Below are 242,267 nucleotides of genomic sequence, written 5' to 3'. Positions count from 1 at the left end.
CTTTATGACAAGATTCCACAAGGAATGCCTGCAAGTAGACGATCTCAACGATCTGCTTGTCATTTCAGCATTCCAAAATGGAATCCTGCCCGGAGCTCTCTACAGAAAGCTCGTGGAATGCAGTCCGCAAACAGCTCAAGAGATGTGGGACATTGCGGACCAGTTCTCCCGTGCCGATGAGGCAGACCGTCGAAAACGGTCTTTAGACAGCTCATCTAGAGGAGACGAAAAGAAGCCCGATCATAGCGATCAGAGGTTTCCTCGCCGAACTCCTTTTGAAAGAATTCAAAGGGCACCGGTACAAGGCAGATTGGGACCACGTCTCAATCCTGAGAAGCCGCCCGCTCAGTTCGTACCATTGAACAAGTCAAGAGCGGAAATTTTCGAACTGCATTCCGATATGTTCGAAAAGCCAAGGTGGATGACGAAATCGGCCGCGCGCCGACCTCAGGATCAATATTGCTCCTTCCATCAAGACTACGGTCACGATACCGAGGAGTGCCGATATTTGGCTGCAGGTATTGATGCCCTTGTGAAAGCAGGGACATTAAAAAAATACCAAAGCAAGCAGCCGAAAAGGAACAAAAAGCAGGGAGGTGCGAACTGCGCTCCTCAGGATCCGAAAAGGCAACAGGATCCCGAAGACGACAACGAGCCGCAATATGATGGAGTAATCCTAACTATTGACGCTCTCCCTGCCGGGAAGACTAAATCGTCTCTGAAGTCATAGAGCAGAAAAAGGCTTTTGACGAGCTCAAAAGTTATTTAGCCGAGCTTCCAATTCTCTCTGCTCCAACAGATGCCGAAGTGATTTTCTTATACTTAGCGGCATCCGATCAAACCATTAGCGCGGTGCTTGTACGAGAAGAAGGCCTAAAGCAGTTTCCCATCTACTTTACAAGCCGAGCATTAAGAGGTCCAGAAACAAGGTATCAACCTCTGGAAAAAATTGCTCTGGCGTTAGTAAATGCAGCAAGGAGACTGCGGCCATACTTCTATGCTCACAAGGTATGCGTCTTAACCGATCTGCCTCTTCGGCAAGTGTTGACCAAACCAGAAGCATCAGGCAGAATCGCCAAATGGGCCATAGAGCTGGGAGAACACTCAATCGAGTACCTACCTCGGAAAGCCATCAAGGGACAAGCCTTGGCAGATTTTCTTGCAGAAGCAAAGTTCGATCAAGCAATTCCTGTTATTGCCGAACAGAAGAATTCTGAAAATGCCGAACTAGCACAGCCCTTGGAATCCGAAGTAGAGCCGCCGGACTGCTGGAGCGGATTCGTAGATGGAGCTTCAAACAAGATGGGAAGTGGAGCTGGTATTTTACTTGTCGCTCCCGACGGACACGAGGTAACCTACTCACTTCGGTTCCTATTCCCCACTACTAATAATGAAGCCGAGTACGAAGCCCTCCTGGCCGGACTCCAGTTAGCGCAAAGTCTGCTCGTCAAGTCTCTCAAAATCCATTGTGATTCACAAGTCATAGTGAATCACATGTTGGGTACAAGTGAAGCTCGTGACGAGAGAATGAAGAAGTATTTGGACAAAGCGCAAAGCATCAGCCGAAGTTTCTCCTATTTTCGGATAATCCGCATTCCCAGAGCGGAAAATAGCCGAGCAGATACCTTAAGTAAGTTGGCCTCAGATCCGAGCTCAAAGGCGGAAGAATTAATGCATCAAAGCATTGATGAAGCCGAGGTACATTCAGTATCCAGCTCGCCGAACTGGATGACGCCGATCTTACAGTATCTGGATCAAGGACAATTGCCCGAGGATAAGAGAGAAGCTCGGAAGATCACGTGCCGAGCACTTCGGTACGAACTTCATGAAGGAGTCCTCTTTAGAAAGTCTTACCTCCAGCCGTTATTGCGGTGCGTAGGACCAGAAGAGACGGACTACATCCTCAGAGAAGTTCATGAAGGATCGTGCGGTAGCCACATCGGAGCCAGAGCTTTAGCTAAAAAAGTTCTGAGATGGGGATATTATTGGCCAACCATGGTACAAGAAGCAGTGCAGCTCGTCAAGACATGCCTGAAGTGCCAAATCCATGCAAATATCCCAAGGATGCCGCAGACCGATCTATCCACTATGCAAAGCCCTTGGCCTTTTATGCAATGGGGCATAGACATAGTGGGACCACTACCACAAGCTCCTCGGCAAATAAAATTCCTAATCGTTGCCGTGGACTACTTTACGAAGTGGGTGGAAGCTGAACCATTAGCTACGATAACGAGCTCGAAGGCATTGGATTTCGTCTGGAAGAACATAGTGTGCCAATTTGGCATACCCCACATCCTCATCTCGGATAACGGGACTCAGTTCACCGACAAGACGTTCAAGAATTGGTGCCAAGAGCTGAATATTCAACAGCGGTTCACTTCAGTCTCTCATCCACAAGCAAACGGACAAACGGAGGTAACAAATCGTATCCCGGTGAAAGGGTTAAAAGCTCGGTTAGAACAAGCCAAAGGACAATGGGTAGAAAATCTCCCTCAAGTCCTATGGTCCTACCGAACTACACCCACAACCTCCAACGGTGAAACTCCGTACAGTCTTGTGTACGGCACTGAAGCCGTGATTCCGGTGGAGATCGGCATACCCAGTCCCCGAACTCTAAATTTCTCAGCAGAAATGAATGACGACGGACTGAGAGCCGAGCTAGATCTTGCCGAAGAAAGAAGAGAATTGGCATGCATAAAAGCAGCCAAGTACAAGGAGCAAGTAGCCCGGTATTACAACCAAAGGGTGAAGAAGCTGCAATTTCAAGTGGGAGATCTCGTTTTGAGAAACAACGAAGTAAGCCGAGCAGAAAAGCTGGGCAAGCTCGAACCCACATGGGAAGGTCCGTATCGGGTGTCAGAAGTCCTCGGCAAAGGGTCTTACAAATTGGCTCACATGTCAGGAGAACAGGTACCCCGAACATGGCACGTTTCCAACCTCAAAAAAGTTCCATTTGTAAGAGACAGTCCGGTCAGTCAGTCTTGAATCCTGTTCGGTCAATGTGCTTTATTTGGTTTGCTTGGTCTTTATTTGTCTCTGTGCGTTTTGTCTGTGTGTTTTGTCTGTCTCTGTGCGTGTCGTCTCTTACAAACGTTACTGAGGTATCTTGTTCTTCGAAGGCTGATCCCCTTCTTAGAACATATACAAGCTAACGATTGTGAGTCAAAGCTTCTAAAGAGGATACAAGACCACAATTCAGCTTAAACAAGCAGTTCGTCTGAAACGAGCTGCAATAAGCCAACGATTGTGAGTCAAAGCTTCTAAAGAGGATACAAGACCACAATTCAGCTTAAACAAGCAGTTCGTCTGAAACGAGCTGCAATAAGCCAACGATTGTGAGTCAAAGCTTCTAAAGAGGATACAAGACCACAATTCAGCTTAAACAAGCAGTTCGTCTGAAACGAGCTGCAATAAGCCAACGATTGTGAAGTCAAAGCTTCTAAAGAAGATACAAGACCGCAATTCAGCTTAAGAATCAAGCACTTCGTCTGAAACGAACTGCAACGAAAGTCCGATTCTCGCGATAAAACTTGCCTGAATTAGGACAAGGGAAAGTCCGATCCACGCGATAAAACTCGCCGAATTAGGACAAGGGAAAGTCCGATCCCCAAATTAGGACAACGGAAAGTCCGATCCGAGCGATAAAACTCGCCAAATTAGGACACAAGACGAGTCCGGTCAAAGATGTTTATTTCATCAGACCAAAGACGAGTCCGGTCAAAGATGTTTATTTCATCAGACCAAAGACGAATCCGGTCAAAGATGTTTATTTCATCAGACCCAAGACGAGTCCGGTCAAAGATGTTTATTTCATCAGACCAAAGACGAGTCCGGGCAAAGATGTTTATTTCATCAGCCCAAAGACGAGTCCGGTCAAAGATGTTTATTTCATCAAACCAAAGACGAATCCGGTCAAAGATGTTTATTTCATCAGACCAAAGACGAGTCCGGTCAAAGAAGAGTTCACTTCATAAGACCGAGGACAAACATCAACTTACCCCGTACCTTTATCCAGAATGCCGAAGTAATTCACTTCGCTTTCCGGGGGGGGTAGTGATGGAGTACGTACTAAACAAGCCCAACAGCAGTAAAGCCCATCTGCCTAAAGCCCAAGAAAGAGTATCAGTTCGGCATGACTAAAGAGTATCAGTCCGGCATGACTAAAGAGTTCAGTTCGGCACAACCAAAGAGGTCGGCCCCAGCCTACAGCTCGGTAAAAGCCAACCAATCAAACTCTGCTCTCAGGTCGGCATCAAGCTCTACTCTCAGATCGGCAAAAGCTGCTCGGCCATAATTCAGCAGTTCGGTCTCAGTATTCGACCGAACTAGGAGATAGTAGACTCATACAGGATTTCCACCTCCACCACCCACGATCTATTTAGTGGTGTCAAGCAGTCATTAACTCATGCAGGATAGTGGACCCATGCAAGATCGCCACGATCTCCACGACATCCACTACCTAGTAAATGGCTGCATGCCACGATCTAGGTTCAATGTATAAATAGAACCTAGATCAGATAGATAGGGTTAAGTTCTGTTAGACTCTCTCGCTTTCTAGAGATCAAATACAAAATAGCAAGTCTGTATTGTAAGCTGTAAGAAAACAGATCAAGCAATACAACTCTGCCCTCATTTCTTCCCGTGGACGTAGATTTACCTCAGTAAATCGAACCACGTAAAATCTCTGTGTCGTGATCTGCATCTTCCTGCATTCATCACCGTCGAAAATTCGCGGAGCCATCACTTTATAAAGATGAATTTATTATAAACATTTATATTAAGATTGACGTTTTCATGGTAGTCGAATTGTGTATAGATACGGTTAGCTGGCAAATTGAAAACCAAAATGGAATTAATTTTGTACTGTTAAAAAAAATTTGTTATGTCGGTTTGAGTAATTCCACAAAATATTGGAGGATTATATTAAGATAAACGATCATAAAATAGTGATTATGATGATTATTAGAAATGGGCCACTTGCCGATCATACGCCCCCTCATGTGTGGGCCGGAATGACACATCGGACTTCCATCACGTGGGTAGGCAAGAGAAGAGATAAAGAAATAAACTTCATCATCGACTTGGGTCCGCTCTGATACCACACTTGGGCAAGAGAAGATGAATTAGGATCGTCACCAAGTCGATGTGGGGACAAGAAGAATATAGTGTACCAAAAATACTTATAGATGTATTCTAGTATAGAAACTAGTACCTTGTTTGATTTTGAAGCTCGATTGATTGAAAATTAGGTATACGCTTCTCCTTTTTGATCTTATCCAAAATTAATCATGGGAATAGTTCAATGAACTTAAAGGGGAGAAAAAAGTTGTTTATAATGTGCTCACTTAATTTGAAGATTTGAAATACTATAAGAATTTGCATATAAAATTTTCTGTTCAATGATGAATCGATACAAAATCAATAGTTTTGGTGTCAATTGCACTATTGTTATTAACAGTCTTACAAATTTTGATATACTTACATGCAATCTCCTTGATTGTGTTAGTTTATGAGAATAATTAAACTGTTATATGTATTTATGCTTTAGTATTTATTAGTACTGCGGTATAAGATGAGTAATAGTTTTTTGTACATTTTCTTTTTCAAAACAAGCCCAGCAAAAAAAATGGGCTGAATTCATATAGCAACGCAACACCCTTTTTCTAAAAAAAATTCTTGTATACAACACAATTTTCAGAATTTGATAGGAGTATAAAATAAGATTATTGTGTGATTTACAATTAGATTAAAATTCAAGTCAACTTAAAGGAAAAAATGCATGTTTCGATTTTTTCACGAATCCGACCCATCATATCCATACGTTTTCCATTGAATATCCTATAAAATTATCATATTCCATTTTTAATAATTTCTTTCTCTCTAATAAGATAAGATGAGTCTCAATTTCCACTAACAATACTATAATTACTTTTTTTTTCTCTCCTTTTTTGTGCATTAATTTTTCCAAATATTTATATTTTCACGTGATAGAGAGAGTATAATACTTAATAGTACTACTATTAGTCCTAAAAAAAATCATAATCACACAATCAATTCTTTAGAAAATACGAAAAAGTGTCCCTAAAAAGAATAGCAAGAAAGTGATAGTTACGGTTTTTCAATCCGCAAAAGCAACTTTTATTCAGACATGGGGCCCGAACCAGAACAGAATCGGGTTCCAGCTCAAAGCCCGCTATCGGGAATCGCGCGACCGGCCCGATATTCATGCGGGCTGAGCTAACTTTTCCTTTCTATGTCTTGGTCTTGCTGCATAATTCATTTACTAGCGCGCACAAACAAAGAAACTCAGTTTTTTCCTGGCTGGCGGGCTGAAACTGAAACGACACACTCTGCAAAATCCGGCCCGCAGCTTAGGAGCCCGAAGAAGAAGAATGGAGAAAGCAATGGTGAAAATGGGGAGCATAAAATCTGGAAGCTTTTGGCTGTCGAAGAAAGCTAAGGAAGAGTTCAATAACATCACTCAAGATCTCACTGTATGTATTTTATTTTTTCTTCTTCTAATTAATGGAACTTTTGTTTGTTTTTCGCTTGGAGTGTGCGTTGCAATCTGTAAGATTTCAAGAAATAGTCGATGACTGAGGATTTGTGGTATTCACTGATTTTTTTAGGCTTACCTCTGATTTTGTGTTAAATGATCTTTCCATTTGTTTATCTTTCTTTAGATGTTGCTGTTGCTATTATCAATTGAAGAATAACATAAATTTCTTTCAGTTTTGATGGAGTATACTTACCTATTTTGCAGACTGTCTCAAATGTTGTTGAGGAGAAGGCAAAATGGATCTTCGATAAGCTAAAAGGTCTGTTTCATTCAAATTGCTGCTTCCAAACCTTTCTGCAAAATTCACTGGCAATTTTCACTCTCCTTCAAGTTACACACAAATATGTGAAGAATGAGAAGAAGATAGTCTTATGGAATTGCATTTGCACGTAACTTTCTTGACATCTCTCCTTCCTCCATAGGAAAACCACTAAGAAGCTTGCCTGATCTTCTACGAGAGTACAATCTCCCACCGGGCCTTTTCCCGACCAACATTACAGCATACGAGTATGATGAGATCAAGTCGAGGCTGACCGTTCACTTGCCCTTTGCTTGTGAAGTGAGCTTCAAGGACTCGTCTGTGCTAAGGTATGCCCCTCGCGTCAAATGCATTCTCCTCAAGGGTAAGCTCATTGGCATAGAAGGGATGAAGACCAAGGTCCTCGTGTGGGTCAAGGTCACGAGCGCGGCTGTTGAGGGTAGCAAGTCAGAGAAGCTATCTTTCACCGCGGGCGTTAAGAAGTCGAGGCCTAAGGATGCATACGTCGTGCCACGTGAAGCTGTTAGGGTCGAAGAATTTTGAGAGGATGATACATTTACATCTCTGTTTTGTCAGCCCCATATTTTGAAGTTGATTCACTTGTGAAAACATCTTGTTTTAATCTGTTTTGATGAGTTTGTTACTCTACAATGGGAAAAAACAAAAGGAACTGCAGCTATTATTACTCAATAATAGTAACACAATGAATATGTTCTTGCAACGATATTCTCAAAAATTTGGCTGCAGCAAAAGAATGGCGTATATTGTATTTTTTTTACCCATCTAACTTCCTATAGATTCCCTAACAATCTCACAAATTGAGATTATGTTTTCTATTGCCAACAATATAATGATACACCACTCCAGCAAATCTGACTTCCGATTTTGGAGCACTTCTTGAAGAAAATGGATGTTATGCTGCACGAAAACAGAAGAAAAGTAGTTCTCAGTCATAATATCTCTAGCCATTGTTTTACACCAGAAACATAGTGGGTATATTGATCAAGCAATCTACTCTGTGATATCTCCTTCAACATACCATATATTTTGGGCGACGGATAGATTGAAAATGCATAGAATTGAGTATTTTGGGTGATTTATCAAAGTATATGGTGGATTAGCCCATGTCATCTTTATATATCCAAGTTATCACTCAAAGTAAACGTTCCCTTTGGAATAAGTATTCAGCGAGACCTTCAAGCTCGAGAAAATTTAAGAAGTTGAATATTTTTCAGAATCCAAATGGGGAGCTCTCCTGTTCTCTGTATATATATCCCAGAATCCAAAATAAAGCGTCAGAATTGAAATGTGCATACCTCAACAAATTTCAATTTAAACTCAAGATTTCCGAATCGCTGTGCAACCTCGTATTCCTCGCGAAGGTAGTCAAGAATTTGGGCGTATTTTGCATCCCTCCAAGCAATTTCTGATCTGAAATGTGCATAATATAAACATTAAACAGTCAACAATCAATGCTCGTTACTTAAGACTCTCAAGAGACAAAGTAACTAGTTAAATGGGAATGCTGACGTGTAGTCAAGTTTTTTCTTCAATTGACACTAATAGACATGGAAACTAAAAACTTCTGAGGAAATAACCTTGGGATACAATAAATAATTTATTAAAAACAGATTATTTTATCTAAATAACTACTACTAAGCAAGTTACATTCATCATGATTACACCAACATTAACCTGCAGATTACCTATCAAAAATACCAACTTTTAGAATCATGTCAGCTAGATTTGAGTTAGCCTTCCCAACAAGTTGAAACAACTTTTTGCGTCCATGGTGAAAGTGCCAGTTTTCTGCATTGCACGATTTATCTGTGCAAATTCCTCAACCATACCATCGACCTGATACACACAAATATACATTTTGAGTACATTTTTCTGAATTTGAGCTCACTGTTCTCTGATTATGCAAGGTTGATCGAGAAGGAAGCTTGCAGAATATTAAATTTTAACTCCTTGTCACATTCTATTGCAGCAATAAACTATGAAATTCTACAGTAGTTTATGCATATCTTAAAGTAAAGAGTAGTATCTATCTGTTAACCTGTGACACAAAGTAGTCCAGAGCAATGCTTTGTCCGAGAACACTGCCAATTATGCGGATGCTATCCATGTCTAGGTTTTTCAAAACGATGTGATTCAGACCTCCCTGCATATCCTCAACCAACAAAGGCTTCTCTTTTATAGCATAATCTGATGCAAAAAGCAAAATTTTAAGATTAAAAAAATGACAATGACTTGGAAATTCAACAAATAATCAAGATGTATGCAATTTCCATAGTCAATTTAAAAATAATATAATGTTTACTTCTCGGCTGATTCAGTTTCTCTGATGATAAAAAACTTAATTTGTCTTACATGATAAGAGTAGTGTTCTCTTTCCCTGTACAAAACACTTGCCTTTCCCTGATGCGAAACACTGGCCCAAAGCAACTGGAACCATCTTATCTAAAGAAAAAAAATGCAGATAGTAAAAACCCTAACCATCTTTTCTCATTTCTGTAAGCAATCCAGAGGCATGTCGTTTAACAGTTTGCAGGTAGAAATCAACATCATGGTCTTCAACATTGAAAAGGATTGCTGAGCCATACTGGTAGACAACCATGTAACAATAGCATCTCATGTCATTTCCAGCTGCACCTCGCTGACAACAACACTTCGAATGAGGATATTTGATCCCGAGCATCACTTTAAATACAACCAACTGAAATTTTATTTAACTTGGCTATTTGATCTACGAACACTGACATCCATATCAGATGTATATAAGTTATATGGTGAAGAATATAGAGACACAGACAATATAGAAGCCTATGAAATCCACATCAGATGCATATAAATTCTCTTTTTATGTTTGCTTTCCATAGCAGTTTCAAGGCTTTTTAATGCATCTATCGCAGAACTTTGTTCATTAGCCTGTACTTTCACAACCCATCCCCCAACTCCTATTCATTTTCCATCAACCCCGGCATAATAACTGCATCGTTCCGGGAGGCTTGATTGCATTGCACTGGAGTAGCTAATCTTAACTACTTATTCCAGAAGAAAAGTTTTAAATTCTTAAGATTGTGATGAATTGCAAGGATCAATTAATAAGCAAACATTAGGATGTGAACTGTACTTACAGTTTCCCAGGGAGGACCACAAAATCTGAGAATAATACTATTTGAAGAACGAGAAGTCGGGGGAATGACATATTTAGAATTCTCAGCTTGCATACTCTTCAAATCAACACTGCCAAAATCATGAATCAGAGAGAGCTGAAAATCGAGATGCAACATCGACAAAAGAAACAAAGAGGAAATCGTAAGTGTAACTGTGCAACAGTGCAAGTGATTGAATCTAACGACACACAAAATCATAGAGTAAACACAAATTCAATCACATAAGCTCGGAACTTAATTTTTCCTTCAAAAATAAAAATTGAAACTTCAAATTGATACGATCGTTACATTCCATCATAAATAAATAAAACAGTGGAACCAACCTGGTACAGAGAAAAAAAGCCCTCACTGAGATTTTCCCAGCCTCGTCATCTTCAAACAACTCCTCCAAAATCTTATTTGCATCAAAATCACTATTACGGGCATCAAATTCTTCGGCGTAGGGTGGAGATGCGGGGAGGGCAGAGAAGTGCCTGAAACTCGAGAAATAATTCCTTGGCCTTGAAATTAATGGTGAATTTTGGGATCTAATACGTGGGTTACTGCTCAAATTTGGGTTATTAATGGATTTGGAAGCGGATGCGATGCGGGAAACTGCGACATAAACTCTCCATCCCCATCTCCCCATTCACTGGGGCGAACAGGCACAAAATTCTTTGCGAACTGTTTAAGTTCTTGACCCTTCAATTTTATCGAATTCACACCATTTTCTCTCAGAGTAGGCCGGAATCTGTTGTTGCGGTCGATATCTGTTGTTGCTGTTGAATGATTTTCAAGACACCTGATTTTCAACTGAGACTTGGGTCACAAACCCTAGCTTATTCACTGACACCTGCTTTATTTTTACACCCACAAATAATGTTATTGCATCCAATCCACGCCCAGTTAAATCTACTCATATTTTAGCTAAAAATAATAAATCTAATCTTCTTTATTAGCTAAAAATAATTACTAAATCTCAGTATTTTTTTAATAAAAAGAGCATACATACTCTAAGCTGTTTATTAACAACAATGCATATGTGCACAAGATAATAGATACTACGTGTACTTTATATAAATATAGACTATCTACTAGTAGTACTTCATATGAAGTGGATTGATAATATTTTGTATAAGACTTATTTAAGAAATTTTATTTATAAAGTTCCAAAAATAGATCAGCACAGTTCTAAAGATCTTAAAATAAATTTGATCGATCCAAACCAAAACCAATTTTACAATACAATATGTTGAATTCATGTGCTTATTAGCATGCAAACTAACATTATATCTTAAAAACCACCCGTTCACTTTTCCATTTTGGTTCAGGTACAGTTATGAATCTTGGGAAGATTTCATTGGGTATGGCCCACATGTGTTGATGTATTTGTGTGCCGTCACTATACAAGAAAGTGGATCAATAATTAAGAATTGGGGATCCTTTTTTGCACCAAAAAGACCGAAGAAACCCTTAGAGCATCCACAACCGTGCTCTTGCCAGCGGCACGGTTGTGGGCCCGGGCGGTACTATTCATGCCTGCTCTCTGGCAAGAGCACAACACCCACAACTGTGCTCTTCCGCAAGGACGAGCACAATTAATATAAAATTCAATTACACAACAACATTTTCATAATACTAAAATTCATTAAAAAAACCACAATAAAAATTACAAATTACAAATAAAATAAAAAGACATAATTAAAATCCTAAAAATTAAAAATTACATAATTAAAATACTAAAAATTAAAAATTACATAATTAAACTCCTAAAAATTAAAAATTACATAATTATTGGCTAATATAACCCGAGGAAGACTACGCATCCGGCGGCACCAACCCCAATTGTTTTTGGAGACCCAATATCATGGACTCGTGCGTTTGAAGTTGCGTGGGGGTCATAGTTGACCTATCGGCCATATTGAGTTGGGCCAAAAGGGCCCACAACGAGTTGTTCGGGGGTGGAGGTGGAACATAGGGTGCGGGTTCGGGAGCAGGGGCAGATGGAGTCGCGGCGCGACGTCGTTCGGCCGCCGCCTTCTTCCTACCTTGCGGTCGGCGTCGGGAACCGCTTGGTCCGGCATCGGGGCTACCCAAGTTAGCTCCGGCGAGTTGGCTAGCCACTTCTTCCGAGCCGGAGTCGGATAGTGCTACCGACCGTGAGCGTTTGGAGGAGCCGCTAGAGGAGGATGTTATGCCTCCCTTATACTTCGGGTGCGTCCGCGTCTCCTGCCAAACGTTAAGATATTTGAACGACTTACCGTTCATGGATTGGTAGGTGCTCAGCGAGGCGGTGATGATGTCGACCTCGCTTTGGCCGCTCCCGGCATTCCGGGACTCCTGGATGAAATAGCCGTTGAACTTGCCAATTTCTTCGTTGGCTCGGCCGATGCAGTTGCGCACCATACTCTCGTTGCGCTCGATCGTTCCCGGCGGCCGGTGTGCATTGTACCGGCTAGAGACGCGCCACCAAAAGTGATCGCCGGATTGGTTCGTTCCAACCACCGCATCTTCGGAGATTTCCAAGTACGCCTTGAACAATCTTTCCATCTCCGCCGGTAAGTACGGTGTGCGGACACCGGCGCGAGATGGAGGATTCGGCATTTGGGAAGGGGCGCGAGGCCTAGGCTCCGGTGTCCACCCGTAGCGCCCATCGGAGGCACCTTGATCGTCGATTGGGTATGGCCGGTAGCCACTCGGAACGCCCGAATCTTGGGTGAGAGGAGGGGCCGAATATTCCGTTTCCGGACTAGGAAACGGTTGCGAACCGAACCATTCGGGGTTCCAACCGTGAGAGCCGCTTGGGTTGTCGTCGTTACCGGACATAGTGGTGTTGTAGGGTGTGAGAGGAAGATGAAAATGGATATGAGAGATTGAAGATGAGAATGGAGATGAGAGAATGATGATGAGAATTGTGTAGTGAAAGTGTGAATTTTTGGGAGTGAAATTGAGGGTATTTATAGATGAAAGTGTGTATTTTTGGTGGTAAAAAAAATAAAAAAAAAATTAAAAAGTGGGGAAAAACGGTTATAAACGGATATAATTTTTTGGGGAAGTGAAATTTTTTTTTTTATTTTTTATCGGTTTTTTTAATAAAAAACCGATTTTTTAAAAAAATAATAAAAAATTGTTTGAAACCAACGGCTATGCCGTTGGCGAATGGGAGAGTGACACGTGTGCGTCCGCTGGCACGGACGTGCTCGATACATCGAGCAGCGCCGTGCCAGCGGCGCGGTTGCAGCGGCGGCGGTTCTTCGCCTTGCCGCTGGCACGGACGGCGGTGGCGCCAACCGCCACCCCTGCGGATGCTCTTAGAGCATAAATAACCCCGTCCCAAGTTCCGGCCCCAAGTCCCCTCCACGTCATCATTCCTATATAGTTGCGGCCCGGCCTGAGAAGCCTCTAACCCTGCAGGCTGCAACTCGGGCCGCAATTAATAAATGACACTATTCACAACTCCAACTTATTTTAAACATAAAAAAAAACGACGGAAATTTATAACACGGAAAATTTAATTTCACCGAATACTGCAAAATTAAAACATATAAATTTTAAAACTGAAAATAAAATACATAAAAACATAACGTCAATGCTGGAAAACGTTGGTGCGAGTCCAAATTTCTTCGATTAGATTGGCTTGGACTTGGAGGCGAGTGTGTTGTTCCTCTTGGCGCATCGCAGCTGAACGGGCCATGACATTGCGGATGTCGGGAGGAAGGCCCTGCACGGGCGGCTCGGTGACAACGTAGTCACTCCCAGTGCTGGCGAGCGGATCGTCGCTCCACGATGTGACGTTATCTTGCTCGTCCTCAACGATCATGTTATGCATTATGATACATGCATACATGATGTCGGCGATGTGTGACCGCTGCCAACCACGGGCCGCTCCCTTCACGATAGCCCACCGCGCTTGGAGGACTCTGAATGCACGCTCGACATCTTTCTGAGCCGCCTCTTGCCTTCGGGCAAACATTGCCCTCCGATCAGTTGTCGGAGCTGTGATAGTCTTCACGAACACGGGCCATCGAGGGTAGATCCCGTCTGCCAGATAGTACCACATACTATACCGACGTTGGTTGGCCGTGAACTCTATGTTCGGTGCTCGCCCGGCACACGAGTTGTTGAACAATGGAGACTCGTTCAACACATTGAGGTCGTTGTTGGACCCCGCGACACCAAAGTAGGCATGCCAGATCCACAATCGTTGGTCGGCAACGGCCTCCAAGACAATTGTCGGATGTGTGCCCTTGTGCCCGCTAGTGTATTGTCCTCTCCAAGCCGTTGGACAATTCTTCCACTGACAGTGCATACAGTCGATGCTTCCAAGCATCCCCGGGAAGCCGTGGACCCGCTCGTGCATGTCGACCAACTTTCTAACGTCGTCGGTCGTTGGCTTTCTCAAGTACGTATCCTTAAATTCTTCGATGACTGCTCGACAGAATCTCGCGAGACACTCCCGTCCAGTAGGCTCGCTTACATGGAGATACTCATCGAACATATCTGATGTAGTTCCGTAAGCAAGTTGACGAATGGCAGACGTGCATTTCTGCAACGTCGATATACTTTGCCGGCCCACAGCATCAGTAGTTTGGCCGAAATACATGTCACGAGATACAACTGCGTTGACAATGCGTAGGAACAAAGGCCTCCGCATCCGGAACCGGCGACGGAACATCTGATCACTCCATCGCGGATCTCTTGAGAAATAATTCGTGAAAGCCGCAACGCAGCTGCTTCACGGTCCCGGTGAATATACATCCGGGAACGTGGTACCCGGGTTTGTTCTTCGTTCCAAGCTTGGAAGCGTTCAACTTCGTTGTTCATTTCTTCTTGGATTGCCGGCAGCGCCTCGCCTAACACCCGGGTCAATTGATCTTCGAATATTCTTTGACGAGGAGACATTTTTTTGGAATTATAAGAAGAGATTTGAAGTTGAAAGTGTATGAAAATGGAGTAATATTTATAAAAAAAATTGAATTTAAAAAAAAATAAAAATCGGTTGTAGCCCGGCCCGAGAAGCGTGTAACGCTGGGCAGGGACTCGCGGATGCGGCCCGGCTCCCGAATAACGCCGTCCCAGGCCGGGCCGCGGGACGGGCACCAGGCTGCGATAGCGGCACGGGGACCGGCCCAGGCCGTGCCGTCTCCTCCTCCAACGCGCGGGACGGGCCGGGACTCGCGAGATGCGGATCGGCCCCAAGCGTTATTCATGCTCTTACATCTTTTGAATATTACAGGCCATACCCCTCGATCTCATGGAGTGCAGTAAATGAAAAAAAAATGCAGACACATTTTTCTCGTAATTTTTCAGGTATTTGGTTGTCGAACCAGTCCTTAAATTCGCCATATACGGCTACAATCATACACGCTCCGATGGAGGAAGGCAACCCAACTCTTGTGGTTTCGCGAGTTGCCACAAAATTAAGAACTTCAAAGTAGCCAGAGCAGAGCAATTACGATATCCGAACATGGTCACTGTACTATTTCAGAAATGACCGTCGTCGTAGATGGAATCACAAAGGTGAGTGCTTTGTCAACTCGCCGCATCTTCTTCTCCACCCCAAACTCATCCAAAGGTGAGCAGCGGTCGGTTAGATGGTCTTGTCGTGTCAGAGTTGCTTTTCGACAGATCACACGCAGCCGGTTCGTGAACATCGGCCAAATCAATCTGACTCCCATTCGCCCGAGCCCTCTTCGAAGTGGAGCAGGAGATTGAGATTCTTCTCCTTGCCGCGCTGGTCCTCGTTGTCGACGAAGACCTTGTCCTCGCCGAGGTCGAAGACGTACTTGACACTCTAGAGGCGGCGGCTCCGAGCAGGTCTCTCTGGAGGCGTGTTCTTCTTCTTTTACCGAGATCCGCTGTTTCTCTCTTTAATGGCTTGATGGCAGGGATAAACTCATTCTTAGAAGTGGGAAATGAAAATGAAAGGGGGAAACGAAAGTATAGGAGGGGTAAATTTGTAATCTTCTCCTCAATTCTGACTTTAACCAACTCTCCAAGTTTCAAATACCACCTCTGCCTTGTGTTTTGATTTTGGGTATTTCTTAAATGAATAGTGAGGGCTTTAGCTGATTTCTAAGCCTACTAGAAATTTAACTTTGTAAGTGAACATCAGAGTATCTCAAGATTTAGGCTCTAATCTTGGTATTTCCAATAAAGTGAACGGGTAATATTTACACCAAAAATCAATTGAATCTCCAATGTAGTTTTAGATACAATTAACCTCATAATATTTGTTACCTGGGTGCCCTTATATTATCAAACGAGTAAAGGCCAAAACTGGCCCTGAACATATGAGACCATCCACTACGTTGTCTCTATATCGTCCCTTAAACTGTCCCTTAACTACTATTTGACCACTATTTGAGGGCTCCACTGTCCTTTTTTCCTCCATCCCTTAACTAAGGGACGGAACCTGCAACGCTCCGTCCCTTAACCGTCCCTTATTCCGTCCCTTAATTACTATTCATTCAATTTCATTTTTTATTTTTTTTACAACTCAATTCAATTTAAACAAACACAATTCATTAAAATTAAAACAACATTACAACTTAAACTTAAAAAAAGAAAAAAAACATAATTAAAATTCTAAAAAAATAAAAATGACATAATTTAATCTTCTCCGCCAAAGTTTCCCCAAATGTGCTCAATTAGATCCTCTTGGAGTTGGGCGTGGGCGCTAGAGTCGCGTGTCCTTGCCCGAAAAGCCAACCGTTCTTGTATAGACGGATGCGCTCCACTTCGCGGCGGACTACTTGCGGTTGAGCTTCCGGGGATTCGGGGTCGAACCAATTTCCCGCATCGGGTCCTTCATCTCGGACAATCATGTTGTGCAAGATTATGCACGTATACATGATGTCGACCATGCTCTCCATGAACCACGAACGAGCCGGGACTTTGATGATGTTGAAGCGCGCTTGGAGAACCCCGAACGCCCTCTCCACATCCTTGCGCGAGCCTGCTTTGGGTTCGTAGGCTTGCTGCACGTTTTCACGAAGGTCGGCCACTTCGGGTAGATGCCGTTGGCGAGATAGTACCCCATTTTATACAGTCGGTTGTTGACGACGAAGTTGATGGCCGGCGCTTTACCATCCAAAACTTCGGTAAAGAGGTCGGACTGGTGGAGCACATTTACGTCGTTGTTCGAGCCAGGGACCCTGAAGTATGCGTGCCAGATCCAAAGCCGGTAGTCGGCAACGGCCTCGAGTACAACGGTTGGGTGGGTGCCTTTGTGGCCGCTCGTGTAGGACCCCCTCCAAGCCACCGGGCAATTCTTCCATTGCCAGTGCATGCAATCGACACTGCCAAGCATCCCGGGGAATCCGTGCACTTGTTCGTGCAGGTTGAGGAGGAACTGACAATCGTCCGTGCTTGGCCTCCGGAGAAATTCGTCACTGAAGGCTACCCGGAAGCCTCTGCAGAAGTTGAGCAAGCACATGCGCCCAGTGGTGTCTCCGATGTGGAGGTATTGTCGAATATGTCGGCCGTTTGTCCAGTCGCAAGCTGACGGATGGCTGCAGTACATTTCTGCAGCGTCATGTGGCTGGGACGGCCGACCGCGTCGAACCCTTCTCGGAAGAACTCTTCCCGGGCCGCCAAAGTATTCGCTATGTGGAGAAATAGCGGTTTACTCATACGGAAACGGCGACGGAAGTAGGTATATCCCCAAATCGGGTTATCGCAGAAGTAGTCGTGTACTAACCGTGCGGCGGGTTCCTCCCGGTTCCGATTGATGTACTTCCGGGAGCGTCGTGGGGGTGGCGCGGCTTCCTCCGCCTCTCGTCGTCGATCTTCTTCAAGTGATTGTTCCATTAATTGACGCAATTGCTCAAAAGGATCCACTTGTTTGAGTTGATTTAAGATGGAAATTGGAGTGATAGAGAGGATTTGAGATGAATAGATGTGTGTTTGTGTGTGAAATGAGTATGAAATATGATTATTTATAGAGTAAATAAATAAAAAAAATAAAAAATAAAGAAAATAAAAAAGTAACGGTAACATTACCGTTTGAAAAATAATTTTTTTTATTAAAATTCGATTTTTTTTTAAAAAATGAATTATTGCATCATCCGTGACGACGCCCACTCGCGGGCCAGCGAGTGGGCGTCACGCATGCATCGGGGGCGCGCCACGTCGCCCACGCGCGTGACGGGCCGGCGCGTCCCTTGTCTCGCTGATACGGGCTACAGGACGGGCTGGGGACGGGCTACGGGACGGGACGAATGTTGCAACGCGTCCCGCGGCGGAAACGTCCCTCCGGGACGGAACACGAGCCGCGCGCGGGACGCGTAGTGGATGCTCTGACCATTTTATGATTTTGGTCCTAATTTTATCTTTTAAATTTTTTTCATCCTGAACATTTCAAATTGGATCACAATTGGTCCTTGGACTAACTTTTTCAGTCAATATTAACAGTCAACGAGATTAATCCCGATTTTAACCAATTAAAGTGTTAATTGTGATTACTTACACCCCTAATATTATCCTTAATTATACTAGTCCTAGAGCTAACCTTGTTCTCAAAGGAAACCGCTCTGCTCTCAATTAAAGCCTACATCACCGATGACCCCCAGTCTGCCTTGGAATCCTGGTGCCCTAACAACACCAACATTTGCTCATGGAAGGGGGTCACCTGCGACCGCTCCGCCCGCCACGTCATCTCCGTCCTCCGCCTCATCGGCACTCTCTCCGCCGACATAGGCCACCTCCGTTTCCTCCAGAACTTCTCCGCCGACGCCAATTCCATCTCCGACCCCATTCCCCCCTCGATTTCCGACATTACCAACCTCCGCCACCTAAACCTCTCCAACAACATCTTCAATCTCACTTTCCCACCGCAGCTCTACCGCCTCCGGAATCTCGAGGTTCTCGACCTTTACAACAATAACATCACCGACGAGTTCCCCAAGCAGGCTCACCTGCTCGCTAATCTCCGCCATTTGCATCTCGGAGGGAATTTCTTCTCCGAAAAAATTCCACCGGAGGTCGGCACGTTTCAGCATCTCGAGTACCTCGCTGTTTCCGGAAACGAGCCCGCCGGAGATCGGAAACCTGACGCAGCTGAAGGAGCTTTACATTGGCCATTTCAACCATTTTCCGGTGGACTCCGAAGGAGATTGGGAATTTATCGCAATTGGTACGGTTTACGCTGCTAGCTGCGGGCTTACCGGCGAGATTCTGGTGGAGATCGGGACGCTGCAGAATCTGGACACACTTTTCGCCGTCGTCTGCCTTGGATTCGCCGTCGATCGATGGCCGGTGGAAGAAGAAGACCGCCGAAGTGAATGGGAGAGTGAGAGACTTATTAAGTAATCACAATTAACACTTTAAGGATAACTTATTAATATAATTAAGGATAATATTAGGGTGTAAGTAATCACAATTAACACTTTAATTCGTCAAAATCGTATCCCGTTGACTGTTAATATTGACGGAAAAAGTTAGTCCAGGACCAATTGTGATCCGATTTGAAATGTTCAGGACGAAAAAATCCAAAAGATAAAGTTTAGGACCAAATCGTAAAATGATCATATGTTCAGGACCAATTTTGGCATTTACTCTATTCTTTAAACCCAATTTTTAAAATTGGGTCAAAAGTAACCCGTATGAACACATTATTTTGATATTAATCATAAGTTATACTCTGTCCGTTCCATAGTAATGAAGACGTTTCTTTTGGACACGGAGATTAAGAAAAATTGTGTTAGGTGAGTTAAGTAAATGGAGAACAAAGTGGAAAATGAAAAAGGTAGAGAGATGAAGAGAGAAAAAAGTAAGAGAGAATAAAATAGGTGTGAAAAAATGTGTTCTTTTATTAAAAAGAGAAATGACTCTGTTACTATAAAATGTATCAAAATGACTATATTACTATTAAACGGATGGAGTAAAAAATATTTTCATCCGTCCTGCAATAAAGATTTATATTTTATCATTTTAGTATATTAGTCACATTTCTATAATTCTGAATCCTATTAGACGGAGCAGTACTTCTTCACTTGGTTTATATTCAGTTATTTACCCTCCGCGACGTCGTTACGAGTGTTCACTTTCACTAGCCGCAGTTTGTATCGAAAAGAGTGACTGAGAAAGCCCTACTGAAATAGAGAGCAAAATCCAATATAAACCATTTCTCAAATCAAACCGAGCTTGAAGTTTGATAGGAAAATGGCAATTTCAGGAGATCTTAGGGTTTCAGCAGCTCTGAGTTCATACAGATTCAATCCACTTCGCACGACGTCGCATTTTCCCCCTTCTAAGGTTTTATCTCTCCGCCAATTTTTCTCCAATTTTCTAATTCATTTAGGATTTCCTATGATTTCGTCTAGCTTTTTCTTTTTTCTTTTTAATTTGTTTGAGTTTAACATGGGATAATATGAAACTGATTGAGGTTTGCTTTCAGCATTTTTGGGTTATTATTATAGAATTCAGAAACGAAGCTATCATTATGTTGTTGAATGTTGGAAAAGTTGCTCATAGAATTTAAATTGACCAACTGTGAGTATGTTTTTTTTTTTCTGGTGAAGGTATACTGTTAGAGTTTTTTTCAGCATTTTGGGTAAACTGTGTACGGCATTGTAATGTTATTGATTGTTAGATGAGTTGCCCAGAGAATTATACTCCTAATTACTCTGTTCTTTCTGGAGAGAATACATTAATCTTCATTTGTATTTAGGGATTGTTGAGATGTTATTGCGTTATTCCGGTGAAGGTTCGTGATTTTCATTTTTATGCATAGTATGTTTAGAGATTATTTTGTTCTTTTAGTGAAGATACATTGGCTTTTATAACTATGAATGGACCTTTTGAAGGTTTATCGTGTTCTTGCTGATGGTGCTGCATTTGTTTTCATTTTTATGGATAGTAGAACTTTAATTAGATTGATAACTTTCCTAATTGATCTGGTGCTCAATGTGTGTTCGCATCTAGTTCAGTTCACAAATTCACCTTTATGTATTGTGCTGAAAAATTTGTGCCCTTCTCTTTTTGGATATATAGTCCGATTTTGTATTTCATACCTCTTAAGTTTCTCATTTCCATACGTTGTGCTTTACATTTGCCTCTACTTAATTATTTTTTTGGGGCAGATTGAACTCTAACTTGAATATGGAAATTGGCATAGTTAGGTTGTTGTTGGAAAACTGAAGATTTCGGTATTGTTCATTCTTAAACACAGTGGCTTTTCTGTACACTGTAGAAAGCAGGGTCCACCAAGATTCATACATTTGGAGTCTGCTACAAACATTTTATATTAGGAAAGAGCATGAATTATAAGCTGCATTACTAGGCTGGTGCATATTGCTAACCCTTATGTTGCCCCTCCGTTTACTATGATAGACTGATAAAGCATAGGATTAAGTATTTGAAGGGTAGACGATCAAACAAGCTCAAAAGTATTAATTCAGCATAAATGGTGGAATAGCTTGAATATATTTATCAATCCATCCTATCAATAAAAATAAAGGCACCCCTCCCACCCAAGCGAATAAATAGTTTATGGTCTGTAACATGAGGGAAAATAAACTATTTTCATTGATTAGGTTAGAACCATTGCCTTGCATTTTGATCTGAAACAAAGATATTTTGTTCATCTACAGGTTGATTGTAATGTCTTCGTCAATGGTGCATCTAGTGTTCTCGAGTCAATGCCACGATCTTCACGTGCTGTTCTTGATGTCCACAACAATCGTTGTCACTCTAGACGTCCTCTTCAAGTTCTTGGAGACTATAAGCTTTCACAAAATCCTTTCGGCCAGGAGGTTGAAGAATTCCTCCTCAATGCGATCAACTTGAACTTCTTTGAACGTCTAAACTTGGCTTGGAAGATCATATTTCCATCACCCATGTCCCGAAGGAAGTCCAATGCAAACATTGCCAAGCAGCGCTTGAAGATGATTCTTTTCTCAGATCGTTGTGCAGTCAGCGAAGAGGCGAAGCAGAAGATAGTAAGCAACGTTGTCACTGCACTGTCCGATTTTGTTGAGATTGAATCGCAGGACAAAGTTCAGTTGAGCGTCTCGACTGACCCAGATCTCGGCACCATCTATTCCGTCACGGTGCCTGTGCGGCGAGTGAGAACAGAGTATCAGATCGACGACGAATCCGGATCCATTACGAATGTGGAATACAAAGACACCGGAGAGAGCTCGGGCTCTGTTGACGTCAAGTTTGATTTCTACATTCCCAGCGAGGATTTTAGCGTGTGAGACACGGTGAGATTATATGTTGCTGAAAATTTGTTTTTTTTTTCTTTATCATCTTCTTAAGCACTAGAGGTTCTCCTATCTCGGTATATGGGTGTTGTAACCACTGGAGCATAATATTTTCTGTATATATTTGGAATTTGCTAATTGAACTATGCTTCTAATTTATGTTTGCCAATTTTAGAAATGCCCTCACTTTTCTTGATATTTTTTTCAGATCAAAGATGTTTTGCAGCTGTGAAATTTTATTGTTTATGTGATACATTTTTATGTATAATGGATCAAAAATAAATATAACAATATAATAGCATTAAATACAATATCGATTAAGGTATATACGATAAAAATGATGAGTGTTGATTACTTAATCTCAATTATCATTCTTAAAAATTAGCCCTTTTTTTCCTACGAGCCTACTGCCCCCCGTCCACAATTTTAAAAAAATAATACTAGCATAAAAAATCTACTATTACTATTTCCGTCTCTTAAAAATAATTTTTTTTTAAAATAATGAGTTTAATGTACAATTAATAAAATAAAATAAATAGAAAAAATAAATAACTTAAAATACTGTTATTAAAAAATGGGTAAAAATAGAAATTGTTTACGTATGTTTTTAAAGGACATGGATACATTATTCAATTAAATAGATACTACAATTGATCGATAAAATTAATTTTAAGCAACTGAAATAATATAAATCTCTCTTATTTAATCTTGGTGAATTTTGAGTCCTCAGATAGGCGGGAGCTTCAGGTTAAAATCGTTTGCATTGTATTTCAAAATCATTCGAGTTTCTCAGCCCTGACACATTCTTCAGCACAATGAATGGTTCTTGCTTGAATTTCGACAGCCCCATTCGCGACGCCATTTCCAGGATCCGGTTTGCTCCGCTTTCCAACAATCTTTTAATTTCCTCTTGGGATTCGGTAAATCCTATTCCCCCAGTCACCTTTACTTCTCCGCTCTCAATGTAATGCAATTAACATCTTGTGTTTTCAAGCAGACACTCCGACTTTTCGATGTGGATAAATGCGAGCTCAGGTTCGAAGCTCCTAATGGAGGATCGGGGCTTCTAGATTGCTGTTTCGAGAGTGAATCAGTTGCTCTCACGGCAAATTCCGATGGTTCCGTTATCAGGTTTGCCGTTTGCGTTTTGTGTGCATTTGATATTCCTAAAATTGGGGGGTTTTTTCTCTCTGATTAGAATATAGCCAATAACTTGTTAACTGAAGAATTAAAATAGTACTGCATCATTCTTGTTATGTTCGCAACTCACCAAATTTCCTGTACAAATTGACACTTAGTGGAAAGAGACCTATGAATTGAATCATTGTTATGCATTGACATTTGTTAAATTTTAAATTTATTAAAGTTGCAAAGTTCTGCTGTAATCCAGTTTATTACGCCTGCTTCTATTTCTAATAGAAGATCTTTTACAACTCATCCAGCAACTTCAGTTATTTCCATCTTGAACTGATAATGCTTTTACATGGTGTTATATTTGATTCTAAAATCTCCTAGGTATGACATGGGTGTGGGGAACAGCAAAGCAATAGGGAAACATGAAGATTTGGCAACCTGTATTGAATATTCTGAGGAAAAGCGTAAGATATTGGTAGAATGTAATCCTTTAATCATCTGCTTGCTACTTCCATATACAAAGGATGTGCACGAATCAGGGGGTTTACTAATCTTATACCTCTGGGATGATAATGAATGTAATATAGAGGATTTGTTTTTAATATATTTTGATGTCGTCCAAGTCGAGATGACTATTAGAAAATTGTTATGTCCTTCAAACTACACAAATAGCAATATCTATGTAATCAGTATGGCGTTCAAAGTGCTGTCCTGTTGTTACAATTTCTGTACACCTGAAAATAGCATATGCAGACTCAAATTTTTCTATATATGCAGGTCAAGTCATCAGCGCCGGTTGGGATAAAAAAGTGAAAATTTGGGATCCACGTTCAACTAGCTCTCTCGGATGTTTGAGTAGTTTAGGCATGGAGGTAGAATCCATGTCACTTTCAGGGTTGAGTCTGATGATTGCTCACAAGTCATCAGTGCATCTTTATGACTTGCGTCACTTAGATAAATCATTTGAAGCCAAAGAGTACTTCATGGACATCCATATAAAATGTGTCCGTACAAATTCAGAACTGGAAGGTATTCCAACAGTAGTTATGTTTCAGTCCTTGGTAGAAATACAGACATATCAATATTTTCTTGCAACCTGAGCTTTTCATAATTGAGTTGGCTGCCCAAATTTTCGGTGTATCTCTACTTCTTTATCCTGGTTGGGCTAGTTTTTCATTTCTTCAATGGCATCACTATGCATGTTAGGGCCATTATTTCTGCTGATTCTAATAATTGAGTTGATCTACATGGTGATGCTCATTCGTGCAGGGTTTATAGCTGGATCAGTAGATGGACGTGTTGCATTGAAACATGTTGGTCAATCCAAAACAGATGAAGGGTCAGTATAATTTTGTGTATAGTAATGCCTACTGACTATTATTTTCTTCTTTTAGCTCTCCTTTTCACTTTTATTATCAAGAACTCTAGACCTAGAGTGAAATGGTCCTTGAGTTCTTAAAAGAATCACAGGAGCAGGAATGGTTCTCAAGGCTGAAATAGGCACTCAGATATTTTCTCAGCTTAGTCTTGCCAGTGGAACACTGCAATTAAATTTTTTTTTTCTCAGATTAATGCTACTAGATTCACTTGCATAACTATATAATACAAACATTTAATAGTGAAGTTCATGGCTTGTGGACATACTTATTCAGATTTTTTTACTATTTTTTAATACACTGCACTGTAATGTTCTCTTTAAAGTTTGAGATTGTTTTCTTTGAAACATGGAGAACTATTTATTACAAGGGACCATATTGGCAACTCATGCACTTGGAATTATTAAGTTTTCAACTTGCTTTGCAACTAAGTTTGAACTTCTGCAGATATGCTTTCAGATGCTATCCAAAAGATAAGAATGGAAAACATCTGGTGGCAGTAAATGACATTGCATTTAATCCATCGTATGAGTCTCACTCAGTTTTAGCTTTCCATTACACACATTTAAACACACTTGACTATATCATTACCTATTTCAGCTTACGTGGAGTCGTTGTCACTGGTGATAATGAGGGTTATGCTACGATATGGGATGTCATAAAGAGGAGACGGTTGCTGGAGGTATGCTAATCTTAACTACCGTGATGGCTAGTGCCTGTAATATGCAGGATCCTTGACCATTTCCATTTTCTTCTGTAAATCCATTCTATGTTGGTGCCCCTTAACTCTACCATGTTCTCATAAACATCCCTCTTGATCCAGTTTCCCAGATTTCCCAACAGTGTTGCATCTTTGGCATGTAATCATGGGGGGCAGCTCTTGGCGGTCGCATCAAGTTACACTTACCAGGAGGCCAATGAAAGGTATCCATGGTCGACTTCCTTGTCCTTTTCTCTGTCTTGTGTATCCATCTCCTCAAGTTGCTAAGTATGAACCAATTTTCAACTACACAACACTTAATGCATCATTATCATCACTTCCATTTCAAGAGAAGCTTGACTAAGAAAAAGGTGAGTCCCATGTCTTTATATGCATCAACAACTGAGCCATGAAATCTTTCCAAACCAGCACATACTTCCCTTATCTGCAAGCTAATTTGGGTGGATTAGTTCTTTAACCACCTGATATTTGCATTTCAGAACTCACTCTTATAGAGGCAGATTTGAGAAAATTTTAAATCTGGTAGTTCATGATTTGTAGCATAATGAATGCTTAACAAAGCATACACTCCTTATGTAACAGAGAAGAGCATCCTCAGATATTCATGCATCATCTCGATGCTCAACAGATTGAATCAATCTCAGCCAGTAGTTCGACGAAGACATAATCGAGGTCATTTTTCACCTTCATTTCTAGAAATGCAACTTAACTTTTAGTTGTATACTAGTAGTATGTTGCTACTTGATTTTGATTTAACTTATTATGTAATTGTATGCAGCAACTAGTGTTTACTTTCTTTGTAATACGGAGTACATGTGAAGAGCTGAACATGCAGCAGTAACAGTAAAATACATTAAATTATTGGAAGTCTTGTTCGATCCATTTGTGAGTCTGTGACACACTGAATTGATTGCGCAAGTTTTCCACTTCACATTATGCTATTTCATCACGTTTTCTTGAGCATCAGATATTCGGAATTTCCATTAGTTTTCCTACAGTGGAATACTGGAATTGTCCATATTCATTGTATCATTGTAGGTAGCGTTTCAAATTTTCCATGTCTTTTAAGCTTTATCAGTACTTACAAAATAAAATTTAATACTACCTCATTATGAAATAGGGGTTTTATTAGCATACACTCCCTCCGTCAATAAAAAAAATGTCTCATTTTGACATTTTGGAGGCCTGTGACGTAAAATTCTACTTTATTTGTGTGTGTTTTTTTATTTCTATTTTAGCTAAATGGATCTCATCATTCAACTAATTTAATTCTTAACCTTTTTATAAAGTCAAACAAATTTTTAAACTTTTATTAAGTAAAAATTAGATTATAAATGATAACTGGAAAAAGTAATTACTCCTCCTTTCAATTATTTATGGCTCACATTTTTCTATGAGCATTTAAGAGAATTGAAAAGGAGTGTGAGGTGATGTACTACTCCCTCCGTCCCAGACTACTTGTACTTATTTTCTTTTTGGAAGTCCCAAGTTATTTGCACTCTTTCTATTTTTAGTAAAAATTTTCACCTACAGCCGTAATATTTGACTTTGCTATACACTCATTCCTTAATCTCCGTGCCGAAAAGGAAACTTGCGAGTAGTGCGGGACGGAGGGAGTACTATATTAGTACTAGTATTTAAAATTATAAATAAATTATACGACAAAAAGCTTAGGCTACTAGAAGGGATTTGGTGGGGATTCAAGATTAAATGATTTTATACCAAATTTTACTTTTTGGTCGGAATATTATTCCATCAAATATTTAATTTTTAATTTATTAAATCAACAGTAACGAGCTAAGCGGTCCACAGTAATTCCCGTGTGTGAGGCTGTAGCGTATGTCTCCACTCCCAATAATAATATTAAAAGGCTCAAGAGATAAGCACAAGACACTGCGTCGTTTTGACGCAGATATCTCAAACGAATCCTGTCCGTCAACCGCTCCACTCGCCAATCTACGGTGATAAATCAATTTCAATCTGTGAAAACCCTAAATTCTCCATCTGAACTCACACGACTCGAATCCTATATATCTAAAAAACCCATCGTCAATTCTCTCGCCCTCACAGCTTTGCCTTGCACACACTCCCAACAAATCCTTTTGCTTTCAGGCCATTCTCTCACTCTAACCGCCGCCGTCGCCGTCGCCGTTGAGGATGTCGGACGAGGAGCATCAGTTCGAATCAAAGGCCGACGCCGGCGCCTCCAAGACTTACCCCCAGCAGGCCGGCACCATCCGTAAGAACGGTTACATTGTTATCAAGGGCCGCCCCTGCAAGGTTTGTTTCACGCTCTGTTTCTCCTTTTTAATTGATTTCGTTGGATTTGATTTCAGTTGTTTCGTTTTGTTTTTCCTTTCAATTCGTCGGATTTGATCTCGGTTTCAATCCTTCTCGAGTATGCGCCGCTGTCTGTTGTTAATTTTAGTTTCTTAGGATCGGAGCTATATGATCGATTTATGTGTTTGTCTATTTGGTTTTGCTCGGTCTGCGGTTCGTTGATTTAGGTTTTCGGCTACGGTTTCATGGATTTTTTTCCTTTCTAAATTTAGTTTGTGATAACATACGGTAGTATCTCAGTTTCGACCTTTTTCTTTCATCATGATTGCTCGTGATGGAATTCTCATATCTCTCCTATCAATAGATCCGTATTTCTTTTTATTTACTTGCTTGATTTGTTCGTGCTTTATTGACGACTTCATAAAGCTCATCAGTCATCACACCCGATTGATTCAGCAAATTTGAACTAATAACATTGTTTCATGATTTGGAAAATATTATTCGGCCTTTTTGGTATTAGTATTGTTCAAACAGCAATAAAGCATGTTTTTTTTTAATTTCAGTTTTCAATTGCTGATCTTATAATATCCCATTCCAGGTTGTGGAGGTTTCAACTTCCAAAACTGGAAAGCACGGCCATGCCAAATGTCACTTTGTTGCAATTGACATCTTCACTTCCAAGAAGCTCGAGGATATCGTTCCCTCTTCCCACAATTGTGATGTATGCATCTTCTTGTTGTGAACCTAACCTCTATATCTTGCTATGCATGAAAACCTTAACCTTAGCTTTTCTCTCCAGGTTCCACATGTTAATCGCACTGACTACCAGCTTATCGACATCTCCGAGGATGGATTTGTATGGTCTTGTCTTGTTTACATTGATTCCCTACTTTAATTGCTTATATAGACTATTTAACTGTGAAATAACTAAATCCATAGGTGAGCTTGCTTACTGACAATGGTAACACCAAGGATGATCTCCGTCTTCCTACTGATGAGGCTCTCCTTACCCAGGTGAAGCTATTCCCGTAACCGTTCTTTCATTTTTGAGTAGGAATTTACCCAGTCTCATGTCTTGTTCGACTATGACTTTTACAGATCAAGGATGGGTTTGCTGAAGGGAAGGACCTTGTTGTGAGTGTTATGTCTGCAATGGGGGAAGAGCAGATCTGCGCCCTCAAGGATATTGGTCCCAAGTAGTCTGGGATTGCTGTGATCTGATAATTATAGTTTTCTAAATGATGGGAGGATCATTTTCCATCGTATGATTCAGGATAGTTTTAGACTGGATTGTTGATGGTTTGTGTCACTTTCCTATTATTAGGATGGCTGTTATGTTTCTTTTCCTCTTTCCATTTTTGTTCTGTTTGAACTTCTGTCATGTTTTATTGCTGGGGGATTTTAGATTTGATATGTTGGAAACTGAATTCTTCTCATGTGGTTATATATATATGTGCTGAATCAAGATTAATTGTGATGGGTTTTACATTGTAATCATCACATTATGAAATAAGATGGCTGGTGTTTTTATTATTGGAAACTAAAATCTTATCAATGAGTTTGTATAACGTTGTTGTTACCCTTTTTGAACTACAGGCAGGTTGGTTTGATGTGGAAAGATGAGAAACTGATAATTGTGGATGACTTGCATTTCTTTTTGCAAGTTGGCCAGTCACATACATATGGAGACATTCCAAAATTTCCAACAGAAGGAATACAGGTACATACATGAGGAGCTTTAAAAAGAGAGAAAATGAGGGAAGACAATCAATCCAGTATTCCCATCCTATTCAATGCTATTATATGCCTACTACATCAACTATTCACCACAGTTTAAAAAGTAATAGTGGTCCAAAAATGACCAACTAATTCAAACCTTTTTGCTTGTGACCTGAAAATAGAAGAAACATTGAGATTATAGAATACGACAAAAATATGAACAACACAAAAATGGAAGCACAAGAGACAGTTCCACATAGTACAGTATCTTCCGAGAGCAGAGACTATATTTTATACAATAAGTAAAATCACAAAATTTTGTTAAATTCGCAATTCAAAATATGAAATTATTAAGTTCAGTATTTCACTACTGTCTAATCTGTATACAAAACGTCTTTTTGGTAGTCAAAATGAGATTTTAGATTTTTTCTTTCTTTTTTAATTTAACAAGCCGTTATGTTGTACACTGATAATTGAGAAAAGTATGAAATTTTATAATTTAATATTCTATTTTTAAATCTTATGAGATTGGTCAAATTCTGATCAAAACTCATAGTTTAAGCAACAAATATCTTTGGATTTTATTATTTTATACAATTATGTATTTTAATGGAATAATCGCTCTAAATCCACTCTGCATTAGAAATTAAATCGTACTCCGTATTAAACTTGAACCTGGCCCATTTGATTTGCTTGAATTCCAAAATGGGAATCATCTCAGTATTTGGGCCCAAAATTAATCTAAATATTTTTGAAAGGGACCGAATATTGCTCACAAAATTATTGAAAGATAGTAATAACATTTCAAACTCTTCCTCTAAAATTTAAATCCACTTCATTTATTTAGCTTAAAATGAATTAAAGTTTTTCTTATATTTTTTAGTTCAATTTTAACAAATTTTTCTCTCAATCTGCAAACATATTTTAAAGCTATGATCTAAGCATATATTATTGTCGTCGTGTTACTCTTTTTCGTAGCTAGAAACCCTCGTGCCTTACACGTAATCAAATGTACAAATTCAACTTGCTATTCCAAGCCACGGTACCTTTAATATATTTTAGCCTGTATTCAGTTTAAACTATATAGAACTAATATCAAAAGCTGACTTATTATTTATTAACACAGCTGATTAAAGTATTAATTTTTCATATGAGTATGAGTTGGAGTAGTATACAAGTAAAATGTTAAATTATTAATAATATGGAAATCATGATTTGGTACTGGATTTCAAATTCCAATACACCACTTTAAAAAATCATAAACAAGCTGTTATAGATACAAGGAAGTGAATATAACTCCCTCCGTTCTTTCATAGTTGAGTCATTTTTCCATTCCGGGAAGTTTCTTCATAGTTGAGTCATTTTCATATATAGTAATTATTTTCTCTTTCTTACTTACTCTCTCTTATTTTTTCTCTCTACTTTATTCACTTTCTACTTTATTCACTCAACCTTTTTCTCTCTCATACTTATTTTTTTTATTTATTCAACACACTCAACATCCCTTTCTTAAATTCCGTATCGAAAAGTTTCGCCTCAATTATGGTGAAACGGAGGGAGGATGTATATGTAAAAGTTTTATACTATGATTTAAAATTGTCATAAAACATACTACTCATAATGCTAAAATGATAGTACTACTATTTTTTTATACATTATACTACTAGTAATTATATTTTTCATTATCTGGTGTGATATATTTTGAAAATAATTGCGTGTTTGTATTGTAGCACCTACTTAGGTACGGCTTAATTAAGGCCTGCTTCCATCACGTTAATTTAAATAAATGCTGGCCAAAATTGAAGTCGACCCCACTAATATAACGATATGGGTACAACCAAATATTTTATTCATTCGATTTTAATCCTAACAGATTACTCCCTCCGTCAGATCTGGGGGATGAACCTGATTTTTCCATTGTCGCCCCTTCAGTTAGCTTTCGACGTCGCCATTTTCTACGATAAATTTTATTTCACCTTTTCTGTTTAAGGATTCTGGATTAGGGTTGGAACGGTACCATATACCTCGCCGAAATGGCCATATCGCATACCGTACCGTACCGTGCAGTATGACCAAAAACCATACCTTTATCGTACCGCTTTTGTCGATATACCGCAATTGCGGTATACCGAAAAGTCGGTATACCAAAATTTAGATATCGTTACCGTACCGCTTTTGTCGGTATACTGTACCGTGATTTCGGTATACCGCAATATGCGGTATACCGCGGTATACCGTAATTTGCGGTATATACCATATTTGCGGTATACCGTGTTATTTGCGGTATATACCGTAAATTTGCGTTATATACTGCAATTGCGGTATAACGCGGTATATACAAAATGCATACCTTTACCGTACCTAAAACTGTCGGTACAGTATGATACCGTACCGAAAAGTACGGTATACTGAAAATTCGGTATTTTCGGTATTTTTTCGGTACGGTAAGTGCGGTATTTCGGTATATTTTCTCAGCCCTATTCTGGATCCGTCACTGCCCTCCATCCATTAAAATTTGTCACCATTTGACCTTACACGATTTTTAAGAAATGTAATAGAAAGTAGCAATGGTGATTCCTATTTTTATATATTAGTTTTTATAATAAAATGTGAGTAGTTATTATTTAGTGGAATGTGTGGACATGGTTTAGGGACAGACGAAAATAAAAGTAATTGACAAATAGGAGGAAGTAGATTATTTAGAGGATAACAAATTGAGTGTTACTTAACACTATAAAATGGTAATTCTGTTATATAAAAAAAATTACCTTTCATAAGCAACAAACGGATATTGTTAAAATTGTAAGTTATGCAAATTTTGAAAGATTTTTTAATTTAAATTAGAGCACATAGAGTTGACAATGAGCATGTATACCATTGACATGTTTATTTGCACTTGATATATTGAATGCAGATATCTGCTAATGTCAGTGTGTAAGTTATTGTCAAACCAAACCATCAATTAATTGTAAAATAACTCATATTATAAGCTAATAATGGTTAGATACTTTAGAGCTTTATTAATAGACTTGTGAATAAAACTAGGTCATGGACGTGAGATTAAAAATTAGAGAGATAATTTCGGAGAAGAGAAGACATTGAGAAAAGAAAACCTTTTTGATTATATTTTTTGTTAGTAATAGATTATTAGCTTATGATATCGACTGTACTATTAATTAATATAATTGTCTATTTAAACATCCTTATATTATATTGTTAATACTTAACAGCAATATCAATGTTTTACATTGCCCCAAGTGAGGCCCCAAACAATTTATTATTCTTAATAAAGTCTAAATTTATTGAGTACAGATAGTAAATAATTACAAGAATAATATGTTTACCACAAAATGTGTGTGTGTGTGTGTGTGTGTGTGTGTTTCACATTGGATAGTAGTAGTGGCCTAGTTATAGTTATAGGTCAGAACTGATAACGTGGGACTGACTAATTTTAGTTGGGACCAACAATGCAACATCATATATTAAAATCCAAACAAGTCATAAAATATATCTCTCTCAACCATATATTAAAGAGTGATGCTAAATGGCCATAATGTGGCCGGCCATAAATAGTTAATTTAGTCCATTTACATGTATAAAAATATTAGAATTATCGATATAAATTTATATGTGTGTGAAATGGACTTGTGAGTTGATACTTATCTTTGAATTTCATTACGTAAAACACATTAATATCACGAATTACTGTATACGTTGAGCAACAATCAAGAAATGACAGTAGTAATAAGTTGAGCAAAAACTACGAAAGAGCAACACTAACATGTTGAGCAACATATAATGAAAATGATATAAAAGTAAAATCAAGTAGTATTAAACCAAAAATTTTTAAAAAAATCAACTTTTTTTTGTTATTTAATTAATTTATGGCCGGCCATAATGTGACCGCATAGCATTATTCTATATTAAATTCCAAACAAGCCATCTTTCTCTCTTTGTCTTTTGCCTCTTGCCAAAAGATTCGATCAAGAATTCTCCATTATTCCTCCTTTCATAAAAAATTTTATGATCGATGAAGTGTTATTCTCTGTTTAAATTGAATTGTTTCTTAGCATATGATTAATCATATACTTTCATTAGGATTAGCTGATTAGGCAGAGCTGGGCAAGGTCCTTTCCCTTTTTAGCTATTTTTTCCAGCGATAGTCATCTAAAACTGAGATAAAATTCTAAGCACTATTTAATACTCCTCATGTTCCACAGTAATAGAGATATTTCATTTTGAGCACTCGTTTTTAAAAAAATGATAATAAATGGTTAAAGTAGGGAAATAGTAAAGTAAGATATAGAATATGGTAGATAATACTCTTCTCTGCACTATTCTCTATCTCACTTTACTCTTTCTCTACTTTAACCATTTATTATCATTTTTTCAAAACGAGTGCTCAAAATGAAATGCCTTTATTACTGTGGAACGGAGGGAGTACTCCATTCGTCCACGAAAAATAGGGCACTTTCATTTTATATACTCGTTTTGAAAAAATGATAATAAATAGTTGAAGTGTAGAGAAAGAAAAGTAAGAGAGAGAATAATATAGACAAGAGACTTCTCTACATTATTCTCTCTCGTAATTTACTTTCTCTTCACATTATCCTATTTTTCGTGGACGGAGGGAGTAAGATTTTCTCTCTTATCGACCACATGAAGGAGATATGAATTCCAATCCAATCCTTCTAGGACAAGTCTTAATATTTGGAAAGTCTCGCTATTCTAGTCATATTCCATTTGCTTATCTCGCACAAAAAACGACCATATTGCATTAGTGTTTTATATTTTGAGGCCAGCAACGATAAACAATAACTCACAACTTATAACTTTCATGGTAATGCACGCTCTGAAGAGCAACTCTTCTCATATTTATAAGTATCAAAATTTGAGCCTTTACAAACAAATTTAAAATGTGGATTATAACGTTAATTTAGAGATTTATACACTTTATGTAAACTTTCTAATCTATTGATTTGACGATAAATATCATATTGATTGAGTCGTAGCTTGAGTTTACATATTATTATCATTGAATATAACAAGAGTTCAATATATCCATCTGCTTTCACTATATCGACATATCGTAAGTAGAAATTAGAGATATCATCGTATTTGAATATTGATACACTACATCCAGCCTAAATGCTAGCCACAAATTATGTCATACAATTATTGTTATCAAAGTTCGAATCACCTTGTATGAAAGACTAAAGTGTTTGCGAGTTATAGGTAAGAAAAATGATACAATTAACAATTAAAAATGAGTCAATAGTAATGGTTAATTTATTAGGCCAAGAAAAGAAGTTGCACTCATACAATCGAAATCTCAACTAATTGCTGAGTGACAGCGACGACTTTCGACATCAAACTTGGGAGATCAGAGTTTCCAACTTCTCTATTCATATCATCATTCATGCTTTGTTTTGTTTTGTTTTATTTGCATTTTCACCAAAGACTTAAACAAGCAAAAAAAACCTCCCAAGTCGGACAAACTAAAAGTCAATGGCCGAAAACGAATCTCCGCCGCCACCGTCGAGGCCCGCGATTACTCTGTCGCCGGCAAGCTCTGCAGGGAGCTTCTTCACGGGCGGGCCGTCCGTCAGCCCGGGCCCGATGACTCTCCTCTCCACCTTCTTCCCCGAGAATGAACCAGACGCCTACTGCCGCTCCTTTTCTCAGCTTCTCGGCGGCGCCATGCCCAGTGTCGGACAGCCGGCGGCGGCAGGTGGTGGCGAGTTTATGTTTCAGCAGAATAGGCCGGCGGGGCTGGCAGTGTCGCAGCCGCTGGCAATGTTCACGGTTCCGCCCGGTTTGAGCCCGGCTAGCTTGCTTGATTCGCCGCAGTTTTTCCCATCTTCTCAGGTATGCCTGGAAATAAATAAAGTTGCAAGCAATATATAAGGGTTATACATTAGTACGAGGCCTTTTGAAAATTGTCCCAAGATATATTTTAATTTGAGTTTGGGTGTGCATCGATCTTGATGTTTTGATTGATGGATGATTAGATGTTTTAATCATTGATTAGTGAGGATAGAGGTTTCATTTGAAGCTTAAATTTATGGAGCATAGATATTGGTTTATGACATGCAATTTTAGTAGTACAAATTTGTTCCTCATTTCTTGATACAACATAGAATGGAAATTGCCAAATGTTTCGTTATTTGTGCATAATGATGACATATTTAAGTGGCATGGTATTGAATCCTTGTCCTAATTTGTACATGTGACTTAAACATTCCATCAAGATTACAACTTTTTTTAGGACAGCCATCATATAAACTCATTTTTTTGTCCAAGTTTCAATCTTGCTGATAAATGTTGTTGTGAATCCCATTTCTAAGATCATTAAGGGTTGAGTTTCTTGATTGAAATAGGGTGTGCTAGGACTTCCTCACCAACATTTCCTAGCTCAGATGGCTGCACAGGCTCATCATTTTCCCAACGATTTCCCATCCTCGTCGTCCTTCACTCTGCAACGAGACGCCCCTCCTCCTCGCGTGCAAGAACCATCCGAGATTCCGCGCGCTGATACGAAATCCCAACCTAGTAACATGGTTGTTGACAAGCCTGCTGATGACGGCTACAACTGGCGAAAGTATGGGCAGAAGCAGGTGAAGGGCAGTGAGTATCCTCGAAGCTACTACAAATGCACGCGTGCAGAATGCCCGGTCAAGAAGAAAGTGGAGCGCTCGTTCGATGGTCAGATCACCGAGATCATCTACAAGGGGCAGCACAACCACGCCCGCCCTGCTAAGCGTGCTAGAGATAGCTCCGAGATGGAGTCCAAGACAGAGCAGGACTCTGCTCCTGAACGTGTGTCTGAGTCAAGTGACAGCGAGGAAGTAGCCGGAGATGGTGAGGCGGAGCGAGTAAGTGGGAGAGACGAGGATGAACACGAATCCAAGAAAAGGTAGAGGTAGAGATTGTGCCTGAATGAGTATTTTTGGAACTAATGCTTCTTATATCTCTGTGTCTCCCTGTTTGAATCTTTTCTATAGACGTGTTGAGGAAACCTCGTCGTCTCATCGCACGGTTACAGAGCCTAGGATCATTGTTCAGACAACAAGTGAGATTGATCTCTTGGATGATGGCTATAGGTGGCGAAAATATGGGCAGAAAGTTGTGAAGGGGAATCCTTATCCAAGGTAAAAACATCATTTTCTTGCATTCTCTGTCTCTTTCCTTCTCTCATGTTTTGAATTTGCAGAAGCTACTACAAGTGCACAAGCCAAGGTTGCAATGTGCGGAAGCATGTGGAGAGAGCAGCGAGCGATGCCAAAGCTGTGATAACAACATACGAGGGGAAGCACAACCACGAAGTTCCTGCTGCTAAGGCTAGCAGCCACAGCAGTGCTAATGCTGCTGCTTCACAGTTGAGACCGCTTGCTGAGAGATACGGGCGTAACGAGCAGCAAGCTAACGGGATTCCTCGTATGAAGGAAGAACAAGACAATATATCTTTTTCTCAAAATGACTGGAAACATAACAGGTAAGAGAAGATGATGAAGAAGATGATGATGATCCATTTTGTTGTTTGATTAAGTTTGATTTGACACAAAACATATACTACAAAGATAGAGACTAGGATACACACAAATGGTTTGATGTTAGTTACAGAAATTGAGTTGTTTTGTACTATATTCTTTGTGAAAACTTGCATTTGGATGAGGGAAAATAAACAAGATTTGTTATTTGTTAATTGTGAGTATGATTCTTATATGGGATACACAATTATATCTGCTGCTTCAGCACCTCACTACACAATTCAGATTCAATTTTCCTATTTTTCTCTCTACTCCATCAGATTCAACCCCTTCAAAAGGCATCAGTTTTCCAACACATTCTTGAGGCTCAAATCTTGGTTTCTTGGAAGCCGAATCTCCTCCTATAGCTCACTGTTCAATGTCTCAAGTTACAAGAGTAGGTATCTGTCCAGCGTTCACAAAATCGACTTTGTTGAGTCGAACGCAGCAGAGAACTCTCTCAGGGAGCTCATCGGGTGTCTGTGCCTGCATCAGTTCATAACTAAAGTCACAAAAAAAGGTTCCTAAACATCACCAGTTCTGACAATCTAAAAATGGAAATGTAGTAAAAAAGTAAAAAAAAACCCACCTGAATTGCCAGTCCCATATCAAGAACCCCGTGTTCCAACCTATCACGAAACGCCTGAAGTCCTTTCCTGGATAGATAGCTGAAACGGTGCACATCGAGGTCAACTTCAAGGTAATTCGGCCCCTACAAACACACAGCAACCGTTTAAGCAATCACACTTCAAAAACCATCCCTTGATGGAGAGGCACACACCTTGTAGAAAGCATGTTGAGGGCGCGAAAGCACAGGCTTGTCCTTATACGCTTGCAGAAGCTTCCTCTCTGCAGAGCTCAAGCCAAGTGCTTCAGGATTCACAGGATTGACCATGATCTTTAGCCTCTCTCTGTAAGGAATGACGGTTTCCTTTGCAAAACTCTTCATGGTTTCCATCTCATTCACAACGAAGCTCTGCAAGAAGATCATCAAGAACATGGTGAAATTAGGAACATAAAAATGGAAATAGGTATGGAATCTCTATATAGATAGGTAGAAAGGTTTGAGCACCTTTAATGTGTTGAGAAATTTTGGAGGAGTGTCGGAGGCAAAATTCTCGGACACTTTGAAATAAATGACAAGGCTCATCCCTTCCCCATCGGTATCTCCAAGAAACATTGAGGCAGGATAAGTAGGAAGCTGCAAATAAAACATCAATATTCTTGAATTCTGGCAGTTGAGATCAAATAACATAAATAGTACTTTTTCAGCTTAGTTAAAAACACAAATGTAATACCTGTATGTTTACAATTAGTAGTGGAGGAAATTCATGGTGTGATTTAGCATTAGGGAGTTCAATGTGCTCGGCTATATGATGTATTTTCCGAGGGCAGGCGAATAAGTCGACACCAATAGGTATATAAGGGCTACAGTCAGCAGCAGGATACTTCTTTTTATCTCTGCATCAGAAAGATTACCATGATAAAAAAAACATAACAAATAAGTAGAGGTGATGATGCATGTAGCAACCAGGAAGCATGCCTGAAATAATTTTCACCCCGTAGTTTGAATGCAGAAGGCGAGACGTTACACCAACTGCCTCGGGATGGCTTATCTCCCACTGACTTAGGTATGAGGAACCCTCCTCTTGGGTTGTATAAATATTTTTCTGATGAACCTGTGGGAAATACTCGTATCGTTAGCATCTGCTCGAGTATAGTTGATATGATAGTTACGTTTAAGATCGAAACGTTTCTACTCACAGAAACCAGATGGAGCATCTCCATCATCAGATTTCCTTCTTACAGCAACCACACTGACTGCTGATTTCTTTCTAATTCTAGTTGTCAACCCTCCTTGGTGAGACGGGGACTGTTTTATGTCAGCCACGTCTATTGTTGGAAGAAACTGAGATGAGCAAGAACCCCACTTCGTTTCTTCTGAATGGTGTAAGCCTACTTTAATTTTGGCTAATGCATCACCAGCAACGTTTGTCAAGTTAGAAGAGTCGATATTTTGTTCATTACAGCCATTGATGTGGCTCCCAGTGTGACTGTCTGAGGATGAGAAACTGTCTGAAACGAAGCAACGAGCCAACTAAGTGAATCACTCGATGATTGAATAGAACTACCATGGATCAAGAAATTTACCTCCAACTATACTGACAAAATCTTCATCTGCATCAGAATCAAGGATGCTTAGAGTATCAAACCATACTTCATCTCGCGATATTCCTGCTAGATAACAAAAGAAGTGATCAATCTGTAATGCTCAAATTCATACAAGACAACCTTAACTACTCAAAAACCTGCTATAAATGGAAATATGTGTAATGGAACATACTTTCTGCAACGGCTTGATTGTGGCTCGGTTCCACCTCAGGAAACTGGAATTCAGGGCTCTGCACCTCATACCTTCTGCAGACTGCTGTCCCACCATCTGGAACGTCGACCATAACGTATTCATGGAAACAGAATTCATCGGCACACACACCCTCATCAGGGGGCTGGTCAATAGGCGCTATGACACTCGAACGAGCTGTCTTTCTGCGGATTTTACATGACCTATAGATGCGTTTCGCCTTTGATTTCAGCTTTCTGTTAGGCTTAGAGACGCAGCTACCCATAGGCACAGCTAGAGCTTCCTCATATAAAATTGAGCAAATGCAGCAAACATGCTAAGGACAAATTATCGAACAAGATATTTAGTGTTCGATAAATTATTGATCTTGACTAAGAAAGTTGTTAGCATTTGTTAGGAGACAACATCAAACACTCAGCTTGTTCATAATTTCAGCAAGAAATCAAGAATAATTTTATCCAATCATCAATATACAAGCCAATTTGATCATCAGAGGCCAGGCCCTTTTCAAGCATCAAACACTGAGGATAAAATTTAACCTATGAATTCATGCTATCGATTACTAATGGAACAGAAACTACACATAGCATGATCGATACGATGAAGCAACTTCTTAAAAATAAAAACTTGATATTGAACTGTGCTAACCTTGAAGAACTGATCAGTCTTCAGTCTTGATCAAAATCGAAAAATTCAGAGCTAAAAATAGAATCTTGAATTCTGATTGGAAAAAAAACAAAGTCTTGTATCTTAAATATATAAGGTCTTAAGAGGCTCACAGCCTAATTTTGACCAGAAACCAATGGAAAAACAGCTACTCACCAAATCACATGAAACGTGGAACTAAAAAAATAAACCATTTTTCTCCAAAAGGTAAATGATTTCAACTTTTTTGTGAATATTTTGGTCCCTTCCAACTTAATTAACAGAGATATGCTTGTAGGAGAAATCCCAACTCCATAAAAAGTGTATTTATAAACTTAAACAAAAGGGTTGTTGTCAATTTTTTTCAAGAACTCCCTAACAAACTACAATATTTTCCAAGTCATGAAAATGACTTCAAATGATTATTCTAGTGTACAGAACTAACAATGTTAAAATATTATTTAATTTAGTCTAAATAAACAAACCTTCACCAGAAAAACAAAGACATTCACACGCGCACACAAAAAAAAAATGGCTCGAAACCAGCCACCTAAAACACTAAAATCCACCACAACATATTCCCGATTTTATTTAATTAGTATATGAATCTGGATTAGCTTTAAAATATGAATGATCATTAATGATGTAACTAAGTTTTTGAGATGGTGTTAACATTCAATGAAGTGGTGCCAAAAGGATTAATTGCAGTAACAACGTCAATTTTTTGGATTAAACAGAATAAAATATTGTGATTTATAACTGTACACGCTGTGTAATCTAAATATAACGATTTCTTGTCATGGCAAATTTTGTGATGAAATTTTGGATCCATGTGATTAATCTAAGCATGTCAACGGTCATATCATAGCAAATAAATGTGCTTTATTATTTTAATAAGTAGTCGAGATATAAAATTCATTATTTCAGATAACTGCCACTGAATATATCCAATTGGACACAAATTCATCTCGGTTTAATATCTTCTCAGATAATTAAACTTTTAACTCTTGATTAATCTCTTTCAGTAACCATATCAATAAATAAGCATAATAAATGTTTATTTAATTTTTTTATTGAATGCAAAAGAGATTCTCTTTCATAAAGGTTGATGGTTTAACTACTTCATAGAGTTTCCACCTTTTGCGGTGTTGCCGCCATTTCTACACCAATCTTACATAACATTAATAATTAAGAATAGTTTTTCCTAACAATAATTTATACTACTACTTTACTAATTTTCAAGTAAAAGTTCTAATTTTTATCTTAGGTGGGGTATGTGGTAATATATTGTTCTTATTATTGAAAAAACTAAATTGAGAGTGAAAGTTGTCGTAGACGATTCTGATACATTAAATAGGTTGACATTATGCAAATTTTATTAAATTTTTATTTAGTTCATAGTAATTATGGAACTTTTTTCTTGTTTAATAAGTAAAATATGAGACAGCGATGCCAAGCGAAACTCATAACAAATAATGAATTAGTTGTTGATAGATTAAAAGAATAAAAAAAATCTATATATACTTTTATAAACGTAGTAGTATTAAATAATAGTAGTGCAATTAATGGTATCGTAGGACAATAATGAACTCAATTTAATACTGCATTAACTGAGGTGCCATCTCGACTTGTCGTGCCTCTGTGCTTAACTATTTAACATGAGATTGCGACATTTTTGGATCTTGTATTTTCAAAGTTTTTTAATTGAATTAAGTAATGTGTATGTTTTTTACTTTTTTGAAAAAGTATTTTATTCACATGAAATATTAGTTTACAAATTATAGTACAACATATACTGCTGCTGCTGCACGTAGACGTGGTGTAGTGCTACTACAAATACTAGTATAACTCATTTCTCATTTCTTACTTTTAATTTTTTTCAATCTATATGGAGCATTCGAATTAAATTGATTTACAAATGACAAAAAAACTAAAATTATATAATTAAAATTAAAAAAAAACAGAATTGAAATAAACTAAAAAAATGCATAATTTAAAAATTACATGATTAAATAAACACAAAATACATAATTAAAATACTAAAATAAAATATAAAAAAAAGGAAGAGTGTATTTATAGATTAAAAAAATAAGAATAAAACTCGAATATACTCGATATATTGGTTTTCATTTTATAATTTATTCCATCTAAGAATACTCTAATATTCATATTTTTATGAATTGAATTATGAACAAGCTACAAATGCATTGTTTTACTGCATAACTAAAAATTCCACATTAAAATGTTTTATCTTATTAGTAAATAATACCCATTCTATCCGATTTATCTGTATTACCTAAAGATTTGGCATACCGATGAGATTATTGATTCTTGATTAAAGTCTTCATTTTATACTACTGTTTTTTTCTATTTATTACTTAATTTTTCTTGAACCTTTTCAAGTATTTCGCCGCAAAGAAAGAACGAAATAGCTTTCCCATTTCTACCTAACTAGTGCTGCTGATTTAAAATTTGGTTCCTATATATCGAGGAGAAATAAAATAAGAATTAGGTAAGAACTAAACATTATAAACAACATTAATCACAAGGAATAAGCATATAAACCTAAAAATTCGAATTTAATAAATCATCTTCAAAAACTAATGCTTCTACTATAGTAATTATATGTCAATCCAAACAAATATATCTGATGGAGTACGGACTAAACAAGCCCAACAGCAGTAAAGCCCATCAGCCTAAAGCCCAAGAAAGAGTATCAGTTCGGCATGACTAAAGAGTATCAGAGTCCAGTTCGGCACGACCAAAGAGTTCGGCCCCAGCCTACAGCTCGGTAAAAGCCAACCAATCAAACTCTGCTCTCAGGTCGGCATCAAGCTCTACTCTCAGATCGGCAAAAGCTGCTCGGCAATAATTCAGCAGTTCGGTCTCAGTATTCGACCGAACTAGGAGATAGTGGACTCATGCAGGATTTCCACCTCCACTACACCCACGATCTATTTAGTGGTGTCAAGCAGTCATTAACTCATACAGGATAGTGGACCCATGCAAGATCGCCACGATCTCCACGACATCCACTACCTAGTAAATGGCTGCATGCCACGATCTTGGTTTAATGTATAAATAGAACCTAGATCAGATAGATAGGGTTAGACTCTCTCGCTTTCTAGAGATAAAATACAAAATAGCAAGTCTGTATTGTAAGCTGTAAGAAAACAGATCAAGCAATACAACTCTGCCCTCATTTCTTCCCGTGGACGTAGATTTACCTCAGTAAATCGAACCACGTAAAATCTCTGTGTCGTAATCTGCATCTTCCTGCATTCACTACCATCGGAAATTCGCGGATTCATCACTGGCGCCGTCTGTGGGAAACAGAGAACCAAATTTGTGATAAAGCGAATTTTTGACCCTTTTTCCACCCCAAAAAAATGCATACCAGATCACATACCACCCGTAATACCGTTCGTGATCACCGTGAGGAAGCTAGTCCAGCTCGCAGGTCTGAAAAACGGCCTCGGGAGACATCTACCTCCGGTTCTCACGAAGGAGGAACAAGCCACTCCAGGAGTCATCGCACCGAGTCTTCCCAGCAGCCCGATTTAAATGAAGCTGTCAAGCTGTTCTTGGCCGAAAAGCATGAGGAGTTCTTAACCTTCCTGCAGAAGAGCCAACAGCCGGAGAAGACAACGGCGGATTCTCCCTCCTCATCTAGACATGAAAGTCACTACCGCAGTAGTGACGTGTCTTCCAGGAGAAAGAATCCTCAACCCCGACATGTTCCTGTTCCTCCTCGGTACCGGAACCACAGGAGAACTCCATCTCCTCCGTACCGAAGAAATATCGGGTTCGCCATGTACGGAGCATTAAAGACTCCGTTCTCGGACGATATCACCCGAACTCCTTTGCCGCGGAACTACCGGACACCGTCAATGACTTATGACGGGCTAGTGGATCCTCATGACTTCTTGGGACGCTATCAGTATAATATGGCGAACCAGGGTCTCAATGAGGTCCATATGTGCAAGCTGTTCCCCGAGCTGCTCATCGGGAACGCCAGAAGGTGGTTCGACAGCCTTCCTCAAGGCAGCATTAGATCCTACCGAGATCTAATGGATGCTTTCCACAGGAGGTTCTTTCAGAAAGCGGAAGCCCGGATCACTTCGGCTCAGCTGCTTTCTATACGTCAAGGTCACGACGAAAAGATCAGCGACTTTTTGACGAGATTCCACAAGGAATGCCTACAAGTAGATGATCTCAATGATCTACTTGTCATTTCGGCATTCCAAAATGGAATCCTGCCCGGAGCTCTCTACAGAAAGCTCGTGGAATGCAGTCCGCAAACAGCTCAAGAGATGTGGGACATTGCGGACCAGTTCGCCCGTGCCGATGAGGCAGACCGTCGAAAACGGTCTTTAGACAGCTCATCTAGAGGAGACGAAAAGAAGCCCGATCATAGCGACCAGAGGCTTCCTCGCCGAACTCCTTTTGAAAGAATTCAAAGGGCACCGGTACAAGGCAGATTGGGACCACGTCTCAATCCTGAGAAGCCGCCCGCTCAGTTCGTACCCTTAAACAAGTCAAGAGCGGAAATTTTCGAACTACATTCCGATATGTTCGAAAAGCCAAGGCGGATGACGAAATCGGCCGCGCGCCGACCTCAGGATCAATATTGCTCCTTCCATCAAGACTACGGTCACGATACCGAGGAGTGCCAACATTTGGCTGCAGGTATTGATGCCCTTGTGAAAGCAGGGACGTTAAAAAAATACCAAAGCAAGCAGCCGAAAAGGAACAAAAAGCAGGGAGGTGCGAACTGCGCTCCTCAGGATCCGAAAAGGCAACGGGATCCCGAAGACGATAACGAGCCGCAATATGATGGAGTAATCCTAACTATTGACGCTCTCCCTGCCGAGAACACTCAATCGAGTACCTACCTCGAAAAGCCATCAAGGGACAAGCCTTGGCAGATTTTCTTGCAGAGGCCAAGTTCGATCAAGCAATCCCTGTCATTGCCGAACAGAAAAATTCTGCCAATGCCGAACTAGCACAGCCCTTGGAATCCGAAGAAAAGCCGCCGGACTGCTGGAGCGGATTCGTAGATGGAGCTTCGAATAAAACGGGAAGTGGAGCTGGTATTCTGCTTATCGCTCCCGATGGACACGAGGTAACCTATTCACTTCGGTTCTCATTCCCAACCACTAATAACGAAGCCGAATACGAAGCCCTCCTTGCCGGACTCCAGTTAGCGCAAAGTCTGCTCGTCAAATCTCTCAAAGTCCATTGTGATTCACAAGTCATAGTAAATCACATGTTGGGTACAAGTGAAGCTCGTGACGAGAGAATGAAGAAGTATTTGGACAAAGCGCAAAGCATCAGCCGAAGTTTCTCCTATTTTCGGATAATCCGCATTCCCAGAGCGGAAAATAGCCGAGCAGATACCTTAAGTAAGTTAGCCTCAGATCCGAGCTCAAAGGCGGAAGAATTAATGCATCGAAGCATTGATGAAGCCGAGGTACGTTCAGTATCCAGCTCGCCGAACTGGATGACGCCAATCTTGCAGTATCTGGATCAAGGACAATTGCCCGAGGATAAGAGAGAAGCTCGGAAGATCACGTGTCGAGCACTTCGGTACGAACTTCATGAAGGAGTCCTCTTTAGAAAGTCTTACCTCCAGCCGTTATTGCAGTGCGTAGGACCAGAAGAGACGGACTACATCCTCAGAGAAGTTCATGAAGGATCGTGCGGCAGCCACATCGGAGCTAGAGCTTTAGCTAAAAAAGTTCTAAGATGGGGATATTATTGGCCAACCTTGGTACAAGAAGCAGTGCAGCTCGTCAAGACCTGCCCGAAGTGCCAAATCCATGCAAATATCCCAAGGATGCCGCAGACCGATCTATCCACTATGCAGAGCCCTTGGCCTTTCATGCAATGGGGCATAGACATAGTGGGACCACTTCCTCAAGTTCCTCGGCAAATGAAATTCCTAATCGTTGCCGTGGACTACTTTACGAAGTGGGTGGAAGCTGAACCATTAGCTACGATAACGAGCTCGAAGGCATTGGATTTCGTCTGGAAGAACATAGTGTGCCGATTTGGCATACCCCACATCCTCATCTCGGATAACGGGACTCAGTTCACCGACAAGACGTTCAAGAATTGGTGCCAAGAGCTGAATATTCAACAGCGGTTCACTTCGGTCTCTCATCCACAAGCAAACGGACAAACGGAGGTAACAAATCGTATCCTGGTGAAAGGGTTAAAAGCTCGGTTAGAACAAGCCAAAGGACAATGGGTAGAAAATCTCCCTCAAGTCCTATGGTCCTACCGAACTACACCCACAACCTCCAACGGTGAAACTCCGTACAGTCTGGTGTACGGCACTGAAGCCGTAATTCCGGTGGAGATCGGCGTACCCAGTCCCCGAACTCTAAATTTCTCAGCAGAAATGAATGACGACGGACTGAGAGCCGAGCTAGATCTTGCCGAAGAAAGAAGAGAATTGGCATGCATAAAAGCAGCCAAGTACAAGGAGCAAGTAGCCCGGTATTACAACCAAAGGGTGAAGAAGCTGCAATTTCAAGTGGGAGATCTCGTTTTGAGAAACAACGAAGTAAGCCGAGCAGAAAAGCTGGGCAAGCTCGAACCCACATGGGAAGGTCCGTATCGGGTGTCAGAAGTCCTCAGCAAAGGGTCTTACAAATTGGCTCACATGTCAGGAGAACAGGTACCCCGAACATGGCACATTTCCAACCTCAAAAAGTTCCATTTGTAAGAGACAGTCCGGTCAGTCAGTCTTGAGTCCTGTTCGGTCAATGTGCTTTATTTGGTTTGCTTGGTTTTTGTTTGTCTCTATGTGCTTTTTATTTGTCTATATGCGTTTTGTCTGTCTATGTGCGTGTCGTCTCTTACAAATGTTACTGAGGTATCTTGTTCTTCGAAGGCTGATCCCCTTCTTAGAACATATACAAGCCAACGATTGTGAAGTCATAGCTTCTACAGAAGATACAAGACCACAATTCAGCTTAAACAAGCAGTTCGTCTGAAACGAGCTGCAACAAGCCAACGATTGTGAGTCAAAGCTTCTACAGAAGATACAAGACCACAATTCAGCTTAAACAAGCAGTTCGTCTGAAACGAGCTGCAACAAGCCAACGATTGTGAGTCAAAGCTTCTACAGAAGATACAAGACCACAATTTAGCTTAAACAAGCAGTTCGTCTGAAACGAGCTGCAATAAGCCAACGATTGTGAAGTCCAAGCTTCTAAAGAGGATACAAGACCGCAATTCAGCTTAAGAATCAAGCACTTCGTCTGAAACGAACTGCAACGAAAGTCCGATTCTCGCGATAAAACTTGCCTGAATTAGGACAAGGGAAAGTCCGATCCACGCGATAAAACTCGCCGAATTAGGACAAGGGAAAGTCCGATCCCCAAATTAGGACAACGGAAAGTCCGATCCGAGCGATAAAACTCGCCAAATTAGGACACAAGACGAGTCCGGTCAAAGATGTTTATTTCATCAGACCAAAGACGAGTCCGGTCAACGATGTTTATTTCATCAGACCAAAGACGAGTCCGGTCAAAGATGTTTATTTCATCAGACCAAAGACGAGTCCGGTCAAAGATGTTTATTTCATCAGACCAAAGACGAGTCCGGTCAAAGATGTTTATTTCATCAGACCAAAGACGAGTCCGGTCAAAGATGTTTATTTCATCAGACCAAAGACGAGTCCGGTCAAAGATGTTTATTTCATCAGACCAAAGACGAGTCCGGTCAAAGATGTTTATTTCATCAGACTAAAGACGATTCCGGTCAAAGATGTTTATTTCATCAGACCAAGGACCAAGTCCGGTCAAAGAAGTTTACTTCATAAGACCAAGGACCAAGTCCGGTCAAAGAAGAGTTTACTTCATAAGACCGAGGACAAACATCAACTTACCCCGCACCTTTATCCAGAATGCCGAAGTGACTCGCTTCGCCAAAGTGATTCACTTCGCTTTTCGGGGGGGGGGGTAGTGATGGAGTACGGACTAAACAAGCCCAACAGCAGTAAAGCCCATCAGCCTAAAGCCCAAGAAAGAGTATCAGTTCGGCATGACTAAAGAGTATCAGAGTCCAGTTCGGCACGACCAAAGAGTTCGGCCCCAGCCTACAGCTCGGTAAAAGCCAACCAATCAAACTCTGCTCTCAGGTCGGCATCAAGCTCTACTCTCAGATCGGCAAAAGCTGCTCGGCAATAATTCAGCAGTTCGGTCTCAGTATTCGACCGAACTAGGAGATAGTGGACTCATGCAGGATTTCCACCTCCACTACACCCACGATCTATTTAGTGGTGTCAAGCAGTCATTAACTCATACAGGATAGTGGACCCATGCAAGATCGCCACGATCTCCACGACATCCACTACCTAGTAAATGGCTGCATGCCACGATCTTGGTTTAATGTATAAATAGAACCTAGATCAGATAGATAGGGTTAGACTCTCTCGCTTTCTAGAGATAAAATACAAAATAGCAAGTCTGTATTGTAAGCTGTAAGAAAACAGATCAAGCAATACAACTCTGCCCTCATTTCTTCCCGTGGACGTAGATTTACCTCAGTAAATCGAACCACGTAAAATCTCTGTGTCGTAATCTGCATCTTCCTGCATTCACTACCGTCGGAAATTCGCGGATTCATCAATATCAAAATTAAATTAGTTTTCCATCTTCGTTATTTCCCTATTTTTGCTTCATGATTGATAACAGAAGTTAGAATTTGGTGAGAGGAGAATAGTTTGAGTGAAACCACGATACAAACGGATTGATTAAAAAAATTATCTGTTAAATAAATATCAAATTACTATAATTATTAAATAATTGCAGCCAATAACAACACCATAAAACCACATTCTTATTTTGGAAAGTCCTGAAAGAGTAGGAGTTACATTAATTTGATTTATTTTTTGTTTTGTATTTTGTTTGCAAGTGCGCCTTAGTTTAAGGTTAGTTTATTCGTCTTTACCATCATAGTGGCAGAAAGCAGATACCAATAACTGAAAATTTAAATGGACAAAAACAATATTTACCAAAAAATATTCTTTTTTTAGTAAGTATCCTAATCAATAGTGTATAAATAATACTCCCACCAACCTTTGGGTTTTCCCCAAAATTCAGAACAAATCCATGTACCTTGTTCTTTTCCCATCAATCATAATGCATTTTGTTTGTGGAGTTGGTGAATAACCTATTTTGCATTATTGGTAGTACTTTTTAAATGGGCTACCAACCAACAAGGAAGTTCTCTAATCTGCACTAGACCAATGTGCTATTCCTATAAGTAGCCCAATTATGACTACTGAGCCCATCTAACTTACAAATTGAAGCTTCATCTATTATTGAATTAGAAGTTCAATTCTATGAAAGACTAAAAACGGAACCCGTGTGATCGGACAATAAAAAAAAATTGTGGCTTGTATCGGAAGGTAGAAACGATAAGACGACTGTGCACTGGAAATTTATGACGGAAGAAGAACATAAGGGTTGGGGAAAAACTGCCGCATTGTGAGTTGACGACAACTCTAAAAGTCAAATTTAATGAAATTTTTCGGTCATCGAGATACAGTTGGCGGAGTTGGTCAATATCCCTACCCCATCTCGGTCAGTCATCGGTCACATGGAATATCCAGTGCTGGAAATATCATCTTGCATTTCAAAATCTTGAAATATCTAAGAGTTGGGAATTGATTTACAACTTATTCAAACTTAGGGCAATAATATAAGAAAAAAAAAGTTGGAAAAAACAGTTATAGTGATTCGGACATACACCACCAATATTTACCTTATTTCCTAACTTTCTTTTAGTACATGTATGTTGCATATGAGCAGATCCACATACATTCACGTCGATTATGAATTTTTCCACATAAAGAGAGATGCTTGTCATTCAATGATTCATGTAGAGAATGCGATAATTATTTCAAAATACAAAGTAAAATAGTATAATAAGTGCATAGACTAATAAAAAGAGAAAAAATGTCTTGCATATGCAATGATTATGTAGGTAGATGCAGCAACCATAATCATTCACCCCCTTTCACTACAATGCAAAAATAATGCTGATTTTCTTAGTATGTAACCCTTAATTAGTGGTCCACATAATCCCGTCAGACTTATGGTTAGTTGATGGGGTACGGACTAAACAAGCCCAACAGCACCAACGGCCCATCAGCCCAAAGCCCAAGGAAGAGTATGAGTTCGGCATTACCAAAGAGTTCGGCCTCAGCCTACAGCTCGGTAAAAGCCAACCAATCAAGCTCTGCTCTCAAGTCGGCATCAAGCTCCCAGATCGGCAACCAAAGCAGTTCGGTCTCAGTAAGAGTTCGGCCTCAGCCTACAGCTCGGCAAAAGCCAACCAATCAAGCTCTGCTCTCAGGTCGGCATCAAGCTCTACTCTCAGATCGGCAACCAAAGCAGTTCGGTCTCAGTATTCGACCGAACAAGGAGTTAGTGGACCCATACAGGATTTCCACAACTTCCAACACACCCACTACCACGTGGTGTCTGCTCAGGCCACGATCGTAGGCCATGACCTACGCTACATGCAGGACCTCCACGACATCCACAACCATCATTAGTGGTGATGCAAGCCACGATCTTAGTTCAATGTATGATGGGGTACGAACTAAACCCTAATGGCTAAACCCTAATGGCAAGCCCAATAACAGTGACGGCCCATCAGCCCAGAGCCCAAGAGTTCGGCACCAAAGAGTTCGGCACGACCAAAGAGTTCGGACTCAGCCTACAGCTCGGTAAAAGCCGACCAGTCAAGCTCTCCTCTCAGATCGGCAAGAGCTGATCGGTAAAGTCCAGCAGTTCGGTCTCAGCATTCGACCGAACTAGGAGTTAGTGGACTCATGAAAGGCCTCCACGACCTCCGCTATACCCACGATCTATTTAGTGGTACGAAGCAGTTATTGAGCAGTTATTGCTCACCCACGATCTTGTTAGTGGGGCTGCAAACCACGATCTTAGTTCAATGTATAAATAGAACTTAGATCAGATAGAAAAAGGTTAAGCTCTCTAGAGATAAAATACCATATAGCAAGTCTGTGTTGTAAGCTGTAATCCCAGATCAAGCAATACAATCTTGCCCTCCCTTCTTCCCGTGGACGTAGATTTACTTCAGTAAATCGAACCACGTAAATTCTTTGTGTCGTAATCTTCATTCTCTACCAGCATTTACTAACATCAGAAATTCGCGGATCCATCACTGGCGCCGTCTGTGGGAACCAGAGAACAAAATTTGTGATAAAGCGAATTTTTGATCCATTTTTTCCACCCAAAAAATGCATACCAGATCGCAGAGTACCCGTATTCCTGCCCGTGAGAACCAGGAGGAAGCCAATCCATCCCATAGATCTGGAAAACAGCCTAGGGATAAATCCACCACCAGTTCTCATGGCGAAGGAACAAGCCGCTCCAAAAATCGTCCCACTGAGTCTTCCCAGCAGCCCGATTTGAATGAGGCTGTCAAGCAGTTTTTGGCGGCGAAGCAGGAGGAATTCTTAACCTTCCTGCGAAAAAGCCAAAAGCAGCCGGAGACGAAAACGACAGATTCTCCTTCTCCCTCCGCACAAGAAAGTCACTACCGCAGTAGTGTCGCATCTCCCAGGAGAAAGAATCCCCGTCCCCAACATGTTCCAGTTCCTCCTCGGTACCGGAATCACAGGAGAACTCAATCTCCTCCATACCGACGAGATATCGGATTCGCCGTGTACGGAGCACTGAAGACTCCGTTCTCGGACGACATCACCCGAACTCCCCTACCACAGAACTACCGAACTCCGTCGATGACTTACGACGGGCTCGTGGACCCTCACGATTTCTTGGGGCGCTATCAATATAACATGGCGAACCAGGGTCTCAACGAGGTCCACATGTGCAAGCTGTTTCCCGAGCTGCTCATCGGGAACGCGAGAAGGTGGTTCGATAGCCTCCCCCAGGGCAGCATCAGATCTTACCGAGATCTAATGGATGCCTTCCACAGGAGGTTCTTTCAGAAAGCGGAAGCCCGAATCACTTCGGCTCAGCTGCTTTCCATTCGTCAAGGTCGCGACGAAAAAATCAGCGACTTTATGACAAGATTCCACAAGGAATGCCTGCAAGTAGACGATCTCAACGATCTGCTTGTCATCTCGGCATTCCAAAATGGAATCCTGCCCGGAGCTCTCTACAGGAAGCTCGTTGAGTGCGGTCCGCAGACAGCTCAGGAAATGTGGGACATTGCGGACCAGTACTCCCGGGCCGATGAGGCAGACCGTCGCAAACGGTCGTTAGACAGCTCATCGACCCGAGGAGACAGAAGGAAGCCCGATCATAGCGATCAGGGGCATCCTCGCCGGACTCCATTTGAAAGAATTCAAAGGGCTCCGGTGCAAGACAGATTGGGACCTCGTCTCAATCCCGAGAAGTCGCCCGCTCAGTTCGTACCGCTGAACAAGCCGAGAGCGGAAATTTTCGAACTGCACTCTGACCTATTCGAAAAGCCAAAGCGGATGACGAAATCAGCCGCGCGCCGACCACAGGATAGCTACTGCTCCTACCATCAAGACCACGGTCACGATACTGAGGAGTGCAGAAACTTGGCTGCAGGTATCGATGTTCTTGTGAAGGCAGGGACATTGAAAAAATACCGAAGCAAGCAGCCAAAGAAGAATAAAAAGCAGAGTGGTGCGAACTGCGCTCCTCAGGATCCGAAAAGGCAGCCGGATCCCGAAGACGATGACGAGCCGCAATATGATGGAGTAATCCAGACTATTGACGCGCTCCCTGCCGGGAAGACCAAGTCGTCCCTAAAGTCAGAACGCAGAGGCTCCAATCGAGAGGAGCCAACGCATAAAAGGCTGAAGCAGGACGAAGTGATTACGTTCTCGGCTGCTGATCCCGTCCCGGCCATCTCTCCTCACCAAGACGCCATTGTCATCCAAGCCGGAGTGGCAAACAAACTGATCCACAGGGTGTTTGTGGATACAGGAGCGTCGGTTAGCATTCTTTTTAAAGAGTGCTTCGACAAACTAGAAGTGGACCCAGCTCGGCTCAGTCCGGCTCCGCTTCCCCTGAAGAGCTTCACCCAGGAGGACACCCGCCCTGAAGGTATTATCAGCCTTCCGATCACGGTGGGGAAAGCGCCTACTAGCTCCAGTACGATGATTGAGTTTTTCGTGGTGAAAGCTCGGTCCCCGTACAACGTCATCCTGGGAAGAGACTGGCTCAACACAGTTCGGGCCGTTTGCTCCACCTATCACCTCACCATCAAGATCCCTACTAAAGGAGGGATAGCGGTCATCCGAGGTGACCAAAAGAGAGCAAAGGAATGTCTGCAAATTGCGCTTAGAAGTGCCGAGCAGTCAGATCGGCACCACCAAGCATAGCAATCACAGCAGCCGGAGTCAGAGGCGATGACCGAAGTCATACCGGAGCCGAACTCGATGACAGTTCAGCTGTACGAAGACGATCCATCCAGAACGGTTAAGATCGGCTTCGCGGGAACGCCCCTACTTCGGGAAAAAAACCATCCAGCTCCTCAAGGAGTATAAAGACGTCTTTGCATGGTCTCCGTTGGACATGACCGGAGTGCCCCCCGAGGTAATCACTCATCGGTTAAATATTGATCCTTCAGTCCGGCCGATAAAACAGAAGCAAAGACTCTTTGCGGCAGAACGAAGTCAAGTCATCCATGACGAAGTCCGTCAATTATTGAAGGCGGATGTGTTATTCGAAGTGAAGTATCCTTCGTGGGTGGCCAATCCGGTCATGATCAAGAAAAAGGAAGGAGGATGGCGGATGTGCATAGATTTCACCGATCTAAATAAGCACTGTCCCAAAGATTGCTATCCCCTTCCGAACATAGATAAAAAAGTAGAAGCTTTGATAGGCTTTGAAATTTTTTGTTTTCTTGATCTGTACAAAGGATACCATCAAGTTTTAATGGATGAGATTGACGCTTCAAAAACGGCCTTCATTACTGATTTCGGCATTTTCGCTTATAAAAAGATGCCATTCGGTTTAAAGAATGCCGGAGCCACTTATCAAAGGATGGTAGACAAGCTTTTTCGGCACCTGATTGGAAAGGAAGCCGAAAGCAAAAGCACTTCGGAGTACGAGCACAACCTCAAGTCCACTCTCAACGTGCTCAAGAAAGCCAACCTCAAACTTAATCCCCAAAAGTGTACCTTTTTGGTAGATTCGGGAAAGTTTCTGGGTTGTTGGGTTTCAAAGGACGGACTCAAGGCAAACCCCTCAAAAGTTCAAGTTGTTCAAAACATGGCGATGCCGAAGTCCATACATGACGTGCAAAGGCTAACCGGATGTCTAGCCGCACTGAATCGATTCCTTTCTCAAGCAGCCGAAAAGCAACTGCCGTTCTTCACGGTGTTGAAAAAGGCACCAAAGTTCGAGTGGGGAGCCGAGCAGAAAAAGGCCTTTGACGAGCTCAAAAGTTATCTAGCCGAGCTTCCTATTCTCTCTGCTCCAACCGAAGCCGAAGTAATATTCTTATACTTAGCGGCATCGGATCAAACCATCAGCGCGGTGCTTGTACGAGAAGAAGGCCTAAAGCAGCTTCCCATCTACTTTACAAGCCGAGCATTAAGAGGTCCAGAAACCAGGTATCAACCTCTGGAAAAGATTGCTCTGGCATTAGTAAATGCAGCCAGGAGACTGCGGCCATACTTCTATGCTCACAAGGTATGCGTCTTAACTGATCTGCCACTTCGGCAAGTGTTGACCAAACCAGAAGCATCAGGCAGAATCGCCAAGTGGGCTATAGAGTTGGGAGAGCACACAATTGAATATCTACCTCGGAAAGCCATCAAGGGACAAGCCTTGGCAGATTTTCTTGCAGAAGCGAAGTTCGATCAAGCAATTCCTGTTATTGCCGAACAGAAGAATTCTGCTAGTGCCGAACTAGCACAGCCCTTGGAATCCGAAGTAGAGCCGCCGGACTGCTGGAGCGGGTTCGTAGATGGAGCTTCGAACAAGATGGGAAGTGGAGCTGGTATTTTACTTGTCGCTCCCGACGGACACGAGGTAGCCTACTCACTTCGGTTCCTATTCCCCACTACTAATAATGAAGCCGAGTACGAAGCCCTCCTGGCCGGACTCCAGTTAGCGCAAAGTCTGCTCGTCAAATCTCTCAAAGTCCATTGTGATTCACAAGTCATAGTAAATCACATGTTGGGTACAAGTGAAGCCCGTGACGAGAGAATGAAGAAGTATTTGGACAAAGCGCAAAGCATCAGCCGAAGTTTCTCCTATTTTCGGATAATCCGCATTCCCAGAGCGGAAAATAGCCGAGCAGATACCTTAAGTAAGTTGGCCTCAGATCCGAGCTCAAAGGCGGAAGAATTAATGCATCGAAGCATTGATGAAGCCGAGGTACATTCAGTATCCAGCTCGCCGAACTGGATGACGCCGATCTTGCAGTATCTGGATCAAGGACAATTGCCCGAGGATAAGAGAGAAGCTCGGAAGATCACTTGCCGAGCACTTCGGTACGAACTTCATGAAGGAGTCCTCTTTAGAAAGTCTTACCTCCAGCCGTTATTGCGGTGCGTAGGACCAGAAGAGACGGACTACATCCTCAGAGAAGTTCATGAAGGATCGTGCGGTAGCCACATCGGAGCCAGAGCTTTAGCTAAAAAAGTTCTGAGATGGGGATATTATTGGCCAACCATGGTACAAGAGGCAGTGCAGCTCGTCAAGAAGTGTACGAAGTGCCAAATTCATGCAAATGTCCCAAGGATGCCGCAGACCGATCTATACACTATGCAAAGCCCTTGGCCTTTCATGCAATGGGGCATAGACATAGTGGGACCACTTCCTCAAGCTCCTCGGCAAATGAAATTCCTTATCGTTGCCGTGGACTACTTCACGAAGTGGGTGGAGGCGGAACCATTAGCTACGATAACGAGCTCAAAGGCATTGGACTTCGTCTGGAAGAACATAGTGTGCCGATTTGGCATACCCCACATCCTCATCTCGGATAATGGGACTCAGTTCACCGACAAGACGTTCAAGAATTGGTGCCAAGAGCTGAACATTCAACAGCGGTTCACTTCGGTCTCCCATCCCCAAGCAAACGGACAAACGGAAGTAACGAACCGGATTCTGGTGAAAGGGTTAAAAGCTCGGTTAGAACAAGCCAAAGGACAATGGGTAGAAAATCTCCCTCAAGTCCTATGGTCCTACCGAACTACACCCAAAACCTCCAACGGTGAAACTCCGTATAGTCTGGTGTATGGCACTGAAGCCGTAATTCCGGTGGAGATCGGCGTACCCAGTCCCCGAACTCTAAATTTCTCCTCAGAAATGAATGACGACGGACTGAGAGCAGAACTAGATCTCGCCGAAGAAAGAAGAGAATTGGCGTGCATAAAAGCAGCCAAGTATAAGGAGCAAGTAGCCCGGTATTATAACCAAAGGGTGAAAAAGCTTCAATTTCAAGTGGGAGATCTCGTCTTGAGAAACAACGAAGTAAGCCGAGCAGAAAAGCTGGGCAAACTCGAACCCACATGGGAGGGTCCATATCGGGTGTCAGAAGTCCTCGGCAAAGGGTCTTATAAATTGACTCACATGTCAGGAGAACAAGTACCCCGAACATGGCACGTCTCCAACCTCAAGAAGTTCCACTTGTAAGAGACAAAGGTCCGGTCAGTCCGTCTCGTGTCTAGTTCGGTCATAGGGGTATATGTTTTTATTTGTTTGTTTTTTACTTGTACCTTTTACTTGTCGTTTTATAAAAGTTTAAAGTTTTTTTCTTTCATCTTTTCATTTTTTCTCTATGTGTTTTGTCTCTATGTGCTTGTCGTCTCTTACAAATGGTACCAAGGTATATCGTTCTTTAAAGACTGATCCCCTTTTTAGATCGATTATTAAAGACTATTGTGAGTCCAAGCTTCTAAGGAGGATATAAGACCACAATTCAGCTTAACAAGCAGTCCGTCTGAAACGAACTGCAATAAGCCAACGATTGTGAGTCCAAGCTTCCAAGGAGGATACAAGACCACAATTCAGCTTAACAAGCAGTCCGTCTGAAACGAACTGCAATAAGCCAACGATTGTGAGTCCAAGCTTCCAAGGATGATACAAGACCGCAATTCAGCTTAACAAGCACTTCGTCTGAAACGAACTGCAATAAGCCAACGATTGTGAGTCCAAGCTTCTCAGGAAGATACAAGACCACAATTCGGCTTAAGAAATAAGCACTTCGTCTGAAACGAACTGCAATAAGGGAAAGTCCGATCCACGCGATAAACCTCGCCGAATTAGGACGACCAAGTTCGGTCAAAGAAGTTTACCTCATAAGACCGGGGACGACCATGTCTAGTCAAAGAGGTTTACTGCATAAGACCACTTCGGTTAACTGGGAAAGTCCGATCCACGCGATAAAACTCGCCGAATTAGGACAAGGGAAAGTTCGATCCCGACGACAAAAATCGCCAAATTAGAACACAAACCAAGTCCGGTCAAAGATGTTTATTTCATCAGACCAAAGACGAGTCCGGTCAAAGATGTTTATTTCATCAGACCAAAGACGAGTCCGGTCAAAGATGTTTATTTCATCAGACCAAAGACGAGTCCGGTCAAAGATGTTTATTTCATCAGACCAAAGACGAGTCCGGTCAAAGATGTTTATTTCATCAGACCAAAGACGAGTCCGGTCAAAGATGTTTATTTCATCAGACCAAAGACGAGTCCGGTCAAAGAAGTTTACTTCATAAGACCAAGGACCAAGTCCGGTCAAAGAAGTTTACTTCATAAGACCGAGGACAAGTACGATGAAATTTTTTCGCTAAGCTGTAAATACAGTGTTAGAAGCGAAAACAAAATTTCATTTTTCAAATCTTGTTCGGCATACAACTCCGCTACCCTACAAAATGGCGTTACGCTATTACAAAGGACTATTCTACTGTCCAGGGTTGCTGAAGTTAAGCCACCTATCTGCAAAATCCTCTGGAAGCCGAGTTCGGTTGTTCCGAGCAGATGAAGAATAAGCAGGTCGACGAGATGCTATCCTCGACCCAACGCCTCTTCCCCGAGCCCGAGAAGTCCTAACACCTCGGCGATGAAGAGTCTCTGCAATAAGCATCTGCTGATCTTGCTCGCTCATAGTCACAACTCCTCGGCGAATTTCAGTCCGTCCCTGTCTTGACGATTCCGGTTGCTCCTGAGCCCGTTCTCGTCTTGACGTTTCCGGCTGTTCCGGAGTTCGTTGTTGACTGGGAGTAGGATTTTGAACAAGGGAACCAGAGGTTTGATCTGGAGTGCGAGCATCTGTTGGCACGATATGCCGAAGGAATCTTTCTATGGAGGGGCGCCGAGAAAGAACAATGTTGTACCGAGAAGCCCAGCGCCGCAATGATTTCACAACTTGTTGGCAAGCCGAGCTCTCCAGCGCATTGTTCCTCCGGAGTACATGATATTCCTCCCACAGTTCGTCAACTCGACTCTGAACATCTGATATGGTCACTCCCCCGCGCACACGGATGTAATCCTCGTACGCAGTCCTCTCAGCAATGGTCGTATTCAGCTCGGCCTCCAGATCCTTCTTATCGGACTCTAAGTCCTTATTATCGGCCTCCAGCTTCACTAAACGAGCCAGAAGCTCGTCATTCTTCGTCTGATCGGCTATAGCTCTTTTCTCAGCTTCGTCTAAAGCCGAAGAGTACAGCCGTTTCCAGTGAAGTATCTCCATCTCCTTGAGTACAAAGCAGCTATATTAGTTCGGCAGCTGTACCGAGCAGATAGTAAAATACAACAGGAATAAAGGCGAGTACGAAAAGCTATACGAAGACAAGTGTAGAGAATTTTTCATTCACAAGGAAAATTTTTACACTAGGAGGGCTTCAAGGCCATTTTACAAGGAAGAAACTAGACTAAGAGAAGGGAGACGAAATCATACTCCGCCAGCTTCGTCTCCGGCTCCTTGGTCTGGTTCAGCTTCTTTCTCCTGAGCTACCTCAGCCTCGGCCTCGCATCCTGCCGGCCTCGCCTCCGCCTCCTGATCGGCTTCCTTCTCCGGATGCCCGGCCCGCTCGACTTCGGCCTCCAGCTCCAGCGACTCGGCCTCACCCTCTCCGTTGTAAGTCGAAGCGGGTGAAACGGGTCCCACGGAGGCAAAGATAGCCTCCAGGTTCTCGTCCCGATCAGCTCGACAACTCCGGACTCGGTCTGCAGAAAGCAGGACCGAGGATGAAGCGAGCTCCTCAAGGAGCGGCAGATTCTGAAGCCGAGCTGCTATCTCACGGCTGTACAGAGGCAGCACAACGTCGGCCCCCTGCTCGCCCTTATCGGTAATTAGCCTTACCAGACTACCGACAAAGGCCGAGAACTGGCTGCTCAAAAAGAGTTTCTCCGTGTAAACACGGAGAGCCTCCCCCTGGGCAGCCACGGCGGCAGCCTCCTTCTGAGCCTCCCGGTGCTTCGTCTGCTCTTGCAGGATGATGAGCTGGTTTTGGCTTACCGGGCTTCATCCTGAGCCGAGATCCTAGCAGCTCGGGCCCTCTCAAATTTGGCCTCAGCCTGTTCGGCCAGACTACGAGCAAGATGCAACTTCTTCTGCATCTCCTCGTAGTCGTGGGATGCTTTGGAGAGCTCCACGGAGACGAGCTTGGCTCTCTGAAGATGAACAAGGAAAAAACTCAACAGAATGGCCATCAAAAAATGTGGAAAAGAAGCCAAGTCAGAAAGCTTACCTCCACAAAATTTGTCGGCCATTGAAAAGGCTCAGGGACGTGTTCCGGGATGTCTGCAACCACCTCGGAGATGACCAGGTCTTTCCCCGGCACTCTTGGGGACTCATGAAATTTCCCCTTCCCTTTAGCCGAACACGACTCCGGCACTTTCGGATCCGAAGAAGAGGTTTTTTGCCTCTTCGGATTCTCCTCGGCTTCAGATGCCGAGCGAGGGGCTCTCTGCCTCTCCGGCTCCACAAGCTCGGAGGACTTTCGGATAGCCTTATTCAGCATGTACACTGTCAAACAGCAAGAAAGCAAAGTCAGATTTTCTTCGTTAAAGCAGTAGAGCATAAAGATAAAGAGAAATCCTCACCCTCGGCCTCTTCGTCCGAAGACGAGATGTCGAACACGACGTCGCCCTTGACGAGCTCAGACTCCGTGTATTGTTTCCTAACTATGGGAATCTTGTTGAGCTCGCCATCGAGCTCGTCCAACGGTTCAGGCCGAGGATGACGGATAACAGACTTCGGCCCTCTCCAAGGAAAACTAGGAGCCGCGGTCCTATCATAATAGAAGAAGCGGTTTTGCCACTTCGGCCACTTCGTTTTACAAAAGGCCCTAAAGGGCTGTACAGGGATCAAGTAAAACCAAGACCCCTTCCTCTTAAATTGAAAGAATTTAAGGATCGCCTTCAAAGACAAATCCCTTCCTAACCTACGGAGTTCGGCAGCGAAGGCCGACAAGTGCCTCCAAGAGTTCGGAGTCACCTGGCCTAAAGGAAGCTGAAAAAAATCTAGTAAATCTATAAAGGCAGAAGGGAGGGGGAAACGAAGCCCGCATTCTAAGCAGGCCTCGTACACGGTGGCGTAACCCTCCGGCGGGGAGTCAGCCCTATGATCACCGTCAGGTACCACCGCCCTCCCCCAGGAAAAAAGTATTTTTCGGGTAGGGATACCACAGTATCCTTACTCAAAATACTATGGAAATACTCTACGGTCTTCTCCCCGGACTCTTTCCGGCCAGAAGACCCCCTTACCGCCTCTCCTACCGCTACCCGACTCCGAAGAAGAAGAAGAAGACATTTTTCTTACTTTTGAAGGTGAAGAAAGTCTGAAGAAGCTCTTGAAAGCGGAAGAAAATTTCTCGAGAAAGAGAGAGTATAGAAGACGCAACAGCAAAGGTGTTCAAATGAGGAAGAAAGAGCATATTTATCAGATTCGGGAAAGATTTCGAGATCGTTGCGCTGTTTCGAATCCCACCTTTTCAGGATTCAACGGCCGGATTTTACTGTCGCATTTAATGCAGGCACGCGCAAGGCACGTCCCCTGACGTCAGCCTCCCCCTTACCATTATCCAGAATGCCGAAGTGACTCACCTCGCCGAAGTGATTCACTTCGCTTTTCGGGGGGGGTAGTGATGGGGTACGAACTAAACCCTAATGGCTAAACCCTAATGGCAAGCCCAATAACAGTGACGGCCCATCAGCCCAGAGCCCAAGAGTTCGGCACCAAAGAGTTCGGCACGACCAAAGAGTTCGGACTCAGCCTACAGCTCGGTAAAAGCCGACCAGTCAAGCTCTCCTCTCAGATCGGCAAGAGCTGATCGGTAAAGTCCAGCAGTTCGGTCTCAGCATTCGACCGAACTAGGAGTTAGTGGACTCATGAAAGGCCTCCACGACCTCCGCTATACCCACGATCTATTTAGTGGTACGAAGCAGTTATTGAGCAGTTATTGCTCACCCACGATCTTGTTAGTGGGGCTGCAAACCACGATCTTAGTTCAATGTATAAATAGAACTTAGATCAGATAGAAAAAGGTTAAGCTCTCTAGAGATAAAATACCATATAGCAAGTCTGTGTTGTAAGCTGTAATCCCAGATCAAGCAATACAATCTTGCCCTCCCTTCTTCCCGTGGACGTAGATTTACTTCAGTAAATCGAACCACGTAAATTCTTTGTGTCGTAATCTTCATTCTCTACCAGCATTTACTAACATCAGAAATTCGCGGATCCATCAATGTATAAATAGAACTTAGATCAGATAGAAAAGGGTTAAGCTCTCTAGAGATAAAACACCATATAGCAAGTTTGTATTTGTAAGCTGTAGAAAACAGATCAAGCAATACAACTCTGCCCTCTTTTCTTCCCGTGGACGTAGATTTACTTCAGTAAATCGAACCACGTAAATTCTTTGTGTCGTGATCTGTATTTTCCTGCATTCACTAACATCAGAAATTCGCAGATCCATCACTGGCGCCGTCTGTGGGAAACAGAGAACCAAATCTGTGATAAAGCGAATTTTTGACCCTTTTTCCACCCCAAAAAAAATGCATACCAGATCACATAACACCCATAATACCGTTCGTGAAAACCATGAGGAAGCTAATCCAGCCCGCAGGTCCGGAAAACAGCCTCGGGAGACATCTACTTCCAGTTTTCACGATGAAGGAACAAGCCGCTCAAAAGGTCCACACACCGAGTCTTCCCAGCAGCCTGATTTGAATGAGGCTGTCAAGCTGTTCTTGGCTGAGAAGCAGGATGAGTTCTTAGCCTTCCTGCAAAAGAGCCAAGAGCCGAAGACGAAAACGGTGGATTCTCCTTCCTCATCCAGACATGAAAGTCACTACCGCAGTAGTGCCGTATCTTCCAGGAAGAAGAATCCTCAACCCCGACATGTTCCTGTTCCTCCTCGGTACCGGAATCACAGGAGATCTCCATCTCCTCCATACCGAAGAGATGTCGGGTTCGCCATGTACGGAGCATTGAAGACTCCGTTCTCGGCCGATATCACCCGAACTTCCTTGCCACAGAACTACCGAACTCCGTCAATGACTTATGACGGGTTGGTGGATCCTCATGACTTCCTGGGACGCTATCAGTATAATATGGCGAACCAGGGTCTCAATGAGGTCCATATGTGCAAGCTGTTCCCCGAGCTGCTCATCGGGAACGCCAGCAGGAGGTTCTTTCAGAAAGCGGAAGCCCGGATTACTTCGGCTCAGCTGCTTTCTATACGTCAAGGTCGCGACGAAAAGATCAGCGACTTCCTGACGAGATTCCATAAGGAATGCCTACAAGTAGATAATCTCAATGATCTACTTGTCATTTCGGCATTCCAAAATGGAATCCTGCCCGGAGCTCTCTACAGAAAGCTCGTGGAATGCAGTCCGCAAACAGCTCAAGAGATGTGGGACATTGCGGACCAGTTCTCCCGAGCCGATGAGGCAGACCGTCGAAAACGGTCTTTAGACAGCTCATCTAGAGGAGACGAAAAGAAGCCCGATCATAGCGATCAGAGGCATCCTCGCCGAACACCTTCCCCACTAAAGGAGGGATAGCGGTCATCCGAGGTGATCAAAAAAGAGCAAGAGTTTGCAGATTGCGCTTAAAAGTGCCGAGCAATCAGCTCGGCACCATCAAGCATAGCGATCACAGCAACCGGAGTCAGAGGCAGGCGAAATGACCGAAGTCACACCAGAGCCGAACTCGATGGTGTACGGCACTGAAGCCGTGATTCCGGTTGAGATCGGCATACCCAGTCCCCGACCTCCATTTCTCCTCAGAAGTGAATGGTGACGGACTGGGAGCCGAACTAGATCTTGCCGAAGAAAGAAGAGAATTGGCCTGCATAAAAGCAGCCAAGTACAAGGAGCAAGTAGCCCGGTATTATAACCAAAGGGTGAAAAAGCTGCAATTTCAAGTGGGAGATCTCGTCTTGAGAAACAACGAAGTAAGCCGAGCAGAAAAGCTGGGCGAACTCGAACCCACATGGGAAGGTCCATATCGGGTGTCAGAAGTCCTCGGCAAAGGGTCTTACAAATTGACTCACGTGTCAGGAGCACAAGTACCCCGAACATGGTACGTTTCCAATCTCAAAAAGTTCCATTTGTAAGAGACAGTCCAGTCAGTCTTGAGTCCTGTTCGGTCAATGTGCTTTCTTTGGTTTGCTTGGTCTTTGTTTGTCTCTGTGCGTTTTGTCTGTGTGTTTTGTCTGTCTCTGTGCGTGTCGTCTCTTACAAATGTTACTGAGGTATCTTGTTCTTCGAAGGTTGATCCCCTTCTTAGAACATATACAAGCCAACGATTGTGAGTCAAAGCTTCTAAAGAGGATATAAGACCACAATTCAGCTTAAACAAGCAGTTCGTCTGAAACGAACTGCAATAAGCCAACGATTGTGAAGTCAAAGCTTCTAAAGAGGATACAAGACCACAATTCAGCTTAAACAAGCAGTTCGTCTGAAACGAACTGCAATAAGCCAACGATTGAGAGTCCAAGCTTCTCAGGAAGATACAAGACCACAATTCGGCTTAAGAAATAAGCACTTCGTCTGAAACGAACTGCAATAAGGGAAAGTCCGATCCACGCGATAAACCTCGCCGAATTAGGACGACCAAGTTCGGTCAAAGAAGTTTACCTCATAAGACCGAGGACGACCATGTCTAGTCAAAGAGGTTTACTGCATAAGACCACTTCGGTTAACTGGGAAAGTCCGATCCACGCGATAAAACTCGCCGAATTAGGACAAGGGAAAGTTCGATCCCGGCGACAAAAATCGCCAAATTAGAACGCAAACCAAGTCCGGTCAGAGATGTTTATTTCATCAGACCAAAGACGAGTCCGGTCAAAGATGTTTATTTCATCAGACCAAAGACGAGTCCGGTCAAAGATGTTTATTTCATCAGACCAAAGACGAGTCCGGTCAAAGATGTTTATTTCATCAGACCAAAGACGAGTCCGGTCAAAGATGTTTATTTCATCAGACCAAAGACGAGCCCGGTCAAAGATGTTTATTTCATCAGACCAAAGACGAGTCCGGTCAAAGATGTTTATTTCATCAGACCAAAGACGAGTCCGGTCAAAGATGTTTATTTCATCAGACCAAAGACGAGTCCGGTCAAAGATGTTTATTTCATCAGACCAAAGACGAGTCCGGTCAAAGATGTTTATTTCATCAGACCAAGGACCAAGTCCGGTCAAAGAAGTTTACTTCATAAGACCAAGGACCAAGTCCGGTCAAAGAAGTTTACTTCATAAGACCGAGGACAAGTACGATGAAATTTTTTCGCTAAGCTGTAAATACAGAGTGTTAGAAGCGAAAACAAAATTTCATTTTTCAAATCTTGTTCGGCACACAACTCCGCTACCCTACGAGATGGCGTTACGCTATTACAAAGGACTATTCTACTGTCCAGGGTTGCTAAAGTTGAGCCATCTATTCACAAAATCCTCGTGAAGCTGAGTTCGGGCGCTCCAGGCAGCCGCAGAATAAGCAGGTCGACGAGATGCTCTAATCGACCTGCCACCTCTTCTCTGAGCCCGGGAAGTCCTAGCACCTCGGCGGCGAAGAGTCTCTTCACGAAGCATTTGCCGATCTTGCTCACTCATAACCACAACTCCTCTGCGAACTTCAGTCCGTCCTCGACTTGACGTCTCCGGTTGTCCCTGAGTTCGTTGCTGACTTGGAGTAGGGTTTTGAGCAAGTGAATCAGAGGTTTGAGCTGGAGTACTAGCATCTGTTGGCGGGAAATGCCTGAGGAATCTCTCAATTGAGGGACGCCGGGAAAGAACTATGTCGTACCGAGAAGCCCAGCGCCGCAATGATTTCACGACTTGTTGGCAAGCCGAGCTCTCCAGCGCATTGTTCCTCCGGAGTACATGATATTCCTCCCACAGTTCGTCAACTCGACTCTGAACATCTGATATGGTCATTCCCCCGCGCACACGGATGTAATCCTCGTACGCAGTCCTCTCAGCAATGGTCGTATTCAGCTCGGCCTCCAGATCATTCTTATCGGACTCTAAGTCCTTATTATCGGCCTCCAGCTCCACTAAACGAGCCAGAAGCTCGTCATTCTTCGTCTGATCGGCTATAGCTCTTTTCTCAGCTTCGTCTAAAGCCGAAGAGTACAGCCGCTTCCAGTGAAGTATCTCCATCTCCTTGAGTGCAAAGCAGCTATGTTAGTTCGGCAGCTGTACCGAGCAGATAGTAAAATACAACAGGAATAAAGGCGAGTACGAAAAGCTATACGAAGACAAGTGTAGAGAATTTTTCATCCACAAGGAAAATTTTTTTTACACTAGGAGGGCTTCAAGGCCATTTTACAAGGAAGAAAACTAGACTAAGAGAAGGGAGACGAAATCATACTCCGCCAGCTTCGTCTCCGGCTCCTCGGTCTGGTTCAGCTCCTTTTTCCTGAGCTACCTCAGCCTCGGCCTCGCATCCTGCCGGCCTCGCCTCCGCCTCCTGATCGGCTTCCTTCTCCGGATGCCCGGCCCGCTCGACTTCGGCCTCCGGCTCCAGCGGCTCAGCCTCACCCTCTCCGTTGTAAGTCGAAGCGGGTGAAACGGGTCCCACGGAGGCAAAGATAGCCTCCAGGTTCTCGTCCCGATCAGCTCGACAACTCCGGACTCGGTCTGCAGAAAGCAGGACCGAGGATGAAGCGAGCTCCTCAAGGAGCGGCAGATTCTGAAGCCGAGCTGCTATCTCTCGGCTGTACAGAGGCAGCACGACGTCGGCCCCCTGCTCGCCCTTATCGGTAATTAGCCTTACCAGACTACCGACAAAAGCCGAGAACTGGCTGCTCAAAAAGAGTTTCTCCGTGTAAACACGGAGAGCCTCCCCCTGGGCAACCACGGCGGCAGCATCCCTCCGTTTCGTCTGCTCTCGCTGGATGACGAGCTGGTTTTTGGCAAACTGAGCTTCATCCTGGGCCGAAATCCTAGCAGCTCTGGCCTTCTCAAAGTTAGCCTCAGCCTGTTCGGCCCGATGACAAGCAGCCGCCAACTTCCTCTGCATCTCAGCATAGTCATTGGACGCTTTGGAGAGTTCGACGGCGACGAGCTTGGAGAGCATATCGTTCCTCTGAAAATGGATAAAGAAAAAAGTCAACAAAGGGGCCACAAAAAATACAGGAAAAAAGCAAGGTCAGAAAATCAAGAAGAGAATTCACCTCGGCGAAGTCCGTGGGCCATAAAAACGGCTCACAGATATGTTCCGAAGGAGGCGCCAAGACCACGTCTTTCTCTGGCGCTCTCGGGGGCTTCTGGGCCTTCCCCTTCCCCTTTGCCGAAGTCGACTCCGGCTTCTTCGGATCCGAAGAGGTTTTTTGCCTTTTCGGAGTCCTCTCGGCATCAGACGCCGAGCTGGTGGTTTTCGGCCTCTCCGGCTCCTTGGACTCCGAAGATTTGCGGCTAGCCTTATTCAGCATGTACACTGCCAAAAAGCAAGGAAACAAGGTTAGTTTTCGCTGCTAAAGCAGTAAAGCATAAAAAAGAAATCCTCACCCTCAGTTTCTTCGTCCGAAGACGAGATATTGAACACGAGGTCGCCCTTGACGAGCTCAGTTTCCGAGTATTGTTTCCTAATCATAGGAATCTTATTGAGCTCGCCCTCGAGCTCGGCCAACGGTTCTAACCGAGGATGAGGAATCACGGACTTCGGCCCTCTCCAGGGGAAGCCCGGAGCCGCTGTCCTATTATAAAAAAAGAAGCGGTTTTGCCATTTCGGCCACTTGGTTTTGCAGAATGCCCTAAAAGGCTGTAAGGGGATCAAGTAAAACCAAGATCCCTTCCTTTTAAATTGGAAAAAATTAAGGATTGCCCGCAGAGACAGATCCTTATCTAGCCTACGGAGTTCGGCAGCAAAAGCCGACAAGTGCCTCCAAGAATTCGGAGTCACCTGACCTAAAGGGAGTTGAAAAAAATCAAGAAGCTCTACAAAAGGTGGGGGAAGAGGGAAACGAAGCCCGCATTCTAAGCAGGCTTCGTAAACGGTGGCATAACCCTCCGGCGGGTCGTTAGCCCTATGATCATCGTCGGGAACCACCGCCTTCCCCCCGGGAAGAAGATATTTTTCGTGTAGAGATATCACGGTGTCCTTACTCAAGACGCTGTGAAAGTATTCTACAGTCTTCTCTCCGGACTCTTTCCGGCTAGAAGACCCCTTGCCCCCTTTCCTACCGCTACCTAACTCGGAAGAAGAAGAAGAAGACATGGTTCTTACTCTTTGCAAAATCTGAAGAAATTCTGAAGAAATTCTTGAAAGCGGAAGGAAATTTTTACGCAAAGGAGATAGAGTGCAGAAGAAGCAGTCGCAAAAGTGCTTCAATGATGAAGAAATGAGGTATTTATCAGATTCGGCGAAGATTTCAAAATCGTCGCACCGTTTCGAATCCCACCTTTTCGGGATTCAACGGCCGGATTTTACTGTCGCATTTAATGCAGTCACGTGCAAGGCACGTCCCCTGACGTCAGCCTCCCCCGTACCTTTATCCAGAATGCCGAAGTGACTCGCTTCGCCGAAGTGATTCACTTCGTCTTTCGGGGGGGGTAGTGATGGGGTACGGACTAAACAAGCCCAACAGCACCAACGGCCCATCAGCCCAAAGCCCAAGGAAGAGTATGAGTTCGGCATTACCAAAGAGTTCGGCCTCAGCCTACAGCTCGGTAAAAGCCAACCAATCAAGCTCTGCTCTCAAGTCGGCATCAAGCTCCCAGATCGGCAACCAAAGCAGTTCGGTCTCAGTAAGAGTTCGGCCTCAGCCTACAGCTCGGCAAAAGCCAACCAATCAAGCTCTGCTCTCAGGTCGGCATCAAGCTCTACTCTCAGATCGGCAACCAAAGCAGTTCGGTCTCAGTATTCGACCGAACAAGGAGTTAGTGGACCCATACAGGATTTCCACAACTTCCAACACACCCACTACCACGTGGTGTCTGCTCAGGCCACGATCGTAGGCCATGACCTACGCTACATGCAGGACCTCCACGACATCCACAACCATCATTAGTGGTGATGCAAGCCACGATCTTAGTTCAATGTATAAATAGAACTTAGATCAGATAGAAAAGGGTTAAGCTCTCTAGAGATAAAACACCATATAGCAAGTTTGTATTTGTAAGCTGTAGAAAACAGATCAAGCAATACAACTCTGCCCTCTTTTCTTCCCGTGGACGTAGATTTACTTCAGTAAATCGAACCACGTAAATTCTTTGTGTCGTGATCTGTATTTTCCTGCATTCACTAACATCAGAAATTCGCAGATCCATCATTAGTTGCTAATAACCTCAAATCAAGAAACCTTAATATTTTTACTTATACATTTCCCTTTTTAATAAACAAAATTTTAAAGTATAAGTTATCCAAGATTTTTAACATCGACCATTAACTACTCTATCACTAGTCCAACAAACTAGTAATCCTTAGATTTCCAATAAAAACAATTATGTTATTATCTCTATATAGCATACTTAGAGTGTCCACAATATGGAGCCGCGGCGCCCTATTGTGAACCCCCGATGCGCAGCGGGGGGTGGTGGAAGCGCAGGGTGCTCGGCGGGGTCGAGGCGGAGGCGGCTTTCGCGTGGCGGTTCCGCAGCGGCCTATTTTGAGCCACCTAGATCGCCGCGGCGGTCAAAAACATCTTTTATTTTTTATTTTCTTAATTTATTTTGTGATGACTAGGCGGACAAGTTTTTTTATGGCCGTGTGGCTTTTCCGCCATATTATGGACACTCTCAAAACTTATATTGAGATCAAATGACATGAAACGAAATCATAGTTTGTTTTATAATTTGTAAAAACGAATATAACTGCGATGCAATGTGATAAAGACCCAAAATTAATACCATGTCAGTAAAGTTGGTGAATAGTACAGTTGGTCACGTAGGAAGCATTAAATCAAGTAATGCAAAACATGGAGTTGTTGTAAAAGATGTTTTGACTAGGAAAGGACACATTGATGCATACTTCATTCCTTTAGTTTACAAAGAGTTTTAAATAATGTAAAGAAATGGGAGTTAAACTAGTAGAATATTATTTTTATTTAACTATGAGTTAGTGAAATGTTATATTACTTATCATTTATTTATAGTAAAAAGTATAATAAAACTCCTATAAAAAAAATAGACTGAAATGATAAAAGATGACTCATATTATCAGACAGATGAAGTATACTAATATAGGAATAAATTCCATTAAATGTCTCATATATTTATTATTTTTGATAAATGAACTATTTTTTACTATGGTATTTTATTAAAATTTTATTATAAGAATAATATATTAAAATAAAATTTACATTCTACTAATATTTTTATAGTATTTTTTTTTTCTAAAAAAAGTCATCTGTCATGAATCAAAATGAGACATTTAGTCATACATGGATATGAAGAATTGTCTTGATGAGGCTAAAATTTGGATTATATTCTTTTGGGTAAATTACTAAATGATTTGAGCAACATGCCATTTTACTTTCACAATAAAATTGAGCATTAATGAGTTGGGGACCATCCAAATTTTATTACTAGTCCCAAAAGATGGAAAGCCAACCCACTATTGACTATACTATTAAATCTCTTTTTACAATTACTCATTTATGCCAATGCCGACACCTTATGCATTCGGATTATTCATTTCAACTGTTATCCATTGTTTGCTGTATGCATTGTCACATTAATAACGATGATTTGTATGAGATGAAAATTAATTATGTGCTATTATATCATTTGACATAAATGGAATTGTGATTGTTTAACGTATTAAATTGAAGCATATCGAGAACGTAAAAATTAAATACAAAACGACGAGGGACTAGACCACAAAACGAAACTAATAAAAACTACTCATTCAATTATATTATGGACAAATATAGATGGCTGTTGAAAATAATACGTTGTGCATTTGAATTTATAGTTACAAACGTTTTTTAAAGCATGTTAATTATATTTTTATTCGTCAATTTGTTTTTATAATGCCAAAACCTCTTTTTTCGTAATAATTTTATCTGAAGCCGTTTTATTAATGAAACGGGTGGCTTTGTAGCCTTTGTGACTGCAAATGAAAATACTGAGACGTTGAGTGCCTCAATTATTATTAATATTATTAGCATTAGATAATATTTTTGCCATATTGCATGGGATGGGATTGATGTTAAAACACGCCAAATGGGGCCAAAGTTAATGGGAAATGAAAAGGGAAGGAAAAATAGAAAGAAAAAAAAGTGAAAAAATAAATCACAAGAATTAGGAAGATTTTAAAATAGACCAAAAAGGTTTGACTAGGATTAGTGTAAAGCAGAGCTGGTTCACGGGAATGCATGCACGTGCCACTAAAACCAAAGACATATCATAGCTGGAAAATTAAAAAAGATAATGAATTTGGAAATTTTCTAAATTGGAATAATAATAAATTAAATAGGATATCTAAGACCACCTCCATCAATCATGACAATGGAGAGAGGGTCACATATATAGAACAAAAAAGAAATAAATAAAAATAATTCTAAACTAAATAAACCCAACCCAACCCAACCCAACATCTTCTTCCAGTGTCACCCTGCCGGCCCAAGCAAAAAGTGAGGGTCATGTACACATGGCTTTATCATATTGGTCAATATTGAAATACTTTTTATTTTTATTTCTCTACTTTTATTTATTGATTTATTTTATTACTAGTTGACAAATTTGGTTATTGTATAAATTTGTACTTATATTTTTATTGCAATAAGAAATATATTTATCCATATATAGATTTACATTTTTAATCTTGAACATTTTACACTAAATTAATTTTTGATTTTTTTATTACTTTTAGTTATGAATTTGTTTTATTCAATTATTATTATATTTATCCATATATCCTTCCAATACTCATTGTGAAACGTTCTTCCAAAAAAGCCATTTGAATTAATTTATTTTAGTTATTAATTTAATTTATTTAATTATTATTATTTTGTTTATATATATCATTTCAAAACTCATGTGAATTATTCTTCCAAACATTCATGTGAGCCCCTCTTCTGAAAAATTCACGTGAACTAGTTCATTTTATTATGATTAATTATTTTTTATTATTTCTTTATTATTTGCTACTTTTTTATTGTGCTTCATTTTTTCTATATATATCCCACCAAGCATTGCAAAACTCTTCACAAACAAACTAACTTTCTTCACCCACTAAGCATTTGGAGTCCTACAAACACGTTTCGCATTTTTGCGAAGGCCATGTCTTGTGTGGGATAAGATTTTGATGGGAAAAATTATGATGGTTTGTATCATCATGCATAATATGATAGTAGAAGATGAACGTGATACATATCAAAATTATTATGATGCCACTGAGTTTATTCAAGATACGCATACAAGAGTGCATGAAGAAAATGTTGAAGCCTTTTGCTATTCCACTCAACAGATCGGGAGCTTGTCATCATATATGACTAATCGAGCTCAACTCCGCAATAGAGAAGCTCATATTGCTCTTCGAGAAGATTTGATTGAGCACACTTGGATTAAATTTGGCACAAGCAATTAAATATGTACTAATGTTTATCTTGTTTAAGCTAGCTTTTTTTTCACTCTTCATTTGTATTTTGGTTTGTTTATTTCTATTATCGCCTTGTATTTTTTAATGCGTGTAATTTATTATTATATTGTGCTTTAATTATTTGAATATCTAATATTTTCTATTTTAAATTTGAATCATATATTTTTTTATTATAATTTTTAGACATTATTTAATATATCTAAATTAACTATAAATTAAAATATTAATATAAAATATATGAAAAAGAAAATATTTAATTGGGTTGGGTTGGGGTCACTGATGGAAGTAAAAAAGTTGATGGGGGTTGAATTGGGGGAGAATTGTGTATGTGGATGATAGATAAATGAATATTGAAGTAAAAAAGTTGATTGGGGTTGGGTGAGTGTCATGGATGGAGATAGTCTAAGGCCTACTAAAGCAGTCACGCCTTCAAGGAAAAATAATAAATTAAATAGGATTATCTGCTCGCATGAGTATTACAGTTGGTTACGGGGGGACAAAGTAAAAATGAACAAAGATTAATTCCCATTGTTGCAATGTAGTTAATAATATCTCTTAGGCATAAATGTGGAGGTGGTCTTTTGGTGGTCAGTGGTTACTATTGAACCGAAATGTGAGTAGCCCTCGGAATTGGGTTTCAACCTTTTTGCTAGAATAATAAAATTCTTTATCTCCCCTTTAAAAAATACTCCCTCTGTACTAATTTAGGAGTGCAATTTAGTTAGGGCACGGGTTTTAAAAAATTGTTAGAGTGTGTAATAATTGAAGTGATGTAATGGTTACTGGGGTGTATAATAATTGAAGTGAGGTAGTAGAAAGTGAGACCCTTTTGACTTTTTGTATGTTTAAGATTTGGTTTTGTTTTATTTTTATGAAAGTGATGACATTTGAGTGTAAATTTCATCAACAATGGAGTTACATTTTATATACAAATATGGTAAATTCCAAATGAGACTCTTAAACTGAGATAGAGGGAGTGGCATGTATAGTTTACAATACTAGTACATTTTCTAATTCATTTGTCTATTAATGACCTATGGCGTAAGTAGCCAATTTGGATCTCTTAATTTATTTTCTCTCCACTTTAACTATTTATTATGATTTTTACAAAACACATGCAAATACTTAAGAGGTTATTTTAGTTTCAGTTTCCAACTTATTGAATACTCCTACTAACCAACCAGAGCACATCTCACACACCCTAATGCACGATTAATGATGTGTTAGGCTACTACAGTCTCTATATAAGTAAAATTCCATTTTTCCATTATTTATGAGCAAAGTTACTGTATATCTCAAGCAAAAAGCAATTCGAATTCGACTAAAATGCCCCGACCCATAGGCGGAGCGAATTATTTATGAAGGGTTATATATGTCATTCTATAGCCTGCACATTTGTTAGGTACAAATTTGTCCCGATATCTGGACTGTACTATTCAAACTTAGAATCTCAAACGAATTTCAAAACTAGAAGAATTTTTCGGCTTCTTCAAATTTGAATCAAATATATTAATCGACAAAAGAAAACTAATTTTAAAAAATCGGCATGCTTTGGTCAAATATCCGACACTAAATGGCCTCAATTGGTTCGTATTTTCACAAAGTGATTAACACAAATGTGCCAAATTAAAGAGTCTTACTTGGCTTATTCTATAATATGTCACATCTATGATCTATCCACTTACTCAGTAATAGGTAAGTATTTAATTACGTATAAAATTCTGCAAAATAATACCCGATGAACCAAATATTCAAAACACACTACACAACACACAGAAAAATGCAACCTCTTAACCCCATAAATTAACATCTAAGTAATGTAAAGGGCATGCATGTTTTAAAATAATATACATTATGGAGTAGTATTTTGACTTAATTCGGTGGAGCATATTTTTTATTTGTCCAACTCATCAAGCACGATATAATCTGACAAGAAGGTGCCAAAGAATGCATATTGGCTCAATAAAACCTCATTCGTATCCTCACTTGCAATTATCAAATCTTAAATATACATATTTTATTTAGTTTTCATTGTAACACTGTGACTGTTTTATATACTAATAGCATCAGGGACGGAACCAGAAATAATAAGAAGTTGGTGCTGAAATTTATAACAATAATAATAATTTAGTTTTATTAATGTCTTTACAATTTGTATGAGATACTACTAGATAATGAACAAAAATTCAATAAATCTCCATTTTAAAATTAATTACAAATTATAAATCACAAGTTACTATCTACATTTTTAATTCTCTATTCCCAAAAAAATAGAATTAATTAAAATATTACAAATTACTATCGTATTTACAAAAATGCAATCCAAAATTGAATAAATAACTAAAGCATTCAGCCTTAATTTATTGTACCTAAACAATTGATTATTTAATTAAAGGGGAAAGTGTAGTTTATATAGTTATATTTAATAAAAATTAGATTGGTAAATACAATAGAGTAAAAAATTGGATTCGTAAATAAAATAGAGTAGTTTTTTATTCATTAAAATGACTTGAAGTAAGTACTACTAATAGAATAAAAAAAAACGAAAAATTATTTGACCTCTTCTAGCTTTACTTTTTTTGTTAGATTTCACATTTCCCACAAAAATTTCTTCATTTCTTTTCTTCTTCATCATGTATATCCCTCTCAATTCTCTCACAGGCACACACACACTCCATGACAACCATGGCAGAATACTTGTCCGGCGCCGGCCAAGCCCCCGCTGGAGCGGTGGCTTGGCCTACGCTAGGTCCGTCCCTGAATAGTATTGATATTATACATCCAAGCCACACTATCAAGTAACTTTCTTTGTTACTGACTAACGAAATTGCAAATCTAGCTAGGAAGCGTAATGGTACAAAATAAATAGTGCTGACCAATACTATCCTCTTATAGTAGGAGTAGTAAGTTTTTAAGCAACAAGTATCAATTAGTGCATAATTGCATTATACTATGTGTAGTATAGTAACTGTGGATTTCCCCTTACCCGGAAAAACTAAATTTTATTGGAATATATTGCTTTTTTCAACAAATCATAATATATTGTTTTTTTTTCTGACAAAATTTGGTTAATATGTAGATTGAACAAATAAAGAAAAAATATTCTCAATGTTTATTTGTTTAAAATTGATCCCATTCTTTTTAGGAGACTGATCCCTATCTCGCGACGACGAAGTCAAATATCAGTTGAAAACAGTGATAACAATGCTAGAGAAAAAATTGAATATAATAAGAAATGATAGAAAAGAAGAAAAAGGTAACTTTGAGGACCAACACTCAATTTTCCTTCAAGATTACTCTACTCAAATACGGTAAATAAATAAGCTAAAAAGACCCAATTATAATAGGATGCTTGCAAATTATCTAGACTTCGGAAAATATTCCTTAATCTTATTCTTATCCCTCACCTACTTATAGCCATTTTTAGGGCACTCACAATGGGGAGCCCGATGGCACGCCCGATGGCGGCCATCGTCCTCGGCCGCGGACGATGCCTCCATTATGGGTGCCCGCCATCGTCCACGCCCGATGCATCGTCCGCGGAAGAAGCGCGGACGATGGCACGCGTTTTTGATTTTTTTTCCGAATTTTGTCTATTTAAACCTCGTTTCTCATTCACTTGTTCATACGAACATCTCGCATCTTTCATTTCGTTCATCTCTCACATTTCTACATCTCTCGCATACCAAAATGAACCACGACGACACCACTAGTTCTAGTTCCTCGGAGTCAGGTAGTTCGACCTCGGAAGCCTTAGATGCAGCCGTTGAAGAGGCCATGGCGGAATGCTTAGTCGAAATGCAGCGCGAGGCGGCGGCTGCGGAGCAGATCCACGGGCATATTCGACGTCGGACGTCTGTCCGACGTGACCACGCGGCAGCTCACCAACGTCTGGTTGCAGATTATTTTGCCGATCAACCACAGTGGGGACCGACTATTTTCCACCGCCGGTTTAGAATGTCGCGTTACCTTTTTCTCAGCATTGTCCGGACGTTGTCGTCACGTGATGAATATTTGACGTATCGGGAAGACGGCATTGGCAGACCCGGCCTTACGCCGTTGCAAAAGTGCACGGCTGCAATCCGTCAGTTGGCCTACGGCACCACGACGGACATCTTCGATGAGTACCTCCACATCGGGGATACAACATGCCGGGAGTGCCTGAGGAGATTTTGTAGGTGAGTTGTGGAGGCCTACGGCGACACATATTTGCGCAAGCCGACTGCCACTGATTGCCAGGGCCTGATGAAGATGCACGAGACGGCGCACGACTTTCCTGGGATGCTAAGGAGCATCGACTGTATGCATTGGCAGTGGAAGAATTGTCCGACGGCGTGGAGAGGCCAATTCACTAGTGGATACAAGGGCAGCCACCCGACGATGATCCTCGAAGCCGTCGCTGACCATCGGCTCTGGATCTGGCATGCTTACTTCGGCGTAGCCGGATCGAACAACGACATTAACGTCCTCAACTCATCCACCCTCTTCACCAAACAATACAATGGCAACGGCCCGGCCATCGAGTTCACTGCCAACAGATGCCAATACCACATGTGCTACTACTTGGCAGATGGCATATACCCACGGCGGCATGTTTTTATGAAGACGATCAACTGCCCAATTGGTGAGAAGAGAGTTTTATTTGTGCAAAAGCAGGAGTCGGCGCAGAAGGATGTCGAGCGGGCATTTGGTGTAGTCCAAGCACGGTGGACAATTGTGAAAGGGTCGGCTCGTCTCTGGTTCAAGGAAGTCATCGCCGATGTCATGTATGCGTGCATAATCATGCACAACATGATAGTCGAGCATGAAGGTGGGAGCATCACCGAGTGGAACGATGATGACGGTGCATCTAGCTCGTCCAGCACGGCGACCGAGCCCCCGCTAGAGGATTACCGCCGGGCTTCAATGAGGTTCTATCTAGACAAGCCTCAATGCGCAACCAACAAGACCGTGCTCAGCTCATGAACGACATGATTGAAGAAGTGTGGGCCCGTAACCGCCGTCGCTGAGTTTGCATATTTTTTTAATTCGTATTGTAATGTATTAATTTTTATAAATGAAATGAAGTTTTTTCCCAATTTTTGTAGTTATTTAAATATTCAATGAAAAAAAATTGCATAGGGCGCGACTTAGGGCGCCCCACTGCAGGTGGGGGGTAGGAGGATAAAACTGATGACATGGCGCACCATTATGGGCGCCCCAATTTGAGTAACTTAATCACTAGATTTTAGAGAAGAAAAATCGTCGGGAATGAGGAATAATTTCGCTAGTGTTGTAAATTGAATTTTACCAGTGTTCATCTAAATGATTCATTAATAACTTGTGCGTTACATTAAAATAAAATAAATAAGCGTATATTTTGCGTTTTGGGCCCAACTAGAGATGCCCAAGGTTTTCGGTAGGGGTGGCAAATCGTGCGTGTCGGGTCGTTATCGTGTCGACACGATAACGACACGAACACGATAACAACAAACACGAACACGACCTGTTAAGAAAACCTCAAACACGAACACGAACACGACCCGCTACCCTCAGACACGAACACGACACGAACACGACACGAATCACTTCGGGTCAACACGACACGATAACAACACGTATTGGAAAGTGATTAAATATTTAAATGATTTAAATGAGATATGACCGTATGAGACTATGAGAGTCAATTTAATAAATATTTAAAAATGAAAATAATAAGAATTAATAATATTAAAATATTATTTGTTAACGGATAACACGAACCCGACACGAACACGACACGAACCCGACACGAACACGACACGAAATTTTCGTGTCCTTAATGGGTCAACCTGATAAGGACACGAACCCAATAAGCTCTGACCCAAACCAATTAATTTCGTGCCGGTTCGTGTCGTGTTATCGTGTCGTGTCAAAAATTGCTAGCCCTAGTTTTCGGTTCCGGTGGTTAACCGCGGAACCGTAACCGACACTTTTTTCTTGAACCGGAACCGACACTTTTTTCTTGAACCGGAACCGCCATATTTTGAACCGCGGGCCGGTTCCAGTTCTAAATTTTATGAACCGAAATTATGCCGGAACCACCGGTTCAGGCCGGTTCCAAACTGGAACCATAAAAAACCGTAAAAAATCGCCTGAAAACTGACGGTTCCGAACCGAAACCGTAACCGTCGGGTTTAGAACCGGAACCGTGAAACACCCTCACAGTTCGGTTCCGGTTCGACAATTTCCGAAACCGGAACCGGCGGTTCCGAACCGTAACCGCCGGTTCCGGAACCGTGGGCATCTCTAGGCCCAATCGCCCAAGGAACATTACAAATATGCATTCGGAACCGCCGGTTCCGAAACCGAGGTCATCTCTAGGCCCAATCGCCCAAGCAACATTCCAAATATGCATTGAATATTTAACCATAAAATAATGTGAAAGAAATTTAATGATTGAATGATTCCAATTTTATTCCAAAGAAGCATAGGCCAAGAAAAGATAAAGGAAAATTGAAATGGCTGCATGGATAAGTGATGTTATTGTAAATTCCAAATCTTGCTTCCTCATATTTGTGTAAGGTCGTTTTTTTCACAATATTTGGATTTTAAGCTAGGATTTATCCACAGTATTACATGGTTATTACTTATTTCTACTGCCGCCACCGCAGTAAAAACGGAGAGAGAAGAAGCGAAAACAGAGAGGGCTATGGAAAAAGGCAATGCAAGAAACAAGGGGAAAAAGTGGAAGTTAGGTTGCCCAAGGTAATTTTATAGGCTTACAAAGCAAAATGCCAGTCCAGCATCGCCTCTGACCTCTCTCTCTCTCTCTCTCCCTCTCTCTCTCCATTGCTGGACGGATCTTTGCTTGGCTCATAGGAAAAAACCCCCATTTCATCCCCATAGACAGAGGCTTTGGTTATCTTTCTCTCTCTTCACCATCATTGTGTGAGCTTGGTGTGATGGTGGGTTATAATGAGTGAGCAAGGAAAAGGGGCTTAGCCCATTGATCGGCATCTCCATCCCTCCACTTTCATTTGTGGCTTTATCTCTCCTTTTTTGTGAGCTTTTATTGATGCTGCTACCTTCTTTTTTTTGGGTTGCTTCTCCATTGGAAATGAGCATGCAAGTTTTGTTTGGTTGCTTTTTTTAGTGAGCCATTGATCTCAATTCTGCCATGAAAATGGGGTAAAATGAAACTGGCTTTAGAGTGATGTTTTAGCAACTGAAACGAACTTCATTTCATTTTTTTTCCGAAGCCCACAAATTTCCTAGATTTTCCCCCCTCGATTTCTAACTCCAATCACCACAATGAGAAAGCACGGCTGGCAGCTTCCTTACCACCCACTCCAGGTATCTATTTCTTTGCATTTGATGAAATCTTCTTCTTCTTTCATTTTTTCTTTGCTTCTTCTGATTCATTAGCTTTTCACGGCTGTTTGAATCGAGATGTGTGTGATTTCAGGTGGTCGCCGTTGCTGTATTTCTGGCATTGGGGTTTGCTTTCTATGTGTTCTTTGCCCCTTTTGTTGGAAGACAATTGTTTCAATACATTGCGATGGGGATTTACACTCCTCTTGTAAGCCCAATTACATCCCTAATCTAAGATTTTTGTTTCTATTTTTTCGCAATTCTTGTTCCCCTTTTCAGTAGGCTAATGAAGAAGCCGAGATCTGTGGTTTAGATGCTTGTTGCTATCACATTGATCTCTACTTTATTCCCTTAATTAACATTTTACCTGCATTCTTCCCCCCTTTGCTTGCTTTTCATTCACCAGTTTTTGTAATTTATAACTTCAATAAGCTGTCTTGGATGGTTGTAAAAAAGACTATTCACTTCTCATATGTTGACAAGGAACATTAAGGTGGCTGTCTTCTAGCTTTCTCGTGTCGTATGTAAATAGAGATTTGCTTTACAGATTGTATTTCGTCTACTTGTTTTTTTGATAATCGAATTAGAGCTTCATACATTGTTTTCTGAGGTGGCTGCAGACATTTACTAGGGAGTATTGGTTAAACCTCAAAATGCAGTAAGCGTAGAATGATTTCGACCACACATCATCTCTAACTGGTTACTGCCTGCTAGTAGTTACCGATCCTTTTTTATTTAGGACGTCCCTAATCGTGTTCGTTTCTCAGCTAGCATGCGCGTTTGGTCTATACATTTGGTGCGCTGGCGCTGATCCTGCTGATACCGGCGTCTTCAAGTCAAAAAAATATCTTAAGGTCCTCGATAACAAAGAGCATAACAAGCAGAACACGTGTAAGCATGGTGGAGAGTCAACTTCCTCTGCCGTAGATGGCAATGCTGCAGCTGTTGAAGGGGAAGCTAATGAAAAAGGAAGAAATGATGTTGAATCAGCAGCTGATAGGAACACTGAAGCTGAAAAGAACGATTCCTCACCGCGTAGGAGCGTGTGCAGTGTGGGGTTGTTGGCTTTACTGCCTTGTGCCTACTTTTGCACCTCGCACGAAGAGTCCTCTGAGCATCAGAGTGAAGATGGGATGTTCTACTGTAGTTTGTGTGAAGTTGAGGTGTGGCTTGCTGCAATCCTAAGATTTAGCTGTTTGTCGTAGCATTTACTAAGCCTTTGTTATGTCACAATTCTGGATCATGAATGAATTGACAAACATAATTGCCCTCTTGCAGGTTTTCAAGTACAGCAAGCATTGTAGGGTTTGTGACAAGTGTGTTGACCGATTCGATCATCATTGCCGGGTAAAATCAGAGATTAGAATTTGCAGATCATTTGCCAATATTGTGAAAAATTACCTCCTGAGCCTTTCCTTCCTAAATTTTGTAGTGGCTAAACAATTGCATAGGCAAAAAGAATTACAGGAAGTTTTTTACTCTTATGGTGTCGGCACTTCTCCTGGTATATACTCTCCGTCTCAGGCTTCCATTTTCTATTTTCCTAGTAAATACATCATATTCTTAAACGAATTTATATGACTGATTTATTAATGGTTACTGCACCTTGGACTTGATATTGCAGCTTATTATTCAATGGTCGACTGGAATCCTCGTACTCATCCTGTGTTTTCTTAAGAGGAAAGAATTTGCTACCGACATCAGCTCTAAGCTAGGAAGCAGTTTTTCCGTTGTCCCTTTTGTAATTGTTGTGGTGAGTAATCCCTCTACCCAAGAAATCAGTGTATGTATCGAACAATTTACTTCACGAAGATAATACTCTAAATTCTTTGTTGTAGGCAGTGTGCACTATATTGGCCATGATAGCAACTCTGCCTCTTTCTCAGCTATTCTTCTTTCACATCCTTTTGATCAAGAAGGTTGGTGTTTCTCTACACTTTTTTTCAACGAATTTTGGCTGTCTGAGAAGAGGCATACACTTTCAACTGACAAAATTACAATGGTGACATGACAGGGAATCAGCACATATGATTACATTATAGCTCTAAGGGAGCAAGATCAATTAGGTGGCGGTCAACAAAGCCCTCAAATGTCACCCGTAAGCTCCATTACAGGTTTAAGTAGTGCCAGCTCCTTCAATACTTTCCATCGGGCGGCATGGTGCACCCCACCACGTCTGTTTGTTGAGGATCAGGTAAAAAAGTGTCAAGATTCTATGCTTGTGTGTTTATATTTGTAGTTGCTTTGATTTCTGCACAGAGATTAGCTTGAGGCTTTGCTGTTGGTGTGTTGCAGTATGATGTTGTACCTCCCGACAATGGTTCTGTGAGCTCACTCAGGAAGAGGACAATGGTGGAAGAACAAACCAAGAAAAAGAACCCTGCAGCGGTGAAGATCAGCCCGTGGACTCTAGCTCGTTTAAATGCAGAGGAAGTTTCGAAGGCTGCTGCAGAGGCAAGAAAGAAGTCCAAGATACTAAGGCCCGTGGTAAGGCATGAGTCCAACTGCTATGCTCATGAAACAGACAGTAGTTTCGGCAGTAGTGGCCGGAACACGGCTCTTAGGCATGACAGCGGTAAGAAACGAGGGAGCAGGCGCATCCGCCTACCCACAGACATGCCTCTTCAATCTCTATCGAAGCTTCAAACTTTTGATGCCCAAAATAGTAGAGATCGTCATCATCATCCCACATCAACCAGCTTGGCTCCTCTGCAGCTCGAAGCCCGGAGTGATTTCCGTGGAATGCCAGCTGTGAATGTGGCTTCCTCGCCTGAGAGCAGTAGCCTAGATTCCCCCGACATTCATCCTTTCCGGGTCTCCTCATCCGGAGCTGAAGAGGGGAGGAGGCTAGGAGGGCTTTCTGCTACCGCCCTGGCGGCTCAGAAGGACATCCCGTTGTCAAGATCGACTAGCGATGGATACGATGCTTCGGGCGGTGAAGACAGCGACAGAGTGCCTATGAGGTTTCTGCATAGGCCTAACAATTGGAACAACATGCTGTTTGGGTCTGAAGCAGAGAGAAGTAGCTCATCAAGATTCATTGCACCGACATCGTCGACCTTCTCGAGTCATAGGAATCTTTGAGGATAGAAGGGAGATTCATGAGATTCTTTCAATTGTTGGCCGAGGTCTAAAAAAACGCAGTTGGCCTAGAGAAATTCTGGTGCAACTTTGAAGAGGCAGAGACTAATGTTTGCCTGGTGATTGTTTTTGTTTTTTTGGAGGGAAGTAAAAAAGAATCATTGCAGTATGAGCTCTGCCCCCACCATTGATGAAAGCTTGCAGCAGAATCACTGACATTTGTCATGTAAATTTATGTCTGTGGCATAAATTTTGTTCATTGTCTTGAGTTTGGGTTACAAGTCCGTTGATTTGTTAGTGATAGTGGAAAGACAATATTTGTTCTATATCCCCGTTTTAAGGAGTAACCATCTCTTTCTCTCCTCTCTCATCAATCAGAGCAAAACAGACTTTTATTCCAAGTAACATACATATATCAAGATTTACTAGAATTACACATACAAAAACAGCAAGAATTGTAGATTCTCACTTCAATTTAGACAAAAGCATTATCAAGATTTACTAGAATTACACATACAAAACAAGTAATATTTGTAGATTCTCACTTCAATTTCACACAATAACATGGTAAGGCAAGGTCACATAGTCATCAGCAAGCTTTCCATTTGGGGCATCAATCTCAAAGTGCAACTCATGGCGGGAAGCTTTGCAGTAGATGAAGAAAACGGTGAGAGCAGCCACGCTATAGAGCGACAATAGGGAGGAAAAAACAGCAAAAGCAGCAATCTTCAAAACCAACCAACAATTCCAGGCATCGGCGCCGCTCCCATACTCAATCATCACATATTTGAAAAAGCAAATGACAAAAACGCCCGCCAAAATCAGGAAGAAGAGCAGGAACGAGAACATGACGCCCCTCGCCCCCTTCACCAGATAGGAGCTCCGCTTCAGCGCGGCGAATCCCCAATCCGACTCCAGCACCACCACCGCGTTCGACAGGCTCCACTCGATCTGCAAGTAGAACATCAGCGCCACCATTAGCACCGCCACCGCGATGACAATCGCCAGATAGTATTGATTGTACAAATCGGCGATTCCGTTGCTGGTGATGGCCACAAACCCTAGGAAGACGGAGACTATCAGTGCGATTACGATCTGGACGGCGAGAGTGGTTGCGAGGAGCGGGAGGAACTTGACGATGGCGGATTTTAGGGCAGTGGCGAGCTCCACGGGCTTTCCGTAGAAGGCGTTGAAGGTGCTGCTGGAGATGGAAGCGGTGGCGCAGATGGTGAAGATGAGGGAGATGAGGGAGACGAGGAGGTGGGATGCTCCGACAGCCGGAATTTGGTAGTCCGCGGCGGAGAAGGTGGATTGGAGACGGAGGTGGAGGGTTTGGAGTGGGTTATTGGGGAGGGAGAGTAGGGAATAGACGACGGCGGCGAAGGAAGAGGGGAAGAGGAAGAGGATTGAGAGCGCCGTGAAATGGAGGGAGTGGGCGCTGATTAGGGCGGAGGTGTCGGAGAGTATTCGCCATAGGTTTGGGCGGTCGGGCGACATGATCGGGGAGGGCGGAGCTGCGATCGACCCAAGCAGATCAGATATCAGAGAGATTTGGAGAGTGAGAATAATGCGAAGAAATCAAAGTGGGTATCATTAAAATAGATTGTTTTAAAATGGAAAGAGGGGAAATAATCAATGGATTGAAAATTTCTTGTGTCTACACGTTCAAATGTCTCTCGGTCAGCAAAATTGAGTCTTTTTTTTCCTCTACGTTTCAATCCAAATTAGAGCATCCACTATAGGCGGATGCTTTCAATTGCCCCACAGCCCCACTTTTTTGTCCATAGCCTTAATTTTTTCCTCCATTGCTCCATTATAGGCGGACACTTCTAATAGCCCCGCAATTTTAATAACCAATTTTAATTTTAATTTTAATTTAATTATAATAAGTAATTAAATTTATCGGACTATACGTAATTAAAATTAAACACGACATTTTCGTTGTATTAAAAGTGGGGGTAAAAGTATACAACGAAATATTAATCTACTAAACATCATAATAGTGTTCACACTGCACCGGCACCTCCCCTACGTGCCCAAACTTCTTCAACCAAATCGGCCTGGAGTGTGGTATGTGATGTGCTCCTGCGCATATCACTGAAACGTTGGATCAAATATTCATTGCTCCGTGGTACGCCCATCTGGATCGGCGCGGAGGCGAATCCGTTACTTGTACTTGTGCCCTCTTCCGGTGCCCAACGCTCTGCCCCAAATCCTTCATCTTCTATTATCATATTATGCAATAAGATACATGCTAACATAATATTTGCGACATCATCTTCGTGTCAAACTCGTGCCGGGCACCGTATAATGGCCCATCGCACTTGGAGGACACCAAAAGCTCGCTCAACATCCTTCCTAGCACCCTCTTGTTTCCGCGCAAAGTATTGTTTCTTAGGTCCTACCGGTTGGCGAATTGTCTTGACGAATACGGGCCACCGGGGATATATCCCATCTGCCAAATAGTATCCCCTTCTGTATTGCGTGCCGTTGGCTACAAAACTGATTTCTGGACCCTCGCCTCGGCATTCATCATTGAAGAGCGGCGATGACTGAAGGACGTTTATGTTGTTGTTCGAACCGGCAACACCAAAATACGCACGCCAGATCCGCAAGCGGTAGTCTGCTACGGCTTCCAGAATCATCGATGGATGTTTGCTTTTGAATCCAGTTGTGAACTGGCCTTTCCACGCCACCGGGCAGTTTTTCCACTCCCAATGCATGCAATCGATGCTTCCTAACATTCCTGGGAAACCGTGGATCGAACCGTGCATATCCAGCAGATTTTGACATTCAACAGGGGTGGGCTTTCGTAGGAACTCCCCACCAAATATTTCCCGAATCCCCTTACAAAACTGCCTAAGCACCGTGAGGCCAGTCGTCTCACCCATCTGTAGGTATTCGTCGAACATATCAGCTGGTCCGGCGTACGCAAGCTGTCGGATTGCAGCGGTGCACTTCTGAAGCGTCGACAACCCGATCCGCCCAGTGCAATCACTCCGAAGGGTGAAGCACCGGTAACGTTCCGCCAATTTCGTCGCTATATGGTTGAAAAGGGGTTGCGACATTCTGAATCGGCGGCGAAAAATCTCGGGTGGATACCGTGGGTTATCCACAAAGTAGTCAGCCATTAGACGTTGGTGCGCTCCGGTATGGTCTCGTGGGATGGTCCGCCGACGACTAATCGCACGAGGGATCGCGCCCTCCGCCACTTCCGCATTGCGTTCCGCCGCTCGCGCCGCTTCCTCCTCCGCGGCCTCGTACTCCACCTCTTGGATCAGATAATTCCACGCGTCCTTCCATAAATCGTCCATTTCAAACTATAAATTCTAGTGAGAGAAAATATGTGTGTGAAGAGGTGGAATGTTTGGTGTGAAAAAAATGAGAAGTGGAGGAGTGGTATTTATAGATGTAATTTTCGATTTTTTTTAAAAAAAAAATAAAAAAATCAATGGGGGCGGACGTCCATAGCCCGTCGCCCCACTATAGACCGCCCCACCCATCGCCCCGGATCGCCCCGCCGCCAGCACCATCGCCCCGCGATCGCCCCGTAGGAGGCGATGCCTCTACCGCCCCACCCTCGCCCCATTTTTCTTGTCCGCCCTGGGGCGGACGTCCGATGCACTATAGACCGCCCCACCCTCGCCCCAAATTTTCGTCCGCCCCATTCTCTCCTATAGTTGATGCTCTTATAGAACATCCACTATGGGACAGTCGCGCCTATAGCCCCGACGGAGGCGGTCCCGGGCGATTTATAGTGAAGGAGATGTCCGCCCCCGGGGCGGACGAGGAAATGGGGGGCGGTAGGCGGCGGACGACGAATAGGCGAAACGAGGGTGAGGAAGCGCCGGGCGTCCTTTCGCTCCGCCTATATGCGCGCCGGTCATAGTGGCCGGCGATCGGCGCGCAGGCGGTCCTCGGTCGAATTTTTAATTTTTTTAATTACTTGTATAAATAACACTCTCCACCACCTATTTTTTCACCATTTTCACACATTCCCTTTTGTATAATTTTACCCTTTTGCAATACAACGAATATTCGGCCCAATTACCTCATTTTCTAATTATTTACATTGCAATGATTTTAATTATACTTGATTGAAACTAAAAATATTTTAAAATGAAAATTGATTATAAAATTTGGAGGCTATTGGAAGTGTCCACCATAGTGGCGGAAACAAAATTTTGGAGCTATAGACAAAAAAACTGAGGCTATGGACAAAAACTGAGGCGAGGCTATTGGGGTGTCCGTCACCCTTACAATGATTTTAAAAATAAAAATAACTAGCAGAGTACCTACTAGTGGTTCAATAAATTAGGCCATCCACTAAGCTGTCTCTATACCGTCCCTTAAACCACTCCTTAACTACTATTTGACCACTATTTGAGGGCCCCACTGTCCTTTTTTCCTCCATCCCTTAACTAAGGGACGGAACCTGCAACGCTCCGTCCCTTAATTACTATTCATTCAATTTTAGTTTTTATTTTTTTTTTCCAACCCAATTCAATTTAAACAAACACAATTCATTAAAATTAAAACAACCTTACAACTTAAACTTTAAAAAAAAAGACATAATTAAAATTCTAAAAAAATAAAAATGACATAATTTAATCTTCTCCACCAAAGTTTTCCCAAATGTGCTCAATTAGATCCTCTTGGAGTTGGGTGTGGGCGCTAGAGTCGCGTGTCCTTGCCCAAATAGCCAACCGTTCTTGTATAGACGGATGCGCTCCACTTCGCGGCGGACTACTTGCGGTTGAGCTTCCGGGGGATTCGGGGTCGAACCAATTTCCCGCATCGGGTCCTTCGTCTCGGACAATCATGTTGTGCAAGATTATGCACGTATACATGATGTCGACCATGCTCTCCATGAACCACGAACGAGCCGGGGCTTTGATGATGTTGAAGCCCGCTTGGAGAACCCCGAACGCCCTCTCCACATCCTTGCGCGCAGCCTCCTGCTTCTGCGCAAAAAGAGTCTGCTTTGGGTTCGCAGGCCTGCTGCACGTCTTCACGAAGGTCGGCCACTTCGGGTAGATGCCGTCGGTGAGATAGTACCCCATTTTATACAGCCGGTTGTTGGCGACGAAGTTGATGGCCGGCGCTTTACCATCCAAAACTTCGGTAAAGAGGTCGGACTGGTGGAGCACGTTTACGTCGTTGTTCTAGCCAGGGACCCCGAAGTACGCGTGCCAGATCCAAAGCCGGTAGTCGGCAACGACCTCGAGTACAACGGTTGGGTGGGTGCCTTTGTGGCCGCTCGTGTAGGACCCCCTCCAAGCCACCGGGCAATTTTTCCATTGCCAGTGCATGCAATCGACACTGCCAAGCATCCCGGGGAATCCATGCACTTGTTCGTGCAGGTTGAGGAGAAACTAACAATCGTCCGTGCTTGGCCTCCGGAGAAATTTATCACTGAAGGCTGCCCGGACGCTCTGCAGAAGTTGAGCAAGCACATGCGCCCAGTGGTGTCTCCGATGTTGAGGTATTCGTCGAATATGTCGGCCGTTTGTCAAGTCGCAAGTTGACGGATGACTGCAGTACATTTCTGCAGCGTCGTGTGGCTGGAACAGCCGACCGCGTCGAACCCTTCTCGGAAGAACTCTTCCCGGGCCGCCAAAGTATTCGCTATGTGGAGAAATAGCGGTTTACTCATGCGGAAACGGCGATGGAAGTAGGTATCTCCCCAAATCGGGTTATCGCAGAAGTAGTCGCGTACTAACCGTGCGGCGGCTTCCTCCCGGTTCCGATTGATGTACTTCCGGGAGCGTCGTGGGGGTGGCGCGGCTTCCTCCGCCTCTCGTCGTCGATCTTCTTCAAGTGATTGTTCCATTAATTGACGCATTTGCTCAAAGGATCCATTTGTTTGAGTTGATTTAAGATGGAAATTGGAGTGATAGAGAGGATTTGAGAGGAATAGATTTGTGTTTGTGTTTGAAATGAGTATGAAATAGGATTATTTATAGAGTCAAAAAAAATTTAAAAAAGGAAAATAAAAAATTAACGGTAATATTACCGTTTGAAAATTATTTTTTTTTATTAAAATTCTATTTTTAAAAAAAAATGAATTATTGCGTCATCCGTGACGACGCCCAATCGCAGGCCAGCGAGTGGGCGTCACGCATGCATCGGGGGCGCGACACGTCGCCCGGGCGCGTGACGGGCCGGCGCGTCCCTTGTCTCGCGGATACGGGCTATGGGACAGGCTGGGGACGGGCTACGGAACGCGAGCCGTGCGTGGGACGCGTAGTGGATGCTCTTAGTGTAGTTATTTTAGGATGTGATCTGCAGATTTTTCAATTTATTGGATACCATTCTTTATATTTTTCCAAAACAGTACTCCACTTTTTACTACTCCTATTTTGACCATTTACAAATTAATTAACCTGATTTCATTTTTACTTTTTTTTTTGGTTTCCACTGAAACCTTCTTTATTTTTATGGGCCTAACTAATAAGGTGCACAGAGGAAATAGTACTGCAGTGGATACCACTAAACGAATCATCACTGTTAAAATTATAATTATATTTAAATACAAAAACTAAATTAATCTTTAAAAACAGGAAACGTCAACAATATGGAAAAAGCAGGTATGATTACGCCTATTCCTAATTCTTAATGGAATGTCCCATTGAATCCCGATTGAGATTTTTATGAAACGAGTTGACATAAAATTCTAATCTCGGTTGATATTTTTATAAACATATGTGACATTCGTATGTTTTAATCTTGGTGGTTCATTCGAATATGTTGATGATATCAAATTTGTAAATCTAGTAGTTTAGATTCAATATAACAATTTATTTAATGTCTTACATTAAGTACATACATTGCCGACATATACTACTACTACTACTACTATTTACAATAGACTAGTCAACAAACTTGATACGACAATGAATGGCACTACTACACCTTGTCAACAACATCATCAGGAGGTAACAGTATCTGCCTCAACTTGTTCTCATCACTTGAAAAGTAGCCCAAATCCTCCAAATCCCCATTAAATGCCTTGCAATGGAGAAAGCAAAAGAGCGACAGCACCGCAAACAAGGCAGCGTAACCAAGCAGTTGCGGAACCACGGCGTCACTCGTCCTGCCTCTGCCGCCCAAAACCGAGAACAACGCCGATAAAACCCCCTGCATAATCCCCATCATCGTGATCATCACGAACGCCACGCTCCTCATCCCCGTCACCACCCCACTCCCCTCCTCAACGCCGTATTTCGATTCTTCTTCGACGAAGCACCACTCCACACACAAGTAGGCGAACAGCACGGCGAAGAGGATCATCGTCATGAAAACGAGGGCCGTGAAACATGTGCTGGCGGTGGCCTCCATCTCCAACCCCAGCAGTACCATCACATAGAAAACCAGCCCCGCGCAAATTCCCAAGGCGGAGAGGATAGCCACGAGGATTATAGAGTAGGCGAGCTTGCAGAGGAGGACAGGGAGGAAGAAGGAGAGTAGGGATTTGAGGGATGTGTATAGTTTGAAGGGTACTCTTCTGTGGAAGCCACGGAAGATGGTGGTGGTGACGGAGGAGACGAAGGAGATGTTGAATGTGAGGAGAGCTAAGCCGTAGAGGAGTTGGGATTTGTCCAAGACGAAGATGAGATATAGGGTGGCGAAATGGAGGAGGCTGGAGCTGATTATGTACGAGGTTTCGGAGAGAACTCCCCACAGGCTTGACATGATCGTAATTATGGAGAAAGAGAGATGAATGGAGGAGAGTGCTCTGCTTGGATTAGATATATTGTACTGCCATTTTTTCCCCTTTATTTAAGAATTTCGTGGACTGGGTTTTACTTTTATTTGAATAATGGAGTAGTAGTATTTTTTTTATCTTTGTTACCACGTGGAATTTAATTTAAATAATGAATTATAGAATATTAATTAAAATTAATTTGCATTTGAAATATTTTATTTTAAAGAATCCTCTACTATTTTATTTAAATAAAACGATAATTAGATTTTATAATAAATAAATTAAAAAATGAAACGAATAGAAAATGGAAAAAGTGGAACTAATGCATAGTTAAATTAAGGATTTGTGGACTGTGGTCTTGTTTCTTAAATAAGGAATGGATTCAAAAATGGTGTGGAACCTGTACAGTGAAGGAATGAATTTTAGGAGTATTATAATTATATGTAAAAAAATACAAAAAACTGAATTAATCTTAAAAAATATTAGTATATACGTACTTTAAAGTTAGTTAATAAAAACCAATTAAAAATATCAAAAAATAATAAAGCTAATTAAAACACAGGAATTTGACATATGGAGAAAACAAGTACTCCCTCCGTTAAATAATAATGGAGGCGTTTCTTTTCGGCACGGAGATTAAGAAAAATTGTGTTAAGTGAGTTAAATAAATGGAGAATAAAATGAAAAATGAAAAATGAAAAATGAAAAATGAAAAATGATGAAGAGATAAAAAAGTAAAAGAGAGAGTAAAGTAGGTGTGGAAAAATGTGTTGACTTTTACTAAAAATGGAAATGACTCTATTACTATGGAACGTACCAAAATGATAAAATGACTCCATTACTATGGAACCCTCGTATTGAGATAAAATGATGTATTGCCCTTTCACTTAACCAAATACGTACGCGAACTCATTTCAAATTTATGTAATGTTTGACATATACTAGGAGTAGTATTCAACAATAAATCCGAATATCAAATCGGATTCCCCGCCGCCATTACCCTCGTCGTCCCTGCCGGTAGTCCCCTCGTCGCCACTCTCCGCCATGTCTCCCAACCCCAAATCACGCCGCATATGATGATATCCTTCAACGACGATCTGTAATGGCGATCGGTCGATGTCCGCCATTCAACCATTGCACGTAACAAGGTTTCATGTTGCGCGACGCGGGCGAGTGAGGGGAGCTCGGGATCGTTTTGGTAGGAGCTGCCGATTGGGCCTCGGCGGACCCGCTGGCGCTTCCACTCGCCATCCGCGCCGCAGACTTTTGCCCCACCGGGAGACGGCGGCGGGCCGACGATGAAGGTGTCGGGAACTCTGCCTCGGCGGGGGGTGGGGGGGGGGGTCGTGGGAACCAGCACTGCTATTGTACTCCCCGGAGGTGCTAATCTTCGTCCGCTTCGGCCAGCCATATTCAACACCCTCAGTAAACTTGGCCGAAGTATGCACCACAAGATACACCTCCCAATATTTGAATTCCCCGAAGCCCGCCGCAGCGTCTTTGAACTGATGGTGAGACAGAAGCTTCACATCCTTGGCAGACATGCCACTGGTTGCCGAGCGGAGGTTGTTTGTGTAAATGCCGGCGAATCGGCTGAGCTGCCTCTTCAGCCGCTCCCACTGTTTCCGGCATTGCTCTCCATTATGAGGCTTCCCCCCTGGCGGTTTGAATTGGAGGTTGCTTTGGCTAATGCGCCAGCACATCCTGTCGATATGCTGGTTAGCCCCGATATATGGATCCTCCACTATACTGATCCACGCCTTCGCAAGTTCGATGCACTCCTCTGTGCTCCAGACGGTCCTCTTTTTCCCCATGGATCCCTCCCCACCTCAGCGGCCACCGCCTCACCATCTTACCCCGCCGCAGGCGAGGTAGTACCCCGTCCCCTGCCCCTCCTCCATGTCATCGTTGGTGCGTCTGTGGGATAATCTCGGATCGGAGATAGCCCCAACTCCTCAAATGAGAACGTCTGGATGCCAGTGAACTGAGTCTTGAGAGGAGTACTCGGGGGGTTGTCCGTCGACAGTAAATCCATATAGGGGCGATAGACATTGTCCACTGATGATTGGGGGATCCCCTGCCTATTCCCCCCGCAGCGACAGGCGAGCCTTGCATCTCCTCGGCATCATCATCCTGGTCATCTGGGGAGGCATCATCCCCGGCATTCCGGGCATCATCCCCAGCATTCCGTGCATCATCCCCGGCATTGGGGTCATTCTGGCACTCACCCCAGGCATTTGGGGCATCATCCCATACCAAGGCGGGTAAATGTTGTAGTACCCGGACATCATCCTCGCCGTCATTTGGGGTTGGGGCATCTTCCCCGCCATTCCTGACATAGTGGCGGACATTGGGGTACTTCCGCCAAGGGGGAAAGATCGGTCCCTGTGACTCACTCGCGGCGGGGGAATCACTATCGTGGTGCTCCATTTATCTTCGAAAGAAAAGTATTTAGAGAGAGATACTCATTAATACAAGTGGTGCGAATGAAATGAAGTTCAACGAGCTGTATTTATAGAATTTTCGAAAAAAAAATAATCAGGACGTCCGCGCGGACGTCCGTGGAGTCAACGTAATGGCGGACGTCCGCAAGGACGTCGCGACGAACATCCCGGGAACGCCGCGGAACTCAGGTGTCCGTAGCGGACGTCCGTATCCGCGTCACCGTTGCATAATGGCGGACGTCCCGTACGGAACTCCGGCACGCCGGCCGGACGTCCGCCGGGACGGGCACCATTGTAGATACTCTTATGGAGTGGATATATATTGATGAGCAACGAGATATACTTAAAAGTCTTTACGTGTTAATTATTACTTAATTACTACAATAGTTTGACTGGAAGTAATGTCACTTAATTTTAAACAAATAAAAATATACTCCCCCATCTTATTGAACAAGTCCACCTTTTTTTAGTTTGTCTCATTTAAAATATCTATTTCAAAATTTAAATTTTTTTTCAGAATGTGTCTTTAGGGCATCATTAACCCCGTCCCCATTTCCGGCCCCAAGTCCCCTCCACGTCATCATTCCTCTACAGTTGCGGCCCAGGCCCCAACTGCTGTAACCCTGCAGGTTGCGGCCCGGGCCGCAACTAATAAATGACACTATTCACAACTTCAACCTATTTTATTCGTAAATGCAATACGTTGAACAATTCAAACCGGAAAAATACATTGTTCAGTCGAAAAAAGAAAATTACAAATCATAGAAAAAAAATACAAATCCTAGAGAAAAAAAATTACAAATCCTAAAAAAAAAATATTAAATCCTAAAAAATAAAAATTACACGTCCTAGAAAAAATATTGAAATAATTTAGAGGATAGAAATGGAGAAATTGGTGGAAGAATATTGAAGAAATGGGTATAAATGGACAAAAAAATAAAAAAAAATACATTTTGGGGGTTTGCGGCCCGTCCCGCACCGTGTAACCCTAGGCCGGGCCGGGCCGCGGGATGCTCACCAGGCCGGGAACGCGGCCCCGGGAGCGGCCTGGGCCGTGACTCGCCTCCGTGTAACGCATGGGACGGGCCGGGACTCGCGATTTGAGGCCCGGCCCCTAGCGTTACCGATGCTCTTAGCCCTCTCCAGTTTAAGGCCTTTGAAGTCTAAATTGTTGAGAGATTAACGAGAAGGAGGGGCTGAGATTTAAAATTGCAGAGAAAAACTTAAAACAATGACAGCCGACGGAGAAAGTGTATCTGGGAAGAAGACTGAGAAACAATCTAATCATGAGCTCCGTATTATTTAAAAATGACCTTTTGCATTTAGTCTACGTTCTGCATTCAAACTTGTATAAAAGAAGTACTTTTATATCTGCTTCATTCTCTTTCTTCACTAAATACATAAAACAACACTTTATAAAATTCCATTACGCTCAAAGAAGAGGTCATCTTTATTAGGATGAAGGGAATATATCGATAAAAAAATTTACTATGAAGCCCCTCCCATAATTTATTTCTGTGTCCGCCACTGGGTTAGTGTAATTAATGGCTTCAAATTAATAATTTCATCTAATTCTTCATCACCACCTACGATTTCATCTAATTCTTCATCACCACCTACGACTCTTCTCAATCGTTTCATATATCTAGAAAATAGTCCAGTCCACAAATAATTTATCACAATGACGTATTTGGTATTTGTGAAATGTATTTCCCCCGTCCCATAAATGCAATGTTTAGAAGATAGCCAACATTCTACTTGGAGATCAGAGAATAAGTAGATATTTTATGGGATGGAGGGAGCATGTTTCATTAAGGGCATTCACAATGGGACGGATGTCCCGGCGGACATCCCGATGGACTTCCCAAAAACACCTCCTGCCACGTCATAAGGACATCCCACTACACAATGACGGACATCCCCAAGGACATCCCGACGGACATCCACAAAAAACAATAAAAAATCGGGACGTCCGTCGTGTCAACGCAATGGCGGACGTCCCGGAAAGCCGCGGAACTCCGGTGTCCGCAGCGGACGTCCGTATCCGTATGCATGCTGCCTAATGGCGGACGTCCTTCGGGACATCCGCCATTGTGGATGCTCTAAGAAGCTTTTGTACATGTAATTTTTTTTTGTCTCTATATCACTATATGTATATTAGTAATACATTTATTATTGCTCATTTCCTGTGTAGGAAAGTTCGTAGGAAAATTTTGTTTTGAGCTACTCCTAGTAATTAAGGTTCTTAATTGTAGCTGTATATTTAATTATGCGTAATTTATTTATCTGCTTTGTGAGTATATAATTGTAGCATTTTTCTGGCAATTGAGAATAATATGCTCTAGTTATGTGGGGGTATGGATTGATAATTATTTTTCACCAAAACATCTACTAATTATTTGAGCTTAATAGTGTTTTGAGCCTAAATAAAATTGAACTTATTGGGTTCAGCATAATAGATGAGCCCATTCTTTAGGGTCTGGGCTAGAAAGCCCAATAACCATTTTTTAATTGAATGTAGGGATGAGCTTTGATAAGTGAAAATACACACCTTTTCAAGCATCACATGACTCTCTCAAAGCTCACGAGCAATTATATCACACATGCATATCATCACTTAGCAACTTTAGGAACATTGTTTGCTCGGTTCAAGAAATTTTGCCATGTTTATTGATGTAACTTCTTTGAGGTTATTATACCATTAGTAGGAAAAATATTTTATTTTTGGGGATGATAAGATAATTCAGAATCACTAGCTAGTTGAAATATAATTCATTTTCTGAAGAGAGGGTTGCTTCCGACTCAACTTATACCTTCATTCAATTCGTTATTTTTTCATTTATTAACGAAAGTTTACTCACAACAATTCAACATCCTAAATTGTTAATTATTAAAAATAATTTATGCTAAGATTGAATCTTATCTTTCTCATTCACACATTGGCAAATACGAATTTTCTAATTTGTAATCGCATGTGTTACAAAATTCAAAAATCAATTTTCAGTTTAATATAAGAATCACAAGATTGGATATATGACCATTTTCCTGAGAAATAGACTGAGATCTACTGTGATTTACTCTTTTACAGTTCTGTCAAGTGGGGTGTGAGGGCCCATTGAGCAAGGGAATCGTTTTTTTAAGTTTAAGATCAAATGTATGATTCACTACATCTTATATTTCACTATTACCAATTAAAGCATCTTAATTATATTTATGTGCACTAAAATAAAACTCGGAGTATGAAATACGTTTATAGAAGATAGTACTCTTACCACATCATTTCATTCTTACAAGTGTATATTCAAACCAAAGATTCAGCACATATAATTGTTAACATACTTAATTAATTGATAACTTGATTCGATGATAAACTAAGTCCATCCACAATGTGGCGGACGATAGCGAGCCCGATGCATTATGGACGATAGCGCGCCCGATGCATCGGATGCGCTATCGTCCGCCACTGTGGCACCACGGATGACGGACGATGCGTCGTCCGCACCCGACGCTTAGTCCGCGGACGATGGCGCAGACGATGCAACACGTTTTATTATTTTTATTTTTTTAAAATTCGAAAATTTTGTTATATATATATATATATATATATATATATATATATATATCCCAGCTTCACTTTTCATTTGTAACTTTTCGATTAACTTTTAAAATCTCAAATTACGCTATAAAATGGATTCCGGTGGACACTCAAGTCCTAGTAGCCCGATGTTTGGAGATGGCACACGGTGGCCGGGTACACAACTTGGCGAATATCGGTCGTTCGACGCCAACACGCAGTACGATCCGGACTTCAGTACGGATTCGTACGGTCCTTCAGACATGGAGCCGTCTCCAACTCACCGATCCCGACCCCGACCCCGATCCCGGCGACGATCCAGGCGACACTTGCCTACGCGGATTTGGCAACAGCCTCGATAGCGCGGACGTTGTTGGATACGCACAACGCCCTTATGAAGTGTACGGATCCGGCCCAAGCCGAGCGCCTCCAGATATTGAGCGATGAGTTGAGCTGGAAGTTGGGGCTTTTGTAGGATAATCATTTTTTTAATTTCTAACTCGTGTAACTTTTTTTTAAAATCAATGATTTTTTTGCCGTTCTTTTAGTTAATCGTTGTATTTTTTAAATAAGTTGGCATTTATATATTTGAAAACATTTAAATTAAATAACAAAATAATAGTAAAATGCTTAGGGTGCGCCTTAGGGCGCCCCACTGCAGGTGAAAGGGTAGGAGGATAAAATGCTGACGTGGCGGTGCATAGGGCGGGCTTTAGGGCCCGCCTTAGGAGGCCCCATTGTGGATGGCTATTAAGGATGAAGTTCCTTAACGGTTGAAGTTCGCGTCGAACGTCGCGGGAGCTTTGTCCGTCGATCAATCCGGCGTCGAATTCTAGGGTTTGTGCATTGTGCACGTTTGGAAGAAGAAGATGAGTGAGAGAAAGTATTTTATTTCTTGAATGATTGAGAATAATAGAATGACTCCTATTTAGGGCACCCGATGGCGGCCATCGTCCTCGGGCACGGACGATGCCTCCATTGTGGGTGCCGCCATCGTCCGCGCCCTACGCCCACGCCCGATGCATCGTACGCGCCATCGGGCGCCCCATTATGGGCTCGGTGGACGATGGGCGCGGACGATGGCAAACGTTTTTTTTAATTTTTTGTATAAATACCCCCTACCCCACCTTCATTTGTAATATTTCATTTCACGATTCCACTCTCGAAACTCACATTTACTACGAAATGGATTCAAGTCCCAATAGTCTGATGTTTGGTGAGACGCGTTGGCCGGGTACAGAATCCGATGAATATCGGCCGTTAGACGCCAACACGCAGTACGATCCCGAATTCAGTACGGAATCGTATGGTTTGGATGACATGGAGCCGTCTCCAAACCGACCCGTCGCCCCTGCTTCCGCCCCCGCCAAAAAGAAGCGGAATCGGCAACGCGTACAAGTTGCCACCTCCGGGAACTTGTGAAGAGTACACCCCCGGCCGTACGAACTACCAGCCGGATAAAACCCTCGTATTGGCGAGGTGTTGGGTGGATATATCGGAGGACCCGATATTCGCGAACAACCAGAGGCAGGTGGCGTGATAGGAGCGCATCGCCGAACGCTACAATGCGGCGAAGCCGCCGAGCGCGTACAAGCGCCAACGGGAGCAGCTCCGCAAGCACTGGGATCAGGTGAAGAAGCAAGTTTAACCTGTTCGCGTCGGAGTACGAGAAGTGCGCGAGGGAGCAGGGGTGCGGAGAGAGCTTGAGCGACGTGCGCGCTAAAGCGCTGTTGTCGTACCAGTCCCTGTACGGCGACTTCAAGCACGAGGCCATCTGGGTGAAGCAGAAGTTCTAAGGAGGGATTCTGCACACCGGGGCGACAAAGAGGACGAAGACCACAAAAACTGGTGGTTACACGAGCAGCGAAAGCGGAACTCGTCCGGTGCACCTCAACCGGACGTACATGGAGGAAGAGAGTTCCGCCACACCGATGTCCTCCCTGCGTCCCATAGGCGTCAAGGCTGCGAAGGCCAAGGGGAAGGCGGCAGCGACATCATCCTCGACCGCCGCCACGCCATCGCCGATCCCAGTCTCGATCCCGACCCAGAGCCCGACGGCAGCCGCGTATGAGTCGTTGGCAACAGCCTCGATGGCGAAGACGTTGTTGCAGACGCACAAGGCCCTCAAGAAGTGTACGGACCCCGCCGAAGCCGAATATTCCTGGGGGTTGATCGATGAGCTGAGCCTGAAGTTGAGAATTGCGTAGATTAGCCAACTTGAATCGTGTAACTTTTGTGTAATTAATGCAATCTTCGCCGGTTTTTAGTTACTCGTTGTGTTTTTAAATTAGTTTACATTATATATTTGAAAACATTTAAATTAATTAACAAAACAATAGTAATAAAACATATAGGGCGCGCCTTAGGGCGCCCCATTGCAGGTGGGAGTAGGAGGATAAAACTAATGACGTGGCGCGCCTTCGGGCGCCCCATTGTGGATGCCCTTATAAGGCTAGCCCTAACTTACTAAACAAGAAAATAAAGATCCTAATAATATATGGGAAAGATATGCAAATCCATAATTAACTAACTAACTAAATAATAATAATAATAATAATAATAATAATAATAATAATAATAATAATAATAATAATAATAATAATAATAATAATAATCGTATCAACTCCCCCACGGTTAAAATCCATCTTGTCCTCAAGGTGGGAACCACGAAGTAATGAAGAGAGTCACGAACAAAAACTTTGGCGAGCTAACCCCTCCGGGATCAAATGCACCCCGAATAGTTGAACAACTCCCTTCATTATTCCCATAAAAATTCACCGAGGGAAGACCATGTTGGATACGAGTCCTGGCGTTCTCATGTTCGTGCTTTTCAACTAGGGCGCTCCGAAGCCCATACAACTCTCGCTGCATCGGTTCTATTTCGAGCTCTTCTGCCCTGAACTCAACTGACCGTTTTTCTTCAATCAGCATATACTGCTCAACCTTTAATCATACGACCTTCTCCTGAAGATCTTTAGGTGGATCCTTCTCCACATCGTAGAACTCTTCCTTGGAGGCTTTTTCGGGTGCTCCTTTTCCAGGTCTAGTCTCATCAATGGAATGAAGTGGCTTCTTAGCAGCAAGAATTGTCCATGTTTGTATTGTATGAACTTTTCCATCATTTTCAGATGGCTCAATTTGGTTTCCATCAGAATCAACCACATTACTTTGACTACCATAGGCGTTTATTTTGGGCGAACAATTTACAGACAACTGATCGCCATAGGGCTTTCCCATTACCGTGTAGCGCAGCAGAGGTGGCGGCGGGGCTGTAGCATGAAGCGTCGCTGCTGAACGGCAGTGACTTGGTGGGCTGAGCAGCGGCTGCAACACAGCAATGGACTATCCGTGGCAGGAGCGGCTTTGAGTTGTCGCTGTCGGGGAAATTTCCGAGGCTATATATGTCGGGGTTGAGCTTAGGAGCTCACAGAGCTGTGGTGGTTGCCAGACAACAGCTGTAGCAGGCGAGGGACGTTGGTGGGGCTGAATTGGTTGAAACATCAACAACGTGAGGCATGCTTCGAGGGTTTCGGTGCAACGTGAGGGAATCCCTGGTTGGATATGGTTGTGGACCAAGGGCAGTTGTGCGGCGGGTAACGGTCAAGCTGATATGGAGGCAACAGTAGCTGGTAGGGCGCGTGACGTGGTTGTGCGGCGGTGTACAACCAGGGTTGGTCGGGTGGATTAGGTTCGAGCCGGAGCGGAGAGTGCGTTGTTGCTACCCTGCGCTCATGCTCAACCAATCGGGTCTCAAGCCGGGCGAGCCTAGCGAGAATATTCTCCCACGTTGCTGCTGTTGAATTCAATTGCAAGCCTCTAGATGCTTGCGATATCTCCAACCATGAACGAAGATTGACTTCGGCCATGAGCTCTCAATGAAAGCACCACTTGTTAAGGATGAAGTTCCTTAACGGTCGAACGTCGCGGGAGCTTTGCCCGTCGATCTATCCGGCGTCGAATTCTAGGGTTTGTGCTTTGCGCACGTTTGGAAGAAGAAGATGAGTGAGAGAAAGTATTTTATTTCTTGAATGATTGAGAATAATATAATGACTTCTATTTATAAGATTAGCCCTGACTTACTAAATAAGAAAATGAAGATTGTAATAATATATGAGAAAGAGATGCAGATCCATAATTAACTAACTAAAATAATAATAATAATCGTATCAATGGCCTAACGACCCCTAGTCCTAGACCTTGTCAGCAACATCATCTTGAGTCAATTGGACATAAACCTCCCCCAACTTGTCAAACTTCAATTCCTCCAATTCCCCATTCAACGCTTTGCAATGGATAAACAACACCGCTGTTGCAGCCGGGCCGAAGAGCGCCACCGCCGTCGACAAAATAGCGTAAACAACCATCTGAACAGCCACGCCGCCGCTGCATACGCCGTCACTTGTTCTTGCTGCAACGCCGCCGGCCAAAACCGAGAACCACCCCGACATAATCCATTGAAGAATCGCCAGCAGCGCGATGATCTGGAACGCCAAGCTCCCCATCCCCTTGACGAGACTGGAGCTCCGGTCGAACGGCGCGAAGCCGTACTTGGACTCGACGACGACGATCGCATCCACCAAGCACCACTTCACCCCAATGTAGACCAACACCGCGACCAGCAGAATCATCATCATGAAAACGACGGCCATGAAGGATTTTGCGGTGGGGTCGGTCTCCATCCCTATAACCGTCATGCCTAACAAAACGACACCGATGAAGATTCCGAAGCCGAAGGAAATAGCCACGAAGATTACGAAGTAGGCGAGCTTGGTGGCGAGGAGGGGAAGGAAGGAGGAGAGGATGGATTTGAGAGAGGATGAGATTTTGATGGGGTTTTTGTGGAAGGCATGGAAGATGGAGTGGGTGACGGAGGAGACGGAGAAGAGGTGGAAGATGAGGATGAGTAGGAAGTAGATGAGTTGGGATTTGTCGAATGAGGGGATTTGGCCTTGGGAGGTGGAATCGACGGTGGAGAGGAGGCGGCGGTAGTGGGAATTGAAGGGAGATGGCGGCTGAATCAAAGTGTGGATGATGTTGAAGAGAGAGATGGGGAAGATGAAGAGGAGAGAAAGGGCGGCGAAGTGGAGGGAGTTGGAGCTGATTATGCGTGAGGTGTCGGAGAGGACTCTCCACAGGCTTGGCCGGCTTTGGTCTGACATGATCACTGATGAATCAAAGAGTGGAATGGAGGGTATGAAAGGGGGGTGTGTTCGGGTGGATGTACTAATAGTACTGGTAGTATTATATACTCCCTCCAATGTCACATTGTCACTCGCCCTTTTCATTTTAGGCCGTAAATTTGATATTTATTTTTTAGTGTAATTAAATTAGAATTTTAAATGTGATGAGACATCACTTAATATGAACTCTTAACTTAAATTAACATATTAATTAAATGTATTAATTCTAACTTATATTGTAAATAGTGTAAGGAGTTTGTGACGAGTCGAAAAGAAATATTATATTAATATATGTTTATGGAAATTTCATGTATTTCTCCGTCACCACACCACTACGGTTCTATTCAATCGCTTGCTTTAAATTTTATATAGCCGCCAAACTAGCTAGCTTGTCAATTATTACTAGTAGTATGATTTATATGTATGTGCAGATCATCATTTTTTGTTTTTTTTCTTCTTCTAGATATATAATTAATCTTCCAATCTACGTACGTAAGATTAATCAATTGTATTTTGGACGTTGATGTTCCGTGTAATTAAACCAATATATCCGCCAAATTAATTTTCAAGAGAGATGGCAGGGTGGATGGTATTGATGACTATGAGGAATATATACTATATATAATTACTCTTCAAAGTCATTTGTGTCAATTTCCAAGCAAATTTAATTACGTTAATAATATGAACGAAAATTTTTGACAATCTAGAAGTTTCAATGTTGACTAGTAATGGTGTAAGCATCTGTTTTTTATTCTCCCTCCGTAAGTTTGTCAAAATTTGTACTATTTGAATAATGACTAACACGCCTTGGTTGACAATACAAATAATCATAAATTTTCCAAGGCATATTAGAGCATCCACAATGGAATTATAGATATATAAATGGATTGCTATCAAATATGGTATTATTTATGAAAGGTTGAATTAGTTATATAATCATGTATCTAGATGTATACAATTAAAATGACAAAATAATAGTATAATACTATATGTTTATGTATATGTCCGTACGAGACTAGGAATAGTCTTCCATTTACTATATGAGCCATATTGTGGAGCATTAATTTTAGTCACATATGTGTGTTTATTTGTGTGCATGTAATGACATGTAGTTCCAAACAATAAAATGCTATTCTTTATAATATTGTTACATAGGATTTTAGATAATTGCTATTATTATAATATTTTTATTTGATGCCTTTATTTTCTCTTATTTCAAATGACGTGTAAGAAATTTAGAGTAAGCATAAGCTGAAGAAGTGGATAGGTGTGAATCTCATTTCCATGACCGACTAGAAATTACTATAAATAGGTCTTGAAGCATAATTTTGAAAGAAGGAGACTTTGGAGTTGAGAGGCAGAAAGTGAAAGTCCGAAGATGAAGAGGTTAGGGACGTAACTAAATTCTTAAGTTATCTCTTAAACACACTCATCTTACTACATATTTAGGATCAAGGTTTGAAAGGTACGAGGAGTCAGGGGCTCGATTAGATTATCTATCTTAATCAGGTGTGTATAAATCACACTTTTAGTTTTACATGTGTTATGTGGTTGATTGTTATATGTTGAATTGGAATGAATTATTGGATTATATGGTGTGAAATTAATAAGATTATGTGTTATTTGATATAGATGGTGGAATATGATATGGATATGTGATTAGTGCAATGGATATGATGTTGTAAATGAATTATATGATAGAAATATGTAATTGATGTTTTACATATGATATTGAAAGTACATGAATCATGTGATTAAAGAGGATCTGTGACAGCCTTGTACTGGATCTGGAATTTTAGAGGGACCTATGAGTCCAATTACAGAGAGGCCTTCAGGTCAAATACAGAGGGACCTTCGGGTCAAATACAGAGGGACCTATGAGTCCAATTACAGAGAGACCTTCGGGTCATAGAGGAATCACGGGCAGATACTAGGCTTGACTGTTACAGAATAATAAACTGAATAGAGTGACATATGCATATGAGTATGAAATGGTTTGTTTTTAAATGATGTTATATATTGTTTCTGATTATATGTATTGATAAAAGAATATGCTTGATGTTTGTATCATGTGAGATTAAAGGTGAAAATTTATATATACTGAGTTGTGGCTCATATAAACTACTAAATTTTTCAGGAATAAGATAGCAGTAAAGTTTTGAGTGACGTGGGTCATAGGGACTCCACATGTTATCAGGTTGGCTGACGCATATTGACAACCTTCTCCTCCTTATCATTTTGCATGTAGATAAATGTATAGTATATAGAGTGGTGAGAGGGTTCCACTACTTTACATGATATTTTGAAATATATATCGGATAAGTGTTGGTTTGAACTTATATAATATTGGTGTTCTATGAATTAGACTCGTGTATTAATTGCTTTTATGATAAGAGATTTATTTATTATAAGAGTATACGCCAGAGGGGTTGAGGTGTGACAGTTTAGGTGGTATCAGAGCGGGGATAGAATCCCGCTGGGACATGGCATTTATGAATATCATATGATACTTTTTGGTTAGAAGTTTCATTTGCATTTCAATTATCATAAACATGTCTCACCAAGGAGAGAAGGGTCAGCCGCCCTACATCATCAGTTAACTGTAAAAACATCTCATATACATGTTGCATCATATGGGGATTACCTAGGCTTTTGGAACAAAAAGTACATGGACCAATGATGAGTCAAATAGGTAGAAACATTAAATAACACCAAAAAATGGAATTGTTGACTTTATGAGACTACTGATCCAGCCGTGACTGAGATATGGTTGAAAAGGATAGAGATCATGTGTTCAATCAGATGAGTTGTATGTCTGAAAACGTTTTGATTATACAGTATCTCTTCTTTGAAGCAATATTTACTATTGGGCAGAAACAGTCCCACAATCTATGATACAACCTCTGGTACTCAGTTCAGACGATTTTCCTAGAGAATTTAATGATAAATATATGCAAGAAGTGTATTGTGATGATGAAGCAAAGAGAGATTATGTCTTTAAACAAGAACTATGTTTGTTGTTGATTATGAGCTGGCATTGTTTTAGTATACACGGTTTATCTAGACTGCGTGGTGTGAGTTAATTCAGTTGAGCTGCCAGCAGATATTGATTCCCTTGTTCATACACAAATTTGATATTATCATGAGTATAGATTGGTTGTCGCTTCATCGAACTAAGGTAGCTTATCATGTAAAAAAATGGTAATATAATCATCGAGACGAGATCGAGTGATATTTAATGGTATCGATAAATTGCAACTTGTCTTATATTAGCTACATCGACTTTTCAATTTATTCGAAGTGGAAATCTCTCTGGATTAGCATCTGATCAAGAGACAAAATTCACTATTGAATTACTACCAGGTACTGCATCTATTTCTATTCATCCTTATCAAATGTCTTGATTAGAGTTTCAAGAGTTGAATAAATAGTTACAAGAGTTTCCAGCCAGGAGATATGTATGACTCAATGTTTTATTTTGGAGAGCACCAATATTATTTTTGAAGAAGAAAGACGACACACTGCGACATTATATACACTATTGGAAGTCGAATCAAGTAACAGTGAAGAATAAATATCTATTACCGAGAATAGAAGACTTATTTTATCAATGTCAAGGTATGCAACTGTTTTCGAGTAGTGATTTTCGATCAAGATACCATCAGTTGAAGATAGCTAAAGAGAATATTGCAGAGACACCATTTTAAACTCAATACGACCATTATGAGTTTTGGTTATGCCTTTCAAATTAACTATTGCACTACAATTATTTATGGCATTGATGAACAAAGTCTCTCAACCATTCCTATATCACTTAGTGATTATTTTTATTGACTTACTAGTATATTTCACGAAGTACAGATGAGCATGTTAATCACTTGCAGTCAGTATTACAAGGTTTGTGAGATAAACAACTTATTGCAAGGTTGGGTAAGTGTGAGTCTAGCTAGATCTTGTGGTATTATTGGGACACATGGTATCAGGTTGAAGAATAGAAATGGATATACAGAATATTGAAGTATTTGTCAACTGAAAATGATTCTCGATTATGGTTGAATTGATAAAGATGTTATTACGGAAGAGTTCTTCTCTTATATGGAGTGAAGCATGTCAGAATAGTTTTGATTTGTTGAATCATTGATTGACTATGTCACCTATACTGGTTATTTCCACTAGGGCTGGCAATTTTCAACACGACACGATAATCTGACACGAATCCGCACGAAATTATTGGGTTGGGGTCAAGTCTTATTGGATTCGTGTCCTTATCGGGTTGACCCATTAAGAACCCGATAATTTCGGGTTGGGTTCGGGTCGGATGCGGGTCGGATACGGGTAACCCATTAAGAAATAATATTATTATTTTTATTATTATTTAAAAAAATATATATTTCTTTAATTTTTTAATTTCTTATAAATTAGGTTTAAATAGTATAAAATGAATTTTAATTATGTAAATTAGGTTAAAAATTAAGGTTTAATCGTGTAATATTAGGTTTTAATCGTGTAATATCAGGTTCGGGTTGTTATCGTGTCGTGTCAACCCATATTATATCGTGTCGATAACGGGTTCGTGTCGGGTGCGGGTCGTGTTCGAATTTGAAGGTAGCAGGTCGGGTTCGTGTTCGGATTTACAGTTTCCTTAGCAGGTCGGGTTCAGGTTTGGCCTTATTGGGTTGGGTCATTATCAGGTTGACCCGATAACGACCCAATCCGCACGATTTGCCAGCCCTAATTTCCACAGGTACATGACATTATGTTATCTACAGTGATGCTTTGCAATAGGAATTTGGTTATCTTTTGATGCAAAATGGAAAGTTTATTGCTTATGTATCAAAGACAATCACGAGTACATGAAGCTACTTATTCTATTTCTGATGAAAGTTTAGCAGTGTTGTTTTCCTTCGAAGATTTGGCATCCTTATCTGCATGGAGAGACTTTTTAAATTTCGGCCGATCATGACAGATTGAAATATTTGATGAGTTAGAATGAGTTGAATATGAGACAGGGACGTTCGATCGATTTTCTTAAAGGTTATGATTACACCATCGAAATACCATCTTAAGAAGGTTAATGTTGTTACAGATGTTTTTAGTTATAAGTCAAGCAGAGTGATTACACATATGCAAATAACATCATTATTAAAGTATTATTGGTGGTCGAAGATGAAGAAGAAAGTCGTAGAATTTGTTTCAAGGTGTTTGACATGTCAACAGGTTAAAGCAGAACAGTGTGTACCTACATGGTCATCGATAGCACATTTCTTACCTATAAGATGGCGTTGTTCGTTATATCACTTTGTTGAAAAGTACGCGAGAGATGTGTAATGATTTTCACCCTCAGAAAGATGCTAAGTCAGAGATAACTATACAGACGTTGGAGGTAATGTTTTGTGTTCGTGTTATTGAATTTCAAGGTTCAGGGGATGAGTATATTCTGCTGATAAAGTTTGCGTATAGTAACCAGTTTTATTTATGGCACTGTATGGGATATTGTATAGTAGAAAATGTAGAAGTTCAGTATATAGAGATTCTAGAAATGTCAGAGATTATTCGAGAAACTGTCCAAGATTGATATTATTAAAAGGAAATTGAAAGCGACATGGGATAGACAGAAGAGTTATAAAGGTAAGTTGAGTCCTCGTTATATTGGTCCGTATGATATTGTCGAAAGAGTTGGACCATTGGCTCATAGGTCAGCACTACCTCTGGAATTAACACGAATTCATAATGTTTTCCACGTCAGTATGCTTCGACATTATCTATCTGATCCTTCACATATTTTGAAAGATACTGATATACAGATTTCTGAGAAATTGAGTTATATAGAAGAACCTGTCAATATAGTGGACCGCCAGATAAAGCAATTGCGAATAAAAGATATTCCAATGGTAACAGTTATTTGGCAAAATCACGGAGTCGAAGAAGCGACTTGGGAAACAGAGGAAAAGATGAGAAAGTACTATCCACATTTGTTTACGGGTTAGTGATTTTATTGGATGCATTAACTCATGGAGAAAGCGAATTTTCCGGACAAAATTCTTAAAGAGGAGAAGAATTGTGACATACATGACCCAAAACATGCTTTATTTTATATATTAGCATTTATATTCATTGGAATTATAGATATATAAATGGATTGCTATCAAATATGGTATTATTTATGAAAGGTTGAATTAGTTATATAATCATGTATCTAGATGTATACAATTAAAATGACAAAATAATAGTATAATACTATATGTTTATGTATATGTCCGTACGAGACTAGGAATAGTCTTCCATTTACTATATGAGCCATATTGTGGAGCATTAATTTTAGTCACATATGTGTGTTTATTTGTGTGCATGTAATGGCATGTAGTTCCAAACAATAAAATGCTATTCTTTATAATATTGTTACATAGGATTTTAGATAATTGCTATTATTATAATATTTTTATTTGATGCCTTTATTTTCTCTTATTTCAAATGACGTGTAAGAAATTTAGAGTAAGCATAAGCTGAAGAAGTGGATAGGTGTGAATCTCATTTCCATGACCGACTAGAAATTACTATAAATAGGTCTTGAAGCATAATTTTGAAAGAAGGAGACTTTGGAGTTGAGAGGCATAAAGTGAAAGTCTGAAGATGAAGAGGTTAGGGATGTAACTAAATTCTTAAGTTATCTCTTAAACACACTCATCTTACTACATATTTCGGATCAAGGTTTGAAAGGTACCAGGAGTCAGGGGCTCGATTAGATTATCTATCTTAATCAGGTGTGTATAAATCACACTTTTAGTTTTACATGTGTTATGTGGTTGATTGTTATATGTTGAATTGGAATGAATTATTGGATTATATGGTGTGAAATTAATATGATTATGTGTTATTTGATATAGATGGTGGAATATGATATGGATATGTGATCGGTGCAATGGATATGATGTTGTAAATGAATTATATGATAGAAATATGTAATTGATGTTTTACATATGATATTGAAAGTACATGAATCATGTGATTAAAGAGGATCTGTGACAGCCTTGTACTGGATCTGGAATTTTAGAGGGACCTATGAGTCCAATTACAGAGAGGCCTTCAGGTCAAATACAGAGGGACCTTCGGGTCAAATACAGAGGGACCTATGAGTCCAATTACAGAGAGACCTTCGGGTCATAGAGGAATCACGGGCAGATACTAGGCTTGACTGTTACAAAATAATAAACTGAATAGAGTGACATATGCATATGAGTATGAAATGGTTTGTTTTTAAATGATGTTATATATTGTTTCTGATTATATGTATTGATAAAAGAATATGCTTGATGTTTGTATCATGTGAGATTAAAGGTGGAAATTTATATATACTGAGTTGTGGCTCATATAAACCACTAAATTTTTCAGGAATAAGATAGCAGTAAAGTTTTGAGTGACGTGGGTCATAGGGACTCCACATGTTATCAGGTTTGGCGGCTGACGCATATTGGCAACTTTCTCCTCCTCATCATTTTGAATGTAGATAAATGTATAGTATATAGAGTGGTGAGAGGGTTCCACTACTTTACATGATATTTTGAAATGTATATCGGATAAGTGTTGGTTTGAACTTATATAATATTGGTGTTCTATGAATTAGACACGTGTATTAATTGCTTTTATGATAAAGGATTTATTTATTATAAGAGTATACGTCAGAGGGGTTGAGGTGTGACAAGAGGATCGTCAACTTGTGGGCTAAAATAGCAGCAGCCTACAAGGCATTTTGCTCGGAGGGGAGGCCACGCAGCGGGGAGGAGTGTCGGAAGGGGTGGGACCCAATCAGGGCGATTTTCGGGCTTGTACACCAACGCCCTCCGCATGCAGACCAGTGGCCAAACTGACGAGGACTGCAGAAGGATAGCGGAAAAAGCCTTCCTCGTGCCCGGTCTCTATAAGGAGTTCACCTATTGGAACTGCTATGAGGTGCTGATGGACTCCGAGAAGTTTCGGGCAGGTGTCGATGCTGGCTGGCAGAAGAAGTTTTTTAATTTTAATATTGTTATAGAATTTTTCCGTATCTGTGTCGTAAATTTAATTCCGTATTTTGTGTGATTTTTAATTATTTGTTTTTATAATTTTGTTTATTGTGACAAGTCTATTGCTTGTCCAGTTGTTTGTCCTGATGATGTGGCAGGATGAGTTTTTAAGTGATGATGATGTGGCAGAAGGAGTTTTTAAGTGCTAATGATGTGGCAGGAGGAGTTGTGGCTAGCTTATGGCGGGCCTATTTACCATTGTGGATGCTCTTAGGACCAGACACCCCCAAAACGGGTATAAATAATCAACTAATTCATTTTACCTATATTTTTTAATGTTGAACAACATAAATGGAACAATCACATCATACCCAAATAAAAATAAAAATAAAAATAAAAATAAACGATACAATGATTGTTGGGACAACTAGCTAGACCTCATAGTGGTGGCAACTGGACATAAACCTGCCCTAACTTCTTGACATCACTCTGCAACTCCAATTCACCATTAGAGCACCCACAACCATGCTAGCGAGCACGGTTGTGGGTCCGGCTCCACTTTTTCTGCATGCTCTTCGGCTAGAGCACAACACCCATAGCTGTGTTATTCCGCAATTAAATAAAACATTTCCATAATATTATAATTCATTAAAAACCCGAAATAATATTACAAATTACAAATAAAATAAAAAAGACATAATTATGAACTTTGAAAAATTAAAAATTACATAATTAAAATCCTAAAAATTTAAAATTATATAATTAGATTCGTAAAATTTAAAAAAACAAACCCTACTCGTTGCCGAATTTCGCCCACATGTGTTTGATTAAGTCTTCTAGTAGCTCAATGTGGGTTCGGGTATCGCGCATTTTGTGCCTTGTTTTGAGCCTCTCCCCCACCGTCGTATGCCGACCTCGGCGTGGGGGAGACCTCGCGGTTGAGCTTCCGGCTTCATCCTCGTCGTAGAAGCTAGCCGCCCTCGGTCCTTCGTCGGCTATAATCATGTTGTGTAAGATAATACACGTGTACATGATGTCGGCGATATTATTCACGTACCAGAGCCGAGCCGGGGCCTTCACAATGTTGCATCGTGCTTGAAGGACCCCAAAGGCTCTTTCGACGTCTTTCCGCGCGGACTCTTGACGCTGCGCAAAAAGAACCTGTCTCGGGTCTTGCGGGTTGCTGAGCGTCTTCACGAAAGTCGACCACTTTGGGTAGATACCATCGGCGAGATAGTAACTCATGTGGTATGTATTTCCGTTAATGGTGAAGTTGATCGCCGGTGCTACACCATTCATCACATCATTGAAGAGTGGTGAAGAATAGAGCACGTTAAAGTCGTTGTTGGATCCGGCAACGCCGAAATATGCATGCCAAATCCATAGGGGGTAGTCGGCGACCGCCTCAAGGATAAGTGTTGGGCCGCCGCCTTTGTGACCGCTTAAGTGTTGCCCCCTCCAAGCAGTCGGGCAATTCTTCCACCTCCAATGCATGCAGTCAATGCTGCCAAGCATTCCGGGAAAGCCATGGACTGATTCGTGAAGACGAAGCAACCGTTGGCAATCATCGGTGGTGGGTACCCGAAGGAATTCATCACCGAAAGCTGTACGAACCCCTTCGCAAAAAAATTTTAGACAAAGGATTCCAGTGGACTCATCGACATGCAAATACTCGTCGAAGAGGTCGGCCGTTTGCCTAGTAGCGAGTTGTCGGATGACACGCATACACTTCTGCAACGGCGTGATACTTTACCGGCTGGCTGCATCTGGACCTGTTTGGAAGAATTCAACACGTGCGGACAATGTGTTGACAATTCGCATAAACAAGCGCTTTGACATGCGAAAACGGCGCCTGTAGTAATCTGCCGGAAACCACGACTGGTCGGCAAAATAGTCGGCAACGAGCCTTTCGTGGGCTCCCTCCCGGTCACGATGGATGAACGATGAGTTGATCTAATTCGTTGAGGAGGAGGGGGAGCGGGGGTATTCGCCGCGACGTATGCTTCATAAGCGACACAATGTTGTTTGTAGTATTCTTGTTCTTCGCGCTCCGCTTCCGCCATAAGATGGGTGAAATCCATTTGAGGTTTTGAGTGAGAGATGAAGGTGAAGATATGTTGTATGAAAATTATGAATGAGAGATGAATGAGAGATGATTCGATGTGATAAATGGATGATGAATGTGTGTATTTATAGATGATTTTGGGGGAAAAAAATAAAAAAAAATACAGAAAAACGGGCAAAAAAACGGTCATATTTTTGGATTTCGAAAATATTTTTTTTATCAGTTTTTATAATTAAATACCGAATTTTATTTTTAAAAAATAAAAATATTCAAAGGCAACGGCTATACCGTTGCCCAATCGTAGCACGCTACGTGAGCTGCTCGCTGGCACGGACGTGCTCGAGTCATCGAGCAGCTCCGTGCCAGTGGCGCGAGCGCAGCGGCGGATGACCTCCTCCGTGCCGCTGGCACGGACGGACAGACGCCGTCCGTCCACCGTTGCAGATGCTCTTAAACTCTCTACAATGGACGAACAACACCGTCTTCGCAGCCACGCCGAAGAGCAACACCACGGTAGACAACGCAGCGTAAACAACCAACCGCACAACCGCCCAACACCGCCGCCAAAACCCCCTGCATAATGCCGAACGCCAAGACGACGAAGAACGCCACGCGCCTCGCCCCCTTCACGAGGCCAGCGCTCCTCTTGAACGGCACAATGCCACATTTGGACTCGGCTACGACGATCGGATCCATCAGCGACCACTGCACCCCTAAGCAGACGAGCAGCGCCAGGAGCAGGATCGCCATCGCAAGAGCCGTACTTGGACATCGCCATCGCAAGAGCAGAACCGAAAAAGTGTAGTCTTCGTGACTGTTGGAACAACTAGTTTTGATGCATTGGTTAGAGCTGTAGACAGTCAGGAGGTCAGGGAAGCTCTGTTTAGAAAGGGCTATACAGACCTTGTCATTCAAATGGGCCGGGGATCATACATCCCGTCAAAGGTATTGGCTAATAGACACCTGGTATTTTAATTGAGTTTCTTGCATCAAATTCGGTTTTGGGAGCAATGAAGCAATGCGTAGTAGCATGAATACACGAAAATGAGCTCTGGAATAATGTCTATATTATATCTGAGCTGTCCTTGCATTACTGTAAAATTATTACCTTATGCTCGGTTTGTGATTTGGGGTAGTGTTCTTATCCTATTTCTCTGCGGCAATACTCCTTTGAACCAGTTTGTCTATGATGCATTTATCTCACCTCTTGATACGAGTCTTCACTTAATTAGTTTAGATTTATTAAGATTTTGCATATCTTTACATATATTTGTTTCTTGTTCGATAAGTTAGGATTTAGTATTATAAATAGGGAAGAATGTAATCATTTGAAGGAATCAACGAAATACAATATTAATCTTTTGCCCAACGACGAGTTGAGAATTATCTTTGACTAAGATCTCGCGCTGCCCGACGGAGAGGAATTCCCGCGCACAGCCGGTTCTTGCTACCGCCGATCCTTCGTTAGGACGCCGGTAAAACGGGATACGACGTAGGGTCGTATCACCTCTACTGGTCCTATCTCCTATGCATTTGTGAGCTTATCTTTATATTTATAGTTTCGGAATTTAATGCCCATGCCCTTGTGGAATTTATGCTTTTGTTATCTGCCTCCTTTCTGCTTTCTAAAGCCAAAATAGAAACTTTAGTGGTGTGTCTAAAATCTAAAAGTTGGGTTTAACACCAATTGTTCACTTAGATTGTTAAGGCAGATTTCTTTGTAGTCCATCTTGTCTGATTATTCTAAACCAGGCACACTGTCATTTCTAATATCTTAATTTAATGACATCAAATTTCAGAGTAGTGGAGAAGATGGGTCCTTAACTGTTGTTGATTATTTTACATTTTCATCAAGCATAGCTGAGTATTTGAAGTCGGCATCTCTCGTAATCAGTCATGCAGGTAACCTTTGTCTTCATGAAGTATGTTTCATCAAATTGTATTCTTTATCCTCTGAATGATGAGAAGCTATTTCTGCCTCTTTCAATTTCAAGTTGTATTCTCAAACATTCTCATTATATGTGAAAAAGAATGATGAGAATTTCTGCCTCTTTTTCTCCGCATTTCTCTTCTTCTCGCACATAGATTACCATCTTACTAAATTAGTATACTTTGTTGAAAAAATTCTCCAATGTGTTCTGCACAGGACAAATAGTGGGCTATTGATGAATTAATCCATGTCTTAGTGTATCATCAAATGTGTGTTCTGGGATGCGTAGTTTGTGTAATATCATTCTTATTAATAGGTTTTTAGGTTTCGTAGATGAATGACTACCAATTGTAAACTCTACTGTTTTGAATACAGATGGTTATCTTTGAAAAAAACAATGATATCTGTATAATATATTCGTCATTTTATGCACCTTCATCATATCACAGTCTTGCTCCTACATAAAAAGACAATAACAAGTGTAAGATTATCGTTAGATATGTGCAAAAAGGATTGTCCCACATATCAACATCAACTGCCTTGACTTATTTTGTTCTCTTTTACTATATAAATAAGTAGCAGCCAAACCCAAAATTCTGAGAAGAGCATTCAAGATATTTCCAGCAAAATATCTGAAAACAAGATCTTTTTTTTGGCATGGGTATGTGTTACAATAATCATATCCTCATAATATAGATAATGCTGCATGAGATGAATATCTATAAATATATATATATACAAAAGTATACTTGTACTTTGATTGACATACTTGTTCAAATCAATAAACATGGAAAACAGGGATGTTTCAGACGAACTAGATGATTGGCAGCAACTCGATAAAGAAGGAAATTCCTCCGCTGTTAAAGACGACTTCTTCACCAGGTCATCAGTTTTTCCACCCGGAAATCATGAAGATTTGCCAATCACTAATCAAGGCGATGAGCGTCAGCAGCTGCAGCCACAGGAACCGATACATCTGCCACCACCACCAGCTGCTGGTGGTGATGGGGTTAGGAGGTGGATGAGACTGCATGTGGGAGCTCTGCAAACTGGTTTTTTCCACATTCTAGGTAGGTTGAGGAACTGTGCTACTTGTAGAGCTGGGCTGTGGTCTTTTGCATGTATGGCAGGTGGTGTTGTTGCCGTGATGCTGCTCTCGTTCTGGCGGCGGAGAGTTCAGATGTGGTGGCGGAGGCGGTTGCAGTTAGACAGCAGCAAGAAGAGTCTCATGGCTGTCATAGATGAAAAGGACAAGGTTTTGATTTATGGTTTTCTCATCATCCTACTGTTCTTTCCCTTTTTAAACTTCTCAAGTATTAGAACAAATTTGGTTGTTTATTTCCCTGGATCAGTAATAGTTGATAAAGGCTCAATGTAACCAATTTTGGAAAATCACTTTAATAGGGAATGTGAAATACATATAAAAGAAAAAACACAGTTGTTGAATATGTAATAGATGTACATTTTTTCTGTGTTGAGTTGGATCTCTTATAATTCATGCTAATCTTTGGCTGCAACTCTGCAGAAAATCAACCAACTACTTCTCCAGATTGCTCAAATGAATGAAATATTGCTAGCACGTCGGAGGGTTCCTGTTATTCGAGTGAAATAACAAAGTTAACACAGGGCAAGCAAAGGAGAGATGGTTCATAACAACACGTAGTCTGGTTCAGACTCGAATAATGAAAGCATGGCTGTTCAGCTTATACATAGAGCAAACTAGTAGATTTTGGGCTGTGTAAGTTGATCTTAGACCTTTTATTCAGTATGATACTTGACTATAGTTGTTGTATAGATAAAACATCAGACTATTGTGTAAAAAAAAGCTGATGAAATGTGATTCAGATTATATACAGTCTCAATATGTTTCAAAACAATAATATCAGAGGCCCTCCCTATATATACACTGTCTGAGACACATTAATTTTATCTGTATGCTCCAATGGCCTACTCGTCTCATTTCTGATCCTTTTCACATTAGGGCTTGAGAGCCCCCTATGCCTAAAACCATACTTCTCCAGCATCTGATCATCGGCAAAATTGAACGCCCTCTCCATGTTCCTCAAGCACGACTCAAACGTGTAATCCCCATAACCAGTGCAAACTTTGCAGCCAATAAAATGAGTAATGAAAGGCCATCTCTCGTCTCCTAAACCGGGGTGAATCTTGCGTTCATACTCCTCGTACCTGTCCACTAATCCCACCCAGTATCCATGGAGATAGTATGAATTCTCCAAAAACACCCTATCCATCCACTCATCCCTTCTTGAGATGAGCAGATATATCAGTGCAGACTGATCATCTGCCTCAAATGTTGGCCTTCCCTTCAAATTCTCTGTCAGAATCCTCCCCGCCTCGTCTCTGGCCCAACCCCTCGGCCCCATTCTTGCCCAGGCGTCGAGCAGGTCCAGCGACCACTGGCAGTTCCTAAGCAGGAACACCCCTGCATTCAGAGCAATCCAAGATTTCTCATCGAATAGCAGACTTTGATAGCCATGAACAACCATGTTGTAACCTTCATATCAGTAAAATGGGACCTCAAAAAACATATCAGTGAATAATGCATCACTATCCATCCACCAAATCCATTCCATTTCTGGATGTGAAAGCATCAGCTTCCTAATCAGAGGCAGCTTTACCCAAACACCAGACATCACCTCATCAAAAAAGGCCATGTTGTACACTATCTCAATGCTGTGGAGTCTGCAGTAATCAATCTTGTTCTTGATAGATTTGAGCTGGTAATGATCACCAATGGTACTGTCACAAGGAGTTGGCCTCGACCCCGTCACCAGCATGATCCTAGGATTCTTGGGATGCTGTTGGAGAAACATCTGCCTCTGACCATCCCAGTTGGTGATCTTGGGGCCTAATGTGTATATTTGGTTAGGTGTGATCAAGGTTGTGGAGTTACCATCTTCATCTTCCTCGTTGGATCGAATTTGGGCAATGAACCGATTAGCCTCTTCCACTTAGTTTGTGGTTGAGATATCTGGCAAGGAGGAATGCAATGAGCTGTCAATGGTGCTTCTGAAGATGAGAAGAATGACCACAACTGAGAGGATTGTGAGCTTGAAGTTTCTACTTCTTTGGCCGCCTTGGTGGCGGCGCCTACCACCACGTGTGGTGGTGGCTGAGGCGGAGACACCCTCAATAGCCATGCTGATCAAACCAAGCAAATGTGGAGTGTGTGAAGATGTAATGATATGATAAGTGGAAGAAAATGTGAATATGTGTGACATCTATCAAAATGATAAATTGTGAAGTTGAGAGACCAACTCTTTATTGATGTAGGCGTGCAAGGATGTGTGCTTCCATTCAATGAGATGAGTAGAAATAGGAAAGTAATCACATGCCTGCATGGGCGTAGCGCAGTTGGCAACGGAGGGGCAGATCTTGCTGCAAGGAAAGTAATCACATTTTTGCTCTAACTAACTCTCATCATTTATTAAATGCTTCATTATTATTCTTATGCTTTGTTTCCTTCTCATTTTTTTCCTAATTATTATTTTGGACATATTAGTAATAATTAATAGGAAATATTACACTTTAATGATCGATCTTTCCACCATTTCACAACTACGTATAGATTAATAAGAAATAAAGAGTAGATATACTCCAATAATCTATGACTTAAAGTGTAATTTTGCCTTATTAATAGTAGGAGTATAGTTTTCTAGAAGGCAAACGGCGTCGTTCGTTCCACAAACAACTTCTCTCTTTTCTTTCACCTTTTTTCTTTTCAAAATAAAATTCTCTCTCCTCTTTTTTTTTTCTCTAAATTTCGCCTTCTTTTTTAATTTTCTCACTGCTCCTCGCCAGTCAACAAGAAATCAATCCACCGGCGATTTTGATCCTCAAATATCGCCGCCGGAAACCTGGATTTCCACTGTCAAAGCCTCGGATCTACTCTGCACTAGTCTTCTCTGTCTTTCGTAGGTGAGTGTACGCGCAATTATTTCTTTGAGTTTACGAAACTGATCTTACATAGTACTGTTTAAAGGAATTAGGAGCTCCAGTTTAAGTATCACATTTCTGCAATACTTTTTTAGGGCGGACCATGATTTGACTGCTGAATTTCAACTTGTAAAATGTTTTCTGATTCTTAAACTTCGTGCTTCAATGTAATGGAGTTGGTAAATGTGGATCAGCAAGTATGAACTAATGCCTGCTGCATTGTTTTGAACAATTCTATCAAATGATCTAAATGGTCAATACTAGTTAATCAGCCTGTACCAAAATCTACTGGGAAATATAGATTATTCATTTTTAGAGTTCAAATGGAGGAAGTGTTTGCTTGTTTCTGGTCTATATTATTGTATATCCTGTATTACGATTTCTGGCAATTCTCTCTAGGATTAGTTGTGGTAGAGGATGTTGAAAAAATATCTCAGTTTGAGATATTGCTCAAGAAACAATTGAAGCTGTGATAAATGATAATGGAGCATTATGTATGAGCTTAGGTGTGTGTAGAACATTTACTTCTTATGCTGCACTGCATTTTCATCAAAAGTTGTTTCCCAGTTTGAAACTCATATGCTATAATATATACATGGAAAAGAAACATATATGCTGAAACCTTTGTTTATACTTTATAGTCTTATATTGTTTTCACAAATCTGTTAAATTTTGTATGTATAAAAGGATGGTATCATGGGCTGCGGAATGTCCTGATTTGATTCCAACCACATTTTATTCTGCTTGATCAGATTACTTGTTCAAAGGTGCAATTTTCTCTTAGCAATGGGACGTTTAAGGTTACAATCTAGCATCAATGCTATTGAAGAGGAACCCGAAGACTGTGAGGCTACCTCTGCTAATAAGGCTGCAATGGGATCTATGATTAATTCAGAGATAGGAGCAGTACTGGCAGTCATGAGAAGGAATGTGAGATGGGGAGGTCGTTATGCATCTGGTGAAGATCAGTTGGAGCACTCTCTCATTCAGTCTCTTAAAAACTTGAGAAGACAAGTATTTTCATGGCAACATGACTGGCAATCTGTCAATCCTTCCCTGTACTCCAGCCGTTTCTCGATGTAATTCGGTCGGATGAAACAGCGGCTCCAATTACTGGTGTTGCACTGTCATCTGTGTACAAGATTTTGACTCTTGATGTGCTGGATATGAATGCTGTCAATGTTGATGATGCTATGCATCTGGTAGTTGATGCAGTTACTAGCTGTAGATTTGAGGTAACTGATCCTGCATCTGAAGAGGTTGTATTAACCAAGATACTTCAAGTTCTATTGGCTTGCATGAAAAGTAAAGCATCAGTGATGTTGAGCAATCAGCATGTTTGTACCATTGTGAACACCTGTTTCCGAGTAGTACATCAAGCTGGTACCAAAGGAGAACTTTTACATCAAGCTAATGATTTTCTTCTCTCTATCTTTTGGATTGTAATAACACTGGAGAGGAACTTGGTGATTGATTTTTAATGATCACGCATGTGGCTAACATTTGGATAAGATAAAATAAGACTGATCATGTTGGAGTTAATAGGGACACTTCCACTTGATAAAACTTTAGTTGGATAGGCTGATTATGTTCACTCTTATTTGCAATTAGATTGCATATGTGTTGTATCTACTTGTGATGCTTGTAGCTCAATTAGCATTGTTGATAATTTGATATATGTAGGTCTTTGTGGCGATTGATCACTGATGCTGTCTTTGTTTCATTTTTCTTATTACATGTGGAACCTTACATGCTATCTATCGCCACAGGCTGCTGGACTTGATCCTGATTACAGTTTCAGCAGCAACGTAGAAAATGGCAGTGGAAATTCTGAGTATGATGGCCGACTCTCCACTGGAGTTTTGAGTTCTGCATCTGGCCTTATGAGCAGTGTGGTGGATGAAAGTAATGCCAGGGGTGACAATGGGAAGGATGTAGTTCCATTTGACTTGCATTTAATGACAAAACCATATGGTGTACCCTGCATGGTTGAGATTTTTCATTTTATCTGTTTGTTGCTTAATGTTGTTGAGCATACAGAGACAGGTCTCGGAGCAAATTCGATGTCATTTGATGAAGATGTGCCTCTATTCGCGTTAGGTTTGATTAACTCAGCAATTGAATTAAGCGGCCCTGCTATGCGACAGCATCCCAGATTGTTGAGTTTAATACAGGATGAACTGTTTCGTAACCTTATGCAGTTTGGGTTGTCAATGAGTCCCTTGATTCTTTCTATGGTCTGTAGCATTGTTCTTAATTTATATCAGTGCTTGCACACTGAGCTGAAACTTCAGCTTGAAGCTTTCTTTGCCTGTGTGATCTTGAGACTGGCACAACCTCAGTATGGAGCTTCGTACCAGCAGCAGGAGGTTGTTATGGAGGCACTAGTTGATTTCTGTAGGCAGAAAACCTTTATGGTAGAAATGTATGCAAATTTAGATTGCGATATAACGTGCGGAAACGTGTTTGAAGAACTTGCTAACTTATTGTCGAAGAGTGCGTTTCCAGTGAATTGCCCTCTGTCCAGTATGCACATTCTTGCTTTAGATGGTCTAATAGCAGTTATTCAAGGAATGGCTGAGAGGATTGGCAATGGATCAACTGGTTCTGAATTAAATCCTGTAAATCTTGAGGAGTATATATTCCCTTCTGGATGGTGAAATGCAACAATTATAGTGATCCTGATTATTGGGTCCCTTTTGTTCGCCGAAGGAAGTACATAAAAAGAAGATTGATGATTGGAGCTGATCACTTCAATCGAGATCCAAAGAAAGGGCTAGAATTTCTCCAAGGAACACATCTGTTGCCCGAAAAACTTGATTCCCAGAGTGTGGCTTGCTTTTTTCGCTATACAGCTTGACTAGATAAAAATCTCGTAGGAGATTTTCTTGGAAATCATGATGATTTTTGCGTTCAAGTTCTACATGAATTTGCAGGAACATATGATTTTCAAGACATGAACCTTGATACTGCATTAAGGCTATTTCTGGAGACTTTTCGGCTGCCTGGTGAATCTCAGAAGATACAAAGGGTGCTTGAGGCATTCTCTGGGCGATACTATGAACAATCACCTTTGATTTTAGCAAATAGGGATGCTGCTCTCTTGCTGTCTTATTCCCTCATCATGCTTAATACTGATCAGTATAACGTACAGGTGAAGAAAAAGATGACAGAAGAAGATTTCATAAAGAATAACCGGCACATCAATGGAGGCAATGACCTACCTCTCGAGTTTATAACTGAGCTCTATTACTCGATCTGCAAGAACGAGATTCGCACCACACCTGAACAAGGAGCAGGTTTTGCTGAAATGACTCCTAGCAGATGGATTGATTTGATGCACAAGTCCAAAAAAACATCTCCATACATAGTTGCAGATTCCAGAACCTACCTTGACCATGACATGTTTGCTATCATGTCTGGTCCAACAATTGCTGCTATCTCTGTGGTATTTGATCATGCAGAATATGAGGATGTTTACCAAACATGTATAGACGGATTCTTGGCTGTCGCAAAGATATCTGCGTGTCATCATCTCGAAGATGTTTTGGATGATCTTGTTGTGTGTCTGTGTAAGTTCACAACACTCTTAAACCACCCCTCATCTGTAGAGGAACCTGTTCTAGCCTTCGGTGATGATGCAAAAGCTAGAATGGCCACGGTTACAGTTTTCACTATTGCGAATAGATATGGAGATTTTGTCCGTACTGGTTGGAGAAATATTCTGGACTGCATCTTAAGATTGCACAAGCTAGGCCTTCTGCCTGCTCGTGTGGCCAGTGATGCAGCGGATGATTCAGAGATGTCATCTGATCCTGGACATGGGAAGCCTCTTACGAACTCACTTTCTTCTGCTCACATGCAAACGATTGGTACACCTAGGAGGTCCTCCGGCCTTATGGGGAGATTCAGTCAGCTTCTGTCTCTTGATACCGAAGAGCCAAGGTCTCAGCCTACTGAACAACAACTGGCTGCTCATCAACGCACGCTTCAGACAATCCAGAAGTGCCATATAGACAGCATCTTCACAGAGAGCAAGTTCCTGCAAGCTGATTCCTTATTGCAGCTTGCACGGGCACTTATATGGGCTGCTGGACGACCACAGAAGGGCAATGCATCGCCTGAGGATGAGGACACTGCGGTGTTCTGCCTGGAACTGTTGATTGCAATTACTTTGAATAACCGTGACAGAATTGGGCTTCTGTGGCCAGGTGTTTATGATCACATAGCAGGTATAGTTCAGTCAACGGTAGTGGCTTGTGCCTTAGTTGAGAAAGCAGTTTTTGGACTTCTTCGCATTTTCCAGAGACTGCTTCCATACAAGGAGAATCTGGCCGATGAACTTCTGAGATCACTACAACTGGTTCTCAAGCTTGATGCTCGAGTTGCTGACCAATACTGTGAGCAGATAACACAGGAATTATCACAACTGTCGAGCTTCTGCAAGCTGTGGCGTAATGTAATTGGCCGGATGGAGAAGTACATGAAGCTCAAGGTCAAAAGGGGTGAGAAGCTTGAGGAGCTAGTGCCAGAACTTCTCAAGAACACCCTGATTGCCATGAAGACGAAAGGGGTTCTTGTTCCCACTAGTACTCTAGGGGGAGACGATGTGTGGGAACAGACATGGTTTTAGGTCAATAAGTTGTTTCCCTCTCTCCAGTCGGAGGTGTTCCTAAATCAAGATTCAGAACCGTTGCAATCTAACGAAGGTGATACCACTGCAGGAGAGACGGATTATGCTTAAAACAAATGCCAACGCAGGTAGAGATGATACGCATATAGTATATTACAACCTTGTGTCAATTTTTGGGAGTGAATTGACTTAGTGGTAGTAGCCGAGCCGGCGGGTTAATTTTGCAAATTTTCTGGTATGTATCTCTTACAACGCAGAATTTACCTTGGTTTTGGTCTTCTCCAAGTAGGAAGGCTATTTACATTATTAGGGCATTAGCAATGGGGCGCCCTAAGGCGCGCCCTATGGCGCGCCCTATGGCGCGCCACGTCAGCAGTTTTATCCTCCTACCTCCCCACCTGCAGTGGGGCGCCCTAAGGCGCGCCCTATGGCGCGCCACATCATCATTTTATTTATTTGTTTAATTGATTTAAATGTTTTCAACTAACAATTAATAACGAGTAAATAAAAAGGTCGAAATAACAAACGGGGACACATTAATAAAAAAAGAAGTTACACCGTTCAACTTACAAAAAAAAAAACTAAGTCGGTGCAATTCCCAACTTCCGACGCAGTTCATCTATCAATGCCCGGAGGTATTCGGCTTCGTCGGGGTCGGTACACTTCTTGAGGGCCTTGTGCGTCTCCAACAACGTCCTCGCCATCGACGCTGTCGCCAACGACGAATACACTTCGGCTGCCTGGGGCGGGAGCATTTCCGGGAGCGGAGGTGGGGTTGCAGCGGTCGAGGATGAGGTCGCGGCCGCCTTCCCTTTGGCCTTCGCAGCCTTGACGCCGGGAGGACGTCGGGAGGACATCGGTGTGCCGGAACCGCTGTCGTCCACGTACAACCGGTTGAGGTCAACCGGTTGATTGCCGCTGCCGCTGCTCGTGTAACCACCAACTTCGGTGGTCTTCATCCTCTTTGGCGCACTAGTGTGCAGAATTCCACCTTGGAATTTCTGCTTGTCCCTCAAAAGCGTCCAGATGGCCTCGTGCTTGAACTCGCCGAACATCGACCGGTACGACAATATCGCTTTAGCACGCACGTCTTCCCAGCTCTCGCCGCTCCCCTGTGCCCGCGCGCACTTCTCGAACTCCGCCGCGTACAAGTTCACTTGCTTCTTCACTTGATCCCAGTGCTTGCGGAGTTGCTCACGCTTGCGCTTGTACGCGTTCGGCGGCTTGGCCGCATTGTAGAGGTCGGCGATGCGCTCCCAGTACGCGAACTGCCTCTGGTTGTTCGCGAATATCGGATCTTCCGATATATCTACCCAACACCGGGCCAAAATGAGAGTTTCCTCGTCGGTGTAGTTTGTACGACCGGGGGCGTACTCATCGCAATCACCGGGAGGCGGCAACTTCTGCGCCCGCTGCCGGTTCCGCTTCTTTTTGGCTGGGGCGGAAGCGGTCGCGGCGGGGTCGGGATCGGCCGCTGCGGCGTCACGTCGGGAGGGGGCGACTGGTCGGGTTGGAGACGGCTCCATGTCCGACAACCCATACGAGTCCGTACTGAAATCGGGATCGTATTGGGCGTTGGTGTCGAACGAACGATATTGGCCGGGTTCTGTACCCGGCCAACGCGCATCTCCACTAAACATAGGACTATTTGGACTTGAAGCCATTTCGTAGTAATTATGTAAATGTAAGTTTCGAAAGTGAAATTGTGAAATGAAATGTAAAACGAATGAACTCTATTTATAAAACAACCAAACCGCGTGCCATCGTCCGCGACCTATCGTCCGTGTACGCCACAATGGGGAGGACGATGGCGCGCCCGATGCCTATCGTCCGCAGCCATCGTCCGTGTACGCCACAATGGGGCGGACGATGGCGCGGACGATAGGCATCGGGCGCGCCATCCTCCGCGCCCTTAGTATCGGCCGCGACGATCGTCCGCGACCTATCGTCCGTATCCGCAATGGGCGCGGACGATCGATGGCGCGGACGATGCGCGCCATCGGGCGTGCCATCGTCCGCCCATTGCGGATGGCCTTACGCTTACTTGTGCTCTCATTATGCACCGGAAGCTCAGTGTCTTATATTCGGAGTCTCTGTCTTCTAGTAGACTGCTTATATTGTACATAATCTGAAATTCTAACAATACTATCATTTGATTATTGTTCAGTTCTTAGTCATTGTCACGTTAATCGATTGCATTTGCATATTACTTTTTTGTGATTTCCTAACTCCCTCCCCTCTGTTCTGTCTTAATTTAGTTGTATTTCTTTTTAAAACATTCCAACATAATATCATCATTTTTATTATCGGCAAAATGTAATATATTTTGTCTATTACGTATATTTCTTTCTCTTATTGTATTATCTGCAATTAATCTTCGTGCTGAAAATAAATGCAATTGTTAACAAGAAACGGAGGGAGGGAGTATTATGTTAGTATAAAACTGTTTACACTGTTGCAAAACTTTGGAGCTATAAAAATTGGAGTATAAATTACTTCTTCCGTCCCACAAAATTTGTCTCATTTCACCTTTTACCATTTTTTATGTTGGACCTCATATTCCACTAGCTTATTCCTACTCACATTTTATTATAAAACTAATATATAAAAGTATGACTCACATTCCACTAACTTTTTTAACCCACTTTTCATTACATTTCTTAAAACTCGTGCCCGGTCAAAGTAAGACAATCTTTATGGAACAGAGGGAGTATAAATTAATAAATGGCAAATAATTAAAAAATACACTGTTCAATTCAAGTTTTTACCACCATTTTTAAATATGGTGAAAAAAATATACCAACTTTTGGCGTGAAGTCAATTTCTCACGAAATCGAATTTCTTCATTTCTGAATTTAATATGGTATGCCAAAATATCCAAAATGATGACGTTTTGATCTGAGGTAGTATATCAGAATGTTTAATCAAACAAAATGAATGACATTATTTCATCAAAAAGTTGCATTAAAATTTCACTTAATAAATCATTAAAATGATATTGTTTTAATCTATTGACTTATCATTTTACCATTATTTGGCATGTCATCTCCACGTTATTTGAATTTGTCACTAGACTTGCAACATACATTTTAATCTTGTTATAATACTTGATCGTGAAAAAAATGACTTTATAATAAAAGTTCATGTATTTTTCGCTATAAAAGTTGGAAATTGACTACACATTAATATTTTTCTATATATATGTATAAGTTGGCGGTAAAGAGATGAATTGAGTTCAATTTCGACTATTAGCCATCAATAAATTACTCTATCTATCCTAAAAAAAATTAGACTAATTTTATTATTTTTTATTATCCTTTAAAATCAGATCAATTCTAAATATAAATTTTTTTAACTAATTACAGATCACTAATAATGTGGACTACACAATACTAATATTTCTCAAATGGTACATTAAAACACGTTTCATTTACAAGTTTGTCCGGTGAATATGATGATAAATGGGAGCAAATTGAGATTTCTCAAAGTTGTGTGCGTCAATATAGAACTTTCCTTCTAACCCAATTAAACCATTGAACTCTGTCTCTGACGTTTGATCTGAGTCAACTCGCCGAATTCATCTTCACAAACTAGCACAAATAGGTACTCATACAGTTTCATGTGTATACATGAGCATTTCGATCGGGTTATTTTCCAATCTATTTTATTTGTAGACAAAACGAATCTTAAGCGCCTGAGTTGTCTTTGTTAACTTCCCTTTGCTAATTCTGTGGGTTGCGATCTTATGCTTTCAATTTAGCAGTGGTAAAATGAGCCAGGTGTATGAAGGATATGAAAGGCAGTACTGCGAGCTCTCTGCAAACTTGTCGCGAAAATGCAATTCTGCCGCTGCTCTTCTAGATGGAGGTATAGTTTATAACCCAAATTGGATTTTAGGGAATCAATTGGTGGATAATTTCTTGATCTGATTCCATACAGTTCTGTACGTGGCCTTTATTTTAGATATTCTTTTTGTAGTGTTCAGGGCTATCATATTTAGCTTTTCTATTCATGTTTGGTTTTGTGATGTTTGTGAAATTGCGGTTTAGTTGGTTTGTATAAATCACTGGGTCTTCCTCTAATCAGAAAGTAGTTTAAGGTAGAAATTGTTCCCATATTGCGGGTATCTTTCGATTAACTGGCCTGATCTATTAATGTTGCGGGTGCTGTTATGTAGGTGAGAAGACAAAGAAAACCGTGTCTCCGAGTTTAGTTCTCTATTTGTGTTTAGGGATTTAGCTTTTCTGTGTCTATTCTGTTGGGAAAGGAAATTAGCTAAATTGGTTACTAGGTGTATGATTTTATGAGGATAAAAATAGGAAGCCCTGGTCCTGGAACAGTAGCCTTTTATCTCGTCTAATAATTTAAAACAATTAATGGTGAGCTTCTCTCTGGTTTGGTGGCTTTTCTTTCTTATCCATGCATCTTTCATGCCGTTCTCTGACAGAAATGTTTTCATTGTACTCTTACTAGTTCTCAGTGAAGTATTCAATCTGACTTTAGAGAAAATTATGGATTAGTTTGAGATCTCATTCTCTGGAATGTGTTCGGTCAATTGCATCTGAAATGTTTTCATGGTACTCTTTGTAGTTCTCAGTGAAGCATTCAATCTGAGATTAGAGACAATTATAGTTTGAGATCTCATTCTCTGAAATGTGTTCGGTCAATTGCACCTGATTCTTAGAGATGCCCTTCCTTTGCATAAATTGAAAGCACATTACATATCTGAAAATTTTGTATCTCATCTGTTATTAAAGTTTGCAAAAAAAATGGCCCTTTTAGTGAATCCTGTTCTTTTTGTAATTTATCTAGATGTGATTAGTAGAGAAGTAGAACTCTCTTAGGATTGCATCATCCACTGTGCTTGTTTATCTTTAACATCTCTAATATAGTAGTAATTCCTTAGAATCTAAGATAAAGAAAGTTTTTCTTTCTTTCAGCAGCTTTGTTTGAGTTGCACCACAAAATACTCATGGTGGCATGCCAAACCATCAATATTGGCTGCCAAATATTAGTTTGTTTTTCCAATATATATACTGGGAAATGCAGTCTCAACATATGAGTCAACTCATTTCTCATTCAGCATATAACATTATTAATTAGTAAATGTTTTGCAGTGAACTGATTATTGTGTTATGATGGTCTGCAGAGAAAAAGAAACAGGAAATTTCTGAATTACAAGCAGGACTTGAGGATGCTGATGTTTTGGTAACCTCATGTTTCATTCATTACTTGCTCAAGATTTTGCTGATCTAAAATCTTCAGTGAATGCTTTTAATATGGTCTATTTACCAGATTCGGAAGATGGATCTTGAGGCAAGAAGTTTGCAGCCAAGTGCGAAAGCTACTTTACTTGCTAAGCTTAGGGAATATAAATCTGATTTGAATAAGTTGAAAAGAGAAGTGAAGAAATTGACTATGCCTAATTCAAATCAGCCTGGAAAAGATGAGTTGTTAGAGCCTGGAATGGCTGGAATGCACGAGGTATGCCCACATTATGTTCGCCTGCTCATATTTTCATCCCAATTTATCTACATTTCTTCTTGACTGTATGGAATATCAGAAGATAGTGGTATATTTGTGTTTAAAATTTGTTGTACTCATCGATATTTTGTTTCTGGCACCAACACTTCATATCCAAGTCATCCTGTCTGGATGTTATGCATGCCATTTGTCCTATCGATTTCATTAAATGACTATCAAACAGGCTTCTGCAAATCAAAGGGGTAGGTTGGCACTGTCTACTGAGAGGCTGGACCAGTCGACAGACCGATTAAGGGAGACTCGGAGGACTGCACTGGAAACAGAAGATATCGGGGTATCTATCCTTGAAGATTTGCAACTGCAACGTGAGACACTCTTACATTCGCACAACAAGGCATGTCACCCTCCTTTTGTTACTCTGTACATCAAAGCTGATCTAATGCTTTGCCAATCATCTCTGGGGCAAAAACTTAGTTATCGCTGACTTGGTCGGTATTTGCAGCTTTACGAGGTCGACAGCGCGATTGACAGAAGTAAAAAGGTATTGACATCCATGTCAAGAAGGCTGAGCAGGAATAAGTGGATCGTTGGCTCTATAATTTTTGCACTTATACTGGCAATCCTCATTGTCCTGTATTTTAAGATTTTTCATTGAGTGGCTCAACTTGAGTTGCCCTCCAACCCCCTGTATCTCGTCATGTTATTACTCATGTATTGCTTGAACCAAATTGTAGAGCATAATCGATTGATAACCATGTTACTGTATTCTAGTTAACTACTATCTCATACATAGTGCGATGAACTTCATGTATATGTTACAATTACTCTTCAACCAAGTCTATGTGCTCATAATTAAGTGCTAGTATTACTTCTTCTGCCAAAGTCAACTCTTCTAATATTTCCCAATTAAGTTTTATTTCTTCTTTTGGCAAAAGTGAACTCTTTTTAATTTTTGCCTACTTAATTCGATGAAGCAATATTTTTTAATTCTTGTACTCATATTGGGATAGTTGTAAATAAAGACTTTTTAAATGTGCTTGATAAATTCAAGTAGCATATTTTGCATTGGAAGAGAGGGATCTCATGTCCGGTTCCGACGAAGAACTTGAATGTTTAATAATTGAATCAGTTAGGAAAAGCTTAGGAAAAAACACTTTATTGCAAAAAAAAAAAACTCAAAATATAACCAATATGCAGAATATATCAAATCCTAAAATGAACGGAAAAAGAACTAAAATGATTCAAATCCATAAAAAAAGAACATAGAAACAGAGAAAGGAAAGAAGCGTTGATTAATTTGGTGGTGGGAAGAAAATCTCCTCAGCCTTCCTCTTGGAGGTGAACTTCTCCTCAACTTGTGGTGGCACGTTGAAAGATGCCTGCAGCACTTCCGGCGACAGCGCCTTCCACACCGAAGTCCTTCCGGCCAAATGTGTGAATATAGGACTGCAAAACACACAAAAATTCATAAACATTCAATTCAAGAAACTCAAATATACATACCATAAAAATGGCAATGTTACTCACTTGGGAGTTGTGATAATGGAGAACCAGTCCATGCCCTCATCATTAGCAATTTTGGAGACAACAAAGAACCTCGGAACAATGAAGAGATCTCCGGCCTTGATGGTCGTTTCCAAGACGCGCTTGCCGTCGACTCCAACAACCTGCACTCGGCCACTTCCCCTAACAATGTAGGTCACCTGCAGGGCAGAGTCACAGGAGAAGCCCGGGGAGCACATGGCTTTACCGTCCAGCCTCACGAGATCAGCACCGAGCCCCACCTCGCCCACCAAAGGCAGGTTCTTGGTGTTGAGGACCACCACTTTCCCACCATTCTTGATGTCCACGTCAAGTGGAGCTTCCTCGCAGTTCAGTACCATGCCGTTGTAGTGCTCCTTCTTGGGCTCTGGCATCTTCAGGCTCGGGTCGAGCTTGACAATGCCGTTGCCCTTTTGGCTCCCGACGAGGGTTTTGACAACACTCTCGTCCAAGTCCCACGCCCTTCCCACAAACTCGGTTGAGAATCCAGTGAAGATTCCGTTGGTGCCGGTGAGGAAAAAGTCGGTGAAGGAGCCGGATTTGTGGGCCTTTGAGGTGTCTCCGAGGAAAAGGACAACTAGATCAGAGTCCTCCTTGTTGTACCACCATGTTACCACGCCAAATGGAAGGGCAATGGCGTCTCCCTTCTTGATTGCGAGTACCTTCTCTTCTTTCTCTGGGAGAATGATGCCAGCAACTCCACTACCTTTGAACAATCAAATAATTGCCACAACAACAACAGAGTTGTAATAATTATCATCAAAATGCGATTGAATTTTCAAAGCAATTAACACGAATTTATCCTCTGTTGTGTGCGTATCACTGTATCAGCATTTACAACAGAAAACGAACTGAAAAAAAAAACTCATACAATCATAAATCATCAAAATTCAAAACGTTATCCACACTCCACCACCTTCACACAAATTTTGAAATCAAATAGTCACAACACGATTTTCCAGCAGTTATAGCATTATACATAGTCATAAAACATAGCATGAAATTCTCGCAAACAACCTTCCTACATTCATCGTATCGTTTCCAATATCAATATCTACAGAATTGAGCAACACTTATATACAATCATTACGATTAATGTGAAAATTCAGAATATTTCTACTCTAGTAAATACAAAAACGTATAAATAGTTAAATACAGCGTGATCAAAGCCAAAATTGAAAAGCGTAGAAGACAAATCCGCTTTACAAAAGTCAATCGCATCATCGATCAAAGAGAGAGGATCGCGAAACATACCTTGAAGAACATAAGCAACCTTAGCAGAATCGGAGTAGCGAGGCAGAGCGAATCCGTTCTTCACAAGAGAGAGCTTTCCGGCGCCGATGTTGCCTTCGCGGAGCATCGGCAGCTCGATAGGGGACCACGCGTAGTACGCGCCGCCATCTCCGCCGTAGATCTCCTTCGCAACCTTCGGTGTCAAATCGAGCTCCATCTCTCTCTAGAAACCTAGTGTTTATCTCTCTAAACCAGAAAAATTAACTGAGTGCTGACAAATGGAGTAACTAACAAAGCTTTTTAGAGTGGAGAAGAAAGTTGATTAGACGTTGTGTATTTATAGGGTGAAAACTGAAAAGGATTGACACGAATCAATCCATTATATTTTAGATTAGGAATATGCTGTTCCACCGATTAATTTAATCTTATCTAACAAATTATCCGTCTATATATCTATGCAATCATAATTCAGAAACAGATGATTAGTAACTAATCTGCTTGTCTTAGGTACTAATAAAATCTACCTTTTTTATATCATAAACCGAGTTGAATTTTAATAATCAACATGCCATACACAAACTAATAAAACAAAGCTTACAAGGTGCAATCATTCATAGTAGTTAGAGAATATATATTCAACTCGGTTTATAATAATAATAAAAAAAAAGGTTGATGTTATTACCATATGCTATGCTGACTTAGATTATACTACTATTGTTTGATGCGACTACTTAAGCACGTGTATATATTACTACTACGAGTATATATGTTATTCTTATTTGATATTGTTTGCAATTACTCCGCAACTTCCTCCCCGGCAAAAGATAGTTCAATTATTGTCTTATTTTAGCCACATATTTTCAATAAAATATATACATGATCTACCATTATTTATGTTTGATTAATATAAAAAACAAAATGTGGTCGATAGACAAACTTATTAATATTGTGCCACACCAATATATGTGGTATTTTTTTGTAAAGAAATAATTTAATGTATATAATATATTTATTAATATATTTGGTGTTAGATAATTTTAGGGATATAATATTGGATATGATCAAGTATTTTTCATTTAAACAAGGATATATATTTAAAAACAATAATGAGGTCGGAAGTCGGATACATAAATATTCTCACTTAACATAACATTATCCATATATTTGAATAAAAATAAGCAATCACCGTGTCCCCCCGAAAATAAATAGGAATTTTATAATATCCATTTAATTTAATTTAAAAAGAGATACACGAAAAATTCGATAAATTTTAGTAGATGATATTTATCCAACCTTGCATCAATAATGGATGATTAATATGACCTAACCAACATTATAAATTTGAATTAACAAGCAATTAGTTCTGGATTGTTAATCTAAAAAATTTGATTTGTGAACTGTAACCAACATTATAAGTATGCATTTCTAAAAAGAATAAAAGTATGTACTTAGCATTTAGTTAACGTAAATGGACCCATTGTTGTTAATAGGCAGGGCCCATTGGGCCAACACCTCTTGTTCCAGTCTCCAAGATTTGAAGCTGCATCTGCTGACATGGCAGGTTGATTTTTTAACCAATACATAAGTGACACGTCACGTGTAACACCTCACCTCAATTGTCACCCAACCCCGCGAAACCTGTCAAATGATCGTTCAGCTTTAAATTTCATGTAAATTTTAGCAATACACAATAGATCAATTTCTGTAAATCGGCCAAGTTTTTTGGGATCTCTTCTTCAAAGTGAGTGCCTTTTGATTTCATGTTCTCCATGCTAATTCCTCCCCCAATATTTTCACTTTAGTTTCTGCCAAGAATTTGTCCGTACAACTTTGGTAAATTCGTCGGTAATGAGTTTTGCCGTTTAGTGTTTGATGCGATTTTCGTTGTATGTTCTTATCGCTTTTGCTAATTGATTCTCCCCTCATTTCTTGACTCCAGTTAGGAAATTGGAATTGCAGACTTTTACCTGTAAAGGTAAAAAAACTAGGCTCCTATTGACTTGGTATGATTCTAACTACAAATATTATGGAGTTATCCAACATTTTACGTATTTCTAGAATTATTCGCCTAAAGAAATCTTGTATTGATTTCATTTTGACATTGATTCCATCCAACATTTTAAAATTGCGTTGCATATTCATTATATTGTGTAGAAAATGCTTGGCATTACAAGTGGGAATGAAACATGCTTCAGGAATAATGAGGTTTGGTAGTACTATTGTCTTAAGGAATGGTATATGTCTGATAATTGTTTTCTTCCTATTGGTGGTTATTGAGAGAATTTTAAAGGACAAAACAATACATTATATGATTCTACATTTTCAAGACATTGTAGACTTAGGCTTGAGAATCTGCTTAATATGCAACTTAACAAACGGTCAGTGGAAACTTCCTATCAATCAAACTAACCTGCGTTTCTTTCTGGCAGATTTTGGCTATTGATTTGGCATTTTTGATGAATAGAGTCTAACTGAAATGATGAAGCTGCAAACTTATGCTGGGTTCAGTGTGGTAGCTGCATTGGCTATTATTTACCATGCCTTTGATAGTAGAGGCCAATTTTATCCTGCAATGGTTTACTTGTCGACCTCAAAGATCAGTCTAGTGCTTCTTCTGAATATGGGATTGGTTTTTATGTGCATCCTGTGGCAATTGACCAAGAAAATCTTCCTTGGTTCGCTCCGTGAAGCAGAGGTCGAGAGGCTGAATGAGCAGTCATGGCGGGAGGTCATGGAAATATTGTTTGCAATAACTATTTTTAGACAAGATTTTTCAGTTACATTTCTTGCAATGGTTACTGCCTTGCTTCTGATTAAATCATTGCATTGGTTGGCCCAAAAGAGGGTGGAATACATAGAAACAACTCCAACAGTTCCAAAGCTATCTCATGTTCGCATTGTATCTTTCATGGTGTTCCTACTCCTTATTGATGGCATCTTTCTGTATGACTCAGTTGATCATTTATTAGAAACCAGACAAGCTTCAGTCGCACTGTTCTTTTCATTTGAGTAAGTCTTGATTCTTATGGTTTCTATTATTAATCATATTTCTGAACTTCCATCTATAAAAGTTGTTTGAAATAGGGAATTTACAAATGTTCTGCAAACGTTTTTTCCTTTCAGATACATAATACTGGCTACAACAACCCTCTCAACCTTCGTGAAGTATGTGTTCCATGTCAGTGACATGCTTTTGGAAGGACAATGGGAAAAGAAGGCTGTCTGCACATTTTACTTGGAGCTTATCCGAGACTTGCTGCACTTGACTCTATGCATGTGTTTCTTCCTCATCATCTTTTTGTAAGCAACCTGTTTGGCTTAATTATTCTTTCATTCTGCTCCGATTTGGGTATTGCTACGTATAATTTTCATGAAAAGATGGTTAAAACACAATAATCCTTCTCATCTGATTCTTCAGAACTGGTTGAATAACTCCTACCCGCTCTCATTCCATGTACATAAAGTGCATGAATCTCGGCTCCTCACTGAGTGTCTAAATGTGATTGTTCCTTTATGTCCTTTAGGAACTATGGTGTGCCTCTTCACTTGATCCGCGAGCTGTACGAGACATTCCGCAACTTTAGAATCCGTGTGGCTGATTATATACGTTACCGGAGGGTCACTTCGAATATGAATGATCGTTTCCCTGACGCAAGCCCTGAAGAACTCAGTGTGTAAGTTGATTTTGGCATGTGGGTTTTTCAATATTCATATTTTAATCACTGCCAGTAACTCTTATTCTAATTTCTTACAATTTCGTACACACGCAGAAATGACGCAACCTGCATTATATGTCGAGAGGAGATGACTGCAGCCAAAAAACTTGTATGTGGACATCTTTTCCATGTGAACTGCCTCAGATCATGGTTGGAAAGACAAAACACATGCCCTACATGCAGGGCTCTTGTTATACCACCTGAGCACGGGACATCTATGAGTTCAACAATGATAAATAGCCTGCAGCAAGGTATGGTGTTCTGTCAGTGATATCAATTCTCGAACACTTGTTGCTAGAGGCATGTTAGTGTTATTGAGCTTAAATTTCCTTGGAGCACTTGTACTTTTCAGTCTTTGGTAAGGTTTTTTCCGTACCAAGATGTGCTGCGTTGATACTCTGTAATGTGGAACTTAACTTCATATTGTGGCTTCTCTGCTATGCATTGAGAATCTTATTGACATACATGTTCCATAGTTCATTTAGTTAACACTGTTTTGGGACAGGAACTGGTACGGCTGGTACTTCTACACAAGGATCAAGTGGTGATGGTGTGGCAAATGATAATGTCAGTCAACATCAGATTAGACTCCAAGCAGCAGCCGCTGCGTCCTCCTTATATGAAAAATCTTTTGTTTACCCTTCTCCAAATGCTCTAATGCGGTATTGGCCTTGCTACCATTCACTATTCACTTATTTTCCTTAGCAACTTATTTCACTGTGTTAATGTAGTTTTCTATTCGCATAGTTCTTGTTAAAAATTTTGAAAACATCGTTTTTTGTTCTTTTTCAACTGAGAGAGGAGATACTAATAAGGCAGCATATAAACATACAGATCACCTGGATTGGCCTCACCTTCGCAAGTATTTCAACATTCAATAATGGCAAGAGATGGTAGAGAGGGTGCTGCTAGTGAACTGACTGAACAGTTTTCCGAAACAACCTTAAATCAGTTCCCAAATTTCAACTCGGGATTTAGAGATGGGAGTTCATCAGAGTCTCAACTTGATTTGCAAAGGAAGCTAATCGAGCACCAGATTGAGGTACTTTCATTTGACTGCTCTAGTTGCATCACAATTTTGTTATACACATCTGAAGCTTTTAAAATTGCTTCCAGACTAGCTTAAGGGCTCACTAACAGAAGCATCTCTCTTTCTCTAACTCTTTGTACAGTTTCTGCAAAACCAGCTCCAGCGGCTAAGAACTTCAAATGGGGAGAAAATGAAGGATGTGGGGACTTCATTTGATGTCAAAGGGAAATCGGTATCATCACCATCTTCGTCTGTGATCGACTCTGGTGAGACCTAAATGGTAGGATCTGCGAATCTATTACACTCCACTAGGAGGTATTATAAGAGAATGGAGATGGATAGTTTCAAGATTAGCATCTCCATGAAAGAATTTTTAATTTTATTGCCCGTTGCTCCTCAAGAAGGAAGCTCTTATACAAGTCATGCACATAATGTAACATATGAAGATTTGAGGTAACCTCCCAAGTTCAAAGTATGGAGAAATACTGCAGATGAAAATGCATGTTTTCAGTTTTTGGAGATGGATGAATGCAGATTTGGGTTTGAATTTTAGAGGCAACAATTTTATTTTTTTCCAAGTGCAGCTAATTTTAACTTCAAATGCAGTTATTTTATGTGCTAATACAATTGTTCTTGCAATAATTTTATTTTAATCCAGTCTATTAGTGTATTTTTAAAGGGTGTGCCAATTTATTGCCGAATAAATGGGCTCAACCCATCATGTAAAATATGGGCCTAGTTGGGCCCACGTAATTGGTCTCATTGATTGGACGTTTAATAGATCTTAGATACTGAGGTTGATTACTAGATTCTTGGTCCCATCCCTGAGTTCGGACTTTTAATTTTGATTCAATATTATTACTTGAATTATTTTAAATGTATTTTCACTCGTCTAATTGAAATAAATAATAGTAATGTTCATCGCTGCCTTGCGACTTTCAAATTTTATTAAATAAATATTCTTATTTCTGTAAATATTTTATCAAAAATACAAATACTAACAAGAACCTAAATAGAAATAATTGTGAATTAGTGATGAAGGACTATTATTGTAGCTGTTGACCTTGCTATTCATATATGTCGTTGTTATACAGTCAAACGCATTCAAGTCTCTTTTTACTACTGTATCTGATAACTGATAAGTATGATCATCCTTTTTTTTCTAAATATTTACTTTTGTGACGTATTTGTCTTCGTTTATCGATATGAAATTAATTTATATTAATAGTATACATGTTAAAATATGGTAAGGAATTTACTGCATATATCACATATTATAAAAATAATAAATGGCAAAATCATGAAATTCGAGTTCTAATTATCTGGATTAATAAATTATAGAAACTAATAACCTATTATTCTAAATAATATACTACCTCCGTTCCTCAAATATTGTCTCACTTTGATCCGGCACGGGTTTTAAGAAGTGTAATGAAAAAATTAGTGGAATGCGGGTTCAACTTTTATATATTAGCTTTATAATAAAATGTGAGTATGAATGAGTTAGTGGAATATGAGGTCCACTACAAAAAATAGTAAAAAGTGAAATGAGATAAACTTTCAGGGACGGACCAAAATAATAAATTGGGACAAACTTTGAAGGAAGGAGGTATTTTGGATTTTCCAAACAAGGAAACTGTGAATAACTAATGCCTTCGACCTGATCGAGATTGTCTTGTTTCATTTGTACTCTTTTTTATATACTATGTGATGTACATGAATACGTCAAGATGGGAGACAGGAACCGAAATCCACCCACTAAATATAGTTGAATTCTGTAAATATTAAATTGATAAAATTGATTATTGCTTTGCTTACATGTTGTAGTATTATATTATCAAAAAAGTTTGGAAAGTGTCCCAACTAAGTTAATACTCTATCCGTACCGTGTATTGCACTATTGCTTTTCAGCTCGTCTCAAACTATGTACATTATTTATAGTTTAAGTTAGAATTAATATATTTAATTAATATATTAGATTAAGTTAAGAGCTCTTTTATTAAGTTATGCCTCATTACACTTAAAATTCTAATTTAATTATACTAAAAAATCAATCCCAAATTTACGGCCTAAAATGAAAAATGCGAATAACATGGGACGGAGGGAGTACAAAATTTTTGGACACGAAAATTAAGAAATTATATTAAAAGTAGAAAAGAGGAATAAGTAGGAAATATAAAGAGATAGTAGAGTAGGTGATGTAATAAAGCAAGAGTGATTGAATGTTTTATTTTTTTTATCAAAAAATGAAATGATTCAACTTAGTTGAGACATTCTAAAAAAAGAATACGGCTCAAACTTAGTTGGGATGGAGGGAGTAGTATGTAACCATATTTTACAAAAGATTGAAATCCTTAAGAATTAAGACTATTTATTTTTGTTAATTTGTAATTATATCAACCTTTAATTGGAATAACGCATTAAAATGAACCCGCTTATACATTTTAAAGTAACTTTACATATGTATAGAATCAGCACCATTTTAAATCTTAAAGTATATCTATTTTATTTAAAATATCTATGAAAAGTATTTAATCACACCATAAACCATTTATTTTATCAAATACCATGTGTTTACGTTTCGGCCTTCTAAATTTTAAAACAACTTATCGAATATTTATAATTCGAGATTTTTTTAGTAAAAGTGAGTGATATTTATATTTTCTGAGTGACTCAAATTCTAACTGTAACTCATTAATTTATAATAAAAGAATTATAAGTAGAGTATTTCATATTGGAATTTATATATGCGGAGCTTATTTATTGCCAAATTTATTCTCTTAGATAGTTAGATACCTCACAGCTGATGGGCCCACGCATCAAGTTTGTAAAATCTTACTACTAAAAAACTTGACACATTTACCAACGAAAATGACACATATAGATAGTTGGCCCATTCCCATGCAGGCCCCACTTCTCACACAAATTATATATTATTCCGTATTAAAGTAACAAAAAATCTAAAAATGATTAAAACTTAATTGTCGAGCAATATAATACTATTTCAGAACATGAATTTAATATTGCGATACGGCATCCACCTTTTTAATCCAAGAACTAGATAATATTATTAAAATAAAATTAGTGCTATTTAACCACATATTATCATCTGCCATCTCTCTAATATTTCAAAGATACTTTTTTTCTTCTTTACTAATCCTTTATCTAGCTTTCAATACCAGTCTATTAGTATTGTTTTATTAATTAATAATATATTACTATTATAGCTTAATATTATGACCAAATATCATTTTTCCTGATATCACCGTTACTGTAACACATACCGACATACCTATCAGTTTTATTTATTAAAAAAATACACGATTTTAACTTTTTCAGTTTTGGATGCACCCTTTTTCAACGAGTCTCGTTGCGGGCTCTATCTCGTCTCGGAGAGACGAGACCGCATCAAGACAGTGTTGCGGGGCTCCGTCTCGTCCCCATCCCGTCTCTTGTCTCACCGCGGAGGAAAGTCTCGCGAGACAGCTCGTCACGCGCGTTGGCGACGTGGCGAGCTCTGATTCGTCCGCGAGTGAGCGTTGTTTTTATCCGAAATTTTTTTAAAAAAAAATTCAGGAAAAAATCGAGAATTAAAAAAAATCCCAAAAAATATACTAGCCGTTTATAGCCATTTTTTGCAAATTTTTTATTTTTTTAATTTTTTTAAGCCCACAATCACTTCTATAAATATCAAATCATTCACTCAAATTAATCCACCATAAAAAAAAACTCTCTATTGTCGCTCAAACACTCTACATTCTTCATCTCAAAACATTATTCTTCTCACAAAATTAATCCATTCATGGATCCATTTGAGCAAATGCGTCGAATAAAAAAAATCAAACACACTGAATTTTCAAGTATCATTGGAATCCACATACTAAAAGTTTGTCGAAGCTCTCACCCAAATTCGAAATAAAATCCTTCACCTCCCCAAGTCTATCGCTGCGAATTTTTGTTGCCTCGAGCTTTGATCCCACGGAATAAGACGTCGCAACTGATGATATCTTCTTCTGCTTCTTTGAGTTTTGAGATTTTGAATTTAGAGAGAGTGAATGGAAGATTTTAAATTATGTATTTTTTTTTTATTTTTATTAATGTGGTTTTTTATTTTTTTAGAATTTTAAGTTGTAATTTTATTTTATTTAATGAAGTGAGTTTTTATTAATTGAATTTGTTGGAAATAAAAATAAAAAATGAAATTGAATGAATAGTTGAGAGATAAGATGGTTATCAATATTTGATTTGAAACTTTATACTAGTACGTTATTAAGTCCATTACATTAAATCTTGTTAGCTCTGTTAATTTGGATTCAAATTATTCGTGGTATTAATTAAAGTGTAGAAAATGTCATATGGAACTAAGTAATACTTACCTCCATTAAAAATAGAAATTATTATCATTTTCGGACTCCTTTAAAAATAGAAATTATTATCATTTTCGGACGTCCTTTAAAAGTAAAAGTTTTCTATTTTTTTTTAATTTTAAAACATGGACCATACAATTAACTAACAATATTTTCACTACTTTTTTTTCATCTCTCATACTTTACTCATTTCTCTTTCTCCCTCTTACTTTACTAATTATATATTAAAACTCATATCATTTTAAAAGTTTTTATTTTTCAAGGGAGTAGTATGAGCGTAGCATAAATATTTGCCAAGCTTAGGTACGTATCAAATCGATTGAATGATAATATCGCTGAATTTATATTTTGTCAGTTCTCTGATTTTTAATCAATAGAAATATCTATATAGAATCAGATTGTGAATTTGGATATGTAAAAAAGGTAAAATTTCATCATTTTCACAATTACTATTTCAGAACACATCCAATTAGCAATTCCACAAATTCTGGTTCGTTGATTTCGCAATTATTTATTCCATCACTAAAAAAATTAAAGTCAATAATTTAAAGTTTGCAAACAAAGAATAATTAAAGCAAGCATGATAGAGTTTGATTGATGATGCATCGCACTTGTACAGTAATTGAAAAGTGATTTACTATGATATTCGTCTCAATGTCAAACCTTATTTGGTAATACTGAAAGAAACCTTATTTTGTGATTATCGTTTTGAAATTGTATTTTTTATTATTCATATTTTTTTAATTATTTTTGTATGATTACTATATTGATTTGACTCGAACATTTTATTTATTAATAATAAAACAGAAATTGTCATAAAAAGAAGTGGGGGCTACGTTGGAATCAAAAACACCAATAAATAAACACACCCTTATAATATGAATATTGTCTCAAAAAGATAAAATAATTGGACTGTAGAAGCACATTTTACTCATAATAGCTACTCTAATAATAGCTTTCACCTTCACTATTAATAACATGATGATCACTCTTTCCTGTCTTTAAATAGGTACTTATATATGAAAATAAATTTTGTTTTTTTAATAAATTTCTTTTTTGAATTCTTTAAAAAATATTTATCTGACTTAACCCTTATTCTCGATTCTTTCACATGTTATTCTTGTAGTATAATTCTTTGTGTGCCTATGTTATTCGTGATAATTTGTTTTTTTAATTAAGTAATTACTATTATACATTTATTCCGTGCATGGTTAGGCCGTAGGCGAAACCCCTAACACAAACACCGTAATAATTAAGTTACTCCTATGTTTTATCTTCATTTAATTGTTTTTTTAATCTAACAAGAGGAATACAACTATTTTTGGAAATATACTTACCTTCCCGCTAGAAAAAATAAAGCTAAATAAAAGAAAAAATTTAAGGCTTAATTAAAAACAACTATTTTGACCATCAATAAAAAGACAAATCCCACTTCAACACGTTAAGCATAATTTGAAATTACCACCTTCTTTTCTTCATAATGACACATAATTTATTCATTCCACAACAAGTTATACATACTAACCACATTTCACTAAATGATAACCCCCTCGTCTCATTCAAAAGATTTCATTTGAATAGGAATGTTAAGAAAAGCGTGTTTGAAGCATAGAAATTCAAATTCTAATTAAAAGTATAAAGTGTATTGCTCCAAATATACTTTTAGAAAGATAGAAAAGTCAAAGTCTATTACAAATTACTTACATTACTAAAAACTCTTTGTTGTTTTCTATAATAGTGGAACACTTCAAAATGGTTAACTAAACAAAAGTGTAACGTTTGAGACAGATGGAGTATTTTTCCAATTAGTGATATATCTCCAAAATATAATACTCATGTGAATAGGCAAAATTTTTTTAAGAAATGGCATAAATACATTTGAGGATATTTTGAGAAATATGTGGTGTGTTGTCCATACAACCACTAATTATAAGATTTTGATTGAGCATTAGCAACCTTTAAAGAGGTTAATGTATCTAAAAATGACTACTTTTATTATGTTCCCACCTCGCATGATTTGATGTGATTTTTGGGGCCTGTGAATATATAGCTTTTATATGCTATCTTATCCCACAAAATGATAGATACAAATCATATCATACGTGTCTAAGTAAAGAACTGTTATGTGAGTATATATTTGCAAACTTAGATCTGACAATAATAACAATACCCACAAATATGTAAATAATTAAATGTATCATTTTTTATGATTGATATAGCTTATGGATACAGTTATAATTGATGGTAAAGTTCCCTAAGATTTAAGGACCATTTTTTTTTTAAAACTTGATTTTGTTTCAAGTCAATTTTCACTTTGTTGATATAATTTATTTGTTATACTTTGTAGCAAAACACTATTGTGGTAGAGCAAACTATATCCCACATCGAAGAATAAACAAGAGTTATAAGAGCATATAAGGGCTACCCCAACTCCATTAGTATGAAGCCTTTTGGGGAGTACCCCAAGAGCAAAACTGTGAGGGCTTTGCCCAAAGCGGACAATATCATACTAATGTGGAGTTTGGGTGTACCCCAAGTTAAATACTCCATATTATAGTGGTTCAAAATCAGTATTAGGCATATCTGTTTTTGTTTTTATTTTGTATTCTTGTTTATTTTTAAAAAAATATGCCCACAGCTTACAAACCTGAAACCACTCACAAGTTGAACGTGGATTTTAGGCGGTCACTTCAACACTCCTGTACTACAATAATCGGTAAATAATCAGTACATTAATCGGTATATAATTAATACGTAATCAACATTTAATTTTGAATAAATAGTAAGAATATATATATATATATATATATAGGGTGCAACACCCTTCTTATCACCCCTAGTATAAAACATAGGACTAATATAATTCCTTTGATCTATTAATCTAATGGCTATGATTAAAAGCATCGCCGTACATTATTATACCATTTTCGTACATTAAAGGATAATTTGGATATATTACTGTTACATCATTTATATGAATTAATACATTAACTTAATGTATACATTAATGTGTTATTAATGTAAACATTAATGTGTTTTAATGTATATTTCCCTTCTACGTAACGTAGATTATAATTTATTGAATGAGTGGCGAAAGTTATATCCATTCCCTAATGGTTTAGCAATCCATGAGGCTAGGGTGTAGTACCGACTCAGTAACACAATGTTTACTAGGGTAATCTTGTGGATACTATACCCTAGCCCTATGGATAAGTTAACCCTAGGGGACGGAATCTAACTTCCTCCGGTTAGTGAACATTATGTTAATATGATGGTACTACATCCTAGCCTCATGAACTATTAAACCCTTGGTGAATGATGTTAACTTTTGATCCTAAGGAAATTAATACGATGCTACATTACTGGATAAGTGATGTACAATATACCCATGATAATGTATGGTAATGTACATTATCATGGGTATATCGTATATTATCGTCCGACTCATGCTTTTTGGATGGAAGCTATGCTATATAGCATCTACAAATTCACAAAAGCATGAGTGGATAGTAATGTACCATATACCCATGATAATGTACGGTAATGTACATTATCATGGGTATATCGTACATTATCGTCTGACTCATGCTTTTGTGGATGGAAGCTATACTATATAGCATCTACAAATTCACAAAAGCATGAATCGGATAGTAATGTACGATATACCTATGATAATGTATACATTATTCAGTCACTTGCGTACATCATTGTGTGAAACTCGTACATTAAAATACCATTTTCATACATTAACATCATGTACTAATATAACATGATGTACAAATATAACTACATCATGTACTAATATAACATGATGTACAAATATAACTACATCATGTAGCGAAGTCATATACAATTGTGCTTTACCATTTTTACCCTTTTCGATTATTTTATTAATTTTTAAATTCCAAGTGACTTCCATATCAACCATCAGATCACACCTAATCAATGAATGAAATTAGTTTTCCTTTTTAACAGTTTTTTACACGTTAATCTGAATATATCCATATATTTTGATAAGTAAGTAATAAAAGACATTTTAATGGTGATCGATCAATTCTTTATGTTTAGCACTTAAACCATTTTTTGTACATAATTAAGAAAAAATGTTATAATACTTTACTTTTAATTTAAGTCATTATTCACAACATTGCACTATAAATATCAAATTAATAAATTTACACTGAAACTTAATGCATTAAAAATAGATTTTTTTGTGTTATACAATAAGCACATACATATTTATGATCCAACATACTCACAATCTTTAGGGTATATATATATATATAGAGGTGCGTTATAATGTTAACTTTTGTCAAATTACTAACTTGCTAGCTCATCAACGTAGTGTATTAAAAATGTCAAGACGATCACGTTAAAATGTCAACACATATTTGTGTTAACATTTTAATAAACTATGTTGGCATGTAAATATTAATGTCAACACAATATATTAAAATATCAACTTAAGTTTATGTTGACATTTCGGTATCATCATATTGACATTTTTAATACACTCGTTGATGAGTTAGCAAGTTAGCAATTTAAGAAAAGTTAGCTACGGATCACACCCCTATATATAGGGATGTATTCAAGTTCAACATGTAAATATTGTCCAAACATTCAACCGAATCTCAGCCCCACGATTTTATCATCTAACGGTTAGATTAATGACACGTGTCATTTAATAATATAAATTTTCATTCTAATAATGTACACCGACTAATAATGTAGATTTTCATTCTAATAATGTACACCGACTAATAATGCAACATTATAGTCTAATAATGTAGCTCGGCTATTTTGATCACAACCATCAAATTCAAGGATCCAAGGGTTGTGATCTGTTTGAAACTTAACGCTAAATAGCTGTGAGGACCCTAATACACCTATATATATGTGGGGGGCGCACTATGTGGGGGGACCCTAACATAGTGCTTTGAGAATGTCAACACAATGTTTTGAGAATGTTAACACATTGCTTATATTGACATTCTACATGTGTTATATTGATATATTTTGTATACTATGTTTTTTTTTTTTTTATTTTCCTTCATATTTTGTATACTATGTTGACATTGTTGTTGTACGAAAAAAATTAAAATTTTTGATTTTTTTTCAAATTTTGACATCGGAACATATGCAAGTGAGATCTCGTTAGAATCCTTATAAAATTATCTTTAATTTGATATATGTTGTGCGAAAACATAATTTAAATCGAGAAAATTATATGCGTTTTAAAGTAATGAGATATTTTTCAAAAGTTAACTATAACTAATTTATTGTAAATTGACCTTAATACCCTTATGGATGTTTTTTGTTGATCGTATTGACATTGTGAGACTAATGATCTAGGCCCTTGATTTGAATATCCAATGTCTATTATTTAATTATAGTTAGCAATTAAGTTAGAAATATAACACTCCTATATATATATATATATATATATATATATATGGAAGTGATCAATGTCGAACCAATTTTAAAGACCGAACTAGAGACCAAATCTCATCCATCCATTAATCACATCTAATGGTTATTAACAATTACACATTATCTTATTTTTTTTATTTAATTAAATTGACACAAGGGTAGATTTGGAAGACAAAAAATGATGCAGTTACGTGAATACACTTCTTCCTCCATTCCCAAATCCAATCCACTTCTCTCTCTCTCTACGTTTCTCTCTCACCGGTCCCTGGCTGGCCGGCTCCAACTACCTACCGTGCGGCCTCCCCCAACCCACTGCATTGGAGTTGAGGAAGAAGCACCACACAGCGGAGTGGATCTCCGATCTGGTGGAGATGGAGAAGCTCTCCGACTACACGTGGAACGAGGCATACACAGCAAATCGTCGATGTGATCTGCCGATATTTTCTCTTGTTAATATCTATTTTCTTATCTCAATCTTCCTCAAATCGTGTTGCAATCATCATCTAATCGTGATTCATCTCTGAATAAAAAGCTGGAGATATCTACACAACGAAGCCGGACTTGAAGAATTCCGATTACTTCGTGAGATCAGAATTCCGATTACTTCTTAAGCTTACCTTCAGAATCTCATGGAGAATTCCGATGTTGATGGATATTTTTTTGAGTTTTTCATGCATGTAGTATAAACAGATGTATGATGAAGTAACAGTTTGGCTTGATGAAGTAATCCGCAGGTCAAATGAAGTAACGTGAACTTTATTGTGTTAAGATTTATGTAGTCAACGACAAGTTCTCGAAGAACTGGACTGTGTCATACTCCACATCTTTTGATTCATATGCATGTAGTTGTAAGATGTTTGGGAGGATTGGGCTTGTATGCAGTTACATCTTTTGGGTCTTGAGAAACAAAAAAATGAAATTAATCCCTAATGAGTTACATGGAGGACGTTGGTTGAAGTCTAAATTTTTCAAGGCTGTGCATTGTGGGTTTGATGATGATATTGAAGCTAGTTGTTTTATTACTTCATTCGGATATTTCTGTTATTCATTCCCTTACTTCTGTACTTCAGACCTGTAGTTTCTTACTTCATTTACATTTTGAATTTGAATTTGTTAAAACTTTTTGCAAGCTTAAAGAGAACAGACTGAAGTGTTTTTATAATGACTTAATTTTTCTTTATTATAATGTTTTTCTTAGTCTTACTTTGATATATTTTCCATTTGTCATTCACTTATCAATAATCAATAGATCTCAAAAATGAACTAAGATCTCTGAAATGAACTAAATATGGTACCCAATGCAGTATTACAGGCTAATACTGAACAACATTTAAAGAGGAAAATCCGATGTTGAGGCTGGTTGTTCTATTTAGTTCAAGTAGTTATGTTCCAAATTTACTTCATTCGGATAATTATGTTCTTCATTCCCTTACTTCTGTACTTCAATCATGTAGTGTCTTACTTCATTTACATTTTGAATTTGAATTTGTTTAGACTTTTTGCAAGCTTAAAGAGAATAGACAAAATATATAGTAGGAGTAGATTATTAATCTTACTTTATATTTTCCATTTCTCAATAGATCTTTGAAATGAACTAAGATTTCTGAAATGAACTAAATCTGTTACCCAATGCAGTATTATAGACTAATAATGAACAACATTAGAAAGTGTGGTACTTTATTTCAAAATGGCTCATAACAGATGTATATCGAATACAAAACTTGATCTACTAAAATCATCATTTCTTCTTTATATAAGCTGCAATCATTTTCTCAACATCAATTTCAATGTGTTTGCTTTCCTCTTCGTAATACGCCGCTGTAACATTTTTGTTGTTAAAGCTCTCGTGGCTGTTTTGGGCTAACATCAGCGCCGAACAATATTTGGCCCTCAAGCTCTGCAGCACCCTCGAACTTGATTTCTTCAAGCCACAGTTCCAGCAACCTTCACGCTCACCCTTGTACGTTTCCATATGTGGCATCAGAAATACTCCACAGTCTTCAACGTTATCAACTGTCCTCCATGACATATTCAATCTCTGCATTTTGGAGTTGGACACGATCTTACAATATGCGTGGAGACCATTCTTGGCGAGGAAGTGACAAAAGTATGATCTCTGTATGTACAAAACAAATACATGCCATTTATAGTTGTGTGTATTCATATGTATGTGCTATAAAATTCAATCATAAGAGAAGAATACGAATCAATGTTTCTGGAATGTGACAATAATTTATTGTGAGGTCATTGTCATCCCCGTTTGCAGAATTGTCTATTACAACAATAGCGTTTCTCTTGAAGCAAAAACAAACAGCATAATAATGTTGATTTGCACATATGGGGAAGAACACCTATTGAATGAAGTAACAAGCAACATGAATGAAGCAATAAAGTATAAGAATGAAGTACTATGAACAATCTGAAAATTGAAGTAACAGGAAACATGATTGAAGTAATATAGTGTACGAATGAAGTAACATGCAACATGAATGAAGTAATAAAGTGTACGAATGAAGTACTATGAACAATCTGAAAAATGAAGTAATAAGAAACATGATGAAGACATAAATCAGACTTGAGGTAATACTAATGATGTTGCGAATTAGCCACCAGCAAACGATTATATTTCACCCCTAATTGAACTTGTTACCCACTGATTGATGAACTAATTACTCAAAAATCAGAAACCAAAGTAAGAAAGTATGAAGTAAAGTAGAATTTTGAAAAATATAAAACTTCAATACAGTGTATTCCATGAGGCATAACGTTTTGCCGGAACACAATCGGCGTCCATCTGAAATAGTAAATCGAAGCAATTTTAGCCATAGACTTCAAAATAGGAAGTTCAGAAAAACAATATAATATAAACCTTCACCTTCCATTGATGAATTTCTGGTGTCAACTATTTCAAATCGCGTGGAGATGTGGACGTCGGCTGATAGAGAGATAGAGATGCTGAGATCGACGGATATAGATGTTGAATTCGTGGTTAATCAACAACTATCGATCGACGACTTTCGTGTGTCAACCATTTTGAATCTGTGGTTAATCGACTTGAATCAACTTGAGATGTCGTCGATTGTAGAACAGGAAGTTGTGGAGTCGTCGATTTTGATAGAGAATCAGCGTTTGAGCGTCGATTTGCAGTAGAAGTGAGAGTTGATTTGGAGAAGAAGATGAGCGTCGCTTTGAAGAAGAAGATTCTCCGCTTTGTGGAAGAAAATTCATCGATTTGTAGAAGAATTCTTTGATTTGGAGAAGTATTCTTCGATTTGGAGAAGAAGAGAACGAGAGATGAGAAAGAAGATGAGCGGCGTGAATGAGGAGAAGCAGCATGGATTTTTTTTAGCCCAGATGTAATTTGACTGAAATACCCCTGATTTGAAGTATATTGCTTACATAATGAAGTAGCGAAATTCATGAGACATGGTTTAATCTCATCCATTCAAATCTAGATCTAAGGGCCCTAATTTGGTCTCTAGTTCGGTCTTTAAGAGTGGAAATGTGAATAATAGGACTCTATATATATATATATATATATATATATATATATAGGCATTTGATCAAAACAAAAATGGTCTTAAACCAAGGATTGCAGACGGTTTTATGTCCATTGGATTAGACAATCTAATCTTTAGATTAGATTAATTAACAGCCAGATTTTAATGGGAACATATTATTATTTTAATTATTTATAATCTAAAAAGGTTAATTAAGTAAATTGTAGTATGTCGTTAGTTATAGTATTTCCTATAATTTTGCTCTGTCATCTCTCCACTAACTGCTCTTTATCGTAGTTTATTAGCCCATAATTTCTTCTCCTTCAATCTTTCGTCGAATTTGCATACCCTATTCCAATTAATGTAGTTCTGCTTAGTTTGGTCATACTAAGCATTTAATACGTCATATGATTATAATATAATCATTTAAATGAACACTTCAGGGTCAAAATATGCGCTAATCGAAGTCATAATAACATATACATAAGTTTGGTCATAATAAGCATTTAATTCGTCTTACGCTTATAATATAAATATTTAATTGATCACTGTTGGGTCATAATACTTCTACAACCGAAGTCATAATAACATATAGCTAAGTTTGGTCATAACAAGCATTTAATTAGTAATACGTTTATAATATACATAATTTAACCATTAAATACATACCAACTATACGCTAATCAACGTTATAATAACGTATAGATATGTTTGGTCATAATAAGTATTTAATACGTCATATGTTTATAATATAAATATTTATATGCACAATTCAGGGTCAAAATATGCGCTAATCTAAGTCATAATAACATATAGATAAGTTTGGTCATAATAAGCATTTAATTCGTCTTACGCGTATAATATAAATATTTAAATGATCACCGTTGGGTCATAATATGCGCCAACCGAAGTCATAATAACATAGGTGAAGTATCTGACGAATCTTCGCTCGAACAAAGAGTGGTTGGAGTTTTTAATTGTTGTGCCTATTCAGAATTTCCAGAAGAGTTGTGTGATTTAGTGATTAGGATTTTTTGGGGTGAGGTAGATATGTTGGGGGAGAGACGAATTGAATAGGCGGGAACCGAACAATCAGGCTACTGGCGTGTGGAGTAATGCTCCCATGATTTCCGCGAAGAAAAAACGGAACGTTTGTGTTTATTTTTTTGGTGCCCATTTTACCCTTTTATGCCTCAATTCATTCTTATTATGACCTAACAATATGGTTGTCAAGACTAAATCGTGGCCGCCCATAATCAGATCCTACGTTTCAGATTTGGTCTGTATTTTTGTACTTAAGGGCGTTTTTTGATAGATGAATACCCTATATATATATATATATATATATATATAAATTGTGTAAAAACATTTAATGTGTATATAATAATAATTGCAGTTAAGTGGCTAATAAAAGTAACGGAAATATCAACCTACCTGCAGACTGCACCAACCTTTTGTAAAAGATTTAAATGAACATAAATCTAGTTATCGTTCATACAATTCAAACAAAAAAATTGAAACCAAATTAATAAAGAGCAATTTCAAGTGAAGAGATAAATGAAAAGGCAAAGCAAAATAATTACTACTACTTATATTTATATTTTCTTAAATTTTGTAATAGTAGAATAAAATAAGAGAAAATAATAATTCCAATATGCTCCATGGCCGAACTTGATAAGTTCTTAATCCACTATCTATATCTGATTATATTGTGAATGTAGCACTTTGGAATTTACCATATGTAGAAAACAGACGAACAAAGAATAATAAATTTAATACTACTAAAATTTAGTTTTCCAAGTATATGACTTTACACACTCATCTAACGCACAAATGAATTTAATAAAAACAGCTTGTAAAATAAATTCGTCACATCTTGCAACAGAAGAGAACTTATTAGGCTGACGGCACTGTGCAATTAACTTTTAGCAAAACTTTGTCCAGACTAAAGATAGAATTCAATTTAGCAGTTCAAATAATTAAATGCCACATCTGCATATATTAATATGTATTATTGGAAAATGAATTTTCTCCCTTATTTTGTGGTTAAAAACATTAAATGCTATTGGCTTTAGGTCTATACTAAAAAGTTCTGTGATTCAATTTCAAATTCACCGTTCGACGATTCCTCACCCCCACCCTTAAGTAAGAAAAATAAAATGATGATATGAATATCATAATATGAATTAGTATGATAATTACTCTCAATGAAAGAACCAATTGATATACCTTTGATGGTCAATCGATGGAATTCAAAGAGCACACGAAAGATAGAAGATGATAAAACCCTAGTTGAGGTGCTAGGGGGCGATTTCCACCAGAATCGAGAATGAGAATAATTTGTTTATTATTTCTCAATAATTCGAAATAATGTATAATTCTATTATATAGAATTCTAAACCCTAAATCATATCTTGCTAATCAAGGAAGATAAATAAATAAAAAGCCTACAAAAGATATGGAAAATAAATAAAGATAACTAACTAAAATAAAAGATACTCTTGATCAAATAAATTCATGAAAGATATATTGGAGATGATCTTCGGCGATATTTTCTGAATCGAGGACCCTATCACCGTCCCTGAGAGTTTGTCTCATTTCTCCATTTCCGTCCGCCACACAAAATTTGTCTCATTTCACTTTTTACCTTTTTGGTAGTGGACCTCATATTCCTTTAACTCATTCATACTCACATTTTATTATAAAACTAATATATAAAAGTAGGACTCACATTCCACTAACTTTTTCAACTCATTTTTCATTATATTTCTTAAAATATGTGTTGGGTCAAAATGAGACAATATTTGGGGGGACAGAGGGAGTAATTGTGAGTAATTGTTTATTTGATGCTGTATTAAATCCATTTTATTTGTAGGTATATGGTAGGATTCTTTAGAATTCTTTCTGCAATAACTAAGAAATCATGCTTTTTGTATAATATAAATAATTTTTTCATTATAATGTTTTTAGCGATACCATAAATCACAAAAAATATTAACATTAGATTGAAATCTAATCTTCGAAATCATGCGTTTTGTATAATATTAATGATTCTTTCATTATAATGTTATTAGTGAAATCATAAATCACAAAAAATATTAACACCAGATTGAAATCTAATATTTGAGTGGGGAGTCTTGTGTAAGACAATAATCTCACGATGAGACAGGTTAAGACCTGGACTTATTCATATCCAAATATTCAACAATTGTATAAAGCCAATAATGAAATAGCAAGTTGATTTTGAATCTAGCTATTGACACTCTCATCATTAATAAAACATCTCGTATAAATATATATTCTTATATAACCTGTCTTAAGATTAACAAATAATATTAATGCAAGCTTTTGTTGAAATTTATTGATTGATTTAAATTCGGTCTGTATTTGTTTAAATAAAATAAAATAAAATAATTATTTTTACTATATAAGGAATTTAAAAATAATAATTGTAAGATTAAAATATATATATGTGCACATGCATGGATCCACCAACATGTCCTAGTTCAATACTCACCAAAATATAGGAGTACAAAATAAATAAATAAAAATGATATGGAAAGTAAATGATAATTCCCATTTGATGCGTTAGGGAATACAAAGTTGGTCGATGAGGGGGGCCCAATTATGGATTTCATTGATCCACATTTTGAGATTGGCTGACATGGACCAGCTTCATTTACTTCTTTCTTTTTGTATCAAAAATATTGCAAGTATGCAATTCTTATACTCCCTTTGTAATCCTTTTGCAACTTAGTTTGTAACTTGTATACTAATTAACCTCATCAAGGCCAAACTATTCCATCAAAAAACCGTAAAAAGCTGAAATTAATAGGAAATGAATGTGACTTAATAATGGTAATTAAAAAATAGTAGTATCGTAGGTCAAATCCCAAATTAAGATGACCTCACCACGTGTAAGTGCGACATCCAATCATATTAATACATGTTTTTAGTCATTTTTTATTCCTGAAAGATTGAATCAGCAGCCAATCAGATGTGACCAGGAGTGGGCGATCCCATTATCGTAATTAAACGCCAAACGCGGTGGCAAATAGTCCACATCAGAATCCCCTCAACCTTAAAAAGTTACAGAAAATAAAGAAAGACTAAAAAGGAATCAGCAAACCCTAACCCACAAGTGTCAGCTCGTGGGGCCCACCCCCCCCCCCCCGCGATACGATTAGCCAATGAGAAAATGCTAAACTAAAAATGGCTAATTAGGATCATAGAATATTTGCTAATTACTTACTAATCTCAAGAATCAAGATTGACAACTAGCTAGCTGCGAGAGATGGCAAGTTGCTTTTGTTTGCTAAAGTCGGCAGATGCATCATATTTATATGTATATCGTAATAATAGAGAATTAATACCCTTTATTATTTATATTCTTTTTGTTTAATACTCCTATTATATGAGTTGTGTAGTAATGAAGACATAATTTTGATTCCTACATAAAATGAGCACTAAAAATAATAGGGAAGTATAGAACTGATTTTTGATTGGTTTTTAAGCCAGCCAACAAATGCTCACAATCCACACACCACAAAATCAGATCGGACTTTAGAGCATCCACAACCGTGCTCTTACCAGCGGCACGGTTGTGGGCCCGGGCGGTACTATTCATGCCTGCTCTCTGGCAAGAGCACAACACCCACAACTGTGCTCTTCCGCAAGGACGAGCACAATTAATATAAAATTCAATTACACAAAAACATTTTCATAATACTAAAATTCATTAAAAAAACCACAATAAAAATAACAAATTACAAATAAAATAAAAAAACATAATTAAACTCCTAAAAATTAAAAATTACATAATTATTGGCTAATATAACCCGAGGAAGACTACGCATCCGGCGGCACCAACCCCAATTGTTTTTGGAGACCCAATATCATGGACTCGTGCGTTTGAAGTTGCGTGGGGGTCATAGTTGACCTATCGGCCATATTGAGTTGGGCCAAAAGGGCCCACAACGAGTTGTTCGGGGGTGGAGGTGGAACATAGGGTGCGGGTTCGGGAGCAGGGGCAGATGGAGTCGCGGCGCGACGTCGTTCGGCCGCCGCCTTCTTCCTACCTTGCGGTCGGCGTCGGGAACCGCTTGGTTGGGCATCGGGGCTACCCAAGTTAGCTTCGGCGAGTTGGCTAGCCACTTCTTCGCCGGCGTCGGATAGGGATGCCGACCGTGAGCGTTTGGAGGAGCCGCTAGAGGAGGATGTTATGCCTCCCTTATACTTCGGGTGCGTCCGCGTCTCCTGCCAAACGTTAAGATATTTGAACGACTTACCGTTCATGGATTGGTAGGTGCTCAGCGAGGCGGTGATGATGTCGACCTCGCTTCGGCCGCTCCCGGCATTCCGGGGCTCCTGGATGAAATAGCCGTTGAACTTGCCAATTTCTTCGTTGGCTCGGCCGATGCAGTTGCGCACCATACTCTCGTTGCGCTCGATCGTTCCCGGCGGCCGGTGTGCATTGTACCGGCTAGAGACGCGCCACCAAAAGTGATCGCCGGATTGGTTCGTTCCAACCACCGCATCTTCGGAGATTTCCAAGTACGCCTTGAACAATCTTTCCATCTCCGCCGGTGAGTACGGTGTGCGGACACCGTCGCGAGATGGAGGATTCGGCATTTGGGAAGGGGCGCGAGGCCTAGGCTCCGGTGTCCACCCGTAGCGCCCATCGGAGGCACCTTGATCGTCGATTGGGTATGGCCGGTAGCCACTCGGAACGCCCGAATCTTGGGTGAGAGGAGGGGCCGAATATTCCGTTTCCGGACTATGAAACGGTTGCGAACCGAACCATTCAGGGTTCCAACCGTGAGAGCCGCTTGGGTTGTCGTCGTTACCGGACATAGTGGTGTTGTAGGGTGTGAGAGGAAGATGAAAATGGATATGAGAGATTGATGATGAGAATTGTGTAGTGAAAGTGTGAATTTTTTGGAGTGAAATTGGGGGTATTTATAGATGAAAGTGTGTATTTTTGGGGTAAAAAAATAAAAAAAAAATTAAAAAGTGGGGAAAAACGGTTATAAACGGATATAATTTTTTGGGGAAGTGAAAATTTTTTTTTTATTTTTTATCGATTTTTTTAATAAAAATCCGATTTTTTTTAAAAAAAAAATAAAAAATGTTTGAAACCAACGGCTATGCCGTTGGCGAATCAGAGACCGCCACGTGTGCGTCCGCTGGCACGGACGTGCTCGATACATCGAGCAGCGCCGTGCCAGCGGCGCGGTTGCAGCGGTGGCGGTCCTTCGCCTTGCCGCTGGCACGGACGGCGGTGGCGCCAACCGCCACCGCTGCGGATGCTCTTAACTATTGATGGTCCAACCACCTGCTCATTTTGTAAAATCTTCAATTTCATGAATTTATAGAAAATGCAAAATTTCTATATTTTAAAATAGAAGATTAAAATTTTAAAAATTATACTACTAAAATTGGAAAATACACAATCGAAAGTTCTACTAAAATTTTATCGATGACCCTTTCTATCGAATCCATTAATATTCAATGATGTCCAAAATTCTATTGATGGCTACTTCATCGAGGGGAATAATTATGTCTTCATTTTTTAATTTTATTTTACTAAATCAATATAGAGATTGTGAAATTTATCATAATTAGCTATAAATCGTGGAATTAATAAATGATAAAATACACAAAATAGGAAAACAATAAAGAAAATAAAATACAAAAATCATAACAAAGTAAAAATGTACGGTCTAGACCACAACTCATGCCACATATTGTTCTTCTACTTTTACCCTTTGTATTTATAATTTTCAATTTATTAATATTACTACTCTATAAAGAAATAAATGATATGGTATATATCTAATATGTTTGTTTGTTGTTTAAGCATCATCCATTAAAGAATACTATTGACATTTTTATTTTTACATTTTTTTAAAAGTCAAAGCTTGATTTATTCGTTTTCTCTATAATTTCAAATAAATAACCAAAACGACAAATTGAGCTTTGATTTTTATGAAAATTGTAAAATTATAAATGTCAATAATATTTTTTAATGTATTAAAATCAAACTAAATGTATTAAACAAAATAAAAAAATGTTAATTGTGTCGTAAACAAGTGTGGTGCTTACTGATGATCCGTGTCTAAAGTATGTAGCATATTTTTGCTCTTACTTTATGATACTCCCTGTTTGAAATTGTTTGTAACAATGTAAGCATTTAATCTTATTATATTCAAAACTAGTCTTTTACATTTATTAAATCGATTCGATTGGTAAACTATGAATCGATGACTTCGACATACGCACTATCCTGTTTTTAGCCTTCTACATTTATTAAATTGATTCGATTGGTAGACGATGATTTCAACATGCGTGGTCCTGATTTCAAAATTAGTCTCTTACAGTTATTAAATCGATTCGCTTGATAAACCGTGAATGAGCTGTCGTATTTTCAAAATTAGTCTTCTACATTTATTAAATTGATTCGATTGGTAAATCATGAACCGATGACTTCGATAGCTGCTTAACTATCCTATTTTCAAAATTAGTACTCCATTCGTCCTATAAGAATATACACTTTTGGTTGGGTACGAGTTTTAATGTACAATTAACCTAAATAGTTTCCAAAATTAGAACGTGCATACTTTTTTGAGATGTACTAAAAAGAAAAGAGTGCATATTCTTGTGGGACGATGAGAGTAAACCATGAACCAACGACTTCGACATGCGCTTAACTGTCCTATTTTCAAAATTAATCTTGTACATTTATTAAATCGTTTGGATTGGTAAACCATGAACCGACGACTTCGGTAGATGCTTAGTTGTCCTATTTCAAAATTAATATTCCACATTTATTAAATTGATTCGATAGGTGATGAACTAATGACTTCAATACGCACTTAGCTGTCATATTTTTAAAACATTGATATGGACGTATTAAATCGAGAATTAGTAAAATTATATGTAGTGTTTGCATAAACTACTCCATTCGTCCAATTATTGATCATCTTTAAAACAAAACTCTCCCCGTTCCGGCTAAAATATCATACTATTTCTTAGTTGATACGAAAATTTTTGAGTTGTTAACTAATGTGTTTAATTTTAAAGAGAAAAGATAGCATGAGCGATAAATGGATTGAGTGAAAACGAAAATGAAATATTTTGATTGGAAAATTATTTAATTATTTTCAAAATTAAATATATATTATTTTAATAACAACAAACTAAAAAAGAAAAATCTGTGATCTTAAATATGAAAAATATGAAAATAGTGAGTTTAATATATCTATGGGGAAAGTGGAGTGAATCTAGAACTGCCCATTATTTTTCATTTCCTCAAAACCCAAGAAACACTTTAAAACACTGTATAATAGCTGAAACAAATCATGAGAGAGAGAGAGAGGCGGAGATTTGAGAGAGTTTTTTGTTATAGAGGAAAAAGCAGAGAATAAAAAGAGACTGGATGTTGACAAATTTCGTGTCACTGTTCTTAGTGTGAAGATTTATTATCTGGGATCTCTCTTCACTTTCTCTAAATTAATAATACTACTTCTCCCCTCCCCTATACTGCTTTGTTTATATCAACAGTTAATTCTTTCTTTTTTTTGTATTTTCATTAATAAAAACTCCCCCTCTCTCTCTAAAAGTGCTGCCTTTTCTCTTCCTAGAGAGAGAGAGCGAGAGGGCGTGGTCCAGCAGATCGAAATCTCCAATTCTTAGTTGAGTTTGATGAGGATCTGTGCATCTTCAATGGAGTTATCATAAACACTCAATTAATTGCTGCCTTGTGTCATTTGACAATTATTAGTGAGAAAAGTCCTCAGAATTCACATGAATTCAATCCATGGGGGATTCATGAGAGCTGCTTGCTTCAAGATGTGGGTCTGAGGTAATTAATTTTTGTTTATTTTGTTATTATTTTTTAAGATTTACTTAGTTTTGACTATGACGCAGAAGAAAATGGATTATATTTATTCGTCGTCTTCCATTCAATTCTACCTTATAATTAGTCTTTTTGATTAATTGAGCCATAATTATATTCCAATATATGCGTTTTCAGTTTCATAAATTTATTGGTTGGGAATTGGGGTGATTGAATTTAAGCATTTTTCTCGGTGCTTCGTATATTTCCTCATATTTGGGGACTATTTCAGTTTGATGTGTGATCATCGATAGAGATGTAAGATTTGCTTACTAAATTATATTTTCTTAATATTCTATGTTTAGTTGCATTTCAAGATTCCTTAATCGGAGTGTGCTACATTTATGTGAGTTTATTATTTTAAGAAAACCTATACCGTGATTGCTTAAATCTGCATTTATAATATTTCTTCTCCTTGGCCAAGTTTGTTGAGTTTAGGTTTTGAAAAGATTCTCTGTTATTATCCTGTCAAATAGTGAGAGTTGAGTTTGAGTTTTGAGCTCAGGACACTTGCAAGTCCCATTGAGTTTGCTATTCTAGTTCGATTTTTTTTTTCGTGTTCGTGTTTTGTGTCACTAGCTGTCTTGTTTGAGTTTTCGTGAAATCCTTGCACCCAACCATTGCTGCTCTGCTGCCTTATTATTAAAAAAAAATTAACTTAGGACCTGGAGTTTGGGCAAGCTTGTGACACACTTTTATTGAAATTCTTTGGAGATAATATATTTAACTGAATTTCCATTGCTGCGGTCTGAAATGTTGTTCTTATCTGTTATTTATGCCGACTAGCTTTAATGCGATATATGTATAAGTGTTCAATTTGTTCTCAGTGAGAAGGAGCAGTTGATGCTAAGATAATAAGATTGTTTCAGATTGGAGAAATGGCTAACACCAGTTTGTTGTGCATTGTGCTGATTTTAGATACACATGTTTTTATAACATTTTTATTTTGGCACCGGTTCCAGCTTCTAGCCCTAGAAAACCGGTGCATGAATTCTGACTTTCCGATTAGTAATTTATTTAGAATTCTACATTTTCTTGCAACTATTGGTGAACCCTGGAGTTGGTGCTGCCTAATCTAAACAAAAGGGAGAATGTGGGGAGAGAGTTTATAGAATTTTAGGTTATGCTTCGAATTTCCTAATACTGATTTATATATCTTCTTTAGGAATGGGAACAAAAGTAGATAGCAAGAGCTATTTTCCGGGATATTACTCCATGAGAGATCTTAATGAGGATTCTAGCAGTAGTAGCTGGCCCATTTGTTACGGAGATAATGCTATCTCAAACGGGCAATATTACAATGGCTTCATGCCTAGGACAGCAATGGATGGTTATCCTGGGTATGGCAAGGATGCATTGAAGCAGACAATGCTTGAACACGAGGCTGTTTTTAAGAATCAGGTGCTTTGATTTCATTTTAAGTGACCCTAATTTTAAGACACATATTTTTCCTTTTGCTTATTTGTAAGTTTTTGAGTTAAATCTGGTGAGCATAATCTCTTGTATGAAATTCAGTTATTGCATCAGCATCCTGACCTCTCGAATTTTTTACCTGCTGACATCAAGGTTTCTGAACTCCACCGTGTTTACCGGATCCAGAGAGATATGATGGAAGAATACAGAAGGAAAGAACTACGTAGAATCCGACCATCAATAGAACCATTGTCATCATCAAGTCTCGGAGGGCCTCAAGTGCCATTAGAAGAAGCTCGGAAATGGCACATAACAGGCTTTCCTATGTTGAATTCTAATTATGATAGAACATCTATCTCGGGAGTTGAAATCACTAATTCTCCTATGAGTTGTACGAAAGGGAACACCAATATGCAACCTGGTCAGTTCCCATTCCAGAATGGGTCTTCTTCTGTAAAAGACTCTGAACTGATAGATTCAAGACCAATGAAGGTGAGGAAGAAGTTGTTCGATCTTGAACTACCAGCAGATGAAAACATTGGTACTGATGAAGGCAAAGAGTCACCGGATTGCAAAGGCTCGGATGTATCAAGTTATGCTCCTAACGGAAATCTAAAAAGTGGACCTGAAACTCAGAAGTTATCTCCCGTCGGGCATATTGGAGCAACAACTGAATGTAGGATTGTTGCCTCAGCTTCTGGTTCTTGTTTGAGGAACCCTATTATGTTGGCTGATCTGAACGAACCCATTGATGTTGAAGAGGCAACTGCTCCTTCGACGAATATCTTTGGTCATGGTTCTATCAACCGACATACTAATGGTGTGAATCAGCATGCCATGTCGAGTGCAGGTTATTTAGGTGCAAATGCCAAAACAGTAAATTACCGGGAAGCTCTTTTGACCAATTCGTCTGTTGAGAGTAAAGCTAATGAGAGAGGGCCTCTCTCCCACATCTATGAAGCAGGTAAGCACTTGGTGAAGATCTATATTTTATGGTGTTCTTGAAATCTTCCTTATCTTAGTTGCCCAATCCCTCCTCTTTGAATATCCATACAATCTGATTATCTGCTAAAATTAATTTATTTCTGTCCATTAACTATTTTTATCATATAAGTTACAAAGTTCTTCATTTCTCAATCTTTCAGGGTCCAGCAGAAGTAACTTCGATTCAGTAACTCCCAGTCTTCAGCAAGATAAGTCTCATCCAGTGCAATGCATGCTCAATCCACACGATCATACTCCTGGAATGTATCTAACTCGACATAGCCGAGAAGATTCTTGGAGGGAGGGAGTCCACCATCATCTAGAATCTTCTGATAGAAGTCGTGATCAGTCCAATAATAGATTAATGGGACCCCATATGGCTTCTCACACCCCTGGTTCAGACCCATTCTTTAGTTCGTCTTATTATTCTGGCACCTGGGCTCATGCCGTCCCATCCTGGGCGAAACCTGCTAAAAGCTTTACTCAGATAATAACAGCGGCAGATTCACGTCTGAACCCAGCTGCAGCAATGGATCGAGGGGTGCAGATTTCAGGAGAGCCCGTCTCATCCTGGGCGAAGCCTGCTAAATGCTTTACTCAGATGATGACTGCGATGGATTCATCTCTGACCCCAGCTGCAGCAATGGATCGAGGGCTGCAGATTTCAGCAGAGTGGCAGAAACATTGTGGAGGAAATCGGCGCTTGGGTGATGACTTCATGTTGAACCCTGGTTTGGGAGGTGAACTGTCGACATGGAATGGGTTTTATCACGGATCTGCCTCAGGGTCGAAAGAAATGAAAGCTCACATGCCCTCATTGGGCTTTGATTACCGTAACTGCAGTAGGGGCACAAATGTAGCATCTGACCGCATGACTAGTCATGGATTTGGGCATTTTCCAGGAGGATCCTCATTTGCAGATTCAAAACCTGCACTAGATATTAACTTGAACGAGGTGGTTTCGAAGAGCTCGTATAATGAGGTAATGGTCCTGCCAGATGTTGCTACAGTTGATGATAAAGGTAAGCCTGAGGGCCACCGATCTTCATTGCCCTGGCTTAATAACAAGCCAGCCCGTGCTAATGATGCTGCAAATTCTAGAAGCTACGTCCAAGATTTTTCCAGTCAATTGTCTTGTAAGGCCGAAACAGTTAGAGATCTCAATGAGCCATTCACCCCAATAATTGAGTTGGATTCAAGTGAGATGAAGACAGCCAGGAACCAGAATGTTAAGAAAATTCTGGGGTTCCCCATTTTTGAAGCAGGTGATATGAAAAGTGAGCCCTTTTCTCATGTTTCCAACTCGGCAAGTTTTAGTTGCCCTCGTGATGGAAACAGTGCCGTTGAAGAAAGGAAGAATAGAGTAATAGATATAAACCTAGAGTGTGAACCTGAAGAAGAGGCTGTGGAGAAAGAAAAGCAGACAAAATGTGGCGTTGTCAGAGACTTCATCGATTTGAACTCGTGTATAACCGACTGTGAAGATGCTTTAACACCTTCGTACGAAAGCAAGACTGTCAAAGGTAAGGTGATTCTTGATATAGATTTGGAATCTCCTGTTCTTCCGGAGAAAGAGTCCAGCGAGGATGCTGCGGGTGCAACAGTATCCTTACTGGTGGAGAATAAAACCGATTCATCACAGGACGAAGCTCTTAGAACTGCAGCTGAAGCAATCGTTGCCATGTCATCATCCTGTCCGAAAATCCATCTAGAGGAGAGTGCCGGTATTGATATTCTGGAAGCTTCCTTGGCAGAATCGTTCATGTTGTTTGTCAATGCTGTTTCCTCGTGTCCAGATGAAAGCACGTCCACAGATAAGGATGGCTCGCCAAAGGACTTATCTGAGGAGATGGATGATTTCGAGGCAATGACATTGCAGATACCAGAGACAAGGGAGGAGGATTACATGCCAACGCCCTTCGTCCCTGAGCTACAGAAGAACGAAGAGGCGGGGGGCAATACAGTAACGAGGCCCCGAAGGGGTCAGGCGAGGAGAGGGAGGCAGCGGAGGGACTTTCAAAGGGACATCCTTCCCGGTCTGACATCTCTGTCGCGCCATGAGGTGACTGAGGATATCCAGACATTCGGGGGTATGATGAGAGCTACGGGGCATCACTGGGTTTCGGGTCTGGCCAGAAGAAATGGCACCAGAAATGGGGGTAGACGGGGCAGGAGACGAGCTGTGGTAGAGACGGACCCTGCTGCGGATCCAACTCCAACTCCACTGATACAGCAACTCAACAGCATAGAAGCTGGTTTGGAGGACAGAAGCCTAACAGGGTGGGGGAAGACGCCGAGGCGCCCCAGACGACAGAGATGTCCTGCAGCAGGTAACCCCACTGCAGTGGTGTTAACTTAATAATTGAGAGAGAGAGAGAGAGAGAGAGAGAGAGAGAGAGAGAGAGAGAGAGAGAGAGAGAAAGAGTGTCATTCCTTTGTTGATCATACAAAAGAACACATGAGATGAGGGATCTTGTTTCATCACTTTATGTGAGAGAGAGAGAGAGAGAACTGTGTTGCGGTCTTGGTAATTTGTCTTGTAAATGTCATTGCATCTCCTCATAATTTGTGTTTTGGTGATTTGTGTCGTTGAGTTACTCCAACTATAGAAATAATCTTGCTTGATTTTATATACACGGATTTGTTCGAATTAATACAAGTAATCTTCTTTTATAGAATGCAGCACCCTTTGCCTTTTTAAACTCTTCCATGTTCAAAGAATTGAACATTTTGCATGTTGCATTTTGCCCGTTTCAGCTTATTTTGAATTATTTCCGTTCACTAATTTTTAGAATTTGTGTTTAAGTTGGTATAATGTGAATCGAATTGAGTATGAATTTTTACATATAATTGTGGATTAAGTAATTAGTGTAAGCGATTGCTTTATCCTCACTTGCTGCACAATAATCATTATTTAAAATTGAATAAATAGCTAAATATATAGCTCAATGCGAATGAAATTGTTGGAGATGTACACTTAAGCACGAGCTAAGATAGTACTACTATTTTCGATGATTAGAAGATCATTTTTCTTCTAATTAAATTAGAATATGTTAAGCCCCAACTTAATTTGGTAAAATGCAAATCTTCAAGAATTTCGAAAAAATAAGAATGAAAAAGAAAATAATTTTAAGTCTAATTCTTGACACGGACTCGCGAAAGTGGAAAATCTCAAAATTCATATGTTATCAACTCAAGTATAGCTACTAGTACTATATTGCAGTAAAAAAAGGTTAATCTTTATTTATGAGATTTTCTATCTTAAAAAGGTAATTAAATTAGTTTAGTGATATTTATTTCTATTCAACATAGATCAATATTTTTTTTGGCAAACTGCCTCTAAATCATGAACTTTCACAAAAGTTTGTTTTTTTCGTGAACTTTAAATGTTACGTTAAAAGTCATGAATTTTACTTCCGTGTGCCGATTTCCCGAGTCGGGTATTCCGGTTAAGAGCATCCGCAATAGCAGACGTCGGGGCGGACGTTCGCTATTGCGTAAAAAACGACGGACGTCCGAATTTTTGATTTTTGATTTTTTTAAACTCTATATATACGGCTCGTTGCAAACTCTATATATGCGATTTTTTTAAAACTCTAACGCATGTATTATCGTCGAAAATGAAGGCATAACATTTACTTTGTTTGAATCATTTTTTGGTTTGGGATGATTTTTTTTTAACTATGTATTTTTTTAATTTTAAATATGTATGTTTTTTTAAAAAAATAAAATGGTTCCATTTTTTCCGTATTCGTGTCGAAATTTTATTTCAGTAAAATTGCATATTTGTGAATTTTGATTATTGTGGATGTCCGTCGGGATGTCCTTGGGGATATCCGCTATTGTGGAGTGGGACGTCCTTATGACGTGGCAGTGTTGTGGGATGTCCTTATGACGTGGCAAGGGGTGTTTTGGGATGTCCACTGGGACATCCGTCCCTATTGTGGATGCTCTAAGAGCATCAACAATAGCGGACGTTGGGGCGGACGTCCGCTATTGCATCAAATGAGGCGGACGCGGACGTCCCGACGGACGAGAGGTGGTCTGTCGGTTTCAGCAGACGTTCGTCCCGACGTCCGCCCCGACGTCCGCTATTGTAGCGTGACGACGGACGTCCCATTTTTCTGATTTTTTTAAAACTCTATATATACGGTTCGTTGTACTTCGTTTCATTCGCACCACTTGTATTGACGAGTTTCTATCTCTCTACTTTCATTTCTTTTGAAGATAAATGGAGCACGACAGTGATTCTCCCGCCACAAGCGAGTCACAAACGCAGAAGTTCCTCGTTGGAGGTGGGGGAAACGCCGGCGGAACTGCAGGGATGCCCGGAATGGCGGCGATGATGCCCCAAATGCCGGCGATGATGGGCGGGTACTATAATATGTACCATTGGGCGGGTGGGATGGTGCCCCAAATGCCAGGAGTGAGTAGAGAGATGGTGCCCCATATGCAGGGGGTGAGTGGAGGGATGGTGATACCCGAGATGGTGCAGGGGGTAGTAGAGTGGGGGTCTCCCAATCACTTGGGGACAACGTGTATCGCACCTACATGGATTTATTGTGTAGTGACAGTACTTAACTGGAGACTCAATTCACCGGCAATGAGACATTCTCTTTGGAGGAGCTGGGGTTATCTCCGGTCAGGGAGTCTCCCACTGAGATACCACCTGCGGCAGAGGGACGTGACAAGGGCAAGGGCAGGGGCACTAGTCAGTCCTCGCGTGTCCTCATCGACGAGGGTGGGGCGGGGGACGAGGGAGAGGAGGAGGAGGCCGGCGAGGGAAAGAGGACCGTCTGGAGCGAGGCGGAGTGCGTTGCGCTGGCAAAGGCCTGGACGAGTATAGTCGAGGATCCCTCCAGACTATCAACAGGATGTGGTGGCGCATTAGCCAGAACTACATCAAATTCAGCCGGCTAGTTGAGAAGCCTCACGGTGGAGAGCAATGCCGGAAACAGTGTGAGCGGCTGATGAGAAGCGCCAGCGGATCCCACGAGGTCCAATCGGCAGCTCCAGCTCCAGGTCCTACCGAGGACAGTGCCGAACTCACCCACCTCGCCCACATGCATACAATCATGTTTTGCTAGAGACCATAGAAAAGAACACCGTACTCCACTACTCTATGCACAGCCGCCACAAACAAACAAAAATTGAGCACAGCCGTCAATATCAACATGGCGGGAGATGTAAAAAACAAATGCAAAAGTGCTTTCGCATTTCAAATTCGCGTATTCAGCTTCCCACGATTAAGAAATCGAGTCCCTCCTTTCAATTTCAGCAAACCCTTGAAGAGCAATTTAGTCGGTCGTTGCGGTTTATACGTGGGCAAGGCAGGTGTTCGATGAAATTCCTAATCCGGATGTAAAGTGAATATAAGATGGCATTTTAGGAACAATTGGTTTACGCAGAGGAGATTCTTTGTTGTTGATAACATTGCGTTCTCGATCGTGTAGTGAGCCGAGGGATTCCGGTGAAGGGAGGAAGCTGCAATGTTACATAGTTCAAACGGGGAAACCGGATAGCTTTGTGTTGACTGGGCTTGTTGATAGGTATACAAACTGCTTTTAGAGTTTTTGAGAGGATTTCGGAGAGGAATGTGGTGTGTTGGACATCCATGGTTGTGGGATATGTGCATGATAATTGATTAAGAGAGGGGTTACTGCTGTTGAACCGAATAAGGGATTGCTTGGTCGAAGGAAATGCTTACACTTTTGGGATTATAGTGACAGCATGTGCAAAATTAGGGGCTTTGCATCAAGGGTGCATCGAAATGGGATTAAAAAAGGGATCTTGGTAACTTCCTACTAGTTTACTTCTCTTCTTGGTATGTATGTAAAATGTGGGGGCCGTCGAGGATGCTCGTATGATCTTTGATGAAGTTCATGTTATTGATGTTTTTTCATGGAAAGCAATGATCACGGGTATGCCCCTGCTGAGGAAGTTCACTGACAAGAAATGAGGAGACATTCGTCCATATTCAGTTACCTTATCAAAGCATGCTCTCAGCTTGCTTCAGACTTGATCCGGTAACCGTCGTGGCAGTCCTATCCGCTTCTGCTAGTTTAGGAAGCATCCGATTTGGCTCTTGCATACATGCGCATGCCTACTTTCATCTGTTCTGCAAGTTGAAGATATGATAATTGGTTTTGGATTTCATCTGTTCTGCAAGTTGAAGCAAGTGACAAGTATACTTGTGACATACAAATGATACTACTGAATTACAAAGCTCGCAGAAAGCAAACAAGTGATAGTGATACTACTACTGACACGCCAAATCAAGCAATTTCCAATACATGTATAAGAGATGTTATTCGTGATGAGATCCTGCACAACAAGACATGGATATGATAATTCCATCTTCTCCTACTAAAAACGCATCCGATCCTTTGCCAACAAAACGTCTATGCATCCTTCCCGGAGTCCTCGTCCTGTGGATCGTAGGGGAGCTGATGCCGCGGCTGGTTGTATTTCTCCCGCAGCTGTTTAATCGGGATAAAATCCCCACCACCATCCATTCCATAGAATAAGAATGAAGCATAAGGGTGTTCAAACCTATCCTGGCATGGGCAAACACCATCCTACTTGTTAAGGAAGCAGAATAACTTACGATAACCTCGGCAGTTTGCAACAAATATGGGCTTAAAACTAACCGTGTCTTGTTGATCCGGCACCATTAAGTTCTCCTCGGAAACTGCAAGAGAATCATGTTTGCAAATCAGTCTGGGAAAAGCAGAGGTGTAAGAAGGAACATGATGATGGAGCAACATGAAGTTGAGCACAATATTGGTCTATCTATTGACGAAGAAGAGAGAGGGATCTATGTCAAGGATTTAAGTATAGATAGAACTAACAGACTAACTCCAGGCTGCTGCTAATAATGTTTACCGTATGCCACTAAGAGGTTGGGGTCTTCTTGCATGTCAACCAACACCTGCAGAGAACAAGAGGTCAAGTGACACCAGTGAGATTCCCAATGTTATTATTTGAGTAAAGCTAAAGCCACAAATTTCATTTGGAAAATTTGAAAAGATTCATGAACTGAATGTCAAAGTTATGATCATATTAGCCCTACCATAGAGGCAAGATCGGTTTCTCTCTCTTTCTTGTTTAGTTGGTTGGGATCTGAGGGTGTTACCTGATAGAAGGGTTGATCGGGGCCACGAGTCAACTTGTCAATATTTGCACCCTCAATCCACGACTTCGATTCACAGCATACTGGATCCATGCCACAGATAACAGCCCGATATCCTATAATACCAAACTAAACTTTTATAAGACTATAAGTACTTTAATACATTATGCAGACTCGGGATCCATGTGCGAAATAGTTGAAACAAAATTCATCTCTTCCCTACGAATTTCACAGTATGTGTCAAGAAAGACTGATTTTCTATGAAACAACTATACGATCATAAATATATTTGACTAGCCATCTTCATATCAGAATAACAACCCACATCTTATGTTTTAGTCCTCACTTAAGTCTTGTTTGTGGACGATTTCAAGACAAGAGTATATAAAAAATTGGACTATATTTAGCACAACTACTTATGTTTAAGAGGACGATATAAATAGTGCAATATGAGGTAATGGATTACCAAATATTTTATGCTTTACTTTTTGGCCCAAACGGAGAGCATATTTTGCACTTTCATATGCTTGGGCTTTTACAGATGCAGCCAAAGACTTCGCTTCGAGTTTGGAAATTTCATCTCTCAACTCAGCAGCCTGATGATAGTTCTCATTCTCAACTGCATTCTGCAAGTCTGCACTGCAAGCAGAATAGTAGTCCGTGTCAGCTGTAAGTCGATTCTCAGGATATGGAAAATGTCAGGCAATCTGAGTCATCTATAATTTGGGAGAAAAAGCTCAGAGAATAGGAGCCTTACCGTAGTCTCAATATGCTTATAGCCATATCTTGAGCTTCACTCTTGGATGCTGATCCTCTTCTGCTTTCTCGGAGCTTGATAACCTCTGTTTCAACCTTCAATAAATAAATTATTTAAGCATTGTTAGATTTTCACAACAAATTCCAAATGCAACAATACCGAGAGAATATAATGAGACTAAGATCCCAAACAGCTGATCCTTTTTTAAATGAAAGAAGTACTTTACACAATGATCAGATCTTGACAAGATAAACTACTGATCCAAACCTCAGTCAACTTGTTCCTCAGTTGCTGGGCTACTTCATACTGCTCCAAGTTCAAAGCATACTGCAAAACAATCGCAGATATAAGCCAACTAACTTATGTTCAAGAAATCCAACACTTGCCAACAAGATTATAGCACCTCAAACCTGTACACGGGTGGCCAAATCGAGCTCAAAGAAAAACATCAGAATATCCTCATTGGCTCTCTCACTATGCTCACAGCTCGCATCCAATTCTGATCCCTTATCATTTCCTCTAAATAGCCATCCAGCTTGAACCCTCAAACCACTACGTCTGGACAGCTTAAGTGGCCCAGCAAAGGAGGCCCCTCTTCCACCATATGCACAATGACACAACCTCGGAGCCCCAACAACTGAATACAGCTCCCTGACTTGGGTAGAACTTCTCCTTGACCAATCACTTGATCCACACAAAACACCGCATCTAGAGGTTACCAAAGTGTTTATCGAATTTTGCACCATTTTTAGACAAGAATAAACCTCCCAAAACTTTTCACCACTTTTGAATATGGACAAAGCAAGGCCTCAGCTGCTCAGCGTGTCAAAATTCAAACCATCGTTTCCGATCTTCCTGAAAGCAACCTACCATTCGAGCCGTTCACCGCAAAGTCACAAAATCAAGCAGAAGAGTTCACATAGAAGACAACAAGTACTGCAACCATACGAGTTTCTACATATACTAATCACTCAGAAATCCTCTCCAACACAGAGAGAGGAAACAGCATCTTAGCCGCGGATGAATTTCAACCATCATTAATGGAATCTCAATCAAGAAAACTAAAGAATCAATTACTCCAAACACCCCACTCAATCGTATCAAATTTATTATTGATAATTCATTTGTGACTTAAAAATAAGCTACTGTTCGCCCGAAATGATAATAAAACATAAATGGGCAGAAGAGTAAAAGAAAAAAACCTATATCACACCATCACAGATGAAATTGCTTCCAGAAACCATGCAAAAGAAGGCGTCATTCACGAATTGCAGCAACTCAATATAAAGCAGATTTTTAATAAGAACAAGATTAATCGGCAATACTTTATGGTTCTACTTCCAATTGCTGAAAATGGCACCTCGAGTGTGTGAAGAATGTGTTTTTTCTGATGTTGGTTGCCGTGTGATTCGTATCTCCGTCCACTCTTCTCCAGCGTCACACAGGTTACTGGGCTGGGCTCATTCTTTAATGAGAAAAGAAAAAAAGGAAATATCCCAAATAAATAAATATTTAAAATAATAACTTTTCGGTCATCAAGTACTCGAATATTACTCTCTCAAATATATGTACTACATTTCTTATTCCGCCAATAATTTTATACAGTGGAGTATTATTTAAGGTCAATTTAATGTACTTCCTCCGATAAGGTATTTGGTTTCGACACGAATGTTAAAAATGAAAGAAAAGTAGGTTAAATAAGTTGTTGGAATATGTGACCTACTTATTATTTATGGTAAAAATGAAATAAGATTTTTAATGAGGAACAAACGAAAAATGGCATAATTGAACTCTAGTTGGGGACGAATGGAGTAGATTATTTAGGATCAAGTATTTGACATTACGAAATAAGATTTTTATTTTAAGAAATGTGTAATTATATCTAAAAGGAAATTGGCAATTAGTTTATTAGAGTTCTTAATAGTGATTAATCCTTCCCACTTTTCATATTCAAGTTGAAAGAAGAAGAAGAAGAAAGAAATTGGTTTCCAAATAGTTAGCCACCAATATATAAGTAGTTGGATCTCAGGTCACCATGAAATACAATGAGCTAAAATAAAATAGTAATTACAAATGAATACTCCTATTATCTTCAAATATTACTAGCTTACAGAATATGCAAAATTTCAGCTAACCCAAAAAAAAAACTAGCGAGAGAAGGTTGTGAACTGCTGCATATGAGGAACCTGAAGCAGAAGGAAATGTGCCTTCTTAGATGATCTATTGCCGCTGATAAACATATTTTGTTCTCGGGTCAACAATAACGCCCTTCTCTCCATTTACTTCAAGATCATGCCTGCATCACATAATATCCGGTTACACGATCAACCTCATTGAACCGATGCCGTTGCAGCGCCTCACAAACACAACTTGAGAAACAGAGGCAGGGGAACTCACTGAAACACAAAATCTGGAATGCTCAGCTGTTCGCGAGGAATGTATCTGAATAGCTGCAGAAGGCGATCGAGATAGTTCACCTTCTTCCACACCTACAAATCAGAGTAACCGAATAAGCTTTAGAGGGTGGTGAACGGTATCATGGTTGTAGCATTACTCCATACTACCTTATCTATTAAAAGCTGCATTGCAAAAATAGCGGTTTTTAGTCCAAAGGTTGGATGAAGGACGTATATTGCCTGTGTTATAGTAGCAGAGAGTCAGTTGCTAACAGCTTGTGCAACTACGACACAATATTAAGAGGAGGATTGCTCATACGTGAAGATTATGTTGGTGCTTCCGCCCGAGTATTTGCTCTAATCTTTTCATCCATCCTAGGTCCGGTTGCCTGTTCACTCAAATTTATATGTAAAGTATTTTATACGGTGAAGAGAGCAGCGTAGAATATCTTCATGAAATTCAGATTGCTTCTAATAACTACACAATGAGGTCTCTGCTTCAAAATAAAAGAGGCAACTCACATCTGTAATGATGCGGCTGAGTGGAAATAAACAATAGTATAAGGCTTCTGTATCACAGGCTCAAATTCCTGAACCGAAAAATATATTTAGTTTGAAAACAATAGAGCATGCTACGAGACATTACATAACATAAGCAGTGGAGTCACTAAGTGCAAAGTATATTAACAAATGTTCACCTTTATTACATACAAGACAAACCGTTCTAGATCAAGACACCTTAACAGAAAATGTGCTCCGACAACCACCATCACTGGGCGACCTTCATGGTCAACTCCACCTCGGTAGCTGAATGGATACATGATATGTAATTATTAACCTTTTACTGAAGCTATAAAGAAACTCTCAATGCAAGCACAACTATCTACATTGATGCAGTAAGGAAGTTATAAATAAACTCAGCAAGTAACAAAGCACAAAAAAACTAAGCACCAAAAACTGAAGCTCGTCTTACACTATTCTCATTTCTGAAATCTCGGTAAGATTGAGTGAATTTGCTTTAGCAAGATATCTGGAATGAAGGGAATATTCTTCAGCAGCAGACAAAGGAGGGCCCCTGAGGTCACCATACCCAAGCATTTTAGCAATATCCCAACCATTTCGTGCATCAGCAGCTTTCTCCCACTGCTCCATGCGTCTTTGGTCTGGATCTTTGATCAAGGACATGAAAGCAGGATCCAGATATGAAGACAAGTATGCTGAGTTCCTGCTTTAAGAGAAAATCATAGGATTGGTTTGTAATTTGTAAATTCATAGACTGGAGGCAAAAGTTTTTTAGCATAGCATAAAGCTGGTTCTTGTATATGCACATATACAAATAGAAAAATGTTTAGCATTAGAGGCATAAAAGGGGTGGGAAATAAGTATGCATCACTAACTTTCGTGCTGGCAAAACATCACTGACTGGCAGATCATTAGAGATTTGAGGAATTCTTGGAACTGCCTTCTTCTTCACATTAGGCAAAGGCTGAATTCTTATTCTGCGCTCATCAATAACTGTCTCACCATTTTCATCGCCAACATCTGCAGGAAGTTTTGTAGTAGCTAATACCTCCTCTTTCTTCTCCCTTGGAAAGTAAAGTGGGAGCAATCTAGGATAAGAGCAACATCAGAATGTAAAAATTCAAGAGTCTGCTATTATGCAATTTCACTTGAATGTGTATATAGATAACTTATCCATTAACATGATCCACAAGCATTTGACAGTTTCAACAAACAAACCTCTTATAAATCTCTGCGTCAGATGATGCTGTGGTACAAAATATGACTGCATGTACGTAATCCTTCTGTTTCTCGAGAAATCGCCTGACAGTTCCTAATAAAAAATGCAAAAAATGATTGCACTTAGAGAAAGGTTCTCAATCAGGATCATTAAAGTAAAAAACAAGGCAAACAGACATTAAGAATAATGATGGAATAGAATACGCTTCGTAATATCTCACTTATTGCAACATGGGCAGCAGGTTCTCGTGGATACATTTTGGCTTCTGTATATATACAGCCCATAGCAATGCTGCACATGCATCATTAAAAAAGCTTTAATCCATGACCCATGACATCAAGAGATGGATAACTGTTTCAGTGTTTGGTAGAGAACAACCTCTGCAACCCATTTTCAATGAGAAGCTCTAGGCAAGACCTATAGCAATGACTTAAAGCATTCTCTGCAGCAGTATGATATTTCACAGCATATTTAGGACCAACTGTATGTAAGACCCTCCTGCAATTAGAATAAACTATTAGAAATAATAGCTTGGATTAGAACTTTAGATTAGCTATTAGAAATCTGAAAATCAGATTAGCTATTAGAAATCTGAAAATCAACTGAACAGAACATCTTCTTGTTCTAATATCATATTAAGCCATCCTGCCTACTTCCTATCCGGAATTTTCACTTTCGTCTCACCAACCTCCATGTACAGAGACTTTCTACGCAATCTGATATTCAATGTATTTATTGAAATGCGATGACAGAGAATAAATATGGGGAAACCTACCAGACTTACAGTTCTGCGACTGATTAATGATAACCACAATGCAGTACAACCAATAAGTTTAAGTTATAATAAAAGAAAATGAGATAATTACCTAGCAGGAAGGTCATATCCTTTGCTAATTTTTGCCATCCCGGTTCGGCAACCACCCTGTATTATCAGCAGACGTCAACAATGAATGAAAGTCTTTCCTGCTACAGAGTTACTACAAACTTTAGCCTTGAAACTGATATTTGGATATGCAATGGTAGCATACCAGTGTTGCACATTCTTCTGCAAGGACAGGTCCAGCTGCAGCATGCAATCCAGGACTGCTCTGTGATTCATCTAGGCTCTGTCGGCCAACAAGAAACATGTAAATTAGTACGTGCAAGGATCTCAAAAGAAGTGCATGATCTGAATTGCCACAACATGTATTGCCTTAGATAATTACAACGCACTGCATTGCTACGAGCCACCTATTACCTCATTCGTTGAATTGACTACAGCATCCACCTCAAGAACCCAAGGGTTCCCCCTCCAAAGATAAACCTTGGAGTTAACCTCATGATTCACCGGGAACCTGGATTGCATGCAATTTAAACAATCCCCACCCTCATCAATAGATGTCAACGGGTCTGCAAAGGATGAGTTAGAAAATGCAGGATCTTCATTCTCATTCGAGTCTTTACACTCCACACTACTCCAGCATGGAACTTGATCTAGTGTCACCACAGAATCTCCACTTTCATTTGCCAATCCACCTCGATTGTTGTTGGCATCCACAGCATCATCCATACTTACCACCCAATTATCAAATTATCCCCTCTTTCGCTAGCCACCAGCCAACATCATATATCCAACCTATCTGCTTGAATATGTAAAAATATCAATATCAACAATGGCAACAAGATGTGTGTCGACAAAATTGAAATCCTGGCCAAACACAAACAGAAATTCGAAAGAAAAATGTAAGCCCTGTTAACGTCAAAATAACCCACAGAAGAATGCATTATCATGTCCCACCCCTAGGAAAAGGTTCCTCAAACAAACTAGGTCTCCAATAATGAACAAATCACATGCTTTTGGCAGCTTATGGACCATGTCACCCAGACAGAGCACACATTAATTCATCAAAATTCGGAACTCCCAAATTTTCATATCAAATTATATAGGGGAAAAACTCATATGGGCGCGCGCGAATTATGAAAAAAACGATAAATAGAACCAAATATAACGAGGCTTATCATATCAAAACCAGTTTTAATGGTGGCAATTTCTCCGATCTATGCATGCAGAAGCCTTGAATTTGTGGATTGCCAAATACTGAAATACCTGGGAATCGGAGCAGCTATCAAATTTTAGAGAGGGAAAGAAAAATTCCAATGGGAGGAGAAAACGATGAAATGAAGAATGAAGGTTGGCGCATAAATCGATTTCTGTGAGGTGGTGTGGTGGTGGGGATCCCAATTTTTTAAAATTATTTCTTTAGCTCGTCTCAGTATTTTTTAATTTATTATGTTGATTTTAACATTTTGAATAATTCAAAAATTAATAAATTTATTTATTTCCTATAATATCAAAAAACAAACAAATGAAATATAATAATAAATCAAGTATTTTGTCATACTTACAAAATTAATAGTAGAAACAGTATTATAATCAAATAAAATAAACGGATTAAGTAAAAGTAACTTTCACATCATATAAATATAATATATGTAAGCAGTAAGGTGATAATTTTGGAAGAAAAAACTTTTTAAGTGTCATTGTTAAAATGAAAATTTCATCAACTCCTTCAGTTGAGCAGTTCAGCCTTCTCTTATCGCTTCTCCTCACCATATTGACCATAAACCAATATGGTTCTCTCTTTGCTCAATGCGTCACTCACTACCCCAATCTCGACGAACACATTCGGAATCCCTTGTCGTTCTTGTGAAGTAAAGCATTTTTCGATGGTTTCGTGCCGCAGGGAACCGGAGCATGCGATATCCAGAAATTTTGGCCGCGAATGTTCATCCGTTCCCGCCATTAAACCGATTGTGCTTCAGAAATCTGCGTTTATTGTAGCTGCGTCTCTTTCTGTTGTTCTCTGGTCTAATCCAGGTGAATTTTCTTCTTTTCTGGCCTTATTCTAGGGAAATTTACGATTCTTGTTGTTTAAATTTTATTTTAATTGCTGGGAATTGCAATTAAGAGAGTTGTGTTCTGTAGCTTATTTACTTTTGTTTTTACTTGTTTCTTGAGAATTGGGATATGATTAAGTTGGTGTGTTTGGCCAAAATCTAGATTATAGCTAAATTGTGGGAGACAAAGCTATTTGTACTTAGGTAATCATTTAATTCAACATTATTTGGAAGGTTGGAACTTGGATTGAATGTTGTTATAGCCAAGTTTCAATCAAATTCTGATGTTTTTGGTAATGATTTTTCCAACTCTGTATGCAAGCTGCAACTAGTCTAAGGCTGAGAGAAATTTCATTTTGGATTAAGGTACAATAAAAGATTTATGAATTGGGAACTTCAAAGGGATTTATGAAGTCCAAGCTTTTCATCTGAAAATTTGAGTTACATATTTGAAGTAAGTAATAAGGAATTGATTCATGTTATGTTACATGATAGATTTTTCGTTGATTGAACTCGATTTAGCATATTCTGGGTGAAGAATCAGAGGTGGTTTCTGAATCCTAAATCTTGATCACTTTCTACTGATGTAGTAATTGCTGTTTTATGTGGTGAAATGCAAGTTTAGCAAGCTATGATCAAGACGCGTATCTTTCCCTTCACTTGTGTTGGTTGTAATAAATAATATGGAAATCAGTAATTAAAAGTATCTAGCTTGCAGCTCATGCTGGATTCCTCTCGGGCTCCACCGGTATAGAATCAGTCCCCGGTCCACAGTTGCCTCAGATGGATTTCCTCACTCGTTTCAACGGTATGTTCTCTACAAATCAACATACTCGAATGTTTTGCTGCTCAAGTGATGCTCGAAATTGGCTGATTCAGAGGAAAATCAGAAAAAGTATGCAGAGAATGACGCAAGATTCAAAGAGTCTCCTATCCTCAAGAAGCTGCTCGAGCAGTCAAAGTTAAACAAGGAGAAGTGAGTTCTCTCAATGATTGATGCAGAAAGCTATAGTTAAGGTTGTGCATAAGTTTGTGGTACTAATTTGCAGAAACAAACAAGCAACTCTTGACAAATACTGCATTCGAGGAGCTGAATGGGGCGTTGGAGACTGCTCGGCTGATGGCATGTCACCAGAGGACAGGGAGAAATTTATTGCGATGCTGAAGCAAAAGGCTGGGACTGAATGAAGGTTTTGATTCATGCATCCGGTATATCATTTAAACCATCCCATTGCTTTGAGTACTTGGTTTATGCTATGACTAACTGTCATCCAAATTTGATCTTAATTGCAGAGGTCTCAATCACAACAGCCACTAGACAAAGTTGGATGGATCTGAGCTTTGGAGAAAACGGGTATGTTTTTCGACCAATTTTACGAGTAGCAAAGATGATATATGAAGAGATTGTTTGGGGGAAGACATGCTCTTGGAACACAGTGCTATGCAGCATTCTGCTAAAGGGTGATTTATCAGATGCATTTTGTTTTGCTCTGATTGGGAATTCAAGCAGATTTCTGTACGGTACTTATCTTTTGTTGTATCTGAACTGATATATACGGTGAGATATATTTCAGTTTAAGACAACCTACTTTTAGTAATGCTGTGGAGTTTGTTGCACAAATAAAAAAATGTTGGTGTGCCCTCAACTCTCAAAACCATTTTATAACCAAGTTTCTATGTTCATAATTTTTTTTCGTGCAATTTCAGCTCATCTTAATCTTCTAACCTTTTTCAGTAGCATGGACTTTAATATGGATAGATTATAGTACTAATTTTTAGAAATTTACGCTAGAAAAAAAGTTGAGATTGGTAAGAGCTTTAGATAAAAACTCATACTCCATAGTACTTTTATTAGTCCCTTGGTCATATAAAATTTGTCAAACATATAAAATTTGTCATGTTTTGACTTAACACGTCGACACGAATTTTAAAAAATATAATGAAAATTAGGTTGAAAAAGTTAGAAGAATGTGAATCATACGTTTACAAATAGTTAAATTTGAGTAAGAATGAATTAGTGAATCAGAGGTTCACTATTAAAACTAATTATAAATGTGAAAACATTGTGGGATGGACGAAAATAGAAATAGGTGACAAACTTTCCGGGATGGAGGAAGTATAATTTATAAATCACGGTGTTGTTCGGTTTGCAATATTGTATCTCGAGATTAAATATGTACTGTATTTTGTTTATGAGATTGAATCTCACAACTCAATCCTAGAAGAATAGTAATGTGATAATTAGTCATAGACTATCCCCTCTAACTAAAATAATTTCATAATTTAATTATAGATTATATCTTAATATTATTTTAATAATTAGCATACCGAACCCCACCACCTATAGATATAGCAGATATAAAATGGAGTATGAGTTTGGATTCAAATCTTGTAAAGGCCGAGAAACCATCACACAAAAATTTTCTCATAACAGACCGTTTATAATGTGATGTTTGGGCCTTTGGGCTTAGTGGGCTTGTTTTTTTTTAAGTCCTTTCTTTTGGATCCGATTTTCAGTAAAGAATGTTTTTAAGATTTTTTATTCTGTTATTGGATTTATTTAATGGGATAGTATATCAGTCGGTGTTGCCGACAGAAATAAACTGCAATTTAATTTAGTTTCTGTGGGACCCCCTCACCCGTTAAAGACTGATTATTTACCATCAAACATCACTTTACTAAAATAAAAATCTCCACCGACAGTGAGGCCCACTATATCTCAAACCACGACCTCAAAACAAATATTTTATCCAAAAGTATTAGATTTCAAATCCCACTTTATATTTAATTAATCATATAATAAAAATTATTTGGGTACACATAATTGTACTTACATGACTGAACATTTCTTTTTTAACATTTTACATTGAAAATCGTTTTATATACATTAATTAACTAGTTTTTAATTAAATTCATTTAAATTAAAAAATTAAGAATATTATGTATATGTTCTCAAACTTATTTTTAGGGTCCACCTAGTTTGTAGGAAAGTTAGATAATGTGTGAATTGTATAAATATGTGATCATCATAGTATTTTTATCTCGTGTAGTCGTGTTTAATAAATAGTTTGTGGTTGAGATTAAACATGTGAGGAGTATAAATTAACCTAGCATTGGAATGATAAATTTACTAATATGATTACTACCAACAAAGGCTCATAAGATACTGAAGTGTGTACTTGTTTTTCCATTGTGAGTTCATTTTCGATATTTTAAACTAAGAAATCAGATCCCATTCTTATACGAGTATAAGACTATTTGGCAATTAAGTGAGCTTTTATAAACCAAATGATTTTCTTGCATGAAAAGTATTATTGAAGAATGCAAACCATCTCACAACCCAGTTTAAGTTTGGGTAAATTCCACGAATGTACGTCATGAGAGATAATATCTGCCATTTGTACCCGAAAAAAAATGTTTCCAGTGATGGGAAAGACGCACGAGCCTCTTGCGTGTTTTGAAACACGAATTTCACTCGGCCGGGTGATTTGAAAGTTAAAATCACCCGACCGGGTGTTCTCTCTGGACTCCTCCTGTCTTAAATATTTCACCCGGCCGGGTGTTTTGAAACTGGAAATTCACCCGATCGGTTGTTTTCAAACACGCATGAGCTTGACGCGTGTTTAATTAAAACACGCATGAGAGTAACACGTGTTTTGTATACACGCAAGAGACTATCGCGTGTTTGGTTTATCAAAGACGCGAGAGCCTCACGCGTCTTTCCCATCACTGGAAAAGTTTTTTTTTCGGGTACAAATGACAGATATCATCTCCCATGACGTACATTCGTGGAATTTAGCCATTTAAGTTTGGCATACCAGACTCACAAATAATAACTTGAATAGTCCCACGAAATTGAACATTAAATATGTGAACCCAAAACATAGATTAAAAAATATAAAGTTAAATTTCATACATGGATTTCAAAGATAACTTTAAAAAAGTCATTGAATAGGAGCAAGTCTAAGCCACAAGCTTCAATGCTACTTGATATTTTTTGGCTTCTCAACCAATGAAGCCAACGGCCTCATTTATAGTTTAATCAATGATACCAATAAATTAATCCCTGTTGGCCACGACACTTATTCAACGCGGACATTATACAAATCTGTTTCTCGAGTACTTACAAATAATAAAATTAAATTTAAAAATCGTTGGCATATCTTAGATTTTTTTTATTTATTGGAAGTTAGTAAAAATGACCACATCAACTTAATACGTAGCTACCAAGCACAAACCCAAATATTTAACGAGAAAAATAAAATTCATTGATTGGCTTTAAATAAAGAGAAATATAAAATCATTGGAGTGGATGAGGCTTGGTTGCTTATCTTTTGCTTCTCAATAAGTGAAGGAAGCGGCCCCTACTCTAAACTTTAATAAATCATTGTTTGCCACGATACTATTTCAACACTGAATTTACACCACTTCTACACTCCAACAAGTGGTCACATTCAGTGGAGTATTTTTTATTTTATTTTATTTTAACATTACAATTATATATTAGTATGTTGGGATTTACTATCAATTAAGAATTTCCCTGCGTATCATATTCCAGTGTTTAAGCATATTCCCAAAGACGTGGCCATATCAACATTTCAGTGCTTAATCTATCTAATCCAAATTAATTGATATGTATTCCTTTTCTAGATATTTGTAATTTATTTTCTAGATGTTCCAGTTAAATGTGACATTTTTTTATAAGAATCAAATACTCCTATTTATTATCTTTTAATTTAATATTTCTATCATTTTAATATCTTTTCACGTATCAATTTTATTCTGTCTACAAAACACAAATTTCTTAAATTTCATAAAAAATGTAATATTGAGCATAAAAAGTTCAGTTATTCCAGGTTCAAAAAATTGATATGCCATGCTTCAAGCTTTTCAATTACGCCTTAAATTTTGTACATTTCCAACTTTCAATTATTATCGATATGTAATGGCAGAGACACGGTATAGACCCAAGGATCATATCAAAAAAAAAAAATCATATTCATATCCTACTAAATTGTATATAAAAATCATATTCATATTCTACTAAATTGTTTTACAAATTTCTTGTATTAAGTTAAATAATTTTTTTAAAAATTCAGGCCAAGTGAAAGACGTGGAGTATATTTTATTCGTTTGTACACATTTGTTTAAATATGATATTTTGATATAAATTTTAAATTCGTAAAATTCCATAGTTCCTCCTCTATATATACTCTATCGATATCTCCCTACTTCTCCACACATTTGACTACTTCCTCCTCCAAACAAATTCCACTTCCCATAACTTTCCTTGTGATTCCAATCCGATCACCATGGATTTCTTGTCCGGCTTAGCTAAAGGCGGCGACTCCAAGACTCAGCCCGGCGGCGAGGAGAAATCCTCCACCACCGACCTCTTCTCCGACGCCAAGGTAGTAGCGGAGGCGGCTCGCGCCCAGTTCAGCAACGAACCGGAGAAGTGCGACAAGGCCAAGGCCGCCGATTCCGCCGCCGACCTCCTCGACGCCGCCTCCCAGTACGGCAAGCTCGACTCCACCCAGGGCGTCGGCAAGTACGTCGACCAAGCCGAGGGCTACCTCCGCCAGTACGGCGCCCCCAAATCCACCCCCGCCCCCGCTGAAGACAAGCCCGCCGCCAACCACGCGGCCGAGACCGAAATTCCTTCGGGCGGCGACGTGAAGAAGCCGGAGGAGAGCGGCGAGGCTGGGGAGTACGCGAAGAAGGCGGAGGAGCTGCTCGGCGAGAAGAGCGGGGCGGATGGTTTGTTGAAGGCTGCCGGCGGTTTCTTTGGCAAATAATTGTGGCCGATGTTTGTTTGTTTGTTTCAATGTTGTGTAGTAATTTGCACTTAGCAGTTTGTGTTAAGGCTTGTAATAATGGATTAGGCTGTTTTAATTCTGTGTGGTTCATACAGTTATGTTTGGCGTATATTTATTAAGTTTGGTGTTACTCGTGTCATCTTATTCCGGATTTAGTTTTAATCAATATGGGTCACACTCACGCCTAATTAATTTGGTTTTGAAGGAGTAACAAAAATTTGGAGAAAATCTTATGGGGGTAACCGGATAAGTGAGACGTTCGATCGGCTTTGGACATTCCTTTTGACTCTGCCCAATTTTATTCGAAGTGATTAATTAAAAAATACTAGTAGTATTATCATTTTTCCAACCATTAACATGCTAGACCAATCACATTATTTATAACTACTTTAATGTCTATACCCACTCCTCATCATGACCAATCAATGATACTCCTCCCTTGTAAATAAATATATACTCCAGCCAACGGTCTATATACGGATAAAAGGAAATTAATTGGATCAATTTTTTTAAGACGAATGAGATCAAAAGTAGAAGAGAGTGCAAAAAAATGTTGATCAAATCATAAAAAATGAAATGAAATTAATTTTTAGGAACGTATCAATAGAGTAAAATATGATTAATAGTTATGGACGGACAAGAAATTGACCAAATGAATCTTCTAGAAAATTTTATAATTTTCTCATATTATAATTCAAAATTGGTATGATAAAAAAAACTAGAAAATTGGCCTGAAAGGACTATTTGGGCCAAGAATTCAAGCCCAAGCAAAAGATCTAAACTTCATACTAATAAATTTTAAATTGGGCCGTCGCTATATCACCGACACGTATTGTTCTCGAAAATAGAATACCACTCTCCCTCGGATCGCTTCTGCAATACAATACTCGTCGAAAATGATGAATTTCAGGCGTTATTCTCAAAATCCAGCAGCTCTCTTCAACCTCCACGTTTTCATGCAACACCTTTTCTAGACGAAGGTGAATTCTTTTTCAATTTTGGTTCTGTTTCGGGGGCGGCGTGCTTGGGGCGTGGCGGTGAATGACGGAGATGTATGTATTGCATGTTACGATTGTAGCCTATATTCGTTACTTTAGCTGTTGATCGTCCCTACCTCATTCTCGTATATAAAAATCATTTGTTTTCCGTGGTAATTTTTACAGCGGTTATAAAAAATGGCACTCTGATCACGATGATGTAATTATGAAGGTCGCGTAGTTCATCTTGATCTCAGATTTTATTAACATTCATTAGTTGATTTTCAATTAATCTGCTTATTAAATTCTGGCTGTAATAGGATTGGTTCTCTTCGTGATCATCACGAAGTTGTTATAGCTGTGTATTTTCACATTTTTGTTTCTTGTACCTTTTAATACTCAATCCTGCTTGACTAGTTGTGGTAGTTTACATTTTTCATTTTTCATTTTTGAGTGTCCACATCTCCTTGAATTAGTCGAATGATTAATTTGTTGCTACTTGCGTCGGCTGGAAAAAGTCTTGTTAAAAAAAATGTACTCCTACTTGAGTTCGCTCCAGGATGAGGGTTTTCCTCTATCCTTGGTATTTTAAAGCAGTGTGAATCGTGATTTGCAATTGTTGTGTGTCAACTCTCAATTAGTTGATATTGCCGAAAGAAGAGTTAAATTTATGGTTTTCAAGGGTGTAATGCACAAGGAGAAACATGGGTTCATTTGAAAGACTCCATGGATTTTGGATTGGACTTGCTAGTTGAACGTTGGAGATAGAAACTTCATGCATCTAATGAGTGCTGCAGTCTCCTGAATTTGTGGGCTTGTTAACCCTCTCTTGCTTAGAAGATTAAAAATTTAGATTCAAGTTCCTAAATCTTTTGAGTCTCTACTCTAGAAAGATTAGATATGACGAAAAAAATTAGTAGCAAGTTTCTAAATATTCTACGTCTCTGCATATAGTGTATATAAAGACATTGATAGAAGTTTTATATTTTTGATAAATATAGTAGTGTCCTATTAGTACCTGAACTGATATCTGATTGATATTTGTAGATAAACATCTAATCATCTGCTGTTTTGAGTCAGGCCTCATCTTTTAGCAAGTACCAGGACATGAAAGACTCAACGAGTCTTTTCTGTTATAAGGCTCAAACACCATAGCTTTTTGTCACGTTTTCTGGAAACCATCATGTGGAAATCTATATCACATACCATTCGGGGATTTAGGCAAAAGAAAAACATTGCTGAGCTAGTTAGGGTTTGCCATGAAGCATCAGATGACGAGATCTCTTCAAACGCTAGCACTGAAGAAGGACTGGAATGCCCAATCTGTTGGGAATCATTCAATATTGTTGAGAACGTGCCTTATGTTTTATGGTGCGGCCACAGCCTCTGCAAGAATTGCATCATGGGGCTTCGTTTGGCTACTCTGAAGTTTTCGCCACATCTGATCCAGATTCCCTTTTTTGTTTCCTGTCCATGGTGCAATTTCCTGACATTCCGTCTCCTTTACAAGGGTAATCTTAGATTCCCAAGCAAGAACTTCTTCATACTGTGGATGGTGGAAAGCAGAAATGGTGAGAGGGTGAAGACACTTTCGTCCATCTGTAGAGATCGTCAACAAATATGGTCCCAAAGGTTCCCTTCAGCTACCAGTAATAACTCTTCTGATGCCACCAGCAGGAGATTGCATCGTCTTGGTCATTCAAGCTACAGATATAATCACGGCCGCTACAGCGATAGATTCACTGCTGAAAGGCTCCAGATGTCCCTCCACAAATCCCTCGACTTCTTCATAAGAGTGGTGGCCAAGTTTCCACTGGTTATTCTACTCATGATCGTCACATTTGCATTACCTGTGAGTGCTGTCATCCTAATGCTCTACTTGGCAATAACAATTCTCTTTGCCGTTCCAGCCTTCTTGGTTCTGTATTTTGCATATCCCCTGCTGGATTGGCTGGGACGAGAGATGAGAACTTAGAACCATATTCTTCTATTAAAATATTCCCGTTGTTTTAGTCCATGATAGACTGGTTCTGGTTGTAGGGCAAGATATGTTGTACATGGTTCTAAAACTTTGTCCTTGTTGATGATGAAAATGTTGATTAGTCTACAAATGTTTATGGTTTGACTTTTGAGACTCACGTTGTGTTTTTCTACCAAATGCTGAAGTTGGTTTTCGAGTTTGAGTAATTCTGTGTATTAACATCACTATGTTTTTCAGAGTTTCTTTAACTGTAAGATGCAATATCTAGAGTTCCATTTTTCGGGGCACATTAAATCCGTTGTAAATTACGAACACAAAGGAATCTGTTTATGTTACAAATCATACAAATTTACAAATTTCAAATTCGATCTTGATGAAATTCAAAAGCACAAACAAGTTGCTGGAATTTTTCCTGTTGCTCTGATTTTATTGGCCTTCTCCTTCACCCTGAGTTCCTCAATCCGGCGATTCTCCTCTGCCTGTGATCGGGCTCCGCTCGCAATACCTTCGATTCTTGATATCTCACTGTTGTATTTTTTGAGGGCTTTTGCTTTACTCTTGTCTAATTCAGCCTGCTAAATTTTGCTATCTTGATTGTGAGCTATGATATCATCTGAACCCAATATAATGTTTAGATTCAAGTGGACTAATGAAAAGAACCTCTATGCCTTCTATCTTGCGTTTGGCCTTTTTCTTCTTCTTCATCTCCCAGTTATCAATCGTGGCCCTCAGCTTGTCAAACCTGAAAATTCTCATGTGTTATATTGGGAGCTCAGAGAAAGGTATAAACTATCTGTCTCTCTCTCATCATATGCACATAATTCGTACCGTTCTCTAATACTTGCCATCTCCTCTTTCTCCCATGCAGCTGCTGCAGAGTCTGCTGGTCCAGGTTTTCTTGCAATTGGAGGCAGAGATGGAGGTGGAGGTGGAGGTGGAGGTGACTTTAGCGGTTTTCTGCTATCAGCCGCACTTAACTGCTTATCTGCAAAAGTTGGAGGCAGTCTCAGCGATGGAGCTCGCTCAGGGTCCTTCTGTAGTGGTAACTTTTCTCCTTTGTTGTTGCTAATTTCGTCAAGATCAGCAAAGCTTATTTTCCTGGTTGGTTTCTTCTCGGGGAACCTATTACTCGTCGTACCCTCATCCTTAAAACTTGTCCTTGGAGTTCCATCTAATGTCACAACAACCGATCTGATCCATCATTATCAGAGGTGAAAATAAAAAAAGCAATTAGAAAATTGGAAGGTAATAAGATTTTTACCGAAGGACTTGAGTGCACTTTTGAGCGGTCCAGGCTTGTCTTCTCTCTCATCAACTCTGCTCTTTGTCTTGCTCAAAGAGTTGTTATGGCCGTAATCTCTCTCCTTTTTTTCCCGCGAGCTTGATTCCTCGAGAGAGTGGATAGCATAAGCTGCTGCAGCAATAGCAGTAGGGTATTCTGAGCTGCTGAAATCATACTCCCAACTCATTTGTCTGGATAACTGTTTCTTGATCCACCCTTGGCTTCTCTTCTTCTCTGCAATAAGTCAAACCTTCCCATTACCACATTTCAAAGAAGGAAAAAGCCTAAATCATCATATGATCTTGCATATATATGAATATACCTCTGAAGGATTGTGTTTTTTGAGGTGGGACTTTCCTGTCTGCTGTGCTGCTGTTTTTATCCTCTTTACTACCTCCAAATCTTGATCTGGGAAAAAGTCATGCAAATGTAAGGAAATATGAACTTTTTGTAGGTCTCAGATTTCAACATCTTTACCTTGTTTGCTTAATCAAGCTTTCCATTCTTGTGAAGAAGGGCTGCTCCAAAATCTACGTTGTGAACTTTTGTGGGGTTGTGCTATTCCCATGAGGTTTTGATGTTTATTTGAAGGAGCAGTACATGAAGGGGAAACTTGCTGTGATTTTATGTGATAGGCTGTGAAGAATTGGGTGTCAAGCAACCTGGGTTTCAGATATGCTTTGCATCCAACAACTGATTTTGAAACTTCGAAGACATGAAAGGTAAACATGCTTTTCTTGTCATTAAAGAATAAAGTTCAGTTTTTTTTATGTGAGGATTCTATGTCAGATTTGGAGCAACTATTTTTACAAGTTATACCTCATGAGAAGATTCTTCTTTTTCTTCCCATAATCCCATTTGTTCTTTAATTGATTGCATTGTAAAGAAAATTGAAAGACATTAGATTTAAGAAGGAACTAACTAAAACTTCTAAAAGAAAAAGGAAATAACAAAGAGCTAAAACTAAAAGCAGCGCCAAAAGATGAACCAAACAATTTCTATGCACAAGCAGGTGCCCTAAACCCTCTCAGCGTTGCAAAAACTATGGAATCCGGCGCAACAGCAATGGGCAGTGAAGCATCAACAACCACCGGGTTGATCGCGGGAATGTCCTCCGATTCCGTCAGCTTCAACGGCGTTCCATTGAGCAGCACCACATCACTCAGAATGTTGCCATTTTCAGGAGTCAGATGATACTCCTCTCTCACACCCAAACCCTCATTTCCATTTTCATTCATCAACTCCGATTCTTGAGGGTACAAGTTCAGATAATTCACTACAGACACTTCAAACTTTGTCGAATTCGACATGTTGATTAGCAACACAGAGATTCCCTCCTGAAAAAAAACACAGTATTTACATTTCATGAAAAACCTGAAAAAACTGTGGTGATGATAAAATTAGGGTAAAGAGTTACAGTTTTCTTGGAGCAATGAGCGTAGGCACGTAGATAAGGCGAGCCTCCGTGAGTTGCACCGAGCACTTTCTTTCCCATAAGCCGATGCCATAACAGCGCTCTGCAAATCCAAAAATGGTGTCAAAAACTATAATTAGGTCAATAGTCATACACACATATTTGTATGTATGTTTATACTAACCCATAGTAGTCTGGATTGGGAATAAACGTCGTCGTATTCAAGAGTGCGTAGTTCCCTCCAATCAATGCTTGTCTGCAGAAAGCCTTGTGATTGAATGTGGATGTCATGCCTAATTGATCCAAATACCTACATTCATTGCTCAAATAGAATCATACATGTACACATTACATAAGCATTTCACACACAAACACACATATACATACCAGAATCCATTAACAAAGGCGTGAGAGACGGTTCTTCCGCCGCTGTTGTATGCACCGCCGGATTCCCCAACCCAAGCCCCGGCCCACGGCCCATACAGCTCAGCCGAGGTCAACACACTCTTGTAGGTCTCAGCTACTTCATCAAGAAAGTAAGGGTCTTGAATCTTGTTTATCAAAGTTGGATCAACACCTAGTAGTGAAAGATTAGTCAAAAAATTAGTCTATTAGTACTAAATAGAAAATGCTAGAATTTGATAGTAAAAATGTTACCTGCGCCGAGGTTGTAGATATGGTGAGTTAGGCCATCGACAACGTTGGGGCCGGATGTCTGAAGGAAGGTCTTGAACCATTCCTCGTCATAGAATCCGGCCGGTCCCAAGAGCTTCGGGCGGGTGGTAGGGTTAGGGTACAATCTCTTGATCATTTTCTTGAGAGTAATCATGTCCTTGCCGTATGGCACTGCCTCCACTCTCACCGACTCCCCGCTCCCACATAGCTCGTTTCCTAGAAGCACCTATTGTTAGTGGAAAATAGGTCCATCAATATAGAGAAATTTAACTCTCTTACCAAGTTCATAAGAATCAATCTTGTAGCCTTTCGAAGCAGTATACTCCATCAAGTCATAGGCGTTTCTGTGATCCCATTTGCCGACCATGAGCGGCATGGCTGCATCGTCCGAATCCTGCAACTTCTTCCCAGCCTCATCATCTGGCTTGGCCCTCTTCCTTCCAGCCAGCGCGTTCAAGCTAAACGTCACATGAGCACTGCAAGAAACATGTCTCAGTTAATATTCAACATTCATAGCCATTGGAGAATTGTTACTACAGATGTTTGCTTGTACCCCGTTTGGTTGAACAGATTGTTCAATCGATCCCATCTCTCCATTGGGAGACAGCCTCGTGAGAATCCAAACAGGCCTTCATGCTTAAGCTTGAATTGTGGGCACTTTTTGCTATGTTTTCCAACTTTGTACACGACCTGATCTTGCAATGAACCTCCAACTCTAATCCTAAGAGATTTGAATGCTGCACCATACCATTTTATTTGCATAAATATAACCAAATTAATGTACACAATGTGATGGACTAAACTAACTAACCCTTGATTGCATTTGCAAGAATCTTGTTGTCCAAATCCTGCATTGAACGAAGAAGATAAAGAACTAAGTATTAACTTTTTTTGTTAAATAAAAGCTGAATTTGGAAGTGATTTACCAGATTAAGAATGCCTGCATTTTCCCAAGGGCACTGATTGTAGTCACATTTGTTGTGAGGCCACCAATCTAATGTTGCACAAATGAAGTTTTCATCAGTTTTGGCTATGGATGTGACACTTTTAACCATCACCTTCACTTCTTCTGCATAACTTAAACACATAAACAATGAAACAATAATAATGCTAAAAATTATCACTTTAGACCCCATTGTCTCTCTCTTCTCTCTGTGTGTCTCGGAGAGAAGAGTGATTGCATCTCTTTATAGTGCAACATAGATATTGTGGATAAGGATAAATGATTTGTTGCTGTATATTCCCCAGATTTACAGACTGAAGAGACTATCCATTTTGAAAATTAATTGCTTAAAATCTAGTATGAAAGTGTGTTTATCCTATTTTTAAGGGCTGATTAATCTTTTATGAATTAATTCAGATCCAGTTCATCTGATCCGATATTCAATTTTATTTCCCTAATAAGCGTGTATGAAATTCGATACAGTAATTAATCAACATATATCTGGATAATGCAATGAATTTACTTTCTTTTCCTCTTGTATTCTTCTCTATTCGACTTTTCGTTAATAATTCTTGCATTAAAGATTCTTGACCAAAAATTGCAAATGAAGCCTTTTGTACCAATTAATGCTTTCTTTTTCTTTTATTTTTTTATACTGATTATGTAATTTCAAGCAAATAACCGAAAATTCGTATGATATGAACTCACTATATATGTTTCATAAATAAAATTAGTCTCCTAGATTTGAGAGCGTGTATCTATATATATTTATGATATGATACAACAAACTCGCATTATATAAATTCATGGACAATTTGTGATATTGATACACCAAACATATCAAAGTATCAAACAAATATTTATACACCAAATTCTTGATTTTGTACAATAAATTATACTACTATATTTGTGGAGTTTGATAAGTTCCCGCCAATCAAAGGTAAATGGGAAACATCTTTTCGTAAACAATGAAGATTAAATACTTACTTAAATTATGAAGTTTTATTGTTTCAAGTTTTATCCATATGCAAAACGATGCTATTAAGGGTGAGGCGCAAAATGTTTTTACATGAGGTATTTAAAAAAAATAAATATTACTACTAATGTTAAATATCATCAAAAGACTCTACGATGACAACTTTTTATTAAAGGATTAATAATGATTCTGATTTATTTTATGATGACACAAACCCCTTATTGAATAGAAGAGTAGCATCTTAACAATTAAAATGTGCTTAATAGAGTAAAATTTACTACTAGTAGTATTAACATCTGAATTGATTATAATTTAATTAAAATTCATGTTTTAATGAGCAGCAGATGCATTCACCTCTTTGGGCATCTACAATGGCTTTTGTCCAGCAATAGCCCAGCCACAAACTCCTTCTGCCACATCATCAGCACTAAAAATCCTTCTGCCACATCATCAGGACAAGCAAATAGCCCAGCAATAGCCGAGCCACATCACCCCTAATTATATAAAACAAATAATTGACAATCACACAAAATACGGAATTAAATGTACGACACAGATACGGGAAGATTCAATAATATTATTTAAATTAAAAAAAAAAGTACAATAAAAAATACATTAATTAAAAAAAATTACATTAAAAAAATACATTAATTTTAAAAAAATTACATTATTTAAAAAAACACGACCTCCGTCTCACTCCTCGTCTCCGTCGCCCCCCTCGCCACCGTCACCGTCGCCACCGCCTCCGTATCTGCCGGAACCCCCGGTGCCCCCCGGTATTCAAATTGTCACGCATGCTCACGAGCATTGCGTGAAGAAAACTCTTCTCCTCGGGGTCCGTCGCCGTCCGCCATTCGGCTAACGTCTTGGCCATCTGAGTGTGCGTTTTTTGACGCGCGAAGAATTTGAGATCCTCTGTCGACTGGCCAAGGGGGGATGCCGACTGTACCTCTTGGGACCCCCCGGCGCCCCCCCTCGCCTCCCGTTGCGCCCGCCTTTGACCAACCGGGCGAGTTCGGCGAGCGAACGATGGCGGGACGGGAGCTCCTCCGCATCCTCGGGGAGGTCGTGGGAACCGCCGCTGCTGCCGCTGTAATCACCGGTATAGTTCAGTCGTTGCTTCTTCGGCTAGCCAGTGTAGACACCTGCCCGGAACTTCTCGGATTCGTTCAGCACCTCGTAGCAGTTCTAGTAGGTGAACTCCTTATACAACCCGGACTGGGGGAAGACTTTCTCCGCTATCCTCCTGCAGTCATCCTCCGTTTGGCCACTGCTCTGCATGCGGAGGGCGTTGGCATACAAGCCCGAAAATCGGGAGACCCCAGCCCTGATTCGGTCCCACCCCTTCTGGCACTCCTCCCCGGTGCGCGGCCTCCCCTCCGGCCAAAAATCTCATGTAGGCTGCAGCAATTTTGACCCACATGTTGACGATCCTCTGATTGTTCGAAGTCAGAGGATCATCACAGACACTCACCCACGCCTTGGAAAGCGCGACGTTCTCCGTGTCCGTCCACTTCCTCCGCACCGAGGGGTCGTCCTCAACTGGCTGCGACGACTGGCCGACCCTCTTGTCCTTGCCCTTCTTCTTTGCTGGCCCCGACCCCGCCCTACTCCCTCGTTTGAACGGGAGTTTCCGGAACATCGAGAAGATCAAACCCTAACTCCTCTAAGGAGAAAGTCTCATATTGCATGAACTGCGTCTCCGTTGGGGTCGATGTGTGTGAAGAATCAGTCGAAAAATCAAAACTTGGGCGATAAACGTTTTCCCCCCGGCGTCCCCTGCATCGCCGGTACCCCCGCGGCGTCCCCTGCGTCGCCGGTACCCCTCCCGGCATCATCTGCATCCCGGGACCCCATCCCGGCATCATCTGCATCCCGGGACCCCACCCCGGCATAGCCGGTAAACCCCCCGGCATACTCCCCCGGGTGCCATCCCGGGCATCATCTGCTGCCACGGGTACATGTTGTAGTACCCGGGCATCGGACCCCATCCACCTCCCACAGGTACCGGGGGAGTTTGAGACCCGCTCGTCACTGGAGTACCTTCGTTGTTGTTCTCCATTTCCCGTTGTTGATCTTGTACAGAAATTAAGATAGAGAGAGTACTCGTTAAAACAAGTGGTGCGAATGAAAATGACGTGCAAATCGCTTATATATAGTGTTTCGAAAATTTTAAAAATAAAATTAAATTCGCTCGCCGGTCCTGAACTTGCAATGGCGGCGAGCGCTCGCGAATCGGCCAGCGCTAGCCGATTTTTTTGCCAAAATGGCGCTCGCCGGTTTCAATGATTCGGCGAGCGGACCGGCGAGCGCCGGAAATCGGTTAGCCGGCCCGCTCGCCGCCATTGGAGATGCTCTTAGAGAAATGCAAGAGCTTAACGCAGTTAAAGCAAGCTCACGCATTGGCCGTCACATGTGGCCTCGCCACCAACACCTTCGCTCTCAGCAGAATCTTGGCTTTCTGCTCAAACCCTTACCATGGCGCTGTCGACTACGGCTACAAAATCTTCAATCAGATCGAAAACCCCACAATTTGCATATGCAACACCATGATCAAAGGTTTCCTGCTCAAAGACGAGAGCTTTAGAGCCTTACAAGTACACATATTGATTTTGAGACATGGTTTGCTCCCCGATAATTACACGCTTCCTTACATCTTGAAAGCTTGCGCAAACATGAAAAGTTTGAATCTTGGAGGATCGGTTCACGGGCAGTCTCTGAAACTAGGTTTCCCGTCCGATAATTACATGGGAAACTCTTTGATTGCGAGGTATTCTGCTGTGGGAGAAATGGGAGCGGCGAGGCTTGTTTTCGAGGAGATTTCTTTGAAATGTGTTGTTTCTTGGACAGTTTTGATTTCAGGGTATGCTAAAGGCGGCGATGTTTATTCGACAAGATTGATTTTTGATGAAGCCCCTTTGAAGGATAGGGGGATTTGGGGTGCTATGATTGCTGGGTATGTTCAAACTAACTGTTTCAAAGAAGGTTTGAAGCTGTTTAGGTTGATGCAGTTGAGTGGGGTTAAGCCTGATGAGGCTAGTCTTGTTAGCATGCTTTGTGCTTGTGCTCATTTAGGGTGTCTCGAGATTGGGAAATGGATCCATAGGTATGTGGAGAAGGTTGGAATGCCAGTGGGTTTGAAATTGGGCACTGCTTTAATCGACATGTATTCGAAATGCGGGTGCTTGGATTTGGCTGAGAAGGTGTTTGATGAAATGACTAAGAGAGATGTGATTTGCTGGAACACTATGATTTCAGGCTATGCTATGAACGGCGACGGAGGGAGTGCGGTTAAGACGTTCGACGAAATGCGGAGGCTAGGGGTGGAGCCGGATAGTGTGACGTTCATCTCGTTGTTCGCAGCTTGTAGCTACTCCAACATGGCAGACGAAGGGCTACGTTTGCTGCATGTGATGGCTAATGTTTGCAAGATCGAGCCGGGGCCCAAGCACTACGGGTGCATAGTCGATCTCCTCACGAGGGCGTGGCTCATTGAGGAAGCTAACGCTATAGTTCAGAGGATGCCAGTTACGGGCTCCTCCTCTGAAGAAGCAATAGCATGGAGAGCGTTGCTCAGCGGTTGCTGCAGCCACTGGCACATTGATTTGGCTGAGGCTGCTGCTGAGAGGCTTGTGGAGTTGGAGAGGCATAGCGGGGCATACGTCTTGCTGGCAAATGCATATGCAGCTGTCAGGAGGCACGACGAGGCAAGGAGGATTAGGAAAACAATGAGACGAAGAGGAGTGGATAAGACGCCGGGATGTAGCTCGGTGGAGATTGATAGTTCCGCTCATGAGTTTGTTGCTGGGGAGAAGACACATTTGAAAATGGATGAGATATCTGCAATTCTTGAGGTCATCAAAACACATTCAGAGATTGATTCAAATTTTGTTTCAAGTGTAAGCTTATGAAACGATTTATTTGGTTTATAGATAATGTTAACATATGACTAATGAGAAAATTACTATTTGAACTGCAAAAAGAAGTGTAATATCTATACACAGTGGAGAGGCCGTAGTCCCATATGATGCTTTACTTGGGATAGATGCATGCTTACATAAATAATTTTGAATCAAATCTTCTGAAGCAGGGCATGGGTTCGTACGATTACAACGGAAAAATAAATAAATATTAGTAAAAATAATACTAGCCAGAACTTAGGGCGATTCATCTCCTAAACCAGAAACTCTGAATCAGCAAGCTCCAAAACTTTGTGTTCCCCAATCGGTTTCACGCCTGGTCGGAATGAATTTCCTTCAATGTACCTGTAACAAGAGAATTGAATAACTAATAAAAAGACTTGACATTTTTTGGAAAAAAAACTCAGCAGAAGTTGAATCTATGCAGAACTTACATTTCTTTCAAATATGGGTGCTTGTAGAAGGTATCAGGTATCCTCCCGGTAAACTGGTTGTGATCCAAGTACCTGAATCAATGATGCATATCATTAGATAATTCTAGCACATGTGAAACAGAAAAAAATGTTTTTCGATTAAAAGGGAGCGTCTCCTTTTCTCATTTATACAGCTAGCTATTCATCTGAAGGATTAAGGTACAATTACTGCAAATATGGCACGCGATTTGGGATAATTCTATGCCTGGCGGAGGAGCCAAATAAATGGAGGAAGAGGGTGATCAGATTCAGCTCTATGGAGGTCACCCTACATCTGCTGTATATGTAATGCCTAGAGAGGGATAACAAGGGGAAGATTAATATGCACAGTAAAGTTGATAAGTAAAATTAGGTAGGTTGTCCATCCCTCTATTCATTTTTCTTTATGTAATTGGTGTTCCTATATGCTGTGGAGCGTTTTGGGTTTAATGCAGACATGAGGGATGGAAAGAGCAAAATGCTAGAGGAAGGATTTAAAAGGGCAATAACAAGAACAGTAAAGTCAATTTGTAAAGGTAGTTTGAGATATCCCTTTGTTATTCTTCTATTCATTTTACTTTTTATATTTTCTGTTTCTTTAAAAAAAAGAAAAGAAAGGATTCATGTTGAGTTCACCATATGGTCAATCCAGACAATTCATACAAGCATATTCTTTCTGCTTCATGTAAAAGATAAATTACTAACTGGATGTAGATAACGTATGTGGGTGAGTCAACATAAGAAAAACTTATAAACACACTTACAAGTAGGTTAATCGAGGAATATGAGCAACCCCAAATGGTATAACTCCAGACATTTTGTTGTAGGATAAATATCTGGATTGGATAAGATCATTAGCTTGCACACATAATAGGGAAAATAAAACACAATATTATCTTAGATACTGCTTAGCAGAGTTTAAAACTTACAAGATCTCCAAATTTGTCAAATTAGCAAGCTGTGATGGGACTCCTCCAGTAAGGTAATTATTATTTAGATATCTGCATTATCACATGGACCATCAATGACTGCCTTGGGTTAATAAATATAGCAGAAACTACCAAACAGCTAAATTAGTGAAGCATACAAATTACGAAGAGCTGGGAAGCATCCTTCAATACGAATAAGTTCCCTTATGGTCCCAACCAAGTGATTGTTACCAACATCCCTGTGAAACATTGAACATAAGCAGCTGCATTGAAAAAGAATATGTAGGATACATTAGATTGTAGGTGGTAATGTGGTGGTATCTTACAAGTGCCGCAAGTTTGTTAAGGTTCCCAATTCAGGAGGAATTCTCCCAATCAAACGATTTTCATGCAGTTGAAGATAACGGAGTTGTGGAAGATTTGCAAGCTCCTTTGGGATTTCACCTTTGAAATTATTAAAGCTCAGATAGCTGCAGGGTAAAAAAAATGCATGAAGAATTTTGTAAAACAAAGTTAAAAAATCCAATCAAACAGAAATTAATAACCTGAAAGCAGAATAATCACTTACAGATGGGTAAGCTGTTTTAGTTCACCAATTTCAGGAGGAATAGAATCTTGGAGTTTATTCCACCTCAAATTACTGATAAAAATAATAACAAAACAAGTAAAAACCTCAGAAACAGGAAAAAAGGCATGAAATTTGGGGGAGGGAGGTGAAGAGTGAATGATGTTAGAAGTACAGGATTCAGATATAAATAGAAAGCATTTAGTTCATCCATGTGACAGTAAAAGAGTTTACAGAATCTTGAGGTGCTTCAGTCGTCCAATTTGAGACGGAATTGGTCCTGTGAGTTTGTTGTTGTGAAGATCCCTGCCAAACAAAACATCTTAGAAATGCAAAGATAGCAAGGAAATAAATAACGGTTGTTTTAAATAATATTTAATAAATTGCTTGGCTGGAACAAACATACAGCCTAGTAAGATCCATCAGATTGGTGACCGCAAGAGGAAAAGGACCAACGATAGAAACTGCATACACTTCCCTGCAAGGTAAATGTGGGAAATCAACTGAGAATGCAAAGTACCTCAATCCAATAATGAGAAGAATGTGTTACCTAATTTAATTGAAAAACAGGTGCAACAATTGATAAAGTTCACTGGTAAGAAGAGAAGGAGGCTGAAACTCACAATTCAGTAACAACCCGATAGTCGCTACCACTCACAGGGGAACACGTTACCCCAGACCAAGCAGGCAAATCGCCATCTCCACAAGGATCGTCTCCAACCCAAGCGTACACCACTCTCCATCCAAGTGATGCCTTTATTTCATTCAATGCCTTCACTGTCATTAGCAGAGTCTTATTAACAAAGAAAAAACACATACTCTGCTCAGCATACATATCTAATCACAAATCATAACAGCACATTCCTCAAAATTCACAGTTGTTCAAGTGTCCGAAAAATATTACTCATCCTTGAGACGTGAGATCCTAACACTTGTACTAGTAAGTAGAAGCCAATAAATATCGTTCCTAGTGCTATAATTCTACCAGATTTAACCTAATAGAGCTCCACGAAACAATAGTGTTGACAGTAACACTGAAGAAAACATCTACTCGTTAAATCAACTTCTCATCCAACAAAATCACACTAATCAACCTTCCGACTACAAAAAATTTAACCGCATCATGAAAATTAAGAACTATTATCAGCATAAAAACCATAACCTAATCAGACCGATCACACTAAAACCCAATCACGACCTCCATAACTTCCCAACGAAACCTAAGACTCTCTCAACTGGAGAAATCAGCTTCTCCGAAACAATCAACTACAATTACTGGAGAAAAATGAGTGGATCGAGGAAATTACCGTCTCGCTTAAGCGTTTTGCATAGCACGGCGTCGTTCAGTAGCAACAAAACCACGATGAGGAGATGGAGAATAGAAGAAATTAAACGGACACAATTTGCCATTGCAGATTAGCTTCTCTGCCGGCGATCCAGATTACATACAGTGCTGTACTGTGTGTGATGTGTGTGAAGTAGTCAGGTTGGAGACGCCGCGTGAAATCAGTTGATCCCGTCGGTGGTTTGTTTTTCTCTTTTAATCTACTCCATTTTGTTTGTTTAAATTGAGTATTTCGTTTTTTTATGGAAAAGAAAATAATTAAAAATGTAATACTACAATTTAAATTGAGTACAGTAAAAAAAATTTAAGTAAATACCAAAATTGGTACCGAACATATGACCATTTTATGTTTTTTGTCCTAAACATAATGTTTTGAATTTTTTCATCTCAAACATTTCAACTCGGATCTCAATCGGTCCAAAACTGACGATTCCGTTAAATTGTAACGGTCAACGTCTTTAAATGCAATTTTGACCCAGCTAAGCATGTTAATTATATTTTTTTATTCTGAAAATAAAAAATAATATATTAAAACAAGATAAAAATAATGTATTTCAATTAGAGCTGCCCAAGGTTTACCGAACCGGCGGTTAAAATTGAAACCGTAACCTCCATTTACGGTTCCGAACCGAAACCGCGAGAAATATTCCGAACCAAAACTGTGAATTTTAGAACCGCGGTTCGGTTCAGGTTCGAAATTTTTCGAACCGAACCGCCAATGCATTGATAAATTTAAACATAGTTAATCCTTATAGTAAAACTATACGATTTTATTAATTAACACGGTTTTTTACGTATGGAGTCTATGAAGTATGGATCATTATTAATAAATATTTAGCAACATTGTTTAATAAAACTTAGAAGAATTGATTACTTTAAATAAAGCATAATACTCTAATTAACATTGATTAATGAATATGTAGTCTTCAAAATTGATTAGTTGAGTCTTCAAAATTGATTGGTTGGCTGAGGGTGATGGCTGCACTATTCAAAATTGATTGCACAAAAAACTATTTCTTTTATTTTTATTTATTTATTTATTTAAATACTGATTTTAAATTCAAATTGGATCTCATTTCCCCCTATTTTTATCTATAAATACTCTCATGTATCCTCACTTACACTCACCTCATTCTTGAAATTTGTATATGTAAATTGTAAATTTGATATCATTTTCACCTTACTCGTCTTAATTCAATTTAAACTACCCATTTCCTTGTTCCAATGTATTTTATAATTTCAAACTACATGGCAAAAAAAAATTAAGGAAAAAACCGCGAAACCGAACCTAAACCGCTACGAACTGTCCGAAAACCGGCGGTTCGGAACCGAAACAGAAACCGTGAAACAGCCTCACGGTTCGGTTTCGGTTCCATATTTCAAAAAATTGGAACATGCAGTTCTGAACCGAAACTGTCGGTTCATGAACCGTGTGCGGGTCTAATTTCAATTCATAAAATGTGCCCTAAATAATATTTCAACGACAGCCTCAGCTGCCGCCGCCTCACCCTCTCCGACCACCACCTCGCGGCGGTTCTCCGACGGTGCCGTCCGCCTCTTTCGCATCTGCAGCCGCCTCCACCAATTTTGGCCTTTACTCTTTTTTTAATGACCCAAAGATTTTCAGAAACTATGACTTAAAAAAGTAGAAAATTGATTTTTCTACTATTAAACTTTTGCGTATTCATAAATCTCGTAGATTTCTTCAATCTTACAAAAACTCGCAATTTGTAATTAGAAAATCGAAATGCAAAGTTATCATTCCATTAAAAAATTGGATAGAGAATCCCAAACTAATTCAAGTATCAACTAGGAATGTATTCCAGATTTTTTTTGAGAAAAGGGATAAGAGAAATCATGATTTTGCTTATTTTACGGAAATATATATGCCGTATCAAAACATATATGCCCAATCATATCAATAGGAGTAATATATTTTACAAATTGACATACTATATCCAAAATTAAGAAAGACACGTACCGACGTACAAGTTTTTTGATCCATGAGTATGATATTTTGAATTTTGCTCTGCTCTTCTGAATTACTCCTATTATCTGAAGGTTTGTTGTTGAATTCATTATTTTTTAATGATATTACTCTTTTGGATAAATTAGTTTAGTAAATACAATAATTATTTATCCATATTAGTAGGAAAATAATTTTTCTATTTTAACAGTTTGCCAATAACTTTAAATTTTTATATGCTAAAATCTAAAAAAAATCTAAAGTAGACGGCTGTTTAGCATCAGTAAATGAATAGTAGGAGTATAGTTTTAATAAATGAAAAGTGATATACATCGCGGCATTTTAGTTGCAGGGCAGTAAGCAGTTTTTTACTTTAATGCAACCATGGGATTCTTGACCTTTCACTAAATTTAATTTACCCACCATTTTGACTTTTATTTTTTTCCCATATCATATTTTATTGATACACACATAAATAGCTGTATATACTCAAAAAACCTAGTCATGTTTTTGTTTTTGTTTTTGCTATGTAATTTGTAGGACTTGACTCTCTCCCTCACACACACACACAATATATATATATATATATATATATAAGCAAACAAAAAGACCCTTTTGCCCACCTTAAATGTAACGACTCATTGAAATTGACATCACTCAAAACAATTGCTAAAATTGATGAGATTCATGGGATTTTCTTGACAAACCCCACCCGGGCTTCAAATTTTGAATATCGATTTAGTAATTAAGTAAATCTGAAGAGAAGCAAAATTCTGCACAAAAAACTTACTCCTAAAATTCATCAAATTACATACTAGTAGTAATCAATCTAGCTAGCAGACTATTTCCACGGCTGTTTCGCTGCTTCCACACACCGAAGGCGAGTCCAAAACAAGGTTGGAAATAGCAAAAATAATAAGCCAAAAGAAAACAAGAAACAGATACCAACAAATCTACTACTGAAACCAGGCCTCAACTCTGACTTCAATCTTGATTCACAGAAAATCATGAAAATGTATGATGATGATGAAGAAGAAGATTGAGAGAAGTGTTAGGGTTTCTGATGTGCTATATAAATCAATTGTGGAGGGGATTGGGGCCGGATGGAACTAATCTTTTCTCGACGCCGTATCTTGGATCGATCTCGCTATCTCCACTTTGCGGCGGCGGCGGCGAGTATGAGAGACAGTGTTGTCGGAGTTGTTGGAGGTGTAATTTGATGGCTGGCGGGAGATGGGCGGAGATTGGGTGGCAGGAGTTGCGGCGCGGCGCCATATGCAGCATGGTGTTATGAGATTGGGCGGCGGCGGCGAGTATGAGCAGTAGGAAGAGAGAGATTGTGAGTATGAGAGCTCTGTGGTGGTGAGGGATTGTGGAAGAGAAGCGAGTTGTCATCGTCATGATATATATATATATATATAGAGAGAGAGAGAGAGAGAGAGAGAGAGTTCTTGTTATAAGAATTCGTGTGTGTGTTTTGATGAGAAGGTGATGTGATGAAGTCAGAGACATATAAGTGCAGGCAGCCAGGCAGGGAGAGTCTACTGATCAAACGTGAACAAGACTCTGAGAAGTAGTGCGTGTTCTATGTGTAATTGTTCCATAATTATGATAATAAAAAAAATTGTGCCTTTTGTTATTATATCATCGTCGCATATATATAATTCTAATTATCTGGAAATAAATACACAAGTTATTGTTTAATTCGCTTTTTCAATTATTATTAAAAAAATAATAATTTTCTTTTTATAAATTATATTTATAGTTACAATGAAATGAGATTCGTATTAACAGACATACCGAAATAACGAAATGAGATTCCTATTACCAAACAACGGGAGTACACTTGTAAAGTCAAATTTATACTCCCTCCGTCCCGCACTACTCGCACGTATTTCCTTTTTGGGCGTCCCAAGTTACTTGCACTCTTTCCATTTTTAGTAAAAATTTTCACCTATAGCCGTCATTTTTGACTTTCCTATACACTCATTCCTTAATCTCCGTGCCGAAAAGGAAATGAGCGAGTAGCTCGGGATGGAGGGAGTACTTCTTTTCTAGATTACTTTCACTTTTTGAGAATAATGTTTAGACAGTTGCAAATTTTAAAATTTATTTCTATGCATGTTAAAAAAATTAGTGAAATGTGAAACAAACTTTTATATCTTAGTTTTATAAAATATGAGTGAAATAAGTTAATGTTGTGGTTTAAGTTTAATTACAAAAATATTAAAAATTGAAATGATCACATTTAATGGTAGATGGAAGAAAAATGAAATATGAGACATTTAATGAGAGAGGAGAGTATCGGTATAATTATTCCAGTAATTGTGTAAAAATACTTACAAAAAGAAAAAAACTAAGAAATGAACATATTTTCAAAATAAAAAAGTAGAAAATTTAAAATTTTAAAAATAAAATCATATAATTATCATGAATTGTTGTGTGTCGTTGTACATTAGAGAACCTTAGACCATCCGCAATGCTGTCACTTATCCGTCCCTTAAATTACTATTCATGGGCCCCCCGTACTTTTTTACTCCATCTCTTAACTAAGGGACGGAACCTGCAACCCCCCATCTCTTATCCGTCCCTTAAATTACTATTCATTTAATTTTATTTTTTATTTTTATTTCCAACAAATTCAATTAATAAAAACACACTTCATTAAAAATAAAATAAAATTACAACATAAAATAAAAATACAACTTAGAATTCAAAAAAACAAAAAAAAACACATAATTAAAATCCTAAAAAAATAAAAATTACATAATTTAAATATAATTTTATAGAAAATAAAAAACTACTCCGCCGGCGAATCATCCCCCGAATGCGGTGGATGTGCACTGAAGCCACCTGGATGCGGAATACCAAGTTGTCTTGCCATAAAAAAAGGAAAAGGGAAAAAACGGTAATATAACGGTAATATTACCGTTTTTTTTCTTTTTTTTAATTCAAATTTTTTTAAAATGATTTATTGCGTCAGCGTGACGATGCCCACTCGCGGGCCGGCGAGTGGGCGTCACGCATGGCGCCGGAGCGCGCAACGTCGCCTCGGCGCGTGGCGAGACGTCTCGCCATTCTTCACGGCGGGACGGAACGCGGAGCGGGCTGGGGACGAGACGGGGCGCTGCAACTCGTCACGCCGCCGTCTCGTCCCTTAGTGACGGAATACGGGCCACCCGCGTGACGTGTTGCGGGTGGCCTTAATAGAAGGGCGGGCGGGAAATCGGTGCTTAATGGTTTCGTGTTTTTGTGAAACAATTAAATCTTTTAATTTTGTTCTATAATTGGTTATTGGAAATTGCATTAATAGCAACCATTGTATCTGCAAATTCTATATACTATAAAAGTATCATTTAATACCCTTTCCTCATTGGAATAAAAATGTTATCTTGAGTAGTAATGATGCGAATTATTTATTGCGTGGGATTTTTTTGAGTGTCCAATAATAACAAATTACCAAAACTATTTCCCATCCGTTCGAAGGAATTGATTTCGAATGGAGCTGAGCTGACATTACATCTAATAGATGGAGTACTATAAATAAATAACGTGTCCTCGACGCCTATTATTAAAACAAAGTTTACATAATATTAATTAAAGAATTGAAATATTTTAGTATAATCTTAATATAAATTAACATATTGGAGTATATGAAAGTATGATATTTTTCAATTGAGGAATCTAGGGCCGGGTAAATATGCCGAAAAAACGGTATATCGATCGTATTGTATCAAAAAATATCGAATTTTTGGTATACCGAAATTTTTGGTACGATACAATACCGTATCTTAAGTTTTCGATACGATAACGATATGAATTTTCTTATACCGCAGTATACCATTTTGTATCGAATATACGATATATATCGATATTATCGGTATACCGAAATATATCGAAAATCAATACGTATTGAATTATCGATATATACCGTTTATACTGATGATAATAATAATAATATAATTAATCATTTTAAGGTTAAAAGTTTAAAATATATAAATAGATATCCATTTAATTTCGATATACCGTTCACAACTGTATACCGAAGTTTGGTACGATATACCGAAATTTCAATACGGTAACGGTATAGATATTATTCATACCGAAATCCGGTATATCGAAACTTTCGATACGATAACGATATGAAATTCTTTCATATCGATATTTTTGATACGATAACGATACAAAATTTTCAATACGATATATCGTATCGACCCCGCCTTCAAGAATCATTACACACCGATGCCCATATATGAGCTCACAATTATTTATTTGAAAATAGAGGGTGGTATAATAGGTGAATTCGCGACTTTGAAATTGAAATATTAGAACGTTGCTAAGTTAATTAAGTTGTGATTTTATATGCTTGATTAATATTCAAGAAAAAATATTATAGGAGGAGTTTAATTACTTGCCAAACTAGAGAGTGGCAATATGATAATATGGTTCACGTGTTTATTTACGTTCTAAAACTTCCACCTAAATGCTAATTACTCGATTTCATGATATATAATTGATCTTACGTACGTAACTACAAAATATGGCAATATTTCCGAACAATAATCGTTAAAAAAACTTACTACAAAGTAATATCGTTAAAAAAACATACTCCAAAGTATGGGAGCTGAGAAAAATACTATAAATCATTGAAATATTAATATCTATATAATATCTTTATGTATGGGTATGTTAGCTTGTAGATTGATTTTACAAATTATAACATTCATAAACTAATATATTGCAAATTGAATTCTTTATCTAGTCGATCAGTTGAAAGTGACCTGCTAACAAGAGGGTTAAGAGTCTTAAGACATTTTTTTTTAGATAATCTAAACCAAAATCATATCAAATTATACAAATTGGGCCATTTTTCATCTTATTAGGAATTGGTCAATTGGGGAGTTGAGTATTGCACTCATTTTATTTTATCAAACGTTAGAGATGATAAACCGAGTAATCTTTACTCCGTTATCATTTATCACACAAAATAACACACACTTTGCCATTTTAAATAATCCCACAAATTAATGCATGCTTCGTAATTATATTTTTTTGGATAATTTAATTTATATTTTCTTTCATTTTGTACTTTAACTTGACAAAAATTAAACTAAACATAGCACACCAGTATCTGCAAAAAAAACATTAAAAGTAACAAAATGAGTTTATTTCTTTATTATAAAATATACTTTGTACACCAAAAATTGTGCATTCTTTTTTTAGGCAGAGAAAATATTATTTTCCAATTTAGAAAAGTAAGAAGATGTGAATATAATTGTGGATCAGGTTGACCAATGTTATTTATAGAATTTCAACAATTAATTTTGAAACCTGGCAATGATGGGCTGGGCTTACATTTCAGCCCTACTATAAACGGGCTTTTGTAAGCTTCAGTTGGCCCATAATAGATATTATAATTTTAGGATTGGAAGTATATTTATTAGCAAATTTTGTAAAGCTTTTTTGGTCTATTTTAGTTGAAAAAATTCACGATTGAGTTTGTTCACAATTGTCCAACGCTAATAAATCCGATCACCCAAGTGCAATACTAATATATTCATTAACAAGTAAATGTCGTTGTTTTAACTAATCGACGATGTTCATCCAAAAATTTCATCATATGATATTTGCAACATGATCGGTGGAATGAATATTTTTGTGAAATATTGGATGAAATTATTTTGAGTTAAAATTTATTTAGAGTTATTTTGGTATTAGCTGAAATAATTTTATTTACAGTTATTACCTGAAATAACATCATTGGTTAGTTGATTTCGGGTCTTTTTCTAACTGTCACTTCTTTATTCGACAAAAAAAAAGCTCACCAAAATTCTTTCCATATTGTTCTTCAAATTCGGAGCTGAGAAATATCTATTCATCAAACAAAATTAAAGAAGTGATGAAGCCATCACACGCAGTCGCGATTCTCTCAATCCTGTCTCTCCTCGTCGCCCCATCCTCATCCAAAGTCTCGATCTCGGTCGCCCCGACATCCGTTCCCAAATCGGGCGACCCGGTGACGATCAAATGGAGCGGCCTCGATTCGCCGTCGCCTCTCGACTGGCTCGGAATCTACACTCCGGCGAACTCCGCCCGTCGCCACTTCATCGGCTACATCTTCCTCTCCTCTTCGCCCGGTTGGGAATCCGGGTCCGGCACCGTCACGATCCCTCTCGTCAACATGCGATCCGACTACCAGTTCCGGATCTTCCACTGGACTGAATCCGAGATCAACCCGGACAAGACGGACCACGACCACAACCCTCTCCCGAGGACCAAGCACCTCCTCGCGCAGTCCGACCCGGTGACGTTTGAACCGGGTCGGGGCCCCGAACAGGTCCACCTGGCGCTGACGGGCGGGGACGGGGAGATGCGGGTCATGTTCGTGACCCATGATGGGAAGGAGAGCTTTGTGAAATACGGGTTGACCCGGGATGGATTGGACCGGGTCGCAGGTACAGAGGTGGCCCGGTATGAGAGAGAGGATATGTGTGATTCGCCGGCCAATGACAGCGTTGGGTGGAGGGATCCTGGCTTTATTCATGATGGTGTCATGCTTGGTTTGAAGGATGGGAAGAGGTATTTTTATCAGGTAAAAATTCAATCTTTTTTTTAATAATGATGCTTATTTAGGTTTCTTTACTTCCAGGTTTATTTAGGTTTTTTTTATAGAATTTGAGTGAATCAAAGAGTTAGGTTTTAGGTGTCAGAGTTGGCTTCCAGGATTTGCATAGGAAGAGAACTGATACTATTATTTAGGTTTCTTTACTTCTCACTGTTCTCACTGTCATATGTGTGGATTAAATGGTTCATTGCCTTATCTCCTAATGCAGAAACTGGAAATCATAAGCTTATACAGTGATTTGATTTTAAGCGAATTATAGTTTCATAATGTACTTTTATTTGTATAAACTTATGGCAGGTGGGTAGTGATTCTGGGGGGTGGAGCACAATATACACCTTTGTGTCTCCAGTCAAGGATTCGAGTGAGACGATAGCTTTCTTGTTCGGGGACATGGGGACTGCTACCCCCTACTCAACTTATGTGCGCATACAGGAAGAAAGCATTGCCACAATTAAGTGGATAAGTCGAGATCTTGAAGCTATTGGCGACAAGCCTTCGTTGATATCACACATTGGAGACATAAGCTATGCGAGAGGCTATTCTTGGCTGTGGGATAACTTCTTCTACCAGATAGAACCTGTGGCTTCCAAAGTTCCATACATGGTGTGCATTGGCAATCATGAATATGATTGGCTGTTGCAGCCTTGGAAGCCCGACTGGTCCAGTGCGGTCTATGGCAAAGACGGGGGTGGAGAGTGTGGGGTGCCTTACAGTCTCAGGTTCCGCATGCCAGGGAACTCCTCAGAACCAACTGGATCCAGAGCCCCTGCTACGAGGAATCTTTATTACTCATTTGACATGGGAGTAGTCCATTTTGTTTATTTCTCGACAGAGACTAATTTCCTAGCTGGGAGCAAACAGTATGAGTTCTTGAAGAAGGATCTTGAATCAGTGAACAGAACCAAGACACCTTATGTTGTCGTCCAAGGGCACAGGCCTATGTACACTACAAGCTACGAGACAAGAGACCGCCCATTTAGGGAGAGGCTCCAAGAGCACTTGGAGCCTCTTCTTGTGAAGAACAATGTTTCACTAGCACTATGGGGTCACGTGCATAGATACGAGCGATTTTGCCCTCTAAACAACTTCACTTGTGGAAGCTTGGGCATCGAGGGAGAGAGATGGGAGGCGTACCCGGTGCACTTGGTGATTGGGATGGCCGGGCAGGATTGGCAGCCGATTTGGCAGCCAAGGGCCGACCATCTCACGGATCCCATCTTCCCCCAGCCAGTTAGGTCACTGTACCGTGGTGGTGAGTTTGGTTACGTGAGACTGGTCGCCAACAGGGAGAAGCTCACGCTGTTGTACGTGGGGAACCACGACGGGGAGGTGCACGATGCCGTGGAGATCATGGCATCGGGGCAGGTCTTGAATGGCGTAGGGCGTGCTGCTAGCAGCAACGACAGCAGTGTCGCTCCTCATCAGGGGCTTGGTACGAGAGTTTCGTGGTATGTTGGAGTTGCGAGCGTGCTTGCCCTTGGAGCTTTTCTTGGGTATGTTTTGGGTTTCGTTTCACGTGCTCGAAGGGAAGGTGGTCCGAAGGCACAATGGACTGCTGTGAAGAGTGAGGAGACATGATGGGGAGCCTCTGCTAGTCATAGTTACACTGCGTAGGTACTTTTTTTTTCTTGTTTTTAGAGAGAGATGCTTATTTATGCACTGTTTTTATTTCATGTAAATGCAGTTATAGTTATACTTCTTGAAATAATGTTACTGCACTTTGTAAATTCATATATGTAAGCAAGTTTATGCAGAAATCCTTTTACAATCTATAACACATTATGCAAACATTTCTACAGAAAGCATACAACTATACAGGTACAACAAAAGGGTGTAATGTAACTTACAACAACACAATACATACAAACTGTCAAACAAAGACACAAGTTGTTCTAAGGAGTAGCAACATTTCAGGCATCAATCTATACTAGTTGAGCAATTTACGAGCGCGTGTGTTGGCGCCTTTTACTCGCGAGTTGAGCTCGTCTACGTCCTCATCAAGACTATCAAGGGCCTTGTTCTGCCTGCATCAACCATGCACCTTTTCCTCATTAACACACGCACATACAAACAGAAATATATACTTATCATATCATGTGGTTTAAGTAGATACTTGTCTAGTTCAGATCCCATTTCAACAGCCATTCCTTTCAAATCTCCCAAGATATCACTAAGATCTGAAAGCCCATCATCTTGTTTATCCTTCTCCATCTAATCAAACACCATTTCCCAACAAAAATTAGTGTAGGCTGAGTTTTAGAGAAACACACAGACACATATAAGAAAGGGATCAGAGCAATATACATCGACTTTCTGCAGAGCGCTTGTTGGTTCTCCATCAGGCGCGCGAGAGCCCCGGGCTTTGCGATCCACACCTAACTTCTGTCGTTGCTCTTTAGTGGCGCGTTTCGGAATATCATTGTCATCTGTCCAAGCATAAAACTAACCTCATTATCTGTGAACTATGTAAAAACATCCAAAACACTAACCTTTAGAAGTTGCAGGGCCTGAGATGGCCTTCCCCTTCTTTGGCTTCCACGGCATCGAAAACATCCCACCAAGACTATTCAACAACTTCTCACCCTGCATTAAATTCATTTTGCACCAAATCAGAGTTTCTCACTAAACCAATAAACCAAAAAAAATGAAAAAACAAAAAAAATGCCTTGCTCAAGTCCTTCTCCATGTCAGCAGCCATGACATGAGTCCTGTGGATCTGATCGCCTTGCGCATGGAGGGTCTCAAGAGTCCTGCTGGCGTCACCTCTGATGTCCTCCGCGATCTTCAAGCAGTTGTTGACGGACCTGGTGGTCTGCTCGGCCTGATTGACCGCGTAGCCCTCCAGTTCTTGGACAGACATGCTGTCAAGGTTTGGTTCAGAGGCAGTTCTTCTTCCCATGTTCTTCGGAGCTGACGATGAATCCTCATCGTCTGAATCATCAGGGTCGTTGGATGTCTGCCGAGGTGGCTTCTCAGCAGGTGCAGCTCCTTTTCTGAATCCAAACATTTTTCTCTCCTTTCTTCAATCGCCTATGCAAACATAAAATAAATTCAATCTATAAATAACTTCATTGCTATATGTTAGATCCCATAAGAACTTCATCTTTTAATGCACCAAATTTGTGCAACCACTTATGGAAGAATCTCTATATATCCCTTATGCAAATTTGTTTGCAATGAGATTCCTACAATTCTATTGCAACAAATTTGTGTTAAAAGTTGTGGAATTTTCTCTCTTTTTTCTCTCTCTCATGCATGGATGATTCTCTTATCTGACGTATAAAACTGGAAAATTAAATCATCCATGACATATGCTAATATGCATGCAGAAAATGCTGAAAAACATCAAGAAATTGAAGAAATAATTGCTTAACTATGAAAATATCAGCATAAATGTAAAGAAGGGAATAAAAAAAGTACTAAGATAAAATCACGAAGAGAAAAGCGGAAGAACTTTTTTGAGGTTTTGAGAAATCGGTTCTATATTATGGAAATAGCACATAGAAAGATGAGGCACCGCAGAGAAAAAACTGGAGGGGTCATTTTCTCGACCGTTGACCGTTTACCGTTGAGGATTTTTCGCTCTTCTTCATCTTCTATGAATAATAAGGTAGGAGGTATTAATAGTACTAATATTTTTATAAATTTGAAAATTCTCAGATATTATTGGCATGCAATATCTAATTAAATAATCTGCTGTCTAGATTTGTATTTTTATTCTTTGAATTTTCTGCATTGCTTGTATCTCATATTTATACATGTGGGTCACATTCTTACCAATATCTTGAATGATTATATTTGTAGTTGTTTGTATTCGTACCATTTTATGTACCAACTTGATAGTTACTTATATAAACAATTTTGTGCTTCCCATATTGTTTTTACACATCATATATGTAAAAATATGAACACAGTCTATTTTGATGATTACGAATTTTGATAATAGGTATATTCTTATGTATTTTAAATTCTAACAATAGTTTAATTTCTATCTACTAATATTAGGTTTATTATTCTGATAAGATATAAACTAAAATTACTTAAAATGAATAAAATTTAAATTTCGATGTACTACTAATAATTGAATAATAACCAAAAAGGCGAAACGAGCAGTTTGGTATTATTGTCGGAATGCAGAAAAAATATCTTCCGTTGCTAAGAAAAGAACGAACGTAATTTCTCCTAAAGAAGACGCAGAGAGAGAGAGAGGGGGGGGATTATGTGCATATATACATGGAGGTGAGAAGCAGAGAAAAATAGATAGTTGAGTGACAGAATTTGATGGAGGCTTCAGCATTATGGATCTCACACTCTTCTTCTATCCCCACCACCATTGCTTTGTTAAGCAGCAACACAAGATGGAAATGGCGATTCGCATCCAACAAAAACTGGCCCTCCATTCATTCTCGCAGGTGCTTCCTTGTTAAGAATGTCGCTAGCAAGAAGAAACCTTCTCCCTCCATTGAACAAGAACTAGGTTCAAAATCCACTCTTCAAATTCCTGTCTTTTATGTGTGATTGTGTTCATAATATGATGCTATAGATGTTGAACTTATCTGCTAAATGCTTCTTGATTTTTGAATTAGGAGTTGGATAACATGCATTGAAGCCAGATTCTGCATCTGTTGCATCAAGCATCAAGTTTCATGCCGAGTTCACCCCCTCCTTCTCTCCCGAGCTCTTCGAGTTTCCAAAAGCATACCATGCCACTGCGCAGAGTGTTCGTGATTTTCTCATCATCAACTGGAACACCACCTATGACTACTATGAGAAGATGAATGTCAAGCAGGCCTACTATCTATCCATGGAGTATCTTCAGGGCAGAGCATTACTGAATGCAGTTGGCAATTTGGAGCTCACCGGTGCCTATGCTGAGGCGCTGCAAAATCTCGGTCACGCCTTAGAAGATGTGGCAGGGCAGGTGAGGGAGGAGAATGGCCTTTTTCACACTATTCAAGTGTAGATTTATACAGTTTTGGGGTTTCACTGCAGGAGCCAGATGCCGCGCTAGGCAATGGAGGATTAGGGAGGCTCGCCTCTTGCTTTCTCGACTCCATTGCAACGCTTAACTACCCTGCTTGGGGCTATGGCCTCAGATACAGATATGGTCTGTTTAAGCAGCTCATCACCGAAGATGGTCAAGAAGAAGTTGCTGAAGATTGGCTTGAGGTATTTTCTACTCCATTTTCGTTGATTTGTCCGATTCCTTTACTCATTGTCATGATAAACTGCTTGAGTTCTTGCACCAGATGGGGAATCCATGGGAAATAGTAAGAAATGACATCTCGTATCCTGTTAAATTTTACGGTGAAGTCATAGAGGGGACGGAGGGAAAAAAGGAATGGGTTGGAGGAGAAGACATAGTTGCAGTTGCCTATGATGTCCCGATACCCGGATACAAAACTAAGACCACCATCAACCTCAGGCTGTGGTCGACAAAGGTTGCTGCGGAGGTTTTTGATTTAGCTGCATTTAATGCTGGTGATCACCCAAAAGCATATGAAGCCATGAAAAGGTTCACATCTTGCTCCTAATAACTTCTAGTAATATAATTTTGTTGAGAAAAAAAAAACTTCCATAATTTTGTTGTTTTTGTCAGATTTGCTACATTTTGTACCCCGGTGATGAATCACACGAGGGGAAGACGCTTAGACTGAAGCAGCAGTATACTCTTTGCTCGGCTTCTCTTCAAGACATTATAGCAAGATTTGAGAGGAGATCAGGGGACTCGGTAGATTGGGAGAAGTTCCCCGAAAAGGTTGCTGTGCAGATGAACGATACTCATCCCACATTATGCATACCCGAGCTCATAAGAGTGTTGGTGGATGTGAAGGGTTTGAGCTGGATAGAAGCATGGAATATCACAAAGAGGTACCGTATTGTTTTTTTGTTTAGACTAGTTCTGTTTTTTAAGAGTTTTGTTATGTGCAATTCTAAGATAGTATTGATCCTTGAATAGAACTGTGGTGTATACTAACCACACGGTGTTGCCTGAGGCTCTGGAGAAGTGGAGTTTGAGTCTTCTCGAAGAGCTTCTCCCACGCCACGTTGAGATCATAAGAATGATTGATGAAGAGGTGTTTGATTGCTTTCCTTGCATTTTACTAAGTGGAGAAGCTTTTTTTTCTTCTTCTTTTGTGTGTAATATGATTGTTTCATGCACAGCTTATCAATACTATAATTGGAGAATATGGTGAAGAGGATCTCGAGTTGCTGAAGGAGAAGCTTAATGAAATGAGGATTTTGGACAATATTGAACTTCCTTCTGCTGTCATAGATTCACTTGTTAAGTCACAGGAAAGCCTTGTTAAGAATGTAATCGAAGAGGAAGAAAAAGAAGACGAGGAGGGAAAGGAGGAGGAAGTAAAGGAAGAAGCTGAATCTGTTGAAGTGATAGAAGCCACTGCTGAGGAAAAATCCGATGAACCAGAAAACGAAGACGAGCAAGCAGAAGAGGTGGAGGTGGTTAAGGCAAAGGATTCGCCTCTAACAAAAGTAACTTCAACATTTGAACCTGATCCAAAACAGCCAAAGCTTGTCCGGATGGCTAACTTGTGTGTTGTCGGAGGGCATGCTGTGAACGGAGTAGCTGAAATCCACACTGATATTGTTAAAAAAGAAGTTTTCAATGAATTTTACAAGGTGACTTATCCATCCATAAACTTTTTTTCTTGCTTGTAGGAATCATGAGATGTGTTATCTTCTGACTTGCATCAGTTTCCTTGCTTGTGAAACAGCTCTGGCCCGAGAAATTTCAGAACAAGACGAATGGTGTGACGCCTAGAAGATGGATTGGCTTCTGCAATCCGGAGCTTAGCAAGATCATAAGCAATTGGACAGGCTCAAAGGATTGGCTGATAAACACTGAGAAGTTAGGCGAATTGCGCAAGGTGGAGTTCAAGTAGTCCAATTTTTTATATGTTTTATGTTTCGAGTTTGCTCTGATAAATGTTTCATTTTTCGAACACCTGCAGTTTGCTGACAACGAAGAGCTTCAGTCCGAATGGAGGGAAGCAAAGATGATCAGGAAGAAGAAGATTGTGTCTTTCATCAAAGAGAAAACAGGATACGTTGTCAGCCCGGATGCAATGTTTGATGTGCAGGTTCGTATCCATAGCTTCTATTCCACAAATCATAATCTTGTCATTCACAAAGTTAATCAACTAGACATCATATTTTGACTGTTTAGATCAAGCGAATCCATGAATACAAGAGGCAGCTGATGAATATCTTAGGCATCGTGTATCGTTACAAGAAGATGAAGGAGATGAGTGCTGAGGAGAGGAGAGAGAGATTTGTTCCAAGAGTGTGCTTATTTGGTGGGAAGGCGTTTGCTACATATGTACAAGCTAAGAGAATCGTCAAGTTTATCGCAGACGTAGGTGCTACAATAAACCAAGATCCTGACATAGGCGACCTTCTCAAGGTAGATATTGTGATTGTATATGCTATATATATTAACATAAGAAGTTGAATGAAACTGTTTGCTTGATCTCTCTTTCTTTGAGGTTGTCTTCGTCCCCGACTACAATGTGAGTGTTGCAGAAGTGCTCATTCCTGGCAGTGAGCTGTCTCAACATATCAGGTAGCTCATCTACCCCTCTCGACGATATAGTCCAGCTTATCTGAGCCATAACCTCTCTCTCCCTCTCTCATTAGTACTGCTGGAATGGAAGCAAGTGGAACCAGCAACATGAAGTTTGCAATGAATGGCTGCCTAATTATAGGAACCTTAGACGGGGCGAATGTGGAGATCAGAGAAGAGGTTGGAGAGAGCAACTTTTTCCTGTTCGGGGCTCAGGCTCATGAGATTGCAGGCCTCCGTACAGAAAGAGCCGAGGGGAAGGTAAACAAACACATTGAAAACAGACTAAATTTGTGGCATATATATCAAGAAAAATAAAATGAAGTGTTTGTAATTGTACCATATATTGTGTACAGTTTGTGGCAGATCCAAGATTTGAAGAGGTGAAGGCCTTTGTGAGGAGTGGTGCATTCGGGGCCAACAGCTACGAGGAGCTGATGGGGTCGTTGGAAGGGAACGAGGGGTATGGCCGGGCTGACTACTTCCTCGTTGGCAAGGACTTCCCGAGCTACATAGAGTGCCAAGACAGAGTTGATGAGGCTTATAGGGATCAAAAGGTAAGCAATTTCTTCACCTTCTTTATATTTGTTGATTTTATGTATGTGCATCAATGTATGTTATTTTTTTATGATTGGGATGCAGAATTGGACAAAGATGTCTATACTAAACACAGCTGGTTCTTCAAAGTTTAACAGTGATCGTACAATCCATCAGTATGCTAGAGATATATGGTCGATTGAACCTGTTGTGTTACCATGAGATGATGATTAGAAATAGTAGAGGTTGAAGATATCAGTTTTTGGCCATTTTTGTTGATGAATTCATGAGTTTAGACTATAAGAGAATGACTTCTCTCTGGTTTTCTTCTTGTATTTCCAACATTTCTGTGCAAATTTTATTTTGATAATCAATACAGGAAGACATCTCTTTCCCCAAAAAACTACTATTACTATTATTTGAGAAGATATAAGATTAAAGAATCTGTAGTATGGTTGTGAATTAAATAAAAAAAATTGTACATTCATATAGAGGCTAAATATAGAATGCGTTATATTGCACATGAGAAGCCAATCATCAAGTAGAAAAGTAAAATATTGGAAGAAAAGAAAGAAGAAAAAAAAACTTGAGTTCTACATACTTATATGACATGAGCAATAATATAACATATGTATATATATACTACTATAGAAGATTTAAAAAGGCACATGACTTTTGGGGTGTGGTCCAATCTTAATGAAATCCACACACTAACATAGTGATATGACCACTTACATTTAAATGATTCTCTAAAGTAAAAGTTTTTCAAAAGAGCAATTAAAAGTGTGCCCAAATTAGGGCAAAATTGTGCAAGGTTCAGTGCATGGTTTTCTTCAATTCTTGATTCCCATGAGTGCATATATACACTTTATAATTTGGTTGGCTATAATTCCTAGCCATCTAAACCCACGTGCCCTATCATTTTTCTTTTAATATTCGGTACCCTAATTAGTGGAATAGGAGAAATCTTGTCAAAAAAATGTGATATGAAGTTACACAACTTATTTGGTTCTCTATTTCATTATCACATATATAAAAACACAACAGAAGAAGAGATGATTAAAAGGGAGAGCGATTAATTACAAGAAATCTAATTATTCTGATTTGTCATTTTTTTTTCTCTAACCGGCCTTTTAATCGTGCAAAGATCACCTCCACTTTTTCTATAATGATGAATTCAAGTAAATTACTACACTAATGAATTCAGACACAACCTACGCTAACACTGCCAACCATATATACTATCAATTGAAATCAAACATGGCGCAACCTTAAAATTTAAATTTATTTATCCATTAAAAAAATTAGGTCCAAGACGCGGCCTTAATAATATATGGAATTAAAATTATAAATTTAAATTAATTTATCGTCGGCTGGGAGTGATTGGCCGTCCGATCCCCATCTACAAATCCCGCTCTTATCCTCGTTGTTATCTCTTTAATTAATGTCAATAATCATAATTATTTGTTGAAACACACTTTTCCACAAATCAAATCCTCCAAAATTTGTCGGTAAACACCTAGGTTTCCTTTTTCCTTTTGAGTATGTACCTATATTACGTAAATTTTATCCCATCCATCAAATTGCATACTCCACTCACTCCATATTACTAGCTCGTCTTCGATTTCACGAAAAATATATTGAAATTACAACGTAAAAAGGAAATAGAAACTAAAGGTACATATGCGAAATTGATTACATTAATTAATACGCATTAATTGTACTTTACTCTAACTTGCTTTTTTTAAAAGTCGTTCAATTTTATTGCATTAATTGATGAAACAGTGGTCAGTTTGTTTGAGAATTGAAATGTTAGGCAAAAGAGTGACTGCGCGTGTAGCCCCACAGTTTTCCTTACAAACCAATTCATAATTAAGTACAGTCCAATTAATGGGTTAATTAATGAAAAAATCACTACCAAAAAGATTTAGATAAAGATACATTAACTACTATGGCCACAATAACTTGGACTAAAAGTATATATGGACCAGTTCTTTTAGAAGTGGACCAGTAATTAATCACTACGTAGACCACTTCATACTTTTCATTTTATTTTGATATTTTTACGGGATAACTAATTAATTCACCGATTATATGATCAGTATTTTTTTCGTATACAGATTCAGATATATTGGGTTTACCAATTGAGTAGAAGTGTTGTGTTGTGTGTGTGTTAAAATATTGTATACGAATAAATAACTAATGCGTTACTCCTTGGCACCTATATTCCTGGCCTAACAAAAGCACCCAAAAATGGGTGAATCATTTAAAACAAAATCGATCGAGATGCCCCCACTAATTCTAAAAGGAGTGGCTCTCTTTTGTTTCATGTTTCTAGTTGCTTAGAATCTCACAGCCATTATATTATATCAGAAAAAGAAAAAAGAAAAAAAAAGGTAAGAAATGATTGTACTTCAAATCTAAATAGGGTTTATCACCGAGACATTATATTACAAGTATTAAAAATGCTACAAGTTGTCACGATATACATGGGGAATATGCAATTATTTAGATCCAAGCTTTATGATATAGTGATAGTTATAATATGAAAGTAATACGCCATTCAAAACCCTAACTTGATTTATTGAATGATTAAGCGATCGAATCGATCTTCAACGTCTTCTTTTTCATATTTTACTCGACAGTGAATATGGATATTACTATATAAAGTAATTAAGTGAGATAAACTAACGGTACTCATATTATAGGATTAATTACAGTTTATAGCATGAAAATGTTAATTGAAGTTCATAATATAGTGTATCGAGAATAGTTTGAATGTTTTGAACTTTATTACTGGGTTATACGTATTTTAATAGATGTGCTGACGTGTCAAATTATGATTGGTAAAATACTAGATTGGGGTAACTGTTTCATTAGCATGCCGAACCTAGGCTGTTTGGGCACAAACAGTTTCGGCTTTAGGACTTGTTTTCAATTTTCTTGGAAAACACATCGACCTATAAATTATGTTGTTGGGCCTTAAACCAACCCTAACCTAGGGGAATTTAAAGCAATTTTAAAGTAAAAGTCTTCAAAAAGAAAACTGTAGCTAAAAAAAACACATAAGAGTAAATATTAAATATGTCCTACATTTATTTTTGAACTCCCCTTAATATATGTATTCTAGTCCATGTGTATATTCAGGAGGGTGGACACAAGAGAAAAAAATTGATTGGAGCTATATTTTATACTAAAATTTATTAGATAATATAGTTGTAGTGATTCAGATTATTGATAGAGGTTTTGCATAATAATTTACAAAAAATTTAAACAAATTTAAAAATTCTACTATAAAAGATAAATTTAGAAAAATTAAGTTTGATGAGAGGATAAGCGTTTTGGTAGGCTCTATGTGTCCTTCTTGACACTTTTTGAAATGGGACGATTTTAATAACATTAATAAGATTTAAGATTATACCACGAATACTATTTAAGATTGTATTTTTTGTGCATATATACTTAAATAACTAAGTGTCCAATTATACTTGAAAAATCAGTACTACAAACTTAACCTATTATTATTATTGTGAGATTCAGAGTATAATTGATAGCATATATCTAACATACAATTCATTTAAGATAATCTACTTCCAATTAGAATGTATTACGCACACATACGTAGATAAATAACATGTGGCAATTCATTAAGAACCATTATTTGTAATTGCCATTAATGCAAGTCCCTATAAGCATTAATGTTACTTTCTCCTACATCAACTTGTATGAGTTTTAAGTTTAAAAGTAAGTAGGAGTATAATATAATGAGATACTTTTTTGTCTCATATAAATATGCACATTTTTTGTTTACATTCTTTTGGTACACTACTTCGCCATAAATTGTTACTCAATAATATCATAATCTATGTGCAATAACTTTATAAATCAATACCCTAAAGTGATATAATTTCTTAACTCACAGCACAAACAACTCTAAAATGTGAGCCTCTCTTCACTCAAAATATAAACAGCACTATTTTTTTTAATATTATGTACCCAAAGATCATTCATATTTATATGGAGTATAGAAAGTACTAACATTTTCCTCTTCTTCTTATAGGGAATGATACTATGTGAAGACATAACTTACCATCCAAGTCATGAATAATAATTTACAATATAGGTATATTAATATAGTCAGATAAATGTGGTGTTAAAATGAACCATACTATAAGAGCATCCACTACGCTTCCCGCGCGCGGCTCGCGTTCCGTCCCGGAGGGACGGTTCCGCTGCGGGACGAGTTGCAACGTTCGTCCCGTCCCGTAGCCCGTATCCGCGAGACAAGGGACGCGCCGGCCCGTCACGCGCTCGGGCGACGTGTCGCGCCCCCGATGCATGCGTGACGCCCACTCGCTGGTCCGCGAGTGGGCATCGTCATGGATGACGCAATAATTTATTTTTTTAAAAAAAAATTTGAATTTTAATAAAAAAAATTAATTTTCAAACGGTAATATTACCGTTAATTTTTTATTTTCCTTTTTAAAATTTTTTTTTACTATATAAATAATCCTATTTCATATTCATTTCAAACACAAACATACATCTATTCCTCTCAAATCCTCTCTATCACTCCAATTTCCATCTTAAATCAACTCAAACAAATGGATTGAGCACATTTGGGAAAACTTTGGCGGAGAAGATTAAATTATGTCATTTTTTTTTAGAATTTTAATTATGTCTTTTTTTCTTTTTTTTAAAGTTTAAGTTGTAATGTTGTTTTAATTTTAATGAATTGTGTTTGTTTAAATTGAATTGGGTTGGAAAAAAAGATAAAATTAAATGAATAGTAATTAAGGGACGGTTAAGGGACGGAGAGTTGCAGGTTTCGTCCCTTAGTTAAGGGATGAAGGAAAAAAGGACAGTGAGACCCTCAAATAGTGGTCAAATAGTAGTTAAGGGACGGTATAGAGACAGCGTAGTGGATGATCTAATAAATAATAGAATATAGCGTGTGAACTTCTGTTCTCTCACACTCACACAGTGTCTCTCAACATAACTTTCCAAGAAAACGATAAAAGAAAAAAGGAAAGAAAAAAAAAACCACCATCAAATCAAATCAATTGAATAACATCTCTTCTACGCGTAATTCTTTTATCCTCTTCCCAAAACCCTAGCTTTCTCTCTCCGCGTCCTGCACCTCTCCACTATTCGATTCACTGCTCACCAATTCCATCTCAATCCGCCCCAGCTATGTCCGGCGAAGACAAGCCAGATCCCGACTTCGCCGCCGCCTCCACTTGGGAGCTCCGCCATGACACCGCCGCTGCCGACAATTCCTTCTACTACGCCACTGACGACTACAAAGAGAGCACCATACTCAGCGAGTTCGGCTGGAATATCCCGCCGGATTCCACTGGAGCGTCCAATCGCCACTGCGATTTCGCCGATTTTCCCCCGATCGAGCCGGATTCGGCACCGAGCCGCGCCGTGCCGGATGCGATCGGCAGCCGCATCGAGCCTATAGTGGAGGCCTCGCCTTCGAATCCGTCGGTATCTTCGAGCTCGTCGGACGATCCGCCGGAGAAATCCTCCGTCGCGGCCGCCAATCCGCCGGCGGACACAGCGTGAGTATTTTGTGCTAGATTGAACTGCATGCATGTGTGGTTTAGATCAGCGCTTTTTGCGGTGATCCTCCCCCTTCCGGTAGCGAAAATGCGAGCTCGCGAAATCCAGTCGTTAGATTGTCAATTTTCATGTTGTCAAATTACAGAACCGTTAAATGTTTCACCGCAGAGAATTTGCAGTTGTGTGCAGTAGTCTCAGTCTCTAGAAGCATCAATTTGCAGCACGCAAGTTGGGATGAGATATTTTCGGGATTTCCGCGGATTTTAGGGGCGTTTAGGGGAATTTATAAAGAGGGGAAATTTTGTCACGGACCAAACACAGCCGCTATTGCGGCGGAATGGCGTGGTGATAAATATATTTCCTCCACTTTCCTTTTTCTTTTCGAGTTGATATTTTTTATTGGATTCATCATCATAATTAATCATTAGAATTCCTTAATGGCAGTTATTTTTCTGGCTTAAAATATGAACTCGAGGTCCATGCATCTCGTCCCAAAACTTGTCATGAACCCGAGCTATATTTACATATATCATCTGGAAAATTTGTCGCTTTAGACTAATTTTATGAAAATCTTAAACTGAAAAGAACATATTCTCTCATTCATAAACTTTTTCATAATATTAGGTAGAAGATTCGGAGGTTTTGGATGCTATAATGCTTCATCAACAGACTTTGGTGGCTAATTATGATTTTTCGTATTTTGGTTCAGTTATTGCCCCTATAATAAATTTTGCATTTTTGTAGATTTTATTTTTCTAATCTTCATGGGAAATGTGGTAGTTAAAATGAAAGAATCTAATTAAGCTCCTATTGTTTTTCATTCTTGTTTGAAATTAATGTTTTCTGCTAATTAGCTTATCATACCAAAGTTTATTTGCATGCAATATGTCTGATTAGTAAGAATTTTCAGTTAAGTAAAAGAATCTCTTATAAGGAATATATTTTTTTGCTAAACACGTTGTGAAAGTGAACTTTCTGGCTTATATTCGGATGATATGTATTTGTATTGTTTAAGAGTATATGTTTAAATGAAGGGCTGCTAATTTTTTGCAGGGGCAAGCCGAAAAAGAAGGGACAAAAGCGAATTCGGCAGCCACGATTCGCCTTTGTCACTAAAAGTGAAGTTGATCATCTTGAAGATGGTTATAGATGGCGAAAGTATGGTCAAAAAGCAGTGAAAAACAGCCCATTTCCAAGGTACACGACATGCCATCATCATAAGTGTTTGTGTGAAAGCAAAATGGTGAAACATCAAAGATTGAATAATGCACATATCATGCATCTGGACATGCACATGTTTGGTGTTCCTACATTTGAAGTGATAAATTTATGCATTAATCTCGGTATGGTGCATTTGAAGGATTTGGTCACTCCATTTCGTCACATGCCTAAATGTTTGCTTTAAATGTGTTTCTATTTAGATAGGATTTTTACCAGAATTTTCACACAATGAAAGTATTGTGCATACTCTTTTGTGTAATTTCATCTTAAACCATAAAACTTTACAAACCAAGGACACTTTGCTGACATGTTTATGTTTTTGTGTTGTGTTGAAGGAGCTATTATCGATGTACAAACAGTAAGTGCATGGTAAAAAAGAGAATAGAACGGTCATTCGAGGATCCCTCGGTTGTAATAACAACTTATGAAGGGCAACATAGTCATTACTCAGTTGGATACCCTAGAGGTGGTATGGTAACTCAGGAACCAGCATTTCCCAATTACTTAACACCTTCTTCTAACAGTCCACACTTGCCATACCATCCTAGGCTTCCTCATCCGCCTCTTCAGCCTGCTGCCGGCAGTAGTGGCAGAGGAGAACCCCGTGCACCACCACCGCCAGGGGAAGGACTCCTTGGGGACATCGTGCCGCCTAGAATGCGAAATAATGGATCATGATATTCAGTTGGTATTATTGTTATGATTTGTCATTACAGAGTTTTGTATCCTTGGTTATTTTTGTAGGGACTCTAATCTAATGTGCTCCATAATCTAATATTGCTAAGCATATATGGGTTTAGGGTATTCTATGTAGATATTGTCTAGTAAGAGATGATTGTTGGACTGAATAAGGTCCTTGTAGATTTAATTTTGGTATACAAGTTCACATCATTCTGATATTAAACTTATAAACACATCTTGTTAGACGTTTCACATTGCCAACTGCCAAGTTTCCAGTCACTGTAAAATGTGTGCCTGCTAATTTCCAAACTCGTTGTTTGATAATGCTAAAACACATTTGCTTATATATTACTAATGTTCTTCCCTTATTTTTTGTGTTTAGATAGAGTGTTTATTTTTGTGTGTATATAACTTAAAGTTACTTTTTTTTTACCGCTTATTTTCTAAAATGCTCCTTACTTTACCACTCACTCCCTTTGTCTTGGAGTAGTCATCACACACTGGATATTGTCATTAATTATAAGATTTTAGGAGATAGTAACATTTTATTAATAGTAACAAAAATATAAATGAATGAAGAGAATGCATCGAAAATCCAGAAGGGGTGGAATTTCTATCACCCGGTCGGGTGAATTTGTTGTTTAAAAATCCACCCGGCCGGGTGGATTATTTCTAACTGCAGTGTCGGCAGTTTCAAAGGTAAAAAGAGGCGGTTGCTTTGGAAAAGAAGGACACGGTTTTTTTGGACGAAAAACACACAGAGAGAAAAAGGGAGAAAGAGGGGAGGAAGAAGAGGAGGAAGAAATTCTGACCATTATTCCGACGATCCGTCTTCGAATCCCGATTCCACTCAACGAGAGCATAATGCCTATGGTTTTATTTCTACATTCTACCATGTGTTTAGGCTAATCTCTTCATGTTGCTCCAAGTTGTAATCTAGGCTTGTATGGATGTTTTCACACCATCGAATCATGTGTTTTGATACCAACAATGTTTGCTATGATTAAACTCTACGTTTTCTTGCTAAAGATGTAGTGTTGTTAATTCCTTAACTATTGTCTCTTTAACATAGTTTAGGATTGATTGATTGTTGGTATGCTATTGAATTAGAATTGTTCAGAGGATAATTTGATAGTGAATTAAGTAGGTGATTATAGTAGATGGTCTTTGTTCCCGCGCTTCCGTAGGAATTAAATATCGTTGAAAATTGGTTCATGGAACAAGTGTTCAGCTGACTGTGAACTATTCGTCGCAGACATGTTCAGTGCACGCGATTAGGTTGATGTTTAGAATTCCTTCGTATGTTTCGGTGTGAATGGTGTAAAACAATACAAGTTTAGTGAGCAACTTGGAGTGACTCGTTTTCTCGTTTGAAGATTAAGTAGAATTAGTAACTCTAATTTGTTAACAACTTTCTAAATCAAAAAATCAAACCTTTATATGCTTTTGTATGCTTCTAAGTATAATCAATCTCTCACCTCCCTGTGGATCGACACTTGAAATACTACTATGACACTGTATTCTTGCAGTATTGTAGTATTATTAGAGTTAAAATATTTAAACTTGATAATCTTTGTGAATTGGCAAAAGAACTCTAAAATACGCATCAATGGGTTCACATATTCGGAAGCGAGATCCGACAGAGAATGACTTATAAAATACTTGAATATTTTCAGGTCCTCCTAAGGTAGTTGAGTCGATTATTTTTTCAGCAAAAAACTTTAATCTATCTCCTCTCTACTCTCTCTTTCTCTCTCCTATTTTTATTTTCCACCTATGTTAAAAAAGAAGCATCTCAACTAACTTGGAAGTGAGTCACGGAGGGAGTGGAAAAGATAAATCCAACGTCAACATGTTCGCAATGACTTACAAAAAACTTGACGATCGAGTAATGTATCATCTATTAATTTCAGATATAAATATTGTTTGGATAAAAGGTTGGATGGTGGGACCGGAATTGGGCCACAAAGTTGTTATGGATTGGAGTGAGTCATCGTCCAAGCCAACAAACTTAGTGGGTCCCTTCCCAGCCTTTCAGGGTACAACGACCCAACTAATTCTGCACAACTTCATGTGTGATTTGACACTACACAAATAGCTTACTGTGTTCATGCTCTCTGTAAAAATTAGTTAAAAGTTCATTACACTTGCGACATGTATGATTGATTCTGTCTTTATGCTACAAGTGCCACAAAACTTTAAATCTCCATATTTCCAATTTATTTATGTTAACCTTCCTTGTTATAGCCAGATAAGGGCTTATTTCTGTCGTGTTCACCTTCCTTGTATTAATTCTTGCTGACCCTAGAGATACACTAGGCACGCACTGTACCTTGAAGAAATAGCCATTTTTCAATTCTTTCAAAGAGAGTGATAATTGTAACTGCATCGACCTTTGAGTCAAGAATTGACTATTAAATTCCTTCTTTACCCATGCATTTTTTATTTTGCAACCAGCCACCGCCGCATTTCTTCTTCTTCCCTAATCTCAATTCCTCTCTCAAATTAATACAGTACCAAATTCAAAGAAACAAATGAAGTCTCTACACTCTCCTCGCACGTCCACGCCACCTCCCTCCGCACGGCTCCAGTCGTTGCCCACACACGGTCAGACTGCCCCTGTATTCTGCTCCGGTTGTGAAACAACGATTTGGCTACAGTTTATGTAAATTACATGGTATGCGATTGTATGAATGCAGATGGATGTTGGGATCGATTTTTGTAGTTTCTGTAAAATGCTATGAACAACCTCTGTATGTGTATGAAAGAAGTGAGGAAAAGTGGCTACCTTTGGGGAACTAATGAAACTGTGAAGAAGATGGGAAAACTCCTTGTTGGTTTCTGATAAAGAAAACTTCATGGGTCGATTTATAAAACTAGTCATTTAGAGAGTGTAGATTTTTGTTTGATTGGAAAAGGAAAACATGAATTGAAAGGGTAGGGGCGAGGCTTCTTCTTCTCGTTGAAATATGCCCAGAACTTCCATAAGGCAATTTTCCATTCATTAATTTCCTTTTTATTCCACAACTAGTTTGCACAAATCTCAAATTAACAAAAAATAAATGGAAGCCTATTTGGTTATATCTGCTCTTGCACACTCTGCAATTGGACTATTCTGGGAAAAATTGAAGCAAAAAAATTAAATTTAATAATATCAAAACATGGGCTATTTCTAGGACACTGAACACTGGGTTATTGGTTTAATCTTATAAATAATAATACTAAATAAAAGGTTGAAAAAATGGATGTGAGGAAAGTTCAAGAATTGGGAGAGTGGTTCATTATCATCATCATGTTTCTTGCAATTTGTAACAGTCACAAAAGGGAGATTCACAATTCTTTTCTTAGTTATTAACTTCTACTCCAATCCAACCAACCAAATATCTCTAGACAGCTGCTGTCTTTATAGGTTCCTTGAACTGCACTTTAGTTTGTTGTCTGCTCATAAAAATGAGATGCTTACTTAAAGAAACACTAAAACTGTGTTTGTTAAAAACATGATTCTTTTGATTGAGACAAAATATACTAGTTTTGAGGGATGATAATAACAACATAGTGTGGCTGAGGAAAACTATGAGTGATCATGAATATCATATTGATCATATGCAAGAATTCTATGGAAATGTGAATAAAATGAATGACTACAAATTCCTTTCAGCTGCCATGTGAATGCCTCAAAATGAGCAGAAAACATGTTTAGATTGATCAAAAAATTAAACAGCATGGAACAGAATGCAGCTGAAGATCACTAACATGTAGTAGCAGAAAATAACCAACTGTAGTTTATGTGAGCAAATATAAATATTAACCAAGTTTGATGATTGAATCCCACCATTGTTTTTACTCTGTTTCGTCCTCGGCCTACCAAGGGAAGAAGTGGCCACCGTCCTCGTCCTCATCAGCCTCCGGAGCTGGGAGGTTGAGATCGAGCAGATCACGGATGTCATCATCGGGCTTCTCCACTAGACTACGGCTGCTGCTCTCGTCGTGCCCAGTGAGGAAATGCGACCTCTTGTGTCCACCTAAAGCCTGCCCATTCTTGAAAACTCTGTCACAGAATGGGCAAGCATGAGGCTTGTTGTTGTTCTTCTTCTTCTTGGTTTTACTCTTCTTCTCAGATGGACTCTTAGCACTACTCTCCTTCCTCTTGCTCGGGGATTCGACAAATTTGGCAGTACTACTCCTGTAATAAGCAGAATCATCTGGGCTGTTCTCACCACATTCACCATAAGCATTAGTTCTCTTGCTGCAAGGCCTGTGCCCACCAAGAGCTTGATAGGATTTAAAGGTCTTTTTACAGTTGAAGCATTCATATTTACTCTTTTTGTCTCCACTCTTCACCATTCTTGCTGATTCATTCCAAAATCCAGATCCATACTTCCTCTTTCTTGATTCAATCCCTCCACATTTTTCATCATCATCAACAACAATCTCATCCACATCATCATCATCATAGGCATTCCCTTTTCTTGATTTTCTCAACTCATTAGCACAACTCTTGATCTCTTTCAAGTTCATTTGACTACTGTTCTTCCACACACCAAATCCACCACTCCTCCGATTACAATCCACTGATACCTCAGACTCACCCTTAGCACACTCATCCAAAAAATAACCCGAATCAGAATCCTCCATTTTCGCGGTCTCGCCATCTCCAAACTTCCCCTCCTCCTCGTACCTCTCAACACGACGATCCACTCTCTCCTTCCTCACCTCCATAGACGAAGACTTGGTCTCCACAACCACAGAGTTATTATCAGAAGACTCCACAACCGAATTCACACCAACCTTAACACCACAATCCCTAGACAACATCATCAAACACACAGCCATCTCCTCCTGCTCATGCCCATCAACAATCTCAGAAACTGAAGAAGAGCCATTGTTCCCCAACACAAAAGGCCAATCCTCTACAACTTTCTTACACTTCCTACTCTTGGAAGCAGACCTTGTTCTAATCCTAACCATTCTCTCCTCAGCTTCAGTATCAGAATGGCTGTCCAAAACCACCTTCTGATTCTCACTAGTCCAAGAATACTGATCATCCTTAGCCGAAGCCCCTCCCCTCTCCCTCTCAGAATGGCAAGCCATGTGCCCACACAGAGCCTTCATCGACTTAAACCCTTTGCCGCATTGCTTGCAGACCTTCTCCTCCTGCAAAGGCGGCCGCACCGCTCTCCAAGACTTCTTCGGATTCTCCCTCAGAATATACCCGGACTGACCGTTTCCCGATTCGCTCACGAATTGGTCCCTTTTCATGTCGAAACACTCCAAATTCTCCTCAATTTCAGCTGAATTCGCAACTACGTGAGACCTCATGTGACCCCCAAATGACTTCCCACATGGGAATCTCTTGTTGCAGAGCTTGCAGACGTAGCGCGATTCCTCCGCCATGAATGATTTTTTTTTCGATCAATTGTTGAAATGAAAATCGAGATCAGTGAATTACAACTCCCAACTCTGAAGTCAAGTAGGCAGCATTCGTCGATCTCTGGGCAGATAAGATGATTCGAAGTAGATGGGGGAAAAAAGATATGATTTTGAACAAGAGTTTTTGTTGGAGGTTGAATCTAGAATGTGGGGTTGGGAGCAGATCACGAAGTGAAGTGAAGGATGCGACAGTTTTGGGAGAAGTGAAAGATCTTGAATTCCGAATCCATGCAAATCACTGGTATTACAAGTAGTATTTGTATTGCCATTAATGGAGAGGGGATTTTAGAAATTGGGGAAAGAATCAAAGTGTATTTGAGAAGGAGATGGGTCGGTAATGATGGCCCTTGAAGCAGCCACAGCCTATCAAGATAAAGAAATTGAAACAGAAACACAAACCATAAGACTCTTTCTTCCCTATATTTCTCTCTCACTAACACACACAAATCACCTCATTTTCTCTCTCCTCACCTATTTGCATTTCTTGTTGGTTGTCTATATATATATATATATATAGGAAATGGAGTATATTTTTAGAGAGAGAGATGAGGGCAGCACGTGTACTTTTGTGGGGGAGGAAGAGAAAATCAGACGGTGTAGAGTTGTTGTGTTTATGTTAAAATCAAAATGGGATTACTGTGAAAAGAAAAAAAGATTTGATCTTTATATCAAAGAAAAACAAAATTATTCAAGATTTTGTGCTTGTGGGATTTTGAGTGTGCCACTGAAACAAGAATTTGCTGTGAAATTTCCAAATTCTTAAGGGCGTGTTTGGGTTTAGCTAATTCAGATTTTTGCCTCTATAAACTTAGTACATTTACATTTGTGTATATTTTTGCTACGATTTTAATACTTTCACAACTCCCCACATGTTTTCCACACTCAAAAGTCATGCCTAATATTTTTGGTAACCGCTAATAATGTTAGGCCAATGTGATTTTTATTGGATGAATCTGTTCCAATAAATATTAATACGTGTCAATTTGTTTATATTGTATGGAGAAAATATGTAGTACTATAAGATTTCACGAAGAGTATTACTGACCATAAAACTTACCATATTCTATGTGAAGCAGTACTGAATGTGACCAATTCTCATGATTTTTAGAGTATTTAGATAATTATATTTAAATAGATATTTAAGTGTAGCCATATACAACCATGTATCAAAAGTAGGTTGTTACAGCTGCATTGCAAATTGCAATCTTGGAATATTTTTTTGTGATCAAATTTGGATCTGGCTCCATTCTGTGTTCAATGGGCTCATGCTACTATTTTTGTGTGTTTGAGAGAGACAGTTTTATAAAAATCAAAGAATAATAATTTTACTGTCTCACATTAAAATAGGTTGGTACAAATAGCAATTTTTGAAATGCAGTAGCCAAATTATATGCATATTTTTTGGTAAAGTAAAATTTCAAATTGCAAAATTTTGAGTATGAGGATATCTGTATATGATCCTGAAAACAAGGAGTCATAGGATATTTTATTAAACTACATTTAATTAGTATAGCAAACACATGTAGATATTGCAGCTTAATGATTTTATATTTCGGTCATATTTGGTCGATATTTGTCTATTATTAATAAGGTTCAAGGTTTTATAAATTGATATTGTAACACAGGTTTTTTGAAGAAAACGTCTCACCCTATTAAACATATCGATTTATTATTGGCTTATTTTCTGTAAAGATGTAACAGATAGTTATGATAAATTTATATTTTGTTTGTTTCACAACCTAAATACTAAATTTATTGAGTATTGAGTGTATAATATATATATCGAAGGCGTTGGACCTTTTACCTATTCTTACGAGTTTCGTTTTAATGGATTAATCGAATAATTAGCATTATACAAACTTAATGGTCAATTGAATAAAAAAGTTACAAACTAACAAACCTAATATTTTGGTTGATTTAATTATCTACAGACTACAGCATAGCAGCATATAGCAGTATGAAGTTACTACTGTAAATTAAACTTTCAATTTTTTTACTCCTTTGTTTAATATATCTATGTTTTGTAAGTCATTGGATGCTTATTTTGAGTATCAGTAAGTTTTCTAAAATAGTAATAACATTTTTAAATTACTCCAACTAATTAGTAAGACTTAATGGAAACAAATAATAAATGTGAAATAGTACAGAATCTGAATTTTACCTGCAATATAACTGAGGGAGAGAAGACAATATTAAGAAATTGGTATTTTTGTGGATGGATTAAAATTTTCAATGATTCATCTGCGGGAAAGATTATACTTTGAAAAACATTAAATGGAATAGCACTAAATATATGTTTGTGCAGATCTACCATAATAAATTCGAATATTATAGGAAATGGAGTACATTATATATCCATCATGGCACTGAACACAATACCACAAAAATTATACATCCAAACTCACAATTTTTCTAAGTTTTTAACACATCTTCCTAAGTTTTTCTACTTCTATTTGTTGAGTGTTATAATAAGACTCAATTTTTTATAATAAATATAGTTACCTATTTATTACACATGCACAATGTATAGTGGTGAAAGTCAAGAAATGGCATAAATAATTATTAACGCGTCAACTCTTGAATATAGTAAAATTTTATGCATAAATATATCATTTCCAACATTCTACCCATATATTTATTCCTGATCTTATAATCTTATTGGGATATGCGAGGAGTGTATCGAACTAGTTTGTGTTTAACGATAATGATTTTGAATTCAAAACTAAGTTCTCTCTAACTTTAATTAATAAATTACAAGTTGAGCTTTATTTTTTATTGAATTTATAAAAATTATTAATATCAATAATTAAAATTAAGCTAAATGTATAAAACAAAATACGTTAAACATGGATATTTAAACTAGAGTAATATGATTGCCATAAAAGTATACAAATTGTGTGTTCTCTAATTTTTTTTAGGAGAAAATCACGTGCTTTTTTATTGATAAATGAATAGATATATAAAGAGCGCATCATGGTAGTTTTTTAAACCCAAGAATTTGGGCTCGAAGATTAACCACTCTACCATCGCACTATTTTATTATATGCAATTATATATACCGCTTTTGTGCATTTTATACATGTAAAAAAGGGAGAGAAACAAAGAATTAACAAAGGAAAAATCTCCATTACATAAAGTATAATTAAGCTACTAAGAAACTACTATAAAAATTGGTATAATGCAATCACGCAGTAACCTAAAATTATAAGCCTAGTAAAAGGTCACTATTGTGACTTAAATTTGAGTAATTGTCTTGGGACTACTATACTATATAGTGGACTCAAAAGCTATATAATAAACAAACTTCTGCTTTTATATTTGTATAATATATAAGTCCCAACAATTCATAGACGCAGCAGTGTGGTCTCTCACCTCACAATCAATTATAGTACTATATTTTATCCTTTTACTTCTTTAATTTTCAATAAGACTGCATAAATTAATTATTGAATAAGATACAGGTTGGTTGAGAGCCGGCTGGATAGACTTTATTTAGAAATATTTGATCCTTGTTTTTAAATAATAGTACTCGTATCTTAATTAAAAACTTTATTTGAAATAATGAAATAAAAGTCATAACTATACCAAACATGTACTAGCTGGCCAAGGATGAGAATATACGTGCTGCTATTTTCTTATCGAAATAATATCAATAGAAAAAATCACTTTCTGGGCCAAACCTTAAGCTATTTACAGAAAGTTTTTCAAATTTGTCCAAGCTATAGTATAGGCAATTTCTTAGCTTTTAATAGGCAAAAATTATAGAACCGGTAACGCCAGGTAATTAATACTATCAATTATTCAAAAAAATTAGTTACAAGTTCGCACACAGATTTTGTAAAATCTACTTTATTTTGTTAGTGATTCAATATGTAATTTGGCTTTGTAGCTAAATTTATATAATTGCAGTTTTTCAATCTAAATCGGTTTAAAGTGACAATAACAAAGCGAATCATTAGTCACATTACTTGGAGAATTAAATATCCACCTGGCACAATTGTGACAGTGAAGTACCATTAATAATATTCTGAATATGGCATCCGATAATAAAGATTTGTTTAATAATTTAAATTAATCATTGATAAGATACTAACACTAATAATAATAATAATAAGAAACAATAATAACAATATTATTATTAATAATAATAATACATATTATTAATTAGTATTGTTTTTATAGTTATGATTTTAGTGCAATAATATAAATAGAAAACCAGTAATAATTCTGAAATTTGGAAAAAATACTCCTACCAAAAGAAAAACTAGAAAACATGAATACTAGAAAAAAGTTGCACTACTTACTTGTTTTGAAGATTCTTACTATTTCAACAAACACATGAACTTAAAACTTAGAAATCAGATTACTTTATCACCATACAAACAAACTAAGAATGCTGTAAATAAATTAGATTTACTGAGGAGAGCTAATTCTCCTAAACCAAATCATCCGAGAATATTCAGACTTTATTTCCTTTTTAGGGAGGGGAGATAATTTAAGGAATAAGTTATAGACAAATTAAGCCATTTTGCATGAAGAAATATGTACATCCCTCTATTTTTATGACCCTACGAATATTGTCATCATTCCTCAAAAGCTAAATGAGAAACAAAATTCTTCTTTCCCCATCAAGATAACTCTTTTGTCCTCGCAATGCTTAACTTAAATTACTTATCACCTCCCTATCCCCCCACCCCCACCCCCACCCCACCACCAAAAAAAAGAGACAAATATCTGGGTATCAGGAACAAGTTGCAACCCCCAACTACATCCCAATGCTACTTCTCACTCTCCTGAACATGGCTTATGAACATTACCACCAGAAGTAGCCGGTCCGTCATTGCCGCCTTCATCAACATCATCCTTCTTTGGAATAGTACCATCACAAGTTTCATGATTGTCAAAGCTGCCCTTGTCTCCGCAAACAATCTCAGGCTCGGAACCATATCTGTCTGCCCACCCTGCATCCAAGTCCTGGTCGCTAAGAGACCCAACGTCCGAATCTCCATCTCCTCCGATATAGACATGATGAAAGTCTCCATGGGTGTGATGGAGATCATCGCCGTCTTCTGCCAGCAGAAAATGGGTTGACGGGTAGTGTACTCGGGCAGATTTCAGATCTTCATCATCGTCACTGTCTATCCGCGACAAATAAGATCTGTTTTGAACACCCCGCTTCCGTAGCATGAACACATTGAAGTAGTAGCTGACAAATTCCTTCTTTGTCAGAGAAGGAAACACGGCAGCAAGGTCCTTCCAAAAGTCTCTACCTAATGAAGCAGGATTGGAGATAACCACCTTGTGGAAAAGCTGCTCATCTTCAGCATTCCACCTCTGGGCTATCTCCTCACCCATCTCATAGAATCCCAACTTCAAAAAAGTTTCATCTCCGATGGTGTAGCGCAATTTCTCTCTTGCTTCCCTCACATGTTGCTGCACACATCTCACAGACCCCATATCTGGGCAGACACAATCAGCTCTGCCACGCCCAACAGTGTAACTATCACTGTTTAAATCATTTAAACCAGGTGACGGAATGATACAAGTACCCATTAGTTTGTGTACCAACTCATCTTTGATGAAGTTTCTAGATCCTGAAAAATTCTTCCCACTAGCACTAGGATCCCACTCCGGAACTTCTGCCTGATGGTCTTGCCCAACTGGCACTTCTTTCCTCGGGGGACAGTTTAATAAATACACATATGGGTCCTCATACTGTTCTGGAGGTAGCCGAGGCAAGGTTAAGTCAATAACTCCTGGAACATTGTAATAGCGAGCGAAGTCCTGATCTTCAACATTGCCCCCTCTGCTGCTGCTACTGCTAGTGGTGGTGACCAAAGAAAAGGGTATACTTGTATCCAATTCTTTTTCCACTATCAAGGCACCAATGCCACCACTTTCAGGCGTCTCGTCTGAATCTAGCTCAGATAATTTGCTCTTTGCTTCACCTAAGTGATTAAACATGCCAAAACGAATGAGTTAAATATGTCTAACTAGTGGTAGATTTTGCCAGATATATCCAAATAATACAACTTGTTTGATTTAGGAAAGAAAAGACTTAAGTTGTTATAAACAAATATCACGAAACAAGTGTCGCTGCACAAGCTTGCATTTTCGAGTATCAGTCTAAATGACAGTATCCAAGAAAATATGATACAACCATGAGTGATAAAAGAAACTGAAGTTCTGGTATTCAATAGCAAATCATACCAGGAGAATTTACTATTGGAACAGGTGGGTGAGAAGGAAAATCCTCTGTCGCTAATGTCAGCTTTTTGTTGCTATCGTGCTGTTTAGGTTGCTCAAATGAAAGCTCCGGAAGATTTTCCTCTTCCAACGGTCGCTTCACACCCATCCTCTGTATTTCAAGATGAAAAACAAAATATCAGATTAACAATTTCTATGAAGCTTACTGGTGGTACTTAATAAGAAATAATGATCTAGTTCATGACGTCATAAGAGCAAAAAGGTATCAGTTACACATCAGTGCTAAACATATAGATGTGATTCTGTATTTTCTTAAACTCATTTATAACTCGCTGCAACTCAAATCTCACATCTGTAAATCAATAAAGGTAAAATGAAATCAAGATGCAAAAGAAAGGTAAAAAGGACAAGTGGTGTGACACGTGTTCACAACAAGAACGCCAGATTACATGGCCACGGTACAATGACAAAAACGGAAAGCAAAAGTGTATTTAAGACCATTCGACAAATATAAACTTTGGAACTTGATGGCCGAAGTAGAATCAGCACCAAAAACAAATTGGTCACTTAACTATTACTCCCTCCGTCCCACAAGAATATGCATTGTTTCCTTTTTAGTCCGTCCCACAAAAATATACACTTTCCAATTTTGGAAATCTTTCTCACTCTAATGAGGTGGGACCATCCTCCACTAACAATACTTTAATTACTTTTTCTCTCTGCCTCTCTCTTACTTTTCCAATTTTGCATTAAAACCCGTGCCGAACCCAAAGTGCATATTCTTTGGGGACGGAGGTAGTATGATGCAGAGATAAAGGACAATGTAAAAAATTAAGTAACAGATCTCAAACCCAATCCAGTCTTATAATTCTATTACTTCCTTTCATGACATTCACCAGTGTCACTAAATGTATCCAAATACCTATCTTGTGCTCTTTTTAGCAATCATTTTTCACATGTCATCTTAGGTTTCCCTTGATGTTATTATGCCTCATTCAGAAAGATTAAATCACAACTATGATAGGACTTTTAACACATAAATGGCTTATTAGAAATACCCTCTTCTTCATTTCACTGCTTTCTACATAGAGCAATTAGGTTGGGGGATATATTTTCCCAAATTAATTGAATATATTACAACTGAAGAACCTATCTATTCTCTGCAGCCAAATTATTGCAAGATTCAGCTAAAATAAAAGAAGACGCCCAATTTTCATAGGAAACCCTAACCCTAGATTCAATTCCACATATGAAACCACCAAAAAACATTAAAAAATATCAATTCGGAAACATACGTACCAAAAACATAAACCAATTTACAGTGAGCCTGAAGATAGAGCAACGACGAACAGCGAAACCCTAGGTACCAAAAAGTCTCCTTATAGAATTACAATTTCTGATTCTATTAATAGAGGCGAAATGAAGAATGGAGCCAATTGGAAACAAAAAGGCCAAGAAAATCAGATTTGGGGGGAAAAATCGCACAGATCGGAAAATTCAAAGCTAAAACCTAGAATTTCTTAGAACCAACAGATTAGGTTCGATCCGCCAATCAATCGAGAGAGGGAGAGACGAATTGAATCAAAAGATAGATGGATTAGAGAATTGAGAAATGAATTCGAGTGAAGTTTCCATTACAGATTTCAGTGAAATCGGCGTTTGACGGAATTGGGGGAAAATTTTACGGTGCGGTTCGCGTGGGTTTTGTAGAGTGAAGGTCGACCCGAATACGATGACCCGGTTTTTATTCCGCACGTGGTTTTTTTCGTACACGTGTCAGCTAGCTGAGTGAAGATCGTTTTAACATGTGTTTGGGGTGAATACCGTTTTATCTATTTTTATTTACCACAGCCGTTAAGGGATATTTGTCTGACTTTTTTTGTTTATTTAATTGTCTCTGATTTCTGAACACGAACCTCCAATCAACGTTTTGCAATATCTGATCGAAATTACATGTGTAATAGCAAAATTTTTACTGTATCATCGACTATGAAGTTCTGTTTTGTTGGTCGTTGCTCATTAAGATTAGCCAATGATGGGGTACGAACTAAACCCTAATGGCAAGCCCAATAACAGTGACGGCCCATCAGCCCAGAGCCTACAGCTCGGTAAAAGCCGACCAGTCAAGCTCTCCTCTCAGATCGGCAAGAGTTGATCGGTAAAGTCCAGCAGTTCGGTCTCAGCATTCGACCGAACTAGGAGTTAGTGGACTCATGAAAGGCCTCCACGACCTCCACTATACCCACGATCTATTTAGTGGTATGAAGCAGTTATTGAGCAGTTATTGCTCACCCACGATCTTGTTAGTGGGGCTGCAAACCACGATCCTAGTTCAATGTATAAATAGAACTTAGATCAGATAGAAAAGGGTTAAGCTCTCTAGAGATAAAATAGCATATAGCAAGTCTGTGTTGTAAGCTGTATTTTCGCAGATCAAGCAATACAAACCTGCCCTCATTTCTCCCCGTGGACGTAGATTTACCTCAGTAAATCGAACCACGTAAATTCATTGTGTCATAATTCTCTACCAGCATTTACTAACATCAATAATTCGCGGAATCATCACTGGCGCCGTCTGTGGGAAACAGAGAACAAAATTTGTGATAAAGCGAATTTTTGATCCATTTTTTCCACCCAAAAAATGCATACCAGATCGCAGAGTGCCCGTATTCCTGCCCGTGAGAACCAGGAGGAAGCCAATCCATCCCACAGGTCTGGAAAACAGCCTAGGGATAAATCCACCACCAGTTCTCATGGCGAAGGAACAAGCCGCTCCAAAAATCGTCCCACTGAGTCTTCCCAGCAGCCCGATTTGAATGAGGCTGTCAAGCAGTTTTTGGAGGCGAAGCAGGAGGAATTCTTAACCTTCCTGCGGAAAAGCCAAAAACAGTCGGAGACGAAAACGGCGGATTCTCCTTCTCCCTCCGCACAAGAAAGTCACTACCGCAGTAGTGCCGTGGCTTCCAGGAAGAAGAGTCCTCAGCCCCGACATATTCCTGTTCCTCCTCGGTACCGGAATCACAGGAGAACTCAATCTCCTCCATACCGACGAGATATCGGATTCGCCGTGTACGGAGCACTGAAGACTCCGTTCTCGGACGACATCACCCGAACTCCCCTACCACAGAACTACCGAACTCCGTCGATGACTTATGACGGGCTCGTGGACCCTCACGATTTCTTGGGGCGCTATCAATATAACATGGCGAACCAGGGTCTCAACGAGGTCCACATGTGCAAGCTGTTTCCCGAGCTGCTCATCGGGAACGCGAGAAGGTGGTTCGATAGCCTCCCCCAAGGCAGCATCAGATCTTACCGAGATCTAATGGATGCCTTCCACAGGAGGTTTTTTCAGAAAGCGGAAGCCCGAATCACTTCGGCTCAGCTGCTTTCCATTCGTCAAGGTCGCGACGAAAAAATCAGCGACTTTATGACAAGATTCCACAAGGAATGCCTGCAAGTAGACGATCTCAACGATCTGCTTGTCATTTCGGCATTCCAAAATGGAATCCTGCCCGGAGCTCTCTACAGGAAGCTCGTTGAGTGCGGTCCGCAGACAGCTCAGGAAATGTGGGACATTGCGGACCAGTACTCCCGGGCCGATGAGGCAGACCGTCGCAAACGGTCGTTAGACAGCTCATCGTCCCGAGGAGACAGAAGGAAGCCCGATCATAGCGATCAGGGGCATCCTCGCCGGACTCCATTTGAAAGAATTCAAAGGGCTCCGGTGCAAGACAGATTGGGACCTCGTCTCAATCCCGAGAAGCCGCCCGCTCAGTTCGTCCCGCTGAACAAGCCGAGAGCGGAAATTTTCGAATTGCACTCTGACCTATTCGAAAAGCCAAAGCGGATGACGAAATCAGCCGCGCGCCGACCACAGGATAGCTACTGCTCCTACCATCAAGACCACGGTCACGATACTGAGGAGTGCAGAAACTTGGCTGCAGGTATCGACGTTCTTGTGAAGGCAGGGACATTGAAAAAATACCGAAGCAAGCAGCCAAAGAAGAATAAAAAGCAGAGTGGTGCGAACTGCGCTCCTCAGGATCCGAAAAGGCAGCCGGATCCCGAAGACGATGACGAGCCGCAATATGATGGAGTAATCCAGACTATTGACGCGCTCCCTGCCGGGAAGACCAAGTCGTCCCTAAAGTCAGAACGCAGAGGCTCCAATCGAGAGGAGCCAACGCATAAAAGGCTGAAGCAGGACGAAGTGATTACGTTCTCGGCTGCTGATCCCGTCCCGGCCATCTCTCCTCACCAAGACGCCATTGTCATCCAAGCCGGAGTGGCAAACAAACTGATCCACAGGGTGTTTGTGGATACAGGAGCGTCGGTTAGCATTCTTTTTAAAGAGTGCTTCGACAAACTAGAAGTGGACCCAGCTCGGCTCAGTCCGGCTCCGCTTCCCCTGAAGAGCTTCACCCAGGAGGACACCCGCCCTGAAGGTATTATCAGCCTTCCGATCACGGTGGGGAAAGCGCCTACTAGCTCCAGTACGATGATTGAGTTTTTCGTGGTGAAAGCTCGGTCCCCGTACAACGTCATCCTGGGAAGAGACTGGCTCAACACAGTTCGGGCCGTTTGCTCCACCTATCACCTCACCATCAAGATCCCCACTAAAGGAGGGATAGCGGTCATCCGAGGTGACCAAAAGAGAGCAAAGGAATGTCTGCAAATTGCGCTTAGAAGTGCCGAGCAGTCAGATCGGCACCACCAAGCATAGCAATCACAGCAGCCGGAGTCAGAGGCGATGACCGAAGTCATACCGGAGCCGAACTCGATGACAGTTCAGCTGTACGAAGACGATCCATCCAGAACGGTTAAGATCGGCTTCGCGGGAACGCCTCTACTTCGGGAAAAAACCATCCAGCTCCTCAAGGAGTATAAAGACGTCTTTGCATGGTCTCCGTTGGACATGACCGGAGTGCCCCCCGAGGTAATCACTCATCGGTTAAATATTGATCCTTCAGTCCGGCCGATAAAACAGAAGCAAAGACTCTTTGCGGCAGAACGAAATCAAGTCATCCATGACGAAGTCCGTCAATTATTGAAGGCGGATGTGTTATTCGAAGTGAAGTACCCTTCGTGGGTAGCCAATCCTGTCATGATCAAGAAAAAGGAAGGAGGATGGCGGATGTGCATAGATTTCACCGATCTAAATAAGCACTGTCCCAAAGATTGCTATCCCCTTCCGAACATAGATAAAAAAGTAGAAGCTTTGATAGGCTTTGAAATTTTTTGTTTTCTTGATCTGTACAAAGGATACCATCAAGTTTTAATGGATGAGATTGACGCTTCAAAAACGGCCTTCATTACTGATTTCGGCATTTTCGCTTATAAAAAGATGCCATTCGGTTTAAAGAATGCCGGAGCCACTTATCAAAGGATGGTAGACAAGCTTTTTCGGCACCTGATTGGAAAGGAGGTCGAAGTGTATGTTGACGATATAGTCGTCAAAAGCAAAAGCACTTCGGAGTACGAGCACAACCTCAAGTCCACTCTCAACGTGCTCAAGAAAGCCAACCTCAAACTTAATCCCCAAAAGTGTACCTTTTTGGTAGATTCGGGAAAGTTTCTGGGTTGTTGGGTTTCAAAGGACGGACTCAAGGCAAACCCCTCAAAAGTTCAAGTTGTTCAAAACATGGCAATGCCGAAGTCCATACATGACGTGCAAAGGCTAACCGGATGTCTAGCCGCACTGAATCGATTCCTTTCTCAAGCAGCCGAAAAGCAACTGCCGTTCTTCACGGTGTTGAAAAAGGCACCAAAGTTCGAGTGGGGAGCCGAGCAGAAAAAGGCCTTTGACGAGCTCAAAAGTTATCTAGCCGAGCTTCCTATGCTCTCTGCTCCAACCGAAGCCGAAGTAATATTCTTATACTTAGCGGCATCGGATCAAACCATCAGCGCGGTGCTTGTACGAGAAGAAGGCCTAAAGCAGCTTCCCATCTACTTTACAAGCCGAGCATTAAGAGGTCCAGAAACAAGGTATCAACCACTGGAAAAGATTGCTCTGGCATTAGTAAATGCAGCAAGGAGACTGCGGCCATACTTCTATGCTCACAAGGTATGCGTCTTAACTGATCTGCCACTTCGGCAAGTGTTGACCAAACCGGAAGCATCAGGCAGAATCGCCAAGTGGGCTATAGAGTTGGGAGAGCACACAATTGAATATCTACCTCGGAAAGCCATCAAGGGACAAGCCTTGGCAGATTTTCTTGCAGAAGCAAAGTTCGATCAAGCAATTCCTGTTATTGCCGAACAGAAGAATTCTGCCAATGCCGAACTAGCACAGCCCTTGGAATCCGAAGTAGAACCGCCGGACTGCTGGAGCGGATTCGTAGATGGAGCTTCAAACAAGATGGGAAGTGGAGCTGGTATTCTACTTGTCGCTCCCGACGGACACGAGGTAACCTACTCACTTCGGTTCCTATTCCCCACTACTAATAATGAAGCCGAGTACGAAGCCCTCCTGGCCGGACTCCAGCTAGCGCAAAGTCTGCTCGTCAAATCTCTCAAAGTCCATTGTGATTCACAAGTCATAGTAAATCACATGTTGGGTACAAGTGAAGCTCGTGACGAGAGAATGAAGAAGTATTTGGACAAAGCGCAAAGCATCAGCCGAAGTTTCTCCTATTTTCGGATAATCCGCATTCCCAGAGCGGAAAATAGCCGAGCAGATACCTTAAGTAAGTTGGCCTCAGATCCGAGCTCAAAGGCGGAAGAATTAATGCATCGAAGCATTGATGAAGCCGAGGTACATTCAGTATCCAGCTCGCCGAACTGGATGACGCCGATCTTGCAGTATCTGGATCAAGGACAATTGCCCGAGGATAAGAGAGAAGCTCGGAAGATCACGTGCCGAGCTCTTCGGTACGAACTTCATGAAGGAGTCCTCTTTAGAAAGTCTTACCTCCAGCCGTTATTGCGGTGCGTAGGACCAGAAGAGACGGACTACATCCTCAGAGAAGTTCATGAAGGATCGTGCGGTAGCCACATCGGAGCCAGAGCTTTAGCTAAAAAAGTTCTGAGATGGGGATATTATTGGCCAACCATGGTACAAGAGGCAGTGCAGCTCGTCAAGAAGTGTACGAAGTGCCAAATTCATGCAAATGTCCCAAGGATGCCGCAGACCGATCTGTACACTATGCAAAGCCCTTGGCCTTTCATGCAATGGGGCATAGACATAGTGGGACCACTTCCTCAAGCTCCTCGGCAAATGAAATTCCTTATCGTTGCCGTGGACTACTTCACGAAGTGGGTGGAGGCTGAACCATTAGCTACGATAACGAGCTCAAAGGCATTGGACTTCGTCTGGAAGAACATAGTGTGCCGATTTGGCATACCCCACATCCTCATCTCGGATAATGGGACTCAGTTCACCGACAAGACGTTCAAGAATTGGTGCCAAGAGCTGAACATTCAACAGCGGTTCACTTCGGTCTCCCATCCCCAAGCAAACGGACAAACGGAAGTAACGAACCGGATTCTGGTGAAAGGGTTAAAAGCTCGGTTAGAACAAGCCAAAGGACAATGGGTAGAAAATCTCCCTCAAGTCCTATGGTCCTACCGAACTACACCCAAAACCTCCAACGGTGAAACTCCGTATAGTCTGGTGTACGGCACTGAAGCCGTAATTCCGGTGGAGATCGGCGTACCCAGTCCCCGAACTCTAAACTTCTCCTCAGAAATGAATGACGACGGACTGAGAGCCGAACTAGATCTCGCCGAAGAAAGAAGAGAATTGGCGTGCATAAAAGCAGCCAAGTATAAGGAGCAAGTAGCCCGGTATTATAACCAAAGGGTGAAAAAGCTTCAATTTCAAGTGGGAGATCTCGTCTTGAGAAACAACGAAGTAAGCCGAGCAGAAAAGCTGGGCAAACTCGAGCCCACATGGGAGGGTCCGTATCGGGTGTCAGAAGTCCTCGGCAAAGGGTCTTATAAATTGACTCACATGTCAGGAGAACAAGTACCCCGAACATGGCACGTCTCCAACCTCAAGAAGTTCCACTTGTAAGAGACAAAGTCCGGTCAAAGATGTTTATTTCATCAGACCAAAGACGAGTCCGGTCAAAGATGTTTATTTCATCAGACCAAAGACGAGTCCGGTCAAAGATGTTTATTTCATCAGACCAAAGACGAGTCCGGTCAAAGAAGTTTATTTCATAAGACCAAGGACCAAGTCCGATCAAAGAAGTATACTTCATAAGACCGAGGACAAGTACGATGAAATTTTTTCGCTAAGCTGTAAATACAGTGTTAGAGGCGGAAACAAAATTTCATTTTTCAAATCTTGTTCAGCATACAACTCCGCTACCCTACTATTACAAAGGACTATTCTACTGTCCGGGGTTGCTAAAGTTGAGCCACCTATTCACAAAATCCTCTGGAAGCCGAGTTCGGTCGTTCCGAGCAGATGAAGAATAAGCAGGTCGACGAGATGCTATCCTCGACCCAACGCCTCTTCCCCGAGCCCGAGAAGTCCTAACACCTCGGCGATGAAGAGTCTCTGCAATAAGCATCTGCTGATCTTGCTCGCTCATAGTCACAACTCCTCGGCGAATTTCAGTCCGTCCCTGTCTTGACGATTCCGGTTGCTCCTGAGCCCGTTCTCGTCTAGACGTTTCCGGCTGTTCCGGAGTTCGTTGTTGACTTGGAGTAGGATTTTGAACAAGGGAACCAGAGGTTTGATCTGGAGTGCGAGCATCTGTTGGCACGATATGCCGAAGGAATCTTTCTATGGAGGGGCGCCGAGAAAGAACAATGTTGTACCGAGAAGCCCAACGCCGTAGTGATTTCACAACTTGTTGGCAAGCCGAGCTCTCCAGCGCATTGTTCCTCCGGAGTACAAGATATTCCTCCCACAGTTCGTCAACTCGACTCTGAACATCTGATATGGTCAATCCCCCGCGCACACGGATGTAATCCTCGTACGCAGTCCTCTCAGCAATGGTCGTATTCAGCTCGGCCTCCAGATCCTTCTTATCGGACTCTAAGTCCTTATTATCGGCCTCCAGCTTCACTAAACGAGCCAGAAGCTCATCATTCTTCGTCTGATCGGCTATAGCTCTTTTCTCAGCTTCGTCTAAAGCCGAAGAGTACAGCCGTTTCCAGTGAAGTATCTCCATCTCCTTGAGTACAAAGCAGCTATATTAGTTCGGCAGCTGTACCGAGCAGATAGTAAAATACAACAGGAGTAAAGGCGAGTACGAAAAGCTATACGAAGACAAGTGTAGAGAATTTTTCATTCACAAGGAAAAATTTTTACACTAGGAGGGCTTCAAGGCCATTTTACAAAGAAGAAACTAGACTAAGAGAAGGGAGACGAAATCATACTCCGCCAGCTTCGTCTCCGGCTCCTCGCTCTGGTTCAGCTTCTTTCTCCTGAGCTACCTCGGCCTCGGCCTCGCATCCTGCCGGCCTCGCCTCCGCCTCCTGATCGGCTTCCTCCTCTGGATGCCCGGCCCGCTCGACTTCGGCCTCCGGCTCCAGCGGCTCGGCCTCACCCTCTCCGTTGTAAGTCGAAGCGGGTGAAACAGGTCCCACGGAGGCAAAGATAGCCTCCAGGTTCTCGTCCCGATCAGCTCGACAACTCCGGACTCGGTCTGCAGAAAGCAGGACCGAGGATGAAGCGAGCTCCTCAAGGAGCGGCAGATTCTGAAGCCGAGCTGCTATCTCTCGGCTGTACAGAGGCAGCACGACGTCGGCCCCCTGCTCGCCCTTATCGGCAATTAGCCTTACCAGACTACCGACAAAGGCCGAAAACTGGCTGCTCAAAAAGAGTCTCTCCGTGTAGGCACGGAGACCCTCTCCTTGGGCAACCACGGCGGCAGCATCCCTCTGTTTCGTCTGCTCTCGCTGGATGACGAGCTGGTTTTTGGCAAACTGAGCTTCATCCTGGGCCGAAATCCTAGCAGCCCTGGCTTTCTCAAAGTTTGCCTCAGCCTGCTCGGCCCGGTGACAAGCAGCCGCCAATTTCCTCTGCATCTCGGCATAGTCGTTGGACGCTTTGGAGAGTTCGACGGCGACGAGCTTGGAGAGCATATCATTCCTCTGAAAATGGATAAGGAAAAAAGTTAACAGAGGGCACCAAAAATACAGGACAGAAGCCAAGCCAAGGAATCAAGAAGACAATTCACCTCGGCGAAGTCCGTGGGCCATAGAAATGGCTCACAGATATGCTCCGAAGGAGGCGCCAAGACCATGTCTTTCTCTGGCGCTCTCGGGGGCTTCTGGGTCTTCCCCTTCCTACTTGCCGAAGTCGACTCCGGCTTCTTTGGACCCGAAGAGGTCTTTTGCCTCTTCGGATTCTTCTCGGCATCAGGCGCCGAGCTGGTAGCCTTCTCTCTCTCCGGCTCCACAAGCTCGGAGGACTTTCTGATAGCCTTATTCAACATGAACACTGCCAAAAAGCAAGAAAGCAAAGTCAGATTTTCTTCGTTAAAGCAGTAGAGCATAAAGATAAAGAGAAATCCTCACCCTCGGCCTCTTCGTCCGAAGACGAGATGTCGAACACGACGTCGCCCTTGACGAGCTCAGACTCCGTGTATTGTTTCCTAACTATGGGAATCTTGTTGAGCTCGCCATCGAGCTCGTCCAACGGTTCAGGCCGAGGGTGACGGATAACGGACTCCAGCCCTCTCCAGGGAAAACTAGGAGCCGCGGTCCTATCATAGTAGAAGAAGCGATTTTGCCACTTCGGCCACTTCGTTTTACAAAAGGCCCTAAAGGGCTGTAAAGGGATCAAGTAAAACCAAGACCCCTTCCTCTTAAATTGAAAGAATTTAAGGATCGCCTTCAAAGACAAATCCCTTCCTAA

At 39.8% G+C, this 242,267-nt stretch overlaps 27 protein-coding genes and 4 pseudogenes across 44 annotated transcripts; 17 read left to right on the top strand and 14 right to left on the bottom strand.

The window, feature by feature from the left end:
- The first annotated feature begins 6,180 nt into the window (after positions 1 to 6,180).
- Positions 6,181 to 7,539, top strand: LOC121798070 (uncharacterized protein At5g01610-like). Its single transcript, XM_042196896.1, has 3 exons — positions 6,181 to 6,494; positions 6,764 to 6,818; positions 6,982 to 7,539. The coding sequence occupies exons 1-3, from the start codon at positions 6,393 to 6,395 to the stop codon at positions 7,359 to 7,361; spliced, it is 537 nt and encodes a 178-aa protein (XP_042052830.1). The 5' UTR covers positions 6,181 to 6,392; the 3' UTR covers positions 7,362 to 7,539.
- LOC121798069 lies at positions 7,477 to 10,894 on the bottom strand (annotated as a pseudogene).
- A 9,058-nt stretch (positions 10,895 to 19,952) lies between these two features.
- On the top strand, positions 19,953 to 22,342 carry LOC121801577 (cell division topological specificity factor homolog, chloroplastic-like). The gene is made up of 2 exons (XM_042201096.1): positions 19,953 to 20,233; positions 21,571 to 22,342. The coding sequence occupies exons 1-2, from the start codon at positions 20,141 to 20,143 to the stop codon at positions 22,177 to 22,179; spliced, it is 702 nt and encodes a 233-aa protein (XP_042057030.1). The 5' UTR covers positions 19,953 to 20,140; the 3' UTR covers positions 22,180 to 22,342.
- Positions 22,343 to 22,975: 633 nt separating this feature from the next.
- LOC121800360 (mitotic checkpoint protein BUB3.3-like) lies at positions 22,976 to 29,229 on the top strand. Its single transcript, XM_042199930.1, has 14 exons — positions 22,976 to 23,105; positions 23,183 to 23,316; positions 23,701 to 23,783; positions 24,097 to 24,348; positions 24,589 to 24,658; positions 25,143 to 25,220; positions 25,296 to 25,377; positions 25,519 to 25,619; positions 25,999 to 26,080; positions 27,547 to 27,696; positions 28,295 to 28,417; positions 28,496 to 28,552; positions 28,636 to 28,710; positions 28,795 to 29,229. The coding sequence occupies exons 1-14, from the start codon at positions 23,001 to 23,003 to the stop codon at positions 28,894 to 28,896; spliced, it is 1,494 nt and encodes a 497-aa protein (XP_042055864.1). The 5' UTR covers positions 22,976 to 23,000; the 3' UTR covers positions 28,897 to 29,229.
- A 5,541-nt stretch (positions 29,230 to 34,770) lies between these two features.
- On the top strand, positions 34,771 to 37,120 carry LOC121799316 (probable WRKY transcription factor 4). The gene is made up of 4 exons (XM_042198641.1): positions 34,771 to 35,283; positions 35,796 to 36,331; positions 36,420 to 36,566; positions 36,629 to 37,120. Exons 1-4 carry the CDS (start codon positions 34,924 to 34,926, stop codon positions 36,912 to 36,914), a joined length of 1,329 nt encoding a protein of 442 aa, XP_042054575.1. The 5' UTR covers positions 34,771 to 34,923; the 3' UTR covers positions 36,915 to 37,120.
- On the bottom strand, positions 37,081 to 40,251 carry LOC121799315. 2 transcript variants are annotated; one of them, XM_042198640.1, is made up of 11 exons: positions 40,129 to 40,231; positions 39,955 to 40,026; positions 39,289 to 39,622; positions 39,096 to 39,179; positions 38,709 to 39,020; positions 38,488 to 38,623; positions 38,243 to 38,405; positions 38,017 to 38,145; positions 37,726 to 37,920; positions 37,534 to 37,656; positions 37,081 to 37,430 (listed from the first exon to the last, which is right to left on the bottom strand). In XM_042198640.1, the coding sequence occupies exons 3-11, from the start codon at positions 39,569 to 39,571 to the stop codon at positions 37,329 to 37,331; spliced, it is 1,527 nt and encodes a 508-aa protein (XP_042054574.1). In that variant the 5' UTR covers positions 39,572 to 39,622; positions 39,955 to 40,026; positions 40,129 to 40,231; the 3' UTR covers positions 37,081 to 37,328. The 2 variants fall into 2 exon arrangements, with proteins under 2 accessions (XP_042054574.1, XP_042054573.1); XM_042198639.1 differs by having other exon boundaries at positions 39,955 to 40,251.
- Positions 40,252 to 78,657: 38,406 nt separating this feature from the next.
- On the top strand, positions 78,658 to 82,731 carry LOC121798065 (probable protein S-acyltransferase 22). Its single transcript, XM_042196890.1, has 9 exons — positions 78,658 to 79,262; positions 79,375 to 79,488; positions 80,048 to 80,443; positions 80,559 to 80,627; positions 80,713 to 80,784; positions 80,905 to 81,033; positions 81,119 to 81,199; positions 81,295 to 81,474; positions 81,576 to 82,731. The coding sequence occupies exons 1-9, from the start codon at positions 79,221 to 79,223 to the stop codon at positions 82,362 to 82,364; spliced, it is 1,872 nt and encodes a 623-aa protein (XP_042052824.1). The 5' UTR covers positions 78,658 to 79,220; the 3' UTR covers positions 82,365 to 82,731.
- LOC121798066 lies at positions 82,732 to 84,020 on the bottom strand. Its single transcript, XM_042196891.1, has one exon. The coding sequence runs from the start codon at positions 83,856 to 83,858 to the stop codon at positions 82,914 to 82,916; it is 945 nt and encodes a 314-aa protein (XP_042052825.1). The 5' UTR covers positions 83,859 to 84,020; the 3' UTR covers positions 82,732 to 82,913.
- A 16,257-nt stretch (positions 84,021 to 100,277) lies between these two features.
- Positions 100,278 to 101,246, bottom strand: LOC121800354. The gene has a single exon (XM_042199926.1). It carries the CDS (start codon positions 101,244 to 101,246, stop codon positions 100,278 to 100,280), a length of 969 nt encoding a protein of 322 aa, XP_042055860.1.
- A 12,759-nt stretch (positions 101,247 to 114,005) lies between these two features.
- LOC121799177 lies at positions 114,006 to 115,139 on the top strand. The gene is made up of 2 exons (XM_042198519.1): positions 114,006 to 114,517; positions 114,788 to 115,139. Exons 1-2 carry the CDS (start codon positions 114,050 to 114,052, stop codon positions 114,872 to 114,874), a joined length of 555 nt encoding a protein of 184 aa, XP_042054453.1. The 5' UTR covers positions 114,006 to 114,049; the 3' UTR covers positions 114,875 to 115,139.
- Positions 115,140 to 115,157: 18 nt separating this feature from the next.
- LOC121800352 lies at positions 115,158 to 116,423 on the bottom strand (annotated as a pseudogene).
- A 1,722-nt stretch (positions 116,424 to 118,145) lies between these two features.
- On the top strand, positions 118,146 to 122,130 carry LOC121798061 (annotated as a pseudogene).
- Positions 122,131 to 125,309: 3,179 nt separating this feature from the next.
- On the top strand, positions 125,310 to 128,188 carry LOC121801454 (vesicle transport v-SNARE 12-like). 2 transcript variants are annotated; one of them, XM_042200947.1, is made up of 6 exons: positions 125,310 to 125,455; positions 125,616 to 125,719; positions 127,002 to 127,060; positions 127,148 to 127,336; positions 127,560 to 127,730; positions 127,839 to 128,188. In XM_042200947.1, the coding sequence occupies exons 2-6, from the start codon at positions 125,623 to 125,625 to the stop codon at positions 127,989 to 127,991; spliced, it is 669 nt and encodes a 222-aa protein (XP_042056881.1). In that variant the 5' UTR covers positions 125,310 to 125,455; positions 125,616 to 125,622; the 3' UTR covers positions 127,992 to 128,188. The 2 variants fall into 2 exon arrangements, with proteins under 2 accessions (XP_042056881.1, XP_042056882.1); XM_042200948.1 differs by having other exon boundaries at positions 125,349 to 125,455; positions 125,613 to 125,719.
- Positions 128,189 to 128,476: 288 nt separating this feature from the next.
- LOC121801431 (glutelin type-B 2-like) lies at positions 128,477 to 130,438 on the bottom strand. Its single transcript, XM_042200914.1, has 3 exons — positions 130,133 to 130,438; positions 128,864 to 129,584; positions 128,477 to 128,782 (listed from the first exon to the last, which is right to left on the bottom strand). The coding sequence occupies exons 1-3, from the start codon at positions 130,326 to 130,328 to the stop codon at positions 128,629 to 128,631; spliced, it is 1,071 nt and encodes a 356-aa protein (XP_042056848.1). The 5' UTR covers positions 130,329 to 130,438; the 3' UTR covers positions 128,477 to 128,628.
- Positions 130,439 to 131,733: 1,295 nt separating this feature from the next.
- On the top strand, positions 131,734 to 135,435 carry LOC121801543 (ERAD-associated E3 ubiquitin-protein ligase HRD1B-like). Of its 6 annotated transcripts, none has more exons than XM_042201049.1 (9): positions 131,734 to 131,852; positions 132,051 to 132,114; positions 132,541 to 133,120; positions 133,235 to 133,411; positions 133,636 to 133,785; positions 133,882 to 134,078; positions 134,333 to 134,489; positions 134,662 to 134,869; positions 135,000 to 135,435. In XM_042201049.1, the coding sequence occupies exons 3-9, from the start codon at positions 132,588 to 132,590 to the stop codon at positions 135,132 to 135,134; spliced, it is 1,557 nt and encodes a 518-aa protein (XP_042056983.1). In that variant the 5' UTR covers positions 131,734 to 131,852; positions 132,051 to 132,114; positions 132,541 to 132,587; the 3' UTR covers positions 135,135 to 135,435. The 6 variants fall into 6 exon arrangements, with proteins under 6 accessions (XP_042056983.1, XP_042056985.1, XP_042056986.1 ...); XM_042201051.1 differs by having other exon boundaries at positions 131,803 to 131,852; positions 132,051 to 132,086; XM_042201052.1 differs by having other exon boundaries at positions 131,824 to 131,956; positions 132,051 to 132,086.
- A 21,050-nt stretch (positions 135,436 to 156,485) lies between these two features.
- Positions 156,486 to 162,120, top strand: LOC121798060. Its single transcript, XM_042196886.1, has 4 exons — positions 156,486 to 157,017; positions 158,216 to 158,451; positions 158,617 to 159,427; positions 159,609 to 162,120. The coding sequence occupies exons 2-4, from the start codon at positions 158,218 to 158,220 to the stop codon at positions 161,804 to 161,806; spliced, it is 3,243 nt and encodes a 1,080-aa protein (XP_042052820.1). The 5' UTR covers positions 156,486 to 157,017; positions 158,216 to 158,217; the 3' UTR covers positions 161,807 to 162,120.
- Positions 162,121 to 165,579: 3,459 nt separating this feature from the next.
- LOC121801360 (clp protease adapter protein ClpF, chloroplastic-like) lies at positions 165,580 to 168,799 on the bottom strand. Of its 5 annotated transcripts, none has more exons than XM_042200838.1 (9): positions 168,697 to 168,799; positions 167,747 to 168,202; positions 167,604 to 167,663; positions 167,337 to 167,431; positions 167,046 to 167,218; positions 166,583 to 166,695; positions 166,333 to 166,378; positions 166,098 to 166,138; positions 165,580 to 166,004 (listed from the first exon to the last, which is right to left on the bottom strand). In XM_042200838.1, exons 2-9 carry the CDS (start codon positions 168,080 to 168,082, stop codon positions 165,849 to 165,851), a joined length of 1,020 nt encoding a protein of 339 aa, XP_042056772.1. In that variant the 5' UTR covers positions 168,083 to 168,202; positions 168,697 to 168,799; the 3' UTR covers positions 165,580 to 165,848. The 5 variants fall into 5 exon arrangements, 4 of the variants coding, with proteins under 4 accessions (XP_042056772.1, XP_042056774.1, XP_042056770.1 ...); XM_042200840.1 differs by having other exon boundaries at positions 167,747 to 168,191; positions 168,697 to 168,795; XM_042200836.1 differs by having other exon boundaries at positions 168,662 to 168,793.
- Positions 168,800 to 169,310: 511 nt separating this feature from the next.
- On the bottom strand, positions 169,311 to 173,687 carry LOC121801234 (protein GDAP2 homolog). 4 transcript variants are annotated; one of them, XM_042200682.1, is made up of 15 exons: positions 173,560 to 173,687; positions 172,711 to 173,160; positions 172,502 to 172,579; positions 172,340 to 172,395; positions 171,852 to 171,971; positions 171,694 to 171,764; positions 171,473 to 171,566; positions 171,130 to 171,342; positions 170,706 to 170,957; positions 170,431 to 170,539; positions 170,255 to 170,322; positions 170,052 to 170,121; positions 169,901 to 169,972; positions 169,734 to 169,825; positions 169,311 to 169,632 (listed from the first exon to the last, which is right to left on the bottom strand). In XM_042200682.1, the coding sequence occupies exons 2-15, from the start codon at positions 173,020 to 173,022 to the stop codon at positions 169,557 to 169,559; spliced, it is 1,683 nt and encodes a 560-aa protein (XP_042056616.1). In that variant the 5' UTR covers positions 173,023 to 173,160; positions 173,560 to 173,687; the 3' UTR covers positions 169,311 to 169,556. The 4 variants fall into 4 exon arrangements, with proteins under 4 accessions (XP_042056616.1, XP_042056615.1, XP_042056617.1 ...); XM_042200681.1 differs by having other exon boundaries at positions 172,711 to 173,092; positions 173,560 to 173,686; XM_042200683.1 differs by having other exon boundaries at positions 172,711 to 173,095; positions 173,560 to 173,679.
- Positions 173,688 to 174,001: 314 nt separating this feature from the next.
- Positions 174,002 to 176,038, top strand: LOC121798516. Its single transcript, XM_042197561.1, has 5 exons — positions 174,002 to 174,330; positions 175,069 to 175,158; positions 175,230 to 175,326; positions 175,400 to 175,559; positions 175,644 to 176,038. Exons 1-4 carry the CDS (start codon positions 174,084 to 174,086, stop codon positions 175,536 to 175,538), a joined length of 573 nt encoding a protein of 190 aa, XP_042053495.1. The 5' UTR covers positions 174,002 to 174,083; the 3' UTR covers positions 175,539 to 175,559; positions 175,644 to 176,038.
- A 3,624-nt stretch (positions 176,039 to 179,662) lies between these two features.
- On the top strand, positions 179,663 to 180,148 carry LOC121800348 (nodulin-related protein 1-like). The gene has a single exon (XM_042199921.1). The coding sequence runs from the start codon at positions 179,663 to 179,665 to the stop codon at positions 180,146 to 180,148; it is 486 nt and encodes a 161-aa protein (XP_042055855.1).
- An 843-nt stretch (positions 180,149 to 180,991) lies between these two features.
- Positions 180,992 to 183,280, top strand: LOC121798058. 2 transcript variants are annotated; one of them, XM_042196884.1, is made up of 2 exons: positions 180,992 to 181,221; positions 182,227 to 183,280. In XM_042196884.1, exon 2 carries the CDS (start codon positions 182,330 to 182,332, stop codon positions 183,119 to 183,121), a length of 792 nt encoding a protein of 263 aa, XP_042052818.1. In that variant the 5' UTR covers positions 180,992 to 181,221; positions 182,227 to 182,329; the 3' UTR covers positions 183,122 to 183,280. The 2 variants fall into 2 exon arrangements, with proteins under 2 accessions (XP_042052818.1, XP_042052819.1); XM_042196885.1 differs by having other exon boundaries at positions 180,998 to 181,149.
- A 136-nt stretch (positions 183,281 to 183,416) lies between these two features.
- LOC121798057 (radixin-like) lies at positions 183,417 to 185,048 on the bottom strand. 2 transcript variants are annotated; one of them, XM_042196882.1, is made up of 6 exons: positions 184,887 to 185,048; positions 184,732 to 184,817; positions 184,389 to 184,643; positions 183,956 to 184,298; positions 183,788 to 183,869; positions 183,417 to 183,702 (listed from the first exon to the last, which is right to left on the bottom strand). In XM_042196882.1, the coding sequence occupies exons 1-6, from the start codon at positions 184,910 to 184,912 to the stop codon at positions 183,508 to 183,510; spliced, it is 987 nt and encodes a 328-aa protein (XP_042052816.1). In that variant the 5' UTR covers positions 184,913 to 185,048; the 3' UTR covers positions 183,417 to 183,507. The 2 variants fall into 2 exon arrangements, with proteins under 2 accessions (XP_042052816.1, XP_042052817.1); XM_042196883.1 differs by having other exon boundaries at positions 183,417 to 183,699; positions 184,887 to 185,047.
- A 189-nt stretch (positions 185,049 to 185,237) lies between these two features.
- LOC121798055 (heparanase-like protein 2) lies at positions 185,238 to 187,636 on the bottom strand. The gene is made up of 9 exons (XM_042196880.1): positions 187,425 to 187,636; positions 187,310 to 187,346; positions 187,052 to 187,235; positions 186,778 to 186,974; positions 186,481 to 186,714; positions 186,211 to 186,400; positions 186,008 to 186,133; positions 185,827 to 185,926; positions 185,238 to 185,746 (listed from the first exon to the last, which is right to left on the bottom strand). The coding sequence occupies exons 1-9, from the start codon at positions 187,632 to 187,634 to the stop codon at positions 185,408 to 185,410; spliced, it is 1,617 nt and encodes a 538-aa protein (XP_042052814.1). The 5' UTR covers positions 187,635 to 187,636; the 3' UTR covers positions 185,238 to 185,407.
- Positions 187,637 to 190,768: 3,132 nt separating this feature from the next.
- Positions 190,769 to 192,378, top strand: LOC121800347 (pentatricopeptide repeat-containing protein At5g66520-like). The gene has a single exon (XM_042199919.1). The coding sequence runs from the start codon at positions 190,769 to 190,771 to the stop codon at positions 192,326 to 192,328; it is 1,560 nt and encodes a 519-aa protein (XP_042055853.1). The 3' UTR covers positions 192,329 to 192,378.
- On the bottom strand, positions 192,368 to 195,821 carry LOC121798056 (probable leucine-rich repeat receptor-like protein kinase At1g35710). Its single transcript, XM_042196881.1, has 11 exons — positions 195,591 to 195,821; positions 194,907 to 195,060; positions 194,690 to 194,761; positions 194,518 to 194,589; positions 194,287 to 194,358; positions 194,045 to 194,188; positions 193,877 to 193,957; positions 193,719 to 193,790; positions 193,554 to 193,625; positions 192,772 to 192,843; positions 192,368 to 192,682 (listed from the first exon to the last, which is right to left on the bottom strand). Exons 1-11 carry the CDS (start codon positions 195,691 to 195,693, stop codon positions 192,592 to 192,594), a joined length of 1,005 nt encoding a protein of 334 aa, XP_042052815.1. The 5' UTR covers positions 195,694 to 195,821; the 3' UTR covers positions 192,368 to 192,591.
- Positions 195,822 to 203,399: 7,578 nt separating this feature from the next.
- LOC121798052 (probable inactive purple acid phosphatase 2) lies at positions 203,400 to 205,991 on the top strand. The gene is made up of 2 exons (XM_042196875.1): positions 203,400 to 204,186; positions 204,517 to 205,991. Exons 1-2 carry the CDS (start codon positions 203,494 to 203,496, stop codon positions 205,795 to 205,797), a joined length of 1,974 nt encoding a protein of 657 aa, XP_042052809.1. The 5' UTR covers positions 203,400 to 203,493; the 3' UTR covers positions 205,798 to 205,991.
- LOC121798053 (putative SNAP25 homologous protein SNAP30) lies at positions 205,928 to 207,921 on the bottom strand. 2 transcript variants are annotated; one of them, XM_042196878.1, is made up of 6 exons: positions 207,786 to 207,921; positions 206,885 to 207,249; positions 206,709 to 206,802; positions 206,524 to 206,645; positions 206,333 to 206,430; positions 205,928 to 206,243 (listed from the first exon to the last, which is right to left on the bottom strand). In XM_042196878.1, exons 2-6 carry the CDS (start codon positions 207,224 to 207,226, stop codon positions 206,147 to 206,149), a joined length of 753 nt encoding a protein of 250 aa, XP_042052812.1. In that variant the 5' UTR covers positions 207,227 to 207,249; positions 207,786 to 207,921; the 3' UTR covers positions 205,928 to 206,146. The 2 variants fall into 2 exon arrangements, with proteins under 2 accessions (XP_042052812.1, XP_042052811.1); XM_042196877.1 differs by lacking the exon at positions 207,786 to 207,921 and adding an exon at positions 207,640 to 207,695.
- A 488-nt stretch (positions 207,922 to 208,409) lies between these two features.
- Positions 208,410 to 212,664, top strand: LOC121801409 (annotated as a pseudogene).
- Positions 212,665 to 217,266: 4,602 nt separating this feature from the next.
- Positions 217,267 to 220,166, top strand: LOC121799522 (probable WRKY transcription factor 57). Its single transcript, XM_042198918.1, has 3 exons — positions 217,267 to 217,908; positions 218,963 to 219,106; positions 219,466 to 220,166. Exons 1-3 carry the CDS (start codon positions 217,535 to 217,537, stop codon positions 219,806 to 219,808), a joined length of 861 nt encoding a protein of 286 aa, XP_042054852.1. The 5' UTR covers positions 217,267 to 217,534; the 3' UTR covers positions 219,809 to 220,166.
- Positions 220,167 to 223,373: 3,207 nt separating this feature from the next.
- Positions 223,374 to 225,697, bottom strand: LOC121801355 (zinc finger protein ZAT9-like). The gene has a single exon (XM_042200826.1). The coding sequence runs from the start codon at positions 225,203 to 225,205 to the stop codon at positions 223,673 to 223,675; it is 1,533 nt and encodes a 510-aa protein (XP_042056760.1). The 5' UTR covers positions 225,206 to 225,697; the 3' UTR covers positions 223,374 to 223,672.
- Positions 225,698 to 229,689: 3,992 nt separating this feature from the next.
- On the bottom strand, positions 229,690 to 233,140 carry LOC121801462. Its single transcript, XM_042200957.1, has 3 exons — positions 232,748 to 233,140; positions 231,452 to 231,599; positions 229,690 to 231,189 (listed from the first exon to the last, which is right to left on the bottom strand). Exons 1-3 carry the CDS (start codon positions 232,754 to 232,756, stop codon positions 230,027 to 230,029), a joined length of 1,320 nt encoding a protein of 439 aa, XP_042056891.1. The 5' UTR covers positions 232,757 to 233,140; the 3' UTR covers positions 229,690 to 230,026.
- Between the last annotated feature and the right edge of the window lie 9,127 nt (positions 233,141 to 242,267).

This window comes from Salvia splendens, chromosome 4 (assembly GCF_004379255.2).
Source record: "Salvia splendens isolate huo1 chromosome 4, SspV2, whole genome shotgun sequence".
NCBI classification, from domain to species: Eukaryota; Viridiplantae; Streptophyta; class Magnoliopsida; order Lamiales; family Lamiaceae; genus Salvia; species Salvia splendens.
The sequence above is the reverse complement of the archived record's forward strand: the minus strand, read 5'-3'. Positions and strand labels throughout refer to the sequence as shown.

Bases quoted from the DNA above. Each gene is read 5' to 3' on its own strand.
- LOC121799316 (XM_042198641.1), top strand. From the start codon at position 34,924: ATGGCCGAAAACGAATCTCCGCCGCCACCGTCGAGGCCCGCGATTACT. The intron at 36,332-36,419 runs GTAGAGGTAGAG...TCTTTTCTATAG, and splicing joins GAACACGAATCCAAGAAAAG to ACGTGTTGAGGAAACCTCGT. The intron at 36,567-36,628 runs GTAAAAACATCA...TTGAATTTGCAG, and splicing joins AAGGGGAATCCTTATCCAAG to AAGCTACTACAAGTGCACAA.
- LOC121798053 (XM_042196878.1), bottom strand. From the start codon at position 207,226: ATGTTTGGATTCAGAAAAGGAGCTGCACCTGCTGAGAAGCCACCTCGG. The intron at 206,646-206,708 runs GTTAGTGTTTTG...ATGCTTGGACAG, and splicing joins AGGCCCTGCAACTTCTAAAG to ATGACAATGATATTCCGAAA. The intron at 206,431-206,523 runs GTATATTGCTCT...GTGTTTGATTAG, and splicing joins GCGCTCTGCAGAAAGTCGAT to ATGGAGAAGGATAAACAAGA.
- LOC121800360 (XM_042199930.1), top strand. From the start codon at position 23,001: ATGAATGGTTCTTGCTTGAATTTCGACAGCCCCATTCGCGACGCCATT. The intron at 23,317-23,700 runs GTTTGCCGTTTG...AAAATCTCCTAG, and splicing joins TCCGATGGTTCCGTTATCAG to GTATGACATGGGTGTGGGGA. The intron at 28,418-28,495 runs GTATGCATCTTC...TTTTCTCTCCAG, and splicing joins CCTCTTCCCACAATTGTGAT to GTTCCACATGTTAATCGCAC.
- LOC121799177 (XM_042198519.1), top strand. From the start codon at position 114,050: ATGGAAAACAGGGATGTTTCAGACGAACTAGATGATTGGCAGCAACTC. The intron at 114,518-114,787 runs GTTTTGATTTAT...GCAACTCTGCAG, and splicing joins TCATAGATGAAAAGGACAAG to AAAATCAACCAACTACTTCT.
- LOC121800348 (XM_042199921.1), top strand. From the start codon at position 179,663: ATGGATTTCTTGTCCGGCTTAGCTAAAGGCGGCGACTCCAAGACTCAG.
- LOC121801355 (XM_042200826.1), bottom strand. From the start codon at position 225,205: ATGGCGGAGGAATCGCGCTACGTCTGCAAGCTCTGCAACAAGAGATTC.
- LOC121801577 (XM_042201096.1), top strand. From the start codon at position 20,141: ATGGCAATTTCAGGAGATCTTAGGGTTTCAGCAGCTCTGAGTTCATAC. The intron at 20,234-21,570 runs GTTTTATCTCTC...GTTCATCTACAG, and splicing joins CGCATTTTCCCCCTTCTAAG to GTTGATTGTAATGTCTTCGT.
- LOC121798060 (XM_042196886.1), top strand. From the start codon at position 158,218: ATGGGAACAAAAGTAGATAGCAAGAGCTATTTTCCGGGATATTACTCC. The intron at 158,452-158,616 runs GTGCTTTGATTT...GCTGACATCAAG, and splicing joins AGGCTGTTTTTAAGAATCAG to GTTTCTGAACTCCACCGTGT. The intron at 159,428-159,608 runs GTAAGCACTTGG...TCAATCTTTCAG, and splicing joins CTCCCACATCTATGAAGCAG to GGTCCAGCAGAAGTAACTTC.
- LOC121799522 (XM_042198918.1), top strand. From the start codon at position 217,535: ATGTCCGGCGAAGACAAGCCAGATCCCGACTTCGCCGCCGCCTCCACT. The intron at 217,909-218,962 runs GTGAGTATTTTG...AATTTTTTGCAG, and splicing joins AATCCGCCGGCGGACACAGC to GGGCAAGCCGAAAAAGAAGG. The intron at 219,107-219,465 runs GTACACGACATG...GTTGTGTTGAAG, and splicing joins AAAAACAGCCCATTTCCAAG to GAGCTATTATCGATGTACAA.
- LOC121798065 (XM_042196890.1), top strand. From the start codon at position 79,221: ATGAGAAAGCACGGCTGGCAGCTTCCTTACCACCCACTCCAG. The intron at 79,489-80,047 runs GTAAGCCCAATT...TTCGTTTCTCAG, and splicing joins TGGGGATTTACACTCCTCTT to CTAGCATGCGCGTTTGGTCT. The intron at 81,200-81,294 runs GTTGGTGTTTCT...GTGACATGACAG, and splicing joins ACATCCTTTTGATCAAGAAG to GGAATCAGCACATATGATTA.
- LOC121798052 (XM_042196875.1), top strand. From the start codon at position 203,494: ATGAAGCCATCACACGCAGTCGCGATTCTCTCAATCCTGTCTCTCCTC. The intron at 204,187-204,516 runs GTAAAAATTCAA...AACTTATGGCAG, and splicing joins GGAAGAGGTATTTTTATCAG to GTGGGTAGTGATTCTGGGGG.
- LOC121801543 (XM_042201049.1), top strand. From the start codon at position 132,588: ATGATGAAGCTGCAAACTTATGCTGGGTTCAGTGTGGTAGCTGCATTG. The intron at 134,079-134,332 runs GTATGGTGTTCT...GTTTTGGGACAG, and splicing joins GATAAATAGCCTGCAGCAAG to GAACTGGTACGGCTGGTACT. The intron at 134,870-134,999 runs GTACTTTCATTT...CTCTTTGTACAG, and splicing joins TAATCGAGCACCAGATTGAG to TTTCTGCAAAACCAGCTCCA.
- LOC121798056 (XM_042196881.1), bottom strand. From the start codon at position 195,693: ATGGCAAATTGTGTCCGTTTAATTTCTTCTATTCTCCATCTCCTCATC. The intron at 194,762-194,906 runs GTGAGTTTCAGC...TTTACCTTGCAG, and splicing joins TATCGGGTTGTTACTGAATT to GGAAGTGTATGCAGTTTCTA. The intron at 194,359-194,517 runs GTAAACTCTTTT...TATTTTTATCAG, and splicing joins CTGAAGCACCTCAAGATTCT to TAATTTGAGGTGGAATAAAC.
- LOC121798070 (XM_042196896.1), top strand. From the start codon at position 6,393: ATGGAGAAAGCAATGGTGAAAATGGGGAGCATAAAATCTGGAAGCTTT. The intron at 6,495-6,763 runs GTATGTATTTTA...CCTATTTTGCAG, and splicing joins ACATCACTCAAGATCTCACT to ACTGTCTCAAATGTTGTTGA. The intron at 6,819-6,981 runs GTCTGTTTCATT...CTTCCTCCATAG, and splicing joins GATCTTCGATAAGCTAAAAG to GAAAACCACTAAGAAGCTTG.
- LOC121798058 (XM_042196884.1), top strand. From the start codon at position 182,330: ATGTGGAAATCTATATCACATACCATTCGGGGATTTAGGCAAAAGAAA.
- LOC121800347 (XM_042199919.1), top strand. From the start codon at position 190,769: ATGCTCTTAGAGAAATGCAAGAGCTTAACGCAGTTAAAGCAAGCTCAC.
- LOC121799315 (XM_042198639.1), bottom strand. From the start codon at position 39,571: ATGGGTAGCTGCGTCTCTAAGCCTAACAGAAAGCTGAAATCAAAGGCG. The intron at 37,921-38,016 runs GTGCTCAAACCT...ATCTTCTTGCAG, and splicing joins AATTTCTCAACACATTAAAG to AGCTTCGTTGTGAATGAGAT. The intron at 37,657-37,725 runs GTGTGTGCCTCT...GTGTGTTTGTAG, and splicing joins CTCAACATGCTTTCTACAAG to GGGCCGAATTACCTTGAAGT.
- LOC121801462 (XM_042200957.1), bottom strand. The intron at 231,190-231,451 runs GTATGATTTGCT...TTAATCACTTAG, and splicing joins TCCAATAGTAAATTCTCCTG to GTGAAGCAAAGAGCAAATTA.
- LOC121801431 (XM_042200914.1), bottom strand. From the start codon at position 130,328: ATGGAGCTCGATTTGACACCGAAGGTTGCGAAGGAGATCTACGGCGGA. The intron at 129,585-130,132 runs GTATGTTTCGCG...GATTGTTCAAAG, and splicing joins GGTTGCTTATGTTCTTCAAG to GTAGTGGAGTTGCTGGCATC. The intron at 128,783-128,863 runs GTGAGTAACATT...TGTGTTTTGCAG, and splicing joins TCCATTATCACAACTCCCAA to TCCTATATTCACACATTTGG.
- LOC121798516 (XM_042197561.1), top strand. From the start codon at position 174,084: ATGGTTCTCTCTTTGCTCAATGCGTCACTCACTACCCCAATCTCGACG. The intron at 175,159-175,229 runs GTATGTTCTCTA...TGGCTGATTCAG, and splicing joins TTTCCTCACTCGTTTCAACG to AGGAAAATCAGAAAAAGTAT. The intron at 175,327-175,399 runs GTGAGTTCTCTC...ACTAATTTGCAG, and splicing joins TCAAAGTTAAACAAGGAGAA to AAACAAACAAGCAACTCTTG.
- LOC121800354 (XM_042199926.1), bottom strand. From the start codon at position 101,246: ATGTCAGACCAAAGCCGGCCAAGCCTGTGGAGAGTCCTCTCCGACACC.
- LOC121798055 (XM_042196880.1), bottom strand. From the start codon at position 187,634: ATGGGGTCTAAAGTGATAATTTTTAGCATTATTATTGTTTCATTGTTT. The intron at 187,347-187,424 runs GTAAATCACTTC...CGTTCAATGCAG, and splicing joins ATGCAGGCATTCTTAATCTG to GATTTGGACAACAAGATTCT. The intron at 186,401-186,480 runs GTAACATTTTTA...TTTCACTACTAG, and splicing joins TATCTACAACCTCGGCGCAG to GTGTTGATCCAACTTTGATA.
- LOC121798066 (XM_042196891.1), bottom strand. From the start codon at position 83,858: ATGTCGCCCGACCGCCCAAACCTATGGCGAATACTCTCCGACACCTCC.
- LOC121801360 (XM_042200838.1), bottom strand. From the start codon at position 168,082: ATGGTGCAAAATTCGATAAACACTTTGGTAACCTCTAGATGCGGTGTT. The intron at 167,664-167,746 runs GTTTGAGGTGCT...ATTGTTTTGCAG, and splicing joins ATTTGGCCACCCGTGTACAG to TATGCTTTGAACTTGGAGCA. The intron at 166,696-167,045 runs GTAATCCATTAC...TTGGTATTATAG, and splicing joins AGTAAAGCATAAAATATTTG to GATATCGGGCTGTTATCTGT.
- LOC121798057 (XM_042196882.1), bottom strand. From the start codon at position 184,912: ATGGAAAGCTTGATTAAGCAAACAAG. The intron at 184,644-184,731 runs GTATATTCATAT...GACTTATTGCAG, and splicing joins AAAAACACAATCCTTCAGAG to AGAAGAAGAGAAGCCAAGGG. The intron at 184,299-184,388 runs GTAAAAATCTTA...TTGTGACATTAG, and splicing joins AAGTGCACTCAAGTCCTTCG to ATGGAACTCCAAGGACAAGT.
- LOC121801234 (XM_042200682.1), bottom strand. From the start codon at position 173,022: ATGGATGATGCTGTGGATGCCAACAACAATCGAGGTGGATTGGCAAAT. The intron at 171,567-171,693 runs GTGAGATATTAC...ATTTTTTATTAG, and splicing joins TGCTGCCCATGTTGCAATAA to GAACTGTCAGGCGATTTCTC. The intron at 169,633-169,733 runs GTGAGTTCCCCT...TATGTGATGCAG, and splicing joins ATTCCAGATTTTGTGTTTCA to GCATGATCTTGAAGTAAATG.
- LOC121801454 (XM_042200947.1), top strand. From the start codon at position 125,623: ATGAGCCAGGTGTATGAAGGATATGAAAGGCAGTACTGCGAGCTCTCT. The intron at 125,720-127,001 runs GTATAGTTTATA...GATGGTCTGCAG, and splicing joins CGCTGCTCTTCTAGATGGAG to AGAAAAAGAAACAGGAAATT. The intron at 127,061-127,147 runs GTAACCTCATGT...TCTATTTACCAG, and splicing joins TTGAGGATGCTGATGTTTTG to ATTCGGAAGATGGATCTTGA.